The sequence below is a fragment of the Vanessa cardui genome, chromosome 21, assembly GCF_905220365.1.
Source record: "Vanessa cardui chromosome 21, ilVanCard2.1, whole genome shotgun sequence".
Lineage (NCBI taxonomy): Eukaryota > Metazoa > Arthropoda > Insecta > Lepidoptera > Nymphalidae > Vanessa > Vanessa cardui.
Genome location: NC_061143.1, coordinates 10400151 through 10616519, shown reverse-complemented (window position 1 = coordinate 10616519; position 216369 = coordinate 10400151). Strand labels below are relative to the sequence as shown.

At 31.7% G+C, this 216369-nt stretch overlaps 2 protein-coding genes across 2 annotated transcripts; one reads left to right on the top strand and one right to left on the bottom strand.

Moving 5' to 3' along the window:
- Nucleotides 1-11194: 11194 nt before the first annotated feature.
- LOC124538774 lies at nt 11195-150686 on the bottom strand. The gene is made up of 3 exons (XM_047115959.1): nt 149768-150686; nt 43152-43474; nt 11195-13837 (listed from the first exon to the last, which is right to left on the bottom strand). Exons 1-3 carry the CDS (start codon nt 149916-149918, stop codon nt 13688-13690), a joined length of 624 nt encoding a protein of 207 aa, XP_046971915.1. The 5' UTR covers nt 149919-150686; the 3' UTR covers nt 11195-13687.
- Nucleotides 150687-200634: 49948 nt separating this feature from the next.
- LOC124538773 lies at nt 200635-202415 on the top strand. The gene is made up of 2 exons (XM_047115958.1): nt 200635-200772; nt 201136-202415. Exon 2 carries the CDS (start codon nt 201144-201146, stop codon nt 202413-202415), a length of 1272 nt encoding a protein of 423 aa, XP_046971914.1. The 5' UTR covers nt 200635-200772; nt 201136-201143.
- Nucleotides 202416-216369: the final 13954 nt, after the last annotated feature.

Here is a 216369-nt window from a genome sequence, read left to right as displayed (position 1 = left end):
AGAATTTGTTTATATACGACATCACATCGCAAACTTCTAAAATTATCAGTGTTTCTTTACTATATTGTTCATGTATTATATACACAAACCTTCCCCTTGAATCACACTATCTTTTAAAAAAAACCGCATCAAAATCCGTTGCGTAGATTTAAAGATATAGGGACAGAGAAAGCGACTTTGTTTTATACTATGTAGTGATGGAACTCCTATACGGCTCGCAGTTAGGGTGCGATATGGGGCAGAATTTCTTACTATCTAATCAAATTTTGTGTATGTGATGTGATGTCATATGATGTACGAAATATAGTTGGTCTTTTTCAAAGTTTTTTTGCTGAGTTCGATTACAGCTCTTTCGAGGGATCCTTGTAGTTTACGCCGCGTGACGTATTAAATCCGCATTTTCGAAAGTCTATTTTTGCTTTATTCGCAAGTTTCCTTTGAAATTGTCCTCGAAGTAGTTTCTGACTCATATAAACGGAACGCTTAATCTATCCATATTAAAAAAAATTAATTAGTCAACATCAGCTTCACTTAAAATCAAAAAATAAATAAAATTTTAACAAAAAGTAAAACCGACTTCAAACAAAACACTATTTTAAAACAAATGAATATGCACGAAAAAGTAATAAAAATAATTGCGTATTCAACATATTTTTTAGAGTCTTCCTAAGTTAAATGAAATGAAAAATATTAGACTACTTAAAAGTCGATTAACGATTATATCATGTAGTTATAATTATTGTTATATTTGGAGTCGGTGTCAGCCAATAAAATCTATCAAAAAACAATACGAGAATACTTTAACAAATATGTTTTTTACAAATTACCTTTTACGCAATAATATACTGGATCAATCAAGGGGCTCGTATCGCTTCTTTCTTTTGATTGTTGGGGCAAGGGCACCATGGCTGACACCGGCTCCAAATATACCAATAATTATAACTACATGATATAATCGTTAATCGACTTTTAAGTAGTCTAATATTTTTCATTTCATTTAACTTAGGAAGACTCTAAAAAATATGTTGAATACGCAATTATTTTTATTACTTTTTCGTGCATATTCATTTGTTTTAAAATAGTGTTTTGTTTGAAGTCGGTTTTACTTTTTGTTAAAATTTTATTTATTAATTAACATGACTTTGTTTTCTTTAAATGTTGGTAAGAGTAACTGCTGAGTTTTTGCCAGTAGAATATACATACGGAAACGGTGGTAGCATCCCTTAAATTAGTTATTAAATGACAATTCAGAATTGCTTGTAAAAGTCTACTTGAAAAAAATATATTTTAATTTTCGTAGGTAAGCAGACTTGCACAGAGCTCTGCTAACAGACAAAACCATCATTCACTTAAATTTTTTTTTGGCAACAGAAGACCTTCTTCATTTAATTTTTTATCCCTTAAATTAATATCGAATACTTCCCACAGTCAATGACTATTAAAAAACGTGTAAAAAATCACCGTAGTCGAGACACGTGTCCAGTAATTAGTCTTTTTATGCTAAACGCCGTTGAATGGGGACTCACCTTTATTGGTTCACTTGGAATTATCACGGGTAATTAATATTGAAATATGAATAAAAAATCTTTGTATTTGTTAATAGGATTTTTGGATTTCAGTTATGAGGATTAGAATTAGAAGCAATTTATCGACAGCCAAAAAGGCCAAGTGGTTAGAATGCGCGCATCTTAACCGATGATTGCGGGTTGAAACCCAAGCACCACTGAATTTTCATCAGTTTAATGTATAGTCCATTCCAATGACAAAAGGAAACATTCAAAACATACCGTATTTTTTAATATCACAAGTGTTTTGTTTATAATTCCGCTATATGATTAACTACAAAGAGTTCTTGATTAATGTATCTTCATTTGTAATACAACAATATTTCACTAAACTACATAAATCCACTTTAATTTCACTTCCAAAGTAACGAAAACAGTTTTGTCGGCATTCAAGACGCCATTTTTCGATGACGAACATTTAAAATAGAGGCCTCAACTAAGGATGTTCGCTAAACGAATGTATACGTAGACTGAATGAATTTTTAAAGATAAAAAATATAATATTTTAGTTTTAAGATTAATTATAGATATCTTTTTAATATATGTTTATTTAATTGGTTGTAATATATGTTACCTAACGATACATAAAAAAGTTATTTTTATACATACAGTAAGGTTTTTACATAAAAATAATATTATTACCAAAAATGTTAAAAGAATTATTTTACTTAAAAATAATCTTTTATCTCATTGGAACAGCGTGGTGGAATATGTTCCAAACCTTCTCCTCAAAGGGAGAGGAGGCCTTTAGCCAAGCAGTGGGAATTTACAGGCTGTTGTTGTTGTATTAAATAATAATATTTATATAAAAAACCATATTTCATGTAAATAAGTGACTATTACTGTAATATACACGCAACGGATTTTGATACTGTTATCATCAATAAAACACGTTTTTTTTTCAATTTAAAAAAAATTGTATATATCTTTAATGTACCCGTTTGAAGCTGGGATGAGTAATTAATTAATTATGTATTATACAAAATTGAGACACATCTACACTTAAACATTATCTAATTCTACCCCAAAGGGGGCGGAATAAGGAGTGAAACTTTATTTTTGGAATATTTATATATAATGAGTGGATTTTAGGTTTTTCTGAATATTGTATTCGAAGTGATCGACCTCCACGCGAATCCGGCAACAGCTTACTAGCTGTATATTATACTTAATATGGTATAAAATTTCTCCTCATTAGTAACTGTAGATTACAAACATAAACGGTATAGTAAAACGTGCCCCCACGAGACATTTGCATTGATATTGAATGGCCAGCGCTTCTGTACTACAATTAAGGGATGCGTTTTCGATTCATAGAATAGAGAACTATAGAGACATCATATTTAATTTTGCTGGACTATCAAAAAGAGGTTTTATATTTAAAATATAAATATAGCAGAAAAAAAAACAAATTAAGAATCCAAGATAGGTACATCAAAGGAACGGAAAACATGTCTGTAGAGATTAATAAAATATAGAGAACAAAAAAATTACGATTTCGGTAGGTCAACGAGCAAACTATTCACCTGATGGTAAATGGCCACCGCCCATAGACAATGGCGCATTAAAAAAACTTAAACTCAAATAACTTTATTCAACATAGAAGTATTACACTTTCTTATTGATGGTTAATTGAAACATTACCAATAAATAAAATAAAATATTAACCATTCCTTACCACACCAATCATGATCTTCCAATCTTGGGAACTGTGAAGTTACGTCCCTTGTGGCTGTAGCTACACTGGCTAACTCACCCATCGAACCGAAACTCAACAATACTGGGTACTGTTGATGGACAGTAGAATATCTGAGGATTGGGTTGTACCTAGTAGGAAGCTACAGGCACTTATAAACCATCACACTAAAGTTTTCCTCATTATTTGGTAGTAGGTAGGGTAGTAGCAGGTATCACATAGTCTTCTGCTAGACATAAATAACTGTCGTGTTTTAGTTTGCAGGGCATGTGTTGTGGCCAGGCTGTCTGTGTATGTTTAATATGTCCAACAATCTGTAATGTAATGTATAAAAAGTAACTAATAATTATCACGTTAACAGTATAACAACAATAAATAAAACGCTTAAACAACATACAGCAGTGTGTAGTGGTTTTTAAGAAACGTTGGTTTTCTTTTAATCTCTCAGCGATAACCAAGAAACCTTTTTTTTTCGCTGGAAAATCTCTTTACGCGCTTCCCCCACGTGATGGAAAGTGGGGGGGACTCCCCGGTTTCCTGGACGCCGAGTGTGCCCAGGTCCACCGGGTTTACCCACTAAAAAATCAGCGGTACCTTCACCGTCCCTCGGCGGGCGCCACGGGATCGCTTACGCATGCTACCATGGCTATAACCAAGAACCCTAGGGTAGGTTTTGGTATTGAAAAACCCAGTATCAGCAATGATTATCTAACTAAAATATAATTATACTATCTGCATATTTAATCTTTGGTATTACACGAATATTATTAAGGCTTCCCATTTGAGGCAGAGTAGCGTGCTTAAGTGATATTAGAAGCGAATGTACGCACGTCATGATTGATTTCGGCAATTTCGATTCAGCCGTTGACGTGACGAATTAGTGTTAGGTAATGCATTAGGGCTAGATTCACTGTAGGTATGAGCCGTGTAAAGTTACATCGTGGATTCTGTTCAGATAAATTGACTTCAATGAGGGAGCTCTATGTTATACTATGGTGGTTTAAATTTTACTATCTTTTATTTGTTTTTTTTAGAATAGTTTATAAATGGCCCTCCTGGTGGTGAGGCTTCGTGCAAGCCCCTCTGAGTAAGTATCAGATATACAAAAACAACAACAACAGCCTGTAAATTCCCACTGCGAGGCTAAAGGCCTCCTCTCCCTTTAAGAAGAAGGTTTGGAACATATTCCACCACGCTGTCCCAATGCGGGTTGGTGGAATACACATGTGGCTGAATTTCTATGAAATATGTCACATGCAGATTTCCTTCACCGCTGAGCACGAGATGAATTATAAAGACAAATTAAGCACATGAATCAGCGGTGCTTGCCTGGTTTTGAACCCGCAATCATCGGTTAAGATGCACGCGTTCTAACCACTGGGCCATCTCGACTCGGTATCAGATAGCCAAAAATCAGAATTATTGTGTGGTGACATAAGGAATGCGTCATCGTCTATTAGCGGTGGTGACAATTTATCATCAGGTCAGTTTACTAGGGTATCAAAATCGCAAAAATAATTACATAATTATTGAATGACCCCTAAAAAAACATTTTGAATGACACTCATTAATTCATATCTCATCTCATATTTAGTGATGTACTGGCAATATATTTCTTGCATTGTCAGTCGCTCAAGGTGAAAATTATCATGAAATATTCACCGGCGTATCAGTTGATTGTCGTTCAACCAGTAACATTAACAGTGATAAGTATACAACTACTCACCAAACATAGAAATAGATTCTCTCTACCATTTTTTTTTTCTTTATACATTACTCTTATCCCAATGTAAGTAGCTAAAGCACTTGTGTTATGGAAATCAGAAGTAACGACGGCACCACAAATACCCGGACCCAAGACAACATAGAAAACTAATGGTAATCTACATCGACTCGGCCAGGAATCGAACCCGGGACCTCAGAGTGGCGTACCCATGAAAACCGGTGTACACACCACTCGACCATGGAAGACGTCGCCAATTCTTTTTTAAACATAACGAAAATATCACGTACATCTAATACAAGTAAATATTCTGATAAGATTTATGTTACGAGAACAAATATATGAAAACATATAGTGAGCCATGAAACGCCGAAATTATGGCATTGCGATTCAATAAAGTGAGTAACACGTTGCGTCAGTGAATAAAACAAACTCGGGAACATTTGAATACACATTTTTCTCTTTTCATATACGAAATTATTGGTATTAGGGCTCTATGCAAATAACAACAACGACAAAAGCCTGTAAGTTTCCCAAAGCTGGGCTAAGGCATCCTCTGTCTTTGAGGAGATTTTTTGGAACATATTCCACCACGCTGTGTCTGTGCTGACAAAGAGTAATAGTTAATATTGTTGTCCGCAAATACAGACACAACATCTTAGTTCGACAGGTTAGTAGAGCCATGGTTACATGAGCAATCAGTTTTTCTTACAGCACGTTAACCTACTGTGTGCTCGTTAACCTACCTATGGTTATGGACAATAGATACCACTTATTTACAGGTAGCCTATTTGCGAGTCCAAGATAATGTATCTAATTTTTTTCTCAAAAGAAGAGTTGACCAACGCTGTTACATATTTTAAAGTCTGAAACGAATGATTAGTAGATATATAAAGACTATATAGGTTTCTTTAATATTCAAAACATATGACAAACCTTCTAAGCTCTTTATTCCGTCGATTAAGTCATACATTGTTATTTTAGACTGAACCCACCCCAGCCGACGCACCCCAAATGAAAAAAGCAATATGTAACAAATTTGTTTTTCAATTTCGTACCAATTTTACATACAGCAACACCGCACGACAAAATAAAACCTTGTATTGTGGTTTTATTTGTTATTTTTTCTTTTTAAACGCGTATAAAATGTTATGGAAAGGGGATTCCTTTCGTACGTTGCATATTGACGCGAAAATTCGTCACAGTGTAGTCTAGCCTTTGTTTAATTCGATGCTTTGATATATTGGTATCGTTTTTGAAAAAAGAATCGTTGGTTACCGTTGGGAGTTTTGGCATTGCTATAACTATAGTTGATTCAGATTTAAGAATTATGAGAAGTCTCGTCAGATAATATTTAGTCAAAACTCCTAATTATATAATGCAAATTACAATTTTCTTGTTTATGTATTTATGCACTCGTCTGAATAGATACGTCTCAACCATCTGAAAATTTTCTATAAATCCTCATTTTTCTCTATATTTTTTTTTGCTATAATGTTTTGTAAGTAGAAATAGTGCTGTGGTTTCCATTATGAAGTTTATAAATCAACTTTAACAGCCTGTAAATTTCCCACTGCTGGGCAAGCCTCACCCTTATTCTACCCTAAATTACGAATCAAAGTCAAAGTTAAAATCAAAAATCTTCATTCTATATGGAAGTGATTACATGATTACATGGTTGATAGTCAAAAATCTACCACCATTTCAGAAAATAGAAGAACCGGCGAAACACAGACTAAATAATGTATCTTTAGTCCTGAAAATTAATTATTCGTATTAATATTTCGTGAATATGGATAGCGAAGATGGTGACCTGAACCAAACAATCTTGTTGGCTTCCCGTCATATATATTTTTAATCATCCACTTGTTTGTTTGTTTTATATATTCATATTTGTTAGAAATACTTCTTTATGTAGTTACATTTATCATAATTATATATTTGATAAACTCATATGTTTCTATCATAACTAATTTCATAAAAATGTAATCGATTTTAGAACGTTATTGGTGTGGCTTTATAAATCAATACAAGATGTTTTCCCGCGCAAAATAATTATTAAAAAAACAAAAGAAAGTCGCAAATGGAACGACAATAGAAGCTTCTTTAATCGGATTTATAACTCAAACATAAGCTATGAGAATCAATGCTAACGGTAATTTTTGATATCATCACGTATAGTTAGTAATCTGTTTACTTAAAACATCGTAATAAATCTTAAAAACGGTAATACGAATGGGTTGTAGATGGACTCGTTCCAAAAACATATTGCAAACTAAACCTTTACGTTAAGCAAAATATATTGGCAACTGTCAATGTACGGGCAACATTGTTTATTTAATTTTGGCATTATATCAAATTGTTTTTTGCTAACCGTACCTATAAATATTCCATTTTTGAATTTTAGAATAATATCTATTGGTTGAGAATAATCCTTTTAAATAATGAACGTTCTTAATTCAAAAATATTCAGTTTGAAATTAACATTTAAGGATTCCCAGGTGATGGAAGGAGTTGTCGTACATCAACAATGTTAGGACTTGTTAAAACTTACACTAGAAAACCCAATATATATTCATTCGCATATCAGCTTGAACACAGCTCAATACTCGTCTTTACAAACTCAAAACTTTTTTTACTATAAAACGTAATATAAAATTTAAAACTTTAGTATTCTAGATGGTATCGTCCTCAGAATTTCAAGTGGAGTAAAATAACACTGATTAAAAATATTCATATTAACTCAACTTTATAAAATAATTTATTCATCTTTAATATTTCAAAGAAGATGACTGAAACGTGCTACTATCACGTATATAACTATTGGCTTATAATATTGAAATGTATTCTATTACGATATGCCAAAGCCAGAAACTGGAAAACACACACACACACACACACACACACACACATACACACACACTCATGACAATGTTAACACAAGCACACGTTACTCTTACTCTTAAGTATATAGAATAAAATGCATGTTTTATAATTTAAAAAAAAAATACAAGAATGAACGTATACTATTTTTAAATTTAATCGTGTTTTTTAAATATTTGCCCAAGTACACTTCTCACATTTTAAATCAATCCCAAATGTCGTCACTATCCCAATTTGAATGGAATTCTTTAACCCCGTCCCTTTATTAATCGCCGTAGAGAATGCAACGGTATTGAAATCACACATGATCGATGAACACCCTGTCTATATGCAAATCATTCGTTCCCATACAATTTGAATTTCGAATGTAAATTTTTTTGTACCTAATAACTTGCAATATTGTATGCAAAAAAGTATGGTTATACCATTTTGGTTGTTGGCTGTCCAATTTTTACGCTTGTATTGGATTGTCAAATGTCAATCACATTTGATGCTATTGTGTGGTGATGAGGAAATCATTATGACAAATTGAATTATTGATTTAATTTAATCTTGAATAGTTTAATGTTAATATTTGCGTTGGATTATTCTTTATGAATACCTGAATCGTTGGATGAGAAGTATAATGTTGAATATGGGAATCAAAAGATCCCTTTGAGATATTTTATAGCACAACAGCAACAACACGCAAAGGCTTCTCTTCTCTTTTGAGGAGAAGGTTTGGAACATATTCCACCACGCTGTTCCTATGAGGTTAGACACATAAAATAAAAAATAAAATCTTTATTTTCTTTAACAAGTTTGTACTTAAATATAAAGTTGTTGGAGTCTCCTTTTAAGCATATGAAAAGCCTGTGCCAGGAAACTCCGAAAACACATGCAGGTTTCCTCGTGATGTTTTCCTTTAGATGAATTATTAACACAAATTAAGCCCAAGAATATTCAGTGATACTTGCCTGGGTTTGAAATTGCAATCGTCGTCGTTAAAATGCACGCGTTCTAACCACTGGGCCATCTCGGTTCGGCATTATATCGAAGATAATTAATTATAATATTTGACACAAAGAAAACTAACTAACTTTATTGCACAAGTCACTTTGTACAGGATATTATATACATTATGTTTGACCTTGACTTTCAAAAATCAATTAAAAAACTTACCAGCATAAGATTTTCACCACCGCAATCGAAATAATCCACCCTCAATGTTCTTCTCCACCAAGTTCTCAACAATCATAAAACTATCAAAGTAAAGTTACACTGAAATAGGATGAAATTACTTAACGCGTTAGTAAAAGTTTTCTGTCCGTAATGTCTTCCATTACATAGAAGATTTAACTTCAATAGTTACTCACGAGAGTTTCAAACTTTGTATGAGTTTAATACATTTTAAAAATGGCGTCGTAAATGGTTTTGAAACATTAAAAAACATAAATGTAAAACTCAGTTACCTAAACTTGGTTGACACGCTACCGTGTGCCTAGATTAAAGTATATATAAAATTAATATAAATAAAGAAAGAAATTATAAATGTCTCATTAGGCTGAGATCTTCTCTCGAGGATGACAATTTTTCTTGGCCTTCTCGAACGAATAGGGGCGTAATTGCTAAACAGCTACTTAATGATATGCTTTTTTTTTATTATTCTTTATTGCACAGATCAAACATGTACAAAGGGCGGACTTAACGTTATTACAGCATTTTCTGCCAGCCAACCCAGAATAGTGCAGGAGAGAAGTCAGTAGGGTGTGCACAGAAGTTAAAGAAAAATTTTAAAGCTTTTCTTGCCTTTAAAACCATAGGCACATGGGGCACTGGTGATAGGTGGACACACATAGACATTTGTCTGTAAAATATTAACCATACTATTCCTTACATCGCTTGATTCACCAACTTTGGAAGCTAATATGTTATGTACCTTATATGTACTTAGATTGGTTTATTTATTCTTCATCGACTTGCACAACGCCCCAAAACTAACCTTATGAAATAATTTAATGTGAGGCTACTTGAGTCACACATTTTTTTATTTCAGGATATATAGATATTAAAATTGCCTTTGCATATATCTATACTACTCGCGTGGCATCATCAGCTACGGTTTGTTGATTGTCAGTTATGCCAGAAATCTTTAAGCGATTGCTAACAACAAAACATCGAAGCTTTCTATCATCATTCGAACGACCCGTTGATCATCGTTTTGCTTATTAATAATTATTGTTGTTTTAAGAATTCATCTGGAATCTTAAGCTTTTATTAATTGCTAATTCATTTAAGTTTCGGGGTACGGTATATAGGTTTAAAATTATTTACTATCTTAAAAAAATCTTATGATTTATAAATACATATATGGAAGAGTATAATAAAACACACTTTTATTTATAAAATTATAATTATTTTTAAATAAAGAATATAAAACAGACATAATAATCAAATTGGCAGTAGAACTCAAAATAATATTAATCTAATCGAATACACAAAATATAATAATCGATTGGTACAAAATAATAATCAAAAATATCAACTAATTTATACATTTTCACTATTAACTAAACCAAATTAAATTTACAAGCCGTATGTTACTATTCTAAGCGATACACAACATTTTATAAAACACTAAAAATTCATTTACGAAACAAGAAATCAAACAAATTACCAACTATATTTGAAAATAGAATAATCGCAATTGAGCGTATTTATGCAATTCAATTGAATATTTAATAATCGTAAATTAATTCAATAAACCAAATAAATTTTAATCTTTAATACGTAAAAAAGTGTTATGATTTAAAATGATGGCCATTTTTAATTAACAATGAGGTAACTTCACTTTTTTATCAATCGTTTTTTTTATTATGTGTATTTATATAATCCATTTCTTTTTAGTTATTCTATTGTTATTTTTAACTGATTTTGGACGTCAAAATATGCAATTTAATTTGGACGTATCATTTTAAATCTTTTTTCAAAAGAGTTTTTTTCTTGTATTGGATTTTATGTAAAACAGTTATATCTCTTATTTTAATATCTTCTTAACTGATAAAGAAATGGAATATATAAGCTATAAAATATTATGTTTCGTTGTTATATATCGTTTTAGTACCGCAGACGGTATTACACGAAGTGGGTGTATTTAAATTAAAGAGATACTTGGTAATGAGATTATTCTTACAAACTATGAGTAATTACAACAATATTGCTTAGTTTTCAATTATTAGGAATTACATTTACGGTAAATAGTTCAGCGAAGCATAGATTTTTTTTTCAATTGAATAATTTGGAGAATATGCAAATCAATTAAATGTTATGTTTCATTTTATTTTTTTATTTTACGGAAATTATTTAATTATATGTTCAATAAAATTTTATGTAATGTAATTTTATTTGTAACAGATTTTCAAATTTGGTAACAAATGCATTATTTGCCTTCAAGAGTTATACGACACCGCCCAACACTTATTAACGAAAATAAAGATTTATATAGAGACGATGTCTGTCATTCAGCCATCGCTACAAATAAGTCAAATTAAAATATATTTTTATACAATTTAATTAGAATTTGCATGTTCTCCCAATAATCCATCACATGAAGCATTATTATGGAAAATTTAGACTTTTTTTCTACAATCCTTATAAAAAAGCGTAAGCATACCAATTTATAAATTTATATACAAAACTCCTTTTGTGCTTATATTAAATCCGTTACATTGAACACTAGTAAATATAAACTGTGAGATAGATAAAAGATACTTTGGCTTAAGATTTCAAAGAAAGATAATTTAGAAAAGATTATATTCTCCAGTGTTCAATTAACAAACCAAGCACACAAGAGGTTTTAAGAGATCATTAGGAAAACTTCTTTTTTTTTTCTTCTTCTATTTAATTGTCTCCTTAAATAAATACATATCACATTTGAACACATCCTTCTGTCTATTTTGTTTTACCTTAAAATAAAAATTAAATAAAATCTAATTTTATATCAAATTAATTCTTGTTCCCAAATGTATTTGATCCCATTTCATTAAAAGAAACTGCTTTTGTATCTGTTTCGTTTGTTAATAAATATTTATATTGTTATTGAAATCATTAAACGTTATTATTTTATTGAATTTAAATCGATTATATTTACAGCAATTATTTTGAATTAAATTTATGCTATTTAATTCATTGAAAAACATTTATATTATTAAAATGATAATATTATTGTGTCTTTTTATGGAAAATAAATATAACTAATTTCAAAACGAAAATCGTTTGTTATCTTCCATTTTCAAATTGTTTTTTATTCAAATTATTGCTGTTTACATTTTATATTGGAATTAGAATTTTATATTGGTTTGGTAAAAGTTTATTTCAACCTCGACTAAGGATATTTCAAAACAAAAATTAACATATAACTTTATATTATATTATGTGTTATGTATTACTGAGTATATCTTACTTATAAAAACATGATTTAATATCGAGTTGAAATTATTTTCGAACTCATAAAAATCAAGTCGCTAGCTTTAACTATTTTTTTATACAATTACATCAAAATAACTTACAATACAAAGGCATTTTTATTTATATACTTGCCCATAAATTATAAAACTATTTTCGAAAATCAAATTTTTAAATTCTATTTCATTCTAGAAAATATAAATGAAAACATTTAAATAAAAATCTAAAATGATTTTTTTTTAATACGAAAATCAAAATCGTATCATACAAATACAATTGAATTTATAATTTTATCTTTATTATATTTTGATTATAAAATACATAATGTACATGTTTTAATTTAATATATATTTTCGTATAAAACTTCAATGAATGTTATCTTAAAGCAAACTTAGTTTCGTTACTTAATTAGACCAATATTGACAAAAAATAATTTACTATTAAGCCTTCATCAAAGTCGGTTTGTCATATAAGCTAAAATATTATAAAAATAAACATTTTATTACAAATATAATGAGATCAAACGATGACAATTTTAGGCTGCTCTCTTTGGAACAATTTATTGTGAAATAGACTCTTTACAGATAGATTGAAAGTCTATTTTCGATCTAACTTCTGGTCCGTATTCATTTTTTTGTATACGTTTTAACCTCTGTATAATATTTCGTGTAAACGATTTAAGCTACAAACAACTACTTTAATTTAACAAGATACTAAAGTGGTATTATTCAATAACATACATTCAGAGCGGAATGTCAATTGACTTTTTTTTTACAATTTCATGACGTAAATCTAAAGATCTACAATTCGATTAATATAATTTTGTGCGCAGATTATTTCAGTTCAATTATTTTATTTATATACACAGTTTATATAACTTTTTATCGATTACAATTATATTATAAGTATCAAAGTTATGTTACATAATTACGGCACGTTATTAAGTCGATAATGTTACATTTTCATTTTCGGAAATCAAATGAAATATTTCGTTTTGCAAATTTTTATAAAATAATGTATGTGAAATTCATTAACATTTAATTTAACGATTTTATAATTTCCATAATCAGTCTACAAAACTGTGAAGGTAAATTTATATACACGCGTAACTTTACAATAATGTGTACAGCATAATATTAAATACACTAAATATATTGCTATTACATATCAAAAACTACAATTAAAACTAATTGTGTAAATCGTTTTCGTTTTGAAAAGAAATTGAATTCCATTTTCGATAAGATGAAAGATTTTCATTTTTAAAATATAAAATTAAAAAAATGGCGTATTTTAGAATATATCTCATAACAAAATGTATTAAAATACTCTGGCACGAGTTCGTGTTTTAACAAACCAAGCGTTTTTATTTTTAATTTTTCATCGTTTGTTGCTGAAGAGCTTCCAGCCAAGCATGAATAGAACGGCCGTGCAAATTGAACCCGACAGCTTGTCAGGTAGAATTGAAAATATTGAACTCTCTGATGACGAAGTCTCCTTTTCGGTCAACATTGGTGTGGCAGCATCAGTCTGTAACAGGGAGAAAATAATCTTCAATAATATACTCAAAAAATAGTCAACACTTAGATGATACACGTATTTATACATTTCTTTTGTTTTGTAATTTTTGAAGGGGTTTGAGCCAGTGTAACTACAGGCACAAAAGACGCAACATCTTATCTCCCAAGATTCGTGGCGCAGATTGATATGAGGAATATTTAACACTTCTTAACTTATAACTGTTTAAGGGCAGAAGTGATTACTGCGGCCGCGATTGCTTGTATGGCTACGTATATAATAAATATATACAGGGTTATTGATAACTCGACGTATATCCGTTAGGAGTTGATAGGGGTGACTATTTGCAATAATTTTAACCCCCATATGCATAATCCAAAAGTGAACCATTTTTTTGAGTTATCACGTTTTTTAGCTTTTTTCAAAATTTGTCAAAAATGCAACTTCAAAAATGTATTTAAAAAAAAGTATCAATTAAAATCTATTTTTTTCTTCTGTTTTATAAAAACGATTAAACACTGGATATTTGTCAAAATTTAAACAATAATTATCGGTCCAAATTTAAAAATGCGAGACGGAAAACGAATTTATTTCAATATCTTTTTCATTCAAAAATGCCTTAAAAACTAAAAAAATCATTATGAAACTTAGCCTGCAGATTATTTTACGCAAGTTTTTTTAAACGATTTGAATTTATGAAACTCTGTATGCCACTCTCAAAATTTTGAAACTTAAATACTTTAACCACTGAGCCAGGTGATAGAAAATCTTTGCATATCTTAAAACAGTTGTAAAGCGAATGCTAATTCAAGCTATAAAATAAAACAAAATAAACGAATGCAAATAATATAATTGCAACGCAACTCGCTATAAGAACAATAAACTTAGCGAGTCCATAAAGTTTGTGAACACTGAAAGCTATAAGAGAAATTCTAGCTAAAATGCTTTACTTGGAAGCACTTTTTATAGATATTAATAAAACAATGCCCTCATAAAGTTTAGTACGTGAGTTTCAGTAAGACTTTTTACAATCGACGACATAGGAACGATTTAGAACTGTCATCATTAAAAGAATACATTAAATGCAATAAACAATAGAAGCGGTCAGTTCTATAATTTCACAAGTCTAGTAATTAATTAATCATTATATCAAAGTAATTTTTATATAATCTTTTATATATGAAAGAAAACTTTTTATTTCTGCACTATTGAACCATATATTATTTTAATTAAATTATAAATAATTAATTTAAAAACAATTATTACAAAACCATTAAACTTTATATTACATATTAGCTTATAAAGTAACATTCTAATATAAAAAATAGCGTCTGCGTTTAAAAATACATGTGCCATAATTTTGTAACAGTAAAAATGTATAAATAAAATAAATTTCATACAAAATACGGGATACAACAACGTCTCAACGACGTAACGACCAGTTCACGACATAGAATCGTATCGTGTAAAGACAAAGTAATTCAAGTGAGTGATATCCTCTTCAATTTTATTGTAAAGATAATTTGAATTGCATTTTTATTATGGGGGAAATAACGCGTGTTATAAATTGGCGAGATTCGATACTCCAACACATACGAGTATATCAATCTTTTCTATCGGATTCTCAGTAAGAGCCATGTTGAAAGTGTGTGTGCATTTCTGTGTGTAAGCACATTTCGAATTTGTCTTCCCATTAGATTATGAGAGTCATCAGTCAGTCATAAATCATTCAAAGTCAAAGACTAAAGTCCTCATTCGATATGGAAGAGGTTTTTGCTTATTGATAGTCAAATATCTACCGTTCGAAAATTAACACCGGACCTGAGAAGAACCGGCGAATGAAACTCAGAATAAGACATCATATTGATAAACCTACTTTTGGTGATGATTAATAATTGCTAACGGTGCGATTGGGAGATGTTGTTTTGATATACGACACTTTCTACAATAATAATAATAACATACAAAAACACAAATGAGAAGTACTATTCGACGTTGTTCAGTGAGATGCGAAGTGACTTTTTACCGACTAAAAACGCTGTTCCAATGTCATATCTTCTTTATCATTACATAGTATCAAAGTCGCTTACCACTATCTGTCCCTATGTTTGCTAAGATCCTTAAAATTACACAACGAATTTTGATACATTTTTTGAATACATAAATTGATTCAATATGAAGGTTTATATGCATAATACATATACAATATAGTTATGAAACGCTGATTATTTTAGTGGTTTCTACAAAGATGTCTTAAATAAAGACTTTTTTTAATGACCAATGACAAAAAACTTTTATGAAATTCTGTATATTTAGTATCAGTATAGCATCAGTGCGAAGCCGGAGCGGGTCGTTGGTAGGAAAAAAATAGTAGTTCAAAAAATTTCAACTTCAAAAGATTATTACGAATTTTGATTTCGTTTTTCGTGAGTTTTTTTTATCATTGTAAGAGGATTCTAATACGAGGAGAGGAATCCAATATATGAGGAGGCACAGAAGCAAAAGGCGTTTCCTTTAACACAACTAATTTCAAAAAGTAACTCAATACCTCGATACAAATAGTTCTAGCAGATGTGTATTTATTATCATAAGAATATTTCGTAAATACTTAAATTCAAAGTTATATAAACCAACAAAAACTAGTCCATGTATATGTTTATGTAACCAAATCGGTTAACACTAATATCAACACTATAACCGAAGGCTTTAATAAAACGAGCTTCTATCACAACGCATCTCGTAAAACTGTACTTTGTGGGTTCATTAACGGCTAATTTATAATGTTGCCTTTACGATTTCGGTTGCGAAAATAATCGTTCGAAATTTGAAAAGCGTTTTATCGATATTTAGTTCTTAAATGTTGAATTTATGGTATTTTAAATTAGTCTCTTTGTGATACTAAAATGTTTAACCCAAATTCATAGTACAGTGCTATTTTGTATGAACTCACTATTGCAACTATTGATCATGTGGAGTGGTCACTACCGCCAATTAGAATGAGGGAATGGCAACTCTTGATAGTGGTCACCACTACCAATATAAGCCTTAAGCTGCTGTAAGATTAACCTTTATTATCATCACCAATGCACCACCAATACTTCGTTAATCACAATGTATAAAAACGGTAGTTCAATGCATGTATCCTTTAAATGTGACAACTACATACTACCGTCAAAGTCGCTTATTACCTATTGGAATTCGACGTCCGCGTTCTGAGATGTTCCTACTTCGAGATCGTTCTTACAGAATAGCTACGCTTGTTACGATGTTATCTTCACAACATCGAAAACAATCGTTCGAAATTTGAAAATCATGTTGCAACGAAATTGAATTTTAGTATATTATTTATGACAAACATTTCAAATGTGGAACACTTAAACTACCCACATATACGTATACACATACATGTACTTAATGCATATGTGTGAATCGAATATGTATTATCATTTGACGTGTATGTGTAAATAAAGCTGTGTGTAACATTGGCAAAAGATATCGAAATTTAAACCTTATGTTGTACTAATAAGGTATTAAATTGTTTGATGTAGATATTCAACTACAAATTAAGTTGGGACAAATAACTAACTCAAATTTATAAACTACCTAATACTAATAATCTCGTTACTGAATGAATACATTAACGACAGATGTCAACAAAAGACGAAATGTCTAATCAATTCAGAGAGATTACAAACCGCAGGTACAAAGCAAAGCGCCCCTCTCGAAATTAGGAAAAAAAATCCTCTTAAAATATTATTCTTAACGTTCTGCGGTGATCTGTATAATTTTATTATACCTAATTTTGTTCAGGCAAATTGAATGCGCTACCGATAAATTGCTCTTTGCGATTGGGGGAACGGGACGACAATATACATTATTAATGCAACAGAACGAGACGGATGCATCATCTAGCATCAATCCCAATTTGCATACATTTTAAGAAGTAAATAAAAAAGCTAAATTAGAATCTCAGAAACAGTTCCTCTGACATGCCCTTCGGTTTTGTTGTGACCAATTTTAAACCTAATCTTAATGGGGATAAAATGCAAATCTAAATGACAATTTGTAACATCCTTAACGATACACAATTTTGAGTTCTAATTCAATTATATAAGATTGTATATCGTTTAAGTTGTTTTAAAATAAGATAAAAGAAATGGATCTGAAAGATAATTGTATTTTCAAAACTATTTTATATATTTATAAAGATATATTTAACTCAGTAGATAAGTTTTTGTATAAATAATTTATATTTTAATCAAATAATTGCATTTGATTCACATAATCATCGAAACTAAACAAGCAAATATTTACTTTGTATGTCAAAATATTTTTTTAAGAATATGGAACATTGGAATTATTCGTTACAACCTTGCATCGAAATTATAACAAGAAAAAATTAAAAAGTAAAAAATAAATAATTAAATAAATTGAATTTTCAAAATACAATTCCAATTTTTTGAAATTCGAACACAAACAACAATCGCATCGCAAATCCGACGAAGCGAGCAAGCGTAATAATAAAGCGAACACAAAAAAATACCTTTGAAGTGAACAAAAGGACTCACGACAAATCGGTTCAAAGAGATTGGGGCGGATAATTTTCACTCGATACCGATCCTGCTACTTTAAAAAACCTAATCACTGCAATGTAATTTCATCCTTATATTCCTACATTAAGGTTCAAATTAACTTGAGCATAGTCATTTCGATCCGTCAGGTTATTTACAGTGTCACGGTAAGAAAAGAGGTTTTATGAAAGGAGTCGCGAAATGAGTTTTATTTAATTTTGCAATACTTTTTTCCGCTTTGCTGTCAAATTATGTTTGCATATAGACGTAATTGGTGGAGGAATATTAATTTTAAGATTCAAATGTTCGATAAATTCAATATGGATATGTATTTTTAATTTCACTTTATTGTAAATACTTCGTATAATATTTTGATATTATCCAAATTATTGAGAAAATTAAAAGATATTTTTTACATTAAACTGTACGATAATATTTTTTTAAGCCCAAAGCTGGATGTTTGTTTACAATTACGACCTCCGTTGTCAAGTAGCATGTTTTCATCGTCACTTTAGGTCGCGCGTTTGATTCCCGGCCGAGTCGATGTAGAGGAAATTCATTCTGTCTGCTGGTAAAAGCCTTAGTTACTAACATTGGGATCAGAGTAACGTATGTGATGTTGTCCAATAAATCCAATTCTTAATTTTAAAAATGCAGATCAGCTAAATAAATATATCGAATGAAAATTCAAGATAGTGATGTAAACATTTTATATCGATATGAGTGTTGTTTAAGATCACAGTCGTATAACTGAGAAAGAGGACAATTGAATTTTTCAATGTTGCCAATATATAAAAGTTAATTAGTGAAATTTAAAGTTAATTTTATGTTTGTCAGTTTTTATCAAATAAACATAGACATGATAACACTATTGAAAAATAACTTTTTAATATTAATTGTATTGTTTTAAGTTATCTTAAATTTTCGCGATTACACATTGAAATAAAACTAGCTATAACGCGATTCAAATCCGTTATAGCTAGTTTTATTTGTTTTAAGTTTTTAGTTTATTTAGTTAACTTCTACATTTTATTTTAAAGTACGATTATATAAATAATATTACTATTTCCGTACACAACATTGTTTTATTTATATATCAGTCCCGTTACATTGATGTTTGATTTCACAATAAATTGAACTGGCGACTTAAAGATTTTATCTGAAGTTTTACCGTTCGAACTATGAATCCTATATAAATCGTAGAAATACTTAAAGCGTTTTATAGATAAATTTATAGATAATTCAGTAACAAAAGATACTTTTACGGCTTTTAACATTTTATAATGCAATTTCGTAGTATTAATTATTCTTAATATCGTAAGTTATACATTGCGTTTTAGTTATATTGACTAAACTTATATAAAAGTCAAAGTCAAAAATCTTTATTCAAAATAGAAGTGTTTACACTTTCTTATATGAATACACACTTTCTTGATAGTCAAGAAATCTACCACCGATTCGGAATTTAACACTTCAGACCTGAGAAGAAACTCAGCGGGAGCAATTTGTTTTTTCTATATCGTGTTACATATACAATATATTTTTTTAATAATCCTGTTAATTACATGGGAATCGTAAAGCAAGAACGCGAGTTCAAATCTGTAAATATATTTACAGATTTAGTAGAGTTCATGTAACTGTCTAGTTAAATTGGTAGTAAGGCTTTCTTTTAGTAAACAGGCACAGTATAGCTGTATGAAGAAAGACAAAACACATGTTTATGTATAATTATAATTAAGGCCTGATGCTTAAAGCTTTTAAAGAATAATTAAATTTAAATCATTCCTTCACCACCCAGATATTATTAAATTGTTTTAAAATATAATTAGATGGGACAATTTTTTTATTTTTGCGAAGGTTGTCAATTTCCTATATCATTATTGATTTGGTCATAACGAAACTAATATAACTTATTTATTACATATACTAAAGTCATTTTTATAGTATTAAGTTACAGGTTTCTAGACTTTTAAAAATTTATTTTGCATACTAAGTACCAATGAGATCGTCTTCAACTAGTTCTAACCAATAAGCGAGAATAAATGATTGACTGATTTTGAATTTTAGCCAATCAAATTCTGGACTACGTGTCGTACTTATTGATATCACATAAAACAATTATAGTTATCGCTTGTCTTTGTGAAATTAATTAAATATCGTTTATAGCGTTCATTAAATTGTTTATAGTAACTATTAAGCATGTTTGCCGTTATACGGTAATTAGTTCGATACAAGTATGTTTGTTTCATTATGTCGAATTAATCATTACAATCATTGAAATTGATTATAACAGTACTTACAGATTTACTTGGTGGTAGGGCTTCGTGCAAGCCCGTTTGGGTAGGTACCATCCACTCATCAGTTATTCTACCACCAAATAACAGTACTCAATATTGTTATGTTCCGGTTTGAAGGGTGAGTGAGCCAGTCTAACTACAGGCACAAAGGACATAACATCTTAGTTCCCAACATTGACGATGTAAGGAATAGTTAATATTTACAGCGTCATTGTCTATGGGTGATGGTGACCACTTACTATCAGGTGGCCTATATGCTCGTCCACCAACCTATACCATAAAAAAGTCTTCAAGTCTTAAAACAGCTGATTAATACATCATTATTATGCTGAGAGTACTTTCCTTTTGAGATCGTTTGGAGTGTATACCATGTCGCTACTGCGATGAATGTTGGTCAAACGACTAGCAAGCATGAAATGAATTATAAACAATTAAACACATCATGTAATAGCAATGTACTATTGTTAATCCACATTTGAACACGCAATCTGCAGTTAAGATCGACGTGTTTTAACCATTAGGCTTTTATGTATTTTCCGCAGTCAGTAATAATCTTTGACATAACAATACCATCGTCACATGGAATATCTGAACAGCAATCTTGTAACAGTGTCGTTAAAAACCGCGCGGGTAACAAATAATAATCTCAAAAGGCAACGAGCATCGATGGTCTACATTGACGTTTACGATCGAACAAATAAATTAAATACGCTCATAAAAAGTATCGAGTCGTATCGACGCGTGTCGCATCACTATAAATATATGTCTGGCATAAACGCGTCATAATAAAAATTTGAGTTATTCTTTTTTCAAATAATTTTTTTTTTTGCGAATGTGTGTAGCTTTTTTTATATACACAGATTATTTACGGTCAAATCGTAAGGATTTTGGCTAATCGCTCGCTAGTAATAAACCCTGATACCATTCATCGTAAATGCACTGTCGTAAACTGTTTATAGATTGGAATATATTTTCTGTTATGATCTGATTTTAGTGTGGAACGTTACCTCGGCCATAGTTTTTTAGGCCTTTGGGGATTTATTGACCCTACAATGTAATAGATTCAGATGTATTACTTTATTTAAATAATCGAATAAAATGATAATAATGTCATATTGAAAAGTACCTCTGATTAAGGAAATTAAATAATATGTGAAAATAGGTTTCTTTTAATTAACAGTATTTTTCGAAAAACAAAGCTCTGTATTATTTTGTTCCATTTGATTGAGTGAGTGAGCCAGTGTTATTACAGATACAAGGATAATAAGAAGCGCATTTATAATGTTATGTGTGTCTGTTTAAGCTGACCCTTTACCAATAAGAGATCCATTTTTTCGTCTGTGTTCTTTATTTAAATTTAAATTTTTATCTTATACTAGTTTCCGGTTCAGCATAAAACATATCCCGGAGATTTATTTATTCGAAGCTACGCCTTTAAAAAAGTAAAGTTAAGTAAAGTAACAGCCTGTAAATTTCCCACTGCTGAGATAAGGCCTCCTCTTCCATTAAGGAGAGGGTTTGGAACATATTCCACCACGCTGTTCCAATGCGGGTTGGTGAAATGCACATGTGGCAGAATTTCGATGAAATTAGACACATGCCGGCTCGCGATGTTTTCCTTTACCGCCGAGCACGAGACGAATTATAAACACAAATTAAGCACATATATATAGAGGTGCTTGCCTGGGTTTGAACCCGCTATCGTCGGTTTAGATGCACGCGTTCTAACCACTGGGCCTTTAACATTTTCTATTAAAACTGTCCATTTTTATCTTAAAATGCCTCACATATTTATTTTGAAATATTCGTAGCGCTAATAAGTTAAATTATTACTAGAAATATTAAAACACTCAAAAATACCGATCATAGTCACAAGAAGGAATAAAACTTGGTAGGTACCATAAAAAATAATTACTTTATTTGTATATTTATAGTATTGAAAATATCAAAGAGAAACATTACATGTTCGATATATCGATATTATTATTATACCCGATAAAACTTCAAAGAAAACAAAATATATTATTACCAATAAATTTAAATAATAATTATAATTTTATTAGCTAGTTAAAAGTTCAATTAGCACTAAATACTCATAATCGATCCTTTATCACTTAATATGGCGATAAAAACTTATTTCCATCAATAACATGCGCACGCGCTCAGCGTTGAATGCGAAATGAAATTATTCTCTGTAATGGCGGCGCGATGTTTTCAAGGGGTTTTATGATGTCATTGATGTTTGGGGCCTTCGACGTATATTATCGTTGATTCGTTTTAAATTTATATTGAAAATCTACGAGAAGAGATCGAGTGATGTGTACACCGGTTTTCATGGGTACGGCACTCTGAGGTCTCGGGTTCGATTCCCGGAGGAGTCGATGTAGATTACCATTAGTTTTGTATGTTGTCTTGGGTCTGGGTGTTTGTGGTACCGTCGTTACTTCTGATTTCCATAACACAAGTGCTTCAGCTACTTACATTGGTATCAGAGTAATGCCTGTATGTGATGTTGTCTCATATTTATTTATTAAAAAAAAAAGTGAAATGAAATACTTGAGAAATATATTTACAATTTTTTTTAATTAGGTAGGAAGACATGCATACCACATGATGGTAGTAAGTAATAATTCATAGCCACTGCTCCATCAAACTTGGGAGTTCAGATGTTGTATCTTGTGCCAGTAGTTACACTGGCTCACTCACTATTTAGACTGGTGTACAACAATTCTTTCTTTTCCTAACTGTAAACTTGCACTTTAATATTATAAAATTTGCGTGTTCCCATATCAACTGCCTAATCGATCATCATGATATTTTTCATATACATTTCAGAAAGATCAGAAATCATGTAAAAATCATGTCTGCCCTTTCTCACGCCGAATGAAGTCGCCGGTGAAAACTAATTTGGTAAAGAATTTTTTATTTCTAAATTTAATAATAAAATACTGTTAATTTATTATACGAAACCAATGTAATGTAAGTTAATTCCATGTTTAAGCATCTCTCGTTTAAATGCATTTATTAACAATTAAATTTTCAAATGAGTTTCGATGGGGTCCCATGTTGTTAACGAGTTAATTTTTCTTTCGTCGTTTCGTTCCGGTGATTTTATTATAATTACGCTACACGAATGTATAACTTGTACTTTCCTGTGGTCGAAATTCTTTTCACTTTTCACTTGAACTTTAAGTGAAAAATTATTATTGTATATAATGATTTCCTATGTTTGTAGAGCTTATATGAGCGAGAAGTTAGAATATATGCATCTTAACCAACACCAACAACAACAACAGCCTGTAAATTCCCACTGCTTTGCTAAAGGCTTCCTCTCCCTTTGAGGAGAAGGTTTGGAACATATTCCACCACACTGTTCCAATGCGGGTTGGTGGAATACACATGTGGCAGAATTTCAATGAAATTTGTCACATTCAGGTTTCCTCACGATGTTTTCCTTCACCGCTGGGACATCTCGGCTCGTCTTATGTACTATTCGTCTCGATTCATCTTAACCGATTGCGAATTCAAATCCCAGTCAAGCATCGGTGCATTTCCACGTGCTTAAGCAAAGCTCGTGAGGAAACCTGCAATTTCAATGAAACTAGGTTGTCGTCAATCATATTTACATTCATATGGATTTACTAAGACCCCATTCTACCTTAAGAACAAGGATCAATTTGATTAAGCAACATCTAGATAACTTTAATAAAAAATTAATGTCTTTTCATAATAAAAACGGCATTTGTTATCTTAGATTTATTGGGCAGACAGGCCCGTTTCCTCGTCGTTTTAGCAATAAAAAAAAAACTTTCAAACATTTTTTACGCGCGTTTTATTCGAGCTTTTTAAATTTCGAATGCTAAAACAAAATGGCGCGCTTCGAGAGCGTCTTTAAAACAATAATAAAAATTATGTAGACTTTGCTTCAATGTAGATAAGGGTTTAATTTTTATACGAAATCTTTTATTATTTTCGTTACGTGAGTTGATATGAATAAGGGCTTGTATTGTTATGATGTTTGAAAAATTTTATTGAAAGGAGTTTTGTAAAATGAGGATGTATACCTAATTCTTATTTTTTTTTTTAATAGAGGTAATGTCACTTATAAAAGGAAATACATTAGCTATAAGTATTTATTTGTAAAAATATAAACAGGAATCTTTTCTGAACTTTTTTTAAAAAAATAAAGTAGAATTGTAAGATTTGCTTTCTTGGATTTTTTTTTAAATAAAAATTCTTCTTTTTTTTTAAAAAAGTAAAGTTACTCACTAGGATTTTATTTTAAAATCAATCAAGCTTTTCGAAAGGTAGGAATACTTGACGAAACAATTTCGTATCAGATAGTAAATCAATAATAATAATATTAATTTTGAAATCTACTAGACTTGATTATAAATAACGTTAGCAAAACAGTTACAAATTAAAATATTTTTTGGAAGTAATTTAGAAAAAGTAACATGGAACGATATGGTCATATCACACTGAGAAAGTGTTTGAACATGACCTCCTTCTCTCGAAGTCGGTTAATACATTATTTATTTTACAATCGAAATCCATCGTTTATTTTAACAACTGATATGAAACGCATTTTCCATCTACCGTTATAAAAAACGCAGTAATTTTAATATCGTTTTTATTGCACAGATTACAATAACGCGCTGGGGTGTGTGGGGGTCTTTATTTTTACGTGTGTGGCGTCTTTATAGAATTTGAGACGAACATACTGCAAAAAAGTCGGCTCATCTCTCATCGGGTTTAAAGACCATCAGTGTTCACCAATGCGGTGTGAATGCTCACGTATCAGAATTTCATTTGACACATGTAGATTTAAAATATTTTTCTTTAACGCTTTGAGCACAAGATAAATAAACTCTGATCGTTAGCGTTAGATTAGATTTCACGTATTCTGACTGAAAACTCATCTCAAACTAAAATTACTTTATTCAACGTAGAAGCATTACACTTTCTTATTGATGGTCAAATTCAACACCGCAAATTATATTATGGTTAACATAATAATCACTTACAAACAATTATTTATTTTATGGTATAGGTTGGCGGACGAGCATATGGGCCGCCTGATCGTAAGTGGTCACCATCACCCATAGACAATGAAGCTGTAAGAAATATTAACTATTCCTTACATCGTCAATGTGCCACCAGCCTTGGGAACTGAGATGTTATGTCTCTTGTGCCCGTAGTTACACTGTCTCACTCATCCTTCAAACCGGAACACAACAATACTGAGTACTGTTATTTGGCGGTAGAATAACTGATGAGTGGGTGGTACCTACCCACACGGGCTTGCACAAAGCCCTACCACCACCACCAGTAAAAAATTTAAAAAGTATGTCTTTGTCAGATGGAGAGACAAAATCAGGTAAAAGTCTTACCTATTTTCTTTCAATATGGAAATGAAAATTCGCGCCATATAAGTTTGGTTACATTTTGATATAATTCGTTTTTTTTACGACACAATGTGTTGATACGCTGACGCATGCCGTGTGCGAGTTATTGTTAATAATATTTTACGAGACACACATTTGTTATGAAAATATTTTACGGACTCGAAACGTTTTTAAATGTTTTATGCGTGAATAAAACCGGTTGTGCGTTATCTGCACGATTTTATATAAATCTTAATAATATTATGAATGTAAAAGTTTGCAAGTGTGTACGTTTGGTACTTAACAAAAAAATTAGGCAAAAATATAGATTACAGTTGCAGTGGCACCAGAAGGGCCCGGGGCATAGACAAAGAATCAGGCCCTCACCTCCTCTTTCCCATCCCTCTTTAACTAATAATTACCCTTTAAAATTATAGATACTTAATACGAAATCTAGTGCGCAAGATCGTGTTTTTCTAGCTTCAGGAGCTGAAGGTTTAGTTTAGAAGGCCCCCTGAACACCGGGGCCCTGGTGCACTGCACCATCAGGCCCTACGTTAACTACGCCACCGTACAGTTGGGAATAGCACGTAGGATACTTTTTATACATATGAATGGAAGCCGAATGGATGAAGCTTCATATGTAGCAGAGATTTCTGTAATATGTCACTTTATATACCTCTTGCGCTAAATTAAATATCGAATGAGTTTCTTGTCGTTCTTTCTCGGTAGAATTTACTTTCCGAACCAGTAGTAGCTTCACTTAATGTTGTTGTTAAATGACGATTAAATGGCACTTGTAAAAGCCTACTCCTACTACTCCTACTATCTATTAGATAAGGAAAATATATGTACAGATTTAAGGTACTTCTATAAGTCTATGCTTTCTACTACTCCTTTTATCTATCACACAAAGGAAATATATTATATAGAGATTTGTTTAATTAAATATACATACATATATATAATATAATCTTGCCGGTTCCTCTCTTTTCGTTTGACAATTAATTTAACAGTATAGCATGTGTATTAAATTTTTATTTAAACCTAGATTTAAATATTATTTTCATAATATTTAAGAAACATATAATATTATTATACACATTCGACTTTTGCATCTTCATTTCCATGACATTCATAATTTTCCACCCCACTCTTATCCGATGGAAATCTTGGAAATAAATAAAAGAAAAATCGTATACACGAGGGAAATATACAGGTGAGATTTAAGGGACGATTTTTTACTTAATTTTTCTTACGCCAGATTATCGCGTCTCACGTTTTTACTTGTGGTTATGTAAATATTATACGACCAAATTCAAAAGGTATTTAGACGTGTACGTTTCAGAATCATTTTAATGTAACCCTGGAGGAGTATATATTACATTTTTTTGCTGGCTTTTTAACCTACAGTGTTCTTTATATTATGATAATTGTTTTTAGGAAAATTTCAAGCAAACATATTATTTGTAATTATTACTCAATCAACTTATTAATCTGCGTCTGTTTGTAATATTAAAATAGCCCTTTTTTTTACTCAATGCATATGTATGTTTACACGGTACATATACCAAAATAACATTTTTTTGCAATTTTTGTCTGTCTGTCTGTCTGTTTGTTTCCGCTAATCTCTAGAATGGCTAGACCGATTTTGACCGTTATTGGCAGATAACTGATATAATAAGAAGAAACTTAGGCAATGACATTTAACCTATCAAAACATTAAAAAACATGAATACACGGTTTGTACTCGGTATAAGTAGCTATTTCATTTTTGTTCTAACGACTTAAAGAAGATGGTGGGTAGCTGGCAACCACCACAAACCGAATAGAAATTCGTATTTATAGGATAGACCTTATTGATAGAGCAAATGCACATGTGGCAAAATTTTTATGAAATTAGACACATGCAGGTTTCCTCACGATGTTTTTCTTCACCGCCGAGCACGAGATGAATTATAAACACAAATTAAGTACATATATATAGTGGTGCTTGCCTGGGTTTGAACCCGTAATCATGGGTTAAGATGAACGCGTTCTAACCACTAGGCCATCTCAGCTCACGTCTTATTGACAAAACCAAAATTCAAATTGCATTCGTAAAGAAATCTTTATTAAAGAAATTTATATCAAATTACCCATTTCATATCTTAAATCAAATCTTCAAAGGAAATCTTAAGTCTAATAAAAAAATATCCATTCTATGCTTCCAGCCCTTATGAGTTACAGGGCCCCGGTAATATTTTAAACATATCGTAATGACATCGGATGAAATGTATTTCGTCTTTTATTGTCTGTACTTCGTTTTTGTAATTTATTTACGACTGAAATTAATTTTTGCTAACGTTACTTTTATCTTGCTTAATAATTGTATGTTTTGATTTACACTTGTATTATAAGATTAAACTAGTTTTCGCACGCGGCATCAGTCGCGCTTTAGGGGTCATATAATTTATTTATAAGTTATAGTATGTATGTTATTCTTATGTATAAGATTAATTGTAAAATATAAATAGACAGACAGACATACAAAGTTATGCCTTTATATATATATTAAGGTCCTGAAAGAGCAACTGACAGACAGAGTTACTTTCATATTCATCTATACATATAATATAATTAGAGTGTCTGTTTGTAATATTAAAAAAGCCCTTTTTTACTCAATGCATATGCACACGGTACATATATCCAAATAACACTTTTACTATTATTGTCTGCCTGTCTGTCTGTTAGTTCCTACTAATATCTGGATCGGCTGGACCGATTTTGATAGGACTTTCACTGGCAGATAACTGATATAATAGGGAGTAACTTAGGCTACAATATTTTTTTGTTAAATTCAAACTAGTAATTTTAATAAAGATAAGTTTCTTTTAGCGTAACACGTATAGCTGATATGGTCCACATAATCCCATAGTATCGACTATCAACTAACCCCCTTTGTATCGGTCCATTCCCATGACCGCAACAGGTGTCGGGACAAAGGGTTAATACTACTTAATAACAAGTTCGCTATGCCTTTTGTTTGTTTGTAATAATAGATAAATCATCTTCTCATTCTGTGAACAAATTATATTGTATTATATACGTATATGCGTGGAAGGCACGGGTTCAAACACAGGGAATCACCGATTCATTTACATGTACCTACATTTCAATTAGGTATATTCATTTCGTGATTAAGCTGCTAGTGACTAACTTCAATATAGGGTAATGAGTATTTATCATCCCGGATCAGCGTGGTGTATTTAGCTCCTAAACCTTTTCCTCGAAGGGAGACCTTAGCCCAGCAGTGAGACTACACTTTACTTTGACAGACTACTACAGACTGCTACTTTACTTTAGTATCTCAAGTTTAGAGAGTGTTTATTTATACATGAGTAGACATAGACAAGAAATTGTTCACGAAATTTAATTGTAATCCCGTAAGTAATATTTTTTATTTATGTAATAGGTAAGTCACAACCATCCATAGAAATATTCGCTGTGAGAATTTCACTCACACTACAGTCAACAACAAAATATTCTAACACCAATTGGTGTTAGAATATCTAATGAGTAGAAGGTAAGTAAGCTACCCAGACGGGCTTGCACAAAGCCAAGTCTATAATTTGTATTGTTTCTTTTTTGATTGTTTTGTTGCCCTTATTTTTATTGCCCTTTAGGTATAATTAATATTTTTGCAATAACTTATATTTAGTTTTAAATTAGTTGTAAAATACTGTACTTTGGTTGCTATGTATTTGTTTTTTATTTAATTGTAAAACAATATAGGCTATCAAAGCAAAAAAATTATGTTTCGTGATACCTCTTTTTTTGATTGGAACGACTTTGCTTTCGATATGTATATTCTATATTAAGTAACTGTTAATAAAATAAATTAGCAATGTTTGAAAATAATTAAATGGCAATAAAAACAATTTTATTTAAAAAGCCGTGTGAATTAAAAAGTAATGATTACAAAGAAAATTACAATAGAAAAAGAAATATAGTTTAGGTCTGCATGACATTTCTTCCCTACAAGTCAGTCTACTGTAAGCCGCGTAGAAGAACTTCTTTCCAATAAATACAAACTTACACAACATTAGGTACCTATTTTCATTTACCTCTTATCATTCAAATCAAGATACTTTTTTCAATTAGGCTTTTACAAGAACTTTTGAATCGTCATTTAACAACTGCGTTAAGTGAAGCTACCGCCAGCTTTGAAGGTAGATTATACCAATAAGAAACGGTAACAAAAACCCAGTAGTTACTGTTTTGTAACATTAAGAAAAAAACATGTTAGTTAAATACAATTACATATATATATGTTAAAGGTCAACAAGTATTACCACGCTTTTCTATAGTCGGAATAATCTTGTATTGAATAAAATGACATTTTTGACAAATGATTTGAATTTATGAAATAGCATAGTTAAAAATGTCTGCGGATCTTTTATTTCTATTTTCAAGTCAAGTGTTGTTAATTGTGTAATTGCAAAAACAAATAGAAAGTCTTTTTTAATATAACTACAAAATTTAAATTAAGAAAGAACATATTAAAACTTCGTTGAGTTGAAAAAATCGTAACATCTAAAAGATTTTCCATTAGAATGATTACCGATTACTTCCAATAATTTTCTTAGACCACACATTGGAACTCACTGTTACCCCTTCCATTAGTATATTAAGCTGATTGTAAAAAGAGAAAACCTTGAGCCTCTTGATTACCGAATATGATATTGAACTTGATTATTATAGGTGCTGGAATATCATTCAGCTCTTAACCAATTCAAAGCATACTTCAGAACGTAAAATTTTAAAACATTCCATGAGATCTTCTAATTAACGACGTCTCGCAATCAGCGGATATTATCGTTCGCGCGAACCCCCTTAAAATCTCAAAGACGAATGACACCAGCTTACCATAAATAAAAAAAAGGATTAACGTTAAAAAGTCGAAAACCTCATCCACTTCGAGTTAATGATACGGTATGGCGAGAGACGTAAAACAAAGCTCCGGCTGTCTGTCACACCGTTTTTATTTAATTTTTGCGAAAGTAGATTAAATACTACATAAGATTTATTTTCACTTACGACCTCACTTAGTCTGGAATAGACTGGGAAATTCTACCATTCTGCAGTTCTTTTTTTGGATATGATTGAAACCGTAACTGCAATAAGTTTAGGTACGATTGTACGATTATTTTCAGTATCTTGTATCAGATTACAGACAAACTGGTATTTTGAAATCTAGGTAGTTTGAATGGACTCACAAAACTGTTATTATAGGACTGTTAGATAAGTTCTTAAAAGATCCTAAAGCACCTGAGATTAACATTCGCATGACATTTTTTGATTCTTGTGGGATGAAAATTATGTGTGAAATGTCCATATACCAGATGTAGTTCTCATATATATATTTACGGAACCACATAAGTATTTGTGTGACGAAATATTTTCCTTAAAAGTTGAAGTATCTTAGCCTTATTTTTTATAATTAGAACAATTTATTTTCGTTCAAATTATTTTTCAAATGATATTTTATTCTCAATTGTCAAATATATTGTCTTCAAAACTTGTTTATTAATATAATTAATTATATTTATAATAAGTATCGTTTCGGTGTACAGCTCAGCCACGGAAAACTTCAAGGTTTGAGGCTTGAGACCTCTTCTAGGGATGTCTCGATTTTTTTTCTACTTTATTTTCGATTCGTTTTCCTCTAGTCCGTAAAAACGTCTAGTCTTGATTCTTATGGCTCCACCATCGACTCCAAGTGCTTTGTGCCTTTATTTGTTTTTTAGTACTTTATAAAGGATTTTTAAAGTCAAACACAAGGCACACTTCAAATCCTGATATACAGTACGTATAAAATGACCTGATATATGTTTAGTGTTCTTACAAGAGTTGCCGCAACTGATTTAGGTACGTAGCGACAAAATTTTATGTCAAGAAAACTGGCATTCTATAAATAACTGCTTGGTAAAAATTCAATAGATACATTTCAATTCTGGACAGCACTTTTCATATACGGGAATCGTGGTTTTTTTTTTCTCGTACCATTAATGTTGACATTCTAATTAATTACTTCTAATTATTATTGGAAAACATCACATACTCTGATCCCAAGGTAAGTAACTAAAGCAATTGTGTTATAGAAAATCAGAAGTAACGACGGAATCACAAATACCCAGACCCAAGACAACATAGATAACTAATTTTCTACATCGATTCGGAAATCGAACCCGGGACCTCGGAGTTGCGTACTCATGCGATCACCGAGGTCATTCGCGTCGATCGTAGTTGATGTTATTTTACTAATATTTTTACCAATATAAAATTTTAATAAACTGCGTTCAAACGAATAAAATCACATGTTATATAGTTTGAATTAACTGTTCCTATAATTTATAGTAGTGTTGAGAAGAGACAGCCTACCACCAAGTGGTACCTTGTCCTCTAAATACTACAGTAAATAAACGTCTTGAAATCTGATACGAGAATCTATTCTACGAATATGTTTTAAGTGGCTCGATGTAATTTTAGAAATACAAAATAATATTTCATTTGAATTAGGTTATGAAACATACTAAAACTAGATGCTGAGCGAATCTGTCAGCGGTATTTAAATTGCATAAGAGCGAATTAAATGTAGAAATCCGAGATATTGTTTTATAAATAAGTTTGCGGTAATGTAAAGTAAAGTAAATTTAATAAAATAAAATAAAATAATATAAAATAAATCAGCCAAAAACAACAATAATAAAATAAAATAAAATAAAACAGCCTGTAAATTTCCCACAGCTGGGATAAGGCCTCCTCTTCCATTAAGGAGAGGGTTTGGAACATATTCCAATAGGTGGAATGCATATGTGGCAAAATTTCGATGAAATTAGACAGATGCAGGTTTCCTCACGATGTTTTCCTTCACCGCCGAGAACGAGAGGAATTATAAACACAAATTAAGCACATATATATACATATTATATAGTAGTGCTTGCCTGGATTTGAACCAGCAATCATCGGTTAAGATGCACGCGTTCTAACCACTGGGCCATCTCAGCTCTTGAGTTCGAGTCGTCGAAAATTTAGCGAAGGAGATTCCTGATTCAGTTACAAGTGGTCAGACGGAACGACGTCACAATAAATAAAAAGATAGAGATCGCAAGATGTACTGTTGTTTGTAGATGTCACGGTACTCATAATGAGATTTTTACTATTTTAATAAATTCATGTTTTAAAGCGATCTTTTAAAAGTTTCAAGCCTAGGCATCTGGTTTGGCTTGTTTTGTTTACATGTGGCAATTTTTCATTTGACACAGTAAGTTTTATCACGATATTGTCAGTCACCGAACACGAGATGAATTGTAAAAACAAATTAAGCACATGATAACTCATGCGTTCGCATCTGTAATTAGCTGTTAAGATTCTTGAAATGTCCAGTACATTATCTCTCGGTAGATAACTATATAACATTTTAAGCAATATTTAATGAAACAATTTTTTTTTATGGTATAGTTTGGCGGACGAGCATATGGGCCACCTGATGGTAAGTGGTCGTCAATATGCCACCAACCTTGGGAACTAAAATGTTAATACGTCTCTTGTGCCTGTACTATTATTTGACGGTAGAATAACTGATGAGTGGGTGGTACCTACCCAGACGGGCTTGCACAAAGCCCTACCACCAATTCTGAGACAATAACTTCGTAAACCTCAAAGCAGTGTGATGATGAAAATGTCTGATTTTTATACATATATCACGTATATTTCATAGTTCGCATTACGACATTTGTATTCTGAAGCCGCTATAAAAACTTAATGGTGATAAATCAAAATTACTGATAGATAATATAAGTATCGTTTGATTGTAATTGTTGAGACAAACCCAAAGAAAAGCTTATATTATTCATACATAACATAGAATTATTAATATATTGTTTTGTTGCAGTATGAGTGAACTCACAATAGTTGCTTCTTGGAATATATCATATACAATTTAGTATTATATATATTATTATAACATGGATAGATGTATTAAATTTGTTTTTTTTTAAAGTGCTGTAATATCGAATTGGGGCACAATCCTGTAATGATATGTATACAGTGTGGCATTAAATAAATAAATAAATAAATATTTTGAGGATATAAATAACCAGAACTGTTGAGTATTTCTCTGGTTTTCAAAATAACTCGTATGTATATTCTAAATTGGTATTTTTATGTTCAGAATAATCTTGAAAATGACATTTTAAAAGTGTATTTCGATTGAACCAATGAGTGTCACATTTCGTTTTTTAAATCCAGAATCTGCATTATTTTCTACGTCTCAAGATCTGCCACCGAGTGTCCTTGTATCTAAGTATTTAACAAATTCACCATTTGCTTTCCACCCTCCTTGAATTGGTTTTATTTTTCTTATTCAACTGTTTCCCATTTTTCACCAGCGTCTCGGCTGATTGCTCCGCGTTCAAGTGCGTCTCGTTGGTGCTATGCTCTTTTTAATCCTTATCTTAGTAAGGGGATATTTCAATGAGTCAGCTTACCTGTCTCGGGTACACAATGTATACATTTCTGATATAATTCAGGCAGTGGATGAAGATTTCAATTTACCAACTGATAACCATATAAATTAAAAATGTATAGAGTATGAAACTAGAATAAATTAGTTTGATAAATTAGTTAGACAAATTGTTCTTAAAGTTAATGAACTTATGTAATTTGAGGAGGTTGCATTGAAATTGCTTTGTGATGATATTTTATACGATTCAAAAGTACACGTAGAAGGTGCAAAGAAGAAACACGACGAAAATAAAACATAACACACATCAGCCGTCTTGAAACGAACAAAAAAGCCAACGAAAGGTACAGACGACGTATTAAAGCAAGCGTCGAAAAAAAATAAAGTATAAAAATCATACCCCAAGTATCTGTGTCGGATCATCCCACCAATTTACTTATGAATATTAAAAGAGTAAGAAATGCGAAGATGGCGTACGGGAATAGGAAACACGGTTAACAAAAAGACCCTTCAGTGATCCTTGAAATGCGAAATACATTTTGGCGGATGACGTAACACAAAAGTAAGGGAAACTTGGTATTTAATATTTGAGAGTGTCCTCAAGATTTTCAATTTTAATGTGCCCTTTTGTTCGCCGAGCGACCACGTTTGACGGCCGTTGTTAATGCTTTCGGCTGATGACTCGAATCATTATCAACTATAAATGTTTTTGTATGAACAGATTTAATAATGTAACTGTCTGCTTCGTTTAAATCAACCAGAATTTTGGCTGTGATAAAATCTTTTGTTTGTTAAACGTTACTTGAAAACCAGAATCCATTACCAAGTCTATCCTTGATCTTATTGATCCTTAATCGTTCATTTGTTATTTTTTATGAAATATATTACTAATATAAAAGTTTCTATATTCATCTGCAAAATATTAACACTACAATTAGTACTGAGCTTCTCAGATAACTGTTAGCCATAACAAGAATATAGTTTGCAATAACTTCTCATGTATCACAACACAAACACACAGCTTTATATAAACACAAAATGACTAATGAAACTTGGTACTTTGTCGCACTGAGCTTTGTAAGTCGAGTGTATTGAAGTTCGACGATACATAATTAGACAAGGTTGCAAGTAGTTATTGCGTTTTACGATTTTACGTGTATATGGACTCCCGCTGTGAATCAGTACAGACAAGAATAGGGCGTATGTTACAATAATAAGGTGTATTTACGATTTATACTGCGATTGATGTGAATTGACCATTGAGCTTATACAGAATGAAAAGCATAGAAATGACATAAAAAATTAAATGGTTTAATTATTATTGATAAAGTATGAATTATATTATAGTATAGTTGTATTCTAGTTTGAAAATAAGTGATCCATTTTATGTATAGGCACCACGGACTTATCGTTCATAACGTTGGTAGGTAAGGTATAGTTAAAAATTCTTACGGTGCCAATGTAGATGCAATGGTCAGTATCAGGTAGCTAGCATATTTGCTAGTCAATCAAATTGGATCACTTTAGATAAAAGCCACAGAAAAACAATAAGGCTTGCAAGTTTTTGAATTTGCTTGTAGATTAAGATTCACGCACTTAGAACAAACCTGGAGTAATTTAAGTTAATTGTAATACCAAGCCATAATCTAGAATTTATTTTGGTTATAATGTAGTAAGTTTTACTTACAACTGTGCCATTTCTTCCCTAGCACTGTTCTTAGTAATGGTCGGTGTATCAACAAAAATGACCTTCAATACAACAATACAAATTTATGCACCGATGTCAGTCGGACAGTGCATAATAATTCACTTATACGGTTATATTTTCTTTGAATATTTATTACTCAGAAATGAAGATGTAAAAAAGGTTTTACATTTTTTTTATTTTTAGTAAATGTCTTAATTTATTTATGTCGTTTCTATTCTTGGAACGTATTTTAAGTTAACATTCATACCTAATTTTTAGCATCCCAGCTTTGCGTGGCACGAGAAAGCCATAGCTTTAATTGATAGGTCCTAACATAGTTTTAAGGATCGTTAGATAGGATCTATCTATAGCATATATGTATAGTACTCTAAACTTATATCTTATGGTATGAGGTTGATCATCGGTTATCAGCCCGATAACCGATAAGCATCTTGCTAATATGGGAAATTTTTGATTGACACTTTTCAAATGAAGTATAATTGTATTAGACAATTGTATTCCTAACTGTCTTGCTTCTAATCTATAACGCAGTCTTATTATATTTTCTTATAGATTTAGGTTTTTGTTAATCAAGTTACCAGCATATGAGAAATCCTGAGATCAAATTTCAGATCGAGAGACTAAAAAGTGTTTTGTTTCTAAATTTTCTCACATCCTGTTTTTTTACCAAATATTGTCTGGAAAAGATAGCGGGTAACAAGAAGCCCCTGGACATTCTCTGTACTATATCTTAATTTTCAACTGAAGTATAGTAAGTTACACAAGTTCTGATTAAATATAAATATATTTATCTTTATTGGCGTCGCGTGTTCTTTCACGTGTTAAGAGCTGGTCCGACTGGTGGTAATACCCAATGTATTTGGTATAAGTCTTAAGGATTCAAGCTGCTTCATAACAAATTCTTGTTTTTTTTCAAATTAGTGGTTTGACCGTGAAACGTACAAACATACAGTAATTTTCACATTTATAATATAGACTTAACTGGGTTAAATAAAGTTTTTCTATCATATTCTTATAAGTTAGTGTCAGTTTTATTGCCAGAAATCTCTCATATTCTTCATCATTCTATATTTTCATCTTAAGCACAGTAGTTATCTTGCGCTTGGCTAGCCGTTAAAAGTGGTTGACATGTTAGAAGCTCTTTAAGACCACAGACTCTAAATATTTCTGTGTTTTGCAATTTTTTGATAATGTTAACTTACGCGAGTGAAATTTGGGCATCGTTAAAACATTACTTTAACGTATAAAATTTTTTATTTGTAAAAAAAATTAAAATATTTAGCTATTTTAATTGTATGTAAAGTTGCAAGTATCAAAACAGCACATCCAAGTGCAGTGTCTTCTAACCGGTCATTAACGTTTTAGTAATGATGTTATGACAGTTGCAATTGTATTGGGCTCCAAAGCTTTATTGCTGAACAAACATACAGACAGACACTTATATTAGGAACTATATATTAACAAGGTCAACTATTTACAAGTTATTCTGGTAAATTATTTATTTAATATTGATTAATTTAATATACCTAATAATAAAATTAATATATTTATCAATTATTAGATATTAATGAACACTACTGGGTCACCCGAAAAATTCGCATTTATTCAAAAGTTTCTCGACAGCAATTTTCTTTAATTTTTTTATTTTCGTTTTTCTTCTTTTTTTATACAATGGTAGTATCGTTCTCTAACCCGCCAGAAACATTCTTCCGCTCTCTACTATTAAATATTTTTTAAATCACAACTATTTCGTCAATTGCAATCAAGAATTCTAGCTCTTCAAAATGAGACAATATCCAATTTTTATAATCTCAGACCAAAATCGGATTACACTATTGATTTGTATGATGTAGGTACGGTGTACCAAGAAATACTCCAAGACGATGCAATTAGAGTTGCTTAAGTTTCAAGCTTTAATTGGTGGAGAGCTCGAACTAACATGTCAGCCAGTTGTGTTCCAATTTGAGTGAGTTCGCTACAGGCTCAAGGGACATAACATAGCTCCCAAGGAAGGGCACATGTTGACGATGTTTGAAATGGTTAGTATTTCTCACAGCAACAAAGTCTATAGGCAATGGTACTTTCTATTAGGCAGCCTTTGTGGTCGTCCTCCAATATTATTATATTACAAAAAACTTTGTCTCGAGTGCCCAGCAATGGTATTCATGGGTCATAATGAATTATTATTCGTAAATATTGTAAATAGAAAAAAAAATTTTTTTTCTTTACATAGTATAAAACAAAGTCGCTTACCGCTGTCTGTCCCCAGGTATGCTTAGATGTTTAAAATTACGCAACGGATTTTGATGCGTTTTTTTAATAGATGGAATGATTCGAGTGGAAGGTTTTTGTGTATAATACATGGAAAATATGGCAGTAAAACACTGAAAATTTTAAGTTCCTAAAAATATTTCGCAAATAAAAACTTTTTGTCTAATGACAAAGAACTCCGAATTTTGTATATGATGACATTCTACGAGTATAGAAGTATATTTAGTACTGCACCCGTGCGAAGTCGAAGTCGGGTCGGTAGTTTATATATATAATAACGAAAAAAAGCAATTCAATTCATTGCAACAGTTGTAACATTTTATTAAACGTAACATCGGAATGAGTCATTGACTATAATCCGAGCATCAAATCCGTCCAATAATGCGTAAATCCATTTCCCCCCGACAATGTTTTGTGGGGCAATTAATTCCGTACTAAATACTAAAATAAGTTTATATCACTCGAAACGTAAAGTGTGAGCAAAAGTCATCACTCAAAGATGTTTGGTGAGCGTGGAAATGGCTTCTGTTTATTTCGATGTGTTTGAGAAATGCGAGGTATTAGCTATCATACATATTTTATTGAAACAACAATACTTTTTTGTAATGGTTTGAATAAGTAATATAATAGAATATTACTTATTATAGAATTGGACTAATTAGAGAATTATTTTGTTAAAAAAAAAGTGTAAGTTAAATCAAATTTTTAATACACTTCTTCTATTTCTTAATCTGTCTGCTTAGTAATTAATAAGTTCGATTCCGACACCTTTGAATAATGTCATACACATACTAATACCTAGCTTTGTATATCTATTTGAGAAGGTACTTTCCTTCCACGTTAAATTGATTATTATGTAATAAAATACACTTAAGAAATAATCTTATTTGTATTTATTTGTTGTAACAAGATCATCTTAGTTGTCTCACCCACACTACTACATTATGTCATACACTCAGAAGAATGCTCATCGATATTGTAATTTACAGTGGAGGCCCCCCCACCTCCAACTTCCCGAGTATGTGTGCAGAATAATACGCCTCATTTAAATATTAAAAAACATGTAAATATCATACATTGCTAAAATAATCCTTATTAAATGATTTGCAGTCAATGATTTCTCGTGTTAATATAAAACTAACCTATATGTTTTATTAATATGTAGTGGATACATATTTACTTTGACCTATTTGCATTTGAACAATACGTATTAACTATTCACCCCATGTTACGATAGTAATATGCGACTTTGATTGTATATAATGAGATACTGTTGAGTATCCCAAGTCAATACAAATTCTAGGTACACTCAATATTGATCCATAATATTAGGTCTTACTACTTTGATTAAAACTAATCACACTGATCATCCTATCATGATGTGCATGTGTAAATGTTCCCTATGTGGTAGCGCAAATCAGCAAACCGTCGTTGCTCCTGCAAAAGTCGCTATGTGTTATTTTTTATATTTTTCGATTGTTATATTTATATATGTAAGTACGAACTGTAAAAACAGTTTGATATTGTCGCCCACATACAAATTTCAAGCTTTATAGGTCTATTTACGAAGACACTCTCTTCCATGTTAAATTGATTACTATGTAATAAAATACACTTAAGAAATAATCTTATTTGTATTTATTTGTTGTAACAAGATCATCTTCGTTGTCTAACGCACACTACTACATCATGTCACACACTAAGAAAATACACATCGATATTGTAATTTACAGTGAAGGACCCCCCCTCCACCCCCACCTTTCAGTGCAGAACATTTCGCCTCCTTTGAATAAAATAAAATGTAAATATTATACATTGCTGAAATAATCCTTATTAAATGATTTGCAGTCAATGATTTCTCGTGTTAATATAAAACTAAGCTATATGTTTTATTAATATGTAGTGGATACATATTTACTTTGACCTATTTGCATTTGAACAATACGTATTAACTATTCACCCCATGTTACGATAGTAATATGCGACTTTGATTGTATATAATGAAATACTGTTGAGTCTCCCAAGTCAATACAAATTATTGGTAAACTCAATATTGACCCATAATATTAGGTCTTACTACTTTGATTAAAACTAATCTCACTGGTCATCCTATCATGATGTGCATGTGTAAATGTTTCTTATGTGTTACCGCCAATCAGCAAACCGTCGTTCCTCCTGCAAAAGTCGCTATGTTTTTTTTAAATATTTTTCGATTGCTGCGCCGTTTTAATCGTTATTTCAAAATATGAAAATTTCGATGTATGAATATCACATAGTTAAATTTGTAAACTTTTAAACTATGAGCTGAGATGGCCTAGTGGTTAGAACGCGTGCATCTTACCGATGATTGCGGGTTCAAAGCCAGGCAAGCACCGCTGATTCATGTGCTTAATTTGTCTTTATAATTAATCTCGTGCTCAGCGGTGAAGGAACACATCGCGAGGAAACCTGCATGTGACTAATTTCATAGAAATTCTGCCACATGTGCATTCCACCAACTCGCATTGGAACAGCGTGGTGGAACATGTTCCAAACCCTCTCCTTAATGGAAGAAGAAGCCTTAGCCCAGCAGTGGGAAATTTACAGGCTGTTACTTTACTACTCGAAAAATATAAAAAAACACATAGCGACTTATGCAGGAGCAACGTCGAAACATTATTGTGTTTCGGTTGGTGTGGTGAGTGAGCTAGTAGCTTCAGACACAATGGTCAAACAACTTAGTTTACAAAGTTATCAATGCATTGTTATAAGGTATGGTTACCACTTACCATCAGGTAGATCATGAGCGGCCTGGCTAATTTTTATGTTTTCGATAATTTTGTTCCACTAAAAATGCTTAAACTATAAGTTGTATTATTATGAATGCTGTATTCGGTTTCTATATTTGGTCGTATCAGACTTTTCAACACTGACACACAGTCCTAGTTGGAAAACGTTCACGAATAAACATTTCGTGGCGTTTTGCCAACTTGCGCATGCGCATCTGCGGGTGAATAAATTTTAGTATTACACGATACGAGAATGATAAGTGGGACGGTGACAATTGAGATAAACTTCCGCGTTGAATAGATGTACTTGGATTAAGTTTACGTTATAAAATTACTTTCTATATAACAATAACATAACTATCTGAAACTGCGGCTTTAACAGTGCGAAAATTTTAAACGCCAACTTCCAACCCACGTTTTAGCTCTTTAGGGGTATAGTTTCGCAAAATCCATTAACAGTGAATGTCACCAAATTTCAATGTTGTAGGTTTTACAGTTTCTGATATTTCGTCATTAATCAGTGGTGAGTATTCGCTAATATATAAATTAATTGCAAATAAATACAGATCTACAATTTAGGGTTTCTTATAAAATAAAATAAATAAATTTAGTTTTAATTAGTAAAACAATTTTTATTTTTATTATCATAACACATTCAACACTATTTATGTATCGAACTGCAATTCTTCATTCAAATTTCTTATCAAAAAAAAGTCCCTCTCTACTCTAGTTTACCAGTAACAACAAAAACACTCACAGTAAACTTTATTTGAACGTAAACCGGTATTGGAAAGATTTAATTTCCGCTTCAGTCAGCACTTTTTATTTTACTACGGCATTAACAATATAATTGTGAGTACCTACTTATACATCGTACGAATACATATTTAAAGGCAAGTGCCTGATCATTTTTTATAGCAATTTATTTATTGTTGAAAATATTGCCTATCGTAATTTGTAAGTAAGAAATGTACATAATGTATTTCTTAGACTAATTGAAATAGTTCTATTGAATTATTTAAAGTAAAAGTAACAGCCGATAAATACCTTTCTGTTATACTTTCGAGGGATAAGAGCATTGTCGAATAATTTCGAAAAATTGGGCATATCAAAATTTAGTGGTTCTAACTTGGGTTTGAACCCGCAATTATCGGTTAATATTTACGTATTTTAACCACTGGGCCATCTCGGCTTAGCCATACAATGCGTGTGATATACGGTTCATCGACTCAGATGATTCACTTTACATACAAACAAAGGATATATTACACGTGTGAGTTTTTAGAAAAGTCGTATTTAAAGTATTCGCACATTAGCACGTAGTTGCGCAATGTTGTCACAGATAACAATGTTTTGAGAGAAATATTATAACTATTTTCGATTTAATTTGACTCATTAATTGTAGACTTATAAATGTTTAGAGATCTAAACTCTCTTTTGGCATTAAATATATCTATACTGTAATATATTGCCATTTATATTTCTTATTATCTCTATTTTGTAATAGTTAGTTCTTATATTCAGACAGTTGATTTCAAGAAATTGCATCATATTTCATAAAAATATTATTTCCTAATGAATTTTTTTCAAATGGGGTCACTTTGTATTTCATTCGTAATATGTCGTAAAACAACATACAGCGGCACGCTATTTTGAGTCGTGTGTTATTTTAATCTTATAATAATTATAATCAATATCCCATCTCACTCCCTAACATTAGGATCGTGTTCTTGTGTGCGTTTAGGTTGGACATTTTTCTAGGATATCGCTGCAATTAAAAATTAATATTTTAAAAATGGATAGTCAGAATCAACTTACCACGTCAGCGTCAATGACGTCATCAGTCACGTCCGTCCCGCCTTTATCTCTCCAGTGTTTCTCGCTGGTCACCGAAAAGTTGAAAGATCTCTCTCGTCTCGGACTCAAGAGCACACCGGCCGGTGATCTTCCGTAGTTAAAAATCTCGAGATTCGTCGTTGAGAATCTATCGTTTCCATTGTCAGTGCGTGGGGCGAAAACATCGTCTTCCAGGTCTTCGCTGTCGAAAGTCAAGGCGAGTGGAGGGGAGGACGCTGATCGCCGGCATTGCTGAGGCGTTGATATCTGCTGTCTTTCTATATCTGACTCGGAGTATGGCCGCTCTGCAAGAAGAATATTAATATGAGTCAACACGATAAAAAGCAATTATGTATTATAGGAATTCAAACACTGTGTTTGAACTGCAATTTATTTATTTTTTAATGATAATTATTTTGTAATAAAAATGGAAAAAATATTATTTAATAATGAAAACCAATTTTAAGAATTTTAATTTTTAAATTTGACCGAAAACGTTGTCAGTTAATACCTTTATTTTTTTATAATAAATGCAGTTATTCTTTTATAATGGTTTCCGCTATAAAAGTCGCCTCAGAAGAGTAAATTTTGTTATTTAATTATTTTATGTTTTATTTAAAATTCGAATTTTAAATTATTTTTAATTTTATTTATACTTTTTAAACTTCATTTGTTTGCCTTACAGAGACTCGTATGTGGATCTTTGCCAATGGCCGCAGACCTAACATCCGGGTAAGAATCTAATTAGTTTTTCAAATGACTTGTAATTGCTTTAATATACAAATATCGTGAGAAAATAGAAATGTTCTGAGACGTAGGCATCAAAGCAGAATACTAAACACGTTGCTTGTATGAAAATAAAATATCCGTTGTTATATTCAAATTCATACTTAAAAACAAACTGCTGTTATAATAATTTGTATAGACATTATAAATGCCCACCAATAGCACTTCTAGAACCAGTTTCAAACTAAAAACTTTTAAAAAAAAACTAAAACATTTAATAGCTTGGAATCGATTAACTTGATTGGAAAATGTCTACAGTAGCGGTTAGCTCCTGGCGACTGTACGGTGAGCAACATTAATATCAATCCACGGGAATGTAAGCCTTATTACATTGATCGATATTCCAAAATCGTTTGAAGTATAATATTTATTACAGCACTGTAATTGCTATTGGAAAGATTTATTACTAAAATATCTTAAATCACATACAAAGAAGTGTAATTTTAAATAATTTCAAGACATATATTTATGTATGAGATTTAGTTAATTATAAATCTTGAATTCTAATATAAAATATTTAAAGTATTCTATAAAAACATAATTGATTCAAAATTATTGTTTTTATATTGTGTTAAATTTATGTACGAGTATAGTATATCTGTTGAAGCTTTGGACTATGAATAAATTAATGAGAATAAAAAACACACAGATTTTTGTGTTACATTCGTGCATTTCTGTCTGAAATCGAAGCGGCCCTTATAAATTTTATTGTATGTGGTTAATTAATTAAAAATTGATAATTAAAAGGCCTTTTTAATAATAACTTTAACTCACTCACCAATTTTTTTTGTTATAAAATCAAAATCAATTTACATAATACCTTAAGAAGTACCAGGACACCAGAAAGTGAAAAGACGTGTCGTTATGACAAATGTGCACAAAAACAAAAAAAGAATCATACGAAGAAGACAGAACAAAGGGAGCAATTTGTTATCAATGAGATCGATGATACCAGTACCAGGGTACCAGGATGCCCGAGGAGGTGAACAGAAAGAAACACAAATTAATAAAATCTTGTGCCGTCCGCAGAAACCCGTTTTGTCATGACACACGTGCAGCGACCGGCCGCTGTGCGAGCGAGACGGATGACATACCGTGCTGTTCTAAAGTGCAACGATCATACTATTGTGGATGCGGTCGATGAGTAACCGCACACTTACGTTTTATATTACGTAAGAGTGTCCAGTTTGCTAGTTATTGTTTCATGTGTCAACACGCTACGTATTCGAGTTATTATTAGACCATCTCGTGTAACTAAACAGTTATTATTTAATAATATTATACCATCAAAACGAAATGGTATTTAATTTCACATAATTATAATATATTATTACAAATACTGTACACTAAGTAGTCACAGATAATATTTAAAGTTAGTATTTTATTGATCTTGGGATGCTGTTTTATATTTAATAATTTGAAATTATGTAGCTATTATATAAAACCTTTAAAATCTGTACACCTTTTATTGAATCTATTTCTTACAGTTCATTTATCATAAGTAAACTTAAAAACAAACATCTACAAAAAACAACAACTAACTCTTAATTTCTTACTGCTGGTCTAAGGCCCTTTAAGGAGAAACTTTGGAGCGTATTCCACCATGCTCCTCTAATGTGGGTTGGTGGATTCACATGTGCAGAATTTCATTGAAATTAGACATGTAGGTTTCCTCGCGATTTATTCACAATTAATTTGTGTTGAAAATTTAGTGGTGCTTGCCTGCTACGCGTGTTGGGGCATTTAGGCTCTTTAAACATAAAACATAATATTAAATCCAACAATCAAAACACAGAATATTTTGATTTCAAGCAAGGCCCTAGTAACATTGTTAATAAGTAAAGCTGATTAAATCAGATTGTACCGCAAAAACCGTGGTTAGAGTATTTCATAATAACCACATAGTCAACTATATAAAATTAAATAAAATTAAAATTTATTGCACAGGTAGGTCCATCCTATTCTATCTCAACGCTAGGTTTTTTATCCTTGCTGGATGCGTAGCACAGGTGTCCTAGTCTATAGTAATATTTATTTTATGTATATTCAACTACAATAATTTACAATTTTTTGCTGTCGCATGGATTTTTCTTAACGTAATTGCGTGTTTATGTTGTATAAGATTATTAAAGTTTTTTTTTCAATTTAATATTAGATTTGATTATATTTTTGTGATAAATTAAATTTGGAATCGAATAATTTAAAGCTTAGTAGTTTGTTATAATGTTCTTTTTATTAGTTGCCTATAAAACGTTCTATTTTCAAAATTTTATCTTCTAAAATTACGATCAATATTTTTTAATTTACAAATGAATGTGCAGTTTTACTTTACAAGTAAAGATAATGTAATTTACATTATTATAGTAAAACCTCCTTTACTTTCAAAGAAAAATTTTGGAACTTATTTCACATGCGGTAGTTACACATGTAGGTTTCCTCACAATTTTTTCCTTCACTACCACAATATCATTTACAAATAATACGAAAAGTAAATTCTTACCGAATTTGAACCTGCAATCTTCGATTAAAATTCACGAGTCAATATAAAATATTATTTGACAATAGTTCTATGAATTGAACAGAAATGAAATGTTTGTTAATATAAAAAAAATATACCTAAATAACAATGACTTATCAGTATATGCATATGCAATTGAATAATTTTCATATCAATCCGAGATATTACACGATTAATGTTTAAATAACTTCCATTAACCCAACACGACAGTTATCTGGACAGACGAATTACACTAATTTATATACATCTTATAAAAACCTCGCTTCGACCAGCCCTATTTCATCACCTGACTTGCGGTACTTTGACTTGCTAATACCTATGTAATCCTAGTAGTAATGAATGACCTAGGACTTCCTAGGTCCTAAGTCTAGGTTGTAATTTATCAGCATTTCATTGCGGAGATACGGCTGTAATGAATGATATAGCGTTTTCGTAGAATGATTCGTTATTTAATATTAATATTATATGTAACTATCATTAGTGTTGACTTTCTTTGTGTATTGAAAATTAAAAGGTAATATGTGTTATTTAATCAATTCCATCTAGCTTTTTACTCGAGCAATTTATTAGTAACATATTATATGTTATTTCGATGTAATATCTGAAGGTATTATTATTAAATTGTGCTTACTAGGTGGTGGGGTTTTGAGAATGTCTTGATACTAGATGGCCCAGTGGTTATAACGCGTGCATCTTAACCGATGATTGCGGGTTCAAACCCAGGCAAGCACCACTATATATATGTGCTTAATTTGTGTTTATAATTCATCTCGTGCTCAGCGGTGAAGGAAAACATCGTGAGGAAACGTGCATGTGTCTAATTGCATCGAAATTCTGCCACATGTGCATTCCAGCCGCATTATAACAGCATGGTGAAATATGTTCCAAACCCTCTCCTTAATGGAAGAGGAGGCCTATCTCAACAGTGGAAAATTTACAGGTTGTTATTTAACTTTACTTTACTTCAGTCATTTTATTGCCAAATAGCAGTATTGTTGTGTTCAGGTTTGAAGAATGATGTGTTAGCTATTGTAACTACAAGCAAAAGATATAACATCTTAGTCCCCAATGTTGGCGGCGCATTGGTGATGTAAGGAATGGTTCGTATTTCTTACATCGCCATTTTATATGGGCGATAGTGACCACGTAACCTTTGGAACTAAGATGTTTTGTCCTTTGTGTCTGTAGTTACTGGCTCACTCACCCTTTAAACCGAAATACTGTACTGAGAGCTGTTGCTTAGGTGTAGAATATCTGATGAGTGGGTGGTACCTACCTAGACAAGATAGGACAAAGTTAATCAAAGCATATTATGTTTAGAGAAATTGACAATAAAACTTTTTAATAACGAGCTTAATAAAACCGACGATATACAAATATTAGTTATAGAAACACAACTGTTAACGGCAATAACCTAAATACAAAAAGATCAATCAGATATATTAACTAGTAAAACGTTATCAAAGAAAGTGTAGTACGAGCTAATAAAATAAACCGAATTACACAACAAAATCTACAGCAAGTATAAATATAGTACGACACAACTTGGATGTAGCATCGGCAAAATCGTTAAACCGATCACATCCGAATTGAGTACGCTATCCCAAATTATCAATACTTATTTCTTAAATATGATCTTTACACAAACGTTATAACTTGTAATATCATATGACCTTATATATTCGTCAATTTGACACGTCGATTTACACTAGCTTTCTCGGGTTGAACTGACGCGATAATCCATAGCGACGAATAGCGTCGAATGGTTTGATAGGGAGCTTTTTCTATTGGTTGTGTCGGTAATCGGAATCAAATTTGCCGATGCTACGTCTAAGTTGTGTTGTATTATACGGAGCGCTCGGCCCCATGATCGGTCAGTTTATAACGCCATAAATCAACTATCGATGGGAGATAGTTCCCGTGAAATACGACGTGTATTTGTTGATTAGGTTCACTATTCTGTCGTGGGTCAAATTCTATTTCAAGTTTAACTTTTTTCTATTGATTATTGACCTAGATGCTTATAAAGTACTTATATAGGCTTAGCGTAGGTAGGCATCGCCATATATGTCTTATTTATTAATATTAACAGATAAATAATCTTACGATTCTATTTTTGAATTTATGTTTTCGATTTGAAATTAATCAAGAAAAAAAACAGTTATATTTTTAATTGCTTGAATAATGATTGACTTTTTCCATGATATTATTAAGTTAGCTTAGAATATATAAAATTCAGCTGATATTGAAACCTTGTCATTATAACGTTCAGTTTTAAATATATATTTACTTATATCCATCAACCCACATTGGAACTGCGTGGTGAAATATGTTCCAAACCCTCTTCTTAATGGAAGCCAAGCCTTATTTCAGCAGTGGGAAATTTACAGGCTGTTACTTTACTTTACTTACTTATTTAACACTCGAAGATTTATTAAAAAGTTAATGGTGTTTAAATTTATATGATAACATTAACTTAATTTATTTGCTTGATAACTTTAATCCAATAAATATGAAGTAAATATTTATAATCATCCTGTTTATTTAGTAGCTGATCCTTCATATACAATACTTATGCTATCTTATGTTTAAATAAACAAAAATTGCAACGAATCTGATTCAAGTGATAGGATCTTATAATACATTAGTTGATGATGATCAGGATCAAACTTTATTCAAGAACAACGAAGAAGGCTTAAATCAACTTACAATTTTGGATCGAATTTCACATCACCTGAAAACTGTTGTAAAATTTTAAATATTCGAAATGTAGATTCAACTGAAAACAGTCAAGAAATATACACTAATCTTTGCCAATACTGAAATTACATACATATGTTGTTTAAATACAATTAAATTATTATTTACCAAATAACCAGTTTTGCAGTAACCAGTGAACAAATGATAAGATGTGAATAATCTCGTCCATTAAAATCAGTTATCAGAAATTCCCACAGATCACGTTTCGATCACACAACGTTGAACAATTCTGAATAGAATTAATCACGGAATGATTTGTCATTCCATTTGGTCAAACCTTTCAACCCTTTCCACGAGACCAACCAATGACTTAACATAAAAATCGAAAATACATCAAGTGTTTAATTAAATAATACCTGTATCAACAATCTCACAAATGGGGTACATAAGTGAAATGAGGATTAGGACGGTCCATAGACATCGAATGGGAGAGAAATAATTATAAGGATATTGGATCTTTTGTTATTGGTAACGAGAAGTTAGTAAGATATAAATCAGCTGATAGTTTATATTGTATTATGGTATATGGAGCCGAGATGGCCCAGTGGTTAGGACACATGCATCTTAACCGATGATTGCCGGTTCAAACCACAAGCACCACTGAATATTCATGTGCTTAATTTGTTTTTATAATTCATCTCGTGCTCGGCGGTGAAGTAAAACATTGCGAGGAAACTTGCATGTGTCTAGTTTCATAGAAATCTGCCACATTTGTATTCCACCGACACACATTGGAACAGCGTGGTGGAATATGTTCCAAATATCTCCTCAAAGGGAAAGGAGGCCTTAGCAGTGGGAAATTGGCAGTCTGTTGTTGTTGTATGGAATATTAACTATTCGTTTTAGACATATTTTAAATGCGTGTGCTCTCGTCGAGATCTACACGTACATAATCTCACTTCACTTTACAGTATAATACATAACACCAAAAGGAATGGCGTTTGAGTCCTTGACAGTACTATAAGAAATAATACTTTAGTTTCTGCTAAAAAAATCCTTCAGTTAAATTGTCAATTCACACATCATTATTAATTAATTAAAAAAGAAAAATATTAAAAAAAGGAACGTTTAAATATTAGAAGAGAGATATATAGGTTGTCCTTGTTTAACGTATTAAACTTCTTGTTCTAAACTCAGACTGAACCAAAGGGTAGGCACGTTTAAATCACAATAATTATTTGTGCAGTCACAACTGGTTTTAACAGTTACACGGGCGGACAAGATGAGATTAAGTATTTAACAACAATTAAGATGACGAGCCAACTGGAATGAATTGGACTTATAAATAGAAATGCAGTTGACCATAGAGATGCTCTTAATACTTGAAGATTAAGAGTTATAATATCAAATCTTGTTCAGTAACATGGATTACAATATATTTACAATAGTATTAATTAGTAATGTATCCATTTAAAACTGCATCGATGACAACGTTTAATTATATTAATTGAATATGATATTTTTTTTTTTATATATTCAGATGACTCGAATGCCCTAAGTCTATCAGCAGATAAAGATTACCTAAATACATTTTTATTTCGAAAATATTTGTAATATCTATCAATATATATAATCATAAAACATACTTAACGTTTCACAAAGAAATATATTACAGATATTTGATCCAAAACATCATCTTCTGATAGAAAATGATTTCTAATTTTATTTCATTAAATCTTTTAAACTACAACTAAAAATTACTTATTTTATAAAATTAAAAGTATTTGACCATGTGAAAATTCGATGTTCGAAATTACACTTCTATTTTTATAAATATGTAGAATATTGTCAGTAAATTTATTTCAATTGAAAAATGTACGACAAAAGCTCAAACTTTCATGAAACGTACACTTCAACAATTCAGTAGCTTTGTCAATAACACAAGTAATTATTGTTACTGATTTCTCAGTTCATTTTGAAACTCGGTCGCGTTCGGTTGTCTCGCATTGTATGCAAATACTGTAGACCCGAACTTATTAATTATTGTAGTTGCAAACGACAATGAATAATGATTTTCTAGACGCCATCGACAGACAAAGCAAGTGTTGAAAATGTAATATATATGGCATTGTAATATGCTTTCGTTATGTTTATGATAATAAACATATTTAAAACACTCATAACATATATAATTAGCTGAATTAATTAACTTTTATATGGTAACAAATATCAATATTGTATCAAAAATACTTAAAGAGGAGTCACACAGGGAAGAATTTTAGATCAATATTATTATATACATGTTACATGTAAATTGAATCTATTATTATCTTTTCTAAACGATTTTATGAAAACGTCCGTTCTTAAGTGTGTATTTAAATATTCAAATGAAGTTTTCATTAGTCAAGAGATAGAAATAATGTAAGTGGACGATTACCCATAACGGTATAACAAAACAAAAGTCATCTGGCTACCGTACTACGCCTCTTTCAAATGATAATTGCCTTAGCGATCATTACGTTCGACACATGACAGAAACAGTCAGTATGTTCTATTCGAAACTCGCTTTAAGTTTGTTTTAAAATCGTAGTCGTTAATATCCTTCACTTTTTCATTTTTCTGTTAACATCTTTGGAAAGTAAAGCCCTCTAAACCAACGGACTAATCGGTTTGTGGAACTGCTCTTGAAAGTGTGTCAGCATTACTTCGGTTATTTTAGGCATTTTAAAAGGCTAATGAAAAAGACAGGTTAAATGTTTCAGATTTTTTTTTTATTTACCTAAATCACAGCCCGTATCTTTAAAGGAAATTAATGATTACGAACAAGTTCGCCACAAAGTCGGCTTCCAAATTTTTGGCATTTTATTGCCACTTAAATATTTTTGGCCCGTATTGGAACGTCAATTCCAGTAGCTGGTTTCTGACCACAGATCTTATGGTTCCATTTTATCGTCACTTCAAAAGACATAAAATTTATGCGATTATGGTTGTAAATTCGCAAGTCTATATTTTTCATATAAATCAGTAGCAATTGTACAACTTGTTATGATAGCATTGTTGCTTTCATCATTAGCATCTGAGATGCTTACGTTTATTTTAATTCCATTATGATCTTAAATATTCTTCTAAACCAGTTGAATTATTAATTTCGATGGTTATCTATGCTTATTGCGGTTCGGTTGGGTTTTACGACGGTTATAAAATACAAAAGCATGAGTCTATGTTGTGATTTGTGACGTGTGTCAGCTCGTGGGCGAAGCGGCTACCGTGGACTAGGGATGCTGTTATAACAATATCGATATTCATGTATCTATGAAGAGGCCATTGATATTATCGAATGTCAAATAATTTCATTTAACATATTATTTTAATCACACATTTTAAATTAAGTTCATGTCATTGTTATTTAAATCAAAAGTGTATTCTGTAATGCTTCTTAATATATTTTACATCAAGATCTTCATATTTTAAATAAATTATCTGTATTAAAACTGTAGTTGTCACTTAGATTTGTGATGATTTATTTTACAAAATAAATGTAACAATTCTGATCCGATGTGTAATCTATATTGTACTAAACGACTAGGTACTGTATTCGTACGTATTTCTTCAAGAATATTTTCTGCATGAATAGTATTATATTTTAAAAAAAAACAGCACAAAAACTTTGTTTTCACTGAATTCTCTAATTGGAGCTGCAAAATGCATGAGACCTACTAACGAGTTGAACTTTTTACACAAAACAAAAAAGTCGATAAAAAGCGGACCATCGACAACGTATCACAAATGCGCATCACTCGAGGCCAGTGACCCAAAAAAGAATAAGATGATATTTTATTTTCGAGATACAAGTACTATCGTGGCATAAATTAAAGGGTTTATATTTTCTCTCTTTCTTGTACCACGTGTTTGAGATGCGAGCAAGACTTAGCGAGGTAGGGTCAGAAGAAACGTTACATTGGAAAAATTTTGACCTTACGGCCAATTTCATATTCACTCAAATGATATATTAGAAAACTGTCCCTTATTAAAGTTTATTTTACTTTAAACGGATAGTATATGGTCAAGATCAAGCTGTAGGAAAATGGAATATAAAATGCTATAAACCTTGTAATTTTTGGTTACATTGGCTTACTCATTTTCCAAGCCGGTATTGCATTTCAGTTTGTGGTAGAATATCTTTTAAGTAACTTGTAGTTATTACCAAGTAAATGTTACTCAAAAGTAACCAATTTTACTGTGACTCGTAGAAACATAATGTTATATATTTATCTCTTTCTTTAACTGTTTTTATGCTAATGTGTAAAAGTGACAGTATTTGTGCTGTCCGTACACAACAATGCCACGATTATTACCGTTCGGTTACGTATAAACTGGTCGACTGCTGGTCTTACGCGTTGCTTCTGTGTGTGTAATCGTTTTCGTACAACGTACTCGTTTGTATGTGTGTGTATATGTTTTTTGTAATCTGATAGAGCTTGATAGACCATATTACGTTTGAAGAAAATTGTTCTTTATTATATATCAAACGAGATGAAGAAAATAATATCCTAATGTAGAAATAGATTAATATTCCTCATAGTTTTTTTATATACAATTATTTACTTAAAATACTATTATTTTATAAGTACTAAGTGTCTTGTGAACATATCGCTATAGGGTGCTTTTCCTCCCTTCTGCTCTTGAGAAGAAAAAAATGCAAAGAGTTTATACATATGACAAATTTTCCAATAATGCCATGTATGTATCATAAAAACGAAATCAGATCATCTAATGGTACTTGTCCAACTTTGCAATCAAAATCTTCAATAAAGTTCAGGTGTGCACTTATTAGGACATATATTGATTTTTATAGGTAGTTTGAAGATTATTATTGGTAGGAAGTAAAGAAAATCTACAAGATAACCAACCTATAAAGTCATAAATGACCTGAGTATATGTTAACATTATTCAAGAACAGAGCAATCACGACCTCCCTTCTATATATCATTAGGTGATCACCATCTGACCTTCATAGCTAAGTTGGAGCTAGGGACAAAATGATATATCAATCATCTTATACCTTGTGTTTCCTAATTGATTTTGTTTATGCCGTATTGTTAGAACTGATAAATTCGATACCTCACCGTAAGTTGGCACCACTGCCCATAGGTATTGGTGTTGTAAGAAAATTACCTTCTCAAAATAACGATGGCTTTATGGCGACGCCAAATCCAACACGACCCGAAAGTTTTCCGATATTCCAGTGTTCTGAGGCGCATTCAGCGTCCTAGGTATTGGCGAGTTACCCCCCACTTAATGGGGGGAACTCGTAATGCGTTTTTCAAGAGAGAAAAAAAGGTGATAGGCATAAAAACGTAACCTATGTCCTTCCTTAAAGTTAAAGCTTGTTTCATGAAGAATTTCATCAAATTCTGTTGGCTTGGCTTGGCTTGGCGCGATAACTAGTAAATAGTCAGACAGAGTTACTATCATAATATTAGTATAGATAATGTAACATATAAGGCAGTTTCAAATGTACGAAAATGTTATTCGTTAGGTCCTATATCATCGTTTACCACAGCATGTGGTGAGTACTCCGCCTATAAATCGACTCTGCCGATTTTAAACGAGTTTTCTTTATACTATTAACACTGCAATTTACTTTGTTAAAGTATATTTTAGACTATAGATATAAATATAATAAAATTAGAGTGTCTGTTTGTAATATTAAAATAGCCCTTTCTTACTCAATGCATATGTATTTATACGCGGTACATATATCAAAATAACATCTTTTACCATTTTTGTCGGTCTGTCTTTATGTCTGTCTGTTTGTTCCGGCTAATCTCTGGAACGACTGGACCGATTTTGACGGGACTTTTATCAGATAACTTATATAATAGGGAGCTTCAATTTTTTTTTTGTGAAAACAATCGTACAAGGTGACGGGCACAGCTAGTTTAATATAAAGGTAACAGATAATTAATTTATTATGAAAATTGATAATTTATTTATATATTTCTTTATATGTTTCCAAGTGTCGCTTGTGTGCTAAATAAATGTATTACAGGACTATACAATCATCATTGTTTATATATTTTGACAATACACGTCAATTGTTTTACGGACTTCTTATTGAAAAGAACGGGTAGGTAAAATAGAGTCATATTTGAACTGGATTGGCTGTATTCGAACCCGCTATGGTCCATCTACTGAACCATCGCGGCTTTTCGATCATATTGTTTTACGCTATAATTAAATGTATTGTAAAATACTTTTATGTTAATTATTTATTAAACTTGTTTACCATCCCTTTTACTTTGATGGTACGTCGTCTGCTGGTCACGTAAGAGTTAAGAACTTTGCAACTGAGACATTACAAGTTGCATTGACGCAACGAAAAGGAACATATATAATGTATTAGTTACTCTATATAAGATAATAAACAAAATATTTATGATATATAAAGAATTCATTTTTATCTTTATTCTAATAACACTGGAATTTGAGACGTGCTATTTATAAATTTAGTTTTTTTTTATGATTAATTTTCTGTCTCGACCTTTTTATTTTATTTATTCCAAAAAGTTTGTATATTTATCAAAAATGCTTTTTATGAGTCAGTCGTGTATGTTTATATTTATATAAAATTTATTGATATAAAAACAAAATGTCACTTATTATAAATCTTATGGTTTAAATATTTAAAAAATCAATTTAGTTTCCACATATAAGAAATAATGTAATGTAACAAATTTTATTAATAAAGGCCGTTAATAAACATCATAAATAAGTGCATTTATTATTTATTGGATAACAATAAACAAAATAAATGAAAATTTTAGTCTAAAATATATCTAAATGCAACAGATTAATCCAAAAAGGCGAAGTAACAAAACGAAATAAAAAAACCGTCACGAACATAGGCTAGGGAGAGGAAAAGAAAAAAAAACTATAAACAAGTTTAACGTTTATTTTGGTTGCATCTCGCTCGCTCTCGTATCATTTTATTATACCTATCTCTTTCACACGGGCCGAGCGCTGGACACCTGTGCTTTAGCTTCCCTCAGTACCAACGACCTCAAATATACTTAAGAGACTGACGTCTTATCCTACCATTACAAAACATTCAAACTTATACCCTATTTTATAAGATTAAAGTACAATATTGCTTGTCAATGTTATAATTATAGATGCGTTATTTTTCGAAGTAAAGCAATCATTGTCGTATCCCGATTTGATTCCAAAAGCTCAATTTTTTTTTTGCTTTTATGCGTAAACTAATGCCTCGTAATAATAATGAAAATGGTACACCTGTTCCTTTACTAATCCTATTGTTATAAACAAAATGTAAGGTAAATTGGGGTACGTATTTCACTACAGTGCGAATTTGTGTTTTTTTTTTTATATAAAATAAATAGGCAAGAAACTTACACATTGTGTTTTTTGTTGTATTTTTTTTTTTTGATCGACTGCCAATATTACTGTATTCTGTTTACTTTATATTGCATGTCAAAGTTATTAATGTTTTTTTTTACGTAGTAATAAGGAACATGTGGAGTGATAGTGAAATGTAGAGCTATAAAATTTTAGAAGTAGCAAGATTTAAATCATTTGCCAATTCTGAATTTAGAAAGCTTCAAGCTTCAAATAAATTCACATTTATTATAACTAGCTTCATATACGTATGTCATGAGCTTTTGCTCTACACGTGAGAGTTTTAGAAAACTTAAGAGAACAAAAATCTTCTCCCCAAATTTTACTATTTAAAAAAAATCTCTTGTTCTTCCCCGAGACTCAAACTATCCAAATTTAATCAAAATCGATTCAGCGGTTTAAGCATGAAAGTTATATTATTAGTATTAGGAAATAAAGCATAACTTCGAACGTGTTTCGTTTACTTTTAAGTAAGTATAGTGAGACCAGTAACAGCCTCCTATCCCAACGCTGGGCAATTTCTATCCCATAGATTTCATCTGTCATATGCTTCACAATATCAATGAGATAGAATATTTAAATACGAGATATGCATGTAACACTCAGTATTGCTCGTTCGAAACGGTACCCGTGATCTTGAGATGCATCTCAAGATCACGGGTATACATGTTATCAAACCACGCGGCCATAGCCTCAAATCTTTATAATTTATAAAACCTTCGAGGTTATGTAACTTATGATCACATTTATACGAATATGTACATCTTTGTAATGTTTTTTTTTTTTTAAAAAAGTTGTTATTTTATGTATTTAAAAAAAAAACAAACCTTTAGTATGCTAAACTGTGTGTGCAGTTGTGTTTTAGCTCGATTTTATACCTAATAGCACGTAATATATCAGTGAAAAATTGTTTAGCATATTATTATTATATTATATAATATTTGTTTCCGAGATTAACTGTTGTATACAAACAAACTAAAATGTTACCAAATTTTATCAATTTTATATATTAGTTTATTTATTTATAATCTCTTAAAATATTATTGTTATATAAATATACTTCATAATAATAAAGTAAAGTAACAGCCTGTACATTTCCCACTGCTGAGATAAAGCCACTGAGATTTGGAACATATACCACAACGCTGTTCCAATGCGGGTTGGTGGAATACACATGTGGCAGAATTTATATGGAATTTGTCGCATGCAGGTTTCCTCACGATGTTTTCCTTCACCGCTGAGTACGAGATGTATTGTAAAGACAAATTAAGCACATGTATCAGCGGTGCTTGCCTCAGTTTGAACCCGCAATCATCGGTTAAGATGTACATGTTCTGACCACTGGGACATCTCAGCTCAGATGGCCCAGAAGCTGAGACGATATATGTTTTGGTTAATAATTCATACAGCACCAATATCTAAGGGCTACCACTTAGCCCATCCAACTACCTAAATTAAAAAAAAGTAATCTCTTATTATCTAATTTCTTAATACAATCAAAAAATTATCTTCAATCAAAACAAGCGAAACGAGTCGCGTGTGAAACATATATCATAGCCTTATGTTGCTTCCAATCATATTGATAACCTATAATAAAGAATAATATTATTATAATAGTGTTCCGTATCATTTAACATTGTGAAAGCTATTGAACCACGTGTTTGGGAGCTAACAATAACATACGTGTAGAATAACGTTGATACGACTTACGAAATAGGTTATATGAATTTGTCATACTTTTTAAATTGTCCGTATAATATCTAACTATGTATATATCCTGTTAATTTTGTTCAAAATAATTGAGTTTGTCTATACCAATTTACTTTATGTTTTTCATTTTTTCTTATACAGCCATAGCTGACCGGCCAGTAACTTTATTCTCTAATATTAAATCTTTGTTAAATCAAAACAAATTAGTAAAAGGCATTCAAGATTCTTCTTTATTTTCTTCAAAATGAAACCATAGCTAATTCTCTATGGGCAGCTATCGTCCCATAGTCACTGGAACAAAATCGAGTTACGCTATTAATAATATTTGACAATTTTATTTTGTCTAAACTATTTAAATCAATTTGTTTGTTATAATGACTATATTTATAAAGTATATTTCAATTTTATTGAACACCCGTGTTCGTAAGAAGTTCAGGAAAGATAGTATGTTCTTCCTGAGGATTCAAGGTTGCTTACATACAAAATTTCATCAAATCCGGCTTAGCCGTAAAAGAGTAACAGTTTGAGAGATAGAGTTACTTTCGCGTTTATAATATTATAGTGTAGATTGATATGTGTTTATCGAAATTATTATACATATCGCCAGTGAAAAGGAAGAAAAGCTCAAGCGACAATTTTGCGCTTTTGAATAATGAGTTTTAAAGGTAAGTTAGTAAGCCTCAATTTCGAAAAGTAACACTGAGGTACTTAAGCTTTTCTTCCATTTAGGCATTCATTCCATGCTTCTATTTACTTAATTTATTATTATGATTATACAAATAATAATATTTTTATAGGTTTTGTGACGTTGTTAAAGTCTCATGGAATGCAAGTTAAAAAAAAATTATATTAAATTTTGTACCGTGGCTATGTATCCTTTTAAATATATTGGTATTATATACATTGCATTGGTTACAGATTAATTTTGTATATATTAGTATAGAATCAGGCCATTCTTATTATTCAGATTATAACGACCTCATCCCTGCTATTATTATGTATCCTATTCGACTAGGGTATCCATTAGTCGGAGTTTCACTAGAGCTATCTTCAATAGATTTTAAAACCCTACCATTTACCCCCACGAATAAATAAGATATCATTATTTATAAAACAATAAAATATATTTGATATTAAAATTCGGAATTGGAACGTCTCCTTCTCAACCGATGGTTACGGGTTCAAAACCAGGTAAGCATCACTGAATTTTCATGTGCTTAATTTGTGTTTGTAATTTAAGTCGACCTCGGCGGTGAAAGAAAACATCGTGAGGAAACTTGCATCTATCTAAGTTCATAGAAATTTTGCCACATGTGTATTCGCATTGGAGATGTAAGCCGCATTGGAGAAGCGTGGTGAAATATACTCCTTAAAGGTAGAGGAGGCATTAGCCCAGCAGTTGGTAATATACAGGCTGTTGTTGCTTTACATTTTTATATTTATATCCGGAGTGAAGCTCAGAAATCTAGTAATTTCTAGTCCTGTCATGTCCTGGGCGATTGCTTTGAATGATGGCGACACTACGCGCTATACGTAATGCACACCATTACAGACACAATGACTATTGATGTCTATAGTATTGTGTTACATGAAATGTTTTACATGTGTGTAATTTGAATATTGTCGGGTTTCTTGGGTTCCGTGTGAAGAGGCCTGAAGTGGTTTTTAAGTAGGATTTTACTGGTTAAATATTATCGATATTAATAGAATATCAATTATCATTACATATAAAACAATGTTGCTAACCGCTGTCTGTCCTTGTGTATGTTTAAATCTTTAAAATTGCGCAACGGATTTTGATGCAGTTTTTTTAATAGATAGAGTTGTTCGAAACGAGTGACTAGAAACAAGAAAAATTCTGTTCCATTCCTTACCTCGCCTCAGCGCCACTAACCTTTGAGAACTAAGATGTTAAGTTTGTGCCTGTAGTTACACTGGCTCACTCACACTTCAAGCCGGAACACAACAATACTGAGTACTGTTGTTTGGCGGTAGAATATCTGATGAGTGTGTGGTACCTATCCAGGCGGGCTTCCACAAAGCTTACCAAGAATTTCTTTAAGAATTAACTTATAATATCACTCGTAAAATGGTCACAACTGAATTTGGTGACATGCCATTTTGATAAGTATTTGCTATAAATTTTATAATCATTCAAGTCAATATCGCATATCATATTTGACATATCTATGTGTTTGCGGTGATTTTCGAGTTAAATAATACCTGTACGGAACCTTATTTACAAATATAATTCGCGCTTGACTGATTTGTGCTACGATTGTAATAATGCATTTTACAATCTTACGACGGTATATGAAACCGTAAGAGTAACTTTATTTTGTATATTATCTGTATTTATGTTAGCAACAATATATAAAGTATTAAGAATTATATAATAACCAATATAACCCGTATGTTATCTATATAATCTTGAGACTTAGTAAATAGGTATATATGTAAGTATGTATGTATGTATGCGTGCGTGATTTTTGTTCCGCTTTGGGAAAATAATATTATATATGTAAGTACATCATCTCATTATGTTTACTATTAATTGTGTTAACAAGACATAGAAACACGTGTAGCAAAGACAGCGATGAGTATAAAGTACGAGTGTCGAAATTGTATATAGTCTTAACTATACTATGAAAAATTATCTATGCTACTGCTACAACTGCTACAACAACAACAACAGCTTGTAAATTCCCACTGCTGGGCTAAAGGCCTCCTCTCCCTTTGAGGAGAAGGTTTGGAACATATTCCACCACGCTGTTCCAATGCGGGTTGGTGGAATACACATGTGGCAGAGTTTCTATGAAATTTGTCACATGCAGGTTTCCTCACGATGTTTTCCTTCACCGCTGAGCACGAGATGAATTGTAAAGACTAATTAAGCACATGAATCAGCGGTGCTTGCCTGGGTTTGAACCCGTAATCATCGGTTAAGATGCACGCGTCCTAACCACTGGGCCATCTCTGCTCATCATTTTTGTTCCGCTTTGGGAAAAATAATATTATATATATACATCATCTCATTATGTTTACTATTAATTGTGTTAACAAGACATACAAACACGTGTAACAAAGACAGCAATGTATAATATAGTCTTAACTATACTATGAAAAATTTAAAATACTATGAAAAAATTATCTATGAAACTGCTAGACCGATTTTAATGAAACTTACACATTTCCCTACAATGAAGTGTACCTAAGTAAGAGTAATCATCGGTCTCGTAGTTTCATAGACAATTTTATTTTATAATTACATATGTACTTGCAAGCCTAAATGATTCATCATACTCAAATATAATTAAATTCTAACATTACATACATACTTGTCAAACTGATAACCTCCTTTTTTCATAAGTCGGTTAAAACAGTATCCAAGCCTTAAATGTTCAAGCAATTAGTCACAAAAACATCACTCGTATTGATCGTTCGTCTAAATCGCGCTGTTAGTTATTGTTGCGGCTGGGAATAGAATCTAAATACGCCATATTGTAACGCGACTGACTCACTTCGACCGCTTATATACGAGTACACTAGCAAGCCGCCCCGGCTTTGCATTGCAATGCTGATACTAAATATACTATAGAATTTGTTTATTTACAACATCACATTAAATACTTCTAAAATTGACAGCGTTTTCTTTACTATATTGTTCAGTTATTATACACAAAAACCTTCCTCTCGAATCGCTCTACCTATTAAAAAAACCGCATCAAAATCCGTTGCGTAATTTTAAAGATCTAAGCATACATAGGGACACAATGGTAAGCGACTTTGTTTTATACTATGTAAAGAATAAAGAAAAATATGTAAATTTAAATTATACAAAGTATTTTATGCGTAATATTTATAATTGCATGTGTTACTTAATTTTAAAAGAATAAACCTTACAAATACAACTGACGTTATTTTTTTATTGTCTTTACATGATATTTTACGCACATTAAGACAATTTAGTGTGAGTTACACTCAACTAATGCACGATAATAATTAATTTAAAGTAGCCAACTCCAATGGAAGTAAGAAAAAACAAACCTTGGATTTACATATTTCATGCGATTGGTTAATAACTAAACTATATTGTGTACTACTACTTTATGATTAATATATCTTCCTATACAATATATTTCCGCATTACTTTACTTCAAAAATTTCGTTAACTTCTTCGTCGATATTCAAAATGTCATTTTTTTGCAAATCCATTGTGAACCAATGATTTCGCGTGAGTTTGCTGTCAAACTTTGTATATTTTATATTTCTCCTCTAATGGTTGGAATGGAGTAAATATAACTCATAAATGTATAATTATTAAATAACAGATGAACATATATTTATTATGAAATTTCAAAATCGTTTAAAGAAAATCCAACAAGATTTTATATCGAAGTGATTAGTTTTAAGTAGTCATGTTACACTAAGTAAGTAAGTTAAGGTAAATAGTAAAGTAAATGCATCCGTTGACGGAGAGTTTGCTAATGCGTTCATTTTGACACAACGTCTGAAATTGATTAATTGTTGCGACTTGTTTGCTCGTTTTCGTCTCAGCATTTATGAATATTGGGGATGCGCTTCGGGGAATACTTGAAATAGATCAATTTGCTAATGAGGTACAATGTTAGCGTTGTGTGTGGGTTTGTCCGTCTTTTTGTTATGAAAATCTACGAAAGAGTTCTAAATGATTCGTTCTAATGACTTATGTGTTGATTTGAATGGATGAGCCTGAATATATGCATATGGGCCACCTGATGGTAAGTCACCATCACCCATAGACAATGACGCTGTAAGAAATATTAACTATTCCTTACATCGTCAATGTGCCACCCAACTTGGGAACTAAGATGTTATGTCCCTTGTGCCTGTAGTTACACTGGCTCACTCACCCTTCAAACCGGAACACAACAATACTGAGTACTATTATTTGGCGGTAGAATAACTGATGAGTGGGTAGTACCTACCCAGACTGGCTTGCACAAAGCTCTAGAGAGGTAGAGCTTTGTAATAATTAAAATGAAGACAAACATTTATGGCACATAGATGTTTCTTTATTAATGTATATTTAATAAAACATAATGTCACTGTATTTACAATTGAAAATAAATTGTCTAATTATTCTTTTTTATATATGCAGTATTTTGTAATTGTATGTATGTATTATATAGCTAAAGATCAACAATCTGTATTACTATATTCCTGATCAAGTTTAATTGAGTCAGTGTGTGTAATAGCATTATAAACTTCTGACTAAAAGAAATGGTCTTTAAATGGTAGGTATAACTACTTATTAAAAGATGAAGTTTAATACTATGTTTATTTTATTTATACTATGTAGTAATTTTGTTGTATATACACATAGTATATACAACAAAATCACTACATATATATTTACGTCATCCAAACACTATTACAGTAATAAAGGTCCCTTAATTTCTCATCACATAATGTTACTTTGATAATAATTTTCTCATACTTAAATATAATCAAAAAGAGAATCCCTGCATCCAATATCGCCCATTCATATTCAAATCGTCGAATAACAAAAAAAATCGAAATCGCTTTAGAAAACAATCAATTAGATTTAAAATTCGGCTGTCAGCGTTCTTTGGCCACGTACTATAATATTAAAAAAAAAAAACATTTGTCATCCACACTATAATCATAGTATCTCCGTAATAATATTCAAAAGATATAAAAACGTCATTTCGTATTCGGAAGCCGGGGTGAGTTTTTTTTTTTATTTTCTCATAAGTAACAGGTTACTAAATTATGCGTTTCTGTGTTCTTGAATAATTTAACGTGTAGGGGTGTCCTTTTCATTTTATAATTCTTATTTCTTTTAGAGTCGAGATGGCCCAGTGGTGAGAACGCGTGCATCTTAAACGATGATTACGGGTTCAAACCCAGGCACCGCTGTTTCATGTGCTTAATTTGTCTTTATAATTCATCTCGTACTCAGCGGTGAAGGAAAACATCGTGAGGAAACCTGCATGTGACAAATTCTGCCACATGTGTATTTCACCAACCCGCATTGGAACAGCGTGGTGGAATATGTTCCAAACCTCAAAAGGGAGAGGAGACCTTTAGCCCAGCAGTGGCAATTTGCAGGCTGTTGTTGTTGTTGTTATTTCTTTTAGTGATGTTTTTATAGAATTTATGTATATGATGACAAAATATCCCCAGGGTTCAAGATTTCTTCACTCTATATAATAAATAAGTAAATAATAAATATAAGACAACATCACATGCATTACTCTGATCCCAATGTAACTAACTAAAGCACTTGTGTTATGGAAAATCAGAAGTAACGCTATCACAAACATACGGCCCAAGACAACATAGAATACTAATGATAATCTACATTGACTCGACCGAGAATCGAATCCGAGACCTCGGAGTAGCGTACCATAAAATCGGTGTACACTCCACTCGACCACGGAGGTCGTCGAAATAGCATACAAATAATATAAAACAATTCACTTAATACATGCCGGATCTACACGCAACGTTTAACTAGGATCGATGTGTTCTGTGCACGTGGCTATGATATCCCAAATTCAAAAAAAAAAAAAACAAAAGTGCCTACCAAGCCTTATAAGAACTTCATACTAATAAAATATTTTATAAACATCTGTATTCAAAAACAAAATAATGTTCCATTTTTAAATCACTACATAGTATAAAACAAAGTCGCTTTCTCTGTCCCTATATCCCTATGTATGCTTATACCTTTAAAACTCTGCAACGGATTTTGATGTTTTTTTTTAATAGATAGAGTGATTCGAGAGGAAGGTTTTTGTATATAATACATGGACAATATAGTAAAGAAACACTGATAATTTTAGAAGTTTGTAATGTGATGTAAATAAATAAATTCTGTAGTATATTTCGTATCAGTTTTGCAAACACGCGAAGCCGGGTTGGGTCTCTAGTATATGATAAAATAAAAAAAAACATTTATAAACTTAGATATCTATCTATATTTATTTCCTATTTAGTAACCAAAAGTCACGTGATCGCGATAATATCATATAAATCCAATACTAAAGTGTCAAACTGACCATTATCTGTAAACAAACGCAGCATGCCTAATATACAGATTGTAAAAAAAAAAAAACAAAAAAAAAAAACAAAAAAGCATCGCTACCGGACAGAGTTGATTGACCTCGGTCACCGAGTTGCGCCGGCGCAACGTGCTCGCTTTTTTGTTGTATGACTATATTGTTTTGGTGTTGTAGTGCAGTTCGATGTTTGAAATTTGAATACGGTTACTTTCGAATTACGTTATGTTTAAAAATGGAATCATTTGATTTTGTAGCAGATAATACGATCTTTATTATGAGATTAAATACTTGAAAAATTGCTATACATATATGTATATAGTCTGTGTGTATACAGCAGTTTATAAAATTTGAAAATAATAATCTATACTATTGAGAGCCGAGATGGCCCAGTGGTTAGAACTTGTGCATCTTAACCGATGATTTCGGGTTCAAACCCAGGCAAGCACCACTATATATATATATATGTGCTTAATTTGTGTTTATAATTCGTCTCGTGCTCGGCTCTGAAGGAAAACATCGTGAGGAAACCTGCATGTGTCTAATTTCATCGAAATTCTTCCACATGTGCATTCCACCAACCCGCATTGGAACAGCGTGGCGGAATATGTTCCAAACCCTCTCCTTAATGGGAGAGGAGGCCATTAGCCCAGCAGTGGGAAATTTACAGTCTGTTTACTACTTTACTTTACTAATCCATACTAATATTATTATAAATGTGAAAGAGACTCTGTCTGTCTGTCTCTGTCGCTCTTTAACTGCCAAACCAATGAACCTAATTTGACGAAATTTCCTATGAAGCAAACTTAAACTCCAAGAAAGGACATAGGTTACTTCTTTGCCAAACATATAAAACGCGGACGAAGCCGCGTGCGATGGCTAGTTTTATATATTAAATGAATTTAGCGATTGTCACGTGACTGTTCGAAATTTAAATCTACATTGTTATGAATATGTGTATAATCGTTTACAAAGGTCTCTTAATTTATTTCATTATTAAAGAATTGGTTCTTTTTTTAAATTTTAAGTCGGACCAATGGCCTTGGGTTACGTCATCATCCACAGATTTGGTACTGGTAAGCAGTGAAAGCATCTACACCATCAATGCGCCTCTAACTATAGGATTTTATTACGTCACTTGTATTTACCCACCAGTAAGGGAAGTCGCAGGTTTTATACCAAACCCACCTAAAGGTAAATTAAAGATACCCCCAAGATGCTGTCCCACACACAGTTTTAACTCATTGCTATATTATATATATAAACCTACCTCTTGAATCAATCTATCTATTTAAAAAAAAAACAGCTTCAAAATCCGTTAGGTAACTTTAAAGATCTAAGCATACGTAGGGACAGACAGCGGTAAGCGACTTTGTTTTATATGTAATGATGTACTATGACTTATACGATTATCTCTCTTCATATAGTACAGAATTATTAGTATAAAATATTATTAATAATAAAATAATAACTAGTTTATAGGTAAATACATCCAATTGTTACCTTTCTGGTGGTGGGTATAAAGAAACAATATTAGGTTATAAAATTTTTAATGCCCAGTAACATAGTATTAATAATGAACAACCAATTACTTAATTTACTAGTTACTTATGTTACTTCTTATAATTACTCTTATATAAAAATTATGCCAGCTAGACTCAGCGTGGGTCACTTGGGATAAAAGGCAAGCTTGAAAATTCAATGTAATTCAATATAAGGTTGAAAATTAGGCGCCACTGACGATTAAATTAGTTGATGTGGTTTGAAAGAATACACCGTTCGCCAGACCGGTGTAAACAAAATTTATAATATAATTAAAAGGGGGTACATCACCAAAGTTTCCATCTGTACGTGGAGACCGACAACGGCTTAGGGAACAGGCCTGCCATCCTTGGAGTTGCACCAGCCACTATCTGGGCACACTCAACCAGGAACCTGGAGCTGTTCACTCTTAATATTTCCATTCAAGAAGTCCACGTGGTGGGTAAATCCGATTAAAAAAAAAAACCTCCTGTAATACGAAATATACAGGTTCAATAAGTTAAGCAAATAAGCGAATAATAAATACCTTTAACAAGAGATGTAAGCACGAATTTACCTTCTGGAGGTTCAAAGTCCTGCTTACACAAATTGACGATCTCAACTCCGGAGAACCATTTCAAAGGGTCACTGGAAACCACAATTTACACATGACTACGACTTTTCGAATTGTAAACCAATGTATTTAATCAAAAACAAGAATTAAAGACTTACAATTTCTTACGCGTCGGTAAACATGATATAAAGTTCTGTCAAACTTCAAAACTTCATTGTTAATATAAATTCTGAAAAGATAACTGCTATTAAAGCACTGAATACTAAACAACCACAAATTAAGAAACTCAATTATTAAGACAACTCACCGATATATTCAGTATATCGAATTAGAATTTGGATTCGGTGTGAAGCCGATAGTTCCAAAATTCAAAAAGAACGAAATCGAAAGTTCACGAACCTTTGAAAGGTTAGCGAGTGTGACCAGTATCACTACCAAAATACCCTTAATGAAAAAGGAATTATATCCATAATTAAATCAAGGAAATAATTATGGAATAATTATTAAAATTAAGAAAAGCCAAATATGAGGCAAAGTAAATTTATCATAACTAGACTCCGACACCTACATCGAAGATCTAACCTTTAAACTGGAAGACAGCTATTAAATTAATCTGAAACGAAGTGAAATGACCTCTAATAAAATTCAACAAACGAATTAAATGATTAAAATCTTATTTTAATAATTGTTTTAATGCACCTTTAAAATAAATGTAATTTATTTTATTAATTAAAATTTTAGAAAATGCCAAGTTGAAGCGTTATACTAGCAACACCGACATAAATTAAGTGGGAAATGGGTCAATGGCACGGAATTTAGCGAATTGACACTTTTTTGACGTTTTATATAATTATAAAAAAAAGTTAAAATTATGAAAATAATTTTTAATGTAACAGTACCTCCCCTCCCGGAAGAATTTTGCGAGGATAAACGAGAAAAATTCGAGCTGGCCCTCCAGCTCAGAACCTCGAACAACACAAATAATTAATTTAAATCACATTTCAAATGTGAAATATAAAATGACAAAAAAAGTGGAAAATCCAACTTAAGAAAAGTGAGTGTGTAGTAGACTCACCACAACTCATTTATTCGGCTACAACCAAATAAAACAAACCGAGCTCCCACGATATGTGCAGGATAAACTCCACCAGAGCCTAAGCTCAACAAAAGCTTCGCTGCATGCATAACCAGACGCATGAACAAAACTAATATCTGCTCTAACACAGATAATATAAAAATAATGCTTCTCATAAGCATTCTTAAAAAAAAATTTACTAGTAGTCTATGCCACTAAATAGAGAATATAATTAACCTCTATAAAATAGTATCACGACACCAAAATTCGCGAAAACAATATAACTGATTAACTATTCGAACCCACGAGAAGTTAACAGTCTTAACCATAACACACTATACAAAAAAAAAACATAAGACTCTCCACTGACCAGACGAACAACAACACTTGTTAGGTAATATGGGATGGGAAAGGAATATTAGGAAACCAAACAGATGCCACGCCAACACAGAAGTGGACACTGGAAGGTGACAAAATGTCAAGGAATAGTATTAAGGCTTATTTTTACAGAGTCACAAACCGCTCTGAGTCGTAAGGCTTATTTTTACAGAGTTACAATCCGCTCTGAGTATTAAGGCTTATTTAAGGAGTTACCAACCGCTCCATAAGGATTTTAGGGTGAGGAAAAGGAATAAAAGGATGCCAAACAGATACAACATCATCACAAAGTTGATACTGGACGGTCACCAAACGTGAAGGAATAGTTTTAAGGCTTATTTTTACAGAGTTACAATCCGCTCTGAGTCGTAAGGCTTATTTTTACAGAGTTACAATCCGCTCTGAGTCGTAAGGCTTATTTTTACAGAGTTACAATCCGCTCTGAGTATTAAGGCTTATTTAAGGAGTTACCAACCGCTCCATAAGGATTTAAGGGTGAGGAAAAGGAATAAAAGGATGCCAAACAGATACAACACCATCATAAAGTTGATACTGGACGGTCACCAAACGTGAAGGAATAGTTTTAAGGCTTATTTTTTTTACAGAGTCACCAACCGCTCTGAGTCGTGAGGCTTATTTTGACAGAGTTACAATCCGCTCTGAGTATTTAGGCTTATTTAAGGAGTTACCAACCGCTCCATAAGGATAATAGGATGAGGAAAAGGGATAAAAGGATGCCTAACGAACGCTAACGAAACCTAAAGACACTGCTATCCATACCATAATAAACCAACCGTCAGGACTGATGTTTCATACCTCTCCTCTCTGCTGTCCGGACGTTCACACATTGCAATACCTAACGACACTATCATACCTTAATAAACCAACTGTCAGGACTGATGTTTCATACCTCTCCTCTCTTCTGTCCGGACGTTCACACTTTGCAATACCTAACGACACTATCATACCTTAATAAACCAACTGTCAGGACTGATGTTTCACACCTCACCTCTCTGCTGTCCGGACGTTCAAGAGACAAGCAATATTAACGTTGCTTAATGGGTGCCGTAGCACCCGAATCGATCGAATGTGTTATAACATCCGTTCGACCTAAGCCCTTCCTTTCGAAGGAAACCCCTCAACCTTACCAAACACCTCCTTCGCAATTACGCTTTGCGAAGAAGATAAATCCTCAAGGGGATGTAAGGGGATGTAAGAACTTCACTCCCGAAACTACATTCGTTTCGGATGAATCAAAGCTTACATCAAAAAAAATAAGTTTGGTGCTAAACCAAACCTACACCAAAATTAACCCCAAAAATTAAGGGTGTTGTCACACTAGGGACAACATAAAATTTGATTACTTTAGTCTTAGACTTCAGCGTAATCGGTAAAAATAAATAACCTGACACACGGGATCGTGCATCATTAGCCGTAGCTATATAAGAAATATCAGATGTGTCATACATCTGAACACCCTGACCAACAAAATATTGACCTAAATTTGACCCTAAGATAGATATAGATGAACCGGAATCTAATAAACCAAAAAACTGTTCATCAAAAATAGAAACCGACAAATAAGGACGAATGTCATCCGGAGGACGCTGCATAGCCGCTACACTATGAGTAAAGAAAAGTGAGATTCGTTTTAAATACTTCCGCCAATCGTCAGGATCAAAGTTAGCGGAACGACTTGACGGAAGGCTCATCCGTTTTATGGATCAGCAGATTTACAATTAAGACAGGACTTAACGGTGATGCCCTTAGTGCCACAACGAAAACGGACTATATCCTTAGACTTACAAGTACCCAAATCATGTCCCTTAACCCTACAACGAAAACAAAACAAACCAGGTTTACTCTTGCCGCGAATCATCTCGACTTTAAAAGACTTATTATATTTGAAACCTAAATCAGGAGCTAAAGTATCAGCATCAATCTTTGGCGGATCCCTAAACTCTTTTACTTGTTTAAAAGTAAATTCTAAAATTTTACATTTATCCCGAAGTTGCTGCACGTTATCAATATTCTCCAGCGCTAGCGCTTGCGTAAAACACGGACGTAGGTTTTTACGTATAATCTTTAATTTATCCCTTTCTGGCAGTGAATATGAAAGTCTCGAAAAATAATTAATCATGACCGCAATAAAAATTAAACAAGATTCTGACTGACCCTGCGTTCGACGACGAATCTCAGATAACAGCTGCTCATCATAGTCCAAAGGTGAAAAATCTTCAATCAGCCTCTTCTTTAAACTCTGCCAGTCTGCGACTTCCGAACGAACACTGCGGTACCATGTTAAAACTTCATCCGAAAAAAGTTCAACAGCTGACTGAAATAAAATGTCATCAGAAATACCTCGAGCTAGACAAAGTTCTTCAAGCCTAAGAATAAAGAAACGGACACATGATTTGCCATTAAATTTTAAATTTAAACGAGCAACAGACTTATCAGACGAACAAGAAATATTAGAAATAGGCAAAGGATTAACCAAAGCAGGTGAATGATCAGTAGATTGATCGTTAGCAGCTTCTTCAAAAGTTTTCCTAAAAGATTGAAACAAACTATCCACTTTCGAAAGACAATCCTTAAGTTTCACATTCAATTCTTCCTTTTTATAAAATAAATTAACATCCACTTCAATCCTACTAAATCGATGGAAAAGGTGATGTGCTATAGCTCTTAACCGGTTTAAACTTTTAAATTGAGGCTTAGATGACAAGGTGAGTAAGACTTCATCCAGTTTAGAATCAATAATTTCAAACTCGCTGGCTGGATCCAAAGATGTTTCTAAAATCTCATCAGCAGGAATTGAATTCACTAAGTCCCGAATCTGAATCCTCAACTCTTCAACTGAACCTTTAGGTTTAGCATCCCTTATCTCAACTTCATAAATAAGTTCATCCTTCCTAAGTAAGTGATAAGCTATAGGCCTTTCCATGATGTAAAAAAAAATATTTCCCCAAAAAAAAATATTCTAAGTGTAAGCTATGAATGTGACAACTGGTTTTATATAGATATAAAACAAAATTAAAAAAACTATTTGAAAAAAAAGTTCAGTAAAAAAAAATTGTATTGAACCAGTATAATAAATTTGCAGAACCCTAAAAGTTGTAATACTAAAGAACCACACAAACAATATGAATAAGGTTCAAAAACAAATAAATTTAAATCAAAGTTCATATAGAACTAAATGTGCAAAAGTCCAAAGGGCAAGTAGAATTAATTGTCATATTAAATGCTGATAATAAAAAGTTAAGTCGAGCTGGCTTCACAATATAATAATATGTAAGTCACTTAATACTAAACCTGTTTAAATTATAATTGCATCAATAATTTAAATTAATCCTCTTAAAGTAATAATTATTATATAATTAAAGTAATATCACAGTATGATAATTTACTTAAAATTTACTACCAATGCAATATGAAATGTTGTAAAGTTAATTTGAAACATATAATAAAGGACATAATTATTAAAATAGTACTTGTTAAATCTTTATAATAGTTTTTATACAATAACAATATTAAACATTGATTTTCAAACGCCTTATTTCAATATAGCAAATACAGACATACTGACTATCCCAAGTCACGCCCCTACAGTTGTGGTGCCACTATTACCTTTCTGGTGGTGGGTATAAAGAAACAATATTAGGTTATAAAATTTTTAATGCCCAGTAACATAGTATTAATAATGAACAACCAATTACTTAATTTACTAGTTACTTATGTTACTTCTTATAATTACTCTTATATAAAAATTATGCCAGCTAGACTCAGCGTGGGTCACTTGGGATAAAAGGCAAGCTTGAAAATTCAATGTAATTCAATATAAGGTTGAAAATTAGGCGCCACTGACGATTAAATTAGTTGATGTGGTTTGAAAGAATACACCGTTCGCCAGACCGGTGTAAACAAAATTTATAATATAATTAAAAGGGGGTACATCACCAAAGTTTCCATCTGTACGTGGAGACCGACAACGGCTTAGGGAACAGGCCTGCCATCCTTGGAGTTGCACCAGCCACTATCTGGGCACACTCAACCAGGAACCTGGAGCTGTTCACTCTTAATATTTCCATTCAAGAAGTCCACGTGGTGGGTAAATCCGATTAAAAAAAAAAACCTCCTGTAATACGAAATATACAGGTTCAATAAGTTAAGCAAATAAGCGAATAATAAATACCTTTAACAAGAGATGTAAGCACGAATTTACCTTCTGGAGGTTCAAAGTCCTGCTTACACAAATTGACGATCTCAACTCCGGAGAACCATTTCAAAGGGTCACTGGAAACCACAATTTACACATGACTACGACTTTTCGAATTGTAAACCAATGTATTTAATCAAAAACAAGAATTAAAGACTTACAATTTCTTACGCGTCGGTAAACATGATATAAAGTTCTGTCAAACTTCAAAACTTCATTGTTAATATAAATTCTGAAAAGATAACTGCTATTAAAGCACTGAATACTAAACAACCACAAATTAAGAAACTCAATTATTAAGACAACTCACCGATATATTCAGTATATCGAATTAGAATTTGGATTCGGTGTGAAGCCGATAGTTCCAAAATTCAAAAAGAACGAAATCGAAAGTTCACGAACCTTTGAAAGGTTAGCGAGTGTGACCAGTATCACTACCAAAATACCCTTAATGAAAAAGGAATTATATCCATAATTAAATCAAGGAAATAATTATGGAATAATTATTAAAATTAAGAAAAGCCAAATATGAGGCAAAGTAAATTTATCATAACTAGACTCCGACACCTACATCGAAGATCTAACCTTTAAACTGGAAGACAGCTATTAAATTAATCTGAAACGAAGTGAAATGACCTCTAATAAAATTCAACAAACGAATTAAATGATTAAAATCTTATTTTAATAATTGTTTTAATGCACCTTTAAAATAAATGTAATTTATTTTATTAATTAAAATTTTAGAAAATGCCAAGTTGAAGCGTTATACTAGCAACACCGACATAAATTAAGTGGGAAATGGGTCAATGGCACGGAATTTAGCGAATTGACACTTTTTTGACGTTTTATATAATTATAAAAAAAAGTTAAAATTATGAAAATAATTTTTAATGTAACACAATATAGACACAACTGCTGCATAAATGCTGAATAATTAATATAAAAAACAATAGCAGTATACAAAAAAGGACTTAATTGAATATGACTGTACACAAAAATATAACTTACGGCTATTGATAGAAAGATCAAAATGCTATCAATAACATCAACCCTTACTTGAAAACTTCTAAAGTAGTCCAAGTTCCAATTTGCGGCGAAGTCAAAGCCGAGAAACAGAACAAAACAATAATAAAGTTGAATAGTAAACAGAAAATGTTTACTATTTCTGTTATTTCAAGTATAAATAGACGATTTGAACGGCGCTAAATTGTTTACATAAGGGTTGCGACACTCTTGATGTGTTCATTTTTTTTTTTAATTTACGAAATCATATTTAATCGTGATTTTAAATTTATTAATGTAATAATATGAGTATTACTAATAAATAATTATGAGTTTTAATTTTTTCTAATGAAATTTTATTGTAAATGAAATATATTTTAAGTGTAATTTACACCAAGTACTATAAAATTTAATTAATTTTATATTATTAAATATCGGCGGGCATCGGCTTCGCATGGGTGAACATTTTTAAATATTTTTACCTTTTATTTCTACAAAAATATTGTTATATACCTAAACCTTCCTTATCTCTGTCTATTAGTGAAAACCGCATGAAAATCCGTTTACTAGTTTTGGATTTTATCGCGAACTGACAGACTCGGTCAGGTTACTTGGTTTTATAATATGTATTGATAGCTGATTTCATTTAAAATAATATACAAAATATGATATGATAGTCACAAAATCAAATAATTCAATAAAAAGTGAAGCATAGTGTGTGCATGTCTTTACAGCGAGTTCTACGTTGTGCAGGTCAGGAACATCTGGCGTACTGTTTTTGTATTAATTTTTTGTACCAAATGTTTTCGACGCCTGCTCTGCGGCTTGTAACGGAATGAACTTTAGCACCTATGAAATTTGACTACTGGAAAAGGTTTACAACATCTGTTTTTAGATTCCTTATTTGAAATTTGTTTATTCATATTAGAATCAAAATACTCAAGGCGATATTTTTAAATTTCTCAAATAAGAGTTCTAAAACATTCAAATTTCGAATGCAAAGCGCATTCAATTAAGAAAAGCGCATTCGAAATTTGAAATTTTAACAACACAATAAAATCGATCGGATTCGAATTTAATTTCTTATAATTACATATTTGATTTTTTTTTCTTCGCTGAAATTTATTAATGGCCAATACCTTCTTATATACAGCCTACTGATTTATTAAAGTAGTAATTATATTTTAGATGTGGGATTTACTCATTCCACAGATCTCATATACATAAACGCCATTATCCAAACGCTATGTACAAAATGTTGGTATACTTTTGGCCGATAGTAGGTACACCTTTGTATTTGCTTACAATTTACAACAATTTATTTTGATATGATTTTTATTAATTGGAGTTCAAATTTAAATAGCTACTAAAACAAATGGTATATATGGTTCTGAACTGAAGTCCAAATATAAAACATAAATTTGATTATATTTTATGGCTGATATTTCGGTATGGTATTCTAAGTCGAGTTTCATTCTGGCTATAGAGTACATTAAATGGCTGTAGTCGGTATACTGGCGAATCCTAGCAGACGTTATCCCATCTGTGTACTTGTGTACACTAATTGTTGTGGCGATCGGTTTAACGGTACAGAAAATGACGCGCTCGAGTGCCATAAAAACGGTTCTAAAAACATATTTATGATGTATTACATATAATATATGTCGGTATTTATGATCATGGTTAAATGATGTTGAAGTATATTATTGTTATATAAACAGGTAAGATATAGTGTAAAGAATTAACACCAATCAGTAATGAGAGTTTTTTTTTTTAAATTTTTTAATCTATCCTGGCCAGGATACGAGGATAAAGGATTGCAGGATTCGTTGGAAGATTTCCTTACGTAAATACATACATACATAAAAAAGTGTTAAAAATGTATTGAATATTTTTTTGTGTACGATTGGAAATAAAATTAAAGAAGAAATAAACCTCTGACTGTCTTGTCACAAGATCCCTCACACTATACAGGGTTATTGGTAAATCGACGAATATCCGTTAGGAGGTGATAGGGGTGACTATTTGCAATCATTTTAACCCCCATATGCATGATCCAAAACTAAACCATTTTCGAGTTATCACGTTTTTAAACTTTTAAACTTTTTTCGAAATTTATCAAAAATGCAACTTCAAAAATTAAAAAAAAAGTATCAAACAAAATCATTTTTATTCTTTTGTTTTTTAAAAATGATTAAACACTAGATATTTCAATATTTAAACAATAATTATCGGTCCAAATGTAAAAATGCGAGACGGAAAACGAAATTATTTCAATATTTTTTAGATTCTTTTACCTCAACAACAACAGCCACTGCTGGGCTAAAGGCCTCTCCCTTTGAGGAGAAGTTTTGGAACATATTCCACCACGCTGTCCCAATGCGGGTTGGTGGAATACAGATGTGGCAGAATTTCTATGAAATTTGTCACATGCAGGTTTCCTCATGATGTTTTCCTTCGCCGCTGAGCACGAGATGAATTATAAAGACAAATTAAGCACATGAATCAGCGGTGCCTGCCTGGGTTTGAACCCGCAATCATCGGTTAAGATGCACGCGTTCTAACCACTGGGTCATCTCGACTCTTTTACCTCAAAAATGCCCTAGAAACTAAAAAAATCATTATGAATCTTAGCATGCAGGTTATTTTAAAAACATAACCGTTTTCTTAGCTTTCCAAAAATGTATAAAAAGAAGGAAAATATTTCAAATCAATCGAAATAAAATGAACAGAAAGGATGCTGGTGGAAATTCGTAGTCGAACATGAAAAAATTCGTACTAAAGGTCGCTCTTTAAAATTCACACGAAATTAACTAAAAATAACAACCAATGAAAAAAAACTTACTTACTTAACTCACTTACTTAATACAGATTTATAATAAATTAGAAACAGAAACAGTTTAATAGCTGCGTGTATATAGATTGGTGTCTTGTAGTGTATAGTACGACACAAATTAGATGTAGCATCGGAAAATGCAAGGGAATGAAAATAAAACCGATTACTGCCGATTTACACAAACAATAGAAATAGCTCCCTATCGCGCCATTCGACGCTATTCGTCGCTATAGATTCACGCGTCAGACAAAGCAAGTGCATGTAAATCGACCCGTCAAATTGACGAATATATTAGGTCATATGATATTAAAAGTTATTACGTTTGTGCAAAGCTCATATTCGCATGAGAAATAAATATTGATAATTTGGGATGGCGTACTTAATTCGGATGTGATCGGTTTTACGAATTTTGCCGATGCGACATCTAAGTTGTGTCGTACTATACATGTGTATTAAACAAATATCTTTAACTCACATTAATATACAATTGCAAGGAGCACATATAAACGCTTCTGTATACGTTCTATGTATATTTATTACATAACGATGGTTACTTGTATTTATTTATCAAAACAAAACTGATTCTCATACGAACTAATTTGTATGGGAGTGAACGGACGCGCCATCTTTGGACAGAGCGATTGACCGATTGAATTTACGTGAATGTAATTCATAACTCAGTATATGTTTAGTTCTTTTTTTAAAATGTCATAATTTTTTTTTATAATCATAGAGTTTCCGACAAAGGTCTAATATATACTTACATAAATATAGGCTGTTGTCGCTTAATATTTTAACAATTGTTTTTTTTTTTTATTGAATGAGATTATTTATTGGTCTAGGAAATAATATCTATTAAACATGCCTAATAATAATAATATTTATTGAGCATGTAATAGTAATAAAAGAAATCATATTGGCTACGAGATATACAACAACATGAGAGATTAAGTACACTACAAGAATTATAAATATATATGGAATATGATAAATTCGATCGTAGTTAATCCACAGAACAAGCTTAAAAAACTCTTTTGAAAGATACTATAAAACCTTTTTTGTAAAGCATAAATGTAAATAAGTAAATGTACTTTTTATGTTGTAAAAGTAAATTAATTTGCAATATCTTATCACATCTTTGACATGATACACACAACAATGACAACAACGACGACAATAACAACAAAAACAAACATTACCAAGTTAATGTGAAATTAAAACAATCATTAGCACAGTAATTGTAATATCAAAACATTAATTAATTAAACATGACTTTATCTTTATAATTAAAACGGTGTATCTATGTGCTTCACTACACATTATAAAATAAAGTCCCCCGCCGCGTTTTGTCTGTCTGTATCGTCGCGATAATCTCCAAAACTACTCCAAAAGTAGGCTTTTTTGTTACGAATAATTTCTTAAATAATTTAGAATGGCATGAATGTTATCTACAAAATAGTATGTAAATATGTAATTCCTACTAATCCTACTAATATTGTAAATGCGAAAATTAGTGAGAACGTATATATGTATGTTTGTTACTCTCTTCGAAAAAACTACTGTACGGATTTGGATGAAACTTTACAGTAATATAGGTTATACATCAGGATAACACATAAGCATATAATTTGTAATTTTAATATAACGAATATATGTCAAGTACCCATACGAAGCCGGGCCGGGTCGCTAGTAATCATGCAATATTTATTGTAACCAAATTTTAGTTAAATTTGGTTACATTAAATAATACAAAAAATATTACATTAATATATTCTGAATTAATTTGATGATTTGTTGATGTGAGCCAGGCGATGAGCCAATATACAAAAGTATGAGACAAAATACAAGCACCCCATTTACATAAATACTTAAACGTCACAATAAAATAAAAATTTGAATATGGAATCTAGGATCATTCAAATATCATCCAATATAATTATATTGTAACAGGGATACTATGGTAACGATAATACCTAAATATATGACGAAAATAAATGGTAAACAAATCGTAAAGTCTGCGAGAATTGAAAGCCTGTTTGAACATTGGCCGGTTCAAGTTGAAAGATGAAGCGTTAATTATTAAATGCAAAACCAATTTATTTAGAACCATAATTATTGGCACATGTTTAATATATATGATATAATATATCATAGGCTTCTAGCATAGGCCTCTCCAATAGCACGCTACAGTGATCCATCTTTGGCTACTTGCATCCAGCTCCTGCCAGCCGTCTTACGTAAATCGTCACTCCACCGTGCCAGAGGACGTCCTACACTACGTTTGCCGAGACGCGGTCTCCACTCTAGAACACGTTTTCCCCATAATATATCAATCGAATGTAACTTTGTCAGTCTGTTTCTTGCTCTTTTATAACCAAACAGCTGATATTGGATATGATCCAAGTTTGAACCCCAATAAAGTAGGCCACTTTTATTGCCCAACCTTGAAGTCCACAATATGCGAGCGAAGCCAGGGTCCAAAGCTAGCTGGTACTTTATTTATTTTTTATTGTGATGGTTGGTGATGGTCCAATGGTTACCTATTCAGACGTACTTGTACGAAGCCCAACCGTGAATTAAACTTTTCTAATAATAATGAACATTAATTATGATAATCAGTAATTCTACTCTGTGAGATACAGCGCAAGTGACAGCCTCCGTTCCACCCCAAAGTCCCGGATTCGATTCCCTGCCGAGTCGATGCAGAAAAGAATCAGTTTTCTATGTTGTCTTATCGTTATTTTTTCCACAACACGAGTGCTTTAGCTACTTACATTGGTATCAGAGTAATGTATGTGATGTTGTCCAATATATATATATATATATTTGTTTGATCGCTGTTAACGTGTAACTTGTACAAAAATCGTCGCCCGCGCAGCCCGTCCGAGGTCCCGTTAATTTCTTACCCACATTACAATTCAACTCGGGTCGGTCAATTCGATTGGCCCATAAATGGAGACATCGATGCACTTGCAATATCAAATGTCTGTGATTGCAATTACAGAATCGAATGAGTCGCAACATCGAATAGCAATCGAATATGGATACCTAATGCGAGATATCGATTGCTGTTAAGAATACAAGAAGTGCGTTAACAGTTTTTGATTTTGCATATGTTGTTATTGTCGATTCAAATTCGATTTTAAAATATTCTATATTCGATTGGTCTCTCACAAGCTCTTTGTATTGACTCAACAGTGTTATCATTATCATTACATAGCATAAAACAAAGTCGCTTAGCACTGTGTCCCTATGTATGCTTTAATCCTTAAAGTACGCAACGGATTTTGATGCGGTTTTTTTTAGTAGATAGAGTGATTCGTGAGGAAGGTTTTTGTATATAATTCATGGTCAATACGATAAAGGAACACTAATAATTTTTAAAGTTTCTAATGTAATGTCGTAATTAAACAGATTCTGTAGTACTTATACTTAGTATCTGAATTGGTACATGGTACATATAGTCTACATATAATGTAAAACGTAGCACGTAAACGTTATATCAAGAACAAAAAGTTATATGACACATACAAATAACATAGAGTTATAATTCATTTTTTCATTACAAAAAAATGTTCATGATATTTTATTAATATGTTATTTATTACAATTAGTAGTAGTATAATTAATTATAATTACGTCAAACGAGTGTCGACTGTATGAGATTGCTGATATAATTATAATTTGTCAGCGTGCGAGATAAAATCGTATCGTATGTGTTGAAAATGCTACTTTTTTTATGAGGTTTTATTTAAGTGCACCTGTTATTACTTGTGTGCCAAAGTAAGTTATATATATAGCTTGTAAATTTCCCACTGATGGATTAAGGCTTCCTCTTCCTTTGAAGAGAAGGTTTAGAGCCTATTCCACCATTCTGCTACAATGATGTTTGGATACACATGTAGCGGAACTTCGTTGAAATTATACATATGCAGGTTTCCTTACGATATTAAATAAAACTTCAGGAAATTCAGTAGTGCTAACAAGGATTTGAACCCGCAGTCCTCGGTTAAGATGCACGCTTTCGAATCACTAGGATATTCGGCTCTTACATTGGTCTACCTCCATATAACCGACTAATTTTATCTCCTATACTATGCCAATGTTTTATTCGATATATTTTTTTAATTAATGTTAAGAAGACAAATCAAGAAAAGCTAAACAAATAAACTGCGACTTTCCTTTACAATTCTAGACGTCATATCACGACTTACTAAAACTTTATTTTTTTTAAATTAAATTAAATATAAAAAGGTCTTCTTTGTTCTGCTCCAAAGCTATACGAAGCAATACGAATTTATAACATAAGTTTTAACATTTAAAATAGAATAATAATAATTTTCTTGTACTTAAAACATACTTGTAAATAGACAGATGAATTTCTCAACGCATAAAGCCCGTGGCAAGTAATGCCAAGGACATTTGACTAAGCGATTTTCCAGTTTCCATTTTCAGTAAAAACACGGTTTGATACGCGCAAGCAACACACATGGACCTGTTTCTACGACTGTATAACGACCTATCTACATCTTTCTAACAAGGGAAATTAAACCGTGCTACAAGGATATAAGGTCAAGTTTCAGTTGTTAAAGTTGATACGTATGTGGTTTTGTTCTGTTCGAATGTATAGGACTATACTTCCCAAGGTCTACAAGTCTGCGAGTTGAATGTCAACGTTTTGTTTACATTTCTATAAAAAAAAAATTATAATCAATAACGCATCATTGGTGATTATTGTTTTTGCATTGTTATTATTCGAAATTTAATTTTGTATGTGAACATGTGTTTGATGACTTTTATTTTGTTTTTTTTAATTAGCTCGTTTGCTTTTCTGTCAAAGATCTAAATTTGTCGTATCTTGTCACTAAGTTTATAAAATAATGAAAAAAAAAAAAAATTACGTAGCATATCATTTGGGATTATAGATCTACCGTTTTAGTAACATAAATTATGCGAATTTTAATCAACGGACTATTATATATATACGCACGCCTATGTATACAAAAATATACACGAATATAATTATGAGTTAATTACGCACAAATATAATAAGCTATTTTTTTTATTATGATATAGATAGATGGACGAGCAATCGGCAAACCTGATGATCCGTGGTCACCACCATTCCTTACATCCCATATAACTAAAGTGTTATATCCCTTGTGCCTGTAGTTACATTGGCGTTCACCCTTTAAACCGGAACATACAGAGTATTGCTGTTTTCGAGCAACGACACTAGCACTATTTAACTGCGCAAGTGTTAAACACTGGTTCACTTAATACTTCACTTTTATCGGAACTACTATCCAACAAACCGAAAATAAGTCAAGTGGATATACTACGTATAACTCGGAGGATTATTTGATAGAAATACTCATTACTATCTTGACCCTATAATAAAACAACTTTGCAATGCAAAGCAAAAATGATCTTTAGTAAGTTTGTTGCTATACCAATCGTATTACTGGTAAATGAAATATATTACGAAAATTTGACCAAAATTGTGTCGAGTTTCTCATGGGTTTCTTTAATCCGAAAATTTTATATTTAGAACAAGCGTGAGATTCTTGAATATTGAATATTCGAATCATGTCAATTTAAAATACAAACATTATTTTTTAAACAACCGGGCACCAATGGTTATGACGAAAATCTGCCCGAGATTGTGATTCTCTTGAAACAACATTCTTGTTCGAAAATTTTAAATTTAGAACACGAGTAAGCTTCTAAATTCGAATGGTGTCAATTTCAAATTTCCTACTTATTTTGTTATACAAATATTTTTTTTTTAAATAACGAGGCACCGATTGCAAGTCAGAAATTCTTGGTCGCAACATGTCGCTCGACCCTCCCGGTCCGGTTGTTCACAATTGTCCAATTCCATTTACCTCGCAGACAGCTTGGTGCCTGTAACCATACACTTTGTTTGGAGCTGGATCACGTACAAGCCCTTTGTGTCCCAAGGACTGCGGTCGGCCTTTGCAAATATTGTTATGTTAACACCTTTACGGAGCCTTTTCTTTGTTGAACTGTGAAATTTGTTTAATGAATTCTACCTAACGACTTGACTGTGTATTTAAAAAATCTGTTGTTTTTTAAACTATTTCACAAATTTAAAAAAAAATTAAAATTAAATTCAAGTATTTTTATAAACATTTTATATCCTATATACCGTAACTATATAGTATAAATTATAAATTAACAAAATTTTAGTATAATAATAAAAAAAATGATATAATATAAATATATCTATTCCATTTAAGAAACAATAAACATTTTTATTTAGTATTTCATAATATATCTACAATAAAAATAAATTTATCGTATGCTAAATAAACACAATAAAAAAAAAGACTTGGAATCAAACCCGTTACCATGGTAACCAAATATCAATACAACAAACGATATTCAAGGTTACACTTAAAATAATCGTAAAAAACAAAGATAAACATCTTTAATCTTACGACATATACATTACATATAGCACATATGAAAGTAGACACTTTTTTTAATAGCACTATTATTAATTTGTATAATTCTTGTAATAAATCCTATAACACTGTCTATTACAAAAGTCACTTGTACAGTCAAAGTAAGAAAACCTTCGCCAGTTTTCAAATTAATTCCTTTATCAAGACTTAAGCTCTTAGTACCTTTTAGAACTAAACATTAAATCATTGCGGCGTAATATGTCATTCTCGATCGGTAAAACAGATTATTTATCACTCATACTGAGCACACGAAAATAGATCTTACGGTGACGAAGATTTTCTTACCCCGGCTGTAATTGAGTTGCCGGTCTCTTAGAAACGACCTTTTCATTTTTTTTAAGGTTTCCAAGTAATATCGTTTCGGAAAAATCGGAAAAGTTGGTAGGAAAATAAATGGATTGATTATGTTATGGATTTTCGGACATCAGAGTAGTATAGATGGATTTTGGAATTCTGACGCGATGTCCGATAGTAAAATTTAGCTGTTGAAATCAATCTAGAGAGAGAACAATACAGTAAAAGATACGTAATGATCCAAAATCATTAGTATACTCGTATGCTAGATTATCCTGACTTAACATAACGAAAACTGTATCTATTAAAAAAAAAAGACACTAGTTTTCACTATTACTTAAAGTATGAAACAAAGTCAAACTGTTATACTGTTATACTGTATAGTAGATAATGACTGAAAAACTGTGAACGTCGCAAAACAGTACAGTATATTTAGTATAAGAATTGCAACCGTGCGCTTCGCTAGTTAAAAATAAAATCTTGAGCTAAAGATGTCCGTTTTAGAATAATTTATTGACATTCACAACTATTAAATAAATTTTCAAATTCTAAATCTAATTGAAACTTAAGCTATAAATATTCAACAAACCAAAACTCGCATACCATTAGCGAATATCGTCTAAACAGCTGGACATGTGTCATTAAATAAATTATACGACAAATTACAGACAGGATGGCGACAGAGTTTATTAAATAATTTCAAACAATATTAATCTCTATATAAATTGTCTAAGAGGTGTTATTCGTTTAATGAAATAAATCAAGCTATGCCTCATGATTGTTTCTATTTACTCATTATAATACAAAAAAATACTAGCAACGACCTAAGCCAAACATTTAAGACAAGTTTTACATCTTACCTATTTACTAATATTTTATAAACAACAAGATAGTTAGGCGTGTTTTTCTGTAAAGATTTAGGTCCGAATTTTATAAGGAGATTTACGCTTGGGTAGATTTTTATTCATTCATCAACAACAGCCTGTAAAGTTCCCACTGCTGGGCTAAGACCTCTTCTCCCTTTTGGGGAGAAGGTTTGGAACATAATCCACCATGCTGTTCCAATGAACCTGCATTGGAATACACATGTGGCAGAATTATTTTGAATTTTGACATATGCAGGTTTCCTTTGCCTGGGCTTGATCCCGCAATCATCGGTTAAGATGCACGCGTCTTAACCGCTGGGCCATCTCACCTTTTACCTTGTAAGCAATGTCAGAATTATGACCTGAAACTCAAACTCAAACTCAAATAACTTTATTCAATATAGAAGCATTACACTTTCTTATTGATGGTCAATTGAAACACTACCACCGGTTCGGAAAAGAAAATACCCTGACCTGAGAAGAACCGGCGAAAGAAACTCAGCGGGTTTTTTTTTTTTTTTAGTTGTCTCATATATTATTTAAACAATTTAATATGAGATGAAATAGCCAGGAGGCGATCGTTTCATTCCCAAGGTGTGCTATCGATCATAAACTCATTAATTGTATAGTAACCTTTTGCACACAAGCGTTCCTTAATAATTTTCTTAAATTTGGCAACAGAGGCATTTTGAACGCTTTCTGGGATCCTGTTGTAAAACCGTATACATTGCCCCACAAAGGAGTTACTGACTCTATGTAGTCAAGTAACAGGAGTAACAAGTTTGTGTTTGTTCCTTGTACCAATGCTATGAGTATCACAAACCTGAAATTGATTGCTTCTTAATTTTTATGTCTCGTGCCAGTTCGTTGATAAAACGTTCTCATTTAAACAAAAGCAACTTCGAAGTAACAAACAAAATTTTAAAATAACCAGACATTTGAAAACTATTTAAGAACACCATTAGACTACACGGAATTAAAATAACCTACGTCAGTTTATCTCCTGACAGATTCTTCGCATTTCAATGTGACAAGACAAGCAATTTCGTGATTTCAGTAAAAACGGAAATTCTTTCGATGGAGAACATTTGACCTGAAATTAAGATGTCGAAAATCAATGTCCGTGTCAAAATGGAGGGTGGGGTGACATCCATCAGGGCGGCGTTGGACATTTTTTGTACTTAAACCAGGGGGCCGTAAATAGCTCATTGACAGTACATCGGTTAATTGGTTTCTAATTTTGTAGGAAATTTGTTTAGTTAAAATATATAGACATGAGATATAGATAAAAAGCGTGAATCCAAAATTGTGGTTTATGGTGATATTAGGTTCAGGTGAGCTTAAATGTTTATATACTTGAATTAATAATAATTTACAACCGTCAGTCAACTTTTCATGTACTTGAGTTTATAATATTTACATTCTGAAGTCAAAACAACTTATTGGCCATTTAGCATAAACTATCAAATATTTAAGGAATACTCTCTGTTTCATTAGTAAATGTTGCTATAATAATGATTGAGTTTAAGTTGCGCCTGTAAGTTTTTATTTCCAATTATCTTCTGTTAATCGATATTGATCCTATCACATTTTTTGGATTTCATGGATGGCTTGGTTTTGGAAATCCTGGCTGCTTTTTTGCCTTTTTCATCATCTTCATCGCTTCATCGTCTTCAGTCGCTGTTGTATAATTATAGCTTCGTCGAACATTTTATGAGAATGACCATCTCATAATCCAGTCTCTGTGATACAACACAGGGATTAGATTATAAAAAAGTCATCCCCATTAGGGTACAGATGTTCTTCCTTAGGCTCTTAGGTTCTGTCTTGAAGACCGCCGATAGTAATATCACTTTGCTGGATACACCTCCTCAGACTTCAGAAAAGCTAAACCATTGTTCAGCTACATGACCTTTAATTTGAATGCTCATTGATTGGTACTAATCCATAACTTCAATTGTGATCAATGATCAATTAGATAATCTAAATTAGTTAATCTAGATTCAGTCAGAGATTTTAACTAAAATATACATCATAATTATACATACTATAAATTTCTTATACCTAAAAGTTAGAGGAAAATGGGAGAAATGTAATTAATTTAACAACAGGAACTTCTAGGCACGTTTTTTAACGCTCGTTAAGTAAATGGGTTAAGTAATTCGTGCTTAGAATGTACTTAATTTATCCAGCTCGTTTGTGAAGTATTGTATTTTTTTAATTGCAAGCTATTATGTGGTTTATAATTACTGTATCGAACTATTGTCTACGTGACGTGTGGCTCGTCGGCTATATTGCTAACTTGTTATAACATGTTAACTTAATCAATATTTACAATAGAAAAAAGGTGGCTAGTAAGTTTATTACAACTATTTTGTGCATAATAATAATAATAAAATAGTTATAGAGCTGCATTAGATGCGTAAAGGCATTACATACCAGACAGATTATAATATTATAAAACTATATACATGGTGTTTGGGTAGTCTAGTTACTCTATATTTCTTCTTTTAAGCACTTATTAAATAAATTAGATCAAAATATATGTACAGGTAATTTTTAATATTTACTTTTTTGAGACCCAAATTCAATTCAGATTATTTCATCAGCATGTCTTAGGTAATATTTGTTTTCTTTTCATAATATTCGTATATTTGAATTCATTGATAAGGACATTTTTTCTATTTATAGTTCGTAACATAAGAAATGCTTAAGCTTAACCCCTGTCAAAATTCACTTCCTCATAGGTTTCGTAACAATAAAAAAATCAAATATATCCAAATCCTTACAATTCTCAAGACTTAAAAAAATTAATTATACAATTTAACTAATAATAAAACTATTTGTTGTGACATTTCAAGAGCTTGTTAAAATCGTATAATATAAAGCTGTCGAGTGATTCAAATGAACCAAATCTAAAACGAAATAGTAATTAATAGCAACAATATTTCAAACGTTCTCAACAAAACCAAGTGTTCCTATGATGAATGGCATTCGAGTGTCCCCAAAAATAGTACAATGGGGACGACCAGGGGGCGAGGAGTAAAAACTTAATCTCAACTAAAAACTCTGTGAACTCAAATGAATATTAATAAACTGGGGACAAAAAGAACTCAATTTGAGACAGACGTATAAGTCACGGCACGAAATGTTACGTCGAAACGTCAGAATTAATGGTTAGGTTTTTTTTCGAGGGATTTTTAAGATGCTACCGGGACAGTCAATAAATTTGGGTGTAATTATACTTAAAGGTATTTTGTTGAAAGGTAATTTGAGTTAAGACGGATACAGATTAGATTTATTTGAAAAACAATCAGTAGTTAATGACTTGTTTTGTTTTAAGGAATAACGAGTATTACTGAAAAGGAAGTTTATATGTTTGAATACTTTGACTGAATCTGTATTTCCCGATAGATACAACCTTGGTGTTTCCAAAAACAGGTATCATATAGGCAAGTATTAACGTCAGGCAAGACAACGGCCAAACGCTAGCCTATTAAGGTTAAGAAAAAGACTTTAGCACTGTATGAAATATTAACTATCCCTTATACCAATGTACCACTAACCTTGAGAGCTAAGATGTTATTTGAACTTTGAGTTATTGGTTCATTCACATTCTGAATCGGATCACATTAATATACAATATTGCTGTTTTTCGTTAAAGTATGTATTGAATCCTTTGGAAAATTTACTGGCTTAAAATCCTTCCAAGTAAAGATGAGCATCGTATTTACACACACACAAAAACGAAGGAAAGTGTGAATTGAATACATGACATTACTATTATAATTGTACGGTTTATACTTCAACAAAATGTGAACTAACGCCATACAACAAAACATCGTAAATCCCATGAGGTATTGTGTTAACAGTTTTTGGCAATGACGCAATCTCTTAAAATTATTTTCAAAATTTTAAACTCACATACAAAGACTCATTTTTCAATGAATTCGTCGACAAAATGACACTTCCGTCAGTTGAAATAATTAATTATATGTATTTCCAAAATAATTGTATTTTATGGCACTATAAATCATTTTTGAAAACTTTCAACGGACTATAGTCTGGATTCTATTTTATTGCGAATTTAGTTCAACTAAATTCGCAATAAAATAAAATAGAATTCATTATAACAGATTGTGTACAGTGATCTTGTAATAAGCGAAGATTTTTTTTATAGTTCTAATTTGAACTTTTCCATGATTTGTGTCACATTCTGGTAAAACAGGACCTATGTGCGTGTTGTATCTACTTATTTATTCAACTCGATCGTTAAAGAAAAGCGTGGAAGTAACGACCGAAGAAAATCAATTATTGTAACCAACAGTTACTCGACCTGATAATGTTGGAACCTTTGTTGGTTTTTATTTTATTAAAACGAATGCCATCTTTACTTGTGTGGGTTATATCATAAAATTACAGGAATGAAAAGATTTAATTACATTGAAAATTCAAGCAGCTTACTCGAAGATAAAACCCATGGAACATTATCGTTGAAAGCAAAGACTTAGGTATTAATGGTATTTAAAAAGAAGTTTTGAGTCTATCGGAGCCACTGTGGCTTTACTGAGCTATTTCGGAGCGAACTTTACTCATATTGATGTCAATTTAGTTGAATAGCCGTCGTTACATAAAATGTTATGATTGCAGTTAGGTTACGTGCAGATGCTACGGAATGGACTTTTAAATTTTTGTCTTTTTAAACTAATTCTCTGAGATTTATTTTTATTATGAGTACTTCTACTTCATACCATATAGTGTATTAATGATCTACTTTTCGTAAGCACTTAAAGCGCTTACTACTGGATTAATGTTTACTAATCAATTAATTTATGATTGTCGCCATTTTGGTAAATAAACAAAAATTAATTTTTTGCTAAATGAAATGTCATTTTCAATGAATCTTATATTTTTATTGAGGACTAGATGCCGCCCGCGGCTTCGCTCGCGTTTTAGGGGTTTGGTTATCATGAGTTTGATTAGTTTAGAAAAAAAAGTCCTTACTTGGAGTTCAAATTTGCTTCATACCAAATTTCATCGAATTCGGTTCAGGGGTTTCATAGTGAAAGAACGACATACAGACAGATAGAGTTACTATCACGTTTACACATAATATTAGTACTGATAAATCATGTATTATGTGACGACCATATTGAAAATAATATATTATCTAAAATTCTATATGATATTCTCAGCAACAAGAGAGTTTGTAAAATTTCATTTTACGAATACTTTAGGTGAAACATCTATGGATATCATTAAAAACAACTCTTAAAAAAAATCTGGTTTTAAAACATTTCTAGAAGTAGCTTGAACGCTCTAAACCAGTCATATGTTCAAAAGCTGAAATAAACACGCGATGTATACAATATTGTATGTATTTTCCTTTATCCTTCAGATAGGTACTTAAGTGTAATGGACAATGGTTGAGTATGAACTATTATTTATTGATATTTTTATGACTCTCTTTTACAGTATTTAAGTACGTAGCGCTGTATGTATTTTTATTCAAAATAAGAGTTGAGAGAAAAATCAGCACTATCACAGTAAAACCATTAAGAATATTGTCAATATTGATATTAATTAGAAAATTTCCTTTTTTTTGACATTATTAAAGCCTCATTTGATCTATTGTAATTCCATACCAATGTCAGTGGGAGGCATATTTAAAAAAAAATACATCGATGTTCTTTTTTTAAAAATTTGCACATTCGATTATCTCCTGTATTATTTAGTGTTGTGAGATACTAAAATTAAATATTTATCTATTTCGATCGACATGGGAAATAATTCAATGCACTTGAAATATCATTGTAACGTCCACTTCTGATTCTAATTCAAGAAAATAACGTCTTGACTACTTAATACTTAACGACGGCTCTCGAATAGTATTATTAGATGTAACAACATATTGTATTGTAATGATTTCAATGTACATTCGAAATACGACTTTATTGCGTTGATCGAAGTGTTATTATAGCTTGGTTAGATAACGTTTATAGTGAAGAGACTTGAGTTATCGATTATTTTGTAGTATAATTACATGTAAGGCGATTTATTTATATACGGTGGGAAACTTTTTTGGTAGCTAATCAGGGATCATAAAGTGCTCCAAATTAACTAGCTGAACTGTATGTATACTTTATAATTGTATAAGTTACATAATAAGCCAGTGCTGTGAGAATTTTGTTTTTGATTCCGTGTGACGTCAACCCAGGAAGGTGGAAGGTATGTTTTCTTCTATAGAGTTTTTTTATACAAGACCATAATGTAATATTTTAAAAGAGTTACCATGTGTTTCTGAAGATTTTTAAAGTGAAATTAATTAAACTCTAATAAGGATTGTCATTGGTTGATTAGCTAACTGCGTGAAATTATTGGGCAAAAGTTTGCGCAAACATAGCATAGGCGTAATATTTATTCTTAATATAATAAAAATCCAATATAATCAGATATGGCTGGAGAGTTCGGGTGCAATAAACGTTAAGATTCGGGATTATACAAGTTTAACTGCTTTTGAAGAAAGAAGTTTTTTTATGGTATAGGTTGGCGGACGACCAGATGGGCCACCTGATGGTAAGTGGTCATCATCACCCATAGACAATGACGCTGTAAGAAATATTAACTATTCCTTACATCGTCAATGTGCCACCAACCTTGGGAACTAAGATGTTATGTCCCTTGTGCCTGTTACACTGGCCAACTCACCCTTCAAACCGGAACACAACAATACTGAGTGCTGTTATTTGTTGTTATATTTTACCCAGACGGGCTTGCACAAAGCCCTACCACCAATGAAATGTATAAATTTTTTTTTATCCTGACATAGTCTTGGACCTGTGACCTTGGGATTTGTAAGCGACCAATAATTGATTAAATGATTAGTGTAGTTCCACGTATAAACTTTAATTGTTATTTAGATGTCTATAACCACTGGATTATAATCAAATGAATCAATTTCTGGAAGACATACACACTTAAATCCAGCTAGGATTTTTGCAGGCGTAAGCGGAGTTCAAAATTGATTTCAAAGTCAAAATTTGTTAAACGTTTTTTGTACACTACTTCCGTTTTTATTACTAACGCTTTTTATTTAAATAATTTCGTGTCACATCTATATTATTATTAAAAATGTGAAAGTAACTTCGTCAGTCTATCTTTCGCTCTTTCACGATCAAACCGCTGAACCGAAATTGATTAAATTTGGTATGAAGCTAACTTAAACTCCAAGAAAGGTCATAGGATACTTTTCTTGCCTAGCACAGACCACCAACATCCTAAAACGCGGGCGAAGCTGTGGACGTCTACTAGTAAACAATAATTCAAATATAACCTACTTATTAAATGGCTAATTATTATTAATTAAGTCTTCGTAATATATAATTAATGTTTCAGTATCGTATTACTTTTATAAACAGTGTTACTATTATCATCTTTTGAGAAGTTGAAATCGTTCTTGGAAGTGTTTTGCTAACGTTACTTTATTACGGTCATATGTCTATTCACAGCCCGTTTCAATAGAACAGATAATATAAATATATAAACAATATATTTGATTGTATGTTACACCAGCAATGTCATGTCATAGACTTTTAACATTATGATAATATTATAAAAAAAACTAAACTTAACTGCTTGAAAGCACGTCCTTTTTGATTTAAGAAATAATGGAATTAGTATTTGTATTGCTACGTAACACAAACGCTAAATGATGTACAAATCAAGCTAGGGCTCAATCCTAGACAAAATATAGGTCAGCTTAGAAATACTTGTAATAAATACTAACTTTATAATATGCAATGAGTTTCATCTTAATACAACTACAAATTGTTGTAGTTGCATAAGTACAAGTAAACCTATAAAAGGATTATAAAACACAATTATAGCATTGTAATTTAAATAGACATAATAAAGTGCATTTAAGCTGCGTAAGCGCATAACGCACATATGCATAACGTATATATGTGTAAGTACGTGAAGCACACATAGACGAAATGAAAAATTACCGTTTTGTGTGAACTAATCACTGTATACTGCGTCTTAGTTTAATGGTTTATCTAGTAACGGTTTGTTTACACTGATTGTTCTTTAACAAAATAGACTAAAATTCGCATAGTACAGTCGGAGTAAGAAAGGGTTCGTCACCTTAAGATCTATTTTTGTGTGCTCAGTATGAGCGATAATCTGCTTTACCGATTGATAACGCGTCATATTGCGTCGCAATTATTTTATGTTTAGTTACAAAAGGTACTAAGAGTTTAAGACTTGATAAAGGAATTAATTTGAAAACTGGCGAAGGTTTCCTTACTCTGACTTTACATAAGCATTTATTGAGAACATCGATGTAATTTGACATATTAGAAGGGTCTTTCTTTTCCTAATATTTTATTCGTAATTTATTTTGACACATGGTTTTCCTGTACCGCAAAGCTGCACTGGCTTACTCATCTTTTAGGGCGGAATACAATAATAATGAGTATGGCCTTGCGGTACAATATCTCATGAGTAGGTGGTACCACAACTACCAAATTAAAATTTGTATGATCATATTATACAAACAAAAGATAGATATTAACAGTACCACTTATTTCATCATTGTAAAAAATAACAAACAACAGCCTGTAAATTTCCCACTGTTGGGCTAAGGCCTCCTCCCTTTTGAGGAGAAGGTTTAGAACATATTCCACCACGCTGTTCCAATGCGGGTTGGTGGAATATACATGTGGCAGAATTTCTATGAAATTTGATATATGCAGTTATCCTCACGATATTTTCCTTCACCGCTGAGCACGAGATGAATTATAAAAACAAATTAAGCTTATCAATATTCAGTGGTGCTTGAACCCGCAATCATCGGTTAAGATGCACGCGTTCTGACCACTGGACCATCTCGGTAAAAACTACAAAACAATATTAATATTTTCCACTAATCGCAGAGCAATTTAATTTAATCTTGTAAATTTGCATTGTCTTTTTGAAATTGCAACATACATTAACATTTATTTGAACGCTGTTATGACACGAGCCTGCGATTTATGACAAATTGATTTTCATTTCAAGTTACCCATTGTTTTGTTACTTAATTGAGCGGTCTAAATATGGCCAAATATATTTATGACTGTTCTGTTATAATTCGAGCATTGTTCCATAATAGATTCTAGATAGTAACTTGAATATTTGTCTTATTAAAAATTTCTGCTACATTATGAATTTCGAGCGATATAATTAAGAACATTCTACCAACATATTTGGATTGCCTGTTTGTAAGTTAATTAAACTTGTGATTAATTTTGGAATGCCGATTTTACCTATACATATAAACAATCAAAAACAGCTGTTCAAATACTTTATTTACTAATAAATGACGATATATTCAATTGAAAAGAAGTACTAAGTTAATATATATAAAATTTATACCGGATGATGAAACGTGTTTTGGAAAAGGTGTAAATAATATTATTATAAGGGTAGATGTAATTGATTTAAATTAAGATAATTTTTTGTTACGTAAAAAGATTTTTTTATGTGATAAGTGACAAACGAGCATGAGGCTCACATGATGGAAAGGGATTACCACCGCTCATGGACATCTGCAACACCCAGGGGGCTTGCAAGTGCGTTGCCGGTCTTTAAGGAAGATGTACTCTTTTCTTGAAGGCTTCCAGGTCGATTTTCGTGAACCTCATACTGATCTTATGATCTTGGTGGTAGGATTTCTGGTGGGTAGTATACATTCATAATGTATTCTATCACCAAGCAATATTACTTAGTTTTGAAGGTAAATGAGCTAATTCATTTCCAAAGGTTGGTTGCCCATTGATTTGTGGAATGGTCAATATTACTTAACATACTCATGTTTATGGACAGTGGTGACCACTTATCATTGCGACATATTTGGCCGTCAAGTCTATTTGAAGAAAGTTGTTTTAGATTTATTACAACACTAGTTGTCGTCTGCAGCTTCGCTCACGTTTTAGAGATTTGATTTTTATGTGTCAGGCAAAGGATCCTTCCTTGAAGTTCAAATTTGATTCATTGGTTTGGTTGTGAAAGAGCGTCAGACAGACAGTTACTTTCTCATTTATAATATAGTATAGATTAAATATTAAACAACAACAGCCTGTAAATTTACACTGCTTGGCTAAAGGCCTCCTCTCCCTTTGAGGAGAAGGTTTGGAACATATTCCATCACGCTTTTCCAATGCGGGTTGGTGGAATACACATGTGGCAGAATTTCTATGAAATTTGTCACATGCAGGTTTTGTCACGATGTTTTCCTTCACCGCTGAGTACGAGATGAATTATAAAGACATATTAAGCACATGAATCAGTGGTGCTTGCCAGGGTTTGAACCCGCAATCATTGGTCAAGATGCACGCGTTCTAACCACTAGGCCATCTCTGCTCAATATCACTGTATCACTGTACATCAAATTAAAATTGAACAATACGGACATGATATCGCTTTACAAAGCATTCATTATAAGAATTACATTATTAACTTATCAAGTGTATGTAGAAGTGTCATGTCATAGTTACATATTTATATTCAAAGTTTATGATTTCCAAGGCCGATGCAATTAAATTAATTGTCTTAATTATACGAGATCTTTGACGTAAATGCATATCGTTCGTGTTTGTATTATGTAATATGTTTTATCGATATGAAAATATCGATATTTGTCTATACATCACTATTCGGTGAGTTTGGCTATAAATTGAATTTATATTGATTTATAGTACTAGTTTTCTGTAATTATTTTAATGTAACATTATTGTTTACAAGTAAATAATGAGTCCCCTTTTCGATAATTATGATACTTATTTCGACATTCTACTTTCATGGGGGTTGGTGGATGCTTCCACATAATTGGGTATTCAACATTTTTTTCCATAGAAATTATTATCATAGACACAGTTTATACTTTTATGGAAAATTATATGATCTAGTATTTCATTAGTAAAGTTTTTCTACAAGAATTACGTTTAACTAACTATGAAGGTATTGCAATGTTTATAAAAAATAAATGATCAAGAAAAAAAAAATGTTTTAACACGCGTTCTAAAATTAAATAATAAAGCATAAAAAGCGCTTTATTATTTTAAAATGTTACGCTAATAAAACAGTAGTTTAAATTCAATGTAGTAATTTACCGCTTGATATTGTTTCTTATAATATACGATAACTCTGGCATTTCACGACATATGTGCAATAGACGATAGTTTATTATAATATATTCTAAATAAACTATTATCCTGCATAATTAAAGAGGTGTCACGTCATTATGGATGGGTTAGTGTTCGACTGTTTAGCTTTTTTTGACAGTTTATTTGTAAAGTATAGAACAGTTTTAGAGGTAAGACTTCATGTAAGCGGGTTTTACTGGGTTCCAATATGAAGGGTGAGTGAGCCAATGTATCTAGAGGTACAAGGGGCATAACATCTTAGTGACCAAGGTTGGTGGCACATTGGCAAATGTGATTGGAATGGTAAACATTTATAAAAGTGCCATTATTTATGAGTGGTGTTGGTACTTAATATAAATAAAATAAAAAAAAAAATTACAAAAAAATTAAAGTAAACAGCTTCTAAAAGGATCTTCTTTTAGAGGAAAAGCTCCAATTCTTTCAGTGTTGCTTGGTGCAATAAACGTAAGACATTGGATAGGCGCTATATGTCAAGATATGTTGACATAAGAGCAATAGGTCAAGTTTTAAAAAAATATGAAATTCAGTAAAGATTTCGGATGTCCAATTTAAAAAGACATAAGTTGTTAAGTATTTTTGACATGAAATTTGTATATGATATTGCGTGTTCCACATATGGTTTAGACTAAATATTATCATAGAATAGATTTTAACGTTTAATTAACCCATAAGAACGGGCTAGTTACAAATAAAGACATATTAATCAAGAACTGTTTGTAGAGCACAATTAAGCTAAAAGTAAGTCATATGTAATACAATATACTTAAGATTTGTTTATCCTTATTCCTTCTTTAATTGGAATAGGTATAAGGTTTTCCTTCATACGTGTTTTTTAATTAAATAATTGTTGTATATTAAAAAAAAGGTCATTATTTTTTTCAGTTCCAGAAAGGAATTTCGAAAAATATAAACAATCAAACATCAAAGTGTACCACACACATCGCCCTGGAACACATGCAAGCCTGACCCTTGTTTTATTAAAGGGGTTCTGTATAGTAAACAAAAATATATAACCATATAAAATCCTGTAATACATAGATAAATATAGTATATTAATTCAGATCTCAAAGACATGTTATCAAAGTTAAAATTTTCAAATTTAGAACGAGAAAAAGTTCTATTTATGTTTCTTTTTTTTCAAATTTAGAACGCGTTAAAACGAATGAAAAATCGTTTTATGATTTATTCGTATTAATTGTAATATTGGCTAGAGTCTGACCTCAGCTTCATCTTTGTGTGAGTTGAGGTCAAGTGATAGGTTCCTATCTTTTTCAGAACTATGTACTGATAACGTGTTTGTATATTTACAAGATAATCGATTCATACACTATAGCTAGTAGTCAAGATACGCTTTGAAGAATGAGCGCGTACTTTTTGAAAATTTAAATATTGTTTTTTTTTTTTAATTGAAACGTTATTTAAATAATTTAGTCTTGTAACCCCGATATAAGGGTGTGTTTACGCGTACGTCTCGACGGTTTAATGTCATATTTATTTACACTGAAAATAATGTGTTCGGTGGCACGTGTTTGGTGCGCGACGTGTCATAAAAGTGTAATTTGTGCGCATCTGGTGCGGTGGTGCGCTAAGCTTGAAATAAGACGAGTATTACGCTGATAGTGTAAATAAACTGACGATTATAACGCTAATATTTATGAATAGAATATTCGATGATTTCATAATTTATCACTTTCATTTAAAAATCACCATTAATCATTCACTTTTGATGTAAACAAATAACTTCACATTACTTTATGATTGTAGTAGCCACCCGTCCCTGCTTCGTATAGGTGCAATACTGATACTAAATATACTATAGAATTTAATTAATATAATATAAAATGATCAGTGTTTCTTTACTATATTGTCCATGTATTAAGTACAAAAACCTTCCTCTCGAATCACTCTATCTATTAAAAAAAACCGCATCAAAATCCGTTGCGTAGTCTTAAAGATTCAAGTGTACATATGGATATAGAGACAGAGAAAGCGACTTTATTATATACTATGTAGTGATTAAGCGCAGTGTTAATTAGCAAAAAACGCGAAACTTTGTGGGTGATCGACTAGTCAAATCTAGAACACTAAATCTGAACTTAAAATATACGAATTTAAAATATATTTTCCATCACAAATAATTGATAACTCTATAATATCATAAAGAAAAAAAAAATAACTGTCAATATCACAAACATCCATAAATCAAAACCCAGAGGCGATTTCCTAAGAGTCGAGTTTTTGTAAGCCCTTGACATGTCTCGACTTGCTTAGCGCTTAGACAATAATGATTTGAACACCTGTGACCGACTTCGATAATGAACCCAGGTTTATTTTGTTGACTAATATATCTATTGTTGTTTCCTGGTGCATAATTATGTTGTTAGCTCGAGGCTTATATCGCATTGAATTGTTACTGCCTAGATCTTACAACAAAATAGAAATAAATGCTCTGTTTCAAGTACTACGTACTTGTGTTAAACTCCAAGTGTTATTTGTAATTGTAGAATAATATACTTTAACCTTTGATTATTTATACGTCTATATATAAAGTCTAAGGTGAGAATGCTTCGACGAAAATAGTGGCTAACCGTTGGACTCTAATTAAACGCATATTAGTACATGACAATTTGGAGTGCCAAACATAGCCGTCACGCATATCAAGATACAATTAATATTTAACTTACAGCGTCATTGTCTATGGGCGATGGTGACCACTTACCATCAGGTGGCCCATATGCTCGTCCGCCAACTTGTACCATAAAAATAATTCATAAAATTGTACCGTTTGTATAAGTTCTTTTGTAGACACTATGTATCGACAAATATTATGTAACAAATAAGCCTTAAATTAGTATTAAGCTTATAATTGAGATAGCTCAAAATTGACTTGTACGAGAATGAAAACAGCTAAAATAGACAACTAAAATCGAAAGTATGATTTAAAAAATCAAGTATTAAAATAATACAAGAGAAACATGTTATATTCTGTTTTATGAAGTATTTTTAAGAATACAAATTAGGCACATGAAAATTCAGTAGTGCTTGCCTGAATTTAAACCTGCAAACATCGGATAAGATGCACGCGTGCTAACCACTGGTCCTTCTCGGCTATCATTACTGGAAACTCAGATATGTCCTTTATGCTTAGTTACTGGCTCACCTTTTACATCGGAATACTACAGAACTGACGATTGCTGTTTGATAATAGATTACGTGATAATTGCCAGGCAGACAGGCTACCATAAATCTTTAGATAAAATGATTGTGTGTTATTAAATTAAATGTAACGTGCACCAAAACATTACACCAGATTATTTCATCACGCACGTAATAATCGAAGGCGGTATTATCGTTAAACTTTAAAAGTTCAAGCGGTTCACTAAACGGTGTCATATTCCAGGGGTTGTATCAAAGGGGCCGTCTGTTTTATCAGCAACATTCGTTTGGTACAAGTTATGAAAATCAGCTTTGAGAGAGAATTAATGCCAAAAATAGTCCGAAATATCTAACTATATTATACTATATAAAATTACATGTTTATTATTTATGTTGGCAATAGGTGATGAGCAGGGGCTCATGTGATGGGAAGTGCCAATTACTGACATCTGCAATACCTCGCTGGCCTTTTTTGAAGGAATTTTGTCCAATACAATTCAAATCTTCAGTTTTTTAAACCTTTTGAACTTGGTGGTAGGGCTTTGTGCAAGCCCGTCTGGGTAGGCACCACCCACTCATCAGTTATTCCACCAAATAACAGTGCTCAGTATTGTTGTGCTCCGGTTTGAAGGGTGAGTGAGCTAGTGTAACTACAGGCACAAGGTATATATCCTATCTTAGTTCCCAAGGTTGGTGGTACATTGACAATGTAAGGAATAGTCAATATGTCTTACAGCGTTAATGTCTATGCGTGATGGCGACCACTTACCATCAGGTGGCCCATATACTCGTCCGCCAATCTATACCATAAAAAAAATATTATTAATTATTAACATTATTAATACAGAAACGCAGATTGATTATCTATTGGATCATCGCCAGTCCACAAGCAATTGCAAAATTTTAGTCTTTAGTCTATTTTACTGACACTTCAGGTAAACACAGCAAATTGTTACCAAATCGTTAAGTAATTTAAGTAACAAGTAACTGAAATTGCTTTAGCAAGTTGATTTAGTGGTCAAATATCCTTAAAATTTACAGAATTTTTATATAGGATTAATTGACAGCGGACACAAGCTTCGTGTAATTAAATTGTTGTCGATATTCGGTAGCATTTCACGATTAATTCTAACGCGTTGCGGTGCACGACCTCGGCTACGCCCACGTAAGCAGACAAGTGAGAAATTGTATTTTGTCTGAAGGAAAATGACACTTTTAATGTATATTCACCCTATAAATTTGAAAGTAACTTTGTCTGTCTGTCTGTAGATCTTTCAAGACTAAAACCAAATCTAATGAAATTTGGTGTGAAGCTAACTTGAAATCCAAGAGAGGCTAGGCTATTTTTTTACGTACTCATGACAACCAACAGAATAAAACGCGAGCAAAGCCACGGGCGACTACTAGTAAAATATATAGCAGACAAATATAACTATACGTTTATCACCATCAAAACCGATATGTAAATATTAAAATAACAATTTAGGTGTGAATTTGAACTAAGATTTCTCCTGTAGTATACCTTCGATCATATTTTAAAGTTCAAGCCATAAAATGCATATTATTAATGAAGGATAATGCCGTGGCCTAATTTATTCCGACTGATTTCAACTTCTTCTTCTGGATATCAATAGGTATCTGCCTGTTGACTTCCAAGCAGGATAAACTAATTTAAATAATTTTTTTTCACTAACATGACCTTGTATTGATAAATGTTAAAAAAGAGTAACTACTGAGTTTCTCGCCGGTTCTTCTCAGTAGAATATACTCGCCGAACCGTTGGTCGCTTCACTTAATTGTTAATTGACGATTCAAAAGTGCTTGTAAAAGCCTACATGAATAAAGTTTGTTTTTATTTGATCTGAATAAAGTTTGAAGTTAAGTTCAAATCAGTGCGTCGTTAACTTACACCATTCACAATCAAGCGTTGGCTGTAAACGTTCAATTTGTCCCTAATTAGCCGCCGAAGAAACCCCAGGTTTGTTCTGTGTTGATGTTATCTGTAACACGATACGGGCCATAGCTGCTTTATTCGAATAGAAATCTTATTATTGTGTATCTGTGTGTCTATTGTCGGTAATTAAAAATAGTGTTGCTTATGATGGTAAAGCATCACATGTTATGTAATGATTTACTGTCGTTCATTTTATTTATAAAAGGGATTGTTCTAAATTTAAAAAAATGTATTAGTAGCGAGTAAGGTCTCCGTATTCGTTTGTGGTCTGTGTTACTGAGGCCTGCTTGTCCTCTAAGATCCAAATGTCATCAATATTCGATGTTAACATTATTCTATTTGCATACCTATGTGTGAGTGTGTGGATGCGTTTGTTTTATGTGCGTGTATGTTTTAAGCGAATTTATTATGTTTTGCTTTTAGAGTTAACTGGCAGAAATCATCACGTAAGAAAAAGTGTTTTGTCCTGATGACTCTTTTTCTGTTTCTTTCTGCATCTTTCTACAACGGTATGAAAAAAATGTATAATTTCGGTTATTAATAAATAAATATGAGACAACATCACATACATTACTCTGATCCCAATGCTAATGCTAAAGCACTTGTGTTGTGGAAAATCAGAAGTAACGAAGGTACTACAAACACCCAGACCCAAGACAATATGGAAAACTCGACAGCAAAGGGACCTCGGCGTGGCGTACCTATGAAAATTGTTGTACACACCACTCGACCGCGGAGGTCGTTGGTTATTGTTTTAATCTACAAGATTTTATTTAATATATTTTTTTGTCATTTTATTATTCTGAAGCGATATTGATTTATTTAATTGTGTTTGTCATTAAATATATAATATATAGCGACAGTTCGTTTCACCCTGATGGCCTACGACACCATTGTATTGGATCACGTAACATATATTTATAAGGTTGTAACAATTGTTTTATATCGACTAATAATATTTACCATAAAATATATTTACGAATATACACGATAATAAGACGGTAGATTTAAAAACATTGTGAACAATTTGAATTACGTTCACTATCAACAATATCTTCAATCGTGACTCGTTTTACAACTGTACGGTAGCTTGACCGTTGTCGGTTAGGGTTGCCACCATACGAATAAAATAATAATATAATTTTATATTGTTTTTTTTTTATATTTCTGATGGACAACCTTGATAAAATGTAATTATTTATGCATATTTTTTATATGAGAAAATTAATGGGATAACTATACCTGCTCGTTTATGTACGAATCTTGTAATAGTAATGTACCAATAAGTATCAAAACTTTATATAGTTTTCAATCAGTTTTAGAAAATGATGTAAATACATAATAATAAGAAAGAGCACCAATAAACAAACATGACATGACATGAACAGTTATGATATTTTACTTCGAAATGACGTAAGTAATCGTTGGTTGTTTTGTTTTTGACATTAAATTAACGTGACGTAATTGTTGAAGCTCTTAAATAATCTCTGGTATTCATTATAGATCATTGAAAAAAATGTTTTTTTTTTCATCGCCATAGTTTTTATCGAAACTTTAGTAAAATCAAATAAACATTAGTGTTTAAATGGAATATTCTTGTATTATACAATGAATATATATTTATCAAGAACTGTATGTAGTATATATAATAAATAATTATTAGCATATCACATAGAATATGTAAATTAGTTTTATTCATCTTTACCTTCGATTGAATTTTTTACTTATCACAAAGTATCATATACAATAAAAAAATTGCAGCTATAGGCAACCCTAGCGTCACTTCCAACACTTTTTGCCTCCGAATCCTAATGACAAAGCCATCATTATCTAATCATTGCTTCGAGTTTTTTTTTCTTCAAAACCGTCGAACAAAAAGTTTTAAAAACGAAAAAGTGTTTTGTGAAGCGTGCTTATAAGTAAGTCTGAAAACGATACGTACAAATAAAAAAGTAATTTTAAAGGCAGTGATTTATAAGAACACATTCGTAGTGGATAGTTTAAAGCAATATTTTAATATACGGAATGACTTTTGTTATTTTAAAAGAACGTTTTAATTATTTATTGGTTACTGTATAGTGACGCTTGTGTCTTGTATGTAATAGATATTATATTAAATATGACGTATCAATAAAGGTTGTTTTTGTTTGAGAGTCCAATTGTTTTGTGACTTTTTATGGAAAACTTCTTCTTTTATAAGTATTTTTTGTAATTAAACTACGTATCATTGGAAAAGTGATTAGCACAGAAAACTTTTTAAATAGTTCTCAGTAAAATAAATAAATATGTAGAAATGAGGGTTCAAACATCAACAATACAACCTCGAGACTGATGTTTTCATTTACAAATGATTCGAACACTGGACCTCAGTACCAGCAGCCGTATAATCTATCCACTAAGCCGACGAGGCAATAACACGAAAATATAATATATTAGTCTGCGTTATGAAATAAATAGCATACATTACGTAGTAAACAAAGTCGCTTACTGCCGTCTGTCCATATGTATCCTTAGATCTTTAAAATTACGCAACGGATTTTGATGCGATTTTTAATACATAGAGCGATTCCAGAGGAAAGTTTTTGTATGTAATGTATGGACAATATAGTAAAGAAATAAGAAAAAAATCTTTAGTATATTTAGCATTTTATCCATGCGAATCCGGGGCGGGTCGCTAGTTTAAAACAATACAGTAATATTTAGATAAATTCTATAATTCACTAACCGTGCATAGCCAGTCGTGACATTACGTCTGTCTATGAACAATTATTTATCAATTTCAGTAATGATAGCCGCGCTTACTGCTCGATCATAATGACCTCAATCATTATCGTTTTTAAAATCATGCTACACTTATATTATTATACCGAACACGTGTTCAGAGATCTACCGAGATGATCTTTGTTATTTAATTGTTGAATCGGTTTGTTGTTTGAATATATTGGTAATATTTTCTGGTCAAAATCTTTATTCAATATAGAAGCGCTACACTACCACCGATTCGGAAATAATCACCTCAGATCTGAGATATTGCAGAGTCAAAATCAAGAGGAATAACATATGAATGTTATAGTTAATTAAGCGCAGTGTCTTATTTAACAATACAATATTTGATTAATTCATCGTACATATCAGTAAAATTTCTGGAAGAACTTCTATTTTATTGTATATCCCATGCAATAAAGTTTATAATTAATAAAAATACAATCCTATGGGATAGCAATTTGAACTAGATCTAGATTTCCCGTTCATATTACTATGGTCATTAGTTCTAGAATCAGGGGCTTTATGAGCTTTTTAAGGTATCAGAAATAAATATAAGTTTCATATTCAAACTGCTCCATTAAATGATGGATAAGCCCAGAGGAGCAATACTGAGCTGACAGTAAAATTGACAATATGTTTTTGCCGCTATAGAGTAATTGTTGTAATTTTGAGATATGTACCAAATTGAAGAAACGAAAAATGGATTCCACTTTGCATTTATCGTTGATTCAAATTCTGAAGTTAATTTACATGACAACCTTAAGACTGTCGCAAGTCTGCTCTACTTCAACGGTTATACATAGATCGCAATGCACACATACGACAATCAATTGTTTGGTATTCATTACCATTTTGATAAAGTGCATTATATAGGACAGTTATTTTCCCACCGTTCGTGACTTAATCAGCAATTCTTACAATAGGTAACCTAGACACGTTTGAACCTAGGCCGTGTTTCAGGTTCGAATCTAGGCTTGAACATTGAATATCAATGCGTACCGTTAAACGTCGTGATGTTTTTGTCGTGATGTAAAACTGTTCATGGCCTTCGGACGATCAAAGAATATGGGTTAATATAATCTAATTAATTATGATAATTAATTGATTTATTAAAATAAGGTATTATCGGTTGTGCGAAACGCCAGCCTTGTTGTCTCGACGTTTCTGCCGTATGATAAGGCTTAGGATTACCAGGGTATATTGTAAAAGGGCTACAAAGTGAGTAGCTTATAAGTTTTCAGGTACTGAGTTTTAAAGACAGTTTTTGGAAAGTTTTCAGTAGTAGTCTGGTAACCGTGTCCATCATCGTGCCTCATGTTATGGACACTGTCAACTTGCAGACTCTTTTCAGTAACGGCTTATTTCGTCAACGGATTATTTATGTACATATGTCTGGTCTACGCAGTTGGACAGTTCTCCTTGTGTGTTTTTTTGTATAATTGGTAGTAAATGATCATGAGGCTGATTATGGGAAGTGACCACTACCCATGGACATGTGCAACAATAGGGGGCTTCAATGTGCGTTGATTATACATAGGAATTGTTATGCTCCTTTCTCGTAGGCACCCAATTTGTATCGTCAGAAAAACTGCCAGTGAAAGCTGGTTTCACCGAGAATGACCAATGACCATTTGACAAATGTAATAAGAACAACAACTGTAAACTTCCCACTACTGGTCTAAGGCCTCCTCTTCCTTTGAGGAGAAGGCTTAGAACATTTTTGGTAATAAACTTTTGTCAAATTCTCATTGGTCACTTTGTTTTAAAATAAACAGCAAAGTTGAAGACTTTTTTAAATCCTAAAACATGGAAGAGAAAATAGAACCCACTAACTAAGTGCTACTTTTCAAAGCCCGACATCTATAGCGAAGACCTTGCTACGGTCAAGCATTCATTATGATATATCTGTTAATATCTTTGGAACCATTAATTTAATGAATAAAAATATATCGCATAAGACATAAATAATACACAGAAATATAATTTAAAAGTAACTCGATGCGCATTTTATAAAAAGCAAGACTGATTCTTTAAAAAGATACAGCGTTCGTATTAAAAACAGATTAATTAATATAGACCTTCATCACGCTACGACTCAGACGACCGATGATACAAAATCAATTTAAAACTTATTCACAAGCAATAGAATTCAATTTCGTTTGAGGATTCTTCCTTAACATCCAAATGATGTCTGAGTTCCAGACACCACGACCTGCGACAATAATTACCCAGCCTTTACCATATAGGAAACAGTGAAAAAGTGCACGTGAAACAGGTAAAACCAGAATTATTGTTGCAATACACAAGGAGTAAAGTTTTCATTCGATTTTCAACCTTATTACTATACGATAAAAGCACAGGTGCATCGGTTGCTTGGTCTACATTTTTTGCGTGCGCAGTACTGCATTTGGGTCAAGAACGAGTAATTTATGCATCATTTTTCTGCAAACATCGCTATTATATTTTCGTAAGCCAGGAAATAATGCTTCTCCAACTCAATTTGTCTGTTTATACCAATTTACGGAATTTAATTTTACCTGAAATTTTGTCATTAAATAATTTGCTTGAATTCATATGATTATTTACGATTGTGCTCATGTAACACTGCGAATTATATTTGTAACCACAAGTGAACAACTGTGTGACAGTAGTTTAATATATAACCTTGTATGTTGTTAAACTATGTTATTAAAATATTCATAACCTATCACTGAACCAGCAGCCTCATTTAGACCTCCTACCTAAAAGCGTAGGTGCGAATAAACAGTCGTTTGTAAATCCAGTTTAAGGTCCTTAAATTGACAATAAACTCTTAGTTTGTGAATATCATGAAATTTTATCATTAGTTTTCTATGTTGTCTTGAGTCTGGGTGTTTGTGGTATCGTCATTACATCTGATTTTCCAAAACACAAATACTTTAGCTACTTACATTGGGATCAGAGTAATGTATGTGATGTTGTCGCATATTTAAAAAAAAAATGAAATCAGAATTGTAACTTTATATATTTCCAAAAATAAATATAAATGTAATTTTTCTATACAGATACTAAAATCAAGATTTGTATTAAACAGTCGTAAAATGTTGAATTTTTCACACATGTGACTTCTAATTACCAAGTGTAAATAATACCTAAAACTTATTTATAGGAATAAGGTAACAGACAACCTACCTATTCATTTGTCACCTACTCGTGTACTCATGGTACTTGTCACGTTGGAGATAAGGCATGTTTCATGTAGTCAATTGACGTACGAGCTTGAAGGTTAAGCTAAGACTGGTTTGGAAAGAATATGTATTGACGTATGAACTTCAAATGACCTAAGAGAAGAAAGAAAGGGTTAAGTAGCTGACGTATCCTATTCTGATGCAACTTCGACTATTCCTTTAAAAAATATTGTAACTGATGTACGAGCCGAGATGGCCCAGATGTCAGAAGGCGCATATCTTATACCGATGATTGCGGGATAAAACCCAGGCAAGTATAACTGAATTTTCATGTGCTTAATTTGTGTATATATTTCATCTACAGTTCGGCGGTGAAGAGAAACTTTGTGACGAAACCTGCATGTGCGAACCTACCAACTCGCATTGGTGTAGCGTGGTAGAATATGCTCATAACCATTTCTTCAAAGGTAGAGGAGTCCTTAGCCCAGCACTAGGAAATTTATAGGCTGTTATCGTAGCCGATGACCAATTCCGATCTGACCAATCCCGATTATATCTGATCAAACTTTGGCCAAACTTCAATTGGATCGTTGGTTTCGTAAGATATGAAAATTCAACGAAGACGATTATATTTCGATTCGATATAGGTAGGTACTGACATGAGTCGAGATGGCCCAGTGGTTAGAACGCGTGCATCTTAACCGATGATTGCGGGTTCAAACCCAGGCAAGCACCGCTGTTTCATGTGCTTAATTTGTCTTTATGATTCATCTCGTGCTCAGTGGTGAAGGAAAACATCGTGAGGAAACCTACATGTGAGAAATTTCATAGAAATTCTGTCACATGTGTATTCCACCAACGGAGAGTAGGCATTTAGCCCAGCAGTGGGAATTTACAGGCTGTTGTTGTTGTTGTTGTTGTTGTATAGGTACTGACAATTTGTTAATATAATTAGAGCTCAGATGATTATTTTTTGTTACATAATATGTATTTGTGTTTACTAAATCTTACTTAATTGTTATAATATTACGTGTGTTGAGTCTGTATTCAAATTAAAAAGTTCAAGAGCAATATAATTTATTAATTTTTAAGTCTGGTTAAAAAAATATTAAAAATACTAACTTTTGTGCAATGTACTCTTTACAAAGTCTGCTAAATTTATCTTATGATAATTTAAGAGTGTATATGACACTGCGATTTATTAAATGGGCACGAATAGTATTATTTTGATTTATATTCGAATTACACGATTGTGGTAATTAATGTAAAATCAAATCAATCCTACGCATGGTATACGGATTTGCGAAATAATCAACACCTGCTGAGAAGGAATAGATCTTGACCTAAAGTCTAAGCCTTAGAATTATGTTTCTTTCCTGTCTAACGACGTATTATGCCCGAGAGAGGGAAAGAGAGATAGAAGGAGAAACTAAATATTATGCTCTATAACTATATACTATGTAACAAATAGTATCCACCACCCATAGACTGCGCTGTAAGAAATATTAATTATTCTTTACAACACTAATGCGCCACCAACCTTGGGAGCTCAGGTGTAATGTCACTTGTGCCTGTAGTTACACCTGTTAACATCCTTCAAACCGGAATACAGTAAAATTTTACATTACTGTTTGATGTTTTATGGTAGAACATGTACTGACAGCAATCCAGCATGTATACAGCCTTATGACAAAAAAAATCATACAAATCCGATTTCACTTTGATTAAAACTTGCATCAGTGTAAACATAATTTTCATTCAATACTTGTTTAATTTATCAATCAAAATTGCTATAATAAATCAGGTACAATTACTAACTATAAAGCCATTACCCGTTTTGTATTCATTAAACGTGAACGAAAGCACTCTAAATATAGCCATAAAACTAACTTAGATAGTCAACAAATAAAGACTAGATCAAGGACTATTTAAAGTGCAATAACACAAATGAAACAGCGATAGAAATTTGCCTACAAGTATACGCATTTCAATAACACAAACATCGGAGAACTATAATACAAAATAGTACATCAACCAGCTCGTGCTGCCATTGCGCAAACTAAAGGCAAACACGACAAATTTAATTATATCGTTGATAAAAACGAAAGTGACACTTATGTACTTGATAATAGAACTCAATTTGAAGTAATGAACGATATAGATAAATTTGTAAGCAACGAACAGCTTTATGTCAATGCAATAGCTTCAGAGCTGATATTTAACGACTGGCCTATAATTTATGTATAAGGGATTAAAACTATAATGTTTGAACGTTGTGTCGAAAGATAGAGGTTTTTAGTGATTACTAGTTTTATGTGTTTAAGATTTAGATAAGATATTAATTGAGTTCGACAATTCTGATACTGATAGCATACTAAATTAACGCTGCGTTCTATAAATTATAGTTGTAACGATGTCTCCGATATAAATTAGAAATTTAGTACGCTGATTAAATGTTTAGCCTATTTATATGTAGAGTCTAATTTACTTAACAGGCTATAAAACATTTCTGGCTAATTCATTAAGACCTGAAATAATTTTAAATGCAACTTCAATAGATATATTACGACACATAGAAGAATTACATTTAATATATCATTTGACGTTTAATAACCCGAAGCGTGGTCTGGACTGTTTTATATTAATTAGAATCCAATAGATCAAAATAATTGTCTTTCAAACAAAACAAATGACTTTTAACATTATGAACAATATCTTGAATTTAGTATTGCTTTCAAAATGTCCTATTGTGGACCTTTGGTTAATATTATTACGTCCTTACTGAAGAGTGCGCATAAAGCAAAACTACCAATCTTATATTTGATAGTACATAAAAAATTCCAGGCCAATACTAAAAATTAAAATATATGTCAAACTACATGATATTTCCAAGGGTTGTATTTGATCAAAAACATAAAATATTAAAATTTCCTCGATAAAAAAAAATCACGAAATTACCTCTAATTTTCACATTTTTTCGTTTTATATTTGACATGGAAATTGCTAATAAGAATATTTTTTGATAAATAATTGAATTAAAACCTAAGTAAGGGCTATGCCTAGGCATTTTGTGAAATTACTTTTAGTTTTGGATATATAACGAAAAAACACTTTTGTCACTTAGTATGTTTTGATTTCGCGGAATAAGACATCTTCCGTCGCATGTTCAAGAAGCTTCAAACATATTTCTATTTCACGCATCAGTCACTATTGCTCTGTTGAGACGAGAAGACTACGCATTCTTTGCTGCGCCGAGTAATTTTAATCGTATTTTTTGTTTATTATTCGAATTATATAAATAATGGGAAACAAGAAAAGGACATTGAAAAGACTTCTGAAAGGTGAACGTAAAAAGTTACAAATTGAAAGGATGGCTAATTGTCGAAGGTAAGTTAGTATTTTATTTTATATGAAATACCTATATTTAAAAACAAAATATTTTTATAGTTCAGTTGAGAGTGTTTATGCAGACGATTTCAGATGTTATTCCAAGAGTTACAGAGTCTAAATTCGTTACCGCGAGCGGAGTATTGACGCGACGATATTTAGTTAAGCAATTTCATCCATACAATAGGATACAATTAGAAACATACTTTTTTGCTTTGTTATGTAGGTACCTACCTAGAACCAGCTGCGCTTAGGTGTCATTGTTCTTAGACCGAGTTATTACTCGGTAAGATAACGTAAGCAGACTGGTGTATAATATATGCAAAGTTATCACATGATTTTAGTTAGTCGTCGTTGTTTAGTTTTTTTGTTCAATTAATTAATAATACTTTGATTTCGAAGCAATTAATTTATAGCTATATTATTATAAAAACACCTGGTTTTATAAGAAAATTGTTTTCAAATAATATTTTATTTTCAGAGTTGCTGCGTCTCAAAATATTAAACAATCTGAAGACTGTGACCAAAATGAAGTTGTGGAGGAAAGTGTGTCGTCGATTCTGTAAGTTTCTTTAAACAAAGTAATTATCCACACTCACTTCGCCATTTTCGAATAGATGTTTTTTTGTAAAGTTGAAGCTGGTTGAAACAATAACTAATTACTGATGTGTTATTTTTTCTAATGATAGTTGTAAGTTTGATGAAATATAATAAATAAAAAATTTACAGATCAACAATGGTAAATGTGGACCCTAATAGACAGACTATATCACCAGACTATAGTCAGGCAGAAAAAAATACTCACCGTAATGATGACTCCTCGAGTGACAAAGAGAATATTACAGAAAGGTACCTGCTAAAATTAGTAAATTACAATCAATAACATGTAAATTCGAGTATCATGTACCCTTTCCTGTACCGCTAGCTGATTCAGCACAAATAGCCTAGTTGTCCAAACAGCATTTTATTGAAACGACGTTTGAGATGTCTGCATGATGCCCATCTTTTACGATACTCGCACTGGTGGGAGCACGGCTTTATAAAACATTCCGAAAGCTATTTATACACTGTAAACTAATTCATCCAAAGTTCCAACCACTCATTACTAACTATTTCTAAAATAGTTGCGCTTTCTTTCTTATCACTCTTCCTTTCAGTTTTTTGCATATTTTTCTCTTTGAATGTAAATAGCTTTGTTTGTAAGTATATTATATAACGGTCTATTGAATTAAATGCCGTTTCAAGTGCCATCATTTCATCTGCACCATCAATATTGCTGTTTGCTGTTGTATTCATCTATCTTACTAGGTTAATAAAAATATTATACTCTGATTGTTGTAGCATGAACTCTATGCCATTAGCTGGCATATTCGTGCAAATTTGGACTCTATTCCTTACTACGCAACATCAAGTTGCTTTGCACGAAAATAAGCTGTCATAAGGCTCATGTCACAACAAACAGATTATAGTAATAGAGTTTACTTATTTTTTCTCCCAAACCAACAGTTAATAAATTATAGGTATAGCGAATGTCTTTCCGAATAGCGGTTATTCTTTGCAAAGTAAGCATTGTCCTCATAGTTATTAGGTACATCCCGTAAAATATGGTTGCTGCATCCAATTTTTTTCTGCTGTGACACCTTTGTATGGCCTCTTTGTAGCTTTTTCTTGACTTAACTTTTCATTTCAGTTCATTGAAGCGACGACGCACTCGAAGGAGTCAGCCACAAGTTCAGTGTGAAGTACAGGATGAAAATTTGTACGATGCAGCAGAGAGAGTTATAATAGATAAGGTGTACTTTCTAGAAAAATTAAAAATTATATCGAATCATGCACCTCAATTTGGTTGCACTCTATCTAACTTAAGCATCACTGGTGAAACTAAAATGGGTTTATATTCTAAACTGAAACTTTCTTGTAATATGTGCAAAGGTGAATCCATGCTGAATACATCAGATCCACAGCCAACACAGAACCTAGACATAAATACAGCAGCTGTTTCTGGGATTACTAGTGTAGGTATTGGCTTAAGACAATTCCAAGAACTGTGTGTAGCCATGAATCTTCCTACATTGACGCAACAAATGTACCTAAAGAAACACACGGAAATTTGTGCTCAATGGGAGAAGACAGCACATGCAGTTATGGAGGCTGCAGCAGAACGAGAAAGGCAAGCTGCGATTGAAGAAGGAAGGGTGAAAAACGGAGTGGCAGTCATTGACGTCGTTGCTGATGGATGTTGGTCTAAGCGCTCGTATAAGAGCAACTACGCCGCGCTTTCTGGAGCTGCAGCCATAGTTGGTAGAAAGTTCGGAGAAGTTCTTTTCTTAGGGGTCAGGAACAAATACTGCTGCATTTGTACCCGTGCACACAATAAAGGCGTAGCTCCAAGTGAGCATAAATGTTTTAAAAACTATACTGGTAGCTCATCTGGCATGGAGGCTGAAATAATAGCAGAGGGATTCAAACAATCAGTAGAAATGTACAATATTATCTACGGAAGATTGATCGCAGATGGTGATTCTAGTACTTACTCGAAGATCCTCGAAGTAAGACCATACAAAGATGTCACAGTGGAAAAAATCGAATGCAGAAATCATATTTTACGAAATCTATGCAATAAATTAGTGTTCATTAGCAAAGATACAAAGTATCCACTGGCAATGAGGAAAATGCTCACTATGCAAAGAATACTCGCTATTAGGAAAGTCATTTGCTATGCCATACATAAACACAAATCAGAAACTGTTGAATTGGGTGAAAAAATAAATAAACTTTACATAGATGTTACCAATTCATATAATCATGCCTTTGGACACCACAATGAGTGTCTTGATTATTACTGTAGCAGTGAAAAGAAAAGTGAAGATCTCGTACCACGAGTTAAGAACTCATCTTTTTGGGTCAAAATACAATATATTGTAGGCACAGTTGCTGCATATTCTCGAAGTCTAATAAACGACTTTGACAGTAATGTCGTTGAACAATTTAATAGCATAGTTGCTAAATTTGTAGGCGGTAAGAGAACAAATTTAGTACAACGGCAAACTTACCAATCCAGATGTGCAGCTGCAGTTGTTGCATTCAATACCAAAAGACCGTTATATAATATTCAGAAATCTTTGTTAGGCAAAAGCCCTAAATCAAAAACAAAAAAATTTGAAGAGAATAGAATACAAAAAAACCTACGTAGAAAAAAGGTATTACGAGTAAGAAGGATTTATCATAATGAAAAGTTGAAAACCACAGACCAAAATTATGGGGCAGACAGCTGTCACAAACCTGATATGGAAGAAGATATTTACAGTATTGCCAAAGAGAGTTTCTTAAAAAAGTTAGAAAAGTCAGACCAGGAAAGGACCACTATCGAACGTGCAACCGTTCTGCAAAGAGATAGCAGTGAATGGTTGGAACTTCGAAGGAATTTGTTAACAGCGTCCAACTTTGGCAAAGTTATAAAACGCCGTCCTACTACCAGTGCCAGTATTGTAAAAGCTATGCTGTATAAAAGTGATATCTCAAACGTTGTTTCAGTAAAACACGGTGTGGATAACGAGGCCACTGCGTTGAATCAGCTAGCGGCACAGGAAGGACTGCAAATAAGATCTTGTGGCCTTTTCATAGACAGTGGATTACCGTTTTTAGCTGCTACGCCAGATGGACTCGTAGGAAATGATACGATCGTGGAGATCAAATGTCCTTTGTCTGCTATTAACATGCCAAAAGAAAAATAAGGTTTTGGACCATCAAAGATGGGGCTATGGTTGTCAACACGAATGATTCCTGGTATTACCAAATACAGGGCCAGCTTCAGATTACTAAAAGAGCTTTTTGTATTTTTGCCGTATGGCTCGGTGAAGGACAAACGATGACCATCGAAAAAATACGCCGGGATGAAGACTTTTGGAACAAAAAAATGGTCGAAAAGCTTACCAATTTTTATATGGATCATATGTTGCCGGAATTAATTGATCCACGTCATACTAGAAACATGCCTTTGAGACAGCCAAAAATAGTTTTATCTGATAGCACCAGAGAACGGCTAATTGATGAACAAACATGTAGTAGGCCCAAATTATTGTATGATCAACCCGGTCCGAGCGGTATTGCTCATGAAAGATCTGCAAGTGAAGGAGAACGAGATCTCGTTCATTTAGATTTCATTGCAGCTGGACCGTCTGGGACTACTCAAGAAAAAACGTTGTCAATTGATGATTATTGACAATTATTTTCAAAATGTTGTTTATAAATGTTTAAATGTTTGTAATATGTATGTATGTGCATATTTATAATAAAGATATTGTTTTTTTGACATTGATTGTTAATTAATTCGTGTTCATTTAGTGTAGGCTCCTGCTCCTTGAATATCCCATTTAGCTTTTAAGCACCGAAATGAGGGCATATTCATTCCCCCGTGCTGTTACCCCAAAGCTGTAGATTTTGTTTGAAATGATTTAAAAAATATATTAGTAAAATTTATTAATAAAAGGCTATATTTTATTCCGATCGGGAACGGGTACCATGCGAGTAAAACCGCGAGAAGCCGCTAGTATAGATATATAACTAAATATTCTGTGAATAGCATTTTCAGCGTGAAAGAATTTTTGAAATCGGTTCAGTAGTTTCGGAGCCTAGTCGTCACAAACATACACACACACACACATACAAATCTTTCCTCTTTATTATAATAAGTATAATATAGATAGTACACATAATACAATTACAAATATTGTTAAAATACGACCTTATTAAAATTTAAGTAGATATTAAATAAATGTATTTCCAGAATACCCACTGCGTTATCTGATTATTTTACGTATACTGCGGAAGATACGCCGCCGTTGAACAGCGCGAAAGTTGTAATTCTGTTTTGACGTGCGTGTGTTCGATGAGAGGGGCGCGGGGGAGAATTTTAAAAATTTGCTGGCTTTATGCCCACTCTGAACTAGAGTTCTTGTTTTTCAACTTTAATTGTTCATTTATAACTTTTAGTTCAATGTTATATTAAGTGATGTATATGTTGTCTCTTAAAACGACAGCTGCCAGCTATGCATTATTGATGATAGTTTTTTTTTCTATCACAAATGAATTACATTAAATTGTTTTCATTTACCGATCGAGAAATAATTTATCTTATAAAATATTAAACGAATTTCGTGAATAAACAAATGATAAAAATTTATATTTTATTTTAAATAGCAAAGAAAACGGATACACAACACCACGGTAACTTTAAGATGTTCGTAGGTTATATTACTGTTAGACAATTTTGTGCTGTAAACGTTTGTAATAAGAGTTGAAATTGAATGTGCTTTTAGTTGTACAGAGCCTGCCAAGATAGTATCTATAGGAGGGCAATAAAGACGCCTCAGAATCTAGCCTCATGAACAAGAAAGTCATAGCGATGAAATGAAAGTTTAAGGATCAGAGAGAATAAAATTATGTGTTACTTTGCAAGTATATTATGCATATACTTGCAAAGTAGACTATATTTTATTAAATACTAGCTGTGCCCGCGACTTTGTACGCATTTGAATTTAACAAAAAAAAATATTGCAGCCTAAGTTACTCCTTCCTTCCCTCCCGTCAAAATCGGCCCAGCTGTTCCAGAGATTAACCGGAACAAACAGACAGACAGACCGACAAAAATTGCAAAAACTGGTTATTTTGGTATATGTACCGTGTATACATACATATTCATTGAGTAAAAAGAACTATTTTAATATTACAAATAGACACTCCAATTTGATTATATGTATAGATAAGGTATAAATCGCAAATTTCGGGACTTAACTTTGAAGCGATTAGCTGAAATCCTAAATTATCTACATATATAATATATAATCAATTATTTTTAATGAAATTTAAAATTTCATTGTTAGTTGGATGTTTTTTATTAAAAAAAATTAAGTTAATAAATATTAAAAGGCAAAGTAAAGTAACGGTTAAACGTAGTTAGGCAATATATTTTTTGCGAAGATGTAACTTAACGCACCTGCGTTGCAAGTACGAATTAAATGGAACATACAACATTTAGTACTCAAAACTGGATTCGAACCCGTAATCAATTAGCCTTAACCTTTTCTAAACTATACATCCAACTGAACCATCTCAGATCACATATAAACCCAATAAATAATCATACAATTCAATTTACCAGTATAATAATAAATGTTTTAGCTTTTAATAAATGAACATTAAAATGACAATATTTTCTTATAAACCGACGAAACAAGAAAGATAGTAAGTATTCGATGTTATTAAAACAATAATTTGTACGAGAATTGAATATAAAAAGACCAACAGCCGACTAGCCATGTTCCAAGTCATCTTGCGCTATTCCAGAAACCGGTTCGAGTCTGCTTCTGATTTTCTTTGCCAGCAAAAGTTCATATGTACGTATATACGGTATATTGTAGTACGTAATACTATAGTTTGTGTGGTACAAGTTACAGGAGAAAGCGATTTTGAATTCATATTAAAAGTTTCAATTAATCAATCAATATGGTACCAGTATTTAATTATTACATAGGTTATAAACAACATCGATAAATACTTCGTCCAGCACTTAAGAGAAGTTAAACTAAAGAAGATTTGCAGTTTTCCATCTTATTCTTTAGATGCGGTTTGGCGGATACAAATGTAGTGGGACATGCAGGTATCCTCACGGTTTCGAAGTCAACGATTGTCACCATTGAGGATGAAAATTCACTCACTCTGATTAAGACTCATGCTCTAGCCGCTGTGACATTTCGTCTTTTTTTATAATTACTATAAATCAGTTACTATAAGGCCTCCTCTCCTTTTGAGGAGAAAGATTGGAGCATATTCAAGTGTGCTGCTCTAATGCGGGTTGGTGGATACATATGTGGCAGTACTTCATTGAAATTAGTCACATGCTGGTTTTTCATGAGGTTTTCCCTCACCACCGGACCCGAGATGAATTATAAACACAAATTAAGCACATGCAAATTCATACATGACTGTATTTTTAAATGGTGAAAAAGAGTAACTACTGAGTTTCTTGCCGGTTTTTCCGGTAGAACCTACTTTCCAAACCGGTGGTAACTTCACTTAAAATAGTTGTTAAATGACCATTCAAAAGTGCTTGCAAATGCTTACTTGAATAAAGTATATTTTGATTTTGATTTTTTTTAATTGTGCCTGCCTCTGTTTGAACCCGCAATCGGCTAAAATAGACGCGTTCAAACCACTGGGTCACCTTAGCTCTGTAATAATTAATAAATTATTATTTATATGTATAAAGTTATAGTTCAACAAACATTTCTCTTGTGATTTAAGCCACGTTTAAGGACAGTAGCTGTTACCCTTAAGCTAGATATCTCTCAAGTTTCCTGGTGGCTCGGAATTATGTTTATTTCTGTTAAGTTAAGCGTAACTCGGGTTTTTAGAGGCGTAACTTATGAAGAGCTGCATTTTCAGAATCTTCTAGAATAAAAATAAGCTGGTTGTAAATTTTCTCGTACACGATTTGTCGGATTGTGAATTTAATTTAATCTTTTCCTATTGTTATTCGAGAAACTGTTTTTTTTTTGATCGAATGTAATGCTGCATATTTATATTTTAACAGTTTTTTTTCTAGTTGAATTGGTAGTATAGGGACTATTGTTCTAATAATATGTTTTACATTTTAATTTAGATTTGATGTAATTATATTTTTTTTTTCTACAAATAGTACAAAGAATCTCAGGTTTCTTGAAGCATTTATAAAGTCACGAATACTGTCATTATTGGGCTTTGTGTAATTATTATTGTTGTATTAGAAATTATATTCCAATTTTGACACCAAAATAGATAATGCAAGCGTCCATAACCAGCTTTAGTGAAACATGTTGCTACTAATGCTTACGGTTTATTAATAAGTAAATCAAATCAATTCAAAATCATAGCTACTTTTATATCGTAGGAAAAAAGTCAAAACTTCCCATAGAAAATAATCGTTACATCAGTCTCAGTGTTACGCAATATTGACAGTAATAATTATAACATTTAAAGGATATACGTATTATATTCGCGTATAAACGTAAGTCGGTTTTCAACGTTTCAAAAGTAAGATACAAAGTGGGATTTTACATAATAGTACTGCACGACTTCTATTAGTAACAGATTTGACACTGGGAACTCGACTCGACTAAGTATTGAAAATAGATTTATAGTGATTCGAAATTTGAATTATGATTTTTTTTTAATTGTGTTTTAATAAATGACAGTTGCATAACTTTTTTAATTTTTTATGCGTAGGAAATACGTACAATATTTCGTGAAAAGGGACGGAAGTTGGTGACATATTCTGCTACGCGCGCTTTAACCAAATTTGATTTTGAAAAAGAGCAAGCGTGATATTTAAGTTTGTATTAATGATAACGTGCCTTATTAATTAAGGTGAGAAATCAGATATTCATCTTTAGTGAGATTCTCTAAAACTTCACTTCATATTTCACTTGAAAAATATTAACAACCGAATTACATTTGAACGCCATTTTGATATTTGTATCCTGTAAGTTTTGTAATTATTATCCACGTGTATTTTTCAACCCTGACACTGGCAGAATTGTCAACCTATTAACAGAAGCCATGAATATCAAAAAAATTAATTATAATTATTATGATAACATATTCTGAGATTTTAAGGCTCGTTTGCTAATGTTTTGTATTTATATACAAGTCATAGTAACACCGGTTAAAAAAAGCAAATAAATGCATGTTTCCGAAAATTTTCAATTAATTTATAATTTGTTGTCAATGACGCATTCTATTTTTGAATTTTTTTTCGAACGATCGAATCCATCGTTTATTTTTTCGCGGTAAAAAATTAAATACGTCTATTTCAATGATGTTCTAGTAAACAGATATGTCATTAACGTGCAAAAAGTGAAGACTAGAAAACGTCCTAATTGGGACGTTTGCCTTTAGTCGTTTTCATCATAATTATGCCAGTAATACATTATAATATATCATAATTATGTAGTAATACGTTTTGCGTAATTAAAACTTCTAGTTAACCCTTTTACTTATTGTTTTTTTTAAGCTATCCTTTTTAATTTTAACGAAATGTAAAATAAACGGTCCCCGGCGCGGCACACTTTTTTCTGTTGTTTAGTATGGGTATAACATATCTGTTTATTAGAATATCATTGGTCTATTTAATAAGCGAATCGGTTGAAGGAATATCTTCAACATAGTAAGTGCATATTGCATCGACTTACAAGGGCTTTCCACAAGTAATATCTATATTGATAGAGAATCGAGTATTGTTTTGTAAATATTTGATCGCAAATACACTTGACACATATATATTGCGTATTTTCAATATAAAAAGTTTTCATTGTTATTTGAAGTATAACGTGTATTATGTTTAATCTTTTAATATAATTATGTTTTATTTATTTAAAATACTAGTTGTCGTCCGTGGCTTCTCTCTCGTTTTGGGGGATCGGTTGTCATATGTTGGGCAAAAAACGTAGTCTATATCCTTCCTTAAAGTCCAAGTTTATTTCACACCAAATTTCATCAAAAACGGTTCATAGATTCGGTCGTGAAAGAGCAACAGACAGTGTTAGTTTCACATTTATACTATTAATATAGATGTTGTTTCATAACGAAATGGTGCCTTTGTATATGAAATGTTAAATATCTGTTATATGCCTTCAAATATTAATAAATATTTATTATGTTTTATAATGGATTCGCTAGATGGCGAATCCATTCCACATCGAATAGTACATAGTTTAAATAAAATTTGCCTTGCTCTGAGATAGCACGGTTTTAGCAATAATTAATGAGAAATCTCTTTGGTAAGCAATGATATTCTAATAAACAGATATGTTATATCCATACTAAACAACAGAAAAAAGTGTGCCGCGCCGAGGACCGTTTATTTTACATTTCGTTAAAAAGGATAGCTTGATAAAAACAATAAGTAAAAGGAATAACTAGAAGTTTTAATTACGCAAAACGTATTACTACGTAATTATCATGTATTATAATGTATTACTACGTAAAACGACAAAAGGAAAACGTCCCAATTAGGACGTTTTCTAGTCTTCACTTTTTACGCGTTAATAACATATCTGTTTACTACAACATAATTGTTGATAAGAGTATTTTTAGAGTGTACGTTCAGTGTGATTATGCTACTCTAATTAACCATAAATTCAACTTCCAAAATTCAAAAATCGAATCATGCTCGTGTTCATTTTTTTTTTGTGATATGTGATTTATAACCTTATGACGCAAACAGTTTTTTGTACGGAATAATAGGATAATACAATATCATGTATTAGCCTATTATTCCGAATTGGAAGATCACGATAAAAAGCCAAAATTACGAAGTAAGAGTTTGCATTACTAATAAACTTCAAACCATTGAACAAGTAACTATTAATTTATCACGATAAATATATACGGAACCCATATTCAATTGACCTGAAACGAACTTGACTGAAATATTATATCAATATAAATATTATGCAAATTAAACTGCATTATTAATTACAACCAAAACAAATAATAATATAACAGGAAAATAGTTTAATAAATCATTACTTCGCAAAAGTTATTGCGATTAATTTATACCAATGAGCTATTTATCTAAATAATTAATAAGACTATTGTTATTAAAAATCTCAATAGATCAATGGATGATAAATCAAAGGTCACGAATTCAAACCCGACGTAATATTACTTATATGTCCATTAATAAGATAAAACGCAATTATATTTTACTACATAATAACTCGAGATGGCCCAGTAGTCAGAACACGTGCATCTTAACCGATGATCGCGGGTTCAAACCATTATTTTCATGTGCTTAATTTTTGTTTATAATTCAAATCGAGCGCAGCGGTGAAGGTAAAATTGTGAGGAAACCTACATGTGACTAATTTCAAGGAAAGTCTGACCCATTTGGAACTACCAACCCGCAATGGAGTAGCGTAATAGCGTGATACCTATGCTCCAAACCTTTACCTCAAAGGGAGTCCGAAGTGGGAAATTTTCAGGCTGTTGTTGTTGTTTGTTGTTGTATAATAAAAGTCGAGATGGTCCAGTGGAAGAATCAAGAGGGTATCATAGAGTGCGGGTTCAAAATTGACGTTAAAAAAAACAAGGAAACTTGGATGGAAATCTGTTGGGTGAAAATCTATTCTAATATTTCCAAGTCAAGAGTGCCAAATATCCTTCGCCCTGCTAGAAAGACAATTACTAATAAACTAATTATTAAATCGTAACTAATATAACCGCAAACATTAATTAACTTTCGTAACTATATAACAAAATAAACATTTATCTATCTTTCTTTTTTCAAAGTATGATACCCAAAAGACATTACTAGTTTTAATCGTATCTAACAATATGGCATATGACTCTATCCCAAACAAAAATGAACCTACGATACAAAATGTTCAAAAGCCCCTGTATATGTACACTACACAACAATAAATGTCTATGACATACAATATAGTACGTTTATATTTATTACATGATACATTATCACTTATGTAATACTATTGATAATACAAGCGCGCATTGTATATTTACATTGTATATAAATAAACGCAATATTCACAAAAGATAACTCTAGAACCGACCACGTATTCAGATAAGTATATAGTACTGCGTTTTATTGAATTCTCTTAAGGGGAATATACTATTATTATATATGCTATGTGATTTCATATTAATCAGGAATCATTCTAGGAATGATCTAGAAACTCATTGCAGAATAGTGATGTGTCTTGTACTAATATATAGTTTATATCACTTTAATAATATATGACTCAAATTAATTATATGCAAACCTGTCTGGGTAGGGTACCTTATCGTATATGCTTCCGCGAAATATTTCGTATTACTATTGTATTGAATGAGTGATCTGTGTAACTACAGAGGAAGGATGCCAGTCCACCTGCCTATCTTGAGTAGACAAAAAATAAAAATTTGTATTATGTTACAAATCTGTTTCAATTTTTTAATAGTGATATACGCTACACTGAAATCATTGTAGAACTACTAAAAAGTCTTGAGAGAAGTCGACAATGTATCTATATGTTATGGCAGACCATGAGTGCATGGCTTTGCTTCTTCAATAATTATTAATAGTCTAAATTCTTTCATTTATTCTCCCTGTATCTCATACAAAGAAATAAAAAAAGCAATGTGTATGAGCCTTAAATTAAAAATTAAACACAAACAAAATGTAAATTGAAATTGCGTTATCAGGGGAAACCAAACAAAGGCGTGCGCGATAGTAATACACCACAGCTTATTTAAATATATCAGCTTGGTCACTTCTAGTAACACATTGTGTACAAATTGCTATATTCTTACAAAGTGAAATTATTATTGGTAACATCAATATAACTAATCTAACAAGTAGAATGTAAATTTCTCAATTGGTCTGCTGTTTTAAGCCTGCTCAAAGAGCGAAAAAATTCAGCCATTATAGGTTATTTCTTTAAAATCTTTTTAGGGGGAAGGGAGATCCCTAATATTACAAACATACAGGGCTGTCTATTCTACTAAAGATGAATAATAATTGCGAATTAAGTGCGTTATAAATTTATCGCTTGCTTTGTTTGAAGACGTGGTCTAAGGTTATATTTTATGTATTCTAACCAAGTACTAAAAATTGGTTAAATATATCCTTTACAGTCAACACTTTAAATGAATGTTATATTATTATAATATAGTACAGTGTAGTACAAAATGTAGTGTTGTAGTGACGAGGCTAGATATAGACTGTGGCATATAATGCCACTGACAGATAGAGCGTTTTATTAATATTTCAAGTGTCTTTTGAACAATTTATATAATTTGATTAAATTATTAAATGCGATATCCATATATTTTTATCGTATTTATTTGATTTTTGAATTTCGTTTAAACTGATTTTTTGTTATTGATTTGTGGATATGTAAATTGGCAAACATTTATATTTTTAGAAAATTCTGAGGATTTTGCATTTTGCCAAAAATCCGTGATTGTGTCGTATTCAATCTTAAATAAAACATTAGTTTAAGAGTTGGTTATTAAAATCGCTAGATACGAAAATACAAAGTTATGTCTTTAAAACAAATTTACAACTTGAATGGTTTAAATAAGGCTCATAATTGTTTGAAGTTATCTAAGCCTTCTATATCCTCTTAGTCAATCGAAGTTCTTCTGATATTAATCTAATTTTTTTTTTAAATAAACAAACATATTGAAAACATAGATTTTAAAAACAAACTTGTTTTTAAAATGATACAGTTCGTTCAATATTGTTGCGTTCTGGTATAAATAGTTTGTATGTCTATATCATTGATCTATTCTATAAGACGTCACGATATTCACAGCAGAACATGATTACAAATAACGGAAGGTAATATGCGACATTGACTGTAAAAATTATTACATTTAAAGGATCGACGACTTTCTGACTCTAAGTTTAAACCCTGAGAAGGCACCACTAAATGTATGTGTTTCATTTGTATGTAAAATTCATCTCCTTCTCCTGAAACCTGCACGAGGTGGATGAGAATCCATGACCCGAATGGAATACTACTGGTGTTACTAATGGTATGATGGTACTAATAGTGTTGTGTACTAAAGCTTCGAACTAAGTAACTGTAATCTTCTTAGATTTAAACAAATTTGAAATTCGAATTCAATCAATATTCTAAATTCAAAAGTAACTCTATTTGTTTTTCTGGCTGTTTGAGAGGTTTTCAAGGCCAAACCATTGAATGAATGATATGAAGATAGTTCGAACCCAGTACAGGGATATAAGCATTTTTGTAACGATGACTAACTTTTAAATTTGAAATTCGAATGCAATCAATATTCTAAATTCAAAAGTAACTCTATCTGTTCTGACTGTATGATACACTAAGGCCAAATCAAATCCATCTTAATTATATGAAGAACTTTGTACCTCCTAAGAAGAACATAGGCTTTTTTATATTTATAGCGATAACTCGTAAGAAACCGCGAGCAAAAACTAGTACATGTACACTGATTGTAAAAAATCTATGTCGAACGAAAATTATAATAATTTGCCGTTTGCCGCTACTGTTCTTAAATTACCAAAGAAATTGTATATGATACAATATAGAGCTATTTCAATATTAGATTAACTTTCAACACCGATCCGGTTGCGTCTGTCTGCAGACCGCATAATATTATGTTTTACGCACGCCGCAAGACCGTTTGTTGGGACAACTCGCTAGTGACGTCCGTGTATCGATAATTTCAGTTTTCGATAAGTGGGAGTGAATTTTTTATGGTCAACTGTAACAAAAATTTGTAATGTTGAAAAATCATATATAAATAACACTTTAGTCATTCCTTAGAATTGTGAGTGTATCAATCAAATACCTACCTACTTATAAGTCAAATAAATTAATATGTTTCAATATATAAAAATCTTTTAAAGATACACAAATTTTTATTTAGATTATAGTTCCAAATATTGTATAAATCGTTCTTAATTTAAATTAACACAATACAGTTTATAATCACAAGTTAGTAAAAAATGGGATTATCGATAAAAATAATTTAAACCACAGCACATCACTAGTGAATTATAAGAGATGGTAGATTCGATCGGCGCACGCGCCAATGCGGTAACGCTAGTTGTAATTCAATATTATTGTATTTATTGCCTCAGCTATAGTAAGATCTATCGATGGTAATAGATAGAATGTTTGTTTGTTTCGTAATTTGTATACAATTGGATGATTGTGATCATTAAAATTATAGTGCTAAGCTTTAGCTATACTATAACTTACTATAAATAACATTAAATGTTCTTTAAGGGAGTGATAAGTTCGATTGTACATTCTTAATCGAATCATATCAAAATCAAAATGATATATATATAGATTCTATCAAGAACCGTTAAGAAACTCTACATTTACTCGTTTTAATACATTCAATTAAAGAGTTGAGTTTACTGGTTAAAGAAAGGGAAAAATATACATTACACAGCCAGTGAATATAACTGGTAACATCAAATAGATATTTTATATGACTATCTATTAAACTGTCTCTTAGTATCAACACAATGATAATTAATTCTCGATAAAACGCATTGGATCGAAAATTAATATTCATATTTGCTTAAGTGCTTGTAGAAGTTAATTTGAATCCATCTACAATTTGTAATTGGATATTTTGTTTAAGATATTCAGTTAAAAAAGTATAGATAAATTTGGAAAAGAGGTAATGAGATTAGTACTAATATATATAAATATATATATTTATGGTATAGGTTGGCGTACGAGCATATGGGCCACCTGATGGTAAGTGATCACCATCACCCATAGACAATGACGCTGTAAGAAATAATATAACTATTCCTTAAATCGTCAATGTGCCACTAACCTTGGAAACTAAGATGCTATGTCCCTTGTGCCTGTAGTTACACTGGCTCACTCACCCTTCAAACCGGAACACAACAATACTGCGTACTGTTGTTTACCGGTACCTACCCAGACGGGCTTGCACAAAGCCCTACCACCAAGTAAGTGTAGATATGATAATTAAATAACCGATATAAAAAAAAATACTTTTCTGATAAATTATTTATACAACATACAACAACATTAACAGCCTGTTAATTTGCCACAATTGGGCTAAGACTTCCTTTCTCTATTGATGAGAAGTTTAGGAGCATATTCTACCACGCTGCTCCAATTCATGTTGGTGTGTAAATATGTGGCAGAATTTCTTTGAAATTAGTTACATGCAGGTTCCCTCACCGACGAGCAAGAGATGAATTATAAACACAAATTAATAACATGAAAATTTAACGATGCCATCTGCGTTCCTCCTTAGCCTCTAAATCCTCACAAGATACTGAAATATCCACCTAACTTCTTATAAATTTAATAATATTTGTCGTTATGAATAGTTTGAACACAATGCGTTATAAAACTCGGATTCGAAGCGTGGACTCTGACGCTCCGTGATCATTTACCGTTGTCCGCGATACGCAATGGGCTAATAAATCAAAACTTAAACGCCAGTTTATTCGTTAGTTGAAGTGCACTATGTGCCCACTTAGTACGTCCGCGTTTACACCGTTACGATTCGAAAATGTATATAGTCTTTTGAATTTCGAAGTGTAATTTATTTTACATATATGTATGTGTAATAAATTTAGATAACATTTTTTTTGGTATATATTAAAGTAAATAATTATTTTTAATATTTTCAGTATCGCAGTCGACGATTTATTATATCAGTAAGTATATTTCATAAATAAAAATTATTCTTTACTGAAACACTCTTTTATTTTATACTAAGTTTATTGCTCATTCTTCTCCGTAGAATCTGCTCTCCGAATCGGTGGTGGTTATACATTTATTTAAATTCTAACATGATGTCCTGTTATGAGTACGTGAATATTTTGATTTTCAATTGTATCTATCACTACAATTTGCTGTACAAAACGACTGTGGCTTAGTTCACAGACGAATATTTTTTCCGCTAATATTAATATAAGTATGTATTATGACAAACTTACTGAACCTTGTAAGTGCTGTTCAAGATATTAATGTTTAATGGTCGAACTAACTGTTCTAACCTTCTCTGTATGTGTTCTATTTGTTTATTAATTTCTGTTAAAGCGTACCTAGTTTGTATTTGTTTCTTATAATCATAAGATTAACATTTTTTATAGAACCTATTTCTAGTTATATAGTCTTTATATTTTTAAAGTTAATCAAAATTTATACTAACTTTTGTTACCCACTCGAGGTGATCAAAGCGAGCATTGAATATTTAATCTGACATTCGTTTCGGTGTAACACAAGTCCACCGCGCCAGCTACCATTGGCTTTACGACGCAGCTTATCCTAGTTAAGCTTATTTAACTCTGTGCACGATAATTCCTTGCGATTTAGCTAACTTTAGACTTATGATTTATAAATGCTTAGGAATCCTTGGTCTTTGTAAGTGTACGATTTGTTTACGAGCAACGTTTACTATTAAAAAATATTAGCATTAGATATAGCGTAGCGTTAAACGATGATAGATTACGTGTTACCGATTTTATGGCTCGAAAACTGGCCATAGATATAAAATTTCCGAGAAATACATATATATTTAACGATAGGTGGAAATTCTGAGTGATTTGAAGAACGAAGGTATCAGTAAACTAGTCAATCCAGTAAGAGACGGTTCTCTCATAGTAACAATAATTACGTTTCAAGTTGTGATCAAAATAAAAACTTGAATATTGTTTATAATAAAAATAAATATTACTATTTATAATGACCTTTTAATTTTAGGAGAGTGATGTTTATGTCACTAAAGGTAGGTATCCTCACGAGTTCAATAAACCTGCAAATTAGTTAAGACGTTCTAGTCCCTTTGTTTAAGATCGATTTGGAACTTTGTCTTAAAAAAAAAATATATATACCATATAAAGTAATGTTTGTAGGTAGGTATGAGCATTTTCCTCATTTCAAATATTCATTTATAATACAGTGTTACCACTTAGAAAAACACTTAATAGTTTTATACTGATGTTGAAATTTCCTTTAAAGTATTTAAACTGTTCTAAAGTGATAATATTACAGTGAATTAGCACTTAACCTAGCTATTAGGATAAATTAAGCGGAGATTATTACTAATCATTAAAGAGAATAAGACGTGATCGACTAAATTAAATACAATGGAAATTAAACTCTATTGCTGTGTAGTAAGTATTAAATTGCAACGTTTGAAAGTTCTACGTCAGTTACTGCGAGTAGGGTGGGTCTGTACTTGATGCGTACACGCAATGATACACACGGCTGTTTCGTTTGTACAACAAACAACAGTTAAGAACCAGATCTTTGTTGCATTTTTTATATGTTCGATGTTTCTTTTCCAAACCGGTGCAGGTAATGTAAATTTGACCATGAGTTTGAGTTGTAGTTAATGTGCTAATACATGAAAAACACTTTTTTTTTTAAGTTTGAATATTGCACCAAAATGTATTTAATAAGTTTGTATTTTATGATAGGGATACATAATGTATCGTTCCCTTAAGGAGATTTTTTTTATTTAATCTGCTCGACGCTAATTGGTTGACATTTGATGTGACAATATAAAAAAACTTTCAATTATAAAATCTTAACACTTTATTTTATTCTTACTTTAACTGCCTTCTTGGTGTTTAACATGGAGTGGGAAAAGCTCAGGTGAAATTAATTGAAATGTAATTGGTTTTACTATCATGATATTTTTAGTAACAGAAGAGAATTACTAAGTAAAAAAGTTTATTTGGAAGTCCTTAAATTCCAGTACCTCAGAAATATTTAAAAATCCATTAATCTTGCAAATTAAATTCTTTGATTGCCGTGCTATCCGATTTTAAGAGTAAAAGTATAGGGAATAGGGCTCATTCTTCCTTGGAAAACATCTGCTGTGTCAGAAGAAATCGGTCAAGAGAACAGCATGATCATCATTACCTTCGTTTGAAAAGATATAAACTATATTTCATTCATCTGTCAATGTGCTAAATCAATTTAATACATATAAATATTATCTCGACCCTAATAGCTAAGATTGCTTTGCCCTATAAACTCTGTAACCGTGTGTCTATGTAGGAGCATCCATTAACTGGATATAAAAATTATTTCTTCTTTTATAATCAAGTGCCATCACCGCCATTACAGCCTGTCACGATGACGATGCGCAGGCGCATGCGTCGCGTGTGTTATTAGAGTTCCGTGTCGATTAGTGAAAAACAGAACCTACGAGTGCGTTCATAAAAAAATACTATATTTTTATGTCAGTGACATATTTAACGTAACAATAACCGTGTATACAACAACAGCCTGTAAATTTCCCACTGCTGGGTAAGGCCAACTCTCCCTTTTTGAGGAAAACGTTTGGAACATATTCTACCACGCTGTTCCAATGCAATTTGCTGAAATATACATAAGGCAAAATTTCTATGAAATGAGACACATCATGCAGGTTTCTTCAAGATGTTTTCCTTCATCGCCGAGAATGAGATGAATTATAAACAGAAATTAAGCACATGAAAATTCAGCGGTGCTTGCCTGGGTTGAACCCACAATCATTGGTAAAGATGCACGCGTTCTAACCACTGGGCCATCTCGCCAACTAACCGTGTATATTCAGCAAAAAATACTGTCATTACTTTATATATATTAATTTAGAATTATTATTATTACGACTTCAATTCATAACATATACCAAAAAATAAATCTGTTTAATTTCAATTCCTACTTAATGCAAAAAATATCCATCACTCTCTATACGAAATCCGTCGTCACTGGAGGTAATTGATATTAATATTATAAATGTGACAGTAACTCTGTCTGTCTGTGTATCGCGACCAAACCGCTGAACCGAATTCGATGAAATTTGGTATGAAGAAAAATTGAAATCCAAGAAAGGGAAAAAAATAGCTTTGTGCCTGAAAAATGACAACCAACAACCCTAACACGACTACTAGTATTACATAATTTTTTAATACTATTTTTTGATGACACTACTGTACGATGTACGGTCTCGTTCTTAGTTTCATCCTAGTTGCTCTCCTATGCAATTCAACGCCGCATCTCGATAGAGCTTAATGCTGAGTGAACATATATCGTCATAGAGTTAATGATGAGTTAATGTACTTAGTTTTCCTCTTGCTTTTCTATGTTAAGGTTTTATAAAGACGACTATAATATTATAAGCGATCTTTTCGCCTGAACTGTGCTTACTTATACAACTCAGAGTACACTGCTTTTTGATGCGTCTATTTATCTTTAATTAATTAAAATGTTTAAGCAACTATTTTTATGTGAGTTGTTTTATTAATAAGAACTGTTTTTCAAATGATTAACATCAATTTCCAAATATTGTAGAAACTTTCTCTTTTGATTATTTGTTTATAAAGATTCATAGTCAAATAAAATAGCAACCAACGTTTGGCCATTATATGCACGCATACCAGTAAAGCAGTATAACGTTCGACTAGTGTTAAGTGTAGTGTTTTTTTTATTTATTTTGTAAAACATATATTTCAAAAAAAAACATAATAATAATAATAAGTAAATAGGTATAAAAAATAAAATTATATAATACATACCCACACTAATACACACACACTCACACACACACACACACACATGTAAAATGTTTTCCATTTCCTTTTTTAATCTTAAAAATAAGTTAAATATTTATTAGTTTAAAATTGTATGTTTCGGTATATGTATATCCAGGAGGAGGAGCGGGTATTTGAGATACAGGTTTAACCTACTTCAAAATTTCTGTTGCTAACTATTGCTGTACAAACTGATTTAGGCAATACATTTTTGTTTATTTATTTATTTATTTTTTTCATAATAATCTTGACAAATATTCTTCTGTTTATTAGTCTCACCATGTACATTGCACAATATGTAATATAAATATAAATTAAACATAATCAATAATAGATAAGAATAGATAGAGATAAGAATTAGAAATTCATTTTTAAAATTTTATAAAATTAACAAAACCAATAAGTTATACCATAAAATGTGCACTGATAAAATTATATATTTTTCAATTGAACTGAGGGCTGCTATTGTGTTATATATCTAAATATATTACTTTATAACTAATGGTGATCTATAACAATGTTATCCTCGATGACCTCCGTGGACGAGTGGTTTGTACACCGGTTTTCATGGGTACGATGGATTCGATTCCAGGCCGACTCGATGTAGATTATCATTAGTTTTCTATATTGTCTTGGGTTTTGTGTCTTTGTGGTACCGTCGTTACTTCTGATTTTCAGAGTAATGTATCTGATGTTATCTCATGTTTATTTATTTATTTATTTTTTATAGTATAGGTTGGCGGACGAGCATATGGACTTTGATGGTAAGTGGTCACCATCACCCATAGACAATGACGCTGTAAGAAATATTAACTATTCCTTACATTGTCAATGTGTCACTAACCTTGGGAACTAAGATGTTATGTCTCTTGTCTGCAGTTATACTGGTTCACTCACCCTTCAAACCGGAACACAACAATACTGAGTACTGTTGTTTGGCGGTAGAATAACTGATGAGTGGGTGGTACCTGGCCTGCCACCAAGAAATTTATTTAACCTCGATATAAATAGAAATCAATATATCGAGAATATCTGTTACAATTCTAGCAACATTAATAAGAAAAGATAACAAACAAACGAACTACATATATGCAACGATCTATATATTATTATGATAAGCTGGTAATAAGTCATCTTAAAATAACTTCGATGACAAATATAATTTGTATTGCACACATAACTCACATAAACATACATGTCGATATTTTTATGGTAAGCTTTTTAACCATGGATGATTTACAAACGTTAGATGTTACTTATTACACCATAATGTCAGATGTAATGGTGCTGTAATAATATGGTGATCTTAATGGCATCGCATTATGGTCGCCATGGTTTATCCGTTCTGTTTTTGGATACAGTACAATAATAGCTTGTGATGTTGATGTTTCTTTAAGTCTGTGTGTAGGTTTTGATGATTGTGATTCGACTAGCGGCCCGTTCCGGCTTCGCACGGGTGGACGTAAGTTATTATATATTTTTTGTTGCTTTTTCCGACATGTTTAACAATGATCCTTCTATTTCAACACATTTACACAAAAACCATAATAAATTATATATCTAAACCTTCCTTATGAATCAACCAGTCTATTAGTGCAAATCGCATCAAAATCCGTTCAGTAGTTTTGGAGTTTATCTCGAACATACAGACAAACATATGCGGCCATAAGCAGACTTTGTTTTATAATATATAGTGAAAAGTTAGTCTGGTCTTGTGTTTTATCTGTTTTCTTGATTTTTTTTGATAGATGATTAATTATATATTTAGTATTAATTATGTAACTATTTGTTCCGTTAATGGTGGGTTTGATAACCTCTAGTGACAATTTTTTTAATCTCTACTCTTGTGATCTTGATGTTGGATCTCTGATACAGATACATATCCTTCTGTTTTATTAATAATAACAGTTATTTATATAAGTGGTGTTTATTATTTAATTTTATATTATTAAATGTTACTTGTTGATGAATTGTTAATGATCGTTTGATTGAACTTCTTGTATACTATGGATTTTTCTATAAATATTTAATAATACATGGAGGTGAGTGCAAACGCGTCTGGGTGGGTACCATCCACTCATCAGCACTCAGTATTGTTGTCTTCCAGTTGAATGTTTGAAGGTTGAGTGACCTAGTATAACTACAGGAACAAGGGACGCAAAATCTTAGTACCCAAGGTTGGTGGAGCATTGACGATGTAAAGAATAGTTAATATTTCTTACAGCGCCATTGTCTTTGAGCGATACGCGAGACAAAGATTATGTATAATTTTTTTTAAAGTGTTGTTTAGTTTACCATTTGTTCAAATAAACAATACGTTCAATCTGTTTCATAACTCTTATGAATAAATAATGAAACCCATTTGCTCGTTCACAATCGTGATAGTTCAACATTAGGGCATAAAAGCACATCCCAGCACAAGCTGGGCACGTCATACAGAGATAATGACGAATGCCACTGAAACCTTTGTCGTGACTATTCGCAAATGCCCCGTCCATTAGCTTTGATAAACGAAAACTGATTTATTTTCAACCATCATAATGTACACATCCTTGGTATTTTATATTAATAATAAATAAACATTGTACAACATCACGTACATTACACTGATCCCAGTGTAAGTAGCTAAAGCAAGTGTTATGGAAAATAAGAATTAACGACGGCACCATACACCCAAGACAATATAGAAAACTAATGAATTTTGTACATCGACTCAGGGAATCGAACCCGGGATCTCGGAGTGGCGTAGCTATGAAAACCGGTGTACACACTAATCGACCACAGAAGTCGTCGAAATATTATATTCTAGCTGATATTGTACTGCTGTTAATTTTCATGGAGCATTGTAAAATGTTTTACTTGCAACTATGATTATAATATTTTTTTATTTATCATGCTACGAGAGTTACAGGTTTTATTTAAATTGAGAAGTGTTGTCAATCATGCTTGGAATGTGGAATCTATCGAGAAGGATCTGAAGTTAGAAGTTTAAGTTAGAAATTCTATCAATTAAGGGAGGTAAATTCCATCAATTAAACTGCCTCGGCTTTTAATTAAATACAATTATGTTATTATCCATGGATGAAAGTCAATTAAAATTAACTCACCTGAAGGCATTTTTAATTATTTATAGCTAACATTGTAATTATCGAATATCATAAATCCAATATAGCAATTGTGACTGATATTGATAGGTCCCTTAATAATTTGACGAAGTGACACTCGAAATTCATTCATTCATTTAATTCATACCAAGGAATACCAATCAATTGATAATGCTAACCAAAAATGGAACCAACTTATAAATGTCTAATGATAATTTTGGGTGAACAAGATACATATAATTTTATTTAAATTTAGAAAGAAAAGATCTATATGGCAGTTTAAAAACATGGCTCCTAAAAAATGGTACTTAACTATTCCATATGTCATGTCTAGAACGACAATGTAAAATTACAAGAAGCAAGAAGCGTACCGAAGTACTAATTTATCAGAGCACACGAGTGGATGTGGTTCCATTAAATCCGAGGGCAATTTTAAGTAAAAACATCGCATCTGATAGTATAGAAGATGAATTCGACATAGTTTTGCTAAATGAAGCGTTGCATCCATAAGGTTTTGTGTATCAGAGCAAACGTTGATGCCGGTGCTCTTATTTCTCTATTCCATTTTCAAACTTTTTCTTGCAGTTGATTTTGGTCGAACATACGATTTTAAACCCTATTTCAAAGCAATAGATACTATATTAGATTAACGTGACATTGTAGCTAATGTAGTGTGTTGTTAAAATGTACCATCAGATATTGTCTATTGGCACTTTGTATTGGACGTTCGCAAATGATTTATGCTTTCGTTCCGATAGTTTTTAAGTTTTGTTGTGTTCTCTAATAGAGAACTTGCGATATCAACCGAATGAAAAACAGACTTAGTTTAGTTACTTTATGACAATATATTACTTTGATGTGTGTAATCATTTTTCATAAATAACATATGTACAAAGTTACAGTTCAAAGAATCGAATACGAAATGACTATGAAATTGATAACTTAAATGTTTGTCATATAGTACATACAATTGAATTAATTATCATAATTGAAGAAATCAAAGATTTTTTTGAGCTGATAGGCAATCAGCATATTATAAATAATAATAAAAGTGTATGTGTTTACGTAACAACATTACTGATATAAAAGTATTATTAATATTTCAAATATCCTTTTTCTTGATACGATTTTTGACTCCAAAGCCAATTCTAAAAATTTAAAATTTATTAAAATAATAGTTTATTCGCGTTTCACGTTTTGTTAACTTAAAGAAAAATATTATTGTAGCCTAAGTTACTGCTTATTATATCTGTTATCCGCTAGTGAAAGTCGTTCCAGAGAATAGCCGGAACAAACAGACAGACAAAAATTGTTAAAAAATGTTATTTTGGTATATGTACAGTGCATACATAAGCATTGAGTCAAAGGGGGCCATTTTAATATTACAAACAGACACTCCAATTTTATTATATGTATGTATGTATAGATAAATTTTAATTCCATAGATTAAATAGATAATGAATAATCTAATTAAAAATAGGTAATATTTTCATTGTTACGCAACAGACAGACAATAATATCTTTGAAACTTGTCATATGACGCCTCTAAGCCTAGAAGAAAGTTAATCCGACATTTAATAAACTGTGTTTGATGGATCGATCGATCCCACAAACTTAACAGTACCGTTACATCATTTATTTACATTGAATTATAGGTTTTATGATCTAAACCATAAGGTAGATTTTGTAAATAAGTATGAATACTATAAGAAGCACCTTTTGGTATTGTTCGGTGTCAATTTTTTTCTTATAAAGATTAGGAAAAGTGATTGAACTTTATGCTTGACTTAATTTGATGGAGCAAGATGCTCTCGATTTAGATCACATGTATACAATATGTTTACTGGAATACATATCTGATCTTAATCTAACAACAGTATTGTATATTATCTTAAATAGTACTTACCAGACAAGCAGTTAGCGGAATTGAAAATTGACTTACCTGAAAACAAAATAATGTTATTAAATAATAAAATAATAACAAAAAGATTCGTAATTAGTTATCAAATAATGAACAAGTAAAATAATGAGATTGTAATAATATAAACACTGTTATAGATCCTTACAAACTCATTTTGAATATCTTCCAAGCATAACATAAAAGATCGCGATTTGACCACAAAACACAGCGAATACTAAGAAAAGGGTCGGTCATTCGTAGAAGGATGAGAGGAAAACCAGCGAACGTCCTACTGAGAAAACATTATCGGAATTAAAATTACGCATCTCTGGAATCATCGTGGTAGAATTTATGAAAATAATTTGAAATCTTATAAAGTAATATTTATATAATAGGGCTAAAATATGTGCCTACAATGAGTTGTATCTTTCTTAACATTTGATATAATCAAGGTCATGTTAGTAAATCATTGATTTACAACTATTAAATGATCAGAGATCAGGTAAGTATTCAAAACAAAGTAATTTTAGGGAAAAAACATTAAAAGAGAGACTTAAAACGAAACATTTTAATTTAGTCGAAAAATAAAAACAAATTAAATTGCAAATCAAATTGCCAATAACAAAAATGAAAGAGTGTATTTAAGGGTCTTTAAATACGTCCAGAAATGGAACAACACCCAAATTAGGTTCATCAACAACAAAAACTTCGGGTATAACGTGAATTTATTGCTCCAGAACTGGTTTTTGAATGCCCTTGAAACTTAAAGCATACTTATGATTAGTGGTTTCACTCAGTTTATCCGGACCCATCGTAATTTTAAGACTTCATACTTGTCACGATTCTTATTTTAATCTTAGAGATGGAACTTTTAATACAGCCTGTGATTCATAAACGAAAGCATTTAAACTTGTAGATGATGTTTTTAATGACGATTATGTAATAAGTGATGATAATAACGCTTAAACAGAACACGCTTACGAGAAACAGTGCATTATAAAATTTGATTTAATTGTCAATAAAACAAAGCAGGATTTTAATGGAGTAATTTATGTAGTCTTTGAAACATTTTCATTTATTTTCTCATGCAATGATGCATGTCTGTTGTTCCCACGTCCAGTAATTTAGAAGGTATCATTGTTGATGTTATGAAATGGGAAATTATAATTGTAAAACACTGAATTTAATAGTGAGATTACTACTTTATGGCGACGTAAAGCGTTAATGCTGGTTTAATACGAACGATATTGTTGTAAAGTTTATGATATTATAAGTTTAATGCTTTGGGGGTAAATAGCTTTTGAGGCTTAGTTTACTAATTTGTGTATATAGCCTTGCAAATGTTTAAGAAGTTTATTAAAATTTTTGATCTTAAGTGATATTTTTGAGCATTTCTTTGTATGGTTTATACTTACTACAAACCTTGTTTGAGTAACTTATATATTTTTTAGTAGATTGCATATTTATTCTAGTATTCGCAGATTTTTTTACGACCATTTTTAATAATGTTAATGTAATAGAAAAGCTTGGGGTTTAAACTTAATATCTAATATTATGAAATACAGTGGTCACATTCACATCGATGATGTCTCTAGAATTTATTGTACTACTAAACTCTACAATTTTTCTTTCAATTTTATTTGTATGTCATTTATGACTCTTGCGGTCAGCTAAGGTTCAACAACTATTATAATCATTTTCTCGGTAACAAGTTATAATCACAATTGCGCCGTAGGTAACGCGACAATGTCTGCCGTCCTTTGTCTTATAATTGGTCACACGTGCTCAGCTCCGTGCTGTAAACATCTGGTTGCTTTTTAATAGTACTCGGTATAACGTTACGTAATTATAGTTAGCAGAGCTTTATAAGTGACTCTACTTTTTTTATGTAGACTACACATTGTTACTAATAAACGTTGGGTAGCGGGTCACTAGTTTTATACTTATTTACTTCTCTTTCTGGCTTAAGAAATTTGACATTAGAATGAGGAAGACAATGCTTTGTATGTACAGCCGGCTTCGGTTTATTAGTGAGAGGGTGTGTTAGCTAAGTTAATCATTATAGAAAATATTTAAAGGTCATGTCATCGATAGTACATTATTTTAATATACGTCTTTGTTTTATGATGTAATTGAAAGAAATCAAAATAAACTTCAAACCTTTTTGGTTGAACAATTGAACATAGAAATCATATAATTTTATTTAATATTTAATATGTATTTCTATGCATTAAAATTTACGTTGATTAATCAAAATTCAATTAAAAGAATTCGTTAATTGGTAACATCGATTTAATATTATAGTTAATATTTTATAGATATGCATCAGGTAACGCCATCTATGGAAATTATATGTAAACTGTGCGCTTTTAATTTTTGTGCCAATTAAAATTATTTGCACTGAAAAAATTACAATTATTTAAAGTTGTGTTGCAGCTGTTGCTTGTTATAATATGATTTTATAATTGACAGTTAAGTTAATAATTAATTTAAAATTGACTTTATTAGCTTTAATTTTATAATATATAAGTACCAGTTTACGGGTGACAAATAAAATATTTGTTTCTCTCTTTCTGTTACCGTTGGTTTGATGATAGGGTGACAAAGACAGCAACAATAATAATAATCACTTATTTGTGTAGAATCTTCCTTTTTCTTACTGTTTTTTTTTATTATGGCAAGAAAATACATATACTTGATACAGTTTTGATTGTTACAACATTATTCTTTTTTGTAGACTTTGTTTTAATATAAAGAATACTAAACAATAAATTCTATTAATCATTTAAATTTAAAATAAGATAATTCGACTCAGCTCAAGCTACGACGCAGGATCCATTAAGAAAAATTGTAATTAAATAACTTGTAAATCTAAATAACTACATATACTTTACTATCTAAAGACTATATATACATCTACTTTATTATCTAAAGACCATTGTGAGTTTCTTGCCGTTTCTTTTCAGTGGAGACCATTTCCCGAAACGGCGTTAATTTTGAAATATTGAAAATTCAAAATTATTTATTGAAAAGTTTGGTTGATTTGAATTGATTTGATTTACATGTCTGATTTATTTATGTAATCATCCGTTAAACAGCATATTGAAATATATATTTATATATAATATAGAATAATTCTACATAGAATATTTCAACGGTATTTTATAATAGGGATGATGGTATTCCCTAAACCTCGCTTGTAATAAATTACAAAGCAAGTAACGGTATTACAAAATATGCTTAGAAGATAGTTAGCGTTGCTTGTTGGAAACAGGTTTTGAAACTGCAGGTTTACTGGCTGTGTCCTAGGTCTTAACTTATGGACTAACTTTGGATGTTTCGTGATATATGGTTTTATTTATGGTTTTGTTTATTTTGGTGTTATTATGGGTATAAACATTACATATTCCTCTGTATAAAATCAAAATAAACTTTATTCAAGTAGGCTTTTACAAGCACTTTTGAATCGTTATTTTACAATTAAGTGAAGCTACCACCGGTTCGGAAATTAGATTCTACCTAGAAGAAGAACCGGCAAGAAACTCGGTAGTTACTCTTTTTTAACATTTAAAAAATAAAAAGTCATGTTTGTTAAATACAATTATTTAAATTAATATATCATGCTTGGATGTCAACAGGTATTAATTCCACGTTTTTTATAATAGTAGAAACATATAAACTACCGTCAAAAAACAATTATTTATGCTGTTTGCCTGTTCGATGGTTAAGTGAGTCAGTATAACTACAAACTCAAACTCAAATTCCTTTATGCAATATAGAAAACACTACCTCTGGTTCAGAAAAGAACACCCTGATCAGAGAAGAACCGGCGAAAGAAACTCAGCGGGTCCATTTTTGTCTACAACTTTTACAGTTACATCTACAGATTTTATGAATTTGATTCTCATTTGAGACTTCATATCATACTTTATAGATATATATTTTAGACTTCAAGTATATTAATATAATATATAATCAGGTATAACTACTTGCGTTGATTCAAGGTCTCAATATTCTACCAAAACCGACTTAACTATTCCTTCGAAGATTAGCACCGGCGAGTTAATAGACAGTGGTTAGAACGCGTGCATCTTATCCGATGATTGCGGGTTCAAACCCAGGCAAGCACCGCTATATATATTAATTTGTGTTTATAATTCATCTCGTGCTCGGCGGTGAAGGAAAACATCGTGAGGAAATCTGCATGTGTCTAATTTCTTCGGAATTCTGCCAAACCAACTCCTTAATGGAAGAGGAGGTCTTATCCCAGCAGTGGGAAATTTACAGGCTGTCACATTACTATTTTTTTTAAAAATCAAAAAAATTATTTGGTAGCAGGTCTGAATCACATCTGAGAAATTTAATTATTAAATTTTCGTTATACTAATTTAACTTTAGAAGAGAATTATCATCATCAGGGAAAACAAAAAAAATATTATAAATATTACCCAAATACCCAACGAACCGCGACAAAACAGCGTAGTAGAATAAGATCATTAATGAGCTGTTACTATGTAAAGAGTTATGACATTATTGTATCGATATTAAACACCCACGATTTAGTTATATTTTAATTTTATGTAAAGACTAAACTATAAAATGAGCCATCTGTTTCACAAGCTCATGGTGTTTCTTACGACACTAATGATCTCAGTTGAAATGCTATGGTGTCAAGGATCCCACTCTGGGGCACACGAGACCTTTCCGCGTGTTAGTATGTCACTGTTCTATTGAATATATATTGAGTAATATTTTTATCCTTTTGGAGTAATTATCTATCCTGAAAGTGGTACTCTTGGGTAGGTACCACCAACTCAACAGATATTCCACTGCGAAACGGATGAGTGAGCCAGTGGCACTGCTCGTAAGGTTGTTGGCATAATGTTGATTTAAATAATGGTGGTGACCACTTATGGTAAGTGGTCACCACCATTATTGCAGATGCACTATTTGCCTTACCTACAGACGTCGTATATAGATATTACGTTTTGTATAATAATAGTAATTATTTTTAATTAAATTATCATCATGCATAATTAAACCCAGATGGCTTAGTAATTAGAACGCATGATTTTTTTACTAGAGATTGCAGGTTCAAATCCGGATATAAGACATGGAAGTCATTCATCTAGCAAGGCATTGAAGCAGCGTGGAATATCTTCGTGGAATATGTTTGAAAGCCTCCTCAAGGAATAAGACTATATCTCAGTGATATGACATATATGGGATATTAATGTATATTTCAACCAAACTTAATCATATATTATCTGCACAAACATTCAATTTCTGGTAACATTACGTACGTATAAATTAAGTGACTTTCTATCTGTTTATTTTAAATGATAATAGTTTATATATAGACAAAGTATAAACCTATAATTGTGGTTATAAGTAACATTATATAAATATATATAATATAAGAATATAACGGTTACGTATTTATAATATGTATTTGAGCTGAGATGGCCCAGTGGTTAGAACGCGTACATCTTAACTGATGATTGCGGGTTCAAATCCAGGCAATCACCACTATATATGTACTTAATTTGTGTTTATAATTCATCTCGTGCTCGGCGGTGAAGGAAAACATCGTGAGGAAACTTGCAACTTGCAAAACTTGTGTCTAATTTCATAGAAATTATGCCACATGTGAATTCCACCAACTCGCATTGGAACAGCGTGGTGGAATATGTTACAAACCCTCTCCTTAATGGAAGAGGCCTTATCCCAGCAGTGGTAAATGTACAGACTTTTTCCTTTTTTTACTTTAATATGTATTTTTTCAATAGTGTGATTAACTTACAAAAGACATTTAACTTAGTTTAACTTAACTATGTCAGTCATTGCAACTTAATCATAAGCTTGACACAATTAACCGAGTTGGTTCTTATGCAGCTTTGCTTGTATCTAGGGTCAAACTAGATACTGAATATTAATCCAAATAACAAGGCAACGAGGCTTTTGAAATATTTCTTAGATTATTAAAAAAAAGAGCGCTTTGAAACACCCAGTTGAAAAGCAGTTGTTTTGGCTATATATTATGAAATAAATATCAAATAGAATTAAATAAATTACTATTTGAAAGGAGTTGAATAATTATAAATAAAATTTTACATTAAAACAATAATAAAAATTCATTTGGATTTGTTAGAAAGAGACAGAGATAGCGAGGAAAAGGTCACATAACGCTTGACGTGACGAGGACGTGACGACGGCGAGACGATTCCTACCAGTTTAATATAATATGCCGCGTACATAAATTGAGTTTCGATAATAGTGTTTTGTTTATATTTTAATATTTATAAAATTAATAATGTTTATATATTTTTATGTTTGTGTTGTAATTACACCGCGTGTTTTAATTTTTAAGTGTCTTTTTATTTATTTTTATTTTATTTTATTTATTGGATTTGCTAGCGATTTTACATATGTCATATAATATACAATTAGATGATATGCATACAAAGATTATGTAAAATAATTTAAAAGCAAACACTATATGCCAATGTAAAACAAAAGTGAAAAAAAAAACAAAACAAAACGAAAAATGAGCAGAAGAAAATATATATACACAAATTTTGGCTTAAATATTACTTTGATAAATACACAGATATTTGCTTAGACTAGTAAAAAAATAACCAAATAGGTACCTACTAAAATACAGTTATAACTAAAATTTTATTAATAAAACGTACATTCATTTAAAGGTAAATTACAAAATTAATTAGAAACAATCAAACATTAGAGTTGTAAACAGTTTTTGGATCAGGTTGTTGATTTTCAATACTATTTCATAAAGATATATATGCTAATATTATAAATGCGAAAGTAGTTCCTCATATCTGTTGCACTTTCACGGTCAAACTACGGAACCAAATTTGAAGGAACCACCATTAGACTTTGACCCACTGGGTCAAAACCCATTGACACAATACTGGATAACTACCGTTCAGTAAAGAGCCGGGCAAGGAGGAATACCCGGCTTGACCAGTAATTAAACAACACCAGAAGATCCCTAATACTAGTAATGTATAAATAAAAATCTCAAAACAAGATTTCTGACCACAATTATAACATTTCGTTAACGCAATGAAAGAAAAAAGCGTTTTCATGGCCCATAAAATTTGAATGGGGATCTCGTTATAATGGCCCTTTTTGTAAAGCAGTTATTATACACTTAGATGAGTTAATTTCCAGCACTTAGATCATGTTTTTTATTATTGTATTTTTACGATAGTGTACACGAGTAAATCAATTTGTACGAGATTTTGACAGATATAGTTATACTAGGGACGCGCCCCGGCTTCGCACGCGTCCAATACTAATACTAAATATTCTACAGAATATGTTTATATACGACATCACATTAGAAACTTCTAAAATTATCAATGTTTCTTTCCTATATTTTCCATGTATTATATACAAAAACCTTCCTCTCCAATCACTCTATCTATTAAAAAAAACCGCATCACAATCTGTTGCGCTATTTTAATGATCTAAGCATATATAGGGACACACAGCGGTGAGCGACGTATAATCTGTTTTGTTCTTATTTCAATCAATAGTGTTAATAAAAATATTGGGTCTTATTCCATTTTCAAATTACATAGTTTTTCTACTTTTTTATAATAATTATTTTCAAATTTCGACCAGTGACAGAACATCTAATAAAACCCCATTCGAATATTTAAATACTATCAAATAACTATTCCTATCACGTCTCAATCAATTATTATTCGTTCCACCCATCGAGGTAAAAACTACACCGGACTAGGTGCGATCCCAGACAAAGCCCTATTGAACATGTCTGAACCTGTCTAAAAGAATACGGTCAAGCGTAAATCAGGCCATTATTGGAGTGCAACGGAGTTTTATGCCGATAATACAAAGTATACAATTAACACACACTTACACATCTCGTTCTAACGCACGCACACATAGATAAACAGACACGCCATTGGATGTGTTAACGCACACTAATAAAAAATGTGCAGTTATAGACTCACACAACGTTACAAGCTTCTGTGAATAATATGTATTTAATTTAATTATAGTTTGCATTTAAATTAAAAAGTATCGAAGTTGATTTTAAAAATGGAATACGTTCGAAAACCTAAACATTATGCCCAAGAACCCTAAAGGATGCGAACACCTGTGTCGAACAACACCTGTGGTATTTATTAATACCCTTGCGTGTGGACGTGCTAGTTAAAAAAAAAATCTTACATGACATTGCTAGATTTATAGGAAACAAAATATTATTTCAAATGTTACAGAATTATGAGATTATGAACAAAATATAAATCAATGGATATTGATTTGAAATTTATTGTCTGTGATGTTTTTTTTTTTTAATCCGTATTGTTAATCAAAATCGCAATCATTATTTCATAATTTCTAAATGACATTAAATGTGAATACGAATTTATCTGTTCCAAATTTGAATTTATTTAAAGATCATTGTTGCTTAATTCAAAAAAGACTTATGCGAGTATTACCTGTATACATTCATATTCAAAGTAAACTTTAATTCAGCCGTTTTCATAATTGTGGCGAATAAATTATTCGCATTAATAAATTTAATCATTTACACAGAGATATAATGTGAATCTAACCTAATCCTGAATACTATACATTTCCACGCAATAAAATTCGAACAGGCAAGTTTGTGGGAATTATTAATGAATTATAGCCCTTATTACAAAGATGTAAGGGTCATGCTAATGAGCTGAGTTACCACCTAACCAGTATGTAAATCCGATGTTATTTATGTACAAAATTAACACTTTGTCAATGGTACCACTTGTTTGAACGTATTTTCACTTTGTAATTAGGGAATTGTAAGTTACTTTATATATTCTTGCGGTTATGAAACGGGAATATGTTTTGTAATTCCCAGATTTTATTTTTATTATGATATGCAAAATTTCGATTTTTTTTAAAAAAGCCGAGATGGCCCAGTGGTTAGAACTCGTGCATCTTAACCGATGATTGCGGGTTCAAACCCAAGCAAGCACCGCTGATTCATGTGCTTAATTTGTCTTTATAATTCATCTCGTGCTCGGCGGTGAAGGAAAACATCGTGAGGAAAACTGCATGTGACAAATTTCATAGAAGTTCTGCCACATGTGTATTCCACCAACCCGCATTGGAACAGCGTGGTGGAATATGTTCCAACCCTTCTCCTCTAAGGGAGAGGAGGCCTTTAGCCCAGCAGTGGGAATTTACAGGCTGTTGTTGTTTTGTTTTTTTTTTTTTGTGTTTATGCAAAATTTCAAGTTTACTTTTTAAAGTTGCTGTTTTTTATGACACAATTCTAGTATTATTTTAAATAACTGGTCGACGGGCTTGTCAATTTTTTTTATGATATTCTCGGTGGTAAGTGGTCACTACAGCTCATAGACAATGGTGCGGTAAGATATACTAACAATTCCTTACATTTTCGTTTATCAACGAACCTTGGGAACTGAGATGTTATGTCAACTATACCTGTAGTTATACTGGCTCACTCAGCCTTCAAATTAATGCCCAACAATAATGGGTGTAGCTGTTTGGTAAAAGAATATCTGATAAATGGATGCTACCTACCCAGAAGGGCTAGCACAAAGCCCTATCACTAAGTCAACGGTAAGCTATACAACCAAATTTCTCGAGGTATTGGGAACTAAAGCCAAGGCGAGCTGGTAAAAAGTATACTCCACGCGCCTGAGTTCTTTCCGATTGTATCATCTTTGCCGTCGCATCGGATTATGAGAGAGTGTATATAGAATACAACTGTGTTAGCGCACATACTTGTGCATATGTTATAACATGTGCAGCGTGCTGGTGTTCTTTAAGAATGTGCGCTGAGGCCAAAATCCATCATAGCTACATCATCACCATCATCACTTGCTCAGTTTCATCTCCGTCAAACTTAACTGCTCCTTATCGATATATCCTAGTCTAATTTTACTTTATAGCCGTTATCAAATAATGGGCTATACTTATTCGTTACCAATTAATGGGCTATATGTTGCAAATGATTTTAATCAAATCAGTCAAATAATGAGATTAGTAAGTTAGAGAACAGCAAAGTGTTTCCCCTTTTTTATACAACAAGCAAAACCGTTGGCATATGTTATCTGTCATATATTATATATTAAAACGTATCCCGAATGCGCTTCTTGTGTAGTTTTCATGTCATATTGGTTAAGTACTTTTTATTTAAACTATGGAACTCAAATAAGTCTCCTTGTTTAAAATATCATATTATCTTGTATGACTTAAAATACTTATTTATACAAATGTGAGTTAATTCAAGCTTTATGTACTCATTATATTCTCATTCTGTATATATAAAATAAAATTTAAATGTAGTTTTAATTAATTAGGTAATAATCACATAGGTTGTATTTTCAACCAATTTGTAAGAAAAATTATTTATAATACACATATAGAAACAAACTCTTACTTCAGTGTTAAAGTATGCTTATATATTAGGTATTATATGTATATTATGATTTATCACTGACTGTTCTTACTTTTGAATCACAGCGAACAATCATAAGAGACTATTTACTTGCACAGAATATATAACAGTACATAAGGGTGTGCGCACATACAAGTGTCAACACTTTTGTAACATATGACGTCAGCGTGAAACGGAAAAGATCCGACGTATGATCAACGGACAAATTCAGGAGAGAATCTGCGCCCATACAAGCTCTAAGCCACTAGAAGCAAGTCATTAGATTTATTGTTGAACCAATCGTAATTACACTAAATTTTTGTTTCGAAATTTAAATGTATTTTTTTAAATAGAAGTATGACAAAAGTCTCCTATAACAATGACAAGAACATTATATCAAAATCGATTCCTGGACAAAAAAAAAAAATATTATGATCTCTGGACTCGTTGAAGCGTCGCTTTCCACTTCAATCGTAATCGGAATAAGTCAGTACTTGGAAACCGTGACTTACTATAAGCAAGGACAATTTTATTCTTACCTTACCTCAGGAACCAAGACCTTATTATTAAGGTATAAGAGTTTATAATCTGTTATCATATTGTCAAAGAAAGTGGAGACAAATCGATTTTTGTGTTGTATTTCAACAATTGAAAGGACCACACAGCGCAATGATGAACTTTGCTTTTTTTTGTAAAAAATTGTGAAGTTCGAAATTCGTAAAACCTTTTTCGATGTGAACTATTTAGAATTGAATGCCAATCAGAATATAAAAAACCAATTTATTTTGATATGCGACTTTCTTATTAGACTGATTTGTTTATAGTATGTAAATAATATTGTTCATTAATTACTTTGTAAGACATTTTGCAATACTTTATTGAAATTTATTAAAATTAAGTAACAAATACATTTGAAATCCTATTCGAATATGCCTGATTTTTTCTTGTAAGTTTTTTTGCTATAAATATTTATTTTGACCATATACAATATCTTATACACATTTTCAAATTTAAGTAAATATTATTTCAAATGTCAAGATTAATGCGATATAAAGTGAAAATAATGTCAGTTTTCGATTTCTTCGTTCAAGACACATTGCATTGCATCGATTTTCCTTTCGAATGTCGACTCGAGTCCATTGCCAATGCTATACCCTGATCTAAGTTATAAGATTAGTATTTTTTGAAAATAGAACAATAAAAGAATTTCAATTTAAAAAATGAATTTATTTTAAATCTTAATTCGAATTTATTCAAAAATGTTCCATTGAATTTATTTTGAAATAACATTTATGAATTTATTTTAAACTAATATTCAACATTCATAGATAAATAATCAACAAATTATTATTCAAATAAATTTATTGATAAAATATATGTTTTTTTTTTTTAAAAACACAAACTGGTAACTGTATAATCTATGAAGTGATTACTGTTCGCAACTATGGCAACATTTTTAAAAGACCTTTTTTTATCAATATTTTTTAGACTTTTCTAAATATTGTTTTAATCCGCTGTTATACAAGACTTGGACTAACTCGTTCGTGACTGCACGAATCAGAGCAAGTTTAGTGCCTAGTTTCAAGTTTGAACTAGTTTATGTCGTTTGTCCCTTTCTAAGGCTCTATTTCTGGTCGGTTTTATGTGCCAAGCGATCTGCTTAGTTTTGAACAGATTAATTATGGCGCAGGTATAAATAAAATTAATGATTCAAACTATTGACTTTTAAAATTATTTTGAGAATTCGATATTCTTTATTCAAAATTTTAGTGGACAAACATTTTGATTTCAATCTTGTATATATTTAAATTAAGTACAGTTATCAAAGTTAGAAACATTAATTTTTGTATTGTAAAATAAAGAGTTACAATACATGCTTAAATATCAGATTAATATCGCAACTATAAATGTATTGTAAATGAATTTGTCACAATACTCTGAAACTTTTTGAAAGAGTATCATTTAACTACTGGGAACATACTACTGTTCTTAGAAGTACTTTTTGATTGTATAACACAACAGATCAACTTACGTTTTATCTCTAACAAAATCCGCTCATTGTTTTAATCTAAACATGTTTAAACTTGTTTCAATATTATTGTTAATAATCTATGAAAACAATTCTATATCGTTTAAATAGTTAAAAATTATTGCAAAATAGATTTAATAGTGTATTTATTTTCCTCTTAGCGTGTTTTAAAATTAAAACATTGTTTCCCATTGTTCCGTACGGACATGTTTTAACAAGTCCAAGTTTCAATAAACAAGTTATTTTCGACTTGATTGACGAACTGACGCGACGCCTGACACTGTTTATGAGTTATACATTTCTGTGTACGTTACGATTGAACGTGACTTGTTCGAATATTCTTTTATAAAACCTCATTTTATTTTTGTTCTATTTTCAAATTATTCGTCGAACGTTTCGGGATTCTAATTTTAATTTTTCAATTATTTATTCTTAACGATTTCTGTTGTTAAAAAACTATACATTATTTTCGTTCTATTTTTAAATGTTTCTTAGAACGTGTTCGATTTTTAACTATTTCTGTTGTATATAAATTGTTGTTAATTGATAATTGATAAAATAAATTAAATGATAAGGCAAGAGGCGTGGATAGTGAAAATCTCATTGTGTTTAAAAATAATAAGTTTATTTCACAATAACCCACGATAATTCGTGGCGATATAAATCAACACAAAACTGTTTATGTATAGTCGGTTACATGCGGCGCTTAAGAATATGGATAATAATTATTAAATAATCGAAAATCGCTTATAAGAAACATCACAAAAAAAAAAAATACTAAATGCAATATTTACAAGACAAAACTATAAATCTATTATAAAAATGTCATTTATACAAATAATTATTTATACATTATACGATCGTGAACATAATCGATGTTTCAGAAACAATTTAATGATTTCAAATTATTTACATTTTTGTTGATATAATAAGGCATTATCCTAATTTTAATAGAATATAATCAAAGTCCGTGAATAATAACGATTCCGTATATTTAACTAATATTTGGCGTCTAAACAAATCGAAGTGAAGCTAATAATATATATAAAGAACTAAATATGACTATTCGAGAATATTTGGAACTAAAATAAAATTTGAGATCTGTGGATGTAATTTTTTCATAAAAAAAAACTTTAACTAAATGCTATCATAGTTTAAGGAATAACTAAATAAATTAAACTAGTCGTAATTATTCTAATTAAAATTGATACAACAAAATAAGAGATCAAATTGAATTGTAACTAAATATAAAACTTAACACAATAAATGGCCAATGAAAATAATCGTCACTACCATATTATCATTATTTTTGGAAAATTATTTATGAACTAAAATATGAATCGTCACTTTTTTACGAATTAAATTTATGAATATTTGAACACATCATTTTCGAAATTTATTTCAATGGATTTTTAAATGCATTTTGTGTGACTACTTAAATCGAATATTATTACATCATACAAACAATTGTGTGGAGGCGTTTTGTCGAACTTCACTCAAATTTCGAATAAAGAAGCAAAGTCATCAAAAGCGCGTTAATATTTAATAAAAATTAAAAATCGAATTAAAAATGAAAACGACCGTTTATTTTCATTTTTAATTCGATCGACCACCATTTACGATTTAAGTGCAGTTTGACACAACATCTCGAGAAAATTATTATTACAAAAAAAAAAAATTATTACAAAAAGACGGATGGACTTAGAAATACGTAACAAGAGTCCAGATCTGCTTTGCAGTATCACCGTTAACAATACTTATCTAAAACAATCTTCTTTTTATCTGACAGTATTGAAGAGGGACGAGGCGAGAGACACTTTAAGGATGGCCACAACCATCACCAAATTCACGATGTAGGTCGAATTGCATCTTAAGTGGTAAGGTGGTATATAAGGCTCTCGGGGGCACTCACCTCGCCGATTCTCCTGGGCTTCTTGCCCAGGCTGTCGTGATACCAAGATGTGGCATAAGACCTCGTACAACTCAGCGAGGAGTCGGTTCAATCGTGAAAAGTTCTCCTCAGCCGCCTCTCTTTCGCTCGGCAAGTTGAACGCTATAGCCATCTTTGTCTCTCACAACGCCTTTTTCTACGGAAGAAGCGTGGACAGATTGCGGTTTGTTTTGTATGCATAAATGCTCGCGCGCGTTTGGATTTCGTCTCCCTTCGACTTTTTTATCTTTATGGATAGCGACGTTCTTTTCCCCACTAAACCTTTTTTTCTCCACTGGTTTATGTTTGTCACAATTTTATGGTCGACTTTTTTCTAAGAGATAATTTCGACGATATTTTTATTTATATTTCTATTTTCTGTTATTTTTTTTTTCCAAGAAAAAAATCAAGTCCGTATATTTTCTCGAAAAATTATTTCTAACAATAAGCTTATCTCCTCGAAGATTACACTTTGACACTCGAAAATGGCACACTGAGTCTAAACGTAGAAAAATGTCACAGTTCAATTTGGCTAATAAGATCGGCACTTCGGATCTTCGTAAAGTTCACAAGTTCACAAAAAGTTTCAGTAAAACCACAGTCGCGAACATTGTCCGTGAATCACTCGCAATTTAGCGATAACCGACGCTCGGTCGATGACACAATCGCGCTAACTAACGCACTATGCATCGCTCTAGCTTTCGATGTAAACAAGCTGACACTTCGACTTCGATACAAAAGAGGTCGGCTGACAACTATTGTACGTGCGGCCGGCGCGGAAGCGGATCGTGTAATAAGGGATAATACTTCGTGCACATCATTGCCTCGCTCGACTCAGCTTGCATGTGTGTGCGGTGCATAACGTAAGCACACGCTCACACAGGCGCACCCTATTTGATTATAAATAGTTGAACGCACGGTAGCACGTTCCCTTCGCACTCTACCACTACAATGAACTGCGACACCGTTATCGCTGACTCTTTCTCTCGCGTTGCTTTCTAAATTACGCGTCTCATTTCAAACTGGTTACATCATTGCGATAGCAACGAGGTAGAAAGATGCTTTCTCGGTCTGTTGTTCGATTTATTTCACCTGGCGACAGGGATGGCGAGTACGTGCTCGGTTTTTATTTCGGCGACGAGAAAGCGCGCCAAAGCGGATCGGCCAATGAGGAAGCGTGTTTCGTATGGGGTGAGATGACGTAAGGATGGAGGATTCGAGAGCACGGGGTTGTTAAACGAAAAGCGTTCACTCGGCTATGAGCTTGCGAGTTTGACTCGTGGATGCGATTTGCGTGACGCGTTGTCTTAACGGCTCTTTGTTCTCGTAAGCTGGTTTAATGCGAGTTTAGGATCGCAATGCGATACGACAGGATTACGCGTGTGTTTTATTCGTAGTAATTTGGTAATGTTTGTAGTTTAGCGTTCGTGTATAAACGGTTTTATGGTCGTGGTTTTGCCATCGGTTTTGTGCGAAGGTGATTCTGGGTTTATTGGCGTTTAGGGCCGAGTGGAAACCTTTGTTTAGACTGACTCAATACGGGTAATAAAATTGATAACTGCCTCTAAGATGTAAACGGTTTCATAAAAAATAGACGTGATTTCGAAACTGTGCCGAATTTATACGTTAGTGTCGCTTAAAGTGTTTTAAACGTCAATCTAATACGCAGTGTAAAAAAAATAGTGTCTTTTACAATTTGTTAAATTATTCATTAAAGTATTACTTAATTCTCGCGGTAGCTTAAATAGTAGAATATAGTTACGTTTTTGTTTTCAATTACGCTTTTTAATTCGTTTCGGTTTAAATGATTTATCAATTACGAAATCAGCTTATCGAGAACAGTGTCGGAGTGTTTATAGATCGTATGAGAAATGTTTTTCAGATAACACCGGTAATACATAATTAACACATTTTGAAGAAATATTAACACATACAACAAACACATTGTGAAAAAAACCTAAAACCTGCATTATCAATAAAAACAATTACCTTGAATCTCTACTGAACCTAAAACAAAGAGAGTTCCAAAAACGGGTCAAAAACAAAAAAAGAAACGTTTACCGATTATAATCTATATTATAGAAAATAATCGAGTCTTACATAAGACTCATAAGTTTTCTAAAATACAATCTTGAGGTCTGAATTACATTATATAACATTTCCAATTAGAAATAAATTTTAAAACAATAATTATTTACAAATGTATTCTTCATAAATGGTATAAGTGATCACTTCTACCCATAGACGAAAGCCATATGTCATTAGTAGAATACAGCCAATAAACAAATCACAGCAAATCATCAAATCTAATTTATATTATAATTACACTGACTTACATACATACATACACTAGAAGTAATAATAACGAATACATCATGAATATACAACCTCTTTGCATAAATGAAGCATATTCCATAATTATTTATAAAATATACAGAATAATTATCATAAAGTTACATACAAATTATATACAACTAAGTGTAGATGCTTGTACTCGATAAACATATAGAACAGAATAATATAACCTATTTAAATTAGCAATATATCATAGTACTATTAACTATTTTTTTTAATGGGCTCTACAATTTATGTACTTATCATCATCCCTATAGAATAAGATCAATTATATTTTAAAAACAGTATTGGTTATTTTTACAAGCTGATATATTAGTATGACATACTTCAAGTTATACGAAAATTCAATAAAATTAAAGATTAAGTTATCAGCCTCTACTTAATAACTCATGATATGCAAGTAATTTCAGAGTATTTTACTTCATATTTTATTGAAACACTATAGCAATATAGCAATTAAAATATAACGAAAATTTTGCAACACTAAAATAATGCTAATAAAATGTTACAACTAATAACAATCAATGGCTAAGGCTTTCCGCTAAATGAGGCTTGAAGCTTATTTCTAAACAATCTTCTAATTTCAAGTAACCTCACGATATTACACAATACACTAACAAATCAATCAAAACTCGATTGTAAATACTCAGACTTGAACCCACAATCTTTCGTCCTATTATATAAAATAGAGTTTTTCTTTATAATTTTTCATACGATTAAAGTAAAAGTAAAAATCAAATTCTTTATTGAGTACAATTCATTAAGATCATGTTAAGACATGTTCGGTTGAAAGTAGGACGATGAGTCATATACGAAGTAAGCGAAGCGTTTAAGTAATGTCTTCAATAGTTGTAATTATTACTACGTAATATACAATCAAAACGTCATATATACATATATGATAAGGAAATATAGTCACAAGATCGATTCACTAAGAGCTATTGTAGTATAAACAAATAAATATTATAGCGACTTTGATCTCAAGATATATTCAATCAAACTTTAAATATTCTTAATTCAAATTCAAAATTGTAGATAACAGTCACCCCTATTACCTCCTTCGGGAATACGTCGCATTACAAATAACTCTATATAATATTGTTGTAATATATTGTGAAGCAAGAGAAAGTAGTAAATAGTTTAGTAAGGCATACTAAAAACGTCCTGAGGAGAGTCTCGAGCTCTAATTGTGCAATTATTAAATGTATTATTTTTTAATAAATAAAGGTATATCTGTTACTTAGTCTATATTAAAACCTTATAATATTATATTTCATTTTGTACACATTACCTTACACTTATATCTAGAAGAAAGTAAGTATTTAGTTGGAAATTGCATGATTTTACTCTATTATGCAATTAAATAAATAATATTTAAATTAAATTAAACTGTAAATAAATACTTATAAGGACTTGATGAGTACGAAGTAAATTTATTTTGATTATATGTACTATTTTCTGTACTATAATTATGAATCTTACTTACATAAAGTGACCGTGCTATAAAATGTTTCTAATTCTTTATTAAACAAAAGAAGTACAAATAAATTTTGTAGATTTTACCCAAAAGAGAGAGCCAGCCTTGTCCAGTTGTGGTACGTTCACAGACTGTTACGTTACTTTTTATTCCCAAAGTTGTTACAAGTGTATTGTTAGTATTAGTAACTAGCATTGCACTACAATTAGGTTCTACCTATATAGGCATAAAATATTTTATTTCAAATTTACTATTATCTATATTAATATAATAAATGTGAAAGTGACTTTGTCTGTATCTTTCACGACCCACAAATTTCATTTGGTTGGTTGGTATGGTTCAGTGGAACTGCCTTTGATAAAATTTGTTATGAAGCAAACTTGAAGAGCCGAACCGAGAAAGGACATGGGCTACTTTTTTGGCTAACACATGATAACCAAAATATTAAACGTGAATGAAGCTGCGGGCTACTACTAGTATTATATATATCAGTAAAATTTTAAAATGCTTAGCATATAATTAGTATCATAGAGATTATTAACAATTATTGTATAAATTATATAGCTCCTATATACCTGCCTAGATAGTAATGATCATGAATTAAATTCCTAATTATAATCATATTTATTACGACATAGATAAATATTTATAAATAAAGTAAATACTGATATATATGCTTTGTAAATTTATAACGAAAAATTAACAGGAATAATTTAAATTTTATCAAAAATCGTTTGATTGTACTTAGTTGATTATATACTTTATTGGATAAATAGTATTTAAGGAGTGTCATTTCTTTCGGTGGAAGATACAAGATCATAGTTGAATTAAGAATATTTTGATGTTGTTGAAAGTAATTAAAAATATAGCGTTTAAGTGATAAATGAATGCAACGAGTTTTAGATCTCGCTGAAAAGTAGCATTACGCGTTTCAACGCTTTGAAGTACTGGTATGTGGGATTCGCTCATAACCAAGACGCCTAGAGCATCCTAGTACATTAGAATACCACAAAAAAACCAGCGGTACCATTATTTAGACGGGTACTACAGGATCGCTTTCGCATGCTGCTGTGATAAATTGGATCACACTACCTCAACTCTTTTCATCTCTATGGGTCTCTACCATCTGATTGTGGACTGTTAAAAAAAGAACAATGACATATCAACGAGTTTCTGAGGCAATAAACGGGAGTGTAACCTGTTATGATGTTAAAAATACTGAACAGATTTTGATGAAGTTTTTTGTAGAGCAATAAGCCTAAATTAAATTATTCAAAATGGATGTAACATAAAGCGTACATAAAAAAAAATTAATAAAAAGAGCAAAATAACGAGTTTGGCGATTTAACATTACTTATATAGTAATGTTAAGTTAGTGACACATAAGGTAGTAGATCCTGAGGACCTAGGTTCAGTTGTGAGATTGGGGCAGTTAAAAGGGTTTCTGAATCGAAAGAAATTCAATAACTAGGACTTGGTACATTCCCATACCTCGGAGAGCACATAATAAATCTTATATAATATTTTGGTTTTCATTTTGAATAAGGCATTAATTATTCCACCATTTTCTTTTATATTAAAGGAACATTTTGCTATTCGTCACACGTGAAGTAATAGAAAAAGTACCAACAGATGGCGCTAGTTGTACCATTGTATGTAGTTAATAACTCTGTTTCTTCGTCTGACACAATTGAACACACTGACATAAATTTTATTGTATTATTGCAACCTTTGAATTAAATATATTTACTACATTAATGATTAATTAAAATAATAATTATGAGTGATAAAATTTTTAAAATTATTAATTTTTTTTTCATATCTCATTCATGTAATATTTTTCCAATCATTTTTATTATTTATGATTAAGCAAGTATTGAATTTGCTTTTAGGTCACGACTCTCACTTTCTATATTTCTTTATATAGTAATAACGACGCCTTAAAATATATATCAACGATTCCAATTAAGGCATCCTGTGTCGCGGGTCCGGAAACATTAACACTGACTAATACATATTTGTATGTGTAGCATATATGTATACATAAGCGGAGATCGAATCCGAGAATATATAAGGTAGGTTTCCGATAGGTAAGCAGATGTTCTTGGTAATAACTATTGACATTTGTCAATAGAAATATAATCAAATTATTTCTAGCTTAACTTTACCCGCGGAGCTGTGACGGCCCAGTGGTTAGAACGTGTGCATCTTAACCGATGATTGCGGGTTCAAATCCAGGCAAACACCACTACATATATATATGTGCTTAATTTGTGTTTATAATTCATCTCGTGCTCGGCGGTGAAGGAAAACATCACGAGGAAACCTGCATGTGTCTAATTTCATTGAAATTCTGCCACATGTGCATTCCAGCCGCAGTATTAGCGTGGTGGAATATGTTCCAAACCCTCTCCTTAATGGAAGAGGAGGCCTTAACTCAGAATTCGGAAATTTACAGGCTGTTACTTTACTTTACCTGCATATAAGTGGTGACTGGAGTGGTTTGGTAATTCTGCAAAGTTTCACCATGTTTCTTGATAAGTTGGAAGTGTGTATAATCTCGTGACTGCGTAGTAGACTGATCTTCATTGGAATATGTTCCAAACCCTCTCCTTAATGGAAGAGGAGGCCTTAACTCAGAATTCGGAAATTTACAGGCTGTTACTTTACTTTACCTGCATATAAGTGGTGACTGGAGTGGTTTGGTAATTCTTGAAAGTTTCACCATGTTTCTTGATAAGTTGGAAGTGTGTATAATCTCGTGACTGCGTAGTAGACTGATCTTCAAGGAAGTCCGCTGTTCACATTGGTGAATACTACATCATCATCACCCTTAATTGGTATTCATATTGAACTGGAAAAGTGCTGGTATAGTTTTTGCAGGTGCTCGGTAACCTATGTAGTCAGGGTGTGCTCAGTATGAGCAAGAGTTAAGACGCAAGTTTGCGCGTTAACCGCTAAAAAAACACCATTTGTCGTATCTCCACGATTTGAGAACATTCCGATAGCCGCTACAGGCAGTATCGGAATACTTGGCATTGATATTTCGAGCCTCGTTCAGTTCCGCGGTCAATTGGAAGGCAAAGCCAAATTGGCTTCAAAGAAGCTCGGTGTGCTCAGCAAGGCGAGACAGTATTTCACGTCGGCCCATCGCCTAAAACTTTACAAGGCGCTCTCACCTCTGGGCGGGTGCTCCCCAGTACCAGCTCCTTCCATTTGACCGCATCCAACGTAGAGCGGCTCGAGTTATCGACGATCAAGCCCTTTCCGATCTCCTTGATCCTTTGGCTTTGCGTAGAGATGTTGGATCACTCTGCATCTTCTACCGAATTTTTCACGGGGAATGTTCCGAGGAATTGTTCGGATTAATCCCGGCTGCTGAATTTCACCTTCGGACATCTCGTCAAAATTCTAAGTTTCACCCGCACCATCTTGATGTCCGAAAATCCACAACAGCGCGATTTCTTAGACATTTTCTGCCTCGCACAACCACTCTGTGGAACCAGCTTTCGCCGGCGGTTTTTCCGAACCGATACGACATGGGAACCTTCAAGAAAAGAGCCTACTCCTTTCTCAAAGGCCGGCAACGCATCTGCAAGCCCCCTGGTGTTGCAGATGTCCATGGGCGGTGGTAGTCACTTTCCATCAGGTGAGCCTCCTGCTCGTTTGCCACCTATTCCATAAAAAAAAAATGAGCGATAATCTGTTTTACCGATCAAGAATGATATATAGCTTCGCAATGATTTGACGTTTAGATTCAAAAGGTTCTAAGAGTTTAAGAATCGATAAAGGAATTAATTTGTAAGCTGACGAAGGTTTTCAAATTTAGGAGTTGTGTGTGATGTATCTTTTGCCTGGAGGAACACTGACTCAGTAATACATCAAACCGGACAACTATAATAGGTATTACTGTTTGGCGGTAGAATATTATACAATAAGCATTACACAAATACCAAGAAAAATACTAGCAATAGTCCATATATTAGTTAGAATAAAAATGTTTTACACATTGACCTGTTAACTAATATGTATAATGTTCAATGTGTCTAGCCGTGCTGTTACTGTGTATATAATATCATTAAATATCAGCTAGCATTAGTTGACTAATCCTTCAAGGAACATCAATTTATAGTATTGATATTTCGTGGCAGAATAAGTAATGAGTGGGACCCACCGAGGACTCGTTGTATGGAGCTGTAGGTATAAAAGATACACCGTCCATTATGAAAAAAATAAAACTTGCATATATCATTTGTAAGTTAAGGAAAAGACTAGTTTTTTAAATTATATTCGAAGCTATTCCTATGTTCGTCAGTGAATACGCTTTTGGCATTTTTATTCGAAACATTCCGGTTTTCTTGAGATTTTTACTCTCTTTCTTTGACTCTATATTTTCACAGTACCGATGTACATATCGTGAGTGGAAAGAAACAAAATCTGAAGCGCCAAAATTATACTTTTGAGAAATGAGATTTAATTGTCTTTTTTTAGTATTGGACTTTATTAGCTCTATATTTTTACAGTACCAATATACATATTGCTAGTGGAAAGGAAGAATGTCTTAAGCGTAAAAATGATAATTTTGAAAAATGATATCCAAACTTAAATTAGTAGAAATCATTTCCCAAATATATCATTCGTCGCTTAAACATTTCTTCCTGTCCACTAATATGACCTCTGATTACATGTAGGGATCCCTGATATAAGTTAATAAATATATTATTAAATTATAATAAATAAATTTCTTTGAAGCGTCGTTAATTAATCAGAAAATATATATCATAAGTGTTAAGAACGAAACACTGAAGTGATATTATGGATGAGATGGGAAATGAGATTTAAGGTAAAAACTTTAAACGACAATTTCCCAATAGTTGCACTCAGGCACTTGGGCTTTTCTTCTTCCCACAGACGATATTAGTAACTTCACGCTCACTTCAAAAGGGGCCGAAGCTGATTTCGTACAACTCACCGTGGCGGCTACCGGACGATTTCACGGTAGGGATTAATCCTGGTCGCCCTTTATGAATTATTTGTTACTGGAGGTCACTGGTCTTCATAAAGTATAATAATAATGTATGGAAACAAAATTTAATTTATATGTTTATTTTTGAGGCGAGATGGCCCAGTGGTTGGAACGCGTAGCAAACACCACTGAATATTCATGTGCTGAATTTGTGTTTATAATTCGTGTCGTGCTCAGCGGTGAAGAAAAACATCGTGAGGAAACCTGCATGTGTTAAATTTCTGAAAAAAATTGCCACATGTGTATTCCACCTACCCGTATTGGAGTAATATGGTGGAATATGTTCCAAACTTTCTCCTCAAAGGGAGAGCAGGCCTTAGCCCAGCAGTGGGAAATTTACAGGTTGTTGTTGTTGCTTATGCGTTAAGAGAAAACTATGTTCTCCTATTGTAGAAAGTATGTGAGTGTGAGTGCAAACTCAATTGTGCCCTAAACATTAATTTATTTGGAAGATATGAGGTTGGACTAAAATAATTGTGATATATACAGGTATTGTATTTTTCTGAAAGGACTCATCTTATATTAAAAATATGGACAACATCATATACATTACTCTGATAAAAATACATTACAATAGCTAAAGCACAAGTGCTTTAGCTACTTACATTGGGATGTTATGGAAAATCAGAAGTATCGACGGTACCATAAACACCACACCCGAGACGACATAGAAAATGAACTTTTTTACTTCGACTCGGCCGGGAGTCGAAACTGGAACCACGGAGTGGAGTGACCCATGAAAACCCGTGTACACTAGACTACGGAGATCGTCAAAAGTAAAACGTAAGGAATGGTTACTGCGAATTTTTCGTAACAAAATTAAAATATTTTTATCAGGCCACTAGACCAAAAGCAGTCAAGATTTAATGCCATTAACGAGTTTTGTCACAAGCAAAAATTAAATATAAAATTTGATTTAAAGCCTGTTAAAACATCACATTTTGAAAGCGTCGTTGTGTGAACATAAATAAATTTATGACGCATCCATTACCATATAATATTCCTGTTCAATTTCACATTACAAAGCGAAACCTGAATAAATGCAATTTGCATGAAATTCAACGCTACGTAATTAAAACTACACTTGATGATATAAATTTTAAATACATTAATTATTATTTTAATATAACTTTATATTATTTAGTTTATTATTTTTTAAATATATTATTTGTTGAGAGACCAATGAGAGGTATTTCCGCTTATAAATATGGACAATTTTAGAAGTATTATACACTATTTAGCGCTCACGACTTCGCTTAAGTTTTATGTGTGGTGTTTTTGGGATTGGTTTTGTGTATTGGGCATAAAAAAGTCGCTTATGTCTTTTTGTGCCTGGATTTCAAGCTTGCTCCATATCAAACAGACGTAACTACCTTCACATGTGTTTGGGCTTTACAACATTTTATGTGGTGTAATTATTCTTAATTCGGATCTCACCTCGTCACCAGCGGAGAATATTTGTTGAAGAAACATACAGCATCGAAGTTCAATAAACTCTTCGTCTTCTTCATGAGGAGACTCAGCATTGAGTCTTATACACGTAATAGCATAAAATATTGATTTAAAAATAAGTAATTATTGTCTTTATACTACAGTATAGGTTTTGATACTTGAGAGTAAGTAGTATTATAAATGTGATAGTATCTGTCAGTCTGTTTGCTTCTCATCGTAACAAAACCACTGAATCGATTGTAATGCAATATGACCTAGGTCGCCTAGGTCCTAGATTATATGGACTATGGTATACAGACGGATGACGGATGAAGTCTGTAGTAAGTTTCTTTCTTTGGTGAAGTCTTTAAGATTAATCGCGTTTTTGGGTGTTGGTTGTCATGTGTTAGACATCAAAAGTAGCCTATGTCCTTTCTTGGAGTTTAAGTATGCTTCATACCAAATTTCATCAAATTCGGTTCAGCGTCGTGAAAGAGCGATACAGACAGACAGAGTTACTCACAAATTTATCATATTAGAGTGAACTCTATATAAAAATAAATATACTAAACAAAAATAAATGAAACCTTGACGCTTATACACTCAGAGATATATGGAATGGCTTAGGAGAGACCTACGCCGCTGAGGCGACTACAAACATTATTTAATAACTGTTTATAATATAGTTATTTACATACACAGAACTTACACATAATTTCACTAAATTTACTACATTATTATAACCTAGAATACCAAGTATTAAAGTGAGGAACATATTGTGAGGAAGGCCTTGAGCATGGATGTGGATGGATATAGAAGATGAGGACGACCAGGGAAACGATGGATGGATTGTGTGAAAGACGATATTGTTAGAAATAATGTTACTTGTGAGATGACGTCTGACAGAGAGGTATGGAAGGAGAAGACAGGCTGCGCCGACCCCAATTAAAATTGAGAAAAGGGCAGGAAGATGATGATGATGGAATACCAAGTATTAAAGTACCAAGTATCAGTTCTTTCAATGCTGAAACGTATTTAAAAATATGACGAATAACAAAATGAACACAAAAACGCATTATAAATCTTCCGATATAATATTATATGAAATTCATGATATGCAATATTTTAAGCTTGTAAGAGGAAAAACGAAAAGCTTTTATAATCATAAATTCGTCGTATCGACGATTTTCCACGTGACCACTCGGGTTAATAGTTTGAGTGCATTTCACTGACGTAACGCGTTCGTATTATCATATTCATAATGTTTGTACACGAGTTCATTTATTAAATACAAGCTGTGCCCGCAACCTTGTACGCGTTTGAATTTAACAAAAAAAATATTTTTGAGGTCTAAGTTACTCCTTATTATTTCACTTATCTTCCAGTGAAAGACCCATCAAAATCGGTCCATCCCTTCCAGAGATTAGCCGAAACAGACAGACAGGCAAAAATTGCAAAAAATGTTATTTTCTTATAATATGTATCGTGTAATACATACATATGCATTGAATAAAAAAGGGCTATTTTAATATTGCAAAAAGACACTCCAGTTTTATGATATGTATAGATTTAATAGGATTACAATCTTTATCATACCGTATCTTACACCATTTATAGAAGTTATGTATTTGAATTTGGAATTTGCTTAGAATATTGAACAATCAAAAATCAAAATATACTTTATTGAAGTAGGCTTTTACAAGCACTTTTGAATCATCAATTTACAAACTACAGTAAGTGAAGCTACCACCTATTAGGATTTTAGATTCTACTGTAGAACCAGCAATAAATTCAGAAGTTATACTTTTTCAACATAACAAAATACAAAATCATGTTACAACAACAACAGCCTGTAAATTTCCCACTGCTGGGCTAAGGCCTCCTCTCCCCTTAAGGAGAAAGTTTGTTAAATACAACTTCATATGTGTATAATACATGCTGCCTGGAAGTCAGCAGGTTTTGGCTTTCCACCACGCCTTTCTATCAACTATATAATCCTGTATTTATTGGTGATGTATTTTTTAGTTCTTCAAAAATGTGTACACTAATTAAGTATAATAATATAATACAACAAAAGTATAATTATATTCTAAGTGTCATAAATACTTAAAAAGAACACAGCACGCACAAAAGAAAGCAATCAACATCTTAAGCTATTTTGAAAACTATTAAAGTAAATGTTAATTATTAAAAGAAAAAGTAAAGTTACAGCCTGTAAATTTCCTACTGCTGGGATAAGACCTCCTCATCCATTAAGGAGAGGGTTTGGTTAGTTAGTGGAATGCACATGAGGCAAAATTTCAATTAAATAAGACACATTCAGGTTTCCTCACGATGTTTTCCTTAAAACATTGAATTAGCAAATCGGCAAAGTTAAATAAACACATTTTCGTACATATGAAAATTAAAAGTTCACTAATCATTTGTGTAACTATTCGTATGCCGTAATTGAAAAACGGTCATACTTTTTCCATCACCGCCATGAGCAGGCTTAAAAACTATTAAAAACAGCTGAGGACCGGACAATATGTTAAACCAAGGGGAGGCAATCATTTGAAAGCTTTTCGATATCGACGCTGAAATGAACAGTTTTTCATTAGTTTAACTTTATAATACGCACCTATTATATATGACTGTTTTTTTATTGGTATAGGTTCACGGACTAGCATATTGGCCAATTGGCGATGAGTGTATTGGCCAACTGGCTCTGCAGGAAATATTAAACCTTCCTTACATCACCAATGAACCACCAACCTTTGGAACTAAGATATGTCCCTTGTGCCTGTAGTTAGAATGGCTTACTTACCCTTCAAACCGGAACACAACAATACTGATTACGGTAGTTTGTCGTTAAAATATCTGATCAGTGGGTGATACAAAACTAAATGGGCTTGCACAAAGCTCCACCATCAAATACCTGTATACTAATAGTTTATTAATTTATGTACGTATTTTCAATAAAATTATCTGCTTTTTTCTTATATATATACTTTTATATACCTGAAGGGTTTGTTTTACAATTACAATTTGTTATCATTCAATGCGTTGTCTAGAACTATAGAACATTTATTGAGATTTTATAGACTGAGAAGGTTCAATGTATACAAAAATATAATTTATTGTATAATGAGTTAAGTGAAAGTATATTGAGTGCGATGTGAGTAATTTCAAGGTCAATTTTGAGCGCAGCTCTTCTGATGCAGAGGTTTTTCAATTCTTTTATTTTTAACAATGTAATTTCGTTTTATATTTTATGTATGTGATATTTTATTTCTCATCTACATTTCAAATATTTATTATATCATTTGTTTAACTGTTTATAAAAATGTGAATTATGTTGAAAAGAAAACTGAACTAACTTAGCCTTAATTTAAAACAAGCGATCCTCCCCGGCTTCGCACGGGTGCTGATACAAAATACATATAATATAGAAAAACCTCTGAAATTAATTTATCTATTAAAAAAAAAAAAAACATTAAAATCCGCTTGTAATTTTAAAGATCTAAGCATACACAGGCAGTTAAACGACTTTGTTTAATACTATGTGTCTTAAACAATACACTGTGTTATATATTTATAATAATACATAATATAGTTGACAAAACATTGTACCTATATGACTAGATAAAAAAAGTAATAAAAAATATGTAAGTTGTCACGTGCTCAGGTCCGCGGACGCGAGCCCAGTTAATAAATTGCAATCTGCTGCCGGATTAGCGGCGAACCTGAAGAGTTCATTGCACGGCTTGTGGCCGAGGAATACACAGAGCTGATAGTCCTAAAGTCATTAAATATTATAGCACAAAGTCGCTTACCGCTGTCTGTATCTATGTATGCTTAAATCTTTAAAACTACGCAACGGATTTTGAAGTGGTTTTTTAAATAGATAGATTGATATGGCCCAGTGGTTAGAACGCATGTATCTTGCTCTACCGATGATTACGGGTTCAAACCCAGGCAAGCACCGCTGTTTCATGTGTTTAATTTGTCTTTATAATTCATCTCGTGCTCAGCGGTGAAGGAAAACATCGTGAGGAAACCTACATGTGACAAATTTCATAGAAATTCTGCCACATGTGCATTCCACCAACCCGCATCGGAAAAGCGTGGTGGAAAATATTCCAAACCTTCTCCTCAAAGGGAAAGGAGGCCTTTAGCCCAGCAGCGGGAATGTACAGGCTGTTGTTGTTGTTGTTGATTGATATGGAAGCGGTTGGATGTAGAGATAGAGGACGACCAAAGAAACGAATGGATGGATTGTGTGAAAGAAGATATGGTTGGAAAGAAAATTACTTGTGAGATGACGTCCGACAGAGGAGTATGGAAGGAGAAGACATACTAGATCCCAAATTAAATTGGGACAAGGGCAGGACGATGAGATTGACACAAGAGGAAGGTTTGTATAATACATTCACAATATAGTAAAGGATGATTGAAAAACTATGAACATTGTAAGACATTCTACAGAATATTTGGTATCAGTATTATAGCCGTGCGAAGCCGCAGATTTAATAATAGAATGAATATCACAAATTATCAATGATGTTGTGATATATGTAATGTCATATTTTTAACATAATTTTATTGCATTATGTCAAAAATATGACATTACTTAAATCACAACATAATGAACATTCAAATAAAGGCATTTAGCTCATATACACATTATAGTGTAGCAGATACATTTGTGTCATAATTCTTATGGTTGTGTAAAAATTATATGTGGTGTTGTATCAGCTCTATTGAATTACCATAATCCACTACGTGTTAGAGTTATGAAGGGAGATTGTCTCGTCCATACTGCACCTGTGATTTCAAATTCGTATTATTTACCGCTTTTATTACGGACTTTCATTAAACAGTCACACTGGGTTGGCTTCGGTAGTGAAAACTCTGGGAAAAGGGAAAATTTAAACACCATGTATAATATGGCGTTCGTTGACATTGATATAATTATAGGGTGCATTGATTTCCAAATAAAGCCTTAAACAGTAACTTACAATCCTTGTGCTGTTTCTCGATTTGATATTGTAATGCCGTAACAGATAACTTGTATGTATATCCTTGCAGGATATTGTGAGTTCCAATTTTAGCGAGATTTGAATGTAAAATTCATCTCGTGCTGGAACAGAAAAAGATTGTGAAGAAATTTGTATATGTTGAATTTAATTATTCAATAAAAAAATATACAGACGATAAGAAAGCGTGGAATTAATACTTATTGACTGCTAGATGGGCTGTTATGGGACTCACATATTACATTCAAAATTTTATTTCACTAAGATGACTGCATTTTTAAATATTGATAAAGTGTAACTACTGAGTATCTTGCCGTTCTTCTCGGTAGTATCTACTTTTCAAAGCAGTGGTAGATTCATTTAATATAGTTGTTAAATGCTAAAACTTTTTTTTCGGATTATATAAAACGAAATGTGTCAGCCACTTGGTCCTCTTAACCTAGCTAGGCCTAAGACTAGCTCTATAAGAAATAGATAAATAAAATTACTCAAACTAACAGCCCGACAAACCGTAGTATGACTTCAAACCAGCAAGTTTCTTATGTTCAATTAATGTTTATAATATGTATATCCATTGCTCGGTGTTGAATGAAATCTGTATGTGCGTACTAATTCGTATTATAAGAGCTGGGTGGTTGGTGGTGGCAGCGACGGTGAGCCCAGTAGTGGGATATTTAGGGATTAAGCTGAGTTTGAGTCGAGATGGCCCAGTGGTTAGAACGCGTGCATCTTAACCGATGACTGCGGGTTCAAACCCAGGCAAGCACCGCTGATTCATGTGCTTGATTTGTCTTTATAATTCATCTCGTGCTCAGCGGTGAAGGAAAACATCGTGAGGAAACCTGCATGTGACAAATTTCATAGAAATTCTGCCACATGTGTATTCCACCAACCCGGATTGGAACAACGTGGTGGAATATTTTCCAAACCGTCTCCTTAATGCAAGCGGAGGCCTTAGCTCAACAGTGGGTAATTTACAGGCTGCTGTTGTTGTTGTTGAAGCTGAGTTTTCCAAAAATATTAAAAAAAAAAAATCAATTTAAAATAAATGAATGTTTTATATGTAATCTCATCTTACTTGTTAACTGTGAGTCTATATTTCAGGTGCTATATTTAATAAATAAATAAATTATCCAGGTTAATATAAATAACTGAACTTTATCCAAACGTAAAGATCATATTATAAGTAGCTACTTGTAATGTTTATTGATAGCACTTCTGCCTTTAAGGGTAAGGTTAAAAAAACATTAATAGTAAATCTGGGCTTGCCTTTTAAAAAAATACGGCCGAGTGCTATAAAAAAGGGTAAACAAACTTTTTTCGTCATACAAGCTCGGACAGGTTGGACGAAAGATAAATATAAGGTAAATGCCACTATAGTTGACCATATATTAAGAAATGGTTTCTTAATATTACAGTTTTTTCGAAATCTATCTTTACTCCATTTTGTTTCGGTGTACCTCTTCTTTATAGTAATGCATATTTAACAGAATCCGATTAATATTTCACGATTTAATTAATACTAGTTGTCACCCGCGGCATCATGTCATGAGCTAGGTAAAGAAGTAGCCTATGTCCTTCTGTGGAGTTCAAGCTTGCTTCAGAACAAATTTCATCAAATTCGGTTCATTGGTTTGTTAGTGAAAGAGCAATAGATACAGACAGATAGTGCTACTTTCACATTTATAATATTACTATAGATAAATGAAAAACAGTTAGTGACTAAATAAATTATTACGTGCAAGTAGTATACCATTGGACTCTTTACCCTACGAACGATTCTACTACGCAATAGTGTAACAAAAACCCGCCATGTGCCGAGGATCATTTGAAAAAAAAAAACATTGTAAAAAAATATGAGTAAATTTGTAAAGCTATTAACAGATAAGAACAGACCCATTAGAATCCAGATAACTTCGCCATTATTAAAAGTAATATATTACTCGGATTTCCTGATAGTTGTTTTGAAAGTTTGTAGAGATTTCACATTTACTTACAATGTTATTATTGCGAGATGTTATATTGTAGTTACTTTTTGTCGTTCTAATAGTTCTACTTATTAAATAACACATTAAATTATCATCACCATCAGCCAATCGCATTCTTCAGCTGAAAAAGGCCTCTAAAATACATTTCTGCAAAATCTGGTTTTGGTTCTCCACGTTTCACAACCAGTCAATTCCCAACATTTTTTTCAAGTCATAATCATTACACAGTATAAAACAAAGTCGCTTACCGCTATCTGTCGATATGTAGAACTTTTAAATTACGCAACGGATTTTTTATTCGAGAGGAAGGTTTTTGTTATATAGACAGTACAGTAAAAATTCTGATAAATTTAGAATTGTATTATTGTATTGTATTACAGTATTGCACCTGTGTGAAGCCTGCCCTGCCCGCCAGGCTTCACACAGCTAGGCGGGTTGCTAGTGTAATATAAGCTGGTACAACTTATATTATTATGTTATATATGTGATACAACAACACGGACCTTTTTAAACAAACGCTAATTTTAGTACTCGAAGCGTAAATATAAACAAACTGGGATTTAGGACGAGGGTAGCGCTATTCAATCAACCTAGATTTAGACTCAGACTTAAAGATTCCTTTGTTCGGTATCTCGTTGCAACTGACTTTGATTTTACGACATTGCAAAACACTTTAAACGTATAAATTTAATATCAATATTTAGACTTCTAGTAGAGATACTTTTGTTAAGGTAACTTCATATAATTTTGATACGAGATAATTATTTATTAATTAGTAAGTATGCAGAAAGTTATTATATTTATATATATCTACATTAATATCAAATAAAACTAAAATCACAAACCAATCAAGTGTTGAAATTATGTAATTATAAAAAGTCATAAGATTCGGATTGTTGGGTCGTTAAAAAAAGTGTCAAATAAAAATTAAAATAAAAGATTAATTAAAATCATTTATTATTTATAAAATTTATTTCAGTTATTATTATTTTTTACTTTGGTATTGTGTCGAATACCTTTCCGGTCGTGTCGAAATATTAATGTTAGTTGGATAGATCAAATCTATTTGTTAGGCAAATAAAGTAATGGAGAAACTGGTAGAAGTTAGTTGTACTGCAAGAAATATTTGGACCAACGTTGGGGACTTATACTTGGTGGTGAGGGTGAGTGAGGTATAGCCCGTCTTGGTACCTTATAACGCCAAGTGGTTGAACTCATTATCGTTCGTATTTTAATTGGCAGGGAGTATAACTATACAAGGAATATATATATATATATACAAGGAACAATTTCTTAATTCCCAATTGGCGATGTAGGGCATGGTCATCTTTTTGCGGAGCCAATGTGTTTGAACAGTGGTGACCAATTGAAATTTAAGCCGGTAAGCTGATTTGGCCATCCATTGCCTATATTATCCAATGTTTAACCAACTTTGGGAACAAACATCAACAAACTGTAGTAAAATTGCCTCTCATAAACGTTACACCGGAAGTGTAACATTTTCACAAATTTCCTTAATCTTCAGAGTTCCTACACTAACTTTACAAATATCAAAAGCTAAGGGCCACAAAAACATTCATTTCAAAATAAAAATACTTGAAAATTAAAAACAAATCGTCGAAGTCGTTCAAGATTGAATCAGGTCACCCTTTTGCACAACAGGTAGTTTTACTGGTTTTGTATTTTATTGGTAAAATAAAGCTTAACGAAACGACTTAAGGTTCAAATTTGATTACAGGTTCATTTGTTGGATTTTTTTTTCTAACGTAGCAGGTTCTTGCAAAAAAATCCTTTGTAATATACACGTGTTCTGGTTTAGGCTAACGCTTTTGTGTATTTTCTTGTTTGTGCACGTACTTTTAATGTATTTTTTTTAAATATTGATTTAAAGTAGTGTAGAAGTACTGGGATAAGTTATATATTTGCTGTTATTTAAAATTAGGTTTTAGGATTTTTAATTTGAATTATTTAATATTAAATTAATTTATAAATGATTTTTTATTAAAGGCAACAAACACTAAGGGTTTTGCCTCGATTGTTCTGTTTATTAATTATGGATAAATTATAAGAATGTACACTTCCAATAAACTAAATGTTAATCAACGTCAGATTTAAATTAGACTTTAAATAAATTTAAAGCGTAGTTAGTGATTAAATAAAAAAATCCCTTTTTCGCCGGCTCTTTTCACGTTTGGGTTTTTTTTCTGAATACCCATTCAAATAGTGTTTCATTTGAGAATCAATATGTAAGTACAATGTTTCTATTTAGAATAAAGTATTTGAATTGATTCATAATTTAATTAGTTTTTTTAAGTTGAATCAAACTCATGAATCAAATTGATAAAATAAAAAAGTAATAATCTGAAAGTTCCCCACCGCGGGGCAATGGGATTTGGTGTCTATTTCACCTCGTTTAACCGAACATTATACATTTATTTCAATTGCTCTGAATTTCTGTCCTATAGGTTTCAGATGATGTTTTACTTCACAACCAAACTAGATGAATCGTAAAAACGAATTAAGTGTATGAAACTTTATCGAGGTTTTGTCAACACTGGGCCGTTTCGTATATAGAGATAGACAACTTTTTATCAATTGTCAAAACCTAATGATACGTGCGGGCGAAACCAATTCAACCAAATGTGTTATTTTACCATATCGACTGAACAACACGCGAGTCTTTCATTAGTGCGGGCGTGATTGACTGGTTTTTACTGCGGTTTTGCTCACGTTAACGCGTTAAAGTATGCATGTGTAAAAATGTTTATTAATTATAGACTTATGAGTGAATTCGAACCGAATACGTTTATATTTAAATATCTGAATGATCATTGGGTGGTGATAGTTGATGATGGAATAGACGACCAATGAAAGGAAAGAAAAAATAACAATTTTATTGACGCACTGCAGAAAAAAGCAAATAATGATCTATTAAATTTGACGTACAATCTTGTGCGGTAGAAGGAACTAGCTCAGTATAGCAGAACCTAGATATACATCTGGATTTAACTGGTTCGATCTGGTCTGGTCAAATCAATACATAAATATTATATATACTAGCAAAACGATTAAAAGCCAAATTAATACGTGTCTCCATTTTTTTTATTTAATGAAGGTACATTCATTTTTTTCAACATTTTTAAAATTCGAACGAAGTCAAATTACTAAGTAAGTTATAATTGTTTCAAAAAAAAAATCGAAGTAATTTACGTTTCCGAATTGATTTCGTGTGCCAATGTTTACTTTAAGGGAACTTTTTGGTATAGATTAAAATCTGTTCGACGTGTTAATGATTTTGTAACTCAAACAATACGATAACATTAATGACGAAAAATAAAAAACACACAGTTATATTCAAAATGTTTTAAATATTCTATATTATGTTTGATTATAATAAGATTTTTTTTTAATTGATTTAAATTTAAATTTCGTTATGAATATTTAAAGTTAAAATTTACTCTATACATAATTGTATGCTCGGAATATGACATACTATGACAGACGGCAATTATTTGACTAGAAATCAAATAACTGTTAAGGGAGCCGTCATAAAACACAGCTTATAAATTAGCATTATTTCTATAAATCTAATAATATTTATATTACGATCCTTTACTAGATATAAAATTATTTTGGTTCACAACTTTATTGCTAATATATAATTTTGTTATATTTAGCGGCTCGCCCCGGCTTCGCACGGGTGCAATACTGATACTATATGTATTACAGAATTTGTTTATTTACGACATCGTATTAGAAATTTCTAAAATTATCAGTTTTTCTTTACTATATTGCCCATGTTTTAAATACAAAAACCTTCCTCTCGACACTCTATCTATTAAAAAACCGCTTAAAAATCCGTTTTTTCAAGATCAAAGCATACATAGCAACTTCGTTTTATACTATGTAATGATGATGATTATTATATGTATGTTGGTGCAAATTTAATAAACACATTTCTGTACAAAATTTCCAGTAGATCCTTAAACGCGTTAATTTATAATGAACCGATAAACTCACAGACTGTTATGTACACATAAAGAAATGAGAAGTGTTAATGTAGTTTCTTTTTGGTAGATGATCTTTTTGATATCTCGATATTGAATTTTAAATTAAGAAGCAAACTCTACCTCGGCCCTTATTTTAATGCATCACAACGATTAGTCCCACTTGCACGACCTGTATTGTTTACTCAGCTGGTCCATGGATTACCTTTTTTGTGGCTTTTTTTTGTTTAAGTGTAGGACTTTTGACACCGATTTTTAACCCCTCTGATAATATATTTTAGCCCTTATGTACGATAGTTTTAAGCGTGATAATGGATTGGATATCATATGGCACGTTCAACGGTCAAACGTAAGGTACTTTGGTTATTTTTTATACTAACGCATAGCAGGCAAGACGTAGTAACCATGATTAGAATAATATTTAATAAGTTGGAAATATATTATTCATAGTGATACAAGTTGTGTGACAAAATTTACGCGTAATCAATTAAACGCTTTTCATCTCGCATGTTTATGCGCAAAAAAGCAATAAGCAAGTTCTACATAATTTAACGTAAAACTATCACAAATTGAAGAAGAGTTAATCAAGTAATAGTTGAATTGATGTATATTTACAAAGACAAAAAAGATATCATAAGTAAACGAGTTGAATATTGCTATTTAGATAAATTTTCAGTTTAGTTGAGCAAAATGATTTGCGCATGTATCATTAAACTAATTAAAAATAAAAAATATATGTTTTGAATAAACAGTGAAATGTATTTACGCACCGGATATGAGATCTCGTTTAGGTAATGACTCATTAAGTAACAATACAAAACTAAAATCTATTTTATCGACAGAACAATAATGATGTCCGGTAAATACAAATGACACTTTTATTGCTATTGGCAGGTTGCCTAACGGTCGTTTAAATTACTTCTTAAATAATTGTATAAATACAAAAAGTTTTGTTTGATTTATATAACTTTATAGGTGAAAATATTATTTTTTCTCATCCTCAGACTTTATTTATATACTATCTGAGCGACTTTACTTCAACTTCTAAACCCCGTTTTACTCTCTTAAAGGTGGAATTTCTTGAAATCATTTCTTATCGAAGAGACCTATCTGCCAAAATTCTATGTCGTAATTGTTTTAGTTTTTAATTTCACTTTTATATATAATATAGAGTAATTTAATATTGTATTGCACAATACAAAATATATGTTCTAAATGAAAACTTTTTGAAGCAGTAAATACCATAAGATAACAAACAATAAATGAACTATTATGTCTAGTGTACTTTTCGTGAAGTCTTGGGATGTGTGTAGTAATAATGTAAATGTAATGTAAAAAAAATTCTATTTGAAAGAAAACGAATTTACTTGTCATACATACCGATATACTTCTTTCTATATATTATTTATATTACTTTTAACTCTATGTTGTTTTTGTCGAATTTCAACTTTCTGAATTTCATATTTAAAGTTTACTAACAGTGAATGCTATAGGCATTAAATCCGTTTTCAAAAAATAATTTGATCGATGTTTGTTTTTTAAAAATAAATAACAAAAATAGGGTCTTAATAGTACCTGCATGGGAAAACCAAAATGGTTCCATAACCAAACCACGGATCGTTAGATTAACGCACCATAATCGAATGTCCCATGCTATAATATTATTAACCGCTTCCTGTAGTCAATCAATGGTAGGATTCGCTTAATACTTTATTTTCATTGGGTTGGTAGTTTATACATTTGTATCTTCTGAGGCCACAGGTTTGATATTCAATAAAAAAAAAAACAGAAAACAATTGTGGGCTTAATGTTAAGAAGTTCTCAATAGAAATCTGGTCGGTACTTAATATGAGTCTAGTGCACAAAGTGTCTTTGTTTTGTCATGAATTGCCGTATCATAGGACTATAAGAAACAACATACCTATTGATGCTTACAGATGACAGCACCATAAATTTTACGTTGTTGGCTGATGGTGAAATTATAACACAAACGGATGAGATGATTAATTTAGAATTGAATATTGATACTGTTTTGGTATCTCGGACCAATATCGTGGAGGTACTGTATATATTCCAAAATTGAAAATCATATAGATGCTAAATTATTCTTTACCTTATATAAAGTGGTTTGCTTGAGAAATATATACTTGTAAAGTAAGTTTTAATTTTTAATTAAACAAAAAAAAATGCGGTCCAATGTTTGCCCCTCATAGTAATTAAGTAGGTAAGTGGTTACCAGCGTACAAACACTGACGCTGTGAAATATACTAACCATTCCTTAAATCGTCCCTACCACCAACCTTGGGAACTAATATGTCGCCCATATGTACCACTATATCATCGTCCGCTTACATACATATATGCCAAAAAAAATATAGCTCTACGATAAATAAATTAAATACATCTATGGGAAATTATTTAATACAAAAATAGGACTCTTATATAAAGTTTGTATATTAGTGATGAGTGTAACTACGAACATTATTCAGTTGAATATCTAAGAGCAGCGAGTTATTTAGAAGAGACATGAACTTATTCTTTGTCTTGTGTAAGACTCGATTAGAATGAAGAACTATTATTATCTGTAGAGTAGTATATTACAGACGAGTATCTGTCACTTTGTATATTAAACATTATAATAATACATTTTTAATCTGGTAACATGTACATTGACAGATGACAGCTGACAGTATCGTCTTGGAAAAAATGATTCTCGGATATGTATTTTTTTAAATGCAAATCGAGTAATACATATAAAATTTATATTAAATAAGAAAACGTAAAAAACGTTGTTTTATTTCTGGGTTAGGGCATTGTTAGTATAAATTAATATCCACCAAGAGTAGCGTGGTAGAATATGCTGCAAACCATTTCTTCAAAGAGAGGCCTTAGTTGTGGGAAATTTGCAGGTTGTTACTGACACTGTTGTAGATTACAATCAAACTTTTCAAAATTTGACTTTCGAATCAACAATTTTCAATCTGTCATTTATGAAATATATTATTTTTGCGGCCAGTGTAATCGTATAGCTACGAGTAAAATTCAAAATAACATTTTCCATTACTTAACAGAAAGATTGAAGAGGTTTACAACAATGCCATTTCCAATATTCTCTAGTCTAACCACGCTGCCCTTAAGACAACACTATAACTTACGTTTGGAAGCCGTAACGAGGTTTTAAGATGACAATTATTCGAAGGAGTTCTTTACACATTGTTTATGCGTTAGCTTTGACTTACAATGTTGTATTTTTAGTTTTATGTGTTTTACCAGCAGTTAAGGAATTAAGAGGATTCATTATATGTATGACTAACTAATGCCTGGCATACGTTCTGTTTCTTTAAAGACACTGAGTTTCTTGCCAGTTTTTCTCGGTAGACTTTACTATCCAAGACGATGGATGATAATTATATAACAGTAGAACTCAATGAATAACAAAATTATATTACATTTATAATTTTGTTATTCATTGAGTTCTACTGTATATCAGAAAGAAAGAAATGTTTTTTAGGACACAGTACATAATAAACATGCATAATAAAAGAATAATAAGTATAAAAAGTTTAAAACAAAACAAAGGAAGAAAGAAATGTTAATTAGGACACGAAACACAATAAAAAGTAAAAAAAAAAATAATTAAAAAAAAAGAAAAACAAAAACTATTAACTAATTATAACTACTGACTAACTTAATCTACAAAAAAACTACAACAAAACAATGATAATTAACATGTTCCAAAAGGAGTACTATTCAGCTTCCATGTTTAGTTCCAAGAACCCAACGCTGATTTTAAATGGTACCCTGAGTGGTTGTGATTATCAGCTGCGTGATGATCAGTTGAACGGTTTTGAAGTTTATGAGGACAAAAACTAACTGAATTAAAACAAAGTGTATGTATTATAAACCGTTCATCCCTCAAAGCCTAGAAGATCATTTACATTGACCGTCAAGTTAAGACCTAACCTTGAGTCCTGGAGAGATTATCATTGAACACACGTGCTCCCTAGCATGGAGTAAAGTTAATAGTGTGTGATAAGTCTTATTTTTTACGTATGAAACTTATATGTGGTTTATTCTGAGACTGTGGTTTATTGGAAGTTATTTTTAGGTAGTATGATGTAGGTTAAGCTTAGAAACAACTAAGTCTAAACAGTTCTAACATGAGTACTACCACAGACTACGAGACGATTTATAAATACAAATTAAGCAAATGAAATTTCCAAATTTTTACCCTAGGTCGAACCCACGATCTTTAATTAAGATTCACATTTACCACTGAGCCATGATCATAAGAAAAACAAATAAATAAATCCAATCTCAGTAAAACAAATATAAAAATGTTTATACCAACACAGTTATCACCCAAGATAATTAAACCATTGTCTTAACCCAAGTAAAATTACGGTAACCATAAATTCTAAGCCGGGCGTCGTTTAAGACGCCATATTTAAAATAGTATCATAAAAACATCCAAGCTTTTTCACCATGAACATTGACCTGTCACTGTTATAGAACTCGTACACACTTAAGACACATTTATTTCATCTGTTGAAATAAAATTAGCAAATGGTATTTTTCATACTGATAATATGTACTATAAAAGTATTCCTAGCTCATATATTTATATGAGGAAATCTTTTTTAATTAACACATTGAAATAAATGAAACATATTATACTATCATATAAATAACAGTACTATTACTAGTTTTAAATTTAGTATTTAGGACAATCATGAATTTTGTTATGTTATATATACGAGTATGTATATACCATTTCATATAACAGACTATGTACTAATTTCTATAAATCTTATTCTATTAATATTCAACAAAAACCTTTGTGATGATTTTCTAAAAGAAACCTATAAATAAATCTATATTAATATTATAAATGTGAAAGTAACTATGTCTGTCTGTCTGTCCGTCACAACCCAACCGCTGAACCGAATTAGATGAAATTGGTGTGAAGCAAAATTGAACTCAAAGAAAGGACATAGGTTACTTATTTGCCTAACACATGACAACTAACACCCTAAAACGCGAATGAATCCGCGGGCCGCTTCTAGGTAGTAATACATTTCGTTCTATTAGAGACAGTTTGAGTCGAGATGACCCAGTGGTTAGGAGTCGAGGTGGGCCAGTGGTTATGTTCTAACCTAATGAAAACCTAAAAAAATGTTTCAGATTATATAAAAGGAAATGGGTCAACCACTAGGTCCCTTTAACCTAGCTAGGTCTAAGACTAGCTCTGTAAGAAGTAGATAAATAATTACACTAACAGCTCGGCAAACCGTAGTATGACTTCAAACCAGCACGTTTCTTATGTTCAATTAATGTTAAAAATATATCTATTGCTCGGTGTTGAATTAAATCTGTTTGTGTGTACTAATCCGTATTAGAACAGCTTGGTGGTTGGTGGTGGCAGCACCGGTGAGCCCAGCAGTGGGATATTTAGGGATTAAGCTGAGTTTGAGTCGAGATGGCCCAGTGGTTAGAACGCGTGCATCTTAACCGATGATTGCGGGTTCAAACCCAGGCAAGCACCGCTGATTCATGTGCTTAATTTGTCTTTATAATTCATCTCGTGCTCAGCGGTGAAGGAAAACATCGTGAGGAAACCTGCATGTGACAAATTTCATAGAAATTCTGCCACATGTGTAATCCACCAACCCGCATTGGAACAGCGTGGTGGAATATGTTCCAAAACCTTCTCCTCAAACGGAGAGGAGGCATTTAGCCCAGCAGTGGGAATTTACAGGCTGTTTTTGTTTGTTTGTTTGTTGTTGAGACAGTTTTGGCAATTTTTCTCTTCAATAAAATAATCGTCCAAACTGTCTCTCATGTGCGTTTACTCTATATTCAGATTTAGGGCTAAGTTTGATATGACAGCGAGGTCAAGATACAATGGAAGTCAAGGTATCAAACAAAAAACGAGCTATCGATCGAGCTACTTCAGAAACGTGACGGCGTTAAATATTTTATCGGCAGTTAAACTTGGTTTATTATTCTCCAAGTTTAGGATAATAGCTGAAATCATTAGGGTGGTGTATATCTGTGATATTTCAGGCTTTCACAACGCATAAATATATTATTTAATGTATATTAAAAACAAGTTACGATGTAAGCAGTTGTGAAATAAATGTCTCTTAATAGAAGAAAAGCAATAAGATCTTCTAAATATTTTATCCAAAAATTATGAATTATCTTTACACAGTATAAAACAAAGTCGCTTTCTCTGTTTCTATGTCCCTTTGTACGCTTAAATCTTTAAAACTAAACAAAGGATTTTTTTTTATTTTATTTTTTTTTAATAGATTTTGGGATTCAAGGGGGATGTTTGTGTCTATAATACATGAACAATATAGTAAAGAAACACTGATAATTTTAGAAGTTTGCAATGTGATTTTGTAAATAAACAAATTTCTGTAGTATATTTAGTATCAGTATTGCACCCGTGCGAAGACGGGGCGGGTCGCTAGTTTTAATTAAAAGCTATTCCACTGATATCAGTAACATAATCATGAAATCATCAAATTTATTATTCGTCTAATTTGTTATAAAAATAAAATCTGTTTATGTTTCTCTAAAGAATTATTATAAACATATAAAAGTTTATTTGTCACATTGTCTCGCTAAGGGAATTCCTATAACATTTTATATGGACATACTATAATTAAATTTGTTCGTATTTGTGTCGGTTTGAGTGATTGATTTTAAAAGTTAAACAATTTAGTGACTGCCATTGCGACAAAGAAATTCCGGTTTGTTTATTGACTTTGAGGCATAATGTCTTTGAATTTATCTCGGAAATCTTATTTAATTTTACGGTGATCATTAAGTATTTAGATTTATAATATGGTTAATGAGAAATAGTTAGGTGATTAAGTTTAATAGGTAAATATTTAAAACGGATTTTGTTTTCGCGGTAGCTTTTGTTTCTAATAGAAATTTGATGCCCAATACTGATGGCTTACAACAACAGCCTGATTCCCACTGATGGGCTAAGGCCTCTTATTCCTTTAAGGAGAATGCGGGTTGGTGGAAGACATTTGTGGCAGAATTTCTATGAAATAAGACAATCATGCAGGCTTCAGTCACGAGAGGTGACTTTTCACGAGCAGTAAAGGCATCGCTTTCTAGGGTTGTCACTGAAGAAATATTGGCAAAGGATTTCTAAGTTTTTGGCTCGACATAGAATACAAATTCTGGTCCGCATGATTGGTAGCAGTTGATAGATGTTACAACACATACAAAACTCGATATAGGTAATGGAAAATTCTAATCGAAGTACCAATAATCTATCAGACAATCGGCAAATGCAATTAGACTTGATTTCGCAAGATAATAAAACGAATGATCGGAAAGACGATAATGCTAGAATTTTAACGAGCTCTGAACAAAGATCAATAACAGGTCTAAACCTTGACGATATAATTACTATTAAATTGGTTTGTGATCACGAAACAAAGGAAGTTGACATAAGTGTTGATATGATTGATATTATTGGAGAGCGGAGATGGTCCAGTGGTTACACGTGCATCTTCACCGATGATTGCTGGTTCAAACTCAGACAAGCACTAAATATTCATGTACTTAATATGTGTTTATAATTCATCTCGTGCTTGGCGGATAAGGAAAACATCGAGAGAAACTCTACATGTGTGTAATTTCATAGAAATTCTGTCACATGTGTATTCCACCAATCTACATCGGAAGAGAGTGGTGGAATATGTTACAGACCTCCTCCTCAAAGGGAGAAGAGGCCTTAGCCCAGCAGTGGGAAATTTACAGGCTGTTGCTATATGTCGTTGTTTATAGCTGATAAAGATAAGAAACGTTTGTTATTTATGTTTTGAAGAAAATGAGACTCCATTTAAGCAACTGGATGGTAAATGGTCATATTTAAACTGCGAGAATCAGTAAAGACTTACACGTGTAGTCCTAGGTTCTGAGATAATATTTGTACCTGTAATAACAATGACTCAATCCATTAAAACTGGAATTGTTTAACAATTGAAAGTGCTTTAGAGAGGACTATAAATTTTCTATTTTTCCAAAAAAGGTTGAAAATTATTAGTATATGATAAATTTTATTTATAATACACAAGAATTATTATCAAGAAGTCCTTAAATATATACAAATATGAATTACGAATGGTTACGGTTTAAATCTTGACCGCGTGGAATGGTGGCAAGAATGATAGCAGCATATCCCCCTTAAATCGCTATTCTGATCACGTGAGTAAACATTTGGTAGGTAAATACAATATATTGGACAGTTTTGGGAGATGAAATTAACAGTAACACGATTGTGACATCTATGTCAATTAGAAAATTGGTGTGTCTATTTGTAATATTAAGAGTATGACTTTTTAATAAATGCATATCTATGATGTATAGACGATACATAATATACCAAAGAACATTTTTTTCAATTTTTTCTCTGTCTGTCTGTTTGTTCCCGCTAATCTCTAGAATGGCTGGACCGACTATAATGGGACTTTCACTTACAGATAGCTAATATAATAAGGAGTAACTTATATTATAAGAATAACTTTTTTGTTAAATTTAAACGCACACAAAGTCGCATGCATAGCCACTATTTATAAAAAAGCCAATACTTTTTTCTTAATATGTAATTATCTGATGCATCTTGCTCGCCAAACACGTTACATTGATTGTATTTTGTCAGAATTGTTCACGCACGTGCCAACCACAACCGTCTTTGTCTGTCAACAAAATTAAAACCTGACCAAATGAGAGATATGCGAATACGTTATACAAACAATACCAAAGGTTACGTATTTTATTTTAGGCGTATTAAAAAAATAATTGCTTGTAGATACTGAAATTGTTTTGTTGACGTGTTTTATTCGAACATTTGGCAGCTTATCCGTAGGGATAAGGAGTATTTCTCTTATATCATTATATAACATAAAACAAAGTCGCTTACCGCTGTTTGTCCTTATGTATACTTAGATCTTCAAAATTACTCATCGGATTTTTTTAATAGATAGAGTGATTCAAGAGGAAGGTTTTTGTAATGCATAATATACATGGACAATATAGTAAAGAAAAATTCTGTAGTATATTTAGTATCCGCATTGCACCCATGCGAAGCCGGAGCAACTAGACGATGCTATAACCAAAGTAGATAAACAAAATGATTGCGAAAAGGATCCCAATAGTTCTAGTTTTTAACCGACTTCAAAAAAAGGTGGAGGTTTTTTGTGTATGTTACCGAATTACTCGAAGATGGCTGGGCCGATTTTGACAATTCTTTTTTTGTTTGAAAGGGTATGTTTTACAGGTGGTCCCATTGTCAGGAGATCAGGATCTGATGATGGAATCCTGGAGAAATCGAGGGAACTCCTCAAATTTTATAGGCACACCTATAGTGATTTCGGTTTTATTCAAAGTGCCTTGGTCATATGCTCACGAAAAGTGACATTTGATGAAGTGGAACTGATGATGAAGACCACAACTAGTAATCAGAACCTATTAGTAAGTAACTATTTTACGGGCTTAGTTCTATTTCTTTAAAATAGTCGTCAAGCAATTGATGTTAGTAAACATGCCTATGATGAAGTCTAGCTGATGGTGGACTACCAGGAGAACTCCTCAATCATTAACGGCATTAAAGTGAATGACAAACACTACCAATTGTAATTATAAATAAATAACAAAACAACACTGAAAAGCAGTAAATAAATTTTTATAAAAAAAACCGCCTTCTTAAATGAACTAAAAAGAAAAAAATAATCAGTTACATCCATATCCAATTTACGATTTTTTAATCACCTTTTGAAGGCAGTGCCAACAAAGTCAATAAATTCGTATATTGAAATCATTTAATTTGTATCGAGAGTAAGGTTTGTCTATATATCTATACAATAAATAGATTTAGTTTTTGTATGTATGTATTATGTACCTATATTAGCAATGTTGGCACCGACTTTGAGAGGTGATTAAAAATCGTAAATTGGATATGGATGTAACTGATTATTTTTTCTTTTTAGTTCATTTTTGAAGGCGGTTTTTTTATTTATATAAATTTATATGTCTTATATAAAATTTAGTATGTATTTTTTTCAATTTTCTTGTAACTGTCATTAAAAAAAACATAAAAATCTCGGATCAGAAAGAGAAAACGTTTCGCTTCATTAAAAGTTGCGTGCGCAAAATCATAATGTATTCGATGTTCTTACAACTGTAATAATTGAAATTCGTGAATGTAAGCGAAAATAGCTCTTATATCTATTTACATAAGGTGCAGGATGTTTATATTGATATATTTGATACAATAGATGCTATTCTTCATATATCTTCGCGTTTTTTATCGTTAGTTGGGTCAAGTTCAGACTTGCAGTTAATTTAAGCGTGAAGTTCAAGTCAATAACTAAATGCAATGAATATAACTAATTGGGTTTACAAAAACATGGATTGATTTGTTGTTTTAGTTAATTAAAACGAACAAAAAACAATTAGGAGTTAAATAATGATTACATTCTTCGTGTAACATTCTGTAAATTGTGTTAACAGAAGATGGAATTTACTGTTGATTTAATTTGTACTGTTTGAAACTGCAATTAAAGTCAGATTAACAAATTTCAATTCTAAACGCTCATTGGTCATATATCACGTCATCGGCTGACAATAGCCGTTCAGATTTACGTTTGCTTTTTTAATGACAATTTAAAACTGTGGGTAAGATCATATAAACTTGGATTCGAATATAGAACTCAAAATATATTTGAAAATAGAACATCTTTCAAAAAAGGTCGATTAAAATTTTTATAATAATTAATACTATGTTTTTACTTTTAATATTTTTCAGGTGCAATTAACAAGACCACCTTGATACTAGACCACACCGCTTCGCATTATAAATAATTGACTTTTCAATAGCGCTGCTTGCGCCCGGAAGCTCTCCCTATTTATCGACGAACAATTTCATTTATAAAAGTACTGTTTTGGTATTATCTGTTCTGTCATCTATGGATCTCATAACGGATGCTTCATATTAGCTATTTATTAATGACTTTCTTTTTAAATTCTAGAATTTGTTTGTAGGATCGGTAAGATGATGAGAAAAATTCCCAGGATAGATGGTAACCTTATAGGAACTGGTCTCACAGCAAATAGACATTGATAGTGTAGGAAGTATTAATCAGTCATCTTGTTACTGATGCTTGCAAAATAAGGTGTGAGGACTCTCACTCAATTTACTCACTCACTCAACTGTTTAGTTATCGATTACGTGATTAATGGTTAGGTCTAGTACCTTCATAGACCGAAAAATCTGTCAACCATAAAGTAACTCATGTTCATATATAATTTTCCCAAAAGAGGTTTGAACATGACAGACAAGCACCACTGAGCATTCTCTTATTCATCAACAAGGGCAAAGGAAAACTTCGTAAGAAAACCTGACGAAGTCTTAACGAAAATTAGTCTATGTATATCCTCAAGAGACTTTAACTCAACAGCAGCAAAGCAACTGTTACTTTTGTTTAAAAGTAATTGTATTAAATTTTAGAATCATGATTCACTCATATCACCAGTACGACGAATAATTGTTCTAATTTTTTTTATTAATTTTCACTATTAAGAAAGCGGCACATTTCAGACATTCTGCCTCAACGAGCCTTATGATTCATAATACAATTAATACTTCTTGCTTTCCCCATTACAGTTACCCAAGAATTTTCCCACGATCATTGTTTTCAATAAAAACTGCTTCTACGTGTACACCGTTGCTTGCTTTACAACCTTACCCGTTTCATATGTTAAATCATTTTTCGTTGTAATATCGTCCTTATTGTTATGAGGTTACAGTTCATTGATGATTTAATTGATTTGATCGTTTTTTTGTTTTCATTGTTAATTGATGCGATATGAATTAATTTCACGACACGCGCTACATCCGTGTCGGTTTTTTAATGGATGATTATCGAAGTATACTGGGCATGAACTAGTGTTTTAATTGTTGATTTGTATTATTTATCATCAGTTGAAGTCATGTATATGATGTCAAAAGAACTAATTGCAATTTTAATAAATTGTTTAGGTACTAGAATGTTTTGTTATCTAGACTTATTGAGTTCGCTAGACAATTTCATTTAAATGCTTGGTTTTGAGTAAGGCTGTCTGGGTAGGAATAAGTTTACGATAGAATATAAAATAGAAAAGGGTTACCAGTTCGTTGAGATTCTATCTATAAAACGGAGAAGATTCTATCGAGATTCAGAGTAGCAACTCAATAGCGTGATAATGGAACACAATTAAACGTTTTGCTTGGAAATCAACAACTACATACTTCAGGATTTTTATCATGTCTGGCATTTGCAAGAGCAGTGATGACCCAGTGGTTAGAACGCATGCATCTTAACCGATGATTGCGCGTTCAAACCCAGGCAAGCAACGCTGATTCATGTGCTTAATTTGTCTTTATAATTCATTTCGTGCTCAGCGGTGAAGGAAAACATCGTGAGGAAACCTACATGTGACAAATTTCATAGAAATTCTGCCACATGTGTACTCCACCAACCCGCATTGGAACAGCGTGGTGGAATATGTTCCAAACCTTCTCCTTAAAGGGAGAGGAGGCCTTTAGCCCAGCAGTGGGAATTTACAGGCTGTTGTTGTTGTTGTTGTCTGGCATTGGCATAGCATATTGCGTTAAGTAGTATTTATTAATAACTTATGGTCGTAATTTATTCTTCATTCATTCATTTTTATCATCTCTTGTCTCCAAATATATTTAAATGTATTTCTTAACATGGAATTAACAGTATTTACCCCTGGATATATATTCTCAAACCAAGCAGGGACTGTACTGTTCGCATTAACATCGCTGGCATATTGCGTCGAATAACTTCTCGAAAGCCATCTTAATGTCAAATTGTAGCAAAAATACAATTCAACCGAAAGAATAACAATTAGACGTCTCCCTTTATTGCGGAATGAGAAATTTTTGTACACATTTTTATGGCAACCACAGTCGAATAGGCCTTTTTAGCGTCCCCCTGTAAAAGTGCAAAAGCTTAGGCTTTATCGTTAAAATTAATGTTACGATACACGTTGTAATTTCGAATGTTACCGTTAGGCTGTTTATCTGACGTTTATTTATGCGGAAATTCGAAATTCGAAATATTCTAGTCGTTCACGATTTAATTTGTGATATAAATTATATAATTGTTATTGTATTGTGAACCAAGATGGTCGAGTCGAAGATGAGGAAACGAAGAATGTGTTTTCAAATCCAGGCAAGCTGTCTTCAATTATGTTTATAATTCATCTAGTGCTCGGCAATGCTGGTCGTTATGAAGCTTGTGTGTATCAGATGAAAATCTGCCTCATTTTTATCTATTGCTCGCATTGCAGCGTGGCGGAACAAGGTCCAAAACATCTCTACAAAAGCAGAAGATGCCTTAACCCACCTGTGGAACATTTTATCAGGATATCTTACCAATTAATGATATAATTGGTTGTAGTTAAAATTTTAAATTAGTATTATATTATTATACTTTATTGAATTAGACTAACGGAAGTATTATTAAATGAACCACATGCGTCGATAAATTAAGTTTCCAAGTTAATAAAATATTTTTTTAGGTAGAAATATACAGCATATATATTGCTACAAACTCAGCATATATTATTACCATGATTTAAAATATTAGCTTAGCTCAATCTATACTATAAAATGCACCATGTATCATTACTGTTATTGAATTGTTCATTGACTGCTGTACTATTTCAGGACATAATTACGTGAAAATTGTCCCATACTTACGACTTTATTTTAATGTATGTTTTTACGTAACATAAATGAAATTGTGTATGTAAAATTCAAAATAGGTGTATCTACAAAATATAATGACAGATAGATAGATTATAAAAGATAAATCACAATGGTTAAAAATCCAACAGTCAAACACTCAGGTTGTTTAGACCGTCCCCTTGCGTGTCCCCTCTAAACCAAGCCTCGGTCCAAATGACCGAGTATAATGACCCAACTATTGTGTTCGCCCCAGCGTTCGGGAAGCCTCATTTATTTTTATAACTCTATGGGTTTTTAACAAAAAAAAAAGCAAAAATGACGGACATCGGCGACGATGAGCGAAACTGATGTCTCGTGATATTTTAAATTTAATGTTCTGTGATTTTTATTTTCGTTGATGTAACATTTTGGCAATAGAGGGTTAAATTTTTCTTATGTCGGGTTAGGTATTTCAATTTTTTGTAGTTATTATTTTGGTCAATTTTATGTAATCCTTTTGAATATAGGACCAGTGACTTTTGAATATAGGAATGAGGATTTTCACACACGATAAATTTGTATGGGTGACATGGATACCAAACGAAAAACTTTTTTGAATTGAAAAATGATGACTAAATACTGATATATTGTAGTTCAAAATGTAGTTATTTTATATAAATGATAAAAGAATGAAAATTCAGTGGAAAGTGCAGAATTGACGACATTATGTACTTTACAAGAAAAATCAACTGTAGGAGCGATCGCTGAAAATTACTTGAAAGACAAATCCTTTAAGGTCCCCAGCCAAATAGCTTAACTACTTGATCAATTATACTACTTAGGCTGTTCTGTATCTACGTTTAAAAATATGAAATGACGTCATAAGTGTTTTAAAAATGTATGAACAAAAGCAACTTTAATAAAGAAGAAGTACTCTCCGGTGAAAAACCCGACCCGACCAATTATTCCTGGCTAGCTGTTTGCACTGATCTTCATCCTATCTGCGGGAGACTTGGATGGCCTCTTAAATTTTGCATAACCAATTAAGCCATGCACACTAAAATATACATAATTTTGTTACAGACTAATGAAATGTATAGAGATTTTGTCGTCAAATAACGCGTCAATTTTGATAGGAATTGTTTTTAATTTTTTATGTCAATTATTGGCAATATATTTTATGTACGATACATGTAAAATTTCAAGGTCCACGCTATTTGCTACGTTTCTGAAAAATGGTAGTGTCAACAGAATTTTCATAATTTGTGAAGAATGTTTGGAAATCTTCACATAGCTGCTGCAATGGAGGTTGGTAATACATAAGGTATATTTTCATCCAACACATTAACGTTTGATCTTTTCCTTAACTACCAACCACGATGAATTATAATCACAATTAAAAAAAATTCAAATCCGTCATGCTTGATAAACTTGAACTTGCAACCTTTGTTAAGATTCATCTGTTTTAAGCACTATGCCATCTCAGTTTTTTTATTGGCACGTGTCATTATGTTGAAATAGTTTTACCTTAAATTTTAATCATGTAAAAGATTCACAATTTTAATATATTAACGAGACTTTATTGTGAGTGTGTCTGGATGTTACAGATTTCACACGACTTTTCGTGTTTTTAGAGTACCTACATCAAAAACCTGTCTAACACAATTTCGTTAACAGTGACTTCTTTGTTCATACATTAACTGCCAAGAACAACAATTGAATTCTATCAAATGTTTTTAAACTTTAATATCAAAGTACTAAGGTTGATTTTAAATAAACACAGTTCAAAGATAATGCTAGTGGCATAATATTTGCATATGCAAAAGGGAGCTGAGTGTTTTTCCTATTGATTAAGCGGTAGACGAGATAGACAAGTAGAAAAGTGTTAAGTGGAAAATTAATTGAATAAAAAGTTTTTATATATTTTAATATCCATTTTTACTTGTATTTTTTTATATAACTGCATTAATTATTGGAATATTTCAAAACCACAGACATAACTTTTTTAATGCGATGTAATAGTAGATTGACCTTTTTTATAAAGAGGAGGTTTACAGGAAGCTGAAAGACCTACTTATGTATGTTAATATTTGCATTTTAGAGGATAAAAATTAAGTCCATAACGTAAACCGAAAAATACAACTATCAAGGCATCAACAAATATTTGTTTAAGTCAGTTGCAGATCAAAACCGTTCCAATTTTGAATAAGATATGCTTATTAATTGCAATACATAATAAACAAATAACCAATTAAAATAACACCTCGCCTCATTGCCTCCACTGGTGACAGGAAGGCTGGTTCGTTTTTTGCCCAGAGGATCGGAATTGCGATTCAACGGGGAAATGCTGCTAGCATTCTTGCCACCATTCCACGCGGTCAAGATTTTTACAGTAACTAGTTTTAGTTAATATTTGTATATATATATTTAAGCATTGAATGTTGTTTATTCTTATGTTAATAAATAATATATTAAAATATATATATATATTTTTTACTTTTCAATCGACAGTACACAAAGTTCAACACTATTTAATTCACCCGTCTTTGTTTATATAAATCACCAAAACTATTGGCCAATAACAGCTTTCCTTTGTCAATTAACTAAGTCCGCACGAAGGGGATCTTGTCACATTCGAATCGAATAGTTTGTAATATTTGCGTAAACTGTTTTGATACAAAACAGAGCTTGTTATTGGAACTGAGAGCTTTACTATAGATATACTTAAGTTCTAAAGGTCGTATGTCAATACAGTGTGTTGGTTTTTGATCGATATTATGACTACAATGTTGGATATATTTTTCTTGTTTTTTTTGTAATAGTCATTAATGAGATGGTGTTTAAATATGTTATTTATATTACTATATGATAAAACGGTGACGGTAATCATAGGAAGGGATTAAATTATCTTTATATACTAGCGATCCTCCCCGGCTTCGCACGGGTGCAAAACTCATACCAAATATACTACAGAGTTTGTTTATCTACGATATCACATTAAACTTCTAAAATTGTCAGTGTTTCTTTACTATATTGTTCATGTATTATATACAAAAACCGTCCCCTTGAATCACACTATCTATTAATAAATTTTTATAAATAAAAAAAAACCGCCTTCAAAAATTAACTAAAAAGAAAAAAATAATCAGTTACATCCATATCCAATTAACGATTTTTTAATCACCTCTCAAAGTCGGTGAAAATATACTACAGAGTTTGTTTATCTACGATATCACATTAAACTTCTAAAATTGTCAGTGTTTCTTTACTATATTGTTCATGTATTATATACAAAAACCGTCCCCTTGAATCACACTATCTATTAATAAATTTTTATAAATAAAAAAAAACCGCCTTCAAAAATTAACTAAAAAGAAAAAAATAATCAGTTACATCCATATCCAATTAACGATTTTTTAATCACCTCTCAAAGTCGGTGCCGACATTGCTAATATAGGTACATAATACATACATACAAAAACTAAATCTATTTATTGTATAGATGACACCATTAGACAAACCTTACTATCGATACAAATTAAATGATTTCAATATAGGAATTTATTTACTTTGTTGGCACCGACTTCAAAAGGTGATTAAAAAATCGTAAATTGGATATGGATGTAACTGATTATTTTTTTCTTTTTAGTTAATTTTTGAAGGCGGTTTTTTTTATTTATAAAAATTTATTTAATGCTTTTCAGTGTTGTTTTGTTATTTATAATTACAATTGGTAGTGTTTGTCATTCACTTTATTATACTCAGTACATTTCGGCTTTCGACTCTAAACATAACTCCACGCCGTTTCAATACGATGTGGACTGCAACTCAAATTAAGCGTTACCTAAGTTACAATAGCCTAATGTTAACTGCTCATCGCCAATTAGACAATACCATTTTTCCCGATGCAATGCCGTTAATCATTGAGGAATTCTCCTGGTAGTCCACCATCAGCTAGACTTCATCATAGGCATGTTTACTAACATCAATTGCTTGACGACTATCTTAAAGAAATAGAACTAAACCCGTAAAATAGTTACTTACGAATAGGTTCTGATTACCAGTTGTGGTCTTCATCATCAGTTCCACTTCATCAAATGTCACTTTTCGTGAGCATATGACCAAGGCACTCTGAATAAAACCGAAATCACTATAGGTGTGCCTATAAAATTTGAGGAGTTCCCTCGATTTCTCCAGGATCCCATCATCAGATCCTGATCTCCTGACAATGGGACCACCTGTAAAACATGCCCTTTCAAACAAAAAAAGAATTGTCAAAATCGGCCCAGCCATCTTCGAGTAATTCGGTAACATACATAAAAAATAAAAAAAAAAAAAAAAAAGGCCCCGATGAATTGAGAACCTCCTCCTTTTTTTGAAGTCGGTTAAAAAAAAACCGCGTCAAAACCCGTTGCGAAGTTTTAAGGATTTTAGCGTACAAAGGGACATAGGGACAGAAAAAGCGACTTTGTTTCATACTATGTAAAGATAATAATCCAATTTGATATGTTTGTTTATTTCAGAGACAGAAATATCAATTCATTACAGAAACATTACGAGAACTGCTTGAAGAATCTAGTACAGAGGAAATTATCAGCTAAGATTTGGAGAAGAATAATAAGAATATTTTCAATAATTTTTAAAATTATATGCCGTATGTTATTTATATGATTGAACTGAAAGACAGTACTTGTTGGCACATGGGTGTAGGTTTCTGGCATAGTGACAAAAGATATACAGTCGTTCTGACCGATGTCGGCTTCGGTCAATGAAGGCTAGTCAACTACGCAGGACATATTGCATAAGTATGTGCACAAACACAGATGACTATCAATTACATGGGACAGCCGATTCGATACGATTTCGATACGAATCGAAGCGATTTCAGGCTCAAGATCAACGGTTTTATATGCTATTCGAGGCATGAAAGTGCACATGCTTCTGACTTCCATATTTTAGATGATAAATGACGATTTTATGATGAGAAACTCATTCTTTTAAATCTACTTTATGTTCTGGCGTTTGAAAACACATAACATAGAACCTTAGGATTAATAGCCTTATATTATGTTACTAATGACTAGACTATATACCAACGAGGTGGTCCATTGGATAAATGTTTTTAAAATCATTAATAAAGAAAAAATCATCACGCATTTTAGGTCACAATATAATTGATTCTTAACTCTTATCTGACTTGATTGACATCTGTTAACTATAAGTAACTATTAATTATTTTACTATAAGTAATTACTATTTATTTAAGGCCTTTAATAAATAACATTACAAAAAAATATATTTTTTCATCTTTTCAAACTTCTTGTTTTCTAATAACAAAAATCCACTCATCCACTCCAACAAATCACATTAAAACATTCGATATAAACCGAAAAAATGAAATAGAAGTCAGAGGACACTCATACGTTGCTATAAAGTCAACATTCAATTTAGGTGGGGTAGCATCCATAAAACAAACTTAAGCCACGTACAGGATTTACTGAAAACATAATTTGCCATCAGCAAACATTAATGTAATACAAGAAAACACATAAAACGCGGGCAATATTTTCAATCATATCGTAAATTTGTCGTGTAATCCTTAAATATTATGTGACGAACGCCAGCGATTTACTTTAAGCGATTAGTATATTAGTACGATTTCTTTTTAAGTAGAGAGTTCATGTTTTAGAGGACAGGATATCTTAATCTTTATAAAAGACCGTGACTTTAAGTGTTAAGTAAATTTCACGTAGAAACGGTTTGAAAAGGAATTAAATTACTTAGTCGGGATAAGATCAACAGAATTATTAACCCTTATATCTAAAACGATTAAGTTTTAGTAATCCTATTATAAAGTACGTATGAAAATATGCTGCTTATCATTTAAATTTTAAACAATTATAAACCATCGTTATTTGTCATTATTCGGCAATAGAAGGTAGATGAGGGAAGCAGAGGACGGAGTACCGTGACGAGCTCTGGGGAGGCCAATATATATGTATGTTCTTTTTATATATATGTTCAGCAGTGGACAGCAGTGGCTTTAGTTGAGTTTTAGGGTTTAATCATAATTTCATCATAATTGGTCCAATGTTTTGGCAAAACAACTTTGGCACCTTAATATTAGTAAAGATTTTTTACATAATACCTACGTGAATAAATAAGAAAAGATAATTTAAAATGATTGTACATAAAAGTACTTTAATTAATAATATCACAAGTATTACTTTTTATGTTGTAAATAATACAAATAATATTGAATATTACCTCCAACGGTAAATTTAGTTGTGACAATTATAAAAGGTCTGTCAACTATAATTTAATCCCAGTATTAATCCCAAAAACACATTAAGTTCATACTCCGAAAATGTTTTACAAAACTTTTTAAATGGGTCGAATTTGTCAGAAGTTAAATCAACAAAAATTACAGGTTTCCGTTATTTTTCGTGATATGAAATTTTTCATTGAAAATTCCTTAAGATATTATTTAATAAGCGATCGGTCATACTTTAAAAGTTTGTGATATAACGATGTAAGGTATCATCAATATCAATTCAAAGTACGTGCAAGTATCGGAAAGAAATTGATAAGTTTTTAAACTGATAATTGATTTCCATTTAAATGTGGAATATTGACGTTTTATGAAATTTTTAAATTTGTTATAAATTTCAAGCAATTGTTTAGAACCTTGCCATGCTCTTCCAGAGTCTTTCTGATTCTTCCATACATTAATATTTAATAGAATTTATAAGGAACTACCAAGTTGCTTTATCGATTGCTAATTGTCACCTATGGCTTCCTATGTCCTTGGAATGCAAGATTGATTCATATCAAACTCCATCTAATTTGGTTCATTAGTGTCATTGTAAAAAGGCAACGGACATAGTTACGTTAATATTTATAATTTTAGTGAGATTGGTGCATTCAGCGCAAGCGTATGAATTACCTTAACTCAAGAGTTTAAATAAATCAGCCCAATGGAAGATTATTTTTATGATTTAGTTAGGACGATGGGGAAAATTTCCCACTCAGTGGAATCTGATAATCATCCTAAGACATTGGCGCTGTAAGAAATATTCCTTATCCATCTTCGGAGCTGAAAGCAAATGGTTGTTGAAGATAATTATCCAGATTTAATTAACAGGATTGCAATAATAAAATAAATAAATTTGAGACAACATCACATACATTACTCTGATCCCAATGTAAGTAGCTTAAGCACTTGTGTTATGGAAATCAGAAGTAACGACGGTACCACAAACACCCAGACCCATGACAACGTAGAAAACTAACGGTCATCTACATCGACTCGGCCGGGAATCGAACCCGGGACCTCAGAGTGGCGTACCCATGAAAACCGGTGTACACACCACTCGACCATGGATGTGGATGTCATGTATGTATTTAGAAAATTTTCGAAGTAATTTTATGGAAATCACTATGATAATAATGATTAAATGATGCCCATACGCGTAATTATGTGTACTTTACCAACGAATTACATTCGTGAGAGAATTTTTCGTTTTACGTAAACATGTGAATTCCCAGATGTTCTTGTGGTCAGCTCGATGTGGGGAACTCGCGCGTTCGTTCAGAATTGGATAAGTTGTATTATAACTTAACAAATATTTTGGGAAAACTTCAATATTGATTATGGAACTTAACTTATACTTTGATTTTATGTAAATACTAGTTGTCGTCATCGTGTTAGTTGTCATGACTGAAAAAAAGTAGTCTATGCCCTACGGCTAATAGAGGTAACGGGACGCTGAGCTCCTTTTAATTCTCACACCCCATTTGTTCGACGCAGCCTGCGAATGTGACTCATGAGAGGTATGAAATAGAAAATCTTATTTATTAATAATATTTTAGGATGTTGGTTGGTCATATGTCAGGCGAAAAAGTAGCCTATGTCCTTTCATTGAGTTCAAGCTTGCTAAAACAAATTTCATCAAGTTCATTTCATTGGTTTGGTCGTGAAAGAGAGACAGACAGACAGTCACATTTACAATATTAGTATAGATTTTATATGAAGATAGACGAACCATAAAGTGTAACTAAGGTGTATATGATGTGATATTATGAAGTCACCTTCACATACTTATTTTGGTGACCAGCGAGATGAGATCTGACCTGATGGAAAGTGACTGCAACCGCACATGGAGATCCAACCTTTCACATGCATTGCCGGTCTTTTAAAAATGCGTAGGGTCTTTTCCTAAAGATTACCAAGACATATCGTTTTGGAAAAGGAAAGCTGGTTCCACAGAGTAACTGTGCAAGGTACAAAATGTCTTAAACGTTTTTTAAGACATTTTCGATTTTGTGGTCTTTGTTTTCGCTGGTTAAACGCCTTGCCCCCACGTGGAAGTATGGGTAAAATGTGGTAATGCAGTGCATTCACATTTATTGTGTTCCATCCTTGTCAAATAGACATTGACAGACATTGTAGAAATAGACACGCGATGATGTGGTCTGAGCTTAATATTGTTTTTTTTTTTTAATAATTCAATTAAACCTCCATCGTAAAAAAATAATTCACTTGCCGATAACTGACGTTAAACATTTCAACTTTTCTCTTTTTAATAACGTTCTCGCGTCTTTTCGTTCCAACACAACGCATTATTACACCAACATTGTACGTTTATGAGAAATTTCAAGCAAATATTACATTTTATTAGCCTGTATGTGTTATTACGTTTAGATACTAAATTTTCATACGTATTAATTTTTAGAAGTTTATCATTCTTTTAACATATCATAAAATCTTTCAGTGAATATTGAATATTATATGTACATATGATATAGCAATAAAGACCTGGTGGTATGGGTCACCTGATAATAACTGGTCACAATCAATATACATTGACGCTGTAAGAAACATTAACTTTTACTTAGATCGTCAATGCTCCAAGTTCCAACCTTGGGAACTAAGATATCCCTTGTGCCTACACTGCCTTACTGGCCTTCAAACTGGAAAACAAAATACTTTAAATAATTAACAAGACATGTAAAATTTCTCATCAATCGAACGAAAGATCCATGAATGCTATGCTTACAAAAATAAGCATTCAATTTTATACAAATATAGTTTTAATAGGTATTTGGTTATCTTTATATCTATACTAGTTGATGCCCGCAGTTTCACTCGTTTTTTAGGGGTTCGTTTTCATGTGTCAGGCAAAAAAATTAGTCGATGTCCATTCTTGGAGTTCGAATTTGCTTCATACCAAATTTCGTCAAATTTGGTTGAGCGGCTTGGTTGTGAAATAGGAAGAGAGGACAGACAGACAGACAGAGTTACCTTCACATTTATAATATTATTAGTTAAGACATAAATCTATGTACATAATATGTATGTCACTGAATTCCTAAACCATTGGACTCATATCGATATACTTAATTATGTATTGATTGAGTTCTGGAGTATTAACTTTCGATGCAACAGAGGACGCTGCAATTAGGAAGTAAATTAAATTCCTATTGTACACAGATGAAGTCGGGACGAATAACTAGTTATCTTATAACGATTCACGTAAACTTTGTAGAAAATCTGAACTACTATTCGCAAGGCTACTTCATATATTCTAGATTTTATACGAGAGTATAATTTTGTTATTGAATTAATTTTATGACTAAAAAAAAGTTTAAAATCAACACCTTAAGGTAACACCGACCATAATTCCATATTATCTGAGCAGTGTAAGTGTATACCGTCGGCCATAATAAGTATACATTTGTGATGGTTTTTAAAGACGCGTTCACATGTAATATATTTGTTTATATTTGTTTATATGCACTTATTTTATTCAATTATCTTACTCGCGATATTATTTTAACGGTTATTACAGTCAGTGATTTTATCATTACATAGTATAAAACAAAGTCGCTTACCGCTGTCTGTCCCTATGTATGCTTAGATCTTTTAAATTACGCAACGGATTTTAAAGCGGTTTCTTTAAATAGATAGATTCAAGAAAAAGGAAACATATAAATGTATAATACATGCACAATATAGCAGAGCACGATTGAAAAACTGTTAACATTGTAAGACATTCTGCAGTATATCTTGTATCAGTATTAACGCAACGTGAGAAGTCGGGGCGGGTCGCTAGTTTAATATCATATCATACTATAATAATATAGTATACGAATCTCACCTCAGAACATCGTGACATGTCTGTTAAATATATTTATAATAATAACAATCGTAGGTCAGTTAAGATTGTATGATTGAAATACAAGGATAGTTTTTCTTGTATAATACTGTAGGTTTCCTGTCATTTATTACGAATGCCTGATTACATGTGATATATGTATAGTATATGTTATCATCTTTTCCTCTCAAAACGTTCAAATTTCAATTCAAAAGAAAGCCATTTTTTTACTTAATTGTAACTGTGCGCTGACAATTAAATCGGCGGACAGTCACCAGTTCCCGTTACTGAGTATTATAAAGTCAGCATTTAAAAATAATTCATATCATAATTAAAAAACTTACCATTGATCTTTGATTTTCTCATAATAATGTAATTTTTTATTCTCATTCGAATCTGTAGAATCACTTTCAAGTAACGTATGACAAGGTAAGCACACATGAACCTTAATAATAAAACCTATTAGGTTTGATTGACAGCATTTGAAGGCTTTTTATCTACGTAACAAGAGCTCGGATCGAATTAAAATAATTACGTTTGTGTCAAGGAGTGATCTAGAGATGTGATTACACATGATTGCCTATTAATAAGTCTTCTTTATAACGATTTGGTTAGACGTGTCTCTTATAGAATAGATATTAAATTTAATTGTTAATAGGTTATTAATTTGTCCTGCATTGTATTTAAGGTTTCTTTGTTTAATCTATACATATTATAAGATTGGAGTGTCTGTTTGTAATATTAAAATAGCCCTTTTTTGCTCAATGTATATGTATGTATGTATACACGTTACTAATACCAAAATAACTTTTTTTAAAAAAAATTACAATTTTTGTGTGTCTGTCTGTTCCGGCTAATCTGTGGAACGACTGGACCGATTTTGATGCGACTTGCACGGTCAGATAACTGATAAAATAAGGAGTAACTTAGGTTACAATAATGTTTTTTTTTTTGTTAAATTCAAACACGTACAAGATAGTGAATATATAAAAATTGTGTAGTTAACTGATGAAACTTAATTACATTTATGAATATATATAATTTGTGTAATTAATTTATGAAACTTAACATTGTAAGTAAAGGCATGTAGATTTATGTATTATGTTTATTACTTTTATTTATGTTTTTTACTTTTTACTTTAAGGTATAAGTTCTCATGTTTATAAGGTTGGTTGTAAGTATCATTGTGGATAGATCTTTACAACGCAGCTGCACGCTAGCTACCGGTTCTGTTAGCTCCTGCGAATCGATCGACTAACATTTTCTTATTACGATCAACGTAATGACCGTTTGTGATTCGGGTTTGGTTCCGTTACGATCGAAATACATTTTTATATTGTTTTTTATATTTGATACAAAAAATGACGTCTCAATTTTAACAAACACATATTATTTCTTTTTTATTACCGTTGTTATTTTATATTATCGTTGATTATGGATTTATATGTCTTAGCAACTGTCATATGTATCGTTATATTATGAGCAAATTACATAAAATAATTATAAATTGTAGTATATGTGTTATTCTGATATATAACTAACATATATCTTCACAAACTTTTGCATTTATAATATTAGTAAAATTTAACATAACCTTTTGTGAAATAAAATATAATGTAAATCATTTTACACCAACCAATTTTAGTAGTAAATATTACTTCTATAGTATATATACTATTACATAAATGTAGTTTAAACTGTGCGTTGAAGGATGTGGAATATAGCATTCATAATAATTGGAAGCTTTTTTTTAAGAGCCGAGGTTGCCCAGTAGTTAAAACGCGTGTATCTTAACTAACGATTGCGGGTTCAAACCCAGGCAAACACCGCTGAGTTTTAATGTGCTTAATGTGTGTTTATAATTCATTTTGTGCTCGGCGATGAAGGAAAACCTGCATGTGTCTAATTTCATAGAAATTCCGCCACATGTGTATTTCACAAACACACATTGGAACAGCGTAGTGGGATATGTTCCAAACCTTCTCTTCAAGGGGAGAAGAGCCTTAGCCCAGCAGTGGGAAATTTATAGGCTGTTGTTGTTGGAAGCTTTTGATTTGTTTCGAAGCATTAAGAGACTACGTATTGATTCTGATCGAAATATTATATAAATTATTCATAGTAGGACTTTCTCCAATGAAGCCCTACAGCCCTACCGTAGTAACCTTGAGCACAGAACTCAAGTTCCCTGATATCTAGTTTTGTAATAGACATGGCGAGCCTAGTTGAATAAAGAATATTTTGATTTGACTTTGAATCCTTTCCTAAATCTACACTACACTGTATTTGTTAATATTTTTTGATTTCTACATCGTTTAATCGTTATTTCAATACACATAAACTATAAAAATAGTTCTGTAATTACTTCTGTATTTTAAAAGTTTACAAATTTAGCTATGCGATATTTATCTAAATTTCCGTATATTGAAATAACGATTAAAACGGCACAGCAATTGAATAATATGTAAAAAACACATAGCGACTTTTGCAGAAGCTTCGACGATATTTATTTTGAAAGAATACTTATTACAAGATTGAAATTGAGTTCAATAATTTTTCATTCGTTTGAGTGTAACGATTCTGAAGGAAATTTGTTTCAATCATTTCTTATTATGAGGTTTTATATATATGTATATAAACATACGTATAATTATTATAAGCACATATTGCATAGTAATTTGTCCTACACTTCATTGGGTTTATTAAAATAACTTATTTTATATTGTGTTAAGATTATAAAACACTAATTAGTTTAAATCGAACTAATTATTAAATGTATTTTTTTATTATTCGTTTATGTGACAAACATTGAAAGTATAATACATATATAATAAAACATATACATTTTAATTGTATAAAGTTTTCTTAAGTATAATATAAACACTCAAGAAACCTAGATTTAGTATTTGAATTATGCATAACCCGTATCAAACCTGCCTAGGTAGTATATTATACCTATATACCAAGTTAAATACTCTGCAAAACGTATAACGTACAACGCGATTCTAAATTTAAATATCAACGTGCGAGAGAGACGGAAAGTGTGCTCGTGCGCATGATAACAGAATTAACTTTTACTGGATAAGCTTAGTATTTATTTATTAAGCATAAATATATACTTTTAGTAGAAAATTTCAAGGTCAAATATATTGGAAACGTTTTTAAGTAATGTTTGATCGTAACACTTCTGACGCTAAATTATCTTATTGAAGGTGCTAATGTATAAATATTAATAAACTAGTTAACATATCTTGGTACATGTGTTAATGAGTTTTTATTTGAACAAAGTTGAGTATTGTATATAACATTTCTCCTTATAAAATCAAATCCTAAAGATGCTGCACAATACTAACTCTTACGAAAGAAACGATAAGATGCCTTTCATAACAAATATATTATATATCTGTCTGTATATAAATACATAGTAAAATAAACAGCAAATCTTGCCATCGCGATGCAGATATATCACAGATTTGACAAACGTCTAGCATTCAGAAGTGACAGTAAACTCGATAATTACATATAAACTAAAATTAAACAATACAAATGATCGTATCCAGTATTTTAGGTCTTGTACAAACAGACTTGTCCTACTCCCCCCTCCCGTCTACGCTACCCGCGTGCGTAAACGCGACCCCGCCGTTGAACTCTAACTACGACGCAGTGGGTCTTTTTATTTTATTTAGATCTCGTTTTATTTTGATTCCGCTGGTGATTGGTCTGTACCTTATAAAGAACCTTTCGCATATCAAAACGAAGCTTCATACAAATTTAAACTTGTACGATTATTGATAAGAACAGTAAGAGGATACTTTTTAATAAAATTATCTTACAAGTTACTTAGGTGTTATTCTACCGCCAAATAACAGTACTCAGTATTGTTGTGTTCCGGTTTGAAGGGTGAGTGAGCCAGTGTAACTACAGGCACAAGGGACATAACATCTTAGTTCCCAAGGTTGGTGGCACATTGACGATATAAGGAATAGTTAATATTTCTTACAGCGTCATTGCCTATGGGTGATGGTGACCACTTACCATCAGGTGGCCCATATGCTCGTCCACCAACCTATAACATAAAAAAAAGTAATTTAAGAGCTGAGATGGGTCAGTGGTTAGACCACGTGCATCTTAACTGATGATTTCGGTTTCAAACCCAGGCAAGCACCACTATATATATGTGCTTAATTTGTGTTTATAATCTCGTGCTCGGCGGTGAAGGAAAACATCGTGAGGAAACCTGCATGTGTCTAATTTCATTGAAATTCTGTCTCATATGCATTCCACCAACCTGCATTGGAACAGTGTGGTGGAATGTGTGCCCAACACTATCCTTAATGGAAGAGGAGGCCTTAGCTCAACAGTGGGAAATTTACAGACTGTTACTACGAGTAATTTATTTATATATTTATTGCATCTGTGCATTATAAATAACCTTTTAAATAGATAATTGGTAGGTATTTATGTATACATACATGTATCATATCTTAATGATGTATGATGAATGCGGAAGCGAGTTGATTTTTCTCGACTGCAGATACCAAGGACGATCGTGCATTGTTGCGTGTGTGTGTATGTTTGTATGTTACTACTAAAGCCCTCAACATGAAAATTTAATACATGATCCATCGTTCGATTTTCAAATACTTCCAAAACAATATGAGATAGATTAAGTGGACTCACAATACAGCATATAGCATCTTCTTAATTTTTTTACATCATATTATATAAGATTAAAAGCATACATTGGAAATAAATGATATGTTAGATTTGTAAGACAAGATCTTTGTTTATTTTCGGCACAGTATGAGGACGAAGAATAAAAATGTTTTTATTATTTAACTACCACAATTGATGTGAAAGTTTGTATGTTAGCTAATTACCACCAAAGAGATTATGTATGAACTTGACAAATATTGAAAATTGTAAACAATAATAAATTTCGACAAAAAGTCCAGTTCCATCCTCGGTCCTTCTCAGACCAGAGTCTGTTCTTCAATCAAAATCAAAATCAAAATAAACTTTATTCAAGTTGGCTCTTTACTATACAATTACTTTTGAATCGTCATTTAACAATTAAGCGAAGTTATCATCGGTTCGGAAAGTAGATTCTACCGAGAAGTAACGGCAAGAAACTCAGTAATTACTCTTTTTCAACATTTAAAAAGTACAATTGTATTAGTTAAATACAATTGTATATGCATGTAATGTATGGATGAATTCATAATTGTTATTGTTCTATATTAAATGATAGACATAAGATTATGAAATAAAGTAAAAAGTAGAGTAAGATTTTATAAACATCCCATGGCTAAAAGGATACCTTTACTGGTTGCTTTGTGCAAGCAAAGGTAAATATCTATATGCATGGTGATCACTTACTAACACAGACACTTAATAGCACAGATAATAAATATGACGCAATAAAAAAAGAACCATTGGTATGTCAATAGTAATTCAAATGCACCCACATTTGAATCCTTCTTTGATTTGTTATTGAACTTTCCAATAGTTATGGCAACACATTCGCATTAGTATTTTTATTTAAAAAATAATTAAAACCTAACTAAACTCTTTGGTATCATTAAAAATAATCAATATGACATTATGAATCGATTCAATATGGCTTAAAACTTCAAATTGCTGTGTTAACATTTGCATCTAAATTATTAGTTAAATGTTTGAGTGGATTAAATCATATAAATATGCTATCTTTTATGAATGAATTACAAGTGGAAAATCAAAAACATAACATAGTGAGATAATTTGGTTGGTACAAAATATGACATCCGTTTATAAGTTTGTGTAATTTCGTTTGTAAATATTGTTATATTTTTGATTCAGCAGAATATATTATTATTTTCCTTTAAATTATATCTCTACTCCTTTGCATATATCTCTCACTCAGCTTTTCAAGGATATATTTTATATGAGTTGCTATCAAGCCGAGTAAAATTTGATATAACATTTTATGAGAATATTTTCAAATTGGGCATTACTTTCTTCACCGATATTATCTATGAAAACTTTAGAAATATATAAGTTGAAATGAAGTTTATGCTCTACAATAGTTGACTATAAAAAAGTACATAAGAATAAGTTATTTTTATTTTACCTGAATAATATTTACAGATTAAATAATGGAGCAAATATTTATGATTGAAGTATTTGTAAAGAAGATAGTATTAAAAATCGAGCCACCGGAGAAAGATGAATATGAACTCAAAATGGAAGAGGAGGAGAGGAAGAGAGAGGCGGAGGCCTTAGCTGCAGCAGAGGCGGCAAAAAAGGGTAAAAAAGAAAAACCAGCTAAGAAGGGAAAAAAAGGTAAAGAGCCTCCCATGCCTTCTGAAGAGGAAATGAAATTCATGCAAACATGTACAATGCAATTTAATTGCTTACCATTGTTTGATTTTTATGTTGCTCATGATAACTTCATCCCACCTCCTCCTCCCCCACCACCTGGGAAAGGAAAGAAACCCCCAAAACCAAAAGGGAAGAAAGGAAAAGCACAACCAATAAAAATAGAGCTTCCATCAGAGCCCTTACCACAACCTCCCTACTTCGGGGTAGGAAATTCGATCATGTTTTTGTCAAGACCTTCAAAATTAGAAGAAGTATTGAGAAAAACTCCAATCTATATCACAGTTTGGAACAGAGATCAGGAGATGAATTGTATTGGTTTTTGTGTTATTGAATGGCACGAGTCGTTCTTTGACTGCCTTAAAAGATCTGCCGAACTGAATCCCGTGAACATGGATCAAGCCGAATACAGAGACACTTCACGACCAGAAATGGTAACAAATACCGTTGAATTGACACGACCTTTGCAATGCGAGGAAGATTTGAAAGCGTCAGGTGAAATTGAATTTTTTATTCGATTGACATGTATGGGTAATAGGGTTATAAGTTATTTTGTTGCCCTGCCAGAGATGGAAAGGCTGCCAGGGCGAAAATATTTATCGGATGACTTAAAACTGAAAGACGTTGAGGTTGTGAGGCATTGGGAAGGTACGACTATTGATGCTGTCCCACCTGTAGCTTACTTCTTCGGAGCTCCAGACATAATAAGAGAGCCAATAAAACCTGTTGAGGAACCAAAGGTTTATGACGACTTTGTAGCACCATATACTTCTAGTGAACTAGCTATTCTTGCCATGGGATTTCCTAAAGGCCCTTGTGGCGGTACAAATTGTCCTAAAAGAATGGAATATAGAGGTAGTCAACATCAATTCATTCATGGGGAAACTGTAAAGGGGAAATATCAACATGGACAATTTGTGAACAAAAGGGATGTCCATGGTCCTTGTGGCAGACTTGATTGTCCATTAGCAAAGAAAGTTCGTGCTTATCTGTGTTCAGAAGGAAGCTATAAGCCTTGTAGGAAACCGTGCAACAAAGACTATTACTAATGTAATGGATAAAGTTTTACGTATTTTGATGATAAAAATGACGCTTGCGATGTTTTTTCAAGCATAAATCAATAAAACATTAAAGTAAGATAAAAAACAATTGACTTTCTCTTTCTAAAGTCACCGCGCAAAACTGGGTCAACATTTTCATTTGGAATTAATTTCGGTAGTAAATGAATCATAAAGGTGTTATTCTGAATTTTATTCACGATGACAACGGTGAGTGATGCATTGCGATCGGTCTGGCATAATTTATTCTTTTGTTGGTCTACCCACTCACTAATTATTAAACCGCTTGTTAATACGCAAAATATCTCAATGACCTGAACGTAAATTATTTAGTTCACAAGTCTAAATAACTGCTGTAACATTTTTCATTTTTAGAAGATTTCTAGACCAAATTTATAATAATGTGTTCGTGATTTTGATGAAATAGTCTTAATATTTTTCAAAACAGATTGTTTAGTAACCAGAATAAGTCATCAATGTTCAAAAACAAACAGTGAAAACATGGATTCCGAGAAGAGATCATCATTTGCGATATGCGATTAACAGTCTCCATTCCCTTGGTCCACATAGCGTGTCACTGTGTGGACAAAGTTCAAATGAATTCAAATTAAAATGGACTTTATTTGTTTGTAATAAAGTTCATTATATTAATACTTCGAATATGATTTTCGCGTACAATCATTGTAATTATTAGTGCGGTTTTGACATTCGTAATTTACACGTTATGGTCCATGAGCGTGAATAAGTATCGTTATCAGGAGTTTTAAAAGGATCTTACGTTATTCAAATGGGTATTGTTTTGTTAACGATTCGTGGAAAAACTCGATGCTCGTCCATCCATTTATCTTATTCGAGGTTTTCCTTTTTAGTGAACACATCATTTTAAAACTTAAACAGGCTTAAAATGTACTGGACACTCAAATTCTGAAGAATCTTATAGAATGTATTCCACGACACTAAAGGAGTAAAGACTCCTTTAATAGATAAGCATATATTTATTACATAAGTTTTTTTTTATGAATGACCAATTTTTTTTTTTAAGGAATAGGTTGGCGGACGAGCATATGGGACACCTGATGGTTAGTGTTCACCATCATCCATAGATAATGACGATGTAAGAAATATTAACTATTCCTTGCATCGTTAATGTGCCACCAACCATGTGAACTAAGATGCTATGTCCCATGTGCCTGTAGTTACACTGGCTCACTCACCCTTCAAACCGGAACACAACAATACAGCGTACTGTTGTTTAGCGGTAGAATATTTAATGAATACCTACCTAGACGGCATTGCACAAAGCCCTGTCACCAAGTGTTTACCACTGTGCAGTGTACCACTTTAATTAAATAAAAATGACACGTATTCAATTCCTCGTTTAAGACACGTGTTCTCTCCACTGAACCATCCGAGTGAACTTATAAAATATTATTATTATTATAATACGTAAATGATGCGACGATAACCATTGTTTATCAGAGACCTTGCAATATATCGTGTTTCAGATAAACGCGTTGCTTTGTTTGCATCTATTTGAATACATTAACCAAATCGCTGGACAAATGGTCGGACACGCTTATTAGATAATACATATTATCATTACGTATTACGCATTTAAAGCTTTTCGTGATGGTATTGTTTTTAAAATCTTGCCTGGTATAAGTGACAAAATTGTGTTCTGGAACGTTCTTTAACGAGGCTTACAAGTGAACTGGCAGAATTCGTCAGGTATGGAAGAAGCATTATGCCCCCTTAAGGCGTTCGTTCCTTTTTCTTTTTCTTTTTCTTTCTGTCGGATATTAACGTGTATACCACGACACTGCTTGTTTGGTTTTCATTACTATATTATGTTAGTAGTATCAATATCACAATCGAAATATTATATTTAAGCCTTATCTTACTTTTGAAACATCCTGTGATTAAATTATACGCAACGCCACTGATTGGAAATTTAGATTTTATAATAAATAAAATAATAATTTATCCTTCATGAAAATCAACGAATATTAAATATGTACTATAAGTAGGTGTTATTTCCAAACGTCAATGCTATAAAAGTTGATACAACAAATTTAATGTATGCATTTAAATGTATGTACGAATAATAAAGCTAATTACTTTGATGATTCTGTATGTTCATAAAAAAATCATGCAGATATTGTTTATATTACTACAAAACACAAGTAAATTAGTTGATTCAGTTATTTGATTACAAATTGTTAGTATTTTTAGTTTGTAATTTGTACCTTCGTTATATAGGCCTTATACCTATTAGGCCTATTTTACAACTTATTTAAGATTACCATTGTGATATCATATGTGTAATTTTTTTAATATTACAATTAGCAATTATTAACATTATGTCAAATTTGGAATGGAATTATTGCCTTCAAACCATTTCATATTTTAAAACTGTGTTACATCCTGCTGAGGTTCTTTCGCCAGTTTTTCTCAAATTTGGTGTGATTATTTCTTAGACGTTGTAATATAGCCTAGAAATATTAATTTTTTCAACATTTTACTATCGAATCGAGCCTCAATTTTTCTTTTAATATTTAACTAGCTTTTCTTGTAAAAAATAAAATGAGAAGCCGTTGACATAAAAAAAAACTTGCTTAGATCTTTTTAAAACATAAGGTTGACAAACTTAAAGCTTAAAACTACAAACCGGAACGCCTGTAATTTTATAAGAGCAACTGCTAAGTCTTGTGCGCGAAAGCCTTCAAAAGAGCCTGGATGGAGAAGAAAAATATTCCTTGATAATTCTTCCATATTTCTATTGTGCATTATATAAGCATTATATAACGTGATACGAATATAGTTTCGGGGTGAATTAGATCAAAATTATACCTATTTTAAATTTCTGCCCCTATTATTTTGTTAAATGCATCATTTCAATCATATTCAGGATTTATGTCAATTAAAATGGCTCCCTTAATATATTTCAATGAACTTTCATACACTAATATCTAGTTATTAATATTAAAGTATACATTAATACTTTACAAGAACTAATTCAGTTACCTCCAACAGTAAAATACACCACAATTTACTGACAAGATTTGACAATAAACTCAGAAGTCACTCTCATTAATGAATGAGAGATGATTATTGAATCATTTATATCTTTAAATTTATTTATGTAATCTATTGTCAAGATCTGAACTTAGACTGTTAAGACTTTAGCAGAAAATTCCAATAAAATTTAATATGAACCGCGATAAAATCTGCCTTATAGTATATATTATTATCAACGTTTAAAAAATGACCTTTAGAGTCAGATTCTGGATGATAAGGACCATTCGAAAATTTATGAAAGTGATGTGGACGTTCAATATCATAAAAAATATCAAAGTGATTTAAAATTATTGGTTGAAAACATAAATTATCAATTATGATCAGATTACGTATTGAGTAATTTGTACATATTTGCCTTTGCTTCAAAACATAATCAACAATCGCATTGAATATGACTTTGCCTATGTCCACTGGTTTCAGAATGCTAAGATCTAAACCATGTCTTCGGAATTACCTCATGCAATTGAGTATGTATATTTTTTTCTCACTACAATCATGTTATCGATCATTTGTGGAGAAATCTTGCGTCTTGGTCAATTACATTAAATATATTTTATTACAAAAGTTTCCATAAAAACAGAGGATTTCTAATATCCATTGACTGCTATTTCACATAACTAGGAATTATTTTTCCGCAATTTCCAAAATAAGGGCATATAACACTACCAGCTTCTTTATTTCAAATGTCTTCTAAGAATTTCTCGGTAGATTCTGATTTTATAGATTTGAATCTATTTGAGTTGAGATATTATCCTATAGAGGATTCCGAAGCCGAAATTAATCACTTGATCTCTTGCACATTAATCCACTTTTGACAAAAACCTGGAAATCTTTAGCCTCATAATGCTTATCAGTATCGTACATAACATTACTGTAGACTGACCACGATTGTTAATTGCGCTCAATATGATGTAAAAAACTTTACATTGTCTATTTAAATATTAAGTGAAGTGACTCACGCTGCTGCCTAACGCTATTGTATCACATTTGATGATTCATTATTACCGAATATATCTGTGTTGTAATAAAACACCTTACCAGCATATTAATTAAAAAGCCAGTTAGTGATTGTAGATGAGATTATGTCTTATCTTTTCATCATTACATATTTTCAGTTTTCATAATTATTTATGTATTGTACTAGCTGTGCCCGTGACTTCGTGTGCGAAAATAATAAAATAGTTAATGTCGTAGCCTAAGCTACTCCTTATAACATCAGCTTTATGCCGTTGAAATTACTGTCAAAACCAATCCGGTTGGGTTGATTTTGACAATACTTTCAACTTTCTAGAGAATAGATAGAAAGACAGACAAAAATTGAAAAAAAAAGTTAGATTGACATATGCACTGTACATACATACGAGTACTTATATATTTAGCAAAGAGCGGTTATTTTAATATTACAAACAGACACTCCAATTTTATGATATGTATAGAAGATAATATGAATTATATAATTACAATACTACGTACTATCATATAAGGTCTAATAAAATTATTAAGATTACAAGAATGTGTTATAGATTAAAAGTTATCGAGGCTTTTATCTAAAAATCTCAATACATACCGCTTTGGAAGTAGGAGAAGCGTGCACATCTTGGAAGTAAGTAAGGCCTTTGATTTTGTGACTGAACTTGTTTTTTGTCTTACTGTCGATTTGCTGTTCCATTGAATTATCAGAATGATGGAATAGATTAAAGTCAATGTCCTAGTGGTCAAAACACGGGAATTTTGATATGATTGCGTGTTCAAAACTAAGTAAGTATCACTGAGTTCTATATTAAATTTGTGTATTGTATGTTCTGCGAAGTTAAACAGTCTCTCTAGAGGAATCTGAACAGAAGTTGTAATATTTAAATACTTAATGTAGTATTCTATTAAAATAATATATATAAACTACATTTGGACTAACCAGGAAATAGTTTCTAAATAGTATAAATTAAGTATGCTTAAATTTTTGAGACTTGCTTTCATTATTAAATAGAGTTATTCAAGTGAAAGGTTATAAGTGTAGCACATTTAATAGAAGTGAAAAGCCGAAAATTTCAAAATCAATAATTAGAAAAAACACAAACCCAAACAATTTTTTTGTATTTTTGTTCTTTCATATACAAGTACAGTAAACTCCTATTATACCAATGTGAGGCCAGGGTGGTAACATTTTTTTTTATAACAACTGCTTTAGAATGAATTTTAAAGCACATACAAATTAATTACCTAACAATATCGTAAGCACTCTTTACTTTAAACTTAAACCAGCCCTTGATATCATCTCACTTACAAATCAAATATATCATGGCGTACAAATGGTCCAACGTATGTTTGTACAAGTGCTGGTGACATATGTCCCGTAGAAGTACACTTCTATATAAATAATGCTCTATTTAACCATTATAGAGCATACTACTGGTGTATCTTTGACTAACAGCTAGGCAGACTTACTTGCTTCACCATTCCACGCGATCATTTGTATAATAACTATTTTTAGTTATATAATTATATTTACTTAGATACTCAATGAAAATAATAGTTCGTGTTTAAATAAATGTTCTTACAAAAGACTCTTTTTATGAGATTTTTTCGTAAAATTGAAATCAGATATTCTACCGCCAAACAGTAATGCTATAATATTCTTGACGTCCGGTTTAAAAAGTAAATGAACCAGTACCTAAATGTAAAAATATAAGGGAAACTAAATCTTAGATCTCAATATTGGTGGTACATTGATGATACCATGGATTGTTAATATTTCATAAACAATGCTGATGTCTATGGGCGGTGGTGACCACTTACCATCAGGTGACTTCCTACACAGTCTTATAATGTACCTAAATATATTACAATATTTATTTAATTGGTAGAAAACTAAATTAAATTATAGAAATTACTTGCTGGATATTTACGGTTATATGTAAATTTACGTTACGAATAATCGCTTTAATTTAAATTTGTTTTTTTTTTTAATTATTTACTTTAATCATGTTAAACTACTGATCAAATTCTCGAGAATCGCACTTTAATAAAAAATTAAATAATTGTTGTATTCTTTAATAATATTAAATACTTATTAATAAATAACATAGAGAGATTTATTCAATATTCTTACGTTATATTTGAAAAACATCCTAACAATCACAAATTAAAAAAATATTTTTAAATTTCGAACAAGCACGGCGTTCGATATTCGATTTAAATAATTAAGAACATTTAATTAAAAAGCATAATAATCAAATATAAGGCATGGATTACACTGTTGTAACGGTCATCTATTAATACAAGCACAAATTGTCGGTCAAAACTAATACACATTTTTTTTAATTCTATCCTTTGTGAGAGTGTTTGACGATAGTGACTCACGCGCATGCCTACAGGCTGATGAAATTTAAGCGTCGATATTACGTGAGGCTTGAATGTATAACGTGACATTTTATTTATAGAACATAAATGGAAAGTGTTTTGGGTAACTTTTTTTATTTTACTTTGTATAAAAAAAATTCAAATTGTATTTTATTTAATTGGACATGAAATAACTTCGTGAAATTAAATATATGATACTATAAGCATGTTTATCGATTTTTATTCAACATTGTTATTAAAAATGTTATTTAATAATTACAGTTAATTATATTGAACAGAAAATACCAGGATTGAATATTTCGGTTTTACTTATGTTATTTATCGCTAAATATCCCATTTTAACGAGTGGAGATGTCAAAATCAACTTGACAGTGACGATGACATACAAATTAAATATGACTAATGAAAGCGTAATACCTAATAATGATTATAAATTGTTTAATCAATATTTACATTTTCTTTTTATGGTGAACCAATTTACAGTAGTTAAAAATTAAGTTATCAATTTCAAAGAAAATTTTCAAGTCCTGTTATAAAACTTGTGTACGTAAAAATTTTAGCCATTGAAGAAATATTGCCGCCTGTCACTGTTTCGGTTTAATTAGTTCGTATATAAATACATGGCTATACAGTGTATTTTTTTAATTACATTGTAAACAAAAAACTACCTTAAATATAAATAAATAAAACCCAATATTAAATCCATTACAAATCGTCTAATTCATATAAATATGTGTTAATGGTATAAAGCTTCATTAATTATTCGATGCATAAAATGTATTACTATCAATTTAGTTACATTTAATTAAATTTTTCCTCCATTGTTAAATTTTACAGCTTGTAAACTAACTGAGCGGAGTTGACACAGACACACTGACAGGTCTAGACACTGTGTGCTCGCTGTAAATTAGATGACAAGTCGAATTGAAATCTGTTTTCTTTGAGATTTTATCTTATGATTTCACACAATCAATGTTCGAAACATTGATTGTGTACCAGTTGTTTGTACGAACTAAATAATTAAACATAAATTAGCCTTTAAGTGTTTACAATTATTTTATAGACCCTTAATTACGATATATAATAAGATTCTCCGAGATGGTTTTATAATGGATTTGTTCAAGAGTTATCTATTACTGAAACTTCCTCTCAGTCTTAAACCTCCTTAAATTGTGTACATTTTCATAAAATTTCGACCTTAAATTACATAATAACATACATTAAATAAGCGAAGTCAATAAACCTTTCCTTATTTATAAATAAATCATTAAGGAATTATGTAACACAAAACGTTATACATTATCACACAGTTGACAAACTACAAAACCCATCAGCTACAACGCACTACGACGTCGCTGAATTATAAATTAAAAAAAAAGAAAATCGCGAATTCAAAGGCTTTAAAAAATGAATCATCGCTTAAGTAATACCGAGTTACAAACTACACTTGCACATTCAAGTATTGACATTCCATCTCAGAGCGCCTAGCAACAGTGACTCACGTGATAAATATAACACGCTGTATAACATCTGATGCAAGAGATAAGGTGCGTACACACAGTTTTTTCACCAACCGTGCCTACCCGTACCGTGTACCGTTCTAGTGAGTCATCGGGATGAGACCGGATGGTGTGGAGACGGTATTAGAATAATGATCGTTCCAAATTTAAATTTTTTGTTTTCGGTATTGATGACGGTTTGAATTTCGAATTCTTTAAAAATCGAATATGTGATTTAGTGCTTAAAATATATCAAAATTATTACAATAAAAATAATGTATTGCGTTTCTGTGTAAAAATTCGTAAGATTAATTATGATATAGTCAAAATTATATTATTGATAATTATTTTATTATATTTACTTTTATTCTTAAACACTAAAATAACTCATTTATTGTTTTTTTTAAGTAGTATTAACTATATGTGGACGGTGTGTATTTATTTACTTTATGTCTGTTTTATTATAGACGAGTTTTCGCCCGCGGTTTCGCTCGCGTTTTAGAGGGTTGTTTGTTATATAGTAACAGCCTGTATATTTCCCACTGCTGGGATAAGGCCTCCTCTTCCATTAAGGAGAGGGTTTGGAACATATTCCATCACGCTGTTGCAATGCGGGTTGGTGGAATACACACGTGGCAGAATTTCTATGACATTAGACACATGCAGGTTTCCTCACGATGTTTTCCATTAACAAATTAAGAACATATATATAGTGGTGCTTGCCTGGGTTTGAAACCGCAATCATCGGTTAGATGCACACGTTTAAACCACTGGGCCATCTCATACGTCAGGCAAAAAAGTAACCTGTGTCCTTCCTTTGAGCTCAAATTTGCTTAATACCAAATTTCATTAAATGAATTTAATGAAATTTGGTATTAAGCAAATTTGCTTGTTCCTTGGTTTGGTAGTTAAAGAGCGACAGACATACAGAGCTACTTTCACATTTATAATATTAGTATAAATAAATTGTGATTAAAAATTAAATTCGCAACTATTAAATAGGTTTAGTAAAAATAAAAAGTCTAACGTCGACTCCATAGCGTTTCTCTTCTTCCACTGTGTTGACCAAACTCGAGACGATGTCTTCAGACATTTTTTTTTTCTATTTGATGCCGAAAATATTTAACTTTTTAAACGATTCAAATTATAATTAGGACTGTTTGAATATAGAGCCACAGTACACTTTCTATTGGAATAAACTTCTTTGATCAAATTGAACTTTATTTCATTGCAAATAAAGACTACTTTGTTTGATGGAGGATAGTTATAATTTGGCAAATGAAATTGGTCCTCTCGGCCTGACATTGTTAATACGTTCCAAATGAGCAATATAAATCATAAATGTCATGTATTGTTAGTGGATAATTTTAAGTTAATCCCATATTGAACTTAGAAAATAATAATACATTAGTAAATATTTAATACTAGCGACCGCAAACTACTAGCGAACGCACGGGGTACTCGATATGTATCGTTGTATAACCAATGTTTAATATGATGTATAACCTGTATTACTGTAAAATTTCATCAAAATCCGTTCAGTAGTTTTTCGAGAAACTCTAACATTTTATTATATGACAAAATTCGAAGATAAGCTCGAAAAATACCTAGTCCCAAATTTAAATTGTTATCTTGTCTGGTTATAAAATATGAAAGTATATAAAATAAACAGTTCAGTATATTATTAATAGGTATCTTAATATAGGGTCAAGACCAATAATAGGTTCCTAGTTATATATTAGAAAACGTCTTTACAAATAAACAAAAATTACTTGGTGGTAGGGCTTTGTGCAAGCCCGTCTGGGTAAGTACCACCCACTCATCAGTTATTCTACCGCCAAATAACAGTACTCAGTATTGTTGTGTTCCGGTCTGAAGGGTGAGTGAGCCATTGTTACTACAGGCACAAGGGACATAACATCTTAGTTCCCAAGGTTGGTGGCACATAGACGATGTAAGGAATAGTTAATATTTCTTACAGCGTCATTGTCTATGGGTGATGGTGACCACTTACCATCAGGTGGCACATATGCTCGTCCGCCAGCCAACCTAAACCATAAAAAAAAAACATAAATAAGTACATATATACTATAAGATAATTGCCACATGATAGACATGGATAAGAAGGGCTGCTGTTCAGTGCTGGGTGTAAGTTGCGTCTTGAGGGAGGGGACCTACACCCAACAGTGGAATAATGATGCTCAGGATGATACTGATTGCCACAAGTATACCTAAATCTAGTAAATAAAAAAGTCGATATATTTAATATATATGTACTGCTGTTTGTTAAAAGGACCTGTCAGTTGATCTAAAAAAATTTTTTCGCGAAGATATGCAACATTGAGTAAGGTGATGACGTAGCTCAACGCGGGTGAAACAGCATGTAACAGCTAGTTATATTCCAAATAAGAAAATAAAAGGGTTAAAAGGATGACTTTTGAAATGCGTGTGGTATGACTAAGACGAATTGGTCGTAATTGTTGGGAAGGATTAATCTGTCATACGATTTTATCTCATGGCTTTTTTTTGGTAAATTAGTTTGTCATTTCAATGTAATTAGATAAAGAGATCTTGACATAATGTTGAGGAGTTGAGTCAATTTGTCGGATGAAATCTCACTAATATTTATGTGTGAGTGAGTTTACATGTAATGTTTGTTAGTGTGTGACATATGAATGATTTGAGTTAGTTGGATTCCAGTGTTTTGTATTTGAGTAGATAATATAAAGATAGATTGGAGCCCACGGTTCAGTAGTTATAACAATTACATTTTAAGCGACGATTGACTGTTTTCTCTTTCTGTAATTCTTTTTATTCTTCTTGTTCTAATTATCTAATTAATATGGTGCTAGTAATGAATTACTGAAACCTGTGTGTTTCATTAATTCTGTCGCGTTTGCATTGAAGCAGTGTGATGGAATAGATCCTCGAACTCTCAAGATAAAAGGAATCCTAAGTGTAACTGGATATAAGTGGATAATATTTTTATTATTTTCTACAATTATTGTCATCAAAGTCTAAATGGCAATAAACTGTATTACAATAGGCTTCATAATGCACTTTTAGTAAGATCATAAAAATATTATTAAAAAATGCAAATCTATTGTCTGAATATAGATTAGACAAATATTTAATTTTAAACAGCTCTCATAGAAGCCAAGTCCTCTTCAAAATATTTTGTAGTTATAAATCAACGTTTAGTAATTGTATCAATAGTTTTCTATATATTATAATTATAGTGAATTTGCTTGGCTCCATTACATAGAAACTAATATATTATGTAAGCTAATAATGACATACATAAATATGTCATAATAAAAGATGACAGTTATCGGAGAACAGATAATGTAAAACATATCCTCTAATTGCTAGATACGAAACTGCCAAACTTGGATAGTATTCTAAACTCACTCGTTAGTATATCGAACACTCAGACAGTTCCATTAGTGGGATGGCAGAACTGGAAATTTAATCAGGCATCCGAAGTTTCGCATGCTGATTAGATCGAACCGGTTTTGACCAGTTATCGGATATTGTTGTTTTTAGTTCAAGTGTATTCTTATTACTTATTGTTGTTTTATAATAAATGTTGCAATAATAATTATATTGAAATAACAACACGAATATACTATATTTATCTTTTTTATTTTATACTAGCGATACTAAATATACTACAGAATTTGTTTATTTACAACATCACATTACAATCTTCTGAAATGATCAGTGTTTCTTTACTATATAGTCTATGTATTATATACAAAAACCTTCCTCACAAATCACTCTATTTATTAAAAAAATTGTATGAAAGTCCGTTGTTTAGTTTTAAAGATTTAAGCATATAAAGGTACATATGGACAGAAAAAACGACTTTATTTTATATTATGTAGTGATTCGTTTATTTAAATTCGAAATTCGAATCGAAATAAAGGAGGAAATTTTCATAACGATTAATTTTACTTTCAAAGGACGTTTTATTACCGATGTGTATCTGAACACTTTTCAATAAAAAACTTTACCAATTTCAACTCGTACGAACTTCACATTGTCCAATTAATTATGAATATTTCAAACAATTAGAGGCGTGGTACGGTTTCATGGAAATTGTCATAACTTTCTCCCTTCCACCTAATATTATGGTTTCGTTCACAAAGAGAAAATAATTAATCACGATACAAATATTTAATTATCGGACGTATGCTTTTGTCGTATTAATAATGTTTTAATTTTATTTCATATATTCGCCATGTTAAACGATACCCTTTACCTAATTTGATCAAAGCTTCAAATATTTGTATTTCATTTATATTTTAAATAAATTATTATTAAGCTGAAATTGGTTATGTTTCAATTATTATTGTTACTGTTGTTATTAAAATTTTCAATGGAAAGTGTACTTTATTACGGTTTATTAAAGTCAAAAATTTTAAATTTTAAAGTTAAAAATTAAATGGATATAATATATGTGTACCATTAGGTTTATTCTTTGAATTAAAATTTTGCTTGAAAAAGATTCCTAGTGTAATAATAATTATGTATTGCATACTTCTCTTATTAAGCCATATGAAATACGAAATTTTCTCTGCAAGATTTGCATTTTTCGAATTAAGATGTTACACTAGTTCAATTACTTTTCAAACCGGAACATAACATTACTATGTTTCATTGTTTAACATCGTAGGTTTCGTATTTTTTGTTAATTGAAATTGAATATTATTTATGAAAATTTACTACAAAATAAAAAAGTGTCTGCATATAATATGTCTGCTAACAGTACAGTACATACAGACAGTACAGAACACAGGTATTATTTATTATTTATGGAAAAAATTCTTTTTTAGTATTTATAGAAAAAAAAATACTTTTTAGTCATAAATTAACACATACATACATGTATACATTACTCATTACATAGGTGTTTAATACTTGTTTGTTTTTGTTTATTTTTTATGAATTTGAAGTCGATTTGATAATCTTTAATATTGATTATTATTATTTTAAATATAATATTTATTATGACATTTATTAATGATCACATATCTTCATAATTAGTTTAAAATATTACACATAGAAATGACTATCTTTATTTTATAATTAAGATTGCAAAATATACTTTAAAATTGAACCAAAAGAAATTCTCACAGGGCAAGTAAAAAATAAAAAAAGTATTAGTCTGCATTAACTCATAAACATATTTTAATAACTCAACACAATATGCTTACATTGTATGAAACTGAACGATGAATGATATAATCGATCATTACAGAGTTTCATTCAAAATAACGGTTACCGAAACGTGACGTTCAGAATATGGTCCTATTTAACGATTTAAAGTGTCAACGTATAATGGTTTACAGTTTATTGCTCTTAAATCAAATATGGTGTAAATTATGTTTGAATGTCTCCTCATTCATGGCCTTTTATACGTCAAACCTTTTTTGTTGTTACATTGTAATAGATACATTTTATTATTTAAACTGTTTTTTTTTTTTTTAATAAATCATAAATGTTTTACGAAGCATAGAAATTGATGAAAAACTTTAATCATGTTTTTTTAGCTACACGACGCTAGCTAGCTATCGCTTCCAATGTCGCTTTGGTTCAAGATTTTATTACAATCTATATATTTAACACATTACTACACATTACAAAATAAAGTCCCTCCTCGTTTCTGCATCTTTGAACGCGAAACACTTAAAAACTACTGAATCGATTTTCATACAGTTTTCATGAATGGACGAAATGATACATGATGAACGTTTGGGTGTATTATTAATTATGGTTTTGTTTAAATTTGTAAAAAAATGTTTATGGAAGTCATTAGAAAATATTGTGTTGACTAAGAGCTTTACCAACCTATACAGTTATATTAAATACAAGCTAAACCTATAGCTGTACCTGTGCGAAATTTATAAAATACAAACCTCTAACCCCCCTTTTACCCCCTTAGGGTTTCATAAAATCCGTTCTTAGCGGATGTCTACAACCTATACGGAACCTACCCACCAAATAAC

Coding starts and splice junctions, on each gene's coding strand:
- LOC124538774 (XM_047115959.1), bottom strand. CDS start 149,918: ATGGCTATAGCGTTCAACTTGCCGAGCGAAAGAGAGGCGGCTGAGGAG. Junction 43,475..149,767: donor AGCCCAGGAGAATCGGCGAG/GTGAGTGCCCCC, acceptor TTCTTCTTGCAG/AGCGGCCATACTCCGAGTCA. Junction 13,838..43,151: donor ACGTCATTGACGCTGACGTG/GTAAGTTGATTC, acceptor TCCCTGTTACAG/ACTGATGCTGCCACACCAAT.
- LOC124538773 (XM_047115958.1), top strand. CDS start 201,144: ATGGAGCAAATATTTATGATTGAAGTATTTGTAAAGAAGATAGTATTA.